We start from the raw sequence: 288,358 nt of genomic DNA on the forward strand, positions 1-288,358 counted from the left end.
TGTACTGAAAGTCAACAATATTTTAAATGTAAAAAATATTTGAAGAGATTTATTAAATATTTAAATAAAATTTCACTTTATTTGATATTGCAAGTTACATAGATCATCAGTTTTTCAATGTAATATAAACAACTTTTGTTGGCAAAAGTTACATTGACTTTAACATAATCTATTTCTAAAAAATCTATTTATAAACATAAAAACGATTCATGTCCAAATTCTTTAAACACTGAAATAATAAAAGCAAATCAAATATTGAAGAAAGGTGATGTTCTTTCTTTAGTTGAATTATTTGCTCAAAACCAAAATCTTTCTTAGAATTAAACAGTTTCTTAAAGTACTCCTCATCTCAGTTTAGGACAATTACTATACCAATATTATACTGCAACAACGTGAAATTTAAAAAATCTTTACGAGAACGTCTTTTAAAAATATTGAAACAGTAATTCGCACAAAATATTTTATTGACTTCCCAGAAAAAGATTTTCGAGGCCATCTGTGATCAATATATCTTGGTTTTCAATTCAATTAATATAAAATTTATGACTACATTGACTTGGTTTGAAAAAAATATATATTCGCAAAAGTAACAAAATGAAGTTTGAACAGTGATAGGTTCACTTTAAAATAATATTTTCGTACATACCTGGTTAATCCTCTTCAAATCCATTCAACCAAAGCACGGTTGCATCGCAGCTAATTTGTCTAATTAAACAAAATGCCAGATGCTGAATGTCTAAAACATGCCCAGGTTGTGGTCCTGTTAAAGAAAACAAAACACAAAGTATCAATTCTCAAACAGAATTTCCAGGGTTTTTATCAAATAATCCAACATGATATTGTAAAAATAGAAAGGAAAGCAAATAATACTTATCTGAGTCAAAAATCGTTGAAATACTTCTTCCTACTAAGTATATAGAACCAGCATGAACCATCGATTCAGATGGACTCCACTCTCCACCTTCACCGGGAAACTGCTCGCGAGCCGCCCAATAGATTACCTCCTCCGAAATAACCAGAGAATTGTTCTTCCTTCTGTCACGGACACCCTAAAGGATAGAAGCAATGTCACATTGTCACGTCCATGCCTGCCACACACTCACAATAATCAATTAAAAACGTAAACAAACCCCAAAGCACAGTCACATGAACAATCGCAGGCCGCAGACAGCACCAACGCGGATTTGTCAGTTTTCTCTCGCTCACCCCTCCGGAAACACAAGAAAGTTTCATCCAGTTCTAATCACCCGTTCACCTAGAATACGTCAAACGTAAACTAACACACGCACACAATCGCGCATTCGCGAAAACAATGTTCCCCACAAACCAGGATTCCAATCGCGACACCAAAACCAAAACAAACTTAACCAGCTGTGTTTTCCTTCACCGAGAACTCCGTGTCCTGTCAAATCCGCCGAAATCGTTCCGGCGTTGATCCGTCAAGACAGCACCTGCAGGAGGAGGAGGAAGGAAGCCAAGTGACATTGAGGGCAAGAGGATTCCTCTTTTGGGGCAGCTGCTTGGCCTGAACATTACTTTCATCCGTCAACACTGAGCGGAACTTTTTCTTCGCCCCAGCCACCAAAACAGAAGCAATCACATAACCACAATATATCGCGGCTCCCGAACGCCACGGACCGAACAAACACACACTCCTTCGGCCACAGAACGTACTCACAACCCGCGGCGATTCGCGGACTACAATTTATCCGCGGAAAACTACTGCGCGAAAACGTAAACAAACCAGCCCGCCACGAACGCAAAGCTGTCTGTCTGCCGATTGCCGATTCCTGTCGACATGTCTCGCGCGTTGCGTGCGAGCATTGAACGAAAGAAGAGAGCGAGCGCGTGGGCTTATTTTGCGCTTTGCGATGAAATTTTATGCGTTAAAATACTTTTAATGTGATTAGTTTAACTAGTGTATTTAAAGTAAATTAAAGTGAAAAAACTCACTAAAATTTTCATTAACAAAGTGTCATTTTGCCGAGGAGTGAAAATTTTGCTAAGTCCATCTCATAATTGACAGGTTGGTTTTTCTAAGTCCCAAATAATTGGGCATTTGAAATTTTGATAAGTCCAGCGAAAACAAGATAAAGCTAGAAAATATCATCTCATGATGGAGAGGTCAATTTTTCTAAGTCCCAAATAATTTGGCTTTCGAAATTTTCTAAGTCCAGCGAAAACTTCATCAAACATCAAAATATCATCTCATGATAGACGGGTCGAAATTTTTCAAAGTCCCAAATAAATTAATTTTCGAAATTCTGCTAAGTCCAAAAATATCAAATAAAAATGAAAATAAAACATTTGATGATCCACTGCCTTGGAACATAAAAAGTATCATGAATTTCGGCGGCCAATTTTTTAGTTTTTGGAACAAACAAAAATCATGTCATGTTCACAAAAACAGTCCATGTTATTTTTGTGTTCTTCCTAAGATGCGACTTTCTGCCCGGGCGCATCTTAGGAAGAACACAAAAATAACATGGACTGTTTTTGTGAACATGACATGATTTTTGTTTGTTCCAAAAACTAAAAAATTGGCCGCCGAAATTCATGATACTTTTTATGTTCCAAGGCAGTGGATCATCAAATGTTTTATTTTCATTTTTATTTGATATTTTTGGACTTAGCAGAATTTCGAAAATTAATTTATTTGGGACTTTGAAAAATTTCGACCTGTCTATCATGAGATGATATTTTGATGTTTGATGAAGTTTTCGCTGGACTTAGAAAAATTTCGAAAGCCAAATTATTTTGGGACTTAGAAAAATTCGACCTCTCCATCATGAGATGATATTTTCTAGCTTTATCTTGTTTTCGCTGGACTTATCAAAATTTCAAATGCCCAATTATTTTGGGACTTAGAAAAACCAACCTGTCAATTATGAGATGGACTTAGCAAAATTTTCACTCCTCGGCAAAATGACACTTTTGTTAATGAAAATTTTTAGTGAGTTTTTTTTCACTTTAATTTACTTTAAATACACTAGTTAAACTAATCACATTAAAAAGTATTTTAACGCACATAAAATTTCATCGCAAAGCGCAAAAATAAGCCCACGCGCTCGCTCTCTCTCTTCTCTCTTCTTTCGTTCAATGCTCGCACGCAACGCGCGAGACATGTCGTGACAGGAATCGGCAATCGGCAGACAGACAGCTTTTGCGTTCGTGGCGGGCTGGTTTGTTTACGTTTTCGCGCAGTAGTTTTCCGCGGATAAATTGTAGTCCGCGAATCGCCGCGGGTTGTGAGTACGTTCTGTGGCCGAAGGAGTGTGTGTTTGTTCGGTCCGTGGCGTTCGGGAGCCGCGATATATTGTGGTTATGTGATTGCTTCTGTTTTGGTGGCTGGGGGCGAAGAAAAAGTTCCGCTCAGTGTTGACGGATGAAAGTAATGTTCAGGCCAAGCAGCTGCCCCCAAAAGAGGAATCCTCTTGCCCTCAATGTCACTTGGCTTCCTTCCTCCTCCTCCTGCAGGTGCTGTCTTGACACGGATCAACGCCGGAACGATTTCGGCGGATTTGACAGGACACGGAGTTCTCGGTGAAGGAAAACACAGCTGGTTAAGTTTGTTTTGGTTTTGGTGGCGTGATTGGAATCCTGGTTTGTGGGGAACATTGTTTTCGCGAATGCGCGATTGTGTGCGTGTGTGTTAGTTTACGTTTGACGTATTCTAGGTGAACGGGTGATTAGAACTGGATGAAACTTTCTTGGTGTTTCCGGAGGTGAGCGAGAGAAAACTGACAAATCCGCGTTGGTGCTGTCTGCGGCCTGCGATTGTTCATGTGACTGTGCTTTGGGGTTTGTTTACGTTTTTAATTGATTATTGTGAGTGTGTGGCAGGGGCATGGACGTGACAATGTGACATTGCTTCTATCCTTTAGGGGTGTCCGTGACAGAAGGAAGAACAATTCTCTGGTTATTTCGGAGGAGGTAATCTATTGGGCGGCTCGCGAGCAGTTTCCCGGTGAAGGTGGAGAGTGGAGTCCATCTGAATCGATGGTTCATGCTGGTTCTATATACTTAGTAGGAAGAAGTATTTCAACGATTTTTGACTCAGATAAGTATTATTTGCTTTCCTTTTCTATTTTTACAATATCATGTTGGATTATTTGATAAAAACCCTGGAAATTCTGTTTGAGAATTGATACTTTGTGTTTTGTTTTCTTTAACAGGACCACAACCTGGGCATGTTTTACATTCAGCATCTGGCATTTTGTTTAATTAGACAAATTAGCTGCGATGCAACCGTGCTTTGGTTGAATGGATTTGAAGAGGATTAACCAGGTATGTACGAAAAATATTATTTTAAAGTGAACCTATCACTGTTCAAACTTCATTTTGTTACTTTTGCGAATATATATTTTTTTTCAAACCAAGTCAATGTAGTCATAAATTTTATATTAATTGAATTGAAAAACCAAGATATATTGATCACAGATGGCCTCGAAAATCTTTTTCTGGGAAGTCAATAAAATATTTTGTGCGAATTACTGTTTCAATATTTTTAAAAGACGTTCTCGTAAAGAGATTTTTTTTAAATTTCACGTTGTTGCAGTATAATATTGGTATAGTAATTGTCCTAAACTGAGATGAGGAGTACTTTAAGAAACTGTTTAATTCTAAGAAAGATTTTGGTTTTGAGCAAATAATTCAACTAAAGAAAGAACATCACCTTTCTTCAATATTTGATTTGCTTTTATTATTTCAGTGTTTTAAAGAATTTGGACATGAATCGTTTTTATGTTTATAAATAGATTTTTTTAGAAATAGATTATGTTAAAGTCAATGTAACTTTTGCCAACAAAAAGTTGTTTATATTACATTGAAAAACTGATGATCTATGTAACTTGCAATATCAAATAAAGTGAAATTTTATTTAAATATTTAATAAATCTCTTCAAATATTTTTTACATTTAAAAATATTGTTGACTTTCAGTACACAGATAAAAATGATGGTAATATTCATCAGGGAATGGTGACAGATGTTGTGGCAAAATACATTATTAGTTTTACCACAGAAAATTATGAATTTTCATCAGTTATTGATGAATATTCATCAGGTTCACATTTTTAAACATTTTTTATGTAATATATGTCAAAAAAAGAGATAATTTTCAATATACCAAATTTTCAACGTTCCAAAATTCAACTTTTTTTCTGTGTACATCATTTTAATAATTGATTGATTGAAAGTTATTAACAAAACTTTCAAAAATAGATAAGACTGGTGTCCCTTAAAAATACACATTGTAACTGAGTTTTGTGGAATTAATATAAATGAATATTAATGGGAAAATCAATATATAAATCGATTCAATTTAAATATCAATGTTGATAATTAATTCAATTTATACGCAATGTTTTTCACAGTACGCTTTCACTGTGCGCGCATGTTACGTCTCTCTCTTTTTCTGACTAGTTTTTAGTAAGGCTTACACCCTTACTAAAAATCATGGTTTTCTGAGTTCAATATCCCACTTTTCATACTACAAGCTTAAAAATGGTTATATGGGTTGAACTCAAAAAATCGTATGAAAAGTGAAATATTGAACTCAGAAAATCATGTTTTTGGTAAGGGTGTACTCAGTTCAGATAGTGCGATGGACTTTTGCTTAAAAAATAAGCCCTTTTAAGTTTTCTGTCGAAAGATACCATCTGAAAATAAAAATGTATCATGGGAAGTTGCGAAATATGGATTTGTAAGATTTCTTCACAAATCACAACTTTTCATGATACATTAATGATTCTGGATGACATTTTTACGAACAGTTTTTTTCAGGCAAAAACCTGAACCTGTCTTGATTTTTTATGTTTCTGGATGATATTTTTTCGCACCAATTTTTTCAGGAAAAAGCAGAATTGGCCATGATTATTTCATGTTCCTGGATGATATTTTTCGGTACCATGACATGATATTTTTAAGTTCAAAATGTCAACTTGGTTTGATATTTTTATGATGTTTCGTAGAGTAACTCATGTTACATTTTATGTTTCTACATCTCTTAAGTCAAGCGTTCTGGAAACATGTCATCTTTATGTTTTTGGCAACATGACAAGTTTACCGTAAGATGTAATTTTCTGATCGGGTAACTCTTAACTGGAAGTTAACAGGTACTTGACATGTTTGTGTTTTTGCGAACATGACAAGTTTGCAGGAAGATGTAACTTTCTGCCCGGGTATGCAAAAAAAACATCAAAAGTAATAAAAATTTAATAAAAGAGAAGTTTATGCAACAAGTTGCAAAAGAAAGATTTTTTCAGCACGAGTTGTACATTTATCCAACGAGGTTTACCGAGTGTCATTTAATTTTGATTTGATTCTCATTTGATTATAATTTTCCCTTTTTTTAATTTTTTCATTGATTCAATTTTAATTCTCTTCTGGTTTTTTATTCTTTAGATTCTCATTTTAATCATAACTCTTATTTGCTTTTCATTTGATGATTATTCATTAATTAAACTCTCATTTGAGCAATTCTCTGTGATTTCGGTCATTCGACCTTTTTGTATTTGTTAATCCGGCGGAAGCTTTTTTTGGTGCCCTTGGTATGCCCAAGAAGCCATTTTGCATCATTAGGTTGTCCATGATTTGTAAAAATAAAAAAAAACTGTATCTTTTTAAAGGATTTTTTGATCGATTTTTGTCTTCGGCAAAGTTGTAGGTTGCGAACTACACTGAAAAAAATGATACATGGTAAATTTTTTTTGGTGATTTTTTATTTCCCTTTTTGTTACCAAAACATGATTTGCAAAAAACACAATTTTTATTTTTTTTCTGATGTTTCAGGGGCATCAAATGCCAACTTTTCAGAAATTTCCAAAATGTGCACAAAATCTGTGACCGAGTTATGAATTTTTGAATCAATATTGATATTGAATATATTGGTCGCACAAATTTTTCAACTTCATTTTTCGATGTAAAATCAAATTTGCATCAAAAAGTACTTTAGTGAAATTTTCATTAAGTGCACCGTTTTCAAATTATAGCCATATTAAGGTAACTTTTTTGAAAATAGTCGCAGTAATTCATTTTTTTAAATTAGAGCACATGTTTGCCCACTTTAGAAGAAAACATTTTTGAAAAGCTGAGAAAATTCTCTTTATTCAAACTTTCAAACTGCTTTTTTAACTTTGTTGATACGACCCTTAGTTGCTTAGTTGGAAAATTGAAGTCTCACCCAAAAAAACACAATTTGTTAATGTCGTATCTCAGCCACTAATGGTCCGATTTTCAATGTTAAAATATGAAACATTCGTGAAATTTTCCAATATTTTTGAAAACAATATTTTTTTTTTTTAATCAAGGCTAACATTTCAAGAAGCGTAATATTGAATTTTTGGCCCTTTTTAAATGTTATAACTTGAAAACGGTGCATCAAAATTCCAATAAAGTACTTTTTGATTGCAAATTCAATTTTACATCGAAAAATCAAGGTGAAAATTTTTTGCGACCAATATTTCGATTTTTTGAAAAAAAAATGTATTGATTCAAAAAATCATAGCTCGGTCAACGATTTTTTGCAAATTCAGAAAATTTCTAAAATTTCTAGTTGGCATTTGATGCCCCCTAAAACATAACAAAAAAAAGCTCGGAAAAAAGTGTTTTTTTTTTTTGCTAATCAAGTTTTAGTGACGAAAAGTGAAATTAAGAGCCAGTTTTTCACCAATGTGTAACAGGTCGTATCGAGGTGCTCCGATTTGGATTTGTCTATACATGAGATGAACTCATGCCAAATATGAGCCCTCTACGACAAAGGGAAGTGGGGTAAAACGGGCTTTGGAGTTTGATGTCAAAAAAACATTAAAGATCTTAAAATTGCTCGCTTTTCCGTAAAACTTCATCAATTCCAACTCTCTTAAGTGCATTCCAAAGGTCTTTTGAGACACTTCAAAATGTGCTATAGACATTCAGGATTGGTTTAACTTTTTCACATAGCTTTTGCAAATTACTGTTAAAAATGGATTTTTTTTAAAACCTTAATATCTTTTTGCAACAGCCTCCAACACTCATACTCCCATAGGTCAAAAGTTAGGGAATTTCATGGGCTATAAGCCTACGAAATTATCGTTTTGGCCAACCGCAGTTTTTCTCATAGTTTTTCGATTTTTCTATAGCAAACATTTTACAACGTTGGTTTTTGCCCTATAGGCCGCCATAGCGTCACTTTTTGGTCTCAATTTTGTCATATTCGGAATCCTCGGACAATTTCACGTATGAAAGAAGTATTGGAGTATCAGTCGGATAAAAAAATGCAAAAAATAAAAAAATAAGACCGATTTCATAGAGAATTGCTCATTTCATTTTCATTCTTTTTTTTATTCTCGTTCATTTTTCTTTCAATTCTCATTTTTGCCCTGCTTACTATTTTTTTCAAGCGAGTCTCAATAGAGTTATCTAATCCCGCTCTCACGAACACTAGCACGCCATTTGTTTTGCTGGCTGGTACAAAATTTAACCTCAATCTTTTTCGTGTACGTATACGCAATACATGCGCGCGTAGATAACTCTATATTCTCTCTTGATTTTCTCAGGTTTCTTGTTGATTCTCTTTTTATTGTCTTTTGTTTCTGTTTTGATATTTTGTCTTTTGATTTGCATTTAAATCAATGATGCCAGATTATTTTATGGGAGATCTGTATTTTCTTGAAAATAATTCTGTATTTTATCTGTATCCTGTCAAATTCGAAGCCACAGAACATTTTTTGAATTTTTAACTGCAGATTTAAGCTTTTTTAATTATTTTAAAGCATAATTTAATTACTAAATTGCTGAAATTTGTAAATTTAATCATTTAAAAAAATCTTTATATACAGATTTTTGTGATTTTTGGGATCGAAAAATCTGTATAATACAGATTTATCTGTATATCTGGCATGGCTGATTTAAATCCCATTTGTTTTTATTCTGTGGCAGTGCGTGCGTGCGTGTTTTTTTTTTATTTGTTTTTATTCTCTTTAGATTCCCATTTGATTCTGAATTGAATAATGCCATCAGAAGTGCGGTGCTTCGGTGGACGCGCAGTCCTGTTTTGCCTTCCTCACTGAGGTAAGGCTAAAATCCTGCTCTAAAAATGAACTTTGAATAAAAACGTCGTAGACCCACCTTCATGTATACATATCGACTCAGAATCGAAAACTGAACAAATGTCTGTGTGTATGTGTGTGTGTATGTGTGTGTGTATGTATGTATGTGACCAACAAACTAGCTCATGTTTCTCGGCACTGGCTGAACCGATTTGACCCGAACCTGTTGCATTCGACTTGGTTTAGGGTCCCATAGATCGAGTTTTATACAGATTGAAGTTTTGATAAGTAGTTCAAAAATTATGTATAAAAATGTGTTTTCAAATATATCCGGATCTCACTTAAATGTATGTAAACTATGTCCGGGTCCATCATCCGACCCATCGTTGGTTAGGTTATCAAAAGACCTTTCCAACGAGTCCAAAACATTGAAGATCTGGCAACCCTGTCTCGAGATATGGCCACTTAAGTGATATGGATGTACTTATTGGAAGCCGGATCTCACTTAAATGTATGTAAACTATGTCCGGATCCACCATCCGACCCATCGTTGGATATGTTATGAAAAGGCCTTTCCAACAAGTTCAAAACATTGGAGATCTGGCAACTCTGTCTCGAGATATGGCCACTTAAGTGACATTTATGTACTTTTTGGAAACCGGATCTCACTTAAATGTATGTAAACTATGTCTGGGTTTATCATCCGACGCATCGTTGGTTAGTTTATCAAAATACCTTTCCAACGAGCCTAAAACATTGAATATCTGGCAACCCTGTCTCGAGATATGAGCATGAGCATGAGCATGAGAGACCACCCATGGTTGTCCTTCTCCGTTGCTGAACAGGACCGTAATATCCTATCAATACAACCGGTCATACGCTTCAACGATCTAATGGTGTTTCCCTTATCAACAGCATGTATGAATGCGCTGAAAAGATAAAACATCAAGATCATCAAAACTAGATCTGGAGCAAATAGGTAACAGTCATTGGCCACCAACGGCGCCCGCCATGTCAGTTTGTAGATCTCGGGGGATTGGGACGGGAATGTTAGTTAGCACAGGTTGCTACCAAGGGTGGGTTCTATACGATATCCACACCCCCACGTGTGCCGGAAAACTACTTCTACTTGGGATTTTGTTAGTGGGTAAGGGTAATGGCCAGGATTCATCATAGAGGATGATGATGCGACCCAATAATCAATAAATTTTGTTTAATGGTGTGATGGATTATGAATTCTCAAGGCAAACAATCGGATGATGCGGATGAGACTATTCCCGGTTATTTGGTGTTGATTTAGAATAAATGATTCAATCTTAGACAGCCGGCTGTGGAAAGATAAAACCAAATATTATTCGAAAACGCGAAACCGCCCGGATCGAAAAACACACACAATCGGGGGGACAACAAAGACGGAAACGGCTACGAAAATCTTACGTGATGACCGCGACGTGCACCGTTCAACTTCACGAACGCAACTGTCGAACTCCGCGAATCCGCCCGGATAGAAAAACAAACGCAATCGGGGGGACAACAAAGACGGAAACAGCAACGAAAATTCTGCGTGATGATCGCGACGCGCACCGTTCATCTTCACGAACGCAACTCAAAATCGATAGTTTGATGAGTTTATACTTAAACTGCCAGTTGGAATAAATTATTGCGATCAATGAATATAAACGAAAAGAAAACAGGACGCCACGTAAACGTTTGCAATGAAATTAAAACAATAACTTAAACGAACTAAACCGGCGGCGTGCCTTCCAATCAACGAAGATAAAAGAAGGACTTATGAAAAATAAAATATCAAATTAAAGGCTCCGACAAACACGATGCAGAGTAACCGTGAGGAACCGCTACTCACAATCGAATAAAAAAATTCAAAAACGCGCGCTAATGTTCTATCCTAAATGTCAGCGCGTCTCTCGATAAACGATTCTATAGAAATGAGATTTTCTATAGGTACAGTTGACAAACTAACGAAACGACAGCAAAATGATCAAAAACGCGTATAAATAATTATTTAAGAATGACCCTATAACGATTATTTTCAATGAGATATGATTTGGATTTATCGACCGATTCTGAAGATTTTACGCGGTTTTAAATATTTATTAAGAACAGAAAAACTCATTCACACTCTCATACACACATATACTAATTTACATTTTTAGACTTCAGCATTATAGTGAGAAAGATTTTTAAATTAGACTTCAAATTATTTTTGAAAGGCATCAATATAATGAAAACAGCCTGTACTGCAAAAATAATAAATAACAAAGTACCCTAAATTGGGTAGAAAGTCCAGCAAAGGAGAAAATCGACTGACGAAAAAATAAATTCTCACTCGCAAATGGTTTTTCCTCTCACACTCTTGATTCATTCTTCATTCTTCAACACACACACACACACACACACACACACACACACACACACACACACACACACACACACACACACACACACACACACACATGCTTGAGATGTCATCAAGGAACGAGCTCACCGGGGTCTTGAAGACTGGAGACTGCTCCGCCGCCGCAGCATTGAAATCAGGTGCAACTCGACCACACCGCCCGACGACTGCAGCACCGCACAAATCCGTTTGCGTCGGCCTTACGGCTCCGTGTATTCAACATCCGACCTACAAACAGCCGCTCCTCTCACATGTTGCCTCAATCAGTTTCACAATATTCACAATATATATTTCCTCTGGGGCACGAACAAATCCACTGCACAAGTTTTAACGTCCTCCTTCCCCTACCCTAAATGCACAAACCCAAGCTCGCCATAAACGAGCTCACCCAATGTTTGTAAAAAGTCTGCAGGTCATATCTAAAGTCTGCATGTGTAGATTTGGCCCTTTTCAAAAACTACACTTCACTGATAATCAACATTACACACTGTTCAGTTCACTTTTACACACTTGTATGGGATTTTTCAGTTCAAGTATGATTACACGAAAGTGTGTAATCATACTTGAACTGAAAAATCCCATACAATTGTGTAAAAGTGAACTGAAAAAAGTGTAATGCTGTTTACCAGTGTTCAAAGTTCAAATGACGTCTGTCAGAAACACTCGCGAAACATGAAGCAGCAGCAGAATCCATCTGCACTTCACACAAATACACACACAAGCAACCAGCTTCTGCTGTCACCGCTCTTCTCCCACCATGCACCACCCCGCCACCTGCTCCCGACTCAGGAGCCTGAACCCTTGCCCTTGGAGAGTAAGCGACGGCCACTCCGACTCCCCCAACCGGGAACTGTTCTCCGCCGCACAGCAGCGTCGAGGCGCGTCATCGGCAAACCAAAACCACACCGAACACACACAATCTCCTTCCTGTGACGCTCTCTGAGAGCGCACTCTCTGACAGAAATGACGTTTGGCTGATTTTTTCTTCCTTAGATTCACGACAACAAAAACTAAAATGGACCAAAAACCTCTTTCAAAACAGAAACGCGCGTAATTTTCACAAAAATCAGATAGCCTGCCACTTAATTATTGTATTGATGCACTTTCCCGGACCGTAGCACAACAAAAACACTTCAAAATCGGCAAGATAAATCGCGACGGAAATCCACAACTTCCACACCGCCGCCATCTTTTTCGCTCTCCAATATCTGGCAACCCTGTCTCGAGATATGCCCACTTAAGTGATATTGATGTACACTCAAACCCCGCTGGTTTGACACCATCTGTTGTCAAACGAACGGGGTCACTTTTTAGTTTGACACCTCCTTTACACGGAGTTCACACACACTACTAAACGTTTGTTTTGATAGTGTTCGTGAGCGCCGTGAAAAAAGTGACAATTCGTCACTTTTTAGTTTGACTTTAACCAACCAACGGGGTACAAACTAAAAAAAAATGTCAAACGAAAAAGTGACCAACCACCGGGGGTTGAGTGTACTTTTTGGATGCCGGATCTCACTTAAATGTATGTAAACTATGTCCGGGTCCACCATCCAACCCATCGTTGGTTAGGTTATCAAAAGACCTTTCCAACGATTTCAAAACATTTGAGATCTGGCAACCCTGTCTCGAGATATGCCCACTTAAGTAATATTGATGTACTTTTTGAAGCCGGATCTCAGTTAAATGTATGCAAACTATGTCCGGATCCACCATCCAACCTGTCGTTGGTTAGGTTATCAAAAGACCTTTCCAACGATTCCAAAACATTTGAGATCTGGCAACCTTGTCTCGAGATATGCCCATTTAAGTGACATTTATGTACTTTTTGGATGCCGGATCTCACTTAAATGTATGTAAACTATGTCCGGATCAACCATCCAACCCATCGTTGGTTAGTTTATCAAAAAACCTTTTCAACGAGTTCAAAACATTGAAGATCTGGCAACCCTGTCTCGAGATATGGCCTCTTAAGTGACATTTATGTAATTTTTTGAAGCTGGATCTCATTTAAATGTATGTAAACTTTGTCCGGATCCACCAACACACCCTTCGTTGGTTAGGTTATCAGAAAAACTTTCCAAAGAGTTCAAACATTGAAGATCTGGCAACCCTGTCTCAAGATATGTACACTTAAGTGATATTGATGTACTTTTTTACTCCGGATCTAAAAAAGAGATGTAATTTTTTTACAATTCCATCATATCAGCCATTGTTGGTAATAAGTGGGGAAGGCTCCAACCACATAGGTGGATTAAGTTAGTTTTTTGTGATAATTTTCGTCTCTTTTGTGTCGCTCTTTGTGTGCATGGGGTGATTGGGCATAAAAATTGAATAATGCCATCAGAAGTGCGGTGCTTCGGTGGACGCGCAGTCCTGTTTTTTCGTGAATATTTTCGTCTCTTTTGTGTCGCTCTTTGTGTGCATGGGGTGATTGGTTTTATGTAGAGAGCCTGGATCTTATTAGAGAACGGACATCTCAAACCAAAAGTGCCAGTCGAAGCACGAGAACTGTCAAACGGAGGTACCAATAGAGCAAAATCCTTTGTCTTATGCTCATTTGGTACCTCCGTTTGACAGTTCTCGTGCTTCGATTGGTGCTTTTGGTTTGAGATGTCCGTTCTCTAATAAGATCCAGGCTCTCTAGTTTTATGTGATTAGGTTTTATTTTTTATGTTTTTTTTCTTTCTCTCCATTTCCTCAGTTTGATTTGCGATGCCTTTTCGTCGGGTCGTGTTTTTTTCTCGCGTTCGTCGTCGGTGTGTTTTTCGTTTTTTTTTCGCATGCGTGTATGTGGGTAAAGGAGCGCGGTTTAGTTACCCTCCAACTTCCCACCCTCCAGATATTTTAGACGGATCTTTACCCTCCACCCTCCAAGTTTCTAAGCAACTTTTTCAAAACGGCGTATGTTTTATTTGATTTAATATACATACAACTTCTTGAAAAATACTCCTGATCAAAAAATATCTTTGAGAGCTCTCCGAAGAATTCACTCAACCAATTGTAGAGAAATCTCTTGCAACAACACCACCACCAACCGCCCTGTTCCGCTATCGATGGCTAAGTTATGTTTCAAGCAGCACCACTACCCACACTTGTAATGTTACATCAGCGATGGATAAATTAAAGTTTTTAATCAAGGGGCTTTTGGGAGCGATTTAGATTAATAATTTGCATAATTTACCGTTTTTACTTTCAAACAAACAATTAATTAACAGATTAATCACATTTCGCTTTTCAACGAATGAATCATTCCTTTCTAAGATTTTTATTCATTTCAATCATTTTGAGCATTTCAATAGTTTGAAGTATGTTAAGTTGATTTTAAATATTACGAGTAATTTTTATATTTAAGGTATTTCAGGTATACGAGCTCGTATACGAGTGTATCAAGTTTTTTTAATGTTTTCAAGGATTTAAAGTGCTTCACGTATTTCAAATATTGTATGTATATCATGTATTCCAAGTTATTCAAATATTGTTTATCCAATTAGTTTTAGTTTTTTAAATAATTCAAATACTCTATTTTTTAAATTGTTTCAATTATTTCAAATTGATTTTAATTATTTCAAGGATTTAAAGTTTAAACATCATGTGTTTCAAGAGCTTCAAGTATGTAAAGTATTTTGTGGATTTTAAGTATTGCAAGTATTTCAAGTTTTCAAAGTATTTCATGTGTTTAAGTACCTATTTCAAGTATTTCAAGAATTTCTAGGATTTAAAGTATTTCAGATTGATCTTAAATATTTCAAGAATTTGTAGTTTTTTTTATGTATTTTGAGTGTTTCAAATAAGATTCATGTTTGGAGTTTTTTTAGGTCCAATGAACAAAATTTAGTTTTTGTGTTTCTGAAACCACATTGCGTCAAAAACACTCTAAAGCCAAAAAATTAAAATTGGACCTTTATAAAAACAGTAGAAGTAAATAAAAATATCAAATGTTTCTATTAATTCATGTTTATTAAATACTTCGTATACTAGTGTCTTAGTATTTCATGCAATTCAAGTTATTTAATTACTTATAATATATTTTTTCAATTATTTTAAATTCCTTCAAATAATTCAAATTGATTTTAAATATTTTAAGAATTTAGACTTTTATAAGTACAGCAAACATTTCAAGAATTTCAAGTATTTCAAGTTTTCATTATAAGTAATTGAAGTATTTCAATTTTTCCAAGTTTTCGAAGTAGGTATTCAAGTATATCAAGTGTTTGTATAATTTTAAGGATTTAAAGTATTGCGAGAACTGAATGTATTTCAAGAATGTATAGTATTTCCAGCCCGGGAGCATGTAGACAGCTCCCATACAAACTGAGCGTACCTCTTTTTGTGGGCCCAGTGGGCCTAAGATGGCGTCCTTTGATATCATCTAGCCAAACATTTGAAAATGGCGAATAGTTTAAATTAATATAGTATTTGCCTACTTTCGGTTTAAAACGACAAAATAAGCATTCTGGAATCATTTTCTTGAAAAACTTGTTTAAAGATACGCCACGTTAAAATATTAGTCTCGAACAGTTGGAGGGAGCGTGCCGCGAAAGCCGTAACGAAAAAAAAGTTTCCCATGCAAATTTTGAGTTGCGTTTTCAATGGGCGGACTCCGACGAGGTCCACATGCCATCTGTCGGTGGATACGCGCAACTTACGAAAACTGTCATGTTAGGGGACGGCTGAGTATTTCAGATAGATCTTAGATATTTCAAGAATTTGTAGTAATTTAATATTTCGTTGTATTTGGAGTGTTTAAGCAAGTTTCAAGTATCTGAAAGGTTTTAAGTACTTGAAGGGGTTTGGGGTTTTTTTCAAGTCCAGTTAGCAAAATTTAGTTTTTTGTTGTTGTTGTTTTTTTGTGTTTCTGAAACCGCAATGAGTTAGCGGTATTCAAAAACACAGGCAAAATATTGGTATGGACCTTCAAAAAAACTAAATACTTCTTGTATATACTTGTATATACTTCATGTTTTCAGATATTTCAAGGATTTCATGTATTTCATAAATTTCGAGTTTTGAAGTATTTCAAGTATTTCATGTATTTCAATTTCTATGATTTAAAGTATTCTAAATTGATCTTAAATATTTCAAGAATTCGGTCTTTTATGTATTTTGAGTGTTACAGCCAATTTTCATGTATTTGAAGAATTTCAAGGATTTGATGAACTTTAAGGATTTCAAGTACTTCATGTTTGGAGTTTTTTACAGTCAAATGAACCAAATTTTGTCTTTTTGGTGTATCTGAAACCGCATTGAGTCAGAGGTAGCAAAATTGGACCTTTAAAGAAACAATAGAAGTAAATAAATATGTTTTAAGTACTTCAAATACTTCATGTTTTCAAATTCTTCAAATATTTCAAATCGATTTTAAATATTTCAAGAGTGTTATAAGTACCGTCATCAGGGGCGACATTGGGTCTGGGGGTGAGATTGCATCATACAAATTTCGAAATTTTTGTCTGACCCAATGTCACCCCTGATGACGGTGTTGATGTTTTGGAGTATTGGGTTTTTAGTCTCATAAGTACTTTAAGTTTTTAAATTTTTCCAAGTTTTCGAAGTAGGATTTCAAGGATTTAAAGTATTGCGAGAACCGAAAGTGTTTCAAGAATCAATAGTATTTCAGATTGATCTTAGATATTTCAAAAACTTGTAGTATTTTAAGTATTTCGAGTATTTCGAGTGTTTCAAGTATATGAAGAATTTCATGTACTTCAAGTCTGGGGGTTTTTCAAGTCCAGTAAACACATTTTTGTTTTTTTTTTTTGTTTTTTTGGTGTTTCTGGAACCGCATTTAGTTAGTAGTATTCAAAAACACAGCAAAATTTTGGTAATTGGACCTTTAAAAAGTATAGAAGTAAAACAAGTATCAAACATTTCTAGTAATTCAAATACTTCAAATTTCTTGTAATTGAAAAACTTCATGTTTTCGTGTATTTCAGGAATTTCAAGTTTTTCCAATATTAAATGTATTTCAAGTTATTCAATTAATTCGAGTATTTTGTTTTTTGAATTAATTCGAGTATTTTGTTTTTTCAAGACCTTGAAGTATTTCTATTACTTTAAGTAATTCATGTGATTCATGTTATTAATTCAAGTTGTTTAAGTCATTCAAGCATTTCATTATTTTCAAGGACTTTAAGTATTTCGAAATGATTTAACATTTTTCGATTACTTTTATTTTTCATGTATTTCAATTATTTCAAAGATTCCAAGTATATTAAATTTTCAAGTTTCTATTATTTAAAGTCTTTCTGCTTTGTTTTTTTTTGTTATTATATTGAGCATTTTAGGTTTGTCGAGTATTTTGATCATATGAAGCTTGAATTTTTACGTGTTTCAGTGTTTTAAAAATATGTTAGTGATTTCGAATGTTTTAAATGTTGTTGAAGTATTTTAAGAATTGTTGACACGTCAAATACTTCCTGTTTAAATATTTTACCATGTATTCCAAGCTACAAAAATATTTCAACTGTTCAAGTAATCTTTGAAAATATTGTAAATATTGAAAGTACAATAAATACCAAGTACCATTTTATTCGGGTTTCAGAATGATTTTCACTTAATAAGAACATTTTTTTTAAATTTTAAACTGTTAACTGTTTTATGTTATTAAAGTGTTTGAAGAATCGAAAACATCGACAAATTTCTATTGTTCCAAGATTTCTTTTATATATTCAGATGAGTTTCAATCATTATTATCACTTTTCAGTTTACATAAACTCCTTAAAATATGATGCTTTTATAATAATAACATACGGTTATTAAAATTTTATTCAAAAAAGGAAATTAATTTAAATCAGTTATTTTATTTATTTAGAAACACTTAAAAACTGGTATTTTTGTCAAACTTTTGCTCAAATAATTAAAGTATTTCATGTACTTGGTACTTTAAATACCTTAAAAATCTTAAATTATTGAAATTCTTAAAAAAAATAAATAAAAAACATGAACATAATTGAAGTGCTTGAAAATTAAAAAAGTGTTAAGATGATTAAAATATTTGATACACTCCAAATATTTTTAAAACTGGAATCACTTGAAAATGAATAACTTTAAAAACTTAATATAATAGAATTACGTGAAATACTTGAAATACTAGAAATATTTTAAATTTGGATGTGTACATCGAGGGTTACAAACATGTATAAAACCCAAACAAAAATCATATTACTGAAAATTTATGAAATCCTCCAAAAAAATGATTTTTAATCACTCCTGAAACGTTTATAAAGATATTTCATGATTAAACTAAGTAAGAGACGAATAAATCTAAAAAAAAAAATAATTGAAATTATAGAAAAATTAAAATATTAACATTAACTGAATTACTTGAAATACATGACTTATTTGTATTACTTGAAATGCTTGAAAAACAAAAAATACTTGAAGTACAGGAAATATTTTAAATTCTTTATGAAATTAAAATAAATGAAAAAGATACTTGAAATATTTACTTCAACTACTTGAAACACTTGAAATACTACAAATATTAAAAATCAATTTGAAAAACTTGAAATCCATGAAATAGTTACAAATGTTGAAATGATTGTGTTCAAGAAATACTTGCAAACTTGATTTACTTGAAATGCTTAGAAAAAAATTAATACTTGAAATTCTTTAAACCCTTGAAATACTTGATGCACCGTGAGGGGGTGAGATTGGGTCATACAAATTTCTGCATTTTCGTATAAACCAATCTCACCCCTGTTTGCGGTGCTTATAATACTTGAAATACTGGAAATATTTATTAAGCTTAAAATCCATGAAAACTGCAAAAACTTGAATTACGTGAAATCTTTAAAAACCTTCAAAAACTTGATACACTCGTATACCTGAAATACCTTAAATATAAAAATTACTCGTAATATTTAAAATCAACTTAACATACTTCAAACTATTGAAATGCTCAAAATGATTGAAATGAATAAAAATCTTAGAAAGGAATGATTCATTCGTTGAAAAGCGAAATGTGATTAATCTGTTAATTAATTGTTTGTTTGAAAGTAAAAACGGTAAATTATGCAAATTATTAATCTAAATCGCTCCCAAAAGCCCCTTGATTAAAAACTTTAATTTATCCATCGCTGATGTAACATTACAAGTGTGGGTAGTGGTGCTGCTTGAAACATAACTTAGCCATCGATAGCGGAACAGGGCGGTTGGTGGTGGTGTTGTTGCAAGAGATTTCTCTACAATTGGTTGAGTGAATCCTTCGAAGAGCTATCAAAGATATTTTTTGACCAGGAGTATTTTTCAAGAAGTTGTATGTATATTAAATCAAATAAAACATACGCCGTTTTGAAAAAGTTGCTTAGAAACTTGGAGGGTGGAGGGTAAAGATCCGTCTAAAATATCTGAAGGGTGGGAAGTTGGAGGGTAACTAAACCGCGCTGGGTAAAGGTGCGGCTGGCTCTGGTTGTCATCGATGACAATTGGGTACTAAAGCCCTGTGTAAATTTTTATGTACAACGGTAAAAAACACGATTAAAAACCATTTCTGCTTACTTTTTTTCATTTTAATGCAATTTTTTTTTTGACAAGACAACATTTTTTCGATGCATCAACTATGGTCCCCTTGGAACGAGCTGTCAAGTAGGAGCTTTTCTGTCAAGAAGGACCGCGAGGTTAATTTTTCAAAATTGGTTTAAAAATCCATTTTAAACTCTTTGTGGTCGTACAAAGGGTCATTGTACTCAGAAAAATAAGCTTTATCGCTGTAAACAATAATATCAGCAATCTAAGCTTCATTTTAGGACCCAATTGAGTCAGTCTGATTTGCGATGCCTTTCGGTCGGATCGCAGGGTTTTTTCGCATTCGTCGTCGGTGTGCAATAACAACAAAACCTTATCATACCATTTCAGCTCGATAAACATCGTAACTCGTCGTTCGCTTCGTTAATCAGTACCCCACTAAACATGAATCATGTAAAACTCGTAAAAACATCTCAATTAAAAAGTCAGACTGTTAAATCCTTCATCATTTAATTACAAATAATTTTGGTTCTATCTTTCCACAGCCGGCTGTCTAAGATTAAACCATTTCAATTAAAAGTTAACAGCCGATAAACGGGAAATGTCTCATCCGCAGCATCCGATTGCTTGCCTTGAGATTAAAACATAATACCTTCAACAAACACTATGATTTTGGGTCGCATCATCATCTTCTATGATGAATCCTGACCAAACACCCTATCCTACTAACAAATTTTCAGGTTCCTGGCGCTTGTGGGGTGTAAGCACAGAGTAAATCAGCTGCCCTAGTAGCAACCTGCGCTAACTAACATTCCCGTCCCTTAAAATCGAGATCTACAAACTGACATGGCGGGCGCCGTTGGTGGCCAATGACTGTTACCTATTCGCAACTGATCTAGCTTTAGCAATCATGGTGTTTTATCTTTTCAGCGCATTCATACATGCTGTTGATAAGGGAAACACCACTAGATCGTCGAAGCATATAATCAGTAGTGCTGAAAGGATATTACGGTTCTGTTCAGCAACGGAGGGGCAACCATGGGTGATCTCTCATGCTCATGCTCATGCTCTTTAGATTCCCATTTGATTCTCTTTCAAAGCTGTAATGCTAAATTGTTTATTTCGGAAAAAAATATTTTTGCAGTGCTTATGTAATTTTAAGCAACTTCTGTTCTACGAAAATTGTCACTTTTCTTGTTTAATTTTTAAATTCTTTCAATTCAATTCAGTTTATTTCTTTTATTTATATCGACTAACAGTAGTTTTGTGAATGCACTAAATATTTTTTTTGGGGAAACTTTCAACTGTGTATTATTCATTTATTGTTTATTTATGCTATAGCTGTGATAGCTTTTTCTACCGAATAAAAAAATCAATCAATCAAAAATCTCAATGGACGCAAACACACTTTTCTTTTGTCAAAAGATGGAGAAAACAGAAAAATAGCTCGCAGAAAATCTGTTGTCCAAAATCGATGTAGCACTGGTCCAGGTGTCAAGCGATTGCGTGTTGGCCGCCTCCTCGAGCTGTAATGAAAGGCCGTTGTTCCAGATTTTCAGGATCTTGTTCGGATGCGTGTGCAGCTTTTGGCGGCGAGTTGAAGCACAGCTGTGCCCAGATGGGAAACCGTACGTGAGCTTCGAACGGAAGACCGAGGTACTTGACCACGTCCGAGTAGGGGACTTCGTGGTGCTCACATGCTTCCTTCCATGAGTCAATAAAAGGCAAATGTTTTGAACTTACTTTAAACACGTTTTTCTTTATTACGGTCACTGTTTTCACGAAAAATAGAAATCCATTATGCAGTACAATGTTTGTTGTAGATTTTTTGTGTTTTGCTTTGTTTTCGATAATAGTAAACTAAAGGAGAGAAAAAAATATACGTTTTTATACACAGAGCGTGCTCCTGTTTCCTTCCTCACTCTCTAACCCACTCTGTTTCGACATGCTCCTCCGGTTTTAGTGTTTATTTTTTTTGCTTGGATTTTGCTTTGATTTGGTCCAGTGCAGAACGTTTGAATGGGTTTTTTCTTCTTCTTCGCCTAATCTTTAAACTTTAATCACTAAAACTAGCCGCAAATGTGCAATTAACATTGGTCTTTCAGAACCATCGGGGAAAGTCTCGAAAATCAACGGGGGGAGAGCACAAGAGCAAATGTTTCTACTGTAGTTTTGTTTTTCAGTGTGAGTTTTCCATTTAATAAAACTTATATCAAGTAAAAATATAATATAGGCAACGCGATTGCTTGCGTTTCTTTTCTTACTCTTCTTGCTGAACAACAGGCAATTTAGCTTCCTTTTACTTATTCGCTCTCTCTCATGCCTGAACGTAAGCGGTGTCGCTCAAAGAACTACTAAAACTAGACTCTGTGCATTCCTAGCGTTTGAAATGTGTGTGTTTTTTTTCTTCATGTGTGTTGAAAAGAGGGGGACTTTTGTAAATTTAAGCGCGCGAAATGTGGGCTTTCTTTTTTTGGGGATGGAGGAGGGGGAATACCTAAGTGTAAAGTGAGATGTGTGTGCGGGATTCCGGTTCCGGTCGTCGATTCCTGTGTGTTTTGGTGTGTCAAATCGGTAAAATACCTTCCTCTATCTCGCGCTCTCTCTCTCTCACACACACACACACACGTTTCTCTCTGTCTCGCGCGCATTCGCTACTACTCGGGGATAAACAATAAAAAAAATATAGCTACTAAAAGTAAATCCTTCTCCAAACCGCCCTCAACACCACCTCGCCGGCGTCTCGCCCAATACTCCGTCGTCGTCCTCCTCGGGAACGGCGCGCCGTTAAAACCTTGCCCGCACGTACACCGCACTCGCGTCGTGCGACCCGTACCCGAGACGTTTCGCGTGCTTGTACACCTCGTTGGAGGCGGCCGTGATGGGCAGGGACTGTTCGAGCCCGTCCGCCATCCCCAGGGCCAGCTTGAGGTCCTTTTGCATGTGCTTCAGCGGCTGGTGGGTGGGGAACTCGCCCTTGATGATTGCTACGGGAAGAATCGGACGGTTAGATTTGACGACCTTTGAAGAATGCATGCCGAAAGCTTACCATTTCCCTTCTGCAGCAGCATCTCCGAGGACATGTTGGTCAGCTCGAGCACTTCTAGTACGTCCTTTTGCTGGAGTCCTGCCCGGTCAGCTGTAAAAACAAACCAAGTTACAAATGCGTCCGCAAATTCAATCACGAAGAAGCCTACCCAACGCCAGTCCCTCCGCGATGCCGGCCAGCGTCACGCCGTGGATCATCTGCAGCACCAGGTTCATCTTGGTCGCGTTGCCCACGTCGCCGAGGTAGAACGAGTTGCGCGAGATGGCTTCGAAGCAGGTCTGGCACTCCTCGAACAGCAACCGCTCGCCGGCGGCCAGGATGATCAGCGTGCCCTCCTCGGCCTGGTTCTTCGAGCCTTGGATCTGAACAAAAAGAAGCTAAGAGTTAGAAGCTGGGTTGACGCGAGCTTCGCGTTTAACGCTTACTTGTGCTTCCAGGTACCGGCCACCTTTGGAGATGATCTGCTCGGCGATGTCCTGCGACGTTTCCGGGTCGACTCCGGTCATCTCGACGTAGCCCTTGCCGACGAGGTTAGCGGACATGACGCCACAGTTGCCGAACACCAGCTGAAATTCGTAAGAAGCTAAATTAGATCTTGTTCGAGGAATCGCCCAAAGAAGCGTCTTACATCCTTCGCGACCTGCGGGTCCGACACGCACGAGAACGTCACGTCCGTCATCTCGATCACGTCGGACGGCGTGTCGGCGACCTCGGCGCCCGCCTCCTGGAACTTGCGGCACTTGGTGGCGGTGCGGTTCCACACCACAACCGAGTGGCCCGAGTTGAGCAGGTTCTTGACGATGCCGCAGCCCATGATGCCGAGCCCGAGGAAGCCAAACTTCAGATTCGAGGCCTGGATGTTGCGCGACTGCAGCGCGTTCGACACGCTCGACATGTCGATTTCGGGCGTGGCCGGACGCGCCACCGTTACGGGACGGTTCAGCAGATGTGACACGGGCACGTTGCGACGCACCGGCGAGAAGGTGTCCAGATCCAGCGTCGACACGTCCCCGGAATCGTTCAGTTTTCGCTTGCGCTTCGGCGATGGCGTGCTCGCAATGTCCTCGATGGTGGCTATCGCGGCCTTGGCTTTGTTACCGATGGCGCGGGCCTTGGGCGTTGAAGCGACCTGGAAGAACGTCCGGTTTTAGAAAATTTCCGCTCCAAACATCGCTCACACAAAAATTAAACATAAAAAAACGCAACAAAACAAAGCACCTTATCCGGGTTCAACTTGATGGGCAGTGAGGCACGTACTTTCTTCTTGGCGGCGGACTTTTTGGTCGCCGTGCTGGGCGTCGTCGTCGTCGTCTCGGCCGTTTCCAGCGCTCCCGGCGTCGTCGTGTTGTTCACGCTCTCCGGCTCCTCCTTGCCGTCCTCGCTCTTGTCGTTCTCCGCCTCGCGCAGTTTGTTGAACTCCACGTCCGGATCGGGACGGTTGTCCACCTCGCCCGTGAACAGATGGCCAAAGTTCTCCGGGTTCGCGATAAAGTCCTCGATCTGCTGGACGGCCTCCTTGAAGCCGGCCGACTTGCACGACGACAGCAGCTTCTCCTTGAACTCGTGGTACGGTTTGATCTGGGTTTCCTCGATCCAGGCGCTGCGGGGAGAAAAAAGTTGTAAATCTCAACTCAGTGGGAAGAGCGAAGCAGTGGTACTTACTAGTTGTTGGAGCCAAAGAAGAAGATACACCGCACCGGGATGTTCTTTTTGACGGCGATGCGGCGCAGCTCTGGCGGGGGCTGCGAAATACGGCCCGGCCAGGGCGAGAAGCCCTTCATCTTGGCCCTGGAAGAGAAGACAAAAATGTTAATCAATGTTCAAGCTGAAATCAAATGTTTTGCAACTCAGTTTAATTTAAGAAAAATTACATGTTTTGTTTTAGTATACCATGCAAAAACACATGGTATTTAAAAGAATCAAAAATTTCTTACAAAATCTCAACACGATCAAAAAAAAATTTTTTTGCAATTCCGTCGTGAAACTACTTACTTTTCCTGTCATTCTTGAACGACGAAAAAGCCTACTTTTCTGTACCAATAATAACAGTATCGAATAGCAACACTTTTCAAAATAAATGCTGAAAAGTTCTACTTTTCAGCACTGAAATGGGTGCTGAAAAGTTGAACTTTTCAGCACTTGTTTCGAAAAGTAACACTTTTCAACATTTTTTTGATTCAAACGACTTATTGACAAAATACATGAAAATTTGGCTTAAAATTTCACTCAATGGGTGTTTTTCGGAATTGCAAAAAATGTTGTATGGAACTCGTTGCAAAACTTGATTTTTTCAGCACTCTTCGTATTTATCCAACTCGGTGAACCTCGTTGGATAAATGTACGACTCGTGCTGAAAAAATCCTCTTTTTGCAACTTGTTGCATAAACTACTATTTTATTATCTTATGAAACCTCTAATATCTACAACCTAGAACTTTAAAATAATTATATTAATTTTGGACAGTTAAAAAAGTCCTCATCATCTAGATGCTTCACCTATCGTTTTTATAGCTAAAGAAAATTCGCTTAATTAAAGCAACCCTTCGTAAAAAATTATGCCATGTTTGCAAAAGTAAACAAGTTTGGCGCCCAATCGCTGCTGCAGTAACCATCACAGCAAGCCGACGACTGATGCGCTGCTGAGTGCACTTTTCGTGACGTCATCAAAGTTTCAGTCCTGCCTGACTCCACCCCTGGCGCCTTCTTCCTCCTCCTTCTGGAGGAGGTGACAGAAAGCAGGTATAATTTCAGCCAGATCCTGATCTCTTATTCGAATTAAACTAGGTGAAAAAGTTGCTTCTCTAGATTAAGATATAGGATCTTAAAAGTTAATCCAGATTTCCAATGGGAAAATCAACAAATTTTCAGTTTTTCCTTCCCCCCACCAGCGACGCAAAAGTGAGGTTAGGTTTCGCTTGCCACTGACATCTCCCGCTTCTTTCGAAGCTGTTTTTTTTTTTCAAGCTACAAAACTTGACGGAATCCTCGTCGTCCCGCTGCGAAGGGCCCCCACCAAGAACTCGAACGAACCATCAAATTACCACCCCCGGCGGGGACACTTACCAAACCAGATCATTGATCGCGTATCCTTTGCTGTCCGTCATTCCGACAAGCTTCCAAACTCAACCTTCCCGAGTGGCAAAAAAACGCCAAAACTTGTGTGCCACTAGCGTTGCGTTATCACCGTACGACTTCTTCGTCGTAGTCGGTGCTAGCCCTTCTTCTTCTTTCGGCGACTCCGTCGAATTCTGTTCCGCCAACTCCCGGCGACTCTGCTGCTCCTCACACACAAGCCAAACTATCTCACAGCTTCCTTTGATTAGCCCGCAAACGTTCAATCGCACTCCAAACTGCCGCCAGGTTCCTGTCCCGGAGAAATTTGAGAAGGAAGCCCCGCAGAACGGCTAAACCGACGCGCTCTAAAAGCTGAAACTGTCGAGTCTCCGCGGCTGCCGTGCGGAGAGGTTGCTGCTGCTCGCTGCGATAATGAAAAATGGCGGACTGTTGGTTGTTATGATTTTCGGTCGCGGCTGTGGCATGTGTTTGGTGGGTGCCAACGTTGCTGGATAATAAAAGGTAATGCGGATTTTCCGCTGTCAAAAAAATATACAAAATGCGTATTTTAAGGAAGCTGAAAATCTGACCATTTTCCTGAAAAACTTCACTCTTTTGGCAGGATTTTTCCGTGAGCTTAAATTTAATTAAAATTCAGAAAATTCTATACAAAATCCGTTTTTTTTTATTTTTTTTGGCAGCAGGAAAACCTGCCTACCTTGTTAAATCCACAAACTTTTGGTGGGTGCAACGTTCCCGCTAGGCCACTTGTCAAATTGACAGTTGAAACGTCTGGTGGGTACAATTTGCACGCACACTGCGCGTCGCACAGTCAAAATCGGTTACACTCCAACCCCGATGGTTTGACACCAACTATTGTCAAACGAACTGGGTCACTTTTCAGTTTGACACCCCTTTTACACGGAGTTCACACACACTACTAAACGTTTGTTTTGAAAGTGTGCGTGAGCGCCGTGTAAAAAGTGACAGTTCGTCAATTTTTAGTTTTACTTTGACCAACCAACGGGGTACAAATTAAAAAAGTGTCAAACGAAAAAGTGACCAACCACCGGGGGTTGAGTGTATAACAATGATTATAATCGGGTCCTAAAATGAAGTTTAAATTTGTGATATTATTGCTCAAAACGATAAAGCTTATTTTTCTGAGTATAATGACCCTTTGAACGACCGCAAAGGATTTAAAATGGATTTTTAATTGAATTTAAAAAAATAACATCACGGTCTTTCTTGACAGAAAAGGTCCTACACCCTTATCAAAAATCATGATTTTTTGAGTTCCAAATCCCACTTTTCATACGAATTTTTCAGTTCAACCCATATAACCATTTTTATGGTTGTAGTACCTGAACTCAAAAAATCGTATGAAAAGTGGGATTTAGAACTCAAAAAATCATGATTTTTGGTAAGCGTGTACTTGGCAGCTCGTTCCAAGGAGACCATAGTTGATCCATAGAAAAAGGTTGTCTTGTCAATATTTTTTTGCATTACAATGAAAAAAAAAAGTGATCAGAAATGGTTTTCAACCGTGTTTTTACCGTTGTACATAAAAATTGACATAGGGCTTTAGTACCCAATTTTATAATTTTATAATTTTATAATTTTATAATTTTAAAGTTTTATAATTTTATAATTTTATAATTTTATAATTTTATAATTTTATAATTTTATAATTTTATAATAATTTTATAATTTTTTAATTTTATAATTTTTTAATTTTATAATTTTATAATTTTATAATTTTATTATTTTATAATTCTATAATTTTATAATTTTATAATTTTATAATTTTATAATTTTATAATTTTATAATTTTATAATTTTATAATTTTATAATTTTATAATTTTATAGTTTAGATTGTTCAGTATTTTCTGTGCGAAATACGAAGAAAGAAAGAAAAAGTTTACACTGAAACCCCGATTTACACCCTCTTTACACAAGGCTCACACTTACTATCAAACGTTTGGTTTGATAGCAAGGCTGTATATCATAGGTACTCGCGATTTTGCTTTGCATTAGTGTGAGTGCATGGCTCCGTGCCACTAAAACCAAAACAATAACAAACGAACAATAGACCGTGCCAGGAAAACCAAAACATAAACAATGTTAGTGTCAGTGGAGTGAGAGAGTCAGAGATAACGATTTTGACAACCGCACTACTACACACTCAATCGCGAGTACCTTAGGTAGAAAGCCATGGTTTGATAGTAAATGTGAGTCTCGTGTCAAAAGTGACAGTTCGTCACTTTTTTGTTTGACTTTGACCAACTAACGGGGTACACAAAAAAAAGTGTAAAACAAAAAAGTTTCCAACCACCGGGGGTTGAGTGTAAATTAAAACATTCAAAATGTTCAAAATAGTAAAGGTCGTTTACCGTGTGAAATACGTAAGTTTCAGACGCTACCCATCTGTTTTTGTTTACAAATTCAATCATCAGACGTTTAAATTTACAATGTTCGCGCTTGGTGAAAGTCGTAAATAAAAGTTATTTACTTTATTATTTGGCAATAGTTCCAGCATTACGCGCGTTCAATCCATTCAACACAAACAAAATGTCGCTAGATGAATCCATGAAACGCGTCTACAAAAAGCGCAGTCCGCTGTGCCGTTTGTGCCTGCAGGAATATCCCAAAAAACTGATGAACGAAATTTTTGGAAAAGAAGCCGGCTGTAAGAAGGATATCCAGGCTGCCGTTGGACTAAAGGTATTTAATTGGATGTTTCACTTAAAAACAATAATATGTAATGTACATATTTTTTTAAATTTATTTTGTAGCTCCACAGAAGCGATCAAACGATAAGAATCTGCAACAACTGTAAAGAGATGGTGAACGTGATAGTCACATTTCAGCGGATATGCCAACAAAATGAGCAAACACTACTACAGGGCAGCTTCGAAGTCAGCTGGAACTGCTGGAAAGAATCCATCGAACAGATCAACTCGGTACGTTGTTTGCTGGATCAGTTCCAGGGTTCGTCGCCGGTGGTCGCCGTTAAGAAGGAGGAAACGGAGATGTTCGCCGATTGTGGCATGGTTGAGTCTAAAGTAGAGGACGAAGAGATAGATTTGATGCAGCTGGAGATCGAACCGTTAATAACGAAGGTAGAAGTTGATCCTGACAATTGTGACGGGTATTTTGAAGAGGAAGCAAACGAGGTTGAGTTTGATAACGAAGATGATGATGAAGATTTCCGTCCGGATGGCCCCGATTCAGAATCTGAACCGGAACCACAAGCCGAGGAGCGTAAGGTAAAAAAGCAGAAAGCAAAAGAACGATATCGCCAGACCCACAAAGCCAAAAGCGGCAAAGTTGTTTGTTCCACGTGTGGTGAAATGGTTTCTCAGCAGGGTCTGGAAGGTCACATGAACCGGCATTTGGGTGTTGCGCCTTACTCTTGCGAGGTCGAAGGTTGTGAGAGCAAGCTTTACTCCAAGTACGCACTTCAGATGCATCGCCACCATCACAAGGTTGTAAACCAGTACTACGACTGTCCCCATTGCGGAAAAAAGCTGAAAGGGTACAGCAACTGGCTCCGGCACAAATCCAGCCACACGCAGCCCCCCAAATATTCTTGCGAAATTTGCGGCAAACAATTCCGGCGAGGGTTAGAACACATCTTTGATTTGCGGTCAAAGTTTCCCTTTCAACTTTCTTTTCTTCAACTTTTAGTTCTCACTACAAAATACACGAAACTGTCCACACGGGAGTTGCGAAATATCCTTGCGAAGTGTGCGGAAAGCGCTTCACGGTGAAGCACAATCTGGCAGCGCATTACAAGATTCACATGCGAGAGGGGACGTATCCCATTAATCGGGATTAAAGTGTTGAATTGTAGGCAAGTTCATTATACAAGAAATAAATGATAAAATATTTTGGCAACATAATTTTTTTTATATTTGTTTTTTGTTTATTTCGAAAGATAAGGCTATTCTTCATCTGCTGCAACCTTCCATCGGATGAGTAAGTAAAATGTCGGTCCCGGCCTTGGTTGTTAGGCCGTTAAGTCATTCCAGATGTAGGAGTTGTCTCCATGCCATAAGTACAAACAACACACCAAACCAAGCCTACTCCGGTGGAATCGCTGGCGGCGGTTGGACTCGCAATCCAAAGGTCGTCAGTTCAAACACTGGGGTGGAAGGTTCCTTGGAGTAAAAAGAGGTTTGGGTGCTCTCCCCATTCAAGCCTTCGGACTCTTAGGTTCGAGCAGAAACTTGCAATAGAGACCACAAAAGACCCGGGGGTCGTTAATGTGGATGGTTTGATTTTTTGAAGGCTATTCTTCCATATAATATATGATCAAACTACATTAACTCATGACACAAACAAAGTTTTAAAGCTTCCTGGAATCATCTTTATAGTCACTGCTTATATTTACTTATCTATACACCATATAATTTATTTTAATTTTGATATCATTCCTTTTCCTATTCCTTTACCTACTATTACTCTATATCATTTCAAAGTATTTTCAAATTACATAAAATCATAACACTTATAAAACAAGGAATGGAACCAGCTGGAGCGTTTGAGCTTTAAAAAAATAGTAATACATTTTATAGCTTCCTGGAATCATCTTTAGATGTACCGCTTTTATGTATTTATATTTATCTATTTACTATATAATTTATTTCATTTTTTCAGAATTTCAGAGTATCAGAATTTTAGTTTTGACAAAATTACATTATTTTTTTTTTGTTCATATAAGAATACAAATTAGTAGCACCGTTAATGGTACAATTTATTATTTGCCAATTAAATTTACCTATTATTTTAACACTACTAAATATATACTAAATTCAAAATCAATTTAAGATCAAAAGTTATTCCTGAACAAATATTTATTTAAAATTATTAAACTCAAAAGAAATGTGTCTTTTAAAAGTTTTTAAAACAATTTGTTTTTATAGTACATTTTGTTATGTTGAAGTACTAGCCGTTTTTATCAGGCAAAAAAAACACTAAAAAAATCGCTTTATCATCAACATGAATGAACTAAGCCTGAAATCGTAAACATAAAAAATCGTTTTCAATAAAACCAGACATAAAAAAACTACCCCAAAATCATTTATTATTACAACTTATAATAAAATGCTTGATTGCATCCAACTTGCAAATTTTATGTAAGCGTGTAGTCAACATCCATCACACCAAATTGCAGTAACTTTTCAACAAGAAAGAGAAGAGAGAGCTTGCAGAAAAGTACGGGAACGGTTTCACTGCAACTTCTACCTCTCTCACTGCAGAAGTTCTGCCTGAGAGAAAAGTTACTTTTGTTGCAGAAAAGTACGGGAACGCTATGCTGCCATTTTTGTGCTGAATTGCAGAATTCTGCAGTACGGGAATTGTTACGTCTTTCTCCGTACAATTAAATATTAAATAAAGCCGAATTTAATCTGTTCGCTTAGCTCCACGCTGTACTTTATTTCACCCTCCGATCGTTTATGACATTTGCCCATCCCCTTACACTGTTAACCGATTCTACCCAAAACATAACAATCTCCCCTTTTTCCAGCTTGTCTTCTTACTATTCGTCTTCGTTCAAATCCGTTATGTAGTCGTCATATCTCAGCGGCCGCTTGATCTGTCGCCGTGGTCGACCGTTCGCCAGCTTCTGCTTCTCTGCGCGTGTCGACATCGGGACGGATGCCTCTGGAGTCGCCCACAGTTCATCTGCATTCTCGTCCTCTTCTTCGGTGTCACTTCGAGCTGTTTCTGGACTTCTTGGGATACGCTTCACGTGAGACGAATTCCGGCGGTATTGTACTCCATCTGGTGTCTCCAGCAGGACGCTGTTTCCCTCTTTCTTGATTACCTTGACCGGCTGCGGCAGGAATGCAGTGGAGAGCTTGTTCTGCTTCACGAAATTTCTCATCAGGACCTGATCACCTTCAGTAATCGTGGACTCCTTAACGTTGTGCGCCTTGTCGTACTGTTTCTTGGCAGCCGTTCGGTAGGACAGATCTTGGTCTCGAACGGCTTCATCGCTCCTGGGATCGCGTGCGACAAGTTGTGGAATCCAGTCTTTGAATCTTCTACCGAACGCCAGCTCCGCCGGTGAGCGACCCGTAGCCGGATGTGGTGTGAGGGAGTACACGTAGTTTAGTTCTTCGAGGTCGTGCTTCCAATCCGTATGGTTCCGTGCCGAAATTCGAATGCCTTTCATTATGCTTCTGTTCTGCCGCTCAGTCTCGCCGTTTCCTTGCGGCCAGTACGGAGTCGAATGCTTGAGCTGGATACCATACCGCTTGCAAAAATCTTTCATTTCGCTGCTGGAAAAGTTCGCCGCGTTGTCCGCCAGAAGCACTTCCGGGAAACCCAACCGAATGAACATGGGCTTCAACTTCTTCAAGATGTCCGCTGACGTTGTTTGTCGCAAAATTTCTACGACGCGGAAACGGCTGTACAAATCAATGACAACCAACAGCGAGTCCCCCGATGGCAGAGGTCCGAGCATGTCCATGCTCAGTTGACACCAGGGTGCTTGTGGCAGTTCGCGCAACTTCATTGGTTCCGGTGGTCCGGGCAAACCCACAATCTGGCAATCCATGCACGAACGAACGAGCTTTTCAGCGTCCTTGTCCATGGTCGGCCACCACACTTTCGCTCGTAGACGTTGTTTAGTGCGCTCGATTCCTGGATGGCCGATGTGTGAAAGCTCCAGTAGACGCTTCCTCAATCCGACCGGGATGACCAACCGATCGCCGCGCAGAACCATCTCGTTCACCACCAGGAGTTCGTCTTTGAACGGCAAGTACCGCTTGATTGTTTCTGGCCATCGTCCTGTTGAAATCGCTTCTTGTACTGTACGCAGCTCCATGTCCTTCAAGGTTGCATTTACGACCTCCTCCAACGTCATCGCTTCAGGCTTGGCAGTCTCAATGATTGCCATTAGCATGGACTCACCGTGCTGATCGTACGTCGTGCACTCTTGGAAGCTTGGTAGCCGTGAGATTGGGTCAGCGATGTTCGCTTTTCCTGGGATGTGCACGATCCGGAAGCGGAAAGACTGAAGCCGAAGTGCCCATCGTTCGATTCGCTTGCAGGGTCGTTGTTTGGTTTCGAACAGGACTTTCAGGGGCTGATGGTCGGTCAGAAGAAGAAATCGCAAACCTCGTAGGTACATCTCCAGTCGCTCCACCGACCAAACCAAAGCTAGAGCTTCTTTCTCGTTCTGCGCGTACGCTTGTTCGGCCTCGGAAAGCCCCTTGCTGATGTAACAGATTACTCGCTTCTCTCCGTCCTTCTCTTGGATGAGCACCGCTCCCAGGCCAGTTGGACTGGCATCCGCTATCACGATGGTTTTGTCCAGTGGCGAGTAGTAGCCCAAGTTTTTGGGGTTTGCTAGGACGTCCTTGATCTTGGCGAATGCGAGTTTCTGCTCTTTGGCCCAAGCAAAACGAGAGCTTTTTCGCAAGAGGTGACGAAGGGGGGTTGTCAGTGTTGCCAGATCCGGAATAAATTTTCCCAGGTAGTTTACCAAACCCAGGAAGCTGCGCAACTCCTCCACAGTTTGCGGGTCCCGAAATCTCTTGATCGCATCCACCTTGTCGTCTGTTGGTGATATGCCGTCTCCAGACAGCCGGTGTCCCATGAACACGACTTCTTTCCTCCCGAATTCGCACTTCCGCTTGTTGATCGTGGCCCCACTCGACTTGAGCCTGTCCAATACGGCCTGCAGGATGCTGTCGTGCTCCTTTTTGCTCGCTGCAAACACCAAGATGTCATCGATGAAGGTTTTTACTCCTGGCAGTCCAGTCAGAATGCGCTCGATGATGCACTGGAACACTTCTGAAGCACAGTTCAGCCCAAACAGCAACCTTTTGTAACGGTAGCCTTGTTCAGGTCGATTTTGGAGAACCATTTGCAGTTGTTCAGGTGCGGAATGATACTGTCGAAAGTTGGCAAAGGGTAGTGCTGGGGAATGACCGCCTTGTTCGCATCCCGCATGTCTACGCACAACCTCACCGCAGATGCATTAGAGACCCTAAATAGGGAGACTGGTCTAAGCTGGTTAAATCGATCTGGCAACGTATGTTTTGAGCTTGGCAACACTGATAAGTTTTGCTGGGCGTAAAGGCAAATGCTCGTTTGGATACGTCAAACTCGTGTCTGTTTGGGTACGTCAAATTCACTTCGACCAGTCTCCCTATTTAGGATCTCTAAGATGCATCCCCTACCTTCGGTCGAACGACAAGCCTTGAAATCCAAGGTGAGTCTCTCGGTGCTTCTTCGATGATGTCCTGCTTGAGAAGTCTCTTTATTTCTTGCTCGGTTCTCTCGCGCAGCGGGATCGGGATGTGGCACTGCGTCTGTTGCACCGGTTTCACCTCTGGGTCAATCTGGACTTTGGCGACAGCTCCCACTATTTTCCCGATGCGATTTTCGTCTTCATCGTTCACCGCCCACACAGCCGTGTTGATATTCAAGATGCCGAGAGCCTTCGCCGTCTTGCGTCCCAGCAAAGAGCAGCTTCCGTTCTCCACCACGTAGACCTCCGCTTGAGTCACCCTCTCCTTGGTGGCCACTTCCGCCGAGAACATTCCGGTCACTTTTATGGGATGGCCACCGTAAGCCTTGAGCGACTTCTTCTCGTCAGTGGTTTGGTGATTTACGCGCACTTTTTGTTGTTTTAGGTGTTCCCACGTCTGCCGGTTAATCACGTTTACTCCCGCGCCGGAATCCACCACCCAGGTGATTTTCACCCCACCAACAGCACATACAACTAAGTCTTTCTCTCCGCTGTCCGGTTCGGTTGCGAACAAATACTTCACTTGATCCGTGTCAGAGTAGAGACCCTAAATAGGGAGACTGGTCTAAGCTGGTTAAATCGATCTGGCAACGTATGTTTTGAGCTTGGCAACACTGATAAGTTTTGCTGGGCGTAAAGGCAAATGCTCGTTTGGATACGTCAAACTCGTGTCTGTTTGGGTACGTCAAATTCACTTCGACCAGTCTCCCTATTTAGGATCTCTAGTAGGATCGCTTCCGGGCCGCGATTGTCACATTTTGCACGTCCAAAAAAATCTGAAACCCTCGTTTCCACTTCTTCCACCTTGCCGAAACGGTGGATGTGTCCCCTAGAGATCCTAAATAGGGAGACTGGTCGAAGTGAATTTGACGTACCCAAACAGACACGAGTTTGACGTATCCAAACGAGCATTTGCCTTTACGCCCAGCAAAACTTATCAGTGTTGCCAAGCTCAAAACATACATTGCCAGATCGATTTAACCAGCTTAGACCAGTCTCCCTATTTAGGGTCTCTAGTGTCCCCCGGATCGAAAGGTGGAACGTTCGAATGGCTCGCGTCGGCCATCTTGATTGTCCGTTCGTTTATGTTTACGCTTTACAATTTGTTTGGTCACGCGAAACCCGTTTTTCCTGTCGGATTCAACTAAAAATTAACACGAATTTAATCCCCGCGGGTTACTTTCCGCCTCGTCGCCAATGTTACGTCTTTCTCCGTACAATTAAATATTAAATAAAGCCGAATTTAATCTGTTCGCTTAGCTCCACGCTGTACTTTATTTCACCCTCCGATCGTTTATGACATTTGCCCATCCCCTTACACTGTTAACCGATTCTACCCAAAACATAACAGGAATAGACCTAATGATCAAGCTCGAGCGGTCACAGCCCTGCGAAGTATGTTAGATGACATATCGGGCGGCCGTAAAAAAAAACAGCAAGAAGTCACCTGACAAAAAAAAAATGCTAGAAAGAGATAGGAAACCTGATGCAAACAATCCTCCAGCTATCATGTAAACATACTTTGAATGTGTTGGTAAATTTCTGACTAGAAAGCCTTATTCTGAAAGTACTCCTAACCAGACTCCTAAAAACTATCCTTCCATCAAAAATTAGAAAAAGTTACTTCAGTAAAGTTTGATTAAAAAAGATTGTAAATAGAGTTTGCAGCTCAAAATTATATACACTCAAACCCCGGTGGTTGGTCACTTTTTCGTTTGACACTTTTTTAGTTTGTACCCCGTTGGTTGGTCAAAGTCAAACTAAAAAGTGACGAACTGTCACATTTTACACGGCGCTCACGCACACTATCAAAACAAACGTTTGTGTGAACTCCGTGTAAAAGGGGTGTCAAACTAAAAAGTGACCCCGTTCGTTTGACAATGGTTGGTGTCAAACCATCGGGGGTTGAGTGTAGGCTCAAAATCAAGGCCAAAGCCGAGAAAATTATGTGCATACGAGGGGTGAGACACATGCCCTAATTAACTAAAAATAATCGTTGAGTTAATTAGAATTTACAGGTGGTTGATTAGGATTATCGCTAATCAATTAGCGTATTCCTACCCATCAAATTTTATCTTGGGCTGACGGACAAACGTCAACAAGTCAAAACAAACCAGAAACATCACTCGTGGTTGCGGCCGTAAAGCAAACTTTTGGGAGTTTAATTGGCCAACCTGGTTCTGGAACCGAGAACATCACCCCTAGGACCCCCAGAGCTGATTGGAGATCGACGTTGGTATAGGCGGGTAACGAAACCAGACACGTTTCACGGCAACTGGAACGAGGAGGAGGCGGCGGGCCGATTTGCCCAGACGTCGGAGGACGAGCTGAAAAAACGCGTCATAAAAACGATGTTGCCGGCACAGATTCCGCGGGCAGCGGTGGATCGTCGTCGGTGTTTGGTGCGTTCAAGGGATTCGCCGGGGTGACGTCGACACCGGCGGTGGATCCTACCGAAGTAGGAGCCAGTCCATTTTTGCTTCTCAGTGGAATCGCAAAATCTGCGAATGGGACGGCGGCCACAACGTCCGCGCTGGAAACCAGCATCTTTGCCACGACCGACCCGAGCAAGGTCTTTTCCGGGGTTGGAAGCTCGCCGAAGGAGGACACAGCAGGCTCCGCTGGCAAGGACACCGGGGATGAGAGTATGCGGAGAACGCGAAGGCGCTCATTGGATTTCGGTGAAGGTTAAGGAGAATCCAGTGTGCAAGCTGACGCCGATCTTCAAGGATCACGAAAAGTATCTGGATGCAATCGAGAAAAGTAGCTGCAAGGTGGACACAAAGGAGTCAACGGCCGCAAAGCCGGGATTCACGTTTGGAAGAGTCGCGCCAGCGACGACTACAAACACGGCCGCGGCACCGACTCCATTCAGCTTCGGATTTGGCTCGACAAGTTCCACGCCCAGAACGGACTTCATCTTCGCCAACGTGGCCAAACCCACCGAGGACAGCAAGCCGTTCACGCCGGTCAAGGAAATGGACAGCATCTTCTCCAAGCGGTTCAAACTGTTCGTCAAAGCTGACGGCAACTACTCGGACCGTGACATCGGAACTCAAAAAGGTGGACGGAAAGGTACAGGTCTTGGTGCGGGCCGACACCAGCATCGGCCAGATTCTGCTCAACATCATTCTGAACGAGGCGGTCCGGTGCAGGGGATGGGCAAGAACAACGTCATAATGGTGTGCGTTCCGACGCCGGAGACGAAGCCACCGTCGGTGCTGCTGCTGGTCAAGACCGACGATTTGTATGAAACGCTGAACAAGAACAAGCCCAAATAAGTGGTCGGGTCATGGAAAATTGGTTAATGTTTCATTAAATAGGAAATAAATTACTCATTATTTGAAATAAACAGGAAAATGTTCTCCTGTAAAAAGCGTTTTTTCGGACGTGGTCATGTCGCTGTGTCATGTGATCCCACGTTCACTTCCACGACAGTCATCACCACCGCAGAACCTAACCTTCACAGAAAAGACCCGGGCGCATGCTCCGGGACACCATCAGCGAGCGGTTAGTTATGATAAACAGTAGTCAATCAGCAAGTAGGTCGCCGAAGATCGAGCGCGACACAGCGAATGATTAAAGATCTCGAGGCAGTGATGAAACGCCGGTTGTAGTACGGACGGCCAGCATCCAAGGCGAGGGCAAAAATTCGATTGTCACCGGAACTGAATCGCAGCAGTAGAACGAGGAGACGTGTTTAAGAAACGGTTGAGTGAGAGTGGCATGACGCCGGACGAACCGGCATCGGTGGCTTGGCCAAACAAAAGTTGCAGCAACTGTTTTAAAAACCGGTGAGTAATGGCTTTGACGATCCCCGATGTCGAAAAAGGCGTCCAATTCGAAGCCAGAGTTCTTATTGCCCCGTCAAATGGGCTCTTCTTCGACTGGACGGTAGAACAGAGACACGCGGGAGTTTGGCCGCGGTAGTAGTTGTTGCATCATTCCGCGCTCCTCCTACTCTCGTTTGGCCAAAATCTTCATAACTTTCGCTGACCGCTTCTTGTCCTTGGTCTCCTTCTTGTGCACCACCAACTTGGCCGGGTTTAGTAGGCCTTCGTGCCGAAATCCATGCTCCGGCTGTGCCCGGAACAGATTATTTGGATAATTCAATGCTTTTTCTGTGGTTCAGATCGAAGATAGAGACATTTTTAAGCTGTCAAAATGACTTTTCTCAACGACAAGATAACTTGATATGAGATGGGAATGGAATATCAAATCAGCGCTAATCAATTAGCCAGTTGACGAAAATCAGCGCTAATCAATTAGTGTAAAGATGATCGACTAACTGTGTCCTGCCCCTCGTGTGCATATTTTTTATCAACAACTTTTCACACGTACAGACATTTGCTAAGAATTTGATTCTGAGTCGATAAGTATAAATGAAGATGAGTCTATAGGAGGTAAAATTTTTTTAATACCCCTCACTCAAGGCGGTTTCAAAAACACCCAAAAGGCAAAAACTGGAAATTTGGTTTATTGGACCTTTTAAAAAAATCCAGGTTTTTTGAGTGATTTTATAGCCTCTCATCGTGAAGAAGGCAACAACCCAATCAAATCGTTTTCCGCATGACGGATTCATTCCGCTTCGAATTCCGCTTCGAAAATTGCTTCGAAATTTTCTAAACAGATTGTCTGTTTCGATTCCGTTTGAGCATTTTTTGCACAAGGGCGACACCTGCTGGTGTACAGCGGAACCTCGATGACATTTCGCCGAGTTTCGCCGAAACGGTTTTTCGTCAGTGTGTGAGTGAGTTGACATCAAAAGAAATGTCAAACGCGTTTCAACTTGAAATTTCTAAGAGCGTCATCGGAAGAGCCTCGATTATTTTCAATCGGATTTTCCGGATTCTGATAGAAAAATCTAAGTTTATGGGCGGATTTGTTTATTGCCAAGTGCCCCACGACCGGGAACGCTGCCGTTTGTATATGGACCGTGGGCGGGATCTGTCCTGCGTGCGTTGCTGGTGAGTTTGGTTAAAATTTGAACTTTTTTTTATCCCCAACTGATTTGACGACGATTCTAGGATTTTGTTCATACCTGGCCTACTAGTGCGAGTTACTCAACAAGCAGACGAACCCGGTCCAGCGAACATGCGTTGATTTGCTCCCATTCAACTTGGCCAATTGTTATCGCTGGTACCGGCATGAGTGGCGGACGGACTTCTCCGTCGGACAAAAAGATCAACGGAACTTGTCCTTCTGCATTTCCAGCGGATTCTTTATTGGAAAACAGGTAGCCCAAACAGACGCGCGGAAATGCACAAGCCGGCAGCTGGACTGTTGCCGCCACCACCACCAACCATTGTCATCCCGCCGGAGTAGTGTTCCGTACTGCCGGACCACAATATATTGTAAAAATTACAAATTTTAAGTAATTAAAACACGGGATTCATGGTGGGGAGAGTGTTTTTTTAAATTAATTTTGAATATAAATAAAAACTGCCTAAAATAGGCCAAAAAAGTTGAATCAGTTTTGAATTCCAATTAAATCAAAACAAAAAAGAAAATCAAAAAGAAAAAAAGAAGAAGAAGCAGCTGTCAAAGCTTACCCGTCTGTTCCGTTTCAATTCCGTTTGAATTCCGCTTGAACCGATTTGCGGCGAAAACTCAAACGGAACCGGTTGTTGCGTTTGAAGCGGAATTCGTTTCCGAATCTAAAACGAACACTGTTTAGAATTCGAATCGAACTTTTTTCGCTCAAGCGGAATTCTAAACGGAATTCAAACGGAACGTGCTGAGTGGGAATCATCTCATGAGAAATTTCGGGTTTAACAAAATGGAATGCCAAATGGAACAATTTTGGATCAGCGTGTAGATATTCGTTTTGCAACAGTCGTCACCCGTCGCTAAAACTCCGTTCGTCTTGACATTTTAGACAGCTTTGACAATCAGACGTTTCGGAGTGGCGGGTGTTTGACAGCTGAAGCTTCACCGCGATCGGTCGCGGGGAGAGAACGGAACGGGACGGACGGACGGGACGAGCGGGGGGCCATGGTAAAGAAAGAAAAAAAAAATAAGAAAATAAAATGGCGATCTTTGCGTGCTGTAAATCTTCGTTCGGTGCGACTGTGGACGAAATTTTCGACTGAAAGCAACCCCCGGGAGCCCGTTTTGGCTGTGCGTACGGGTGCATAAGGACCAGGTGCGACCGGAACCGCTGGAGTTTGCCGCGTAACGGGACCAGCGGCCGCACCGGAAGCGGAAAATAGACATCCATCCGCGGTGAAACTCTCTGCTCGCGCTCGCGGGACTAAAAAGTGGGAAAGTTTTTTTTCGAGATTTTTGCTGACGAGAGAAGGAATTTTTTTTCGACGTCGTCGTCGTCGTTGCCGTGTGTGTGAGAGTGACGGGGTGCCAAGAGTGAGGGGCCTTGAGAGCGGTGAACGACGGTGTTCCTTTGGTGTGTGCGGTGTCGAACTTGGCCAACGGAATCGACGGCAAGCCGGAACCGTCTAGCACGGCAAGTGTTTTGATCTTCCTCGGGCAGGGGTGATTCATTACGGACCGGAAATTTCCGGTTGCTTTCTGACGTTTTCTGTGGCGCGTCTGTGCTCTACCACTATTTGTGCCGGAATTGCTCCTTCCGAGTGGGGAGCAGGAGGAGAAGGACAGAAGCGGATTTGAAGCGAGACTCGGCGAAACGGGACTTTGTTTTGGACTTTTGTTATTTTCGGGCAAGAAAGTGAGTGTGTGCGTGAGCGAACACAAATCACACAAGGATTTGTTGACTTCCGGAAGGTGTTTATACTGTGTAGAGTAACAGGAAGTGGTTCCCGACGGATTTAGTGGCCAAGGAATTGTTTTGCACGGTAAGTTTAGAGAGTTGTACTTTTTGGAGAACATAACTTTGTGCTGCCAACAAACTTTAGTCATAAAAGGAAGCAGTGGGTGGGATGGCCACTTTGTGTGTTAAACCTTTACCAATCTTATGAAATGGTATTAAATATTTTATTTTTTGTCTACAGTACTAGGAATGAGACCTCAAGTTTGTGTCTACAAACATGATAATCTAGTTTTTCTGGTGATTCAACAACATTAAATGCGAAATATTGTAGAAAAAAACATTTGCAATAAAATTTCTGGATGGATTTTTTCTTAACTTGAAAGTAAAATCAACACCAACAAGTTGTTTAAAACAAATTAGTCTATATTTTTTACTACTGCATTCCAAAATAACAAAATTTAATAAATAAAATAGTTATTAATAATTAACATATAATTTAGAATTGAGAGCAATTAAGCAAAGCAATTAAGTTTAGCCGAATTTCATTTATTTTGGTAGACAATACTTTTGTTCGGTATCCGAAGAAATAATCGTTATAATTATTATTCTTTTGAATTGCTTATAATAGCGTTGCAAAACTCATTTTTTCAGCACCCGTAGTTTCTGGAAATGTGCGACTCGTGCTGGAAAAAGTGCTTTCTGAAATTAGTTGCATGGACTTCTATTTTATTATTAAATCATAAATTTGTGTTACAGCAATCTAATATACCAGACAGAAACCGGAGTTTTTACAAATCCTCAAAAAATAATTGCTTTATGATATTGTTTTAATTTTTTTTCTTCTATGTTCTTAAAAATCTTAAAGACTTACTCTCTTGATAAGTTGCAGTCACATTTTATACTACACTCAACCCCCGTTGGTTGGTCACTTTTTCGTTTGACTCTTTTTTAGTTTGTTTTAGTTTTTGTGTTTGTTTAGTTGGTTAGTCAAAGTCAAACTAAAAAGTGACGAACTGTCACTTTTTACACGGCGCTCACGCACACTATCAAAACAAACGTTTGGTAGTGTGTGTGTGAACTCCCTGTAAAAAGGGTGTCAAACTAAAAAGTGACCCCGTTCGTTTGACACCAGTTGGTGTCAAACCTTCGGGGTTTGAGTGTAACAGGCTAGAGTTTGTTCAAATATTACGTTCAGAGATTTTCGGCATCTCAGATTTGCATATTTCTACATCTGCTACATCAAGCTTCTACTTTTTATCATTCTCTTATTATTGATTATTTATAAAGTATATTCTTCTTTACTGTCTTTTGTTTTTTCAATCTTCACCCTTTTCTTGAACAAGTGAGGTTCGAGCCCTTACTCAATTTATGGAATTATTGTACTATTATTGTACTTTTGGTAAACTTTTATAACAAGCTTATCTAATCTAATCTAATCAGACCCTAGTGCAGCCAATCTTTCGGAGGGATCCTGGAGAGTGCCTTTGGTTAGATGACGCCTAGCACTCTTCTTGTCATTTATTAACATTTGTAGTGCGCCATTGCATCGGAGTGCATTGAAACATCACAAGCGTTAAAGCGGCCAGGCCTACTGCGTAAAGCCGTACCGCAGAGATGACTCGTAATTGGGTCCTAAAATGAAGCTTAGATTGCTGATATTATTGTTTACAGCGATAAAGCTTTATTTTTCTGAGTACAATGACCCTTTGTAAGACCACAAAGAGTTTAAAATGGATTTTTAAATCAATTTTGAACAATTGATCTCGTGGTCCTTCTTGACAGAAAAGTTCCTACTTGACAGCTCGTTCCAAGGGGACCATAGTTGATCCATCGAAAAAATGTTGTCTTGTCAAAAAATGATTTTGCATTAAAATGAAAAAAAGTGATCAGAAATGGTTTTTGATCGTGTTTTTTACCGTTGTACATAAAAATTTACATAGGGCTTTAGTACCCAATTGGGTTGAGTTTGAGCACTGAGTGTTCGAACAACAACACAACTCTGAATCGACAGGGGAGGAAGAAGCGTGGGGACACACCACCATACGCTCCGAGATTTGGTTGTATTCGTTGGGAGCACCATGCTAAGAAGGTTTGGTACTCCGGGACCCTCTGGGATGGGACATTGTATTTCCACGAATGCCCTGGACACTATTTGCCGTGGTTATAGCGCCACAACTCGCTCTCTGTAACAGTGTTCCTATACTTACACCAAACCCAAAACACAAAACACAAACCCCCGGAACGAGTCAAAATGCGTAACGGGAAATGAAGGTGTGAATGCCTGGCCGGAACACTCAAAGCGTGTTCTAGCGTGTTGCTCGTGCTGACTCAAAGCAAGGGTGAGATGTAGGTGTAAGGGCAGTGAAAATTGCGAATTGTGAAAACGGAATTGAGCAAATAATATTTTTTTAATGTTTTAAATTACTGAAACAACCCATGATGATCAAAATTCAGTTGGGAGTTCTGCGATTTTTTGAACATATAAAAATTTTTCGAACGCTTTGATAAGTGCGCTGGCAGTGGTTCTTTTAATTTCTTTTGTGTCGTTGTTTGTGTGCTTGCAGTGACAGATTCTTTTAATTGCGAGTCGATTGCGGGCAGTGGGGCCACGCGGTTGCTCGGCAGGATTGTTCCTGTTTTCGGCGTCCATATTTCTCGTTAGCAATGATAAAAGTAGTCCTTCCACTATCATCGTTGATCAGAAGGCACACCGCCGGTTGTGTTCGTCGTAGTTATTGTGTTGCAATGTAACATGTTAGTTGCAGACGATTGTGAGCATCGGAGCAACGCGGTTACTATTTTCCCGGCATCATCAGTCGATCGCGAGCAGCAGGTCGCGCGGTTGATTTGCATGTTTCATAGTGTTTTTAAGATTTGCTAGTTTTAAAGTTTTCGATAGATACGAACTTTGGGCGGTCTCTATCACTCTAGTATCGGACTAAAATTCCCATCCACTTCCCAGTCACCCTACCACTGGTCGTAGCCGGCGCCGGTATTGGTCAGCATTGTATTGTATTGCAAGTATTGGGTTTTTGAAAAGTATCGAAGCGAGAAAAGATAGCTGCCACTCATCTTCCGCGGCTCGTGCAAGGACTTCGCCGCCCTGAGCTCCTAATTGTGTGAAAGTATGGCACGGAGCGAAGGCGCCAAATACCCATATAGACCCTTGGAATTTCCGGACGCCCGCCGCGGGATTCGAACCGGTGACTACTGGATTGTGAGTTCAGTGCGCGATCCGAGTCGTAAGCATGGTTTCATCTCACCCCAGCGGGCCTTCGTTAAATCCCAGTCGACACCGGTTAGCGTTTCTTGTTTAGGCCTTCCGTTGCATGGGGAAGTAAATTGTTGGTCCCGACCTGAGGTCGGGGTTTGAGGTTTGAGTGCTCTCCTCATTCAAGCACACCAACGCCTGGTTAAACCGGAATGCTCTAAGTAGTATGACTCATTAGGTTTTGCCTTTTCGAACCAGGTGAAACTACCAGAACCAATCACCTCACGCGCCTTTCGTTATCGCATCTACCCAGAGCTCTGTGTCTGCTCATCGTTCATCATTAAGTCTAGAGTTACAGATTTGTTTACCGAAAATATTTAAATACATCATCTCATCACTCTGCTTCCGAACCCCTCTCGTTACCTGTCGTTACCTCCGATTGACCCCTTTTTTCTTCTTTTTCTTCTCCCAATTGCTCCCCCTCCTTCCCAAAACAGGCAACAAACAGCAGCGCACACCATAACAAACACACGAAGGACACTGCAGCAGCAGCAACCAGACAGACAGATGTAACGTAACGAGAACGCAGTCTGCTCACCAAATTTTCCTTTCTTACCCTTAACCCGGTTTTAATCGCGGACAAGTGGCCGACGAATTAATCAAATTGCCTGACCGTGCGCGAGAAGGAGCATTCACTCACACACACACACGAAGAAGGCAGCAAACTGAAAGTGAATCCGCCAAAGTAGAAAGTTTGGCCGATTTTTTGCTCGACTTTTTTTTTCGATTGGTGTGCGCACATATTAAATAATAGTAAAACGCGGGGGGGGGGCAACGCCGAAGCCGCGCCGTGTTTGTGTAACATAATAGTGCTCGGTTTAAATTTTCACCTCGCCGGAGAGTGATGATTGGTGGCAATTAGATGTAGCCTTAAGTTCCGTACATCTAATTTGTGTATTTGTGTAAGATAGGTTTCTCTACACTATTTAGTGCTTTTAAGTGGTAGCGGGTAATAAAAGTTAAAATATAATCGAAGCAAGGTGTGCGTTCTCTTTGGCCACAACACGAGCCAAGGAAGAGAGGAAAGAGGAAGAGGGAAAGTGCAGTGAACAAGAAGATGCTGGCGATAAAGCGTTAGTGAATACTCAAGATTTACTGCAATCGATTTGCACGATACGTGACTAATATCTTGAATGAGCGCTCTCGTTTTTATTGGCGGTGTTTGTGGTATGTGTGCGTCGCACACGAACGCCAATGTATGTGGCGCTGCTGAATGGTGTGTGCAAATCGTCACACACTACACATTATATTACCCAGAGCAACGAAGACAGGAGCAACAGTGGAGAAAAATGTAAGCATCAAGCATCAACTCACACACGAAAATAATACCAGTCAGACGGCAGCAGCGAAGGCAGAAGAGTTTGGTATGAAATAAAACGCTAATTTTCCTTCCCCCCTCTGCCGGGGACTGTGGATTGTGGAAACACCGGGATCGCAAGAAAAAGAATGAAGAATCGTCCACGAGAAAACATGGACCAAATGTCTCGATGCGCGTTGTTGTTTAGAGAGAGAGGGGGAAAAAAGCAATTTGAACGTTTTGACTCTGAACCGCGGCTGGCTTATTTCGGCTGACCAATTTTAATAATTTATCTAGGTGATGAACAGTTTTAAAACGCTGGGAAGATTGGAACGATGAGCGGTTACAAACACATTGATCCAGGATACTTACATTTGGTAGAAGAGATGAACTTGTTTTACGTGGAATAAACTGTTTGGAGGTCAGCTTAACTCTCTTGTTTTGTTTTTTTGTTCTTATTTTGTTTATTCTTTATTTTGTGTTTTATATCTTATTTAACAGCCGGGAACCGTGGTGTAGGGGTAAGCGTGATTGCCTCTCACCCAGTCGGCTTGGGTTTGATCCCAGACGGTCCCGGTGGCATTTTTCGAGACGAGATTTGTCTGACCACGCCTTCCGCCGGATGGGGAAGTAAATGTTGGCCCCGGTCTAACCTAGATGGTTAGGTCGTTAGCTCAATCCAGGTGTAGGAGTCGTCTTCCTGGGTCCTGCTTCGGTGGAGTCGCTGGTAGGCAGTTGGACTAACAATCCAAAGGTCGTCAGTTCGAATCCCTGGGTGGATGGAAGCTAAGGTGTAAAAAGAAGTTTGCAGTTGTCTCAACAACTAAACCTTCGGACACCTAGTGTCGAGTAGGAATCTCGCAATCGTAGTTTATGATCCGTTAGGTGTACAAAACCCGAATCCCAAATATCAGCTTAATTTATTTTGCCAGTTTTGAGCCCCTTAACGATTTTTGAATTTTTCACAAACCTCACGACCCGAGCAGACGGTAATAACATGGGAAGGTCAGTTTTTGATATTGTGAGAAGATCGAAATATGTTATTGGGATGATCGGATTAGTTGCCAAAATAACAAAAATCAATAACAAAGATTTGTTCGAAGAATAACTTAAACTGTTGTTATGTTGTTATTGCAATAACAAACTAATAACACAGAAGGAATCATAAAGGAATAACAAGATTTGTTATTTTGTGCGGAGAGGTGGAGCAGCATAATAACAAAAATTGTTATTGAGCTTGTATGTCTTTATAACAAAAAAAGTTATTGTTTTGGCCATTTGCAAATAAACCTCACTCCAGATTTAACTTCAACGTCAGCTCCGACTTTCTCGCTCTGTGAAAATAATAACAGTTTTTGTTATTCACATTTCAAAAATTCTCAATAAATAAATCAATTCCCTTAGAGACTATAACAAACAACTTTCAAAAGTTAATTTTATCAGATTAATTTAAGCTTAAGGACCCCATTTCATGGTCAAATTAATGACCATTAAATGACGATTAAATTGGTCAAAACTATTCCATAGTTCTAGCCAATTTTAGTAAAGTCCCTTAGGGGGTGTATCAAATAATTAAAAATAATCAACTTTCAAAATTTCAACCTTTTAGAATAACTTTAGCTTAAGGACCCCATTTCATGGTCAAATTAATGACCCCGACGAAAATGGTCAAAATTATCCCATAGTTCTAGCCAATTTTAGCAAAGTCCTTTCCCGGGCAGACGGTAATAACAGAATTCATGCCATTTCAATAACAAATACTGTTAAAATAACAGAAAGTGTTATGGAATCTTCTTGAAAATCCAATTTTTGCATAAGAGTTTGATAACAGTTTATGTTATCATAATAAAATTTGTTATTGGTCTGATATTGGTTGAAATCCAAAACAACTTGGGAATAACATTTTTTGTTATAGAAGAATACCGCCAATTGTTATTGTGATGATCGGATTAGTTGTTAAAATAACAAAAAATAATAACAGAGATTTGTTCGAAGAATAACAAAAAATGTGATTGGTCTATTATTACAATAACAATCCAATAACAAAAAAATCATAACGACGAATAACAAATCTTGTTATAAATATCAAAATATGTTATTGACCTAGTATTTTCAAATATCAATAAAAGTTTTTCCCAAGTTATTTCCGTCTGCTCGGATTAGGGGGTGTATCAAATATTTAAAAATAATCAACTTTCAAAATTTCAACATTTTAGAATAACTTTAGCTTGAGGACCCCATTTCATGGTCAAATTAATGACCCCGACGAAAATGGTCAAAATTATACCAAAGATCTAAACATATTAAACAAAAGAAAAAAATATAACCGATTGTGTTATGGACACTTAAAAACTTGTCCATTTGTGCGATTTATGGTAATTTTATTTCTAAGTCAGAATACCAAACGAATAACAAATCTTGTTATTAGGAGAGTTTTTGAAATGTATAACATTTCCTCTTATTAGCGTGCTATTAAACATTTTCAGTATAATATCACTTCAATACCAAATCTTGTTATTTTATCAGAAACTGTTAAAAAAAATTCCTCTTGAAGTTGAAGGTCAGGATAAAATAAAATCACTTTTTGTTATTTTAACAGGATTTGTTATTGAAATACTATTAATTTTGTTATTACCGTCTGCCCGGGGAGCTCATAGTTCGTGTTCCAGAAAGAAGTGCGAAAAGATTCGTCCACTTCCTAAAATGCTACAGAATTTAAAATGAAAACATCAACTTTTTCTTCACTCTCTTCTGGCAGCACCATCAGCTTGCTTGGTTGCAAGTGCTGCCCTGAAATGCTCGTAATATTGACCAATTTTGTTACATCCTAATCCCAACGCTTCCTCCTCTCCTTTAGATTCAGAATTGTGTCGTTTGAAAACTGCTTGCTCAAATACAACCCACTTCAACGAATCATCTCTGCGGTGAACTTTATGCAGTAGGCCAGGCCGCTTGCGGAACTGTACGTTTCTGGAGTTTTTTTAAAGGTCCAATAAACCAAATTTTCAGTTTTTTGCTTTTTGGGTGTTTTTTAAAACCCCTGACTCAAGGCAGTTTTAAAAACACTTAAAAAGCAAAAACTGAAAATTTGGTTTATTGGACCTTTTTAAAAAAATCTGCAAATTTGTATTTCATGAAAAAATAGTCTATTTTGAAGGAGTTCAAACACGCGAAACGTGTTCATAAACGCGTTTTAAATGGTTTTCAGTTCATTAAACTTCTATTTGCTCCCTGATTTTTCAACTTTTTAAAGCTTATGATTTCCAATACATTCGGACAAAATTCGTTCAACCAGAGTCGAGAATATTAAATGTCTAATTTTGATCAGCTTTCCAAACACAGACACTTGCTCAGGAATTGATTATGATTCGACATCAGGGTTACTAGGTTAAAATTTGATGAAAGTGGGTCTGTGAGTCCTGTTTGTCACAGATTTAAACAAACTTTGAACAGATTTTGGAAGAAATTTTAGATAAATACAGGTTTTACACATTGAGGTGCAATATTGTGCCGCTTAAAAAAAATCAAGATCATTAAAAATGTTTTTAAAATTAGTAAGGTCGATAGAAATAGCATCTCGTCATTTTCGTGCTAAATTGTCGCACGTGGATTTCTGGGCCAAATTGAGTTAAATCGCCTCAATGCCTCACCTTTTGACCTTCACAAATCCCCAAAATTCGATTTCAATTCTGAGATTTTCAATAAAAAAACGTTACTTAATCCACCCTTAGGTGGTTGGTGCCTTCCTCTCATTCAAAGGGTAATGCTATCCAAAATAGACACGCTCGTGGGAAGGTCTTTTAATCACCTATCCAAAGATAGGTCGCATGATATATTTGGAATAAGTTTTCATCTAAATATCTGAGAACTAGCTTCCAAAAAGTGTATAAATAACTCTTAAGTGCTTATAACTTTTGATAGGGTTGTCAGATCTTCAATGTTTTGGACGCGTTGGAAAGGTCTTTTGATTACCTGTTCAACGACGGGTTGCATGATAGATCCGGACAACGTTTTCATCGTGATATCTGAGATCCGGCTTCCAAAAAGTGCATAAATAACACTTAATTGCTAATAACTTTTGATAGGGTTGTCAGATCTTCAATGTTTTGGTCGCGTTGGAAAGGTCTTTTAAATACCTTTCTAAAAATGTATAACATGCTGGGGTTTCTTACAAAAACCACCCTTTTTACAATCTTCCGGACTTTAGTCAAAATCGTTTTTTTTTAGCATAACTTTTGAAGTACTTTACTAAACTTCATAATATTCAATAGGGACTTATGGGACCCCAAGACGAATCGAATGAGACCAAAACGGTCCAAATCGGTTAAGCCAGTGCTGAGATAATCGAGTGCATATTTTTTTGGTGCACAGACCCACATCCCTACACACACACACACACACACACACACACACACACACACACACACAGACATTTGCTCAGAATTCGATTCTGAGTCGATAGGTATACATGAAGGTGGGTCTATGAGGTCTAATTGAGAAGTTCAGTTTTCGAGTGATTTTATAGCCTTTCCTCAGTAAGGTGAGGAAGTCAAAAACACCGTGTATTGTTGTCAATCTTGTCGTGATAACTTGACACAACCTGAAAATTGATGCGATAAGTGCGACAACTGGCCGTAGGGATTTCAGGTCAGAACGCGTTTGACACTTGTACAAGCCCGACTACCGTAAACATTCGTAATTATAACTCGGGACTCCGGCAACAAAATTCATCAAATCTTTGGAAAAATGCACGGAGTGGGCAACCAAACAAAATTTGTTTGTTTGTTTACATTGCGTGCTCTATTTTTTGTTTATTCAAGGACAAACATTAAAACGAGTTTTTCTAAGAACGTCAAAAAGCGACGTACAAGATATAGCAAGACAGCGTCGATCTGATGCTTAATATTAATTGAATATTATGTTGTGTTGGGATTGTTTCCAATATTTGTCGGTTGATTGCATCTAACTTTCTTAAAAAAAAGTTGGATTTCAAAAATCTTCTCATAAAAATAAGGAATTTGAGTCTTTATTTTATTTTTCTTTAAATTGCATTAATTTCTATGGCTCCTTTTACCCAGTAATCCTGAAAATATACTAAATATTTCAATATTTTTTTCCTTGTATTGCTGAAATTACTTAGTTCCGAATCCGATTCATAACCGTGGGTCGTCTGTCCGTCGGCGATACCAAAAATCTCAGCCATTTCTTCCTCATCCCCCACCCCTAACCCTACTTTCCTGCTCTCTTCCGATTCGAAAAGGCTAATTTATGTCGCGAGATTAATGGACCTCGTAGACCCTCCCCTCTCTCCCCCCCCCCCTTCCTGCTCCTCTTTTGCTGGTTGTCATTCCGAAAACTCCAAAGGTGGTGATTTATCAAAGTGGCGAGAGTCGGCCTAATTATTCAAAAGGATTAAAATGTGAACTTTTCGGATTGCGTGCGTCTAGCTGGTCGTGCAGAGTTGGAGGAACGAAATTTTGGGGCTCTTTTTTTGCGCTATTTTGAAGAAAAACAGGTTGAACTTTGTTGTGATAAGAAAGTTGACACTGCAAAGGAATCCTTTAGGCTAAACGATTTCTTCTAGCAGGTGGGTTGCCTATTCAGATTTGATGTCAAAGCCACACCAATATGCTGCAAAGCGAAACGATGAATTTGTTATCATCTGGAACAAAACGAGTGCTTGTTATGTAAGTGCTGATAAAATACACTCGTTGTATCTCGCTGGAATAACCGGGAGTATAATCAGTACCACTCAAAAAGATTCAAAGAATCTCTCTTCGTTTTTTATACTTGCTAGTAAAAAATTAAAACGACCTTGCTACATTGCCTCATAAGAAGTACATTTTCGAAACCCATTTCTCAAGAACAGTCACATCATTACATACCCTAATGAGTGCGCTTTGACGGGCGGAATCACAAAGAAAGAATCCTTGCTCGTGAAAAGGAAGACAGCAAAATACGCCCTGGAGAGAGTGCCCCCTAGCCTCCCAAAAGTGGGAATGCAAATTGAAAACTCAAAGAACGTGGTGGACCCACCTAAGAGGGGGGACGAAAAACCTTGAAGTATCTAAAGTAAGAGAAAATTCCACCGCAAATTTGGAGCTAGAGAAAAAACGGTGTGATTGGTGGGGACGGCGAGGAGTCAAATAAACGAAAAAGGAAAATTCACTTTGCTCTCGTTGAACTCACCGCACTTCACTTGCAAACGTACATTTTCTCTGGGGAGATGGTGGCAAGGAAAAGGTGTGCCAAAACCAAAAACCAAGATAAAAAAGGGAAGCTGCCACCTCTGGCAAGACGGTCAGTTGTGTGAGGGAAATTTGGAAAATCGCAAAAAAAAAAGAAAACAAAGAGTTGAGTGTTCCATAGCACAAATTAATCGAGCAATCTTTTGTTTGATAAACAAGGAATTGTAAACATGGTACTTTTGTGATCGAGTAATCATCATGTTTGTCAAAACCAAAGATGTGTGACTTTTATGTTATATCTTGGAATAGGTCATTCCCTTGTGGACCACCGATCAGTGAGGTACTCCTGGATATTAGCTCCTGAAACGTGCTTAAAAAGTGCAAAAATGCCTCACGGCAAGAAAAAGAGGCGGTCCTCACCAGCAGGATCGGCAGATTTGAAGAAGCTAAAGAATGCCGAAGCGCTACCTCCAAAGCCAGGCAGTTTGAGCAAGGACGCTCAAAATTCGTCTGGAAACCAGTTCGCTACCCTCCCTGTGGACGTGAGCGAGAAGGAAGAATTTGAACGACGGGAAAAGTTGCCACCCATTTTTGTGAAAACATCGTCATCGGACTCGGTGCGAAAGTGGCTGACCGGATTTATCAAATCTGGTGCTTTACGAGCTTCCATTCGCTTGTGTGCTGATGGACTCAAAATTCTGCTACCTACCAGCAAGGATTACAACTACGTTCGGGATTTCCTGAACAACACAAAGATTGAATACTACAGCCATGACGATCCAGGTAAACGCCCCATGAAACAGGTCCTCCGTGGCTTGTACGACATGGATGTGAGTGTGCTGAAAGAAGAGCTCAAAACTCTTAAGTTGAACGTGATCGAAGTCTTCAAGATGACGAGACACAACAAGGACATCAAGTATCGTGATCAACTGTACCTGGTTCATCTCGAAACGCCGTTTGAGCTGAAAGCAGTTCGGGCAATTTTCAACATCATCGTGACTTGGGAACGTTATCGTCCAGTGCACCGAGACGTGACACAATGTTCGAACTGCTTGCAGTTTGGACATGGTGGAAGGAACTGTTTCATCAAGAGTCGTTGTGCAACCTGCGGAGGTGAGCACAAAACTCAAGCTTGCAACACAATCAACGAGAACATCGAAGCTAAATGCTTCAATTGCGGCGGCGACCATTCGACCAAGAATAGAAGCTGCCCAAAACGAGCTGAGTTTGTAAAAATTCGGCAGCAAGCGATGACGAGGCACCAACCAAATCGTCGCAAAACACCACCAACTTTCACGGACGTGGATTTTCCTGCTTTGGCGTCGCCAGGAGCGGGATCTGTTCGAGTGGTTCCAAATCTGCAGCCATTGCCGTTGAATCAGCGGCAAAGAGTTGCAGAGCATACAACACCTCCAGGCTTCAGTCAGCAACCGAGGGAAAACCAACCAACATCAACGGGTGAAGGCAACAGTGACCTGTTTTCACCACAAGAACTTTTGAACATTTTCATCGAGATGACAACAACACTGCGTGGGTGCAAAACTCGCCAGGAACAAGTAAGAACCCTTGGAGCATTCATCTTAAAATACAGTTCGTAGTTTACTCGTTCTAATGATTTTGAATAATTCAAAAAAAATTTATTTTAGTTTTAAGTTAGGATTAGTTGTTTAAGTGATTTTTTCTTTTTATTTACCCAAATGTATTCGATTAAATGCAAAAATGTAAAACAATTTGAAATAAATGAATGGATGTGAACAGTAAATAATAAAACGAAAAATACAACAAAGATGAAGAGCATTTAGCCATACCACTTAGAATGTAAATAAAATGTAATTATTATAAGAGAGTTCAATAAAGACATATTTAATTTAAAAAAAAGCCACAGTTGACCCCTAAAAAAATGACATTTTTAAAAACATTGGCAAAATCACATAAAACAAGTAAAACTTTCAACCCATGACTTTTCCAGAATTTTAAGAGTTCTTCTTTCCAATGCTTTGGATCAAAAATTAGTTGAAAAATTGATTTTTGGCGATTTTTAATCGAAGCCCGTCTAAGGCGGGGTTGGGTTGTAGAGGGTTAAGCTACAAATTTATGTTCAATACATTAAATTTTCTTTTAGAATTCAAATTGTTTATGCCAAAAAAAATCCGAACCAAACATCGACGTGAGCGATGGACAAATACGCCCGGTTAGTAGACCATATAAAAACCTCGCAGCATCGTAGCTCTGGTGGCATGTAGACGAACATAGCTTTTTGAAAAAAATAGTTGAAGATGAGCTTAACTAACTTGGTATTTTTGAGTAGTTTAGTTTCATCGATTGTTCTTGTTTTGTTTTAAATTTTGAATCATTTTTCAAATTTCAAACATTTGTGACTGACTTACGTTACATTTATTGAGAACAGAAATCTCCTAAAAACCCCGATTCAGCGAAGAAAAAAAAAGGGGTGAACGCTTCGCTCCCCCCAAAAACTTGACAGCCCTCGAGGGGAAATAAACGCTCGCGCGCAAATGTCGAGTGGCGAGCGCTGCTCAGGGAGGAAAACAAATGGAAAATGAGTGCAATGAAACGTAACCTGATGATGGCGGAAATTTTATCGTGCTAAACTGCAGAACCAGCAGCAGCCCTGCTGCTGTGTGCCTACCTTAAGCCATCATCGGTTCCACCCCGTGCGCAAATCACAGACAAGCAGATGTGACTTTTTTGTTGCTGGATTTTGTGACGAAGCAATCAATTAAATATAAAAGTCAGCAACTTGTCTAAGAACTCCTCAAGAAAAGAGGTTTCAGGGTGAACTCCAGCAATCGAAGGTAGCTTTTGGCCCCCTTTACCCCAGATCCGTAAGAAGGGGTGTCATTTGCAAAAATCACGTCCACAAGAAAAAAGGGGTTGAAGAAGGTTCTTGAAAGTCTTGCTGAAAAAGCTGGTGAGGAAAGGAAGAGGAGGGCAGTAAAATTAAAAGCGAAAAGATTTCAATTTGGCGTAATGAACTGGGATTGCTGCTGCTGCTGCTGCGGTATCGTACAAGTGGGGTTTGTTTGCGGAAAGGGTGGTGAAATCGGCAGAAATGAGAAGAGAGTTTCGGAAGAATGGAAAGCACTTTGTCGGCAAAAGTGATTATTCGGGATTGTGGGAAAATTCTGCTGCTGGCGGAATTTCGCTGCTGGTTCGAACTGCGAATTAAACAAAAATCAAATCAAACCATCCACATTAATAGTCAGGACCCGGTGCCTGCAATCCCCTTTACAGTTTATATGGAATTCCAATAAGAATGTAACAGAAAAATCAGGCTTCGGGTCCAGACTGTTAACGACCCCCGGGTCTTTTGTGGTCTCTATTGCAAGTTTCTGCACGAACCTAGGAGTCCGAAGGCTTGAATGGGAGAGCACCCAAACCTCTTTTTACTCCAAGGAACCTTCCACCCCAGTGTTTGAACTGACGACCTTTGGATTGCGAGTCCAACCGCCGCCAGCGATTCCACCGGAGTAGGCTTGGTTTGGTGTGTTGTTTGTACTTTTGGCATGGAGACGACTCCTACACCTGAAATGACTTAACGGCCTAACAACCAAGGCCGGGACCGACATTTTACTTCCTCATCCGATGGAAGGTTGCAGCAGATGGGAATCGAACCCAGAATCATCCGCTTACAAAGCGGACAGCGTAACCATTCGGCCACGCACTGCGAATTAAACACTATACTTATTTTGTTAAATCATCTGGTTTAGCAAAGTAAAAGTTTTTTGTTTTCTGAAAACGCATATGAACGCAACGCATTTTGTTAATCTGTTTTCGACATCCGATTGTGGGCGTGCCATCTAAGCGGTTACTATTGAACCTTAGCTAGTAAAACCGACCAATTTATTACGTATCATATATCTAGAAACAGTACTTAACCGATAGAACGCCCAACTGCCATTCACATCTCGTTATTAAACCGAATAACGCCACAGATTACCACTCTTATAACTTTTCAATTGCATACTTAATCAGCTTTTCAACCTCCCCCCAACAACCTCACTAAATATTCATTTTTTCCGTTCTCTTGCAGAGTTCCTGACTGGTGCCTGTGCAGCTTTCCTCGGTGCCCCTAAAACAAACATCTCAAAATGCAACAAGATGCACTTGTTGGTGGGCACGTCGATATTACAGAAGCAGCATCCAGCAGGCTACCAGCAGCAGCCGTGGTAGCCTCCGTCACATCCTACAACCGGGATCTACGTGGGTGGTGGTGGTTGTGGTGCCAACAGTAGCAACCCCGTTCCCCACTCCTCCCGGGTGGAGCATTTTGGGTTTAAAATATTGCGAAAAGACTCACATTGAAGTGAGGCAAAAAGAGGAAGCAAACCAAAACTACTTCCACTGTACGGTGTCACTGCGAGGAAGAGAGGGCGGTTGCGGTAGTAGTAGTAGTGCCTGTGATAGTGTTTGTGTGTGTTTGTGTGTTTCGTCTGTGTGAGGGTGCAGTAAGGTGCATCCCGCGCGAGGGGCCAGAAATTGAAATAAAAAAAAAGTTAATCCCCGTGTGTAGTTGGGAGAAACAACAAGAAGAAGAAGAAGCAAAAAAGGCAGAGAAAAATTGCTGGAACAGGAAAAATACAGTTCCTCAACTCTTGTTAAGCTGCAAAATAAACAATCAAACTAGCGAGAGCAGAAGGAAGAGCTCTCCGTCATTGCGGCCGTCGTGTGCTCGCAGTGGAGTATGATAATCAAGAACGGAAAGACTCGCTTTCCGTTGTAATATGTAGTGCAAGATGAGCAATGAAAAGTAGCAAGAACCTGTACTCGTTCAGCTCGGTAGCAGGTACTTTGGGAGCAGCAGCAGCAGCAGGAACAGGACCATCATCATCATCATCATTCTCGTCGTCGTCGTCGTCAGGATCGTCGATTGGTGGATCGGCAACGTCGTCGTCGTCTCTGTCCTCTACGTCGCTGCAGTCGACGAGAGGCGGAGGTCGTGGTTTGGATATGAAAAAATCGCAGAAACCAAGGTAGGTTGGGTGAAAAGGGGGAGGGGAAGGGGTATTATGTGCTGTATGAAGGATATTGATTAAGGGTAGCAAACGGATGAAATGGATGAGATTGGTTTTGAGTTTTATCGATGAACTTTTTGTTTTATGCGTGTTATTCAAGCGTAGAAGATGACTTTGCAACACTTGTGCGATTTTTGGTGTCTTCCTCACCTCAATGAGGAAAGGCTATAAAATCACTCGAAAATTGAACTTGATAATTTGACTTCGTAGACCCACCTTCACGTATACATATCGACTCAGAAGCATATTCTGAACAAATGCTATTGGAAATTATAAAGTTTAGTTTATATCTCGGGTTAGTTTTCAAAAGGTCGTAAGCGCCAGTTGTCAAAATTTGAGTTTTTGGCACGGCTGCACTCTTCCAAAGCACTACTAACGATCTACTCGAATGTGCTTTTCATACGGAGAAGTCACATACGTCCTTGGTGATGCAAGGTCGTAAGTACTGATAATTTCAAAAATTAACTTACGCTCATAGAAAAAGGACGTAAGTTCAGTTTTTATTGCTTCATGATTATGCGCACATGAGTTTTTACGAAAAAAGATGAATATTTGTTATCCCGTTAAAAACATTGAGCTGATTATATGACTTAAAGGATGCGCGAAGAATATGTTCCAATTTGCCAGCCAGCAAAACCCAGTTTCAGTCATTTATTCTGGAAGAGACGGCTAGCTTCCCCCAAAATCATCATTTTGTGTGGCAGCCTAAACCAACTCAAAACCAAGTTGTATAATCTGTTCAGGAACAAGCGATAATGACCGCATCCATCTAATCACGCAGAAATGCCCTCTCAAAACTCCAGGAACCCCGAGTTCTTCAAGGTCCTATACTGCCGTTCTACGCATAATTGTCCCATGTTCAAAAAAGGGCAACTGAGAAAAACGCGATTGAAATTTTTCGACGCGATTTCTGTGTTTCTACGCATAATTGTCCCGTGGGTTCCTATTCGCTCTATGTGTATCTAATCGCCCCAGTTAGCAGTTTATCATCATTATTTGTGATTCTCTTGCTATAAAACAGGTAAACAAGACAGAATACTGAGTAAAAGTAATGATTTCGTGATGGTAAATACTTGGTGGGACAATGATGCGTAGAAGTTCAACGATGGGACAAACAGACTTGGTGTTGTTTTTAATGAGTTTCCGAACAAAGCACCAGATTTTATATGTTTTTCTTAAAGTACACATCAGACTAAACTTTAAAATGTCATAAAGTCAAAATTGTCCAAAACTGACATGGGACAATTATGCGTAGAACGGCAGTATAGACCACTGAAGAAAAGATAAACAAATCAGTGGTAATTCGTCATTTTGTTCGTGCTCTCAGCTAGCGTATGAGCCAACGCGAGAGAGGGAGAATAAAATCTGTCAGTTGGACCTTTCTCCTCTGCGATGTTTTCTCCCAATCTCTTAAAAGAACACAAGACATCGGCTGCTCTTTTTGCGGGGGGTGTTGAAACGATGTTCAAAATAGTAATGTTTGATTTAAATGTGATTTAGTCATAAAATAAATAAATTTTGCCAATGGTCGTATTGTCATCCTTACTCAAAAAAAGTCCCAAGTACAGGGACGTATGAAACAATTTGCTCATGTAAAAGGTCGAATCTACCTGGTGTGGTAAAACAAGGCTAAAAAACACATTAATTTTTAAAAATTTTAATGCACTTGAGATGGCAACCATAGCTTATAGTCAAAGCAATGGTTTTGACGAAAAATATGCTCTTGAAACCCAATTACCAGAGGCGACTCGTGCCCGAATGTAGTACCTGTTCAATGTTATTTTTTTAAATTCTTTATTATAGAGTTTTTCAGCCGGAGGCTGGTTCAACTCTTTTGGATGATTTGACTTCGTGCTTGAAGTCGACCCGGTTACAATGTTGTTTTAATAAATATTGATTATAATGATAGATCGTAGTAAATTTTTGAATCTCAATGTTAAAAAATGTTTTTGAAGCTTTTTTCTTTCCAATGGCTTCTATTTTTATGTTTTATTATTTTTATGCTATTATAATTTTCTGTTTATGCAAATCATTAATTACACTTATGATTAAGACTTTTTTATCTTGTTAAAATGTATTTTTAAGACTCAATCATTAGCGTGGCGAATGTGGAAAAATAGAGCAATCGCTCTGCCATCCTTATCGAAATTCAAGGAAAGTTATTGAACATTGTACTAAAATTCAAAACTCTTCATCAGGATGTTCAGAAAAAATACTACATCCTTCACAAAGGAAAACTGTTTGTTGGGCTTTTTAAGGCCCAACTAATATTGAGCTAACTTGGTTACTATTTAAAAATTCAATTGACATTTTACTTTATACTTTTTAGAATCAGGTCGTATCGCTTTTGATCCTTTGTCAAATTTTTAGAGAATTGAATTCACTCACTGTTATGTCCTCATGGTTTTGGAATTTAATTTCTGAATAAAAAGAAGAGCTTCTTCTGATGTTAAGAACAAAACTATATTGACATGAATCCGAAATAATGAAAATATTTGTTTTTAGCATCAGTGAAAAAAGTTTTCAGAACAAATTCATGCTACAATATATGATAATAATATATTCAACTAGAGTGAACCGGACCAACATTCTGAATTAACACAGTCGTTTTTGGAGCATTTAATGGCATCAAATCTTGCACTTTTTAGGACTGCATCCGCTTTAAATACAATTATCCTGAAAATAAAATAACGATCATGGTTGAATCTACGATCATAATTCTTCTCATGTGTCCCGAGTCTGGAAAAAAACACAGTACTTTTTTGTTTCAATTGTTTCAATTCAATCTATCAATCACACTATCTAAACTTAACATTACATCACTTTCCAGTAGAGCAAGAATACACTAGTTTCCAAGAAGATCGAAGAGGTTCAACGCGCGCAGTTGAACATTCCAGTTTTAAAACAAGCCATCACCAGTCTGCGCAAAACAGCCTGATGCCTAAAAGTGCGCCAAATATAGAGCAATATCTGTGGTGCTCTCGCGCTCTCTCATTTATTCATGCTCTCAACGTGCTGTCAACGCGCTGGCTTGTTTACCTTTTGCAAGCAGCTCCCTGCAGAGCTGAGCGAGCTAAGTCAGCTGGGGCCTGGGGGTGGCATTTCGCTCTCTCCCAAAAATGCTGTCAGTTCACGCTCTCAGATTGAACCAGATTTACCAACACATCGATAATGCCGCTGCATATGAATAGGATGCTCTTTACATGTGTTGAATTTTTTCCGTATGGAGATTTTTTCCCCGACGTTCAGAGGGTCGGTTTGAACGCGACGAGCATTTGCGCGTGGCCCGTCAGGCTGGCTCGCTTTAGTATTGGTGGGTTGTAAAGAGAGGTAAAGAGTAAAGGGTGGCGGACCAATGCTTTTTTTGGTGCATGCAGCGCTGCTGAACATAGGACGTCGATTTTGTTAACGTATATTCAAACAAAAATTGTAATTGTATGTTGCTGGTTGAAAAAGCACCCCGGTACTTAAATAAAAAAAAATATCCGCATGAAATCGGCTACCTGTTCAATGAACAGGTTGAACAGGTGGACGAGTCGCCTCTGCCAATTACATATAAATAAGAATTTAAATAATGGTCAAAAACTTGTTCATCGGTTTTCCCCACTTGAGGGGTTTGGCTCTTACGACGTTTTGAAAACTAACCCGAGAATTATGTACTTTAAAAGTTATGCTAAAAAACGATTTCGATGTCCGGAAGATTGTCAAAAGGGTGTTTTTTGAAAGAAAGCTCTACCCTCAGGTAATCCAAAGACCTTTTCAACGAACCCAAAACATTGAAAATCGGACAACACTATCAAAAGTTATAAGCACTTATGTGTTATTTATACACTTTTTTGAGGCTGGATCTCAGATATTTTGATGAAAACGTTGTCCGGATCTATGAGTTGCATCCCATGAATGAAGGAATTAAATAGATTGAAAATCTAACAGCCTTTATCAAACGTAAATAAATCTGAGGAAGGCACCAACCACCTTAAGGTGGATTATGTAACGTTTTTAGGCATAACAAGAGAATTATATTCATAAGAGGAGACTTTGAATCGTTATGCGTAAGGTTTTCAAAATACATTATATATATATAAAAAAGGCTAATATCCACTTTTGGCAAAAACGAGATATTAGCACCAGGTGGTAGAGGATGTTCCAACGCATCTTCTAGAACTTGAATTTCACTGAAATAGTGTTTAAACTTGGCTGCCGATGCGAAAAACCAAACGGCTAATATGACACTCTTATGGGAAATTGCCTTGACGGAGATTTTGTGACAAACACTAAAACGCGTTTTTCTCGGAATACTTGATTTGGCATAATAGCCGAATTTTGAATTATGGGCAGTAGACTTATATAGTTTATTCAAGAATTGGTCGAGAATAGAAGTTAAATGCAAACTGAATATACTTTACAAGATTGCATAACGCGTAGGTGAATTTGGAATTGAATAGGTCGATGACTTATAGAATTCCTACAATAGAAAAGATATAAGCAAAATAAGAAAAAAATTAACACTATCACATTAGACACATGGTCGTTAGCTTAGCACTCGCTTAGGGTGGCTCCTTGGACCTATCACCTTAAAAACCGTCCAATTCCATCCGAAACTTACTTGAGGATACCGTGGAGAATTTCCCTTATCCTCTTAAAAAATAAAGCATCAACAATTTCTGGGATGGTGTGATGATTCTGTGCGATGAACACCCAAATAAATTGCAAACATTTCGACAAATCCATCAAATTTCAAAGAACAAATCACACATTTACGTTCATCAATCAGTCCATCGACACTGTGCTGCTCTCCAGCCTGGAGGGGGCGATTATCCAGCCGATTCCGCCCCACGCTCATTTTCTCCCCATTTTCCGTCTCATCTCACACTGCTCACTGTGCGGCAACACTGGCAGCAGCAATATCTTTAGCCACCTCGATATAGATAAAATTTTACACAGAGTACATCAACATCATCATCATCGCCGCCACCACCATCAAACCAAGAGCGACCGAGAGTCTTCTTCTTGGCGGGGCAAGGGCGCTCAACCCTCACACTCACACACACGAGTCTTCTTCACTCCGTGTGTCTTTGTTGTATCGCTGCGGGCGAAGCACCGTTCGACGATGATGTCGTCAGATGTTTTTGTCTGTCTCTTTAGTGTTGTTGCTGGTGCTGTTGCGGGAAAAAATGGCAACAGAAAAGCAAAAACAACAACAGAAACAGAAACAAAAAAATGAAAGTGAGCCGCGATGGTCTTCGCTAAACGTGTGTGAGTGAGTGTGCATTTCACACTTGGTGTAAGTGATCGCTATCGCGCGGAGGATGCCTTTCTTTTCACGCGCCTCCTCTCTCACATAGATATTCGAGACATGTCCCGCGCGCTCAAGTGTTCGAGCGGAGGTTTGCTGAATGCACTTCATACTCAGCAGAAGCAGCAGCGCAGAGAGTCTGTGAGTATAGTGAATGAACGCGAGTCGTCGTGCACCAGTAGAAGCAGCTGCTGCACTTGGGACGGGACAGCTGTTCGGTGGGCACGCATTCGGAGACAGATCTTACCATGCGCTGTCGTTGCGAGTTCCATTTTGAGTGTACAATTAAAAAAATGTGGAACAAGTTTTTAAAGAGTAACGATCATCTATGTGAGAAATGACCTAGAGGATTTGTTTCACAAACAGAAGGGATTCGAACTCAACTCACACTTTTGGACTCAGACACTAAGCAGTAGGCCATCACATCAAACATCTGCTCATATTAAAATCGCGCATACTAGATCGAGAGTTCTTATGGTGCTTGCTTCTATGTTCAGGCGGGGCCATTCAATGACCAGCGACCTTGGAATCGGTCGTCAGATTTCATTCTGAAGTGGGTCGATGGAAGCTTCACAAGGGCTATCACAACCGAATACCTGAGACTGAGGTAACTGTATCAGTGTAACCCAAGTCTGATACAACTATACTTTCCAATAATTTCGTTGCCGGCCAGCGGGTGTTGGATTGGACCTCTGAAGGAAATATGTCAACAAAATGTCATTCGATGATTTCAAAAAATCATAAAAAAGGGAAGCAAAATCTGTCGGAATTCAATCAAAGTCCCACCACCTCAACCTCATGTTTCACCTTCCCTTATCCACTCCCGTTGTATTGCCAATTTGATACATTGCGTTCCACACGTTTAAACAAGATTAACTGCCCCTCAGTGACATCCCAATCCACAGCGAGGGGGGGATATAAAGAAATCGCAACCATCGCCCAGAATCAATCACCACACACCGAGAAAAGTGCTGATTCGACGTCGTTCTTTTACTTCTTCGCCGCGCGCTATCAGCGCCGATATCGGGCAATAATCGAAACCCAGGTAACGGGCCAGAAACCGGTCAGAGAAAGGCCGAATATCTCAATGACGTCTTGGGTTGGCAATTGTCTGCAGGCGGTGGTCGTCGTAAGTGGAACGGATTAGTCGGTGGTTCTGCCGCTACCGCCAGCCCGGAACGGATTTTTTTTTTTTTTTTTGAATTAAATATACTTTATTGAATCTTTCTTATAATAATTACATTTGGTTTACATGATAAGTGGTCAGCTGTGGCTCTTCAGCTTTAGTTTGCTTTTCGTGATTTAAACGCTGTTCATTTTCATAACTTTAAAAGTATATGATTTATCATTTTTGTAACACTAGGTACAATGAGGAAAAAAATGTTAAGAAAACATAACCTAACCTAAAACTAACTTAATCTTACCATAAACTAAACCAATCCTTGAATCAAGGGGTATTCAGATATAGCACATTTTTCCCTGAATTTCAAACATTTTTCTTGAATCTTCTGATCCAACATTTTTACTTCTGCTAATTCATGAACCTCACTTGATCTTGTCCAGCCAGGAACATTCAAAACCATTTTGAGTACCTTGTTTTGGACACGCTGGAGCTTCAATTTATGAGTTCTAGCGCAACACTCCCAAACAGGTACTGCATACTCAATAACGGGGTAAATTATTTGTTTGTAAACTGCTAACTTATTTTTCAAAGATAGCTTTGATTTTCTGTTAATTAAAGGATACAAACACCTGATGAGAATGCTGCACTTGTTCAATATTTTATCTACATGCTGCCGAAACAATAGTTTCGAGTCAAGTATGAGACCTAAATAGACAACTTCCTTTGACCAGGGTATCGAAACATCATTCATTTTAATCAAAACATCATCCTTTGGGACAAATCTGGCCGATTTGGAAAGTGGAAAAATGATGGTTTGAGTTTTGGCTGCATTTATGCGAATTTTCCAGTCGCCAAAGTATTCGGAAAGAACGTCAAGACCCTTCTGAAGACGGCCAACTAAATATCTGGTTATTTTACCCTTATAAATAACGGCAGTGTCATCAGCAAAAAGTGACAACACACCATTACCAGGAAGAGTAGGCAAATCAGATGTAAAAATATTGTACAGAAGTGGGCCAAGAATACTTCCTTGGGGAACCCCAGCATCAATGTTGAATAATCCAGAAGCAATCCCATTCAGAAAAACCTTGAACGATCTCTCCGAAAGATAGTGCTGGATAATTTTGATAAGATACATTGGAAAACCGTATAAATACAGTTTATGTATCAAACCATCATGCCAAACATTGTCAAAAGCCTTCTCAACATCCAACAAAGCCATAGCAGTTGATTTAGACTCAAGCTTGTTCTGCTTGATGATTTTAGTTACTCTCGTAAGCTGATGAGCAGTATTATGTCCCTTTCGGAAGCCAAACTGCTCATTCAAAATTATATTATTATCGTTGGTAAAATCCAAAAGCCTTGAATAGATGACCTTCTCAAAGAGTTTGGACAGACTACTCAAAAGACTAATGGGACGATAACTTGTTGGCGATGTTGGATCTTTTGAGGCTTCAAAATTGGTATGACTTTGCCCAGCTTCCAATTGGTGGGGAAGTAACCAAGTTGCAAACATTTATTGAAAATATTGGCTAGATGTTGAAAGAACTGATCACTCTGTTTTTTCAACACTAGATTAAAATGTTATCAAAGCCTGGAGCTTTCATATTTTCATTTGTTTAACTGCAACTTTGACTTCCTCACCAGAAACATGGGAATCTGCAGGAAATTCAAAGGTAGAGTCATTGATTGTTGAAATACTATTGGCAACTGATGTTTCTTTACGGCTGGTCATGGAAGCGCCAAGATTATGTGAACTAACAAAATGAAGCCCAAGTGCATTTGCCTTTTCCTCGGATGTAATCAAAGGAGAATCCTCAACAATAAGAGGAGGAATAGGCTTTGGTTTGTTTTTAAGAACTTTTGAAAGTTTCCAAAATGGTTTTGAATAATTCCCAAGCTGGCTTACATGTTTTGAAAATTCTTGATTTCTGATATTGTCAAGTCGGTCTTGTATGATTTTGTTCAAATTGTTAACTGAAATCTTTTGTCATAGTCCCCAGTCCGTTGATATTGTCTCCTATAAACATTCCTAAGTCTAATCAAGTGTTTAGTATCTACGTCAATATCAGTTACCTTAAAATTAACAGGAACCTCCCGAACGTTGGCAGCCTCTGCTTGGTTGATAGCCTGCTGGATCACCTCCAGCGAACGATCAATATCAGCAGAAGTTTCCGGGTGTTGATCATAGTCGATGTTGCTGTCTACCACTTGCTGAAACTGCTGCCAGTCAACGTTGTGGTAATCTTTCCGGGTTGGTTGCCGCTGCGGAGTAACGGAAGCTCCAACCTCCACAACCACCGGATAGTGATCAGAACTCAACTCTTCAAACACCTCAGGATGAGCCACGTTCTCAGCCATATTGGTAATGAAGAAGTCGATGATTGAGTGATTCCCAGACCGAGCCACCCTCGTTGGACGATCCGGACTCACAACGTTGTAGTATCCGTTTTGCAGATCGTTGTGCAGAATCACTCCGTTCCGATTCCTCCTGCTGTTGCCCCAAACTTCATGCTTCGCGTTGAGGTCACCAGCGATGATGTACTTTGCGCTCCGCCGTGTCAGCTTCTGGATATCGCTCTTCAGTTTTGCTGCTGAACCATCTCTGGCATTCACCTGACGTGGGCAGTATGCAGCAATGAAGAGTACTGGGCCAACCGAAGTGGGAATTTCCACCCAACGGCCTCGATGATGTCCAGCTTAAAGTGTGGCAGCCGGCGTGGCTTGAGATCACGATGAACAGCGACAAGCACACCTCCTCCTCCAGAGGTGGTCCTATCGAGCTGCGTCGCGATCTTGTAGTTTTGCAGATAAACTTTTTCACCGGGCTTCAGATGAGTTTCCGTGATGGCAGCTACGTCGATCTCCTTCTCGCGAAGAAAATCCACCAGCTCTAAATTCTTCCTCCTAATGGAGCAAGCGTTCCAATTCAGCAGCTTGAGGGACCTACGATCCATACTGGATGACGAACGAGGTCAGCACTTCAATCTGCTGGGTCTTGGTTTTGCATCCACGCAGTGCAGCGGACATCTGTTTGAAAATATTGAGGAGTTCGGTTGAGGTGTAAAGATCATTACCATTTTCCTCAACTGCTGGTTCTTGGGTTGGTCTTGGCTCCTGGCTGAAGCCCGGTGGTGGCGGTCTCGGCTCCTGGCTGGAACCCGGCCGTGGATGATTCATCTCAGCTCTCTTCCTGGGATCCAACGGCAACGGTGCCAAGTTCGGGACCTGGCGTCGCGGTTGAAGAGGTGGAAAATTTTGCTCCACCAGGGCTGGAGGAGTTCTACGACGCTGAGGCTGATTCTTCGTCGATGCTTGCTGCCGAATTTTCACGAACTCAGCTCTCTTGGGGCACTTTCGGTCGGTTGACGAGTGCTCACCGTTGCAGTTGAGGCACTTCACCAGCGAATCTTGGATGCACTGGGATGTGATGTGCGCATCGGTACCACATTTGGCGCAACGACGCTTCAGGTGGCAGTTCTTACCTCCGTGCCCGAAACCCAGGCAGTTGAAGCATTGTGTGACGTCACGATGCACTGGTCGGTATCGCTCCCACGACACGATAATGTTGAAAACCGCTCGAATTGCCTTCAGCTCAGGAAGCGTCGTCGATCCCTTAGCCAAATGCAGCAGGTAGAGCTGGTCACGGTACTTGATGTCTTTGTTGCGTCGGCTCATTTTGTGCACGGCCAACACATCCAGTTTCAAAACTTTTAGCTCGGCAGCTAATTCCTCCACTGGCATGTCGTACAGACCTCTGACGACGATTTTGTACGGCTTATCCATGACGACATCATGGGTAAAGTACTCCGCCTCGTTTTCGGTCAAGTAATCCTTGACCAGTTGATAGTGCTGCCTGGATTGCACCAGCACCTTAAATCCGTCCTGACACAGACGAATGTTGCCTAGGACTTTCCCAGACTTGATGAGTTCAACCAGCCCCGCTCGAAAGTCGATCGTTGCTGCTGATTGCCGCACATAAAAAGGAGGCAGTTTCTCCTTTCGCTGTTTCACTTCATTCTCCTTTGCTTCCGCTACCTGGTCCTCGTCAGGCAGTCCAGCAAACTTGTTGTTCTTCAATAGCTGCTCCTCGTGCGACGAAGAGTTCTCCTCCTCCTCATCCATCGGTACAGTACCGTCGCTCTTTTTCGTCTTTTTGCTGTTCGATGTCACTTCCAAAAGCACCTTCCTTTTGGAAATCCCCGGTATTTGGCCATCAGTTGAGGCCTCAACCTTCCTTTTGGAAATTCCCACTTTTTTGCCTGCTTGAGCCGCAGGTAGGGCAATATTGCCGGCGTTTTGCGCCGGGACGCGACGAGTCATGTTGATTCAGACAACCTTCACCAACGAATGCTCGGATAACAATCCCCGGAACGGAATGTTGTGGTTGTGCTCGTGACTTTCATCGTTGGGCGCTGCGGACGGTTGCGGAGGTGTTACTAATTGGAATCAGGTCGTTTCCTGCCAGAAGGGGGGAAAAAAGCGGTTGTTTGCCGATTCTTCCTAATCTGGACAGTTTTGGGTGGATACAAAAGAAACACGGAACAAAGGATCCGAAATCTGTCCAAAGTGGGCTCCATATAAGAAAACGGAAAAGAGTCCATGACACTGGTCTATACATCGTTATTCAATATCGGAGGCCGAACGACGACACGTCAATTTCGCATGCTAATTTATTCATTGCTGAACACACTGTATTAATTCTATAAAGGAGCGGAAGGGGGTGGACACGCTTCGCAGCGGGCCATCCTGCACTTTGCCCCATATCCGGACGCACCAACCCCCCTCCCGACTCGGCTGGGATAACTCGAAGAGGAAGTTGTTCTTCCTTCTTCTTGTCTATACCACCGAGCTTCTCCCTAATATACATGAACCCTCAGCTTGGCGGAGCTCAACTTATGGACTACCGCACGATAAGAAACGATAAAGATAAAGATATATAAACTTCCTGGCGGCCAAAAGGACACATCCTGTCAGTGTCCACCAACCCCCTGTGCTCGCCACACCCTCCCAATCGATTAGTAGCCCACTGCGGGGAAGCCGTCCAAAAAGTGATCCAAGGAAAAAGTCAACCTATTTATGTGTGTGTGCTGTCTTGTCTCTCTGTTTCGTCGAGTTTTCCTTTATTCCCGTGTCAAAATCCTTCCAGTTTTGTGGGGGGATCGAGGACAATGGAGCCGCGGCGGGGCGGACAACAATTGAAAAAGTTTTCCCGGGTGACGTTTGGTTAGTGGTGGAGAGCTCTGGTCTGGAAGGTCAACTTTGGTGCGCTGTGTTTGTCATGGCGTGTGAAACGGTCAGTAGTCATCCAAAACGGACAAACTGCTGGCTTTTGTGGTCGTAAAACTTCGATACAATATTGCCGACTGCGTCGTTCAAGTCATTACGGTGCAGTAATCCGGCAGGGAATACCTCCAAGATTCGCTCCCCTTCTCCGACAAACTGTTTGTATTAATTAAATTTCCTACCCTCAATCGAAAACGTACCGATATCCCCACTCTGTCTCGAAAAGGGATCCGACCTCCAAACTTTGCGAAAAGCTCATTTGAATACAACGTTAGGTTTAGTCCGCCTCGTCTGATACACTCCCTCGGTAGAGATTCGCAGGACGAGTCCGGACCGAAAAGGGAGATATCCCTTCTCGGAATGCTGTGTGTGGCGGAGTGCCGCAGTTCAGAGCTAGCAAAAGAGAGTGGTAGAAGTATTTCGCTTGATTCAGCACAAATGGATTAACCCGCCATCGAACCGTAGCGTTCTTGGAAGTTCAAGATGGTGAAGAAAGAAGGTGCTTACTTGCAAGTATTGCCTATCCATGGGGGTGACATCGTAGGAGATTCTAGCCACCTTCAGCTGTACCATCTTAGTAGTAGACCACGCAAGAAAGAGGGTTGCTTCTTGTGGAAATCCTTAGTGGAAAACAAGTCAACTGTGAGGAAAATTGAATTTTAAATATTGCTGTCAGTGCCGGTCCTCCGGACCTCCCGGCCTTTCGACGAGCCGGAAAAGGGACCGGCCTCTTCGCCGTCCCCGGCGATGATACTCAGACGTTGTGTTTGGCTTTGTTCTTTGGGACGGTCGAGATAAACTTCGATTCCGGGCCATTTTCCAACGGTTAATTTTCATATTCAACGGAATTCGTATCTAATCAATTTTATTATCGTCGCTCCACTTGTTTCGCATTGGCGTGGTGCGGGCTTTTCTAGGGTTATTGTTATTGCGCCTAGAAAGAGGGATGGGTGGAACACGGTGGAATAATTTTTGCTAAACTCGGTATTTTTGCGCTTCGCTGCTAGCTGGAGTGGCTGTTTATAGATGTTGAGGAAAGAAAAGAGTGCGGATCAAAGACGTATTGATAAGGGTTGTTAGAGAGAGAGTTAGAAGCAGATTTTTATTTTTATGTTTGTTTTGGATGGATGTCTTAATTGGTGTGAGCGAATGTTAGAATATTAGTGAGAGGGTTTTCTGTTTTATATAAAAAGAACGGGCTCACCGAATAATAATATCTTCAAGACAAGCTTCATTTGAATTTCGGGAGTTGTCCGATTTGTTAAACTTGCAATTCGCTTAACCTCCATTGCCAAACTTGATACAGCCGACGTTGACGATGGACCCACCCGTTGTCCGTGGAAGTGTACCAAATGCAGATTGCCATCTGCTGATAAGTTTCTGCTGCTGGAGAATTCTGACCGTGATGATTCCTCCGTTGGAATCATAGAACCAGCTTTGATTTCTGCAACAGGCTCGAGCTTACACCATACTCCTTTTTGGAAAATCCAGAAGGTTGTGCTCCTAATTTTCCGCTGCAAATCACTGCTGAACCGCTTTTCCTTGACCACCACCTTTTCTACTGGATATCACCGTAATTTTTGGATGAAAATTCAAAAAAAAATTGAATAGGAGAAAAATCACGGAGTGAAATTTGCAAACGTCAACGCGCGCGCACGGCTTGCTTCGATCTCCAGCTGGCCATACAAAATGATCAAATGTCTCTGAATTTTGATCTAGTGCCAATTTTCGGAACTGGTGGACACATGATTCATCATTTAGGATGTAACACTTCGTCATTAAACATTTAAATTTAAATGCAATTTGATGTAAATGTGCAACGAATAATACGTAAAACACGATTTTACGTGTGGATCAACCATTTACATCGAATCTCATGTTAAGATCAACTGAGTTTAGATGTGCTTCATTTTTTTCCGTGACGAGTAAGTTTACATGATTTTCTGTGTACGTCAACTTCCATTATATAAGGAGATATAGGAAATTTTAAAATTGTAGTCCTTTCGTCATATTTGAAGGAAATAACTTACGATGATTCCCTAAATCCTAAAGCCATTGCACAAATCATGACTTAACCATTCTCTCACCGCGTCGAAGCACGTATCAAGGCTCCACGAGCCGAGTCCAAAAATGGGCCGCGCAACCTCACGTAGGTCACGGGCTCGCACAGGTTGCGCTTGAACGATTCCTCTATCGGCCTAGCACATCGGGCTGCAAACTGTTTACAACCAGCTAGGTTTGTGGTGTTTGTGGGCCCGGCCTAAAACACATACCCATGCAAGAGTGCCAACAGGCAGACAGAGCAAAGCAGTGAAATCTCGTATTTTACGTCATTGAAGCGGACAAGAAAACAACAACAATAACACACCAAGGTGGTGGTGGACTCGTGGTAATCGCGTTATTCACGAAAACGGGCACCTTATCCTCGCGAAAAGCTTTGTTGGAATCCACCTAGAAGTGTGAGAATCATGTATTCACTTGTAATTTAAGGCTATAGGAAATCCAATACCAACAGGTATAAAAGTTATTCTGATCTGCTACTTATTGTTTATAAGAAAGATAAAGGGTGATCACACAAACACAAACACATTTTCGTTGCAGAAAGAAAACCAAAGAAGAACGGAAAGCATTCGTTTCTTGTGACTTGTGCATGATTTGAACACCACAAAGCTAAACTTTTGCGAAATTTTCTATTCCTTACCCGTGGAATAGATCTTCGGTCAATGCATTCGTCGGTCATCACCGTAACGTGGTATGAGTTGCATGAGGCTTGTGTGCTATTATGACTTATTTGCCCTGCTCTCACTCTCGGCTGAGGATCGACTGTACCGTTGTTTTGATGAATTGTTCGATTGTGTAAGGTCCCAGGTAGACAGGCGTTCAGTCAGAGGTTTGGAGAATAGATGGGTGCAGCTATTAAGGAATCATGGACTCTACTGGGATTCTATTCAGTTCTTCGGCAACGTTGAATGACTACGTCATAAGCTCATTGTCTATCCTTCAAATTCCTGAGCATTTTTTTTAACTTATCTGGTATTCCTCACTCAACAGAACAACACTTTCGCAATGGCAACAATGCATTGCGACATCAAGCGCGATTGGACCTTGATCGCTAGCAAACCCCCCATAACCAACTAAACAGCGGTGATCTCCGATGGGTTTGCTCTGTAACTTTCAATTGCTGCGCAGCTCAGCTGCGGACTAACTATACTGCTATTCCAACCAGTGTACATAAATTGCAGTACATATCACTCTCTCTCTCTCTCCCGATACTTGCCTTTTATTTTGATCGTTGCCCCCTCATCTATTACAGCAGAGAGAGAGAGAGGGTCACTCGAACTGGCCATGATTTCTCTATGATTGAGTGTTGTTGTTTTTCTGGTTGTACGACCCGACTGCTTCTGCTGCTCAGCGGCTTGCGTTGAATTGTGTTTGACTCTCGACCAAAGAAAACAACAATATTTGCATTTTTCTTCGTCAGTTGCTCCCTTTCCGGGTTTTTTGAGACGCGACCAGGGTGATTTCGTTTTCTTCTTGAGGCCGTCCCGTGTGATTCAGCAGCAACAGTCATCAGGTCGTGTGTCGGGTTCCACTGTTCGTATGGGGTAAGCTGACTCCTTCGCGTTCTTTGAAATTGTTGCGGTGTTTTGTTGTTGTTGTTTACCACAGCTGAGCTTCTGTTGCGTGCTGTCACATATTCGAGTGACGACGACGACTTTCGGTTGTTTTGTGTTGGTAAGATACCCTGACTAGCAGCAGCAGCAACAACAACACATTGATATTTTTCGCGAAATTACTACTACAGCAGGCGCAGTCTTGAGGTTGCGGGTGTGGATTTCTCTTTTTTTTTGTTGTGGCGGTTTTTGGTTGGTCACTAGAAGGGAGGAGGAATCGTGACGACCGTGTTTGCGTGGACATTCCGTGACTGTCGTCTGGCTGGTCTGTGTAACCTAGATACCCTAATATAATGCGGATTTGTTTTTTTGTTCGCTGGTTTGCGAGAACTCAGCTGACATGGTTTAAATGTTTGGCCTAATTTTGTGTTGCATTCAAAGCAGACAATATACTTAATTGCTTATTGAAGATAACTTGGAAACGTTTTTTTAAATTACCTACACAGTAAAAAATGATGTAAATTTGGAAGCTGTAATTTAGGAAGGTTGAATATTACCTCTTTTATGATGTAATTTTACCTCAATTTAGACTGAAAAAGTGACATTACACCAGAAAAGTGGTAAAATTAGACATTTCCAGATGTAAAATTACACCCATTTTCTGACATAAAAGATGTACCCCTTCCCAGATGTAATATTACCATGATTTTTTTCTGTGTAGGGGAAGGTGGGGCAAGACGACCATATGGGGCAAGAGGAACAATCGCTCCTACGGCCGTAATTTTTACAATTTTGATTATTTCCAGTATGAGGAATTGTTGCTAGCAATGCAATTAGCTGATTCTACTACCACATAACCGCCAAAATGACGTAAACGCCACGGGGCATAAGATTTAATGAAGTTTTTTTTCAAAACCTTTGTTTTCTTATAATATTTGGAAAGTACAAAATAAGGCTTAGGGTTCGTTTTAAGGCTCATTTTATCAAAATGCTATTTTTCCTAGATCAGTAGTGTCCCTACAAATGACATGCACCTATTACAAAGTATGATTTAACTTTTGGTTATTTTTGTTGAGAGCTTTTAAAAAATCTTGTTCAGGTGGGGCAAGTGTACCATATGGATTTTTAGTATGGAAAAAAATACGAATTGCTGCAACAACATATTCTATAGGGAAATAAATACATGAAAGTACTTAAAAACTGATAAACAATCCTTAAAAAAAATTGTTCTTACAAAGTATAGTGATATTACTAAAATTTACTATTTATCATCGAAGTAGTTTTTTTTTTCGTAAAAACGATAAAATTTTTAGTAAAATATTATTATTTAATCTAAAAATGAAGAAACCATTCAAATACATTCTAATCTGATGTATCTAAGTGATAACAGTTCAATTGTTAGCAAATTAACATGTTTTTTCCATGCATTGTTCCTCTTGCCCCAACGGGTTGTTCGTCTTGCCCCACTAGTTGAGTAGAACGTACGGAAAATCAAAAAATTTAAAATCAATTTTTCACATTAAAAAACAGGATTTTTTAAAAAACTTGTTTTAACAAAGTCTTAGTCAAGACCTAGAATAAGATGATTATAATAAAATCCGACAGATTTTTTAACTTTTTAATGGGTTATAACGAGCATTTCCTTAGCTTGTTACACTTGCCCCACTTTCCCCTATTCTAGAATTATGACCATGTTTTAGTCCACTATTTCAATGTGTTTTTTTTTGTTTGCCTGTCATGTTACTTATTATAGAACAGAATCTTTTCTTGACTTTTTCAGCAAATTTTATCTTTAGACAAACGTGAATGTTAAAGGTCAAAGCCGTTTGGAAGTAGCAGATTAAATTTTCATACAAAGAAGAAGTTTTTGTTTTGCACAAAAAAAAACTTTCAAAAACAAAAAACATGAAAAACAAAGCTTAGTAATTTTGATGTTTCGGGATTTTGGGGCAGAGGAGACTTTTATTGATTATGTGTAAAAATTGATCCTCTTTGAAATTTCTTACGTGCAATTTTTTTTTGTTAATTACCGTAAAACGGGGTGACTTTGATAGCCGGAGTGACTTTGATAGGTTAGCGACTTTTCCGCAAAATGAAGAGTACAATTAAAACACTTACGAAATGGGTTTAGAATTCTACTGACTGTAATAGAGAAGTGTTCAAAGTACCGCAAGAAGAACTTTTCATAAAATTTTGAAAAGTTTTAGATAACTATAGTTAAGAAAATGTTGATGAAAGTCATTTTTTTAAACTTCTCAAAGTGTCATGATTTTTCAATGAACATGATTTTGAATCGGAAAACGGACTGCATTTTCGGATTCCTTGGACAATTTTCCACTAGGAGAAGGTTAAATAAGTTTGTAAATAATGAATAATGTGTGTTTTTAAAACACAATATTTTTTTTTCAAATTTTTAAGCAATTCCAGTTGAACAAATTTCATTTAAAATGTGAAAACATGTGATTCGTGCTTCAAATTCAGTATGAAATGCAATATAAATTGATAATATTATGAACAAAACAATGTTTAACAAATTTCAGGCAATATTCCGACTTTTTAACTATTTTTACCTAATATTTATATGTATTTTGTTTAAAAGCTTATGAACATAGTTAACTAAATATAAACATTGATTTTTTTCTTAAAAACTATATGAGCAACCTTAGTGATGGTACATTTAACGTACAAATAAAGTTTGAACATCTTAATTATAATTTTAATAAGAAAACCTATGAATATCAAAGTCACTCCGGTATTCGAATGGAGAATTTTTAACGTAACTATTTTTATAAACACTATTGAAAAAACATTTTTCCAAAACAGTGCATGGACTTTGTGTTGCCTACTCCAGTACATGTTTTGAAAATAATAATCTTGAGAAAATATTCCAAAAACAAATTGAAATCCTATCAAAGTCACCCCGGTTTACGTTACCTTAAATCGAGTTCTTCTTTTTTATATCTATTAAAAAAAATCAATCATTCAAAAGTTTCAAGTACTTAATTTTGAAGTAATCATAAAAAAATAAAGCAAATAAATAAAATTAACAAATATTAAAAATTCATTATCATAAAATAAAATAAATCATATGAATGATTTCATATTATGCACCTAGGTTTATTTTTTGATTTATTAAATTATTATTAAAATCATGCTTCAAAACTTTTAATCAATCATCAACCAATATTAACAAATCAAAATTTCTTGAATGTTTTTGTTAAGCATACAAATTGTTTAGTTTAAAAATTACCAAATCTGGAGTTTTTTTTAAAAAACAAATTTTCAGTTTTTTTTTTGGTGTTTTTTGATACCCCTGACTCAAGGCAACACCCAAAAAGCAAAAAAAAAAACTGTAAATTTGGTTTATTGAACCATCTAAAAAAAACGTTGCTTAATCCACCATTAGGTGGGTGGTGCCTTCCTTACATTCATATAGTTAATACACTACACTGCCGTTCTAAGCAGAATTGTCTCATGTCATTTTTGGTCGATTCTGACTTTTTGACATTTTTAAGTTTAATTTGATGTATACTTTAAGAAAAATCCATAAAATGCAGTGCTTTGTTAGGAAACTCATCAAAAACAACACCAAGTCTATTTGTCCCATCGTTGATCTTCTACGCATAATTGTCCCACCAAGTATTTTCTTTCACGAAATCATTAGTTTTACGAAGTATTGTGTCTTGTTTAGCTGTTTTATAGCAAGAGGATTACGAATAAGAGTGATTAACTGCTAACTGGGATGATAAAGGACTTATAGCGTGAAAATTAACCCACGGGACAATTATGCGTAGAATCAGAAAAAACGGTCGAAAAATTTCAATCGCGTTTTTCTCCGTTGCACTTTTTTGAACATGGGACAATTATGCGTAGAACGGCAGTACAGAGCCTCAAAAAAGAGTATAAATAAGACTTATTTTATCAAAATATCTGAGATCCGGCAAAAAAAAATTGTATAAATAACACTTAAGTGGTTATAACTTTTGATAGGGTTGTCAGATCTTCAACGTTTTAGGCTCATTGGAAAGGTCTTTTAATTACCTATACAAAGACAGGTCGCATGGTGGATCCGGACAACGTTTTCATCAAAATATTTGAGATCTGGCCTCCAAAAAGTGCATAAATAGCACATAAGTGCTAATAACTTTTGATAGGGTTGTCAGATCTTCAATTTTTTGGGCTCATTGGAAAGGTCTTTTAAATACCTTTTTAAAATGTATAGCATGACGGGTTTTCTTACAAAAACCACCCTTCTTACAATCTTCCGGACTTTATTTGAAATCGTTTTTTTAGCATAACTTTTGAAGTACTTTACTAAACTTCATAATATTAACTAGAGTCTTGTGGGACCCCAAGACGGATCGATGGAGACCAAAACGGTTGAAATCAGTTCAGCCAATCCGGAGATAATCGTGTGGATATTTTTCGGTGCACGGACTCACATCCAGACACACGCACAGACATTTGTTCAGAATTTGATTCTGAGTCGATAGGTATACGTGAAGGTGGGTCTACGAGGTCTAATAAAGAAGTTCATTTTTCGAGTGATTTTATAGCCTTTCCTCATTGAGGTGAGGAAGGCAAAAACTCCAGAATTATTAAATGTTTAAATTTTAACGACCACTACTTTTCGTTTTTGAAGTTTTTAACTGATTAATTTTCGATCTGTTCATGAGTTTCTAATATAACATATTCTTTAAATTGTTCATGTGCATAGCATCCAAATGATTATAACTCAAATACAACACGATTTAGGTTTGTTCTGGAATTGATGGAAGTCGTAAAGGTCGATAAAACCTAATAATTTACAAAACAAAAACAAATGTTCATTTTGGAATGCATAAATAAAAGTTGAAATTCGTGTGTAAAAAATATACCTTGAAAAAAAAAACCAGTATTATTCTCAGGATTTCAAATAATATAATCTGTACTGTACGACTTTAAGGATGTCAACCGCCAAACCTAATTCAGAATTATTCAACATTATTTTAAATTTGGATTCAAATATTTCTAACGTTTTTTTTCTCTTTCTCTTTCAATTCGCAGGTGAGACTTCAATTCCGTCTACCGTATTAGTAAGTTAATGACTGTGTACCAAATTCCGCAAACATTGATGCACGTTCGAATCGTAACAGTTTTGTTCACTTTTATTGCGACATAATTTCCCACCGTGCCGGTAGTGCCTAGGTATGAACCCAGCATGAAATCGCTCCAAATATCTCACCTGTGCTTTTCCCTGTAATCAGTAATACATACAGAGTAGCAGCTTTACGCTGGCTGTCCCAGTTCGGACTGCACGTGTCTTTCGATTCGTCCCGAAACTAGAATCCTCCCTCCCCCAACTGACGGTTCAAGTGTACACACACGGGCATAAGCGTTTCGTTTGATTATAATTTCATTAAATTTTACTGTTTGAACCAATTGAATCAAGCTTTTGGGGGTGGCGGGGAGGGATGTGTAGGACGAGGAGGAGCCGGAGCAGGTCATTTGGCACGATTTCGTGTCATGGCTCGTACGTACTATGTACATTTGTATTAAGCAGTAGCGGCAGCAACTGGCGGGGAGGGGGAATGATTCTGGGTAAGACCTTGGACCACCATTAGAGAGTGGTGTTTTGTGCGATGATGATGGTACGATGTCTGCTAGTCATCATCTCTGGTGTGTACTGGTGTGCTATATTTCATTTAGTACGTAGAATTCGTACGACAATTTGAATGGATCTCTGTGGAATAACTCCATTGAATAGGGCAATTATTTCATTTTTTACTGTTTTTTTTTCGAGGGACGTCCCATTGAATAACTACCGACATTCCGCCGAATCGATGTAACCTTATGCTCGCTTACAAACCGCCAATTTGTAGTCTCGAATTGAGTTTGTGTTGGATCGCATTCTGTTATTCCGCACGATTACAAATTGGATTACACGCTTCCACATGGTTGCATGCATATTTCGTAAACGGACGACCGGCGGCTGAGTGCCAGATTTTCACCAGCCTCAGCTGAGCAGTTCTCTGGAATATGGGAATCTCTGCCGCAAACGTAATTCAAAAACGATTTTCGACTCTTCATTAAAATAAAAAAACTAACTTAATCCACCTATGTGGTTGATGCCTTCCTCACTTTTTACCAAAAATGGGTATATGAGTGATTTCATCATTTTTTTAGATCCAGAAAAAAAGAACACAATGTATAACTTATGTGGTCATAACTCGAGACAGGGTTGCCAGATCTTCAATGTTTTGGACTCATTGGAAAGGCCTTTCAATTACCTAACCAACGATGGGTCGGATGATGGATCCGGACATAGTTTACATACATTTAAGTAAGATCCGGCTTCAAAAAAGTACATAAATATCACTTAAGTGGTTATAACTCGAGACAGGGTTCCCAGATCTTCAATGTCTTGGACTCATTGGAAAGCCCTTTCAATTACCTAACCAACGATGGGTCGGATGAAGGATCCGGACATTGTTTACATACATTTAAATGAGATCCGGCTACTAAAAAGTACATAAATATCACTTAAGTGGTTATAACTCAAGACAGGGTTGCCAGATCTTCAATGTTTTGGACTCGTTAGAAAAGTCTTTCGAATACCTAACCAACGATGGGTCGGATGATGGATCCGGTCATAGTTCACATACATTTAAATGAGATCCGGCTTCAAAAATTTAAATGAATACCACTTAAGTGGTCATAACTCGAGACAGGGTTTCCAGATCTTCAATGTTTTGGACTCATTGGAAAGGCCTTTCAATTACCTAATCAACGATGGGTCGGATGATGGATCCGGACATAGTTTACATACATTTAAGTAAGATCCGGCTTCAAAAAAGTACATAAATATCACTTAAGTGATTATACCTCGAGACAGGGTTGCCAGATCTTCAATGTTGTGGACTCGTTGGAAAGGTCTCTTGATTACCTAACCAACGATGGGTCGGATGATGGATCCGGACATTGTTTACATACATTTAAGTGAGATTCGGCTACAAAAAAAGTACATAAATATCACTTAAGTGGTCATAACTCGAGACAGGGTTGCCAGATCTTCAATGTTTTAGATTCGTTGGAAAGGTCTTTTGATTACCTAACCAATGATGGGTCGGATGATGGATCCGGACATAGTTTACATACATTTAAGTAAGATCCGGCTTCAAAAAAGTACATAAATATCACTTAAGTGGTTATAACTCGAGACAGGGTTGCCAGATCTTCAATGTTTTGGACTCATTGGAAAAGCCTTTCAATTACCTAACCAACGACGGGTTGGATGATGGATCCGGACTTAGTTTACATACATTTAAGTGAGATCTGGCTACAAAAAAGTACATAAATATCACTTAAGTGCTCATAACTCGAGACAGGGTTGCCAGATCTTCAATGTTTTGGACTCATTGGAAAGGCCTTTCAATTACCTAACCAACGATGGGTCGGATGATGGATCCGGACAAAGTTTACATACATTTAAGTAAGATCCGGCTTCAAAAAAGTACATAAATATCACTTAAGTGGTTATAACTCGAGACAGGATTGCCAGATCTTCAATGTTGTGGACTCGTTGGAAAGGTCTCTTGATTACCTAACCAACGATGGGTTGGATGATGGATCCGGACATTGTTTACATACATTTAAGTGAGATTCGGCTACAAAAAAAGTACATAAATATCACTTAAGTGGTCAGAACTCGAGACAGGGTTGCCAGATCTTCAATGTTTTAGATTCGTTGGAAAGGTCTTTTGATTACCTAACCAACGATGGGTTGGATGAAGGATCCGGACATTGTTTACATACATTTAAATGAGATCCGGCTACAAAAAAGTACATAAAAATCACTTAAGTGGTTATAACTCGAGACAGGGTTCCCAGATCTTCAATGTCTTGGACTCGTTGGAAAGGTCTTTCAATTACCTAACTAACGATGTATAACATGATGATGTTTGGTTCAGTTTACTGCCATTTATTCAACATCCAAAAAAATGCGAAAACACATTTTTATACATAACTTTTGAACTACTAATCGGAACTTCTTACAATTCAATAGCACCGTATGGGACCCTAAACCAAGTCGAATGCGACTGGTTTGGTCAAAATCGGTTCAGTCAGTGATGAGAAAACTGAGTGACATTATTGGTCACATACACACACACATACACACACACATACACACACACATACACACAGACATTTGTTCAGTTTTCGATTCTGAGTCGATATGTATACATCAAGGTGGGTTTTCGAGCTTTAAATAAAAAGTTCAATTTTAGAGCAGGATTATAGCCTTACCTCAGTGAGGAAGGCAAAAATGTTCAGGAAACTGCTAAATTTTGAACTTGAATAAATTTTGTTTGACACAACAATAACCAGCTTATTTCCCAGAGAAATTCCTCTAGCATGGCATAGCATCAAGCCCTAGCACGAAAATCGCATAGGGTTCGAGAAATGGTTGTGCCTCCTTCTGCCGCCGTCACCGCCGCTTGTGTCGCGTGGTCGTCCGCGAAATTCAAAAATACAACATTCATGCCAAATTTCTTGTGGGGGCGTGTGCTGGTTTGCTCGGTACACATTCGACGCACGCAAGCACACACACACACACACACACATGTTCCCTACAGCTTTCTCGCCGCCCGGCAGAGGGTAATATTTTAATTAATTAGTGTCAGCTTATTCGTTGAGTTGAGCGTCGAGTCAAGTTGCTTCATCATCTGACAACTATGCTGCTCGGGCGAGTGTTGCAGTTAGTGAGATAGTTTGACAGAGTGAAGTTTCCGGCTCGTGGGTGAATATTCCACTGCAACAACATTCCAGTACTATGTAATCTGGATGGCAGATCAAGTATTAATTAATGTAGCAGTTTATTTCTCGTAAAACTCCTAAACTTCTGAAATAGAATTGTTTTTTGCTTTGCAAATTAAAAATTTGTGTTTTTTTTATTTCTGTTCCCATATTTCGAAATTTGTTGTGATTATAAACATTGTCGAATACATATAGAAAATTTTAAAAAAATCTTACCTTTAAAAAAGAAATTAGGATATTAAAATATATACTACTCGGGGTGATTAGCAATACGTCGTGACAGAAATCATGACTTGTTTAATTCTTCTTTAAAACAAATTAATGTTTTTTTTTTAAAAAAAAAGGTCCTATAAGCTATTGTGTTTCATATGTGTATAGGACCTTTTAAACAAAAAACCCCTTCTGTATATTTTTACTTTTTTTAATTTTTGTTTTCCAGTTTTTTTTGTATTTTTTTTTGTATTTTAGCTTTGTCGTACTTTGGTATTTTTTCAGCGTTGTGGTTGTTATTTTTTGTAATTATTTCTATTTTTTTACTTTTGTGCTTTGGCTTTTTTCATTCAATTTTGAATTTTAATTTAAATAATAAAAAAAAAATAGTCGAAATAGTCGGAAAACTAGCTGGACTAATCAGTCAAACTTGCAAACACTACAAAATCTTGCTAAACTAGCCAACAAACTAACTGAAAACAAGCGGTTCTTAGAACTGACAGTTAAATTTAAGCTAGATATACCAGTTTTAAAAACATTCGATAAACCCCCGCCAAACGCGCTGCAAGTTTGAAAGTTCGCTTTGCGCATTGCAATTCTGTCTGTACGTAAAAAAATAGATAAAAAGTTAAATATATAAGTTACGGCCTGGCACCCCTAGCCGTATTGCACCAACACTTGCAGACTTGTCATACTAAGCATTCTTTCTGAAATAATAAATCAGTCAGTCAAGTTTCATCCTTCAACCAGTGCAGTGCTGAAGTTAATCGTCCGAACCTCCCCACGGGCCAGGAAGCAGCCAACATGGCCCGCTTCCCGGGAACCCCGTACATAACTGGCGCAGTCGGTCGTCTCGGTGAATTACCGAGACTTAAGGTAAGTAATTATTAAGTTTTAGTACAATAAATGTAGGGCAAAAGTCTGGTTCACCAGCAATTTCCTGTGTCGATATTGCGAAATCGTAGTCGACACAGGCTATAAGTGTTTAGCATAGGCAAAATTAGATTTTGCAATAAATTTAGGACAAAAAGTCTGGTTAACCAGCAATTTCCTGTGTCGATATTGCGAAATCGTAGTCGACACAGGCTATAAGGTCTTAGTATAGGGCAAAATTAGATTTTGCCGTAAATTTAAGTGAAGAAAAACCCCCGCGTATGAACGAAGACGATATGTGGATGATACGATGGTCAGCAGAAAATGCTTTGAAACGGTCGTCACCGCGTAGGAAAGAAGACGATATTTGAACGATACGATGGTCAGCAGAAAATGCTTTGACATGGTCGTCGCGCTGACGCGATTGCAACGAAATATCCAAAACCAAAAGAGTTCTATAAAAATTAAAAATTAAAAATTAAAATTAAAAATTAAAAATTAAAAATTAAAAATTAAAAATTAAAAATTAAAAATTAAAAATTAAAAATTAAAAATTAAAAATTAAAAATTAAAAATTAAAAATTAAAAATTAAAAATTAAAAATTAAAAATTAAAATTAAAAATTAAAAATTAAAAATTAAAAATTAAAATTAAAAATTAAAAATTAAAAATTAAAAATTAAAAATTAAAAATTAAAAATTAAAAATTAAAAATTAAAAATTAAAAATTAAAAATTAAAATTAAAAATTAAAAATTAAAAATTAAAAATTAAAATTAAAAATTAAAAATTAAAATTAAAAATTAAAATTAAAAATTAAAAATTAAAAATTAAAAATTAAAAATTAAAAATTAAAAATTAAAAATTAAAAATTAAAAATTAAAAATTAAAAATTAAAAATTAAAAATTAAAAATTAAAAATTAAAAATTAAAAATTAAAAATTAAAAATTAAAAATTAAAAATTAAAAATTAAAAATTAAAAATTAAAAATTAAAAATTAAAAATTAAAAATTAAAATTAAAAATTAAAAATTAAAAATTAAAAATTAAAATTAAAAATTAAAAATTAAAAATTAAAAATTAAAAATTAAAAATTAAAAATTAAAAATTAAAAATTAAAAATTAAAAATTAAAAATTAAAAATTAAAAATTAAAAATTAAAAATTAAAAATTAAAAATTAAAAATTAAAAATTTTTAAAAATTAAAAATTAAAATTAAAAATTAAAAATTAAAAATTAAAATTAAAAATTAAAAATTAAAAATTAAAAATTAAAAATTAAAAATTAAAAATTAAAAATTAAAAATTAAAAATTAAAAATTAAAAATTAAAAATTAAAAATTAAAAATTAAAAATTAAAAATTAAAAATTAAAAATTAAACATTAAAAATTAAAAATTAAAAATTTTAAAAACTTTAAAAATTGAGACGTTGTGTAATTTTATTGTAATCCATTATTACATGGAAATACAAAGGGTACAAGTGAATTGTAATCGAGGATTACGTAATCTTAGATTACATTCAATATAAATATATTTTTTTTCATGTTTGTAATTCAGTATTACAAACTTGGAAATTTGTAATTTGAAATTACGAACTAGCTTGACAATTTTTCACCATTGTGTTTTCACATTACTTTTAAAATTCCCTAACCAAAAAAAAAAAAATGGACGGGCAATTGTTACAAAGCATGATGTATTTTTTTTTCCTGAAATTAATTCTGTTTTCATCAAATTATCCGAGGTCGATTCGCACAATATTATCATATGGTCGTGTTGCTCAATTGGAGCCCCAATTTGAAGATTTTCATTGGCATTTTTGTTAAACATTTTATTTACTAAATGTAAGCTATTTACTTTACTTTCATCCGCCTTTTACTTTTACAATAAGTATCAAATACACAAAAACAGCATCATGACTACCATAATGCTGAAAGAGAAAATGCACCTTTGTTTGACGATGGAGGAGTCGTTGTATTGGCATTTTCTGTGTAACATTTTGTGTACTTGTTGTAAGTTGTCTATCTCTACTGTTATCTGTCTTTTACTTTCACTATAAACATCGAATATTAACCAATACTTTTTGATCCATAGAGAATCAGGATGATAATCACGAGCCGAAACCGAGGACTGGCAGGCAAACAGCATCGAAAAAAATCAATAGCATCTTCATTCCTTCTTTTATTTGATATTTCTAACGCTTTTTACTTTTAGACTTCCACCATATTCACTCAACACCCGCTTGGTAACCACGTCTAGGGAAAGCAGCAGACGTGCAAAACAACCAGGCTAATTTCTCCCCAATGAACCTAACCAGCGTTTTGAGAGGTAGTAATGGATATGAAGAATGAGTTGTAATTGTAAAATTCGTAATCATTGTGGCGTTAACGAAAAGAACAAAAAAAAAAGGGTTTTATGCCGTGATTGAGGAGAGAGCAGACATAGCTCAACCTCAACCCAAGTGCTTTTGTCCCTTCCAAAAGCCTTAGCCTGCAAAAATTCTGATGGATGCTACTAAGAAACTGTACACCGAATATCGCTGTTAGAATTAAGTTTGGTAGGACAAGTTAGCAAGAAATCGTTTAAATCAAACCAGAAAATTCTCATAATTCTTATGAGCCTGAGCCGCATCAACCAAATGCTAGGAATGTGATATCCTTGATACGTCAGGAATCCTTCCTGTTGCCATCCCGGGGCTCCAGACAACTAGATTTGTGAGGCCCTCGACACGTCAGGACTCCGTCTAGCCTGGAACAGTCATTGGGAATGTGATGTCCTCGATACGTCAGGCATCCGCCCTTGGACGAACTCCGCAGCAACTCGAGCACATCAGTGGAACTCAGAGAAAAAAACTAAAACAGTTTTTAAAGTCGAATCGAGACGATTCGAGTCTAACGATGGGGTAGTTACGGCCTGGCACCCTAGCCGTATTGCACCAACACTTGCAGACTTGTCATACTAAGCATTCTTTCTGAAATAATAAATCAGTCAGTCAAGTTTCATCCTTCAACCAGTGCAGTGCTGAAGTTAATCGTCCGAACCTCCCCACGGGCCAGGAAGCAGCCAACATGGCCCGCTTCCCGGGAACCCCGTACATAACTTATATACTTTGTAATAGATTTGACATGCAATGACAACCCAAATAAGGACCTAAAAAATGGAAAAAAAACTAACTTAATCCACCTATGTGGTTGGTGCCTTCCTCTCTCTTTTCCTACAATGGGTGATATGTGATATGATGGGTTTGGACCCAAATTTCTTCTAATTTCGTTAAGTTCCGGAATACAAAAAACACACATATCACTCAAGGGCTCATTAGTGGCATCATAAAGTGGTCATAGCTTGAGACAGGGTTACCAGGGATCCGGACATTGTTTACATACATTTAAGTGAGATCCGGCTACAAAAAATTACATAAATATCACTTAAGTGTTTATAACTCGAGACAGGGTTGCCAGATCTTCAATGTTTTGGACTCGTTGGAAAGGTCTTTCAATCACCTAACTAACGATGGGTGATGATGGATCCGAACATTGTTTACATACATTTAAGTGAGATCCGGCTACAAAAAAAGTACATAAATATCACTTATGTGGTCAGAACTCGAGACAAGGTTGCCAGATCTTCAATGTTTTAGACTCGTTGGAAAGGTCTTTCGCTTACCTAACCAACGATGTGCCGGATGATGGATCCGGACATTGTTTACATACATTTAAGTGAGATCCGGCTACAAAAAAATTACATTAATATCACTTAAGTGTTTATAACTCGAGACAGGGTTGCCAGATCTTCAATGTTTTGGACTCGTTGGAAAGGTCTTTCAATTACCTAACTAACGATGGGTCGGATGATGGATCCGGACATTGTTTACATACATTTAAGTGAGATCCGGCTACAAAAAAGTACATAAATATCACTTAAGTGTTTATAACTCGAGACAGGGTTGCCAGATGTTCAATGTTTTGGACTAATTGGAAAGGTCTTTCAATTACCTAACTAACGATGGGTCGGATGATGGATCCGAACATTGTTTACATACATTTAAGTGAGATCCGGCTACAAAAAAAGTACATAAATATCACTTATGTGGTCAGAACTCGAGACAGGGTTGCCAGATTATCAATGATTTAGACTCGTTGGAACTCGTCTTTCGATTACTTAACCAATGATGGGACGGATGATCGATCCAGACATTGTTTAAATACATTTAAGTGAGATCCGGCTACAAAAAAAATCTAAACGAAATCGGGCGATTAAATAAAATTTAAAATAATCGTGGTTTGGTTGAGCGTTTTAGCAGAATGCATTCCTGTGAATACAAAGAGACGAGTTGTTCCTTTTAATTCCGCTATATATTTTTAATATCTTGACAGATACGTATTTCGTCTACTACTTGCAGACTTCATCAGTGTTCTGTTCTCGAAAATATATAGCGGAATTAAAAGGAACAACTCGTCTCTTTGTATATTCACATTTAAAATAAATTGTATTTTTTTTTATTTAGCTTCACTATAGTCAAGGAAGCCAATTATTTTTGTATTCTTTTTGCACAATCGCCTTTAGACAAAACAAACAGCTGATACAATCGTTGTGTAACTTCTAGTAAATCTGAAACCTAGATCACAGCATAAAACCAATATTGTTCACATGACAAAACCCCTCCCCCTCCAGCATCCAACGATCCAAACTTTACCCCTGAGTAAAACTCATCAAAGGGACACTCCTGTGAGAACCCCAAACAGCAAAACACACAGTAATTTGCTACATTCTCTTCCCCCACAGGACATCATCAGTAAATTATGCATTCGAATTTGTGTGCTAGAGTAACACTACTACAAAAGGTGAACCCCACCCCACACCGCCACCCACTTTGTCCTTTGCTTTGTATTCGCTAAATTTTCCCCAGAAAAGACAAAAAAGGACCTCTCCTCGTTCCACATCCCCAGTTGCTCCATCACAAATTTAAGCAGGATTTGATCGCGTTGTGAAAGTTATCCTTGAGCGCAGCCCGGGAGGGGTGGTTAAATATTTAACCTCAAACCTGTTTGGAAGGCCAACAGTCGTTTTCCCCCTCCGGTAGCCTTCGCCTTAAACTTTTTCCCACAGCACAGTGGAAATTTTCGGGACGGTCGGTGCACGAGTGTGCTCCATCATCAATGGGAGAAGTCAGCTTCCGAACGAGCAGTGTGCCAAAGGTCTGTGTCTGGAATCATCCCCCCCTCTCAAAAAACCACATTCCGGGACACGGGGTGTGATGGCGACAAAAACGGGCGTGAAACACCCCCACGATGGCGAGGGGGCTGACGAAGGGGGTTCTTAAGCCTTATCCACTTCAGGGCCGTCGTGGCTGGATTTGGTTTGGATTTTACTACCCGAGTTTTTTTTTGAAACTGTTCACCCTCAAATCGTTGCTGGAACACACTCTCGTGGAGAATGAGCTACGACGACGAGAGGAGGCGATTTTGATTGGATGGTTGTGTTGTGTTCCACACAGTTTGGTCGGACCAACCAAAAAAAAAAAAAAAAAACGACACAGAACTAACTCAAAGTTGAACGCTCCCCGTAAGTACCGTTTTGTGCTCGAGTGGAAAGGTACGAAATTAAAATAAGCTATTCATACATTATGGACAACCACCAGCCAGCCGAGGTAGAACGCGCGGTGGTGGATTTGAAGAAGACCCACCACTGGCGAGAGCCAGCAACTCATCAGCTGCAGACGACCACGGACGGTCGTGACGGTGAAGCCAGTTATGGGTTTCATTCGGAAACTCTTCGGGGGCACTTGGCGAGCATGGGGAAATGTGCAAGGGACAGGAATTAATTATATGACAGCTTGATGGTGAGGGAAAGTTGGTGTGGCGGCGATGTTTTGCGAATTTTGCTCACACAAATAGTAGTACAAGCGGAATGCTAGTGACACACAAACTGCGACGCGTCGCTCCGAAAATGGAGTGCAGCTTGTCTGGCAATCAAAGTCACTAACGGAAACAATGAAACATTAAATAAATTAGTAGCTTGAATTGGGGGATTTGTGCGAGACGCTGGCGTTAACTTTAAAAGTTGATACGAGTTCTAGAAATTTGTAATCTACAATGAACTCTATTCCCAATAAGTTTAAACTATATTTTTTCAGCACTCGTTATTTTTGTCATATTTGCAACACGAATATTTTTGTTATTTAGATACAGTATTCATTGACACTATTTCTTATAACTCAAGTTGTGCTAATCCTTTCCGTTTTACTTTTGATTACAACCATCAATCTGAACGTTTTTTTTTGTAAAAAAGAGTATATATAGAAAAACAAGCAAAACATTGAAAGTGACTGTAAAGATCATTTTAATAAATCAAAAAGGCAAAAGATAAAACATAAAACATAAAAGTTAAGAAATGTTTTTCGTAGAACAAAAGTAGCTCAAAATAATCTCTTAAACTTTTCATGATATATTCATAGTTTTGTTCAAACAATAATGATTCTAGTTGCACATATCTGGAGTTTTTTTTAAAGGTCCAATAAACAAAATTTTGCTTCTTGGGTGATTTAAATGCTTTTCAAAAAATACTTACGATATATGGGTCATTCCACCTGAAGTGTGCAAGAAAAATGCAAATTTGAAAATTACCCTCTCCGATCCTGCTCAAATTTGGCAGGGCTGTTGATACTATCAAAACATGCAAGAATCCCGAATTTCATCCAAATCGGACCACCCCTCCATTTTTGTCATTTTTTAACATGCGAAAAAAGAGGTGTTTTTTTTTCAATAATTTGCAGCCTGAAACGGAGATGAGGTAGAAATTTGGTTTCAAAGGGACTTTTATGTAAAATTGTACGCCCGATTTGATGGCGTACTCAGAATTCCAAAAAAAAAGTATTTTTCATCGAAAAAAACACAGAAAAGTTTTAAAAACTCTGCAATTTTCCGTTACTCGACTGTAAATTTTTTTTTTGGAACATGTCATTTGAAGGGAAATTTAATGTCCTTTTCGAATCTACATTGACTCAGAAGGGTCATTTTTTCATTTAGAACAAAAATTTTCATTTTAAAATTTCGTGTTTTTTCTAATTTTGCAGGGTTATTTTTTAGAGTGTAATAACGTTCTACAAAGTTGTAGAGCAGACATTTTTTTTATAAATACATAAGGGGTTTGCTTACAAACATCAAGAGTTATCGCGATTGTACCAAAAAAAAAATTGTAAAAAAATACTTTTTTGTTTTTTTTTTTTTTTTGTTTTGTCGTCCGTGTCTGTCGCGGGTGACGATGAACGGCCATGATCGACGACGCCCAACTTTTTCTAAACTTTTTTTTCGTAAAATCGCGATAACTCGAAATGTTTATAAGCAATCTCCTTATTTTTATATATCAAATTTTTTATTATTGTCTGCTCTACAACTTTGTAGAACATTATTACACTCTAAAAAAATACCCTGCAAAGTTAGAAAAAACACGAAATTTTCAAATGAAAAATTTTGTTCTAAATGAAAAAAATACTCATCTGGGTCAATGTAGATTCGAAAATTACATTAAATTTCCCATAAAATGACATGTTACAAAAAATTTTACAGTCAAGTAACGGAAAATGCGAGAGTTTTCAAAACTTTTTTAGTGTTTTTTTTTTTCGATGAAAAAAAAACCGTTTTTTCGGAATTCTGAGTACGCCATCAAATCGGGCGTCCAAATTTCTATCTCATCACCGTTTCAGGTTGCAAATTATTGAAAAACACATCTTTTTTCGCATGTTCAAAAATGCAATCGGTCGTACCGCCCCTCCGTCACGAGATATCAAAAAACGGACCTCAGATTCGTGATCAGGGGCCAAAGTTATCCCTTAGGACAAAGTTCACGCAAATCGAAGAGGGGTCGGGGCAACTGCTGTGTGAGTTGGCGGAGAATCACCCCATTCTGTTCAGTGTTTGGCGGATTTCTATTACAATCCGATTTGCACATTTTCTCTTATTAAACAACCTACTTTGTAGAACTTTTGGAGAAACATGATTGGTTGAAAAAATGGTAACTCTCGTTGATATTAACGGTGCACATCAACCAGAACTTTTGCACTCAGATTTTTGTTACAGATATTTTAGTATCTTCATAACAGCCCGCAATCGAAATATTTTTTTATTCATTTCTTAAAGTACTCTCCACAAAGTAATTTACAAAAAAGTTTGATCATTTTTTCAATCACGTTGTTGCAAAATTGGGTTCGTAACATGGAAACATTTATAGCACATGTATAAAAATAAAATGTTTTCAAAACAACAAAACCCAATCCCAGAAAACAAACAAACTGATAAACTGCATCACATGTCCCACCCCGTATATTATAAACGGTAAGCCAGTTAGTGTAGCAGCCAAGCTTAAAGTTACTCGATATGCTAATCGACACCCTCCTGCTTCTCGCTGAAGCACATCGCCGTAAACAACAACAAATACTTTTACGCCTCTGCATTCTCGCAAACGGCTGCTGCTACACTACACTACCGCCAATTTGCACTCCTCTAACCGATTATCGCCAGCTCGCCCCCTCCTTGCCGACGTGCCCCAATATGTCATTAATGTTTGCTTAAACGTTTAGTTCCGTGCGGGCCCCCCCACCCATGTTCCTTCGTTATCTTTGTATCGTTTATTGGTTGTGCGCTTGTGTGATTCCCCCGCCGCTCAGTTGGTTCAGCTTAGATTTGTTCGAAATAAAAAAAATAACACTGGTCGCCGGAATTGGAGGTTCTATGACTTTGAGTGACTCTATGACCATTGCGTTTTTTTTAAATCTCTGAAGTAGAACTTTGGAGTTTTAGCTGTAGTCGGCGATGGAGTCCTTAGAAGTCGTAGATAACCGACTCTGCAGTCCTGCTTCCTAGACAACATTTTGTGTCGAACAGTGTAATTGATTCACTTGACAGGTTTCGCGGCACGTACCTACTCGACGTGTCCCCTAAAAAAAAGCTTTACCTTGCCCTTAGGCTTATTCTCGAACGCGTTCAGAAGTTGTTCGCCTCCGATTTCCAGCTGTTTATTAGATTAGAGCTTATCAAAGTCCGCCGGGGCACCGCTGCTCGTGCTCGGTGGTTATCTGCGTGCAGCTCTGAATCGCCGCTCGATTCGCGAGTTCACTTTTTCGAGGCCGCTGAATATCTGCTCGAGTGTGTATGGGTTTAGTTCGAGCAAACTTACACAACCTCACCTCATTCAAAGCAGCGCGCTAAACGGCGTGTGAGTGGCCGGTTTGTTTTAAGAGTGTAATAAAATGGAGGAAAGCCGAACCTCGCGACGACCGTGGCCGTGGGTTCTCCCCGGTGTCGTGCCTGATATATTGTGCTGTAGCGCAGTATTTGCCGTGACGACCACCCCGGTGTGTGCGATGTTTTCAGCGAGTCGTTGAACACATAGCGGAACACGGCGCACTCGGCGCGCGATACGCTTGTTAGCCCGCAAAACAACTGAATTTTCTAGTGACGGACTCGGGTCCACACATCGTACTACTATTACGCGTACGCGCGTACGTCGTTGATGAAGTTTATGAACAAATCTGTTTATGTTCCGGATCATGGCCGCGGTGGGGACCCAGCGGAAGGGTTGAAGGTTTTGATTGATTTTGATGTTTTTTCACCGACCCGCTTGTTTGTGTGTAATCAAGCGAACCCATGGTGTCGATTTCTGGAAAAGTCAGGGAAAACCTGGAATTGTCAGGGAATTTTATTTGACCTGGAAAATTCAGGGAAAGTCAGGGAATTTAAAGCTGGGTCAGGGAATTTCGATGATCTTAAAAATATAACTACAAAATTGCATTTCTTTTTGAAAATACGCCCTTGATGATGTATTTGAATGTCTTCCAGGCCAAACTTTGCAACATTTATAAAATTAAATTTTTTATATTGGTCAGTCCGGAAGGAACGCAGAACTCCACATAAAAAATGCTTAAGAAAAGGGTCACGATGAAAAGTGCGTAGCTTGTTTGCAATATGTTTAGGTTTAAAAGTCAAATAATTTGGATTTCCGTTCAACTGAAAATTACAAATTAGTTAATTAGTTTCTTATTCTAAAATTCTAAAAAAATTGTAAGGCTAGAAAATTTTCCAAAATTTCACTTTAGTTTCCGATATCTAAATTTTTATTTTTCTCAAAATTAAATTGAACTATGATTTAAAAATGATCCAAGGTAGTCTAATTTTGTGTAATCTAAAATTTAAGCAAAATAGAAGTGGTAAAATCGAATTAAAAATCAAAGAATTAAATTCAAGAACTAAAGAAATAAAACTAAAATTTATGGAAAAACATGGTTGTTACGGACTACATTTAACTAACAAACATTTAACATTATTATTGGGCATGCTCCAGTGGGTGTACTGTGCTGCCGTTCTACGCATAATTGTCCCATGTTCAAAAAAGTGCAACTGAGAAAAACGCGATTGAAATTTTTCGATCGTTTTTTTGTGTTTCTACGCATAATTGTCCCGTGGGTCCCTATTCACCCCATGCGTTCCTAATCAACCTAGTTAGCAGTTTATCACTCTTATTTGTAATCCTCTAACTATACAATAGGTAAACAAGACGCAATACTTCGCAAAACTGATAATTTCATGAAAGAAAATACTTGGTGGGACAATTATGCGTAGAAGTACAACGATGGGACAAACAGACTTGGTGTTGTTTTCAATGAGTTTCAGGACAAAGTACTAGATTTTATGTGGTATTTGAAAAGAAAACATCAAAGTAAACCTAAAAATCACAAAAAGTCAGAATCGACCAAAAATGACATGGGACAATTATGCGTAGAACGGCAGTGTGCTTCTATCCCAAATATGAGCTTGATTGGACGTAACAGAAGCTTCTCCGCCTTTGAAATTTTAGATGGGATTCAACCAGTAGAAATATATTTTTTTATTTGAACATTCTTGAAGAAAAATAAAAAAAAATCAAAACATTCAAAAAATACAGCTCCAACATTCAAAATTGGATTATTCAGAAATTAGGAAATAAAGTTAGGAAAAATAGTATTAAAAAATAAATTCATATTAAAAAAGAAATTAAAAGATCCGAAATTTTTAAATCAAAAATTCAAAAAATCAGAAAGCAAAAATCAAAGATATCAATATTTAAAAATAAAAAATAAAATAAAAACAATCAAGAGAACAAATTCTTAAATTTCTAAATTCTTAAATTCCTAAATTCTTAAATTCCTGAAAACCTGATAAAATTTGAAGTGTTTTTGGAGTTTTTTTTCCGTTAGAGAAATTTTGAGAAGAAGATGTAGGAAAAGACCATCGAGTATGAACTGTATCTTAAATTTCAAATTTATAACAATTTTTAAATTTTATTATTTTTTATAATGATTTCATTGAGTTTTTAGATCTAAATTTCTAAATGCTTTGATTTTTTTTGTCAAAATGTTTGTTTTGGCTTTTTCCTCTAGCTTACCTAATTCAAGCAAAAATACATTTCTTCTGAGTTTACAAAATTAAATTTATTATGAAACTCTTTTGTATGTTTGTCGCAAAATTATTTTTCTTAAAATGACGCGGATTTTGCGCGGCTTGGGTTTTGGGATGGCCTGGGTTTTTTTTTCGATTTCTCCGTAACAATTCTGAATAAAGGAATTTGAGAGTTCAAGAATTTATAAAATATGGTCTCTTCGGAAATGTTGTTTCCAACATCCTTAATTTCATAGGGATTGTACAACTACACATTTCACATATTTTCCCCAAACAACAAACAAGGGGTTACAAGAAGGAGCTCCCGTGGTCAGATCGAGCTTAAATTTGGAATCTATTCCAAAACACCCAAATATCTAAGTTTGATAAACAATGACTTTTTGAAAAGCTCGAGTAGGTTGTATTTTGTTTTAATTTTTATAAAATGTATTGATCGTGTGAATGATCGTTTGTAGGCTCTGGTCAAGGTAGAAACCGAAGCCATTTTTTTGCATATATTTTTTGTTACAAAGTTATTTAAGAAGACGTTTTCTTCAAATATCCAGAAAACCGTTTACTTTAAATACTATCATTGTTGAAAAAGACCTAGATCTTTTTTAAAACCGTAAACATGCACTTGAAAAATTTACATTTAATTGTATATTTTTCTAAGTTTTTCAGTTTTGTTTTAATCTTTCTTAAAGTTCTACAAAATTACATATTTTTTCAAGTTTTGTCTCCAAAACCTTTAGTTTTTTTTATTAAAACACAATCAAAAATGGCATCAGCCTAATTCGTTTGAAAATTCCGCAAAAGGCAACAATTTTAAAATTAAACATGACTTCTTACTTTAATTCAAATTTCCAATTGCTTTTTTTTTAAAACTTTTAACTATAAATTTTCTTTAGGAAATGAAGTGAAACTAACTTATCGCAATTTGAAATTTGAAACAATTGTAATTATTAACTATTTCTAGAGTTTTTTTAAAGGTCCTGTAAGCTATTGTGTTTCATATGTTTATAGGACCCATTCAAAAAAAAAAAAAAAAAAACTCTAGATTTTTTGGTAAAGGGCAACGTTTAAAATGGCATCATAAGATAAGATAAAAACATAGGACAATTTTATGGTTGCTCATTTTGGATGTTCGATTAGAAAAAATGATTGACAAAATAAAAAAAATAAGTTTTTGCAGAATCCATCGTTAAAAAATAAAATAAAAAAGTCATTGATTTTTTTCAATATCTTAAATTTGCAATATTCAAAAAGGAAATTGCATGAAACCATAAAAACGCTCCAAACAATATGTTAGTAAAAAATAGAAAATAAAAAAAAATGGTTGTCTGGAAAGGTCAGGGAAAAGTCAGGGAATTTTATTTTGGGATTTGGATCGACACCATGGAACCGTAGCGAAGCGATTCCATAGGACTCTACCAGCAGAATTAGAACTAGCGGTTCTTTCGGCGAAAATTGAGTTCATTGAATAAAACAGCGCACACATGTGAGAGAGTGCGTACCGGCGTTTTAATCGAAATTCGTGAAAGATCGTACGAGTGTGTCGTAATCATCAATTGATTGGTCTTTTTTAGGATGAAAGATTTTTGTCAAAATATTAGCAGTGAAGCAAAATTGATATCTGTTACGATACGAATTTATTGCAATTATGGAAGTTGTCACAGTAAGGATTCCGATTAGCGAGATAATTTGAATCCGGAAAATTACTGTTTTAAACCAAAAATTATGTCTCTCGAAGTAACAATTGACATAAATAGGATTTAAATGTTTGAAGAGCTGAGCTGGAGAACTTTTGCATATTAAAATCCTTTTGTATCTATTACGTGTAATTGCAATGTTATTGTAGCTACAAGTACCAAACCCCAACTTTTCTTCCAATTCCCTACTCTAACTCCCTCTGAAAATGATAGCCGCAACTGGTGCATAAAACATGTACTCTCCACAACTCCCAAGGCTTCCGCGCCGGTGTGGGTGGAAAGTAGCAAAATTGCTAGCCCAGTCTTTTGAATATCTCAAGATATTGTTTGCGCTGACAAGTTGCCTTGCGACGTGTGCGAAGCTGAACGGAACAGTTCAGTTCAAACAAGCGATGGTCATAAATTTATGCATAATTGATTTCCGTGGGGTAGTCCTGCCTAACTCGCCCAGGATACAGGCCAACCTGCGCGGGACACGAACCGATGCGATGGTGGAGGAGGAGTAGAGTGAAGCGCTTTGAATATTGAATGTGAGAGCTACCTTGCCCCCGCGCGGCTCCGTGTCCACGTAGTGGCGCTCGCAACCCATCAGATGCACGTCCTTTCTTTTCTTGTGCGGTGGTCGAGGCCTTCATCTAGCCCTCCTGACTAGCATACAAATATTTCCTTCCGACTCTACTTACTAGTTTACTCTGTCCTTTTTTCTGGAAGCCAGTGTTGGTTGAATTCATAGTTGAAGGTATTTCGAAGTAGAATGGATTCTTGCACCACTGGCGTCCACTTGGTCCGGGAGTTTGTTCAAGCATTCTTTGCGCTGGGTTCTTCCTTTGAGGTAACAGTTGCTCCTCGGGACTTTCTCTGCCTCATCTCTGGAGGCCAATAAAAAGCAGCAAGTGTGCGCGCTTCTTCCGGTAGCCCAGGTTAGAACAAGTTCTCATGCCAGTTTTTTTTCTCTCCACCTTCTTGTCTACTCTCTCTTCACAGGCACGATGAGCAGGACAGGATGGAGCGGAGGGAGCGCGACAAGCAGCAACGAGCATTTCTACAGGCCGAACGTGACGCAGAACCAGCAGCCCCGATATTCGCCGCGCCGGTTAAAGTGGTAAGTTGTGTGCGAAATATGACTTCCTAATGATCTGCTCTACCTCTGCGAGCATTGGGTGGCATTCCTATGGTATGGGGAAGCGGGAACACGTGGCACAGCGGACAGATTTCGCATAAATTTTCAAACTCATTGCACTCGCCCCGTCGTAAGATAAGGTTGGATGGTTTTCCGGAACGCAAGAGTGCTATTTTGGACGGCGCTCCTGTTCGTGTGCACGTGATTTTGCAACGAGAGCCGATTTCAGCGTAACTGCTAGACTTTGAATACTGAGATATTTCCCCGAAAGAGATCCGCGCATTGACGTGGATTCAAGAAATCTTAACCTCGAAAAGTTCACACAATCCTGCGAGGAGAAGACCGTCCCAACGTCCCACAAGTAACAGTCTTTCGCCTTTTTCCATTCTGTGTAATGATGTCTCGACTTTCCTCCCGGTAACCGGAGAGAGAATGTGCACTTTTTTGCGTCTGCAAAGCGCAGAGGAAATTGCGAAATGTAAGAGTTTTGTTCGTCCTTGCCCGGCAGGACACCCTTGCCTTGGTGGTGCCGCTGAACTCCAACACGAACGGGAAAGTACCAAACGTATTTCACTTGTTGGATGGCCTTCTCACTCCACCACACCGTGCCTCCGGGGACTTCTTTGCCCCGAGTCACGGGGCGGTGGGAATATATCCGCATATATGCGTTTCTTGGTTTTTGCGGTAGATATCGACTAGCGTATCTGCGGTCGAGGTTATTAGCTTTATCGGCAGTTAATGAGAGTTTCAATCTTATTGTTGGCTTTTGGTATTAGACATTAGCTTTCAATGACCGTTTAACTTGATTGTACAGGTTTTATATATGACTTCAATTCATTGCTTTCCACAATATTTGTCAAATGTATCTGTTTTCTTTGTTCATTTCGTCAATTTGAGAACAAATTGTATTTAGAACGCAACAGAATCTGATGTAAATTGATATTGTGATCGTAAACTTTTCCTAAATCGATCTCAAAAGTCAAGCTAATCTCCTTCAAGTTATCCCAAACCCAAATGGCACAAGAATTTGTAGACACGTGGACCTCTTGACGGTAATATATCGGCTATGTCGATGTCCTCTTAACGGTCGGCTGATGATGCTGGAGGATGCCCGGAATACAGAAAACTCCAGGTCGTGCAAAAGTTTTCCCTGACTCGAATACATACATACATACGTTGCACACGAACAACGAGATCTCGAATGATGAAAGTGCGCCCGTGTTGTGTGCTATTGAAGTCCTCTGGTTGAGTTTCCTCATCCATGTGTGTGTTTCACATTTTAAATTATGTGAAATATAAAAGAAATTTCGTTCGACATTGGCAATACGGCAATCTCTTTCGCTCCGACGATCAAAACGACGACGGTGGGTAGGGGGCAAACCAGGAAGGTCGGGAAAACTTTTAATGTTTTGTTGTGTTCGAGTTGAGAACGGAGAAAATGGGGGGAGGATGCAAATGTTTCCGACTCTTGTAAATGTATTCGGAACTGGGGCCGTTTCCTGTCCTCTCGCTCTCCTCCGCGTAACGACAGTTGCTCCCCAAACTGATGGAAAAGTTCATGATTCGCATCCTGGTTTCCGGAATTGTGTGAACGTTGTGTTGTGTGTGTGTGTGTGTTTCTGCTTCAGGGAACCGTTTCAAAGAAGGTTTCCAAGATAAAAGCGTTTTCTTTCCGGACGGAAAAAGGGGTCTCTTCTCGGGAAATGCGATCCTTTGCTCGAAATTTGTAACATAAAGCGGCGGTGTGATGAGCCGTAGTCAAATCGTGGAAATCAGTCATCAGCTCTTCTGAGCCCACCCTAAGAAACACACATATTGTAGAGACATCCATCAGGACCCAATGTGAGCCGTCAAACCTGGTCCTGGAGGAATGCAACACCGTATACAACCGTCCTCGACCGCAGGACCGTGTTCTCGCTCGCTGATGGCATGATAAATATTCATCCCCACAAGCATGGGTTCCATTTGCATGTGGAAATTATCACCCCCGGTGGCATGGCCGGGCCCTCCTTCAGTCCGGAGTCAGGCTGCTGATGTGCGCAGATTTGTTGGGATCTACTTGACTCTACCCTTCTCGTCGGTAACTACGGCGACTAAGCCAAGTTATGAATGCAAATTTGGTACGCTTCGCAACAACCCTGCAGCTTCACACTCTGGAATGGTTAATTTCTCCAAGCCTTCGGAGAGCTTGGCGTCTGCTATAAAGGGGCATTAAAATTTGCATACTGTAACGGGTGAAAAGTTTCAATTTTTGTGTGGATTTCTTCATACGGTGGCGGTGACACACGTGTGGTGTTCGTAAATGATTTTCCTGGGCGGTCCGGAGCACTTTTTTTGTGTCCCTCCCTCCCCCGAAAGTCAGCGAGTGAAAAAGCGACAAACGAATTTCTAATGACACATCTCACGCTGGGCCACCACGTGGAGAGTGCTGGCGGGGGGGATGCTGAGGAAAAAGTTTAATTAAAACTTCTTATTTTTCTCATTGTAGTCGAGCCGTGGAGCACATTGACGTTAATAGAATTACGCCATGACCTTCCAGCGGCACTGCTGTTGGGAGTTGGATAATCACGTTCGAAAGCAGAACGGAAAATAATGGGACTCGGAGAAGTCCGTAGTTGCGAGCGCGAGCGATTACAGAGATGTTGTTAGTAATTATAGTTATACCGGATAGAAAGAGCTACCTGGGCTGTAAAACCGGGATTCAGGTCCAGACTATGCTTTTAGCATTTATTTATCGTTATTGTTGTGTGTCGTTCATAAAGTTTTGAATAAAAACTTGTTTTTCTCTAGAAAATTAAATCTCCACTCCTTTATGTAGATTGTCTTGAACTCTTTACATCCATCTGTAACTATTATAGTATATTATAATGCTATTACAATGGACCTGATGTCCAATCCACCATTCAGGCATTTATACAAAGATTCTCCATGTAGTAAGGCAATACCATGATTTCGTTTACGATAAGTTACGTAATAGTCTCCTATACCCTCTGAAGCTCGTCTACAGAATGTGAAAAATAACCACGACCTTAAACCTTTGAAAAAAAAGTTGAATCAATGCCTTAACTAAAAAAGAGATTATAACGGCTATGAAAAAGTCATGTATGGACTGAAAACCAATCCCTCAAAAAATGCAGAACAATCTGTTCCAGCAGCGCCCGTTATCTCCGCTGTCCTCTAACGCGTAACGACCCCTTTGGGGTTCACACATAACATTCAAAACGACGATGACTCCCGCGCTGAACGGCCGTTCTGTTTTTGCTTTACTTCTCGCGAACCCCTTTCTCAACCCTTTATCAGGCAGGTGCCCTTGCGTAACAAATGGCCCTTCGAGCGAGATGCGATGTTACGTTGAAGTACCCAGCGCAGCACCCAGCATTCAACTCAAAACGTACACAATTACAGGTGCGCCTTCGACAGGTAGCGTGAAAGTTTCGCTTTTTATCGCTACTACCCCATACACTCAAAAATGGAGTGATTGGGCTTGCTTGGAAAATTGAAAACCATTTTTAAAAGTCTCTTCAACCGCTACGCTACGATGATTTGATGGTCATGAAGATTCAGAACGAAATCATATTGTATTGAAAGGACATTGAGTTTGACGCGGAATTACCAGCAAGACCCCCCTCGTTTAGGTGTACTACGAGAAACTACTCACGAGGAAGGGCAAAAGTGCTCTTGCAGGTACTTGCAACGAGCACGGCTCTCTCCAGCGGCAGCATGCAAGTCCGCGAATCTCGCGTCCCGCACGTAGAGCCAGTTATCACGTGTCGCGCTACGCTCCCAGCTCTGTAAGTGTGCGACTGGGTTTGTTGCAAGTTTTGCCGTTGTGGTGTTGTCGACCTATCGTTCTTTTGTAGTATGCGCGATACAGTCACACAGCCCAGAACACCACGGAGCTGTTATCTTAGGGTGCAGACCACGCCGCGCGGTTCCACCAACAAACGCTTTGGAAAAATACAAACAAAAAATTTAACACGCTAGAATCGGACCGTGAGGGGCTTGGCTCAACCGACCTCTTCCTGTGTGGGGGTGGGTGGACTCGGCGGTTGGACACGACTTCCGCGTCAACCGCAAGGATCCTCCCCTTGTGTTAATGTTGCGGCATTTTGTATACAACCCTGGCGTACACACACACAGTGTTCCGGCGGCGGATCCTCTTCCGGGACACATGATGGACATTGCGCGCCGTTCCCCTTCTTCGGCAATCTGCCAGGCGAATCCCGCTCGCGGAGAAATGGCTTCGCATGACAAAGCAAACACTAATTATCATAATTAGTTGGCTAGAGAAGTTTCGCCAGCAGCAGCTTGTGCGAAATTTAAAATCCACCCCAGTTCACCGCCAGGTGGTGGCAGGTTGGGTGGGTCTAGCGAGGTCGCATTTGTGCCAGTGATAAATGGTTGGGTGGTCCGCGCTGATGAGCTGTGGGATGTGGCCAGCGGGCGGTGGGCGCAATAGTCACAGTGTGGCGGACCTCTACGTCGAGCAGCGCCGTCATTTTCAGGGAAACTCATGGGGGGGAAGGGGATTATGATGATGGTTTTACGATTTCACGATGAGTGCGCGTAAACAATAGGTTGCCAGGTTCTGTCCTCTCTCCCTCTGGGTCGTTGTCGTCTGATGTTGGTACCGTGGATTGTTCTCGGGAAATGTGGCGCTTTTTTTCCCGGTGACGAAGCACGAACAGTTTTTGGACGAAATTGGGACATTTGTTCTGCTTCGGGGTAATTTTCATTTGTGTTGTTAATCGATAGGCGGTTGAACTTTCGGCACAGATTTTTTTTGAAAAATTCCAAATAATTTAATACAGTAGTTTCCCGAATTCAAATTCACCATCAGCCAATTAGCTACTACTATTAGTACAAGACTCTGAAAGAATGTCTTTTATTCTTGACAGCTGTTCACACGCGTTGAATCACTCAACTCATAAATCCATCGACGTGCCTTCCGAGCTACCATGCTATGAAAAGTTGTTGTTCTTTACCACGTTTTAGATACAAGGTAGTACATACAAGCAAATTCACATCTCCAATCTAAATCTGAATCTCTGAATCTTAATCGATGTTCTCTAAGTGTTATAAAACATGTTTGAAGGTTTCATTCAAAACTATTTATTGCCTCGATAAATGACAATCTTGGGACACATCGCAAAAACAAATGCTGAGTATGACAAATTCGACAATCGAATAGACTCCGCACTTGAAGTCCATTAAAGAGCATCAATTTGAACTCGCGATACACACTCGCAATCCGCCGTCAAATAAAATATTTCGGCTTGTGACATTTTTATTAACGTCTGAGCCGTTTTCTGTGTGCGCTGTTTTTTCCACTTCTTTTCCACCAGCAAGTTTGGCATGAAACAGCCCGCTCTCTCGAAACTATATTTCCACTGGGTGGAATCGAAGCCAACGGGGGTACGGAAAGGGTGTTCACATTTTCCCATGCATATGCTTGGAGGACCTCGCCAGCCAGCAGTTTTCCTCCCGCCTTGCGTGGTCCTTCCGGGCGTCTACCGCCCAGCCAGACAGGGTTCGCCCCACCACAACACACACTTCCTAATGCTTGCCAGCACAACCGGGTGTACACACATAGTAGACTAGCATATTGCTGTGTATTTTGGCTTTGATTGTTGTGTTCCAGCGCGATGGGCAGATGGGAGAGACGAACCCGACGTTGGCAGATCCTCTGGTATAAGCGATTATATAGAAGACCATGGGAAGCACCGCTAGCGCTGGAGTACTCCGGCACACTATTGTTCCCGGTTTGTCCGTGGTTCGTAGCACATATGTACACATCCACAAAGTTTATGTCAGTTTAATACTCCTTACTGGAAAATCGTATCACACTGTGTGGCCAGCTGCAGTCTCCAGAATATGAGTGTGTCAGAGCTGTCACATGTCGCAGGATTCAAATCACGCGGGAGATCCCCGAAGCGGTTTTGTGGATTGCGATGATTTTGTGTGTCAGCGGAAATAACTTAACACGCCGAACTTCCTCGGAAAATTCAATTCACGATGGTGGTGAAAAGCGTTTCAATTTTATTCCAAGGAAAAAATGGCACCGTCATCCCGGTGGTGAAATTCCAACCGGTGCTGTATACGCGTACGCATTTCGCGATTGCTGTGCATATTACTCATTTCGGCGCACTGGAGCATGACAACGCTCATCACCGAATCGAAACACGAATTCCAGCTGGGTCGAATGTCCCGGAACGCGCGATATCAATTGTGCTGATTCATGGAAGTGGTGGGAAATTCGGATGATGAAGTAGCATGGGAATTTCGTGTACCTTTCTTTCAACGTTGTCCCCAAAATGATATCAAATCAATTACCTTGAATTATACCTTTTTGAACACACATTTGATTGTTAGATACAACGTTATCACACTATAAACTCGATATCGTGCAGGACGAATCCGCGCACGTAAACACGCCAAAGTATATCGTTACTGTAAACTTCCGCCTAAGCTGCAGCGTGTGTTGCTGCACCGGAAGTTCCGGGGCGTTCCTTGCTCTGCACTATCCGCGTTCGTAGCTGATACCCTATATAGCGGTGTCCTCTATTCCATACCAGATGGCAGACAACAACCACCGGTAAACTTTGAGCGAATGAACTGAGCGGCAGCAACAGCCAAAGTGCCATAAGCAGGATGTTCTTATCGAAAGCTTTTAGGTTGGAGGTTGGCGAAATTGAATTCCTATAGCCTGGCCTGGCCTGGTGTCCGCCACGTTACCAGCTTGTGTCGTCTAATGGTATTACATCTCGCCCTAGCTTTTCCGGCGATTTTCTTTCCAGTCACATCCTCTTTTTTTTGGTCGTCGACCGAGAAGGACCTACTTTCCGGGCACACTCACATTTCTCGCGTGGATAGAGGGAAGAGCACCAGACATAAATTAATATTCCGTAGATCCCTTCGGGGGGGCTTTGTAAGGACACTCGCTGCGCGCTCCACGGTCTAGCGAGAATCCCTTCTGTGGGTTGAATCATAATGGCAATAATTCAGGAAAGAAATTAGCGTTTTTCCTGCCCCGTCGTCCGGATCCCAACGTCATAGATTTTCAGTGGTGGAATCTCTCTTTTTTTTTATTGTTTTTCATTCGACCCACAGATCCACCCACATTGCCCGGTATACATATGAGTTTGGGTAATTTACGTGCTCTCTCGATGGGCTTGCAACGTTCTGCTTTTTTTCTCGCCAGACCATTTCCGTTCCCTCTCGATGTTTTATGTCGCTTTTTGTACCGAACTTGGGCCGTTTGCATGCCGAAAGCTTCGACTTTCCCACGGGGGAACGGCCGGCCCGGGGTTGGAATGCTAAGTTTCGAGCCATTCCACACCAGGCTCACAGTGTTCACGTGCTGCAGCGTGCACGATGTTTGGGTTTTGTGTGTACGACTTTCATACTGCAAACATCGGACCTTTTCGTGCTAGGGAAAAGATGCTTCTACCACGGTCGGCGTAAAAAATTGTATCGCCGTGGTAATTTATTTAGTGTGACAGACTTTACCGGTTTCGAACGCAGAAAAAAACAGCAATTACAGACGTTATCTTTGCTAGCACGTATCGGCCTAGAAGTCCACCAAAAACTGGCAAATGTCAATGTTTCTTCAAATACCACTTAAGTGAAATAAGGTTCTAAGAAAAAAAAAAATCGAATTACGTCACACCTCGCCGGTGAACCCCAACTCGGTCAAAAATACCCCTAGACATGACATTAAACAATTGATAGATCGTAAAGAGTGTTCGCATCCATAAGCACGTGGAGTTCTCGCACCACCCGCAAGCAGGCCAAACCGGTCGTCGGTCGTCAAAACTGCGAAGGGAAAACCACCCTTTTGCATGCTTTTATGACTCAATATAATTTATGAGACACGGAAAGTGCAACCGCCGGCGATCGAAATCGCAGCTCCCAAGTTGAGCAACGGTAATCAATACCACGCCGGAGAAGTTGGTTGGCGAAATTGATTAGCTAATTTACTCAAATTGTCTTTGCAGAGCGGTTTTTATGGTCCAGCTCCCCGGACACGGCGCACCTGCTGCGTTGACTGACTTGGGGTCGTTCGGAAAAAGGTTTCCACGATTCCAAACTGCCGGTGGGTGCTGGTGTGGGGCGAGGTCAAATGGCATCCATAAAACTTTTGAGCTTTGGCTGGGAATATTGTTCGTTGACTGGTAGATTCCGAGTCGAAACTTGGTGGGGTCAGTTTGAAAGAACGAAGACATCTAGTAGGGTTGGCCCAAGATACTTATACGATCTATCGATTTGATTAACTACGTAGGTCATGAACGACCCCAGATTCTCCAGTTGAAAAGGACTCGTACTGTTTCTGATAATGAGAATTGCTCCGCGCGGAAGTTTATATCAACGCCAGTCAGGCCCGTCCCAGAATACGACTGTACACATTTTACGGCGAATTTCACCGTAAAGCTCAAATTTGTTCCCATCGCTCAGGGGAGCTCGTCGTAAACGCTCCACGTGCAGCACAGTCACGTACGGCGAAAAGTTTTCGTTATCCTCACCAGAACACCCGCAAGGACTCGCTTTCGCGCGTGCGAACGTTTGGGTCAGTGCAAAATGTGTTTTGGCGCGCTCTAATCGTTCTGGTGAACTTGCGCTACTGGAGGGAGGGGAGGTTATGTTTTGTCGATTCTGGTAACTTTGTCGATGCTGATACAACTGCATTTTTGCCTTCTCCGGCAGTGGGGATTGTTGACAGACGATACAAGTTTGGGCTATACACTATCGATTATCCTTCAATCGTTTGCGCAGACACATACTCGAGTGGTACACACTAAGTAGTACTTACAGACACGACTCTGTCAATAAATTCCTAATTGGTAAACTTGTATAGCTTCCGATTGAACAAAAACGTCTACATGACGTTTGATTGCTGGTGACAACGAAACACTTGACCAAACTTCAAAATTCTGTAGATGACTCAATCGCACGCAATGGTTCAGTGAACCCTCACAACTATAATATATAGATTCGTAGAGAACTTTTCAAGGAGACTATACCGCGTTGCGGGGTCAGTCCGACCTCCAGGACATTCGATACATGCGCATTATAATCACCACACAGGTAGTACGATGCCCGCCAATCGAAAGGGGAGAGTCCGCGGCGTGGTAGAGCGTAGTGTGTAAACCGAAATATAAATAATCAGCCAGATACAGACGCGTATTCCGGACTCACCTCTTCCCCACTCGACAGTGGTAATTAGTTAGCCAACCAAGCGCGATCAACCGTTTAACCAAACACTCGCCTCTAGTGCATACGATAGCCACGCAGCCATCAGGCAGTGCTCTGTGTTGTAGTGGTTGTATCGAGTGGTGTTGGTTATTATTGTTATTGCTGAATTAGTCGTGTGTGTATACGTGAAGAGGGGGTTAATTTGATGCTAATGTCCATGTGGGATAGCTTAACTAAACTGGATGAATAGGTTGTTGACTTTGGGGATAGTATTCTTGTTTGTTTGATTTGTCTTTATCAGCGATCCGACTCCGGCTCCACAACAATATGGTTGTTTGACTTTGATTTGAAACCCCTGCTTTCTATACAAACTTGTAGGCAAGTTTAGTAGGGCTTCTGAGTTCAAAAACCTTTCCTAGAAAAAATGTAAAGCAAATTGGGCTTTGATTATAAATCATGAAAGCAATGCCCTTCAACTCTCATCGTTCAGCGCGCTGACAGCGTCAACATCTCTTTGCGCAATTTCCCTAATTGAGTGATTCCGCGAAACGCCAACTTCTCGTTACAAAACGCTTTACCCCGCACAGAATGTCCGCACGTCCTTCGCTGGGTTCGCCATCTAGCCGGAATCGTTTCGTGGAACCCATTGATCGCGCCCACTGTCGCTTTGATTTCATCGGAGCGCGCGCGTACTTTCCGCGTACGACTCTGATTTGATTAAAGGTCCGTTCCGGAAGCCAACCTAACCTCAAAATCACCTGAAGAGAAGTGAATCGAGAGCGGCAAAGAAAAGACAGACATACACATTCAACGGATACCGAAACTGTTAGTCGAATAGAACGCTGGCGCAAGGACCGGGGATATCGACGACGACTGTCCCGGAGGAATTCTGAAAAGACTGGCTTCCTATGTAGTCTACTGACTGACGGTGGTACACCATAATCATTATCGTCGTCAGGAGTGAGGAAGGACATTCTGCTATCACGTAATTGAACTTTGATTGGTGTGCGTAATGGATGGCACTTCCGTTCTGGTTTGCTTTTAAGGAAGGTTGAGAAATGGTGAGAATTCGATTGGTATGGATTTCCAGGTATCCTGGGACTGGTTTGGGGTGGTGGTTCAGAGTAATTCTAGTTGCTTTGATTTACTCGTTTCAGGATGACAATTGCTTGTACGATTTAGCTTCATAAAAAAAATCCATTGCCATGAATCATCACAGAGTCATCAGGATACTGAATACGTGTTATCCCAACTGTTGATTCCCCACGATGAGTAACGATGTTGACAAAATCCCTGTCCGCCACTCCGAGGAGGGGAGGCGCACCAGGGAACAACTGTTCCGTGCATGTAATTCTAATTGAAGTGTTGTCAAACGTGAAACTAATTAATTCCTCGCTCCAGGCTGTTGCTTTGCCTGGACGTCATTGTTGCATGCTAGACGGGCGGACCTCGCTATTCCCGCGTCCACAAAACCAATTGAAATTGATTGTCTTGTTACAAAACGATACAAAACTTTTTAGTATCACCAAGTTGATCTACTGTGTATTGGGTTCTCAAGAATAAAATACAATTAACGACCATCTTTTTATTTCTACATGTGATTGTTACGACCACAACAAAATCCGCTCATACACGAATTGTATACGTGCGAGAACCCTCGTCGCCGGCTTCTTTCGAGAGATGTTCATGCATTATTACTGCCAAACAATATGTATGTGTGCGCGTGCACACGAGTACTCAACGCCGTATTTTTGCGTCTTCATCAACCGCGGGGAAGAATACATCGCCGCTTGGCGAGGTGGTTGTGACCTGAATGCCTGAGGCGCGGTGGTGACATCGGCGGCGCCAGGCTCTGAACTCGACCTTGACACACAAATCTAGCGGTAGCGACACAAAAAAAAAGCGCAATAAATATGTCGGACTAGCTAAAGCAGAATCTACCTGGTAATTAAACGATTCTTATGGCTCTCCTCCGGTATGGATTGCGGAGCACACACACACACACTCACAGACAACTGCAACAACGAGCGCTCAAGGTGGCGAGACTTAAAAGCTTTCTGGTATTAAGCTGTTAGCACACGAAGAGCGCTGCTGAGCGGACGACGGCAGCTCTGCACACGATATTGCATACAAGCTCGGATCGCCGGGGGCTATTGCGTCATTCGCCTGCAGCACCGGCGGAGGAGCCTTGGATCCACAATATAATCCGCCGGAATAAATCACACAATCAGGCGAACCGGAGGGGTAGAACTTTGTGCATCGCACCGGATGTTGTTGACATTTGCCGTGAAACTGCCTGGTAGAATGTAGACAAAACAGATCAAAGGTTCAAACGGTTGGCCAAAGTCAGGTGGATACCGTGGCCAGACGATGACCCTTTGGATTCGGACGCGGGAAGTGAGAACGGTCGAGATTTTCGTTGCACCGTAGAGTACACAGTACTGCTAATCTGGTGTACGAGAAGGCGAACAAGTGCTGCAGACGTTAACGTCTGTTGACAGCGCAGAGTCATGCAGGATGCTACCGACAAGACAGATGGTAATGATGCGCATAGTTGGAAATTATTCCTAAACAGGGGCATGCAGCAGCTACTCACTAGATGTACGGCACACAGTCTAGACAGTTCATCAGCAGGATAAAGTCAACATAATGACAGGTTGTGAATCTGGTTCTCTAACTAGAGTAGAATCGCTGGAACTAAACCAGCTGTAAACCTGACAGGTCACGTCAGTTTGGGTTTGAATTATGGCCACACCAGAAAGACATTTACACCTTCAATTTGCTTTGTAATCGAATCATAGGGTTCTCTGCAGCGCTATTTGCCTACATTTTTGTGAAGCTACCTGTCTTGGATGTCTTAAAATTACGACTTATGTTTTTTTGGTGGAAATTTTAATGCTACATTTAATTCACCCAGCGGATTACACTCAACGGCATGACATTTATTAAAATGATCCAATTTCACGCCGGTCGTGAAATCGTGAAATGTTTCCCCCCATCATCGCAACCATCGTCGCGCAGTGCTCAGCAGAGCCGGAAGAGTTCCTGAACTCTTGTGAAATTTTACTTTTATTTCCGACTTTTTTTTTACTGCGGTAATTTACGAGCGTTAATGCCGAAGGTGATACACGGTGGAAGGTAGTGCAGTAGCTCTATGCTTTTCCAGAAGTGTTACCGAACCGCGTTCTTCAACTAGCAGGCAGCAGCTGCAGCCTGCAAGAAGAAGGAACCATTGCGCAAGCTGACTGGTGTTGTGCTTCATCTGGTTGACGCTGGTTCCATCGCGAGTACGGTGAAACCCTGCTGGTTTGATTACAGGTAGAAAATGCCAACATCAAGTCTCTTGTTTGTTTCGATTGTTTTTTTTTGTACATCCAAAACAAACCCGTTGACTTGCAGTGATGATGCTACTGAGCAGTTCTCTAGGATTTCGGTCATTCGATTTTTTTTGTATTTTTTAATCCGACTGAAACTTTTTTGGTGCCTTCGGTATGCCCAAAGAAGCCATTTTGCATCATTAGTTTGTCCATATAATTTTCCATACAAATTCGGCAGCTGTCCATACAAAAATGATGTATGAAAATTCAAAATCTGTATCTTTTGAAGGAATTTTTTGATCGATTTGGTGTCTTCGGCAAAGTTGTAGGTATGGATACGGACTACACTGGAAAAAATAATACACGGTAAAAAAAATTTGGTGATTTTTTTATTTAACTTTTTATCACTAAAACTTGATTTACAAAAAAACACTATTTTTAATTTTTTTTATTTTTTGATATGTTTTAGAAGGCATAAAATGCCAACTTTTCAGAAATTTCCAGGTTGTGCAAAAAATCACTGACCGAGTTATGAATTTTTTAATCAATACTGATTTTTTCAAAAAATCGAAATTTTGGTCGTAAAAATTTTTCAACTTCATTTTTCGATGTAAAATCAAATTTGCAATCAAAAAGAACTTTACTGAAATTTTGATAAAGTGCACCGTTTTCAAGTTATAGCCATATTTAAGTGACTTTTTTGAAAATAGTCGCAGTTTTTCATTTTTTTAAATTAGTGCACATGTTTGCCCAGTTTTGAAAAAAATATTTTTGAAAAGCTAGTTGACAGCAAGCCTTTGTGATCGACGGACGTCTTTCCAATTCGCTGATTGAAAGCTACATAAAGCGAAAGTGCGGTATAAACAAACATTGCCAAAGTGTAATTTGGCAATCATGGCGCGGTGCTACCGCAAGCACTCACTGGTGATTGATTTCACATCAATCCCAGAAAAAATTACTCTAGAACAAGTACGCTCCTTCGTCTTCGACAATTTGGAACTCAACATCTCACAAGTCAAAAACCTACAACTGAGCATGACAAATGCCCGTGTCTTCCTGGAGATGGGAAGCACAGAACAAGCCGAAGCTCTAGTTCTAAAACACCACCTAAAACACGCCCTACAAGCTGATAGTCAGGACTATGCTATCCCGCTGTACATGGCTGATGGTTCCGTTGAGGTGAAGGTCTACGACCTCCCCTCCGTATCTACCAAACGGAACAATCGCCAAACATTTGTCAGCTTTCGGAGAGGTGCTATCTATCAAAGATGATGTCTGGCAAAAGTTTTTCCCGGGAGTTCCCAATGGTACACGGACTGTGCGCATGAAGCTGAAGAAGTCGATTCCCTCGTACGTGAATATGGAAGACGAATGTGCGTACGTAAAATACCGCAATCAAATCTCCACCTGTCGCTACTGCGGGAGAAACCTACACATTGGATCCAAGTGCTCGGATGTCAAGAAGGCACTGTCCGGTAACAGCGCTAACGGCCTGACCCTTGCTCAGATTGTTGGTGGAATGAACCCGATTGTGCCGAACGACGAGGACAAGACGCCGGCGAAGGAAACATTCCCTCCGGCTCCAGCGAAGCCGATCATCGTTCCAGCGCAGCCAGCTACTCCTGCAGCTCCAGTGAAACCAAACGCCCCGCCAGTCTTTCCATCTGACCCAATGGACATCATCAGCCCCCAGGACCCTGGACAAGATCGCAGTCAGCCCTTCTCAACGATATATCGGATGATGACAATCTTCCGGCATTAGATGGTCCCGCTCCGCTACTGAAGTTGAATCTCCGGAACAGTCAGATGTGGATACAGAATTCGGTAAAGGAGGACGTAAGAAACGTCCCGCGTCGCCGAAAAACAAAAAGAAGAAAAGATCATCAAGCCTAAACTCCAAAAAGTAAATCAAGTTTATTTCGTCATCATCACTTTTCCACGGGTAAGCAAACACAAATGTATATGTACTGCCGAAGCTCCACAAGATACTGCCGTCCTCAAGAAGTCTCAAATCCTCGCAGATTCATCCGATACCATACACTGCCAACACCGATTGCTATCAACCTGCGCCCGCACCAGCTTCCAAAGGTAACAGCTGCGGTATATGTCCTGCCGAAGTCGATACTGCCACCTTTTCAATGAAAATTACGCGTCATTCAGATTCATTTATCATCAATGGAGATCACACAGAGAACTCACCGATACACAGCCACTCAACGTTGTTTTCCCACTCGCTGGACATCCTTCTTGTAAAGGTAAAAGGCTCCAGTCGCTCCGGTATATGTCTTGCCGAAGCGCTCAGTGATACTGCCACTCCTGTCAAAAAATTTCCAATCAATTCAGACAATCAGCACCGCTCACCACTTAGAACATCAATGGGAACTCACCTGCTGGGTTACAAGAGAGCCACGACGACGAGAAAACGCTTGAAGACAACGAAGAGCTGGATATCTGGAGAATATCAACTGACTTCGCTAACACCGTCTGAGCAGGTGAGCGTATCGATATTGTTTATAAACAACACTGACACTCAAAGCAATCTGTCAGATGTCAAAAAACAAAAAGCAGAGACCGGGAACGGCAAAGTTTTCACTGTGTGTGTGAGATTGCTCGTTGGGTTCGCTCAGAACAGCGCCATCTGTGTTCTCGCGCCAATATCTCCAGCCCTCTTCGATAGTAACATTTAAAAAAGCACTGGCTGAAAGTTTTAATTTGGTAACATTAAACATCAACAACATTTCGAACCAAACAAAGTTGGACGCACTTCAAAACTTCCTAAGGATAAACGAAATAGATATCGCTTTTCTGCAGGAGGTTGAAAATGATCAAATAATTATACCTGGATACACAATTTTGTTCAATATCGACCACCGGAAGAGGGGTGTGGCAGTAGCACTTGGAAACAGAGTAGAGCATGTAACAGCAGAAAACTCTCTGGATGGTAGACTAATCGTCATTCGCTTAAGAAACGGGACAACTCTCTGCAACATATACGCACCAACCGGAAGCCAGAACAGAAATGCGCGCGAGGATTTCTTCAATTCTACCTGTGCACATTACCTTCGAAACGTTACCGGTCCAATCATTCTCGGAGGAGATTTTAACTCCGTTGTGAATGACAGAGACGCTACCGGTGGCACTCCTCGGAGTGAAATGACTTCCCGATTGATGCTGGCTCTAAATTTGATCGATGTTTGGCGTTGTATCAACCCACGTGACACTGATTTCACCTTCGTTCGCACTGGATGTGGCTCCCGTCTAGATCGTTTCCTCGTCTCAAAATCTACCCGTGATTCCCTGAGAACTGCACGACACGTGGTTACGTGTTTTAGCGATCATAAAGCGCTGATTATTCGTATGGTTTTACCAAGAACAGGAGAGGCGCGTGGAAAAGGTCTGTGGAGACTAAATGCTCACGTGTTGGACGATGAAGACACAATCAACGAATTTTCAAGAAAATGGCAATACTGGATAACACAACGCAGAAATTACACATCGTGGCTCACATGGTGGATGCAATTCACCAAGCCAAAAATAAAATCGTTTTTAAAATGGCGTTCGTCTCTTCAGTACCGTGACTTTCGTGACACATTTGAGCTTTTGAACGGAGAGTTAAGTAGAGCTTACAATCTGCACTTGAATGACAATAACCAGCTTGTGCGGATTAACAGGATTAAAGGGCTTATGCTGCAGAAACAAAGAGAACATTCCAACAGATGTCGTATGTTGAATGAAACGTATCTACAAGGAGAATCTACAAGTCTTTTCCACGTGGCGCAGAAAATGCAGAATCAACAGGGCAGGACGATAAGGGAACTGGATGTGGACGGAAATGTTATCAACAATGGAACCGAAATAGAGCAAAACATTGTGAATTACTTCGAAACCCTTTTCTCGGCTACTCCAAACCGGTCACCTGTGGCAGGGTTTGAGCCAGCAAGACGAATTCCTGACAACGTTGCAGCTAACGACGACCTCTTGCGACCCCCAGACGCAAACGAAATCTTCCTGTGCATCAAAAACAGTTGTCCCAGGAAATCTCCAGGAGACGACGGACTGCCTAGGGAATTCTACTACAAAACATGGAACATTATCAGCCAAGAATTCACTTCCGTTATCAATGATGCTCTTCGTAACCCTGATACCGATTCAAATTTTATGAACGGCGTTGTGGTCCTCGTCAAAAAGAAGCAGAGCGGAAACACAGTGAAAGCGTACAGACCAATTACTCTATTAAATTTTGACTACAAAATTTTAACGAGAGTGATTAAAAACAGAATGATTCCGCTGGCTGAACACGTCTTGTCTCCACACCAAAAATGCTCGAACGGGAAACACAACATTTTTGAAGCCACAACACAAATTCTGGACAAGATTGCATCGCTGAAACATAGAAGGCAGTCAGCCACACTGGTGTCATTCGATATGGACCATGCGTTTGACCGGGTGAGGCATGACTTTCTCTACTACACCCTCACACAGATGAACTTCAACCCGCAGCTGATCGACCTTCTACGGAAAATCTATGCCAACTCCTTCTCAAATATTTTGATAAACGGTAAGCTGTCCAGATCGTTTCAAATCAGAAAATCAGTCAGGCAAGGTGACCCACTGAGCATGCTGCTATTCGTGCTGTACTTTCAACCACTGGTCGACAAGCTGGCAACAATTGGAGCTGCAGGGAGTCTTCTGAACGTGTATGCAGACGATATCAGCATGGTGGACGCGGATATCAACAACTTGGCTGAAGCTGTTAATAGAATACGAGAGTTCGAAGAGGTATCCGGTGCTGTCCTGAATCTGACGAAAACAACGGCAATGAAAATTGGGAATCCACGTACAGAAGGCGTACTTACCTGGATCAACTTCCAAGATTCACTGACAATTCTTGGTTTAACGTTCACCGACTCCGTCAAACAATCCATTGAGTTAACGTGGCAGAAAACTCTAAAAACTTAAAATGGAGACTCTGGATGTGCAAATCCAGATCACTGAATTTGCTGCAGAAAGTAATTCATTTGAATACCTTTGTATCATCCAAAATTTGGTACGCTGCCTCAACGTTTCCGTTGCCGAAAAAGTACGAGAAAGCTATCCTCAAGGAATACCGAAACTTTCTATGGATAGGACACAAACAACCCATTCGTTTGGAAACTTTGTTCCTGCCTAAGGAACGAGGAGGACTAAACCTACACTCGCCAGGATTGAAGTCTACTGCATTATTAACTAATAGAATGTTGGCTAATCAAACTCTGCTTCCATTTTTTAGTGACTTGTTGGGCAGCACACCTGTTCTGCAAATTCCCCCCGCCTTTCCGCAAATTAAGATTCCAGCGTTAGAAATTTCAACACTTCCAACGCAGATCATCCGGCATCACAGTTCAAGCGGAATCTATAAGGAGCTAATTGATGGAGAGAGTGATCCACCGATACTTGAAACTCGAAGGCAGTGGAAACGGATCTTCAAAAATCTAGCTGATCAACGAGTGGCTTCAACCCTGCGTGCCAACTGGTACATAATTGTGCACGAGAAGATTCAGCATAATGTTTTGTTATACAGACAACAACGTCGAGATAACCCGGACTGCAACGAATGCCCAGGCGTAGCGGAAACGCTAGAGCATAAATTGTTTAGATGCATAACAGTTCGCACTGTATGGAATTATGTTCGTTCTTTGTTAGGGAATCTAGATCCACGTTTACAGTGAAAGCAAAACGAATACTTTATGTTTCCATCATTACAAGGACTATCAGCGCCAGTAGCCCAAAGAACCAAACATATTGTAGCTAAATATCTGCATTTTGTTGTAAGTAATCCTATTTCTAACGTAAGTGTAGATAATTTCAAACTTGAATTGTAGAATAGCTTTTAAAAATTGTACCAAATAAACACTGACCAGTAAAAAAAAAAAAAAAAAAGTGATGATGCTACTGAGCAGTTCTCTAGGATTTCGGTCATTCGATTTTTTTTGTATTTTTTAATCCGACTGAAACTTTTTTGGTGCCTTCGGTATGCCCAAAGAAGCCATTTTGCATCATTAGTTTGTCCATATAATTTTCCATACAAATTCGGCAGCTGTCCATACAAAAATGATGTATGAAAATTCAAAAATCTGTATCTTTTGAAGGAATTTTTTGATCGATTTGGTGTCTTCGGCAAAGTTGTAGGTATGGATACGGACTACACTGGAAAAAATAATAAACGGTGATTTTTTGATTTAACTTTTATCACTAAAACTTGATTTACAAAAACACTATTTTTAATTTTTTTATTTTTGATATGTTTTAGAAGGCATAAAATGCCAACTTTTCAGAAATTTCAGGTTGTGCAAAAATCACTGACCGAGTTATGAATTTTTAATCAATACTGATTTTTCAAAAATCGAAATTTTGGTCGTAAAATTTTCAACTTCATTTTTCGATGTAAAATCAAATTTGCAATCAAAAAGTACTTTACTGAAATTTTGATAAAGTGCACCGTTTTCAAGTTATAGCCATATTTAAGTGACTTTTTGAAAATAGTCGCAGTTTTCATTTTTAAATTAGTGCACATGTTTGCCCAGTTTTGAAAAAATATTTTTGAAAAGCTGAGAAAATTCTCTATATTTTGCTTATTTGGACTTTGTTGATACGACCTTTAGTTGCTGAGATATTGCAATGCAAAGGTTTAAAAACAGGAAAATTGATGTTTTCTAAGTTTCACCCAAACAACCCACCATTTTCTATCGTCAATATCTCAGCAACTAATGGTCCGATTTTCAATGTTAATATATGAAACATTTGTGAAATTTTCCGATCTCTTCGAAAAAATATTTTGGAATTTTCAAATCAAGACTAACATTTCACAAAGGCCAAACATTCAATATTACGCCCTTTTAAAATGTTTGTCTTGATTTGAAAATTCCAAAATATTTTTTTCGAAAAGATCGGAAAATTTCACAATTGTTTCATATATTAACATTGAAAATCGGACCATTAGTTGCTGAGATATTGACGATAGAAAATGGTGGGTTGTTTGGGTGAAACTTAGAAAACATCAATTTTCCTGTTTTTAAACCTTTGCATTGCAATATCTCAGCAACTAAAGGTCGTATCAACATAGTCCGAATAAGCAAAATATAGAGAATTTTCTCAGCTTTTCAAAAATATTTTTTTCAAAACTGGGCAAACATGTGCACTAATTTAAAAAAATGAAAAACTGCTACTATTTTCAAAAAAGTCACTTAAATATGGCTATAACTTGAAAACGGTGCACTTTATCAAAATTTTAGTAAAGTACTTTTTGATTGCAAATTTGATTTTACATCGAAAAATGAAGTTGAAAAATTTTTACGACCAAAATTTCGATTTTTTGAAAAAATCAGTATTGATTAAAAAATTCATAACTCGGTCAGTGATTTTTTGCACAACCTGGAAATTTCTGAAAAGTTGGCATTTTATGTCTTCTAAAACATATCAAAAAATAAAAAAAATTAAAAATAGTGTTTTTTTGTAAATCAAGTTTTAGTGATAAAAAGTTAAATAAAAAAATCACCAAATTTTTTTTACCGTGTATTATTTTTTTCCAGTGTAGTCCGTATCCATACCTACAACTTTGCCGAAGACACCAAATCGATCAAAAAATTCCTTCAAAAGATACAGATTTTTGAATTTTCATACATCATTTTTGTATGGACAGCTGCCGAATTTGTATGGAAAATTATATGGACAAACTAATGATGCAAAATGGCTTCTTTGGGCATACCGAAGGCACCAAAAAAGTTTCAGCCGGATTCAAAAATACAAAAATTAAAATTGAAGAAAAAAGACCGATTTCGTAGAGAATTGCTCTACTGCAAATTTGTCGCAATGAATGTCGAATCATATCTCTGGCATTCGTTGTCAGATCTTCCGTCGAGCATTATAACTGCACAAGGATGTCATACTAACCGGGTTTTACTGTGCTGGGTAAAGCGCACGCTGTAAACATGCATAAAGTACTTCTCCAACTAGATGGCAGAAGACTGCTATAGGGTGACTCCAGGTAAAGTCACGTGGCCGGTTACAGTGAAAAGATATCCAGATGGATCCACCTTGGTTTACACCGGCAGCAGCTTGTACCACCTTCCGGCGGCGGGTCTACCTCGAAAGTTCAAAAGTAGTTGGCGCTTGCTTGCCAATGGCAAAGGGTGGAAAATAAAATTTCCAATTCATGAAACAAATGAAACTTTGCGCACGTTATTGTGATGCAGCTCATGCAGCGGCAGCAAAACAAGGTCAAGCTGTTGCAGTAACAGTTTCAACGTGACACTTGCGATGCTTGTTCTTTTAACTGTTCTAATTTGGAAAAATTCCACCATCCAGCTTTCCAGAAATGTATTGTACAAATGCAACAATTTAACCACTATTTAGTTGCACCACGCCGAACAACATTTCGCTACAATGTTGCGGACCCTGGGTGTAAACCACACAGAGACCGGGGTATTGGTCAAACTTGGGTCAACACCGGAAGACCGCCGGCCCGTTACACCACACCGAACTTCCGCTTTTTGTAGCTACGCCGCCCCACCGGTCAGGGGACAAACTACACTTTTACCCTGTTTCAACAACTACTTGGAAGGTTGTTGTTGGTGGTGCCCACGGTAGAGTTGCTGCTAACTTCGTTTTGGATGTTCTCTATACTCTTCTGCATGGTCGTCGTCGTGCGAAAAGCTAACTTTGTTTTGTTGCGCCGCAGCCTCCCCTCGCGTAACTCCTCCCGCCGGTGGAGATGTGCTTTGGCAAGTTTTAAAATTAAATAAATATTATTATACTTTTGTTGAGCAGCCCGAGCCATCGCTGCTGTACCGCTAGATACGCTGCTGCACTAAAGCTACATTTAATGGTCTGGCGTGTTATTATTTTCGTTCACGCTGCAATGATTCATGAGAGTTGGACGAAAGAGGGCTTGTATGTGTGTAAACCATTTCTCTGTACTGGAGATATTGAAGTTTGTTTTTAAGTAGAGCCATAAAACATACATAAACTACTCGACTAAATGAGATCTCCATGGGGTACGGGTTGCACCAGGCAGACTCTGCCATGTCGACTTCATTGGATTACTTACTGGAGTTAGCGCCGTGGTACAACTAGCGATTGTCACTTTCCGAACAGGGAGTTATCCTTCCGGAGAACTGGATGCTATTGTTCTGAAAACAAATTAAAACAAACGCCGTTTGAAGCCCCAGGCAATCACCGCGCATTCACTGTAACTGACAGAATCCAATTATATCGTAATCATCGACGTTCCGCCGAGTCATCCCTGCCCATCCGCAGCACCAGAGCTTGGATATAGATAAATAGTTTCTCCGCGGGTAGACAACCTGTGACAGCTGATCCATGAAATGCATCCCAATTGTGCAACCAGCCTTCACCAAACGACTTGGAATCAATTTTCCAGCGTGCACACATTGTTGATCCCGATGTGTGCACTATTAGTGTGGTCCACCTTGAAAACGTAGCACTATGACAGTCAACAGGCCAGGGTAGGGACTTCATATTAAAGGCAACTTTTAAGTAATTTTCGCTTTTCCTTTTGAAAATCTTGAGGAATGTTATTTTTTGGCAAATGAACCACCAAATTGATAAGTCAAAGATCTTCGGATCGATTCCCACTATCAACAGATTTTTTAATGCGATAGACGAACAATGTTTGGAAACATTGATGTTCATTGGAGCGTTTTCAAGAGATTTTGTATATTATCACGGTTTCATTGGTGAGATCGACATTTAAGAATAAATAAGAAATAGTTTCGGCTACAAAGTTCATATAAACTGGATTCACCCTAGTATGCAACTGTTTGCAACACCCCCGTCCATCGATACCACCAACTAAATTATAACCACCCACGCACACACGCACCTGTCCGCGTGTGCCAATCATTTGACCTCCAACCGTCGGTTCTCGGATGTCAGGGGGATTGTGTGTGATTGAGAGGTGATTTTTTTTTTTGCCTGGTCAGGCGGTTGTGCTCGTCAAAATCACTCAATTCGCACACAGGCAGAAGGGGGCACTTTACCGAGTTCGGTTAAATTTATCAATAATTTATAAGCCGATTTGTGCAATGGTTTGGAAGTACCCTTCGCTCCGCCCTGGAGTCGATGCCGTGTCGAACACACGTGAACACATGGCTGGGGCTTCAGCTGCTGGCAATGTCCGTGAATGATACAATTTGATACAGTTTTGTTCGGCGGAAAACAATTTAAAACTGTTACTGTGGAATTGCGAAACGTAAAATGATTGGTTTAAATTAACAAATGAACGTCGTTTAAAAACATTTTAATTTGAGAAAATGTTAACATTATTTTTAAAATAGATTTTAAATGAGTCGAGAATACCACTGCTAGTTGGCCTCTAGTTCTATTAGGTACTCCATACACATTGAATTAAATTATTGCTCTTACTGATGCTGTGTCGTCGTGCCAGTGCTTTCTTATCACACGTATTTTTTCACGAAAAAAAGCTTCAAAAACAATACAGACGATGAATATCAAAAACTGAAACACACAACTCTAAAAATAACAAATACAACATTTCTGTGCAATATTCCAAAATTTGGTTGGATATGCTGCTTATCTGGCATATCCAACCAAATTTTGGACCAAATTTGGTATAAACAAACAATGCTTGTGTTATCTTGTCACAAGTCCATTTTTCACAAATTGAGGTAAGAACGCTTTTTTGCAGTTTTTAACACCTCACTTTAGTCTTTCACAGATTTTTACTCTTCATAAGGAAGTGCGGCAACTGGCCAAAGGGGACATTTTGCCACATGTGAATGCCCGACTTCTGTTTACATTTTTAATTGTATCTCGGGAATCAGACAACCAATTTTAACCAAATTTTGGGACAATATCCGGGATAACCAACCAAACAAAACGTGTTTGTTACTGTTTACACAGCGTGCTGTGTTGTTTTGTATGACGTGTGGCAACAATGCACTCCGTTTGGTGATTCAACCAGTTTTGGTTCGTGACCAGAGAATCCTATTTTCATCACGAGTCTCTAAACTACTAATAGAATAAAAACAACAAAGTGTCAAAGCTACGGTGCACTTTCCCTGAATTACCCCCACCTTCCCCGACAAAAAGCCTATACCGTAACTTTTTATCTGCTCTCATCAATCGCTCGATCGCCGGCGCGCACTTGGGTTATTGATTCGTTGATTGTTTTCATTTCACGGCTATTATTATCGCGGCCAGTGCAGCATCACCAGCAAACGGTTGCGTTTTTGTTTCCCCCCGTTCTGTGGCTGTGTGTATTTGTGTCTGTATGTGCCACTATGCTCAGTTCAGGGATCTGCAAATATTGCATCGCTGCTGCTGCAACTTCCACAATTCCATTCACAATTCTATCGGAAAACAGTGAACTGCTTTTTTTTGCTACAATATTTGCGTTCGTCCTTTTGCCGCTGTACCCTCCCGTGGACACTGTCATTTCTTCCGGTTCATTCGTTAATATGATTGGAGTGAGGGGGGTTCTGTATAATAGGGATGGGCATGATAGATTCTTGTACAAATTTGGAGACCTGCAAGAAACTGAGAGATTAGCTCACGAAATAATCTGAACCAGATATTATATATGAAAAACTACTTTTGAGAGCCTGAACTCCACAGTACCGGCAGCTATTTTAGTTTTATGATCATATTGCTTACTTAGGGCGTATCCTGGACCATGCACTGAATAGATAATACTCTTATCCTGCAAGTGCGTTGTAGTTTTTCGAAGTTCAACTCTGAATTGGTAGACATCCCTACAGAGTGCAAATTTTGGCAGCTACGTCCACGGTGCTTTGTGAGGGTACCAAAAGAGCCTTACCGGCGACCTGACGGGATCCGTCGACCGAGAGCCGCGCATGCTGAATTTGTGCGACTGTGTTTGCTCATCCATTATTGATTTGATCCGGAATCGAATTGAAAATCATTCAAATGCACCAAAACAGTCGGTCCCGCCGCTGCCGGTGCATCGAAATACGAGTGTGTGCGCGACTCTTTAGAGATCAAAAAAGTTTTTTTTCTGTATCAATCAACTGGGACATTCTACAAATCTCTCAGTTCAAAGTGTTGGTGTCAAGTGCCCGATATTTAACTTTCGATTGTTTGAAAACATCGTGACTCCAAGTCGCTCCGAGGCTCGATTCTCAAAGTTCTACGACACGAGCCAAACGCTTGTATCTCAAATTTCCCGTAACGAATACAACAGAAAAAAACAAAGATGAACATACCGAACGCGATGTCAACTGACTCGTTCTAGAAGAAAAACAATGTTCAAACACACACATACACACACGCACACATAAACTTTCGCTCACGCTTTGTTTCCCCGAAAGCATCCCCCCCCCTCCCCACCAAAAGAAACAAATCCGATAACAAATTCGATCAATCATACACTTTGGGACCAGAGCACCACGCACACAGGAAGCCAACAAGTCGACGGAACACCTCCGGTGTGTGTTTGTAATACCACAAAGTGTTGGTGGTCGTGTTGTTTCCTTTTCGCTGAAAAATAATTAAAAATAGATTTCGCCTGCTATCATAGCGCGCACAAACCGTGGGCCTGTGTGTGTGTGTGTGTGTATGTGTCTACCCGCGATAAATAAATAAACAAAAACAAACGGCGGCCGTCCGGCGGCAGCGGCGACGAAGACGAACAGATCCGACAGGTCGTGCATTATGAGGTTCTGCGGTCGGTCTGGTTTGGTCGTGCTCTCATCGAGCGACAGCTTGACAACGGCTAAATACTTTGGGCAAATTTTTGGTCTGTTTCTTAGTTTCCCACGCGCCGACTACGGCGGGGCGCCTTTGGGTAGAATTTCATTCGAGTGGAGAGGTGGGGGTCTTTTCTAGATTTAGTGACGGTTGGTTGTGGTTATATTGATAGTGACTAATAGTTTGTTTTCTTTTTATTTACAGGTAAGGACACGAGTTTTCTGTACGTTTTAGAGCAGTAAGTACGGTTGTTGTTGGTTGTGACCTCGATCAGGATCTACGAAGCAAAATGTATCCAGCTTTGTTAATCTCTCATGACATGGCACTTTTTTTCGGGCGTGCACTTCGTATTTTATTTACTACTTTTTTTGGTTTTTCGAAGTTTTTGCTTTGATTTCAACATGTATATCCAAAAATCTCACGTTAACTCTTTTTATATACATTAAAAAATCTAAAACAATCTGCTTTGAAATCGCCTTTTAGATATTGGGTACTATTTGGGAGGAAAAACCTTACTTTTCTGTATTAATTTTATTTGAACACTTAAAAAAACATAGAACGAAAATGAACAACTACAAATTGTTCGACATTCCAAAAGTAGGGTGAACTATAGGTGGATTTATTTTAAAATTTGCAAAGTTACACGGAAAAGAGTCAATTCTCGAATTCGTGAATTGTGTTCACGAATTTGTGAACCATGAAGTAATAGATTCACGTTTATAGTGCAAATGCACCATACTCATGAATAAATTTCTTCGTGTTTCCTAAATTCATGAACATAATTCACGATTTCGGGAATTGTTTTTTTCTGTGTACTGTTTATGTTCTAGCTGAAACATAGATAAAAATATGTTCTTCTTTCATCTTAGAAAAGTGCTAGACAGAAGATTAAACAAATAAAAAAATGAAATGATTGTTGAAATCCTTTATAATTGCTTTTTTGTAACTGTTCACCTGATCGGAATGTTTATATGATGCGTTGAATAAAAATTACATAAAATTTTTTTGGTCTGTATATTTAAAAATCGTCCGTCGTATGCGAACATAAGTCTATTTTTTTTAATAAGGCTTTTCAAAACAAAACAATGCCGAGGAAAGTTTTGTGTGGCGAGACATAGACAAAAGAGTTGATGTTCATAGAAAAAAGAGAGCAAGTAAAAGTTTTTTTTTAAATATTTTTTACTTTTTGGCTGCAACTATGGGAAAGCCTTTCACCCCAAGACCAAAGAATGCATTATTCATTATTTTGACGTTGTCGTGCTATCTTGTCGCACCCGCCATTTCGACGTTCCGAGAAAAACGCGTGTTAATGTTTGACCTTGAATAAAAAAAAAACTGAAAGCACGCAATGTAAACAATGACAAACACGTTTTGTTTGGCTGATCATTATGTGCTTTGTCCCGAGGTTTGGTTGAAGTTGGTTGCTGGAGTCCCGAGTTATAATTACAAGTGTTCACGGTAGTCTAACTTGTACGTGCGTCAAACGCGTTCTGACCTGAAATCCCTTTGGCCAGTTGTCGCACTTACATCAATTTTCACGGAGTTTTTTCAGTTTTTATTGAATATCTCAGGATTGAAATCGTTGGTAGTGCGGTGCCTGTGTGGACGCGCAGTCCTGTTTTTTCGTGATATTTTCCGTCTCTTTTGTGTCGCTGTTCGAGTGCATAGGGTGATTGGTCATTATAATTAAATAATGGCATCAGTAGTGTGGTGCTTTTCGGAACGCGCAGTTCTGTTTTTTTTACCTTCTTATTTTTTCATTGTTTTTTTTTTCACTCGCGTTCGTTGGCCGATGAGTTTTTTTGTGTTGTTTCTTTTTTATAGTTTTTTTTTTACAAAAACGTACCTTTTTTTGAGACTAGCAAGTCGTATTGCTGGATTAAGCCCTTTCTATATCATCGATGATTGGAAGGCACGCCGTCGAATATTTTTTAAGGCTTATGATATAAAATCATTTCAATAAATGAAGCCCTTCCTACATCACCGTTGATCGGAAGGCACGCCGACGGAGAATTTCTGGAGAATCGCGGTCGAATTAATACTATATTTAAATCCCAAGATAGCTATCTTTCCGCAGCCGGCTGCCTAAGATTTTTAAAATTTCAACCGATAAACAAATTGCTTATGGTCGCATCACCTACCAGAGTGAATCCTGACTTCATACCCATCTTACTAACCCCTCAAAACTCATGTGATACTTTGTCGGAGACGCAGCTGATTTAGCGGTCCCATCACTCAAGTATCGGCTAACATTCCCATCCACTTCCCCGTGTCTTACCTCTGGTCGTGGCCGGCGTCGGTATTGATCAGCATGATAGGGACCTTTGAAAATTGCGAAGGGGTGATGATTGGTTCCTACTTTTCATCTGTGGTCCACGGAGCAATGTTTGGGGGTCCTGGTCAATAACGAAGTAGCAGCTACGGGTAGACACCAATGCTATGCTATGCTATACTATGCTAATATCTCAGGATTGAAATCGATTTTTGGGGATCTGTGAAGGTCAAATGATGAGGCATTGTGAGCTGCACAAAATGGCGTTCTTAACTCAATTTGGCCCAAAATGCACGTACGACAAGTAAGCACGACGGCGACGATTTGTTTGTCCGTATAAGTCTCCATACAAAAATGGAAGACATAATATAAATAATATGGTGACTTCAGCAAAGTTGTTGGTAGTGAGGAGGACAAATCAGTAAAAAAAAGACTCACCCTAAAAAATGAATAATTTCAGGCAATTTTCGGACCACAAAAATATAAATTCAACATTTTGAATCAGATATTATTATTTCAATGATCCATGATTTTTCAAAAATGTTGAAAATTCGACCAAAATTAGGAGGAATATTTTTTCCAAAAATGTGAAATTCATGTCTTCCTGTCTAAAAACTCTTTGATTCCTGTGCAATTTTGATATAAAGTACCGCAAAACACTCTACCTTGGCTGTAGTTAAGGCAAAAAATCTTGAAACAATATTTGCATCGGCCTTATTCCAGGTGTTTTCAACATTCTACAATTTTCATTATTGGACTTTAAAAGTTGAAGTTGTTGAAATATAGTAATGAAAAAAATTTAACACAATTTTTTGAAATTTTAAAACATAAAACATGAAATTTTCCGATCCCTCGAATAAAAATTCGAGGGATCGAAAAATTTTACAACGGTTTTATTTATTTCTAACATTTATGCCTAACAACCGTTTTTTAGTTTGTAAAACCTATGCACAATTAATATTTTTTTTTTTACTTTTTACATCAACTTGGTGTATTATTGTGTTCGAAATTTGACAAAATACTTGAATTATCAGCCGGATCCTAAGATGACAGTTTTCGTGAGTTGTGCGTATTCACCAACAGATGGCAAGTGGGCCTCGTCGGAGTCCGCTCAACAAATACGCTACTCAAAATTTGCATAGGAAACCCTGTTTTCGTGACGGCTTTTGCGGCACGCTCACTTCAACTGGTCTAGACTAATATTTGAACGTGGCGTATCTCTGAACATTTTTTTAAGGAAAATGATTCCAGAATGCTTATTTTGTCGTATTTAAACCAAAACAAGCCAAACCTGTATTTATTTAAACTATTCGCCATTTTCAAAAGTTTGGCTAGATAATATCGAAGGCCACCATCTTAGGCCCACTGGGCCCACAAAACGGGGTACGCTCAGTTTGTATGGGAGCTGTCAACATGATCCCGGGCTGAAACCTATACATTGTTTTGAATTTGCCTAATACATTTTTTAATTTTATGATACTTTCTGTTATTTGTAAACGTAGTTTAGAAATGCCCTTACTTTTTTTTTGAGTATTTCGCTCAATAAATAGAAGGAAGGCCTCAGCAACCTACAAGTGGATTAATAATGGTTTTGAAGGTTTTCTCGCAATTTGTATAGTGAACCAAAAAAGCCGACCTTACAATTTTAAAACCATTGATTTGATATTAAATCGTGTCACTAATGATGCGATGATTACGATCGATGGGGGTAACCAATTAGCATATTCGGAAATTCAATTCAGCCAAACACGTTGCCATTGATACAACCGCGCTCGACGACGACGACGACAGTTCAGCCACAGAACTGCCAGGTTAGACATGTGTCGAGCAGAGGACCAATTATGGGTAATTATGCGTTTGCAAATAACAGCGCACACACGGCTTTACGTGGAACACACAATTCGCGTTCAATTCGTGGTATTACCTTTGTGCAAGAATGACACACATACTCGGGGTTTGATTTTTCCACACCACGGATATTATGTCATTCAAGCGCCGCCGTTTGTCAATAAGATGGTGGCTGGAATGTTATTTTTTTAAATAAATTTAATTTACAAAAATCGGCCTCAACGGCGAGTGATTGCTGGCAACATATTTAATTATCACGGTATCGCGCTCGTCGAGTATTGATTCCGATAAGCATCAATTTATCTATGCTCGTTCACGGCGAACGCAGCCTACAATTTGGAAAAGCTTACCGCTCAAGGGCGGAGAAAGAACGTTGACATAAAGCCGACTCCGGCAAACTTGACAAAAAGGGAAATTTTGCTGTTGCGTGCTAGTCCCCACCGCCAGCAACACAGTGGTGTTTAATTACGTCCAACATTAATCGTTAATTAACTGTTCACCTCCCCCTTGGGAGGCGGCCCACCATCATCGAGGCGAGTGAAAGGGAAACCAGTAAAACAACGGCAAACGATGAATAAGCCTCGCGACGGTTCTTTTGGGGGATGGCGGCGGAAACCTCCCTCTTTCCACCCACTGCTGGGGTTGTTTCCTGTAATGATGGAGCTGGAAGGGAAAAGTTTGTGACTTGGGTGAAGCTTTTGTTCGAATCATGTGACTAGTTGAGACAAGGTTGACAAAGTGACAGCAGCAAGACAACAACTTAAGAACTTATCAATATGAAACTTTGAAAACGTGACAACTTTTAAGAAAGAATTGCAAAGAACATTCTTTTCAATAAAGCTTAAATTAAGATTGTCACAAAAGCTCGATCGCCAGTGTAGCCTGCAGCGAACACTATTAATCACGTTCCCACGTCATCAACAGCGACATTGTCACAAAAATCATGAACCATAATGATCTCCCCTGCTGGCCCCACCGCCCGTTCACCACAGACCGCAAAGCCAGACTAAAATAAATACCCATATTATGGGTTGCAGAATAAATCACTATACTTCATTTTAATCAGATTCTCAAAGTGCACACGCCAACAGGTGGCAGCACCCGCGCTGATATGTATTATTTAATAAATTTTAATTTTATTTCCACCCAAACCCCACCCACTCCACCCGTAAACCCGTCAACCGAGCCGCGACGGGGTAGGTTCACCCGAAAAACCACCCACCGCACACATACAGAGGAAAACACACACGCACGTGTGCACAACATACACAACGGAGCCGCGCGTGGGTGGAAAGGCTGTTGCGAATAAGAACTTGCCAAATCCGTTGCCGTTGAGGCAGGTCTAAGGCGAGGACGACGCGGAGAAGCGAGTATTTATTGTCGTCCCGCCCACCAACTTCCGGTGCGTGGTTCCGCCAGGAGCTGTGTGGATTTGAGTGAAATGGCTTATTTTTTACGATGCTGGGTGTTTTTATGGTAATCAAATTGACTACGATTTCCTCTGTGTTTTTTTTTGGCGCAGTTTACCGCAAGAAATGGAACTTAACGAGGTTGTTTGACAGATTAGATTTTTTTTGAGAATGATCGATGTGCACTTTTTTGAAAATCTTGGAACATCAAAATCGCTTTGACTTAGCTTGTAGCTGAAACAGTGATACTGCTGATCTAGATCAGCTAAAGTTGCACACACATGAGATGATGAGTTAAAAATAACAATTCTTAGTCACAGAAAAGTCAGTTTTACAATGCGAAAAAAAAACTCCATGTTAATTAAATAAATGTTTTGCAATTTAATTTTTTTAGCAATGTTTCTGGGAATATTTTCCAAAACCGATGCTCTAATATCCAACAGTTTAAGATATAATCTAATCGTTAGCCATGGCATCGTAAAAGCGGCCAAGGTCAGTAAAGGTTTATGGGTCGCTATTTATCGTTGAAGTTAATGAATAAAATCTTTTCATACAAAAACGTCTTCTTTAAATCGCTAATAACTCGTCAAGGTTAACTCTGATCGTTTTGTGGTCTTGGACAAAGTTGTTTGTCATAAAAATTCACTTAAGAATCGCACACTTGACAATGATCCAAAACATTTGGCGGAATTTTGAAATTTTTGCTTTTCCCCATACATTTCTGCGATTTTTCCACACAAACTTCAACGATAAAAAGAGACCCTTATACCTTAACTGATTTGGCTCAAAATTTGCACAGTTACTTAATTTTACTATAAGAATCAAACCGGGAGGTATCTATACAGATTTTCCAAAATTTTAATTTTTTCTTGTCTCCCTTTGGAACACGAATGTTCAAACAACACGATCCAGTTTATCAGAGCATTTTATCGCTGTCACCTTTTATAATTTAGAAACAACCAACCAACCTAGACTAAATCATTACGTTTCCACTCAAGTGGTAGTATTTTCTGACAGCGTTCCCAGATCATCAAAACAGATTTTTCATTGAAATTGTAAACTCAAAATTTATAAAACAATTGATTTAAAAAATACATGGAAATTTGCATTTGAATTGTTTCTAGGACATTAAACCTTCAAATAAATAAGATTTGGTTGTCAACATTTTTTAAGCACAATTTATGAAGCAGAAATTTTTAAATATCTCTAAATTGTCAAAGGCATAAATTCGTTACTCATAGTTAATCGATCGAATCACACCAACAAGGCCTTCATTTCAATTGATTTCATAACCGTAATGAATCAAATTTGTTGATTCCCCCCCATCACCTGTTATCATTCCCGTGTTTAAACAGAATCAATATCGCTCTAATTGAGCAGTTTATACTCCGTACTTGGATGTGCTCTCTTCCCAGTCCAGGCCACCCACAGTCAGTCCGGCCGTGATTGGAAAGTAGAACGAGAGATAATTTACTTTTGCCAGCGTTAACAAAACGTGATTGCCGTGTCACTCTTCTGGCATATATATCTCTCTTCACAGTGCTGCTGCTGTGTAGAGGAGAGCACTTTCCCACGTGAAAGTTACAAACCCACCCACAACTCGTCATCATCGTTGAGTTGAGAGGACTCGATATTACCAGTTGTCTAGTACCTCAAGGGTTCGATCGACGGAACGACGCACTGATAACTTCGACTCTTGAACCGAAATAGCTTACCACAGCTAATAATAGTAGAGGGAGGGGGGATATGTGATACGTGTACGAAGCATGTGTTACAGAAAGTTCCTTTTCCGAAAAACAACACAAAGTTGTGTGTGTTTTGAGACATAAAAGAGCATATCGAGATAATCTACGACGCCAACGATGAGTTGCAAGCAACGACAGCAAGAACGAGAAGTAGGTGGAACGTTGTGTACGTCCGTTTCAGGTGGTTGAACTGATAAAAATAGGTTCGTTCAAGTAGTCCAGTTGATCGTACAGCTGTTTTTGGTTATGTCAAGCAAAGCCGTACAACTTCAAATATCATCACTTTGAAATGCTAAAAAAGACAGACTTACTTTTTGTTTTTCAAACTTATTATTTATATATAAATCAACAGAATGACAAGTCTTTCAAATCTTGGTGCAACGAATTCCCTTAACTTTGGTGTACCTTCTCTGACAAGAAGGAAGGAAACGAGTGGAACCAACTTCACCAAAATAAGTAAAAGTTTCTCTAATTACGCCCAACAGAAGCAACGGCACTATCTTCTACCCACCGCAATTCACCGTATGAGCGCCTCTGCTAAACAAACTCAAGTTGAATGAAATTTTGCACTGCCAGTCAACTTCAGTATACCTCCCCCCGGAGAGCACTTTAGTACACACTGCAGGTTTGCTACTATCTGACTAACGTCGAAAACTTTTCCTGTCTAACTCGGTTTATAGTGAAAAACTCTGTTTAAATATATTCTCAGTTTCTGTGAAACGTACTTGTCTGGTGAAATTTAAGTTTTTTCTTTCCTCAGATTTTAATGTTTTCTAAAATAATATTTATTCATTCGACATTGATCTAAATTTGTTGCAACTTCACTTTTTTCAATGAAACTGAGAATACATCAAAAATTTTGGCGCTAACAAATATGTTCGTGATTATTCTTAAGCTTGTTTGAAACATGCATGTGATTGATATAAAGAAAATTTAATGATTCACATGATTCCTGAAAAAGCTCACCAAAATCATTTGTTTTGCAAAACTAACAAATTTGAAAAATTTTCCAACTCAATTATATACACGACCAAACAAATGGCATTCTCAGCTAATCCACCTTTGCCATCGATTCTCAGCGGTGGCGGCCTGAAAACTGCCGAAATTTGACACCGTCAACAACGATGGTGAGGCAGGGTTTGGTGGCGACGACGTCGACGGGGTTTGCCACTTGGCTCGAGCAATTAACAGCGATTATCCCTCTTTGCCGGCTCATAAGCTCTGCAGAGAGGCAGTGCACGGTGGGAATTTGTCTGGTTTTGTTTCGATTTGTTTTGCCTTTTTTAAGGTTTTTAGAATTTGATTTTTTTTACCATCATGTGTATGTTTTGACATTGATTCTTAATATATTTATATTTTAAAAGATTTTTTTCTTAACAGTAATTTCTAAATCTGGAACTTTTTCATTCAGTGTTTCATGTCGACAGTAACGATTCCTCACTGTTGGCCTTCCTTCGTTTCGGTATTTATCAGTGAATATTGTTACCATTTCCACTTCTACTAGCACACGGGTTGCGATTGTTTTATAGAGGGTGCAAGCTTGTTAAAGTTGGCATTGCTTTCATGTATTTTGCGAATACCTTTGAGTTAATTCCGATAATTGCTTGTCGATTGTCGATTAGATACATTTTTTTTTCTATTATGAATGCTTCTTCTAAAATTCATAATTTTAATCATCACTTGTCTATGATTTATTATTCATATGCAGGCATCATCAAAAATATATCATGTGCCATGTGACGTTGCTGTTTTTTGATGATTTAAGACATCCTGTAAATTTACAGGATTTTTTTTCTGTGTAGTTTCAAGTAGGAATCAATCAATCGAGAAAGCCAAGGCAATGATGTAAAGCGAACAATATGATTTGATTTTTTTTAAACTGATTTGAAAATGAATCTATGAGATTAATGCTCTCGGTAATCTTGGGATCTATCCTCCGTATGTTCACATTACCTTTTTACTACCAGCCCACGATCTAAATCCTAGGAGCGGCCGTGGCTGACTGGTAACGGCGTTCGCTTTGTAAGCGAGTGGTCCTGGGTTCGATTCCCATCTGCTCTCAACGAGAAAGTATAGGTAATATAAATCTTGAAACTCTGAACATAAACGAAAAATCAAAGTCGCTCGGAGTCGGGGTTCGATCCCCCGTCCTTTGAATCGGTAAGCAAAAATGCTAACCACTAGGCCATCGCGACTTGTGGTGTGCTATAACTGGAATTAGGAATACTGATTCTACCAACTATTTACGCGCTGGGTTCTTGTCCATTTGACAAGGGTTCGGAAGTTCTAAATAACGTTTGAATCCGATTGGTGCAAACGTTCTTCAGGGTGGGGCTTGTCGATAAAGCTGAAGTACCGCGTGGTCCCGTTTAGTTGGTTGCATACACACACATACCAGTCCACGATCCTTATCCTTCCGAATGTGGTTGAAGAGATTGTATTACAATGAAGTACGTGTTAGCTCAGCTATTTATTCATAAAACGCTCTAAATAGCATCTCTTTCTTTCCAAAAAGATAGTGAATAGTTGTGATAGCCAAAGCCTTGACGGTAACCACCGGAACCAATCCCAACAAAGAAAAACCCGTGTACGTCGCCAGCAATTCTCAAGTCACACTCCTCGACCAAACAATGTCGTCTTTCCGTCAGTTTCGACAAATAATGGCCACCCCGCCAACGTCTCTTCGTCTTCCAAGTCCAAGTCCCTTTACACCACACCGACATAACTCTAGGAGCCAGAATCCTGGTGGTCAGTCTTGTAACTTTCGCCACTTTCCCCATCGGCCGGGGGAATGGATGGAACGTGACTGTTTCCTCGAAAGCCGGAGACGACCTCCACCAGCAGCATCCACTTTGAATAATAAGTCAAGATGCTTCCCCAGCCCACTTCTGTCAGACAGAGGGGTGGGGCATTAGCGCCGGTAAGGGAAGGGTTTTCCATGACCGAGAAGGAGCAAGGACACATTGCACACAATAGGGTGGTAGTAAATTTCCTATTACTACAACCATTCCTAAAGTGTGTGTGGAGGGAGAGGGGGTTCGCCTGGAAGGTATGCTCACCGCGCAACATGCCGTCAGCCGCAGCCGCTTCCTTTTCGAAGTCTTTTGTGTGTATGTGTGGGTGTGAGCATACCATTAAAGCACACGTGTCTCGACACGGTGCGGGATGTCGCGGCCAGAGTCCCCCTTTGAATGGATGGAATCCGAAGCCAGCTCAGGTTGTGTGTGGCTTACAGTTACTCCGTTAAGTTCATTTTCAAGCTGGTGGCAGCTCGTGGCTATTGTTTGGTGCTGGTGGAGCTGGAAAGTGTGTGTGTGGAGTGGGGTTTGGTGTCAATGTAACATTGCAGGTGAGAGATGGAGCGGATACCGGACTGGTGGAAGAGGTGCTAGTGAAAGTCATCTGTGGAATTTTCTCGGAATTGACGCTCTAGCAGGGTATCGTGTTTCCGAGCATTTGATATCAGTACGTTTTTTGTTGGTTGAACTTTTTTGTACTAGTTCCATAAACTTTTGGATGCTGTTCTATACTTTTTTTTTCGAGAATCCTGTTTAATTTGTTTGTTATCCACATGAGTAAAAAATCGATTTTCCTATGTTGTTTCGAAATCTTGGGTTTTGGCACTGCTTCGCCAACGATCTACTTCCGTACAAACAGAGCTTTTATTGCTCCAAAATTACTTCTCGTGGAGCAGCTAATAGAAGGTCACTAGACGACATATTTCCCCCAACCCTCTATCTATAGTCAACCCTTCCCCGAAGGCTATCTGTTCCTTCCGTTCCCGGAATCTCGGCTCTTGAGCCCGTTGTGAAAAGCCTTCGGAAATTTGTACTTTACTCCTGTGAAGCCGAAAGGACTCGCTCTCGTGACTATACATGAACGGCGACGACGATACACAAACTCATTCTTCAACCGGGGAAGTCATTACACACTGGTGACTGTGTGTATGGTTGAAGAGTGCTGCACAAACTAAGTTGGTCGTCTGCTGGAAAAGATTCTGAAGTGTGCCTGCCCGTCCGTACGAAGGAACGGAAGGCAAACAGACCTAGAAAATGCTTCTTCCTTTTTTTCTTCTTCAACGGAAAACTCCAATATTTGGTGTAGCGGGGACGGGAGACCGGAGTGAATGCAACAACTTTGACATTTGGGAACTGATTTGGAACGATGGGGCGCCCTACTTGTGGCGTTCTATAGCAGGACAAATGATACCCAGAAGAGGGTAATGCCATGCTTCAAATTGAATCCCTCTTTGGCTGGGTAAGCAGTTTCTGTCAACAGGAGCTTCCCTCCGCACGTATTCTTGGGGCTGCCTGGCAGAACACACACGGACGCAACAGTTGAAATGTGAAAGTTTGCATATCCTTCAAATCCCTTCTCAATTAAAGTGTTCAAATCCGTTCGCGACCGCAAATTGTTAAACATCTTCGTCGGATCCCACCGAGGATTTCCGACCGGCGACGGCAGTGAGTACCACTACTGTTGGAGACTAATTAGTCTTTTAATTAATTAAAATTCAATTTTCATCATATCTAATGAAAACGACAATATGTACGTACAACCAGAAGCAGAGCAGCGCAAGAGATTGCTCTGCTCGGTAGCTTGCGGTAGACCGTTTCTTATGTACAGTGTTGGCGCTATAGCTACTGTATCGCACAAGGTGTCTACTCTATTTGAGTATGGAATGAGTTGACTTGTGGTTGTTCAACTGTACATCAGTGTCAGCTTTACAGACGACAAATCGGATTAAGTTCTTAAGTTATTAAGTCTACAAAATCAGAATCTAAGAATATTTAAAAAAAAAAGTAACAAAAAATAGTATAAGATAATATCAAACGAATCAAAATAGTAGTTTATGCAACAAGTTGAAAAAAGAATGTTCTGCCTTCCTCACCTCAATTAGGAAAGGCTATAAAATCACTCGAAAAACGAACTTCTTAACCCTCTACAACCCAACCCCGCCTTTAGACGGGCTTCGAATTAAAAAATCGCCAAAAATCCATTTTAACTTGTTTTTTGTGACTTTGCCAATGTTTTTAAAAATGTATTTTTTTTAGGGATCAACTTTGGCTGTGTTTTTCACTGATATTTCCTATATTTTAAGTAAAATGAATTATGCAGTAATTTTTGTAGTGTCCCAGACTATGCCTGCACGCATTTTGTTACAATTTAAATAATAATGGTGCCATTATATAGCAGAAAATGTTAAAAACCATAAAAAATTGAAAAAAGTGATTGTAAAAACATGAAAAAATAGATAGGCAAAATGTAATGATAGGAGGTGGTAGAATAGGCCAAATACTACCAAAAACAAAAATAAATTAAATAAGATTAAATAAAATTTAAATACTAAAAATAAAGCAAGAAAAACATAAAACAAGAAAAGTAAAGTTTGTCATGGGACAAAAGTTGCTCAAAATGACCTCCTAAGCACGGGAAAAATAAAAAAAAAATCGAAAAAAAATTTAGGTAGTAGAGGGTTAATTTGACCTCCTGGACCCTTCATGTATACATATCGACTCAGAATCAAATTCTGAGCAAATGCCTGTGCGGGTGGTTGGATGTTGATCAAAACAATTGCACTCGATCATCTCGGGATTTTGTCCGTTTTGGCCTTGGTCTTGGGGACTCCTAAGTCACTATCTATAAATGGTGATGTGTAGTTAAGAACTTCAAAAGTTATGCTTGAAAAACGATTTTGACTAGAGGTGGGCACTGAAAAGAGCGAAAGAACCGTGGCTCACATAAAAAGAACCGCGGATCTTTTTTAAACTTCAGTCTTTTGAAAGAACCGGCCCAACATGGCATGATTTTTGTTATAAATATAATTTATTGAATTTCCAAAAAATGTAGTATTAAATTTGTTTTTGAGAATTGAAAATGCAATTTCAAATATTTCAATGCCTTTAAAAAAACCAAAAAAATATTTTTTTAAAACAACATGAAAATATTTTTCACTTTACAACTGATTATTAATTAAAGTACTACTGGAATACAAATTTGAGCATTTCAAATTGCATAATATTATCAAAAATCGTCTGAATAGTTTAGAGATTTTGAAAAAAAACCTTCTGTCCAAATCAACTTTAGCGTTTATAGACTTTATAAATTAAATCAGAATATAGAAAAGAGTTCACAGAATGTTTTCTCCAAATAAAATATCAGCATTAGTTTAATTCTTGCAGAAATAAACGCAATTTTAAAATTAATAGCAATTTTTCCAAAGCTAGATTTAAGTTTGGATGCCATTCAATTACACGAATGTTTAGGTTCGAGTAGAAATCTTGACATAGAGACCGCCAAGACCAATGGTTTTCAAGGACATCTTCTCGTTTTCAGTTTTAATTTTTTTATCAAATAATTTGTAAAAGTCCAGTGTGAAATAACTTTTAAAATCATACGATTCTTAAAAAAACAATTTTGACTTATGTCCGAAAGATTGTAAAAAGGGTGGTTTTTGTGAGAAAACCCTTCATGTCATGTAGGAGGAAGGCATCAATCACTAATGTGGTTTAAAGTAACGTTTTTCCCATGCTGATTGTTTTCAGTGCCAACATCAGCTCATTTCGCTCAAGTAGGTCTTAAAAGCTAAATTGGCTACATATGTCTGGTAATATTGCATACAACTTCATTAAATTATGCATGCATTTTTTCTGTATATTCAGGGCGTTCAAAAGCAGCTGAATAACATTTTTTATTACTATTTTTTTGTCATGCATTCTTAAACACACAGAAAAAAAGTTGAATATTAAAAGGTTGAAAAATTTCTAGGTAGAATATTACCTCTTTTTTTTAGAGTAATATTACATTAAAAATATGTAAAAATGTGAACCTGATGAAAATTCACCAAAATCTGATGATAATTCACCAGTTCCTGATGCATTATTACACTCCTGATGAACATTTTTTTTTCTGTGTATATATCTGGTGTTTTTAAAAAGGTCTAATAAACCAAATTTTCAGTTTTTGTTTTTTGGGTGTTTTTTAATACCCCTGAATCAAGCGGTTTCAAAAACACCCAAAAAGCAAGAACTGAAAATTTGGTTCATTGAACCTTTTCAAAAAAAAAAAAAAAAAAAATAATAAGAAAAAATAAAAAATAAAAAAATAATGAAAAAAGCCTTCCAAGCTATGATGCAACGGAATGTTGTTTCGTTGAACTCAACCCTTGATTTCTTCATGTTTTCTGCCAAACGAATAAATTGAATACAGTTGACACCATGTCCTCGATTTCGCCAGCAGCAAAGGACACTCTCTCGCTTCGGTATCCTGCAGCGGGACAGCGGAAGTCGTGCCGGGGTGGGTTCAAATCAACCACCTCTTCTGCACCACCCGTTTCCAGTTTCGATGTCGCGCTGCACTCTCCTGAACAACCCAAGATAGAGCTCTACAAGGAGAACGTCTTTTCTTACGCTGCGTCTAGTTGGGTTCGGTGCAACCCCGAGCTTTAGAGTGCACACCGGTGCTCCACGTGCATTTCACGAAACCTGAACACAACCACGTGGCCGCTGGTGGAGAGGTTTGGGGACGGGTTTCCTTTGCGAAATTCTCCCTCGGGGATATCGGTTCAAATTGGTGCACAAGTCCTCGTTCTATTATAGCAGAAGCGCACAGCACGGGCGGTTTTCGTTGTTTCTTGGAAGTTATTTGCGGCCAACTTTAGGAGAAAGTATCGATTTTGGTGCCGGTGTTTATTTATCCAAGAAGTGGATCTTCGTGGGGCTAGCTATTTTCGGCGGGACCAGACGGAAAGTGATACGTTTTATTGGTCGCGATGGTTTCGCAACGAGCATTGTTTGGTTATTATTGCGATTATGAGGTTAATCGTGCAGGAGAATCGTTTTACAGATGGTAGGGTTGAATTTCTTAAATAGCCTCATGACACAAAAAAATCCTAACAAGATTTGTTCAGTGGTAAATGATGAACTGTTTGAAAGAACAAGAAACGCATTTTCTACAATCTGAAGATTCTAAGAATCAGAAAAACGAAACTCACAATGATACAGGCGTCATCTGGAGCAAGTACCACGAGATTCTGCTATACTAACTTTTTCAAGACATAACAAAAACATCCAGGAGAAATGCTATCATAATAAAACATCTGCCACGCATACATCATTGGACCACAGATAAACAGACTCAACTGTATGTAATTTTTTCTACGGAATATTATGGTATTAAATATGACAAAGTACTGAGAAATCGATAAGAGAAACTCAAACTTCAAATCTGTTCCAATTCTGATCTGTGCCCAACAGGTGCTCCTTCCACCGAATCTTCCCTCCACCACACTTGGCTTGTTCAGTGCGCACTTTTTGTATCCCCATTTTTGAAAGACATTGTATCGCTGGAGGCGATTGCGGCAAGATGATGCAGGATCACTTAAAATTCTTGTTTTCCTCTACTCTTGCTAGTCAGTTCTACTTTTCAGAGCTTCGTACAACAGGTGTTTGCTAAAAAAGAAAGAAAAAAAGTTTGACACGACTTTTGTTCGGTGCGTTCAAATTCAAAGCAGAATGCAACAATTAAGGCGCACTTTTTTACCACCCAAAACTTTTATTGAAGGATTCCGAAAAGCACTACGGATCGTTAGAAGTTGGGACGGGAAGCAAAAAGAAGCACCGATTTTTTATGCATAAATCACGTGTTGCCTGTCGTCCTCGCCAAGATTTATATCTCGCATCGCTCGTACTCTCAAAGAAGGGGCGCTGCGACAGGCGGAAAATCTGTGAGAAAATTGATTTTGTTTTTCTTTTTTCTCGCTGCTCCTAGCTTGGCTCAGATTTCCCTACAGAGGAGAACTCGTGTGAGACAAACAGTTCAATCCGAACGAGGCGAAACTCTGGTTGGCTGTTTTGCCGCGCTCGGAGTTCGGACCAATGAAACAATAAAATTAATCAAAATATTTCACAGACAATAAATTTGCCTCGAGAGAAGGCTAGGGTAAAGAACAAAAAACCCACCGACAAAACCGCCGGATAGGGAAGAATGAAAAGTGAGTCCGATGAAAGGAAGCGGGAGGAGGGTTGATCGGGAAAACCAAACACTGATGGAAAGCAATATGTGGTGTGATAAAAATGCATACATTCTGAGGGGATGGCTTGAGAATCGTGAAGATGTGTTATGGAGTTCGAAGTAGGAGCATGAATGAAAATCGATGATTTTAATTAATTTGATTGGGATTTTTTGATGAGGTTACTAAATCAATTGTTTTTAATTATTTAGATTAGCATTGATTATTAACCAGTAAAGATATCCTAAAGGAGGTATTAGCCTACGGCAAACTCGCAAATTTTGACAGTTTGCCAGTTTGTCTGCGTTGTTTGTTCGCCAATTTATTTTTTTGCACAAATGCCAGCTTTGTCCGTCGCTCCGTGCCATACTTTCATAAACTTAGGAGCCCAGGATGACGAAGTCCTTGTAGATAAAAGGAAGACACTAGTGGTTGGTACTAGCAATGGTGGCCGACAGTTACATAAAGTCAACTTCGTTTTTTCGTCAGCTTGCATACATTTTGTCTGGTTTGCGAGTTTGCCACAAACAAGTTTGCGAGTTTGGCAAACTGTCAGACGCGAAAAAGTGGAAGTTTATTTGTTTGTCATAGTCTAATACCTCCTTAACATAATCGATTTGTAGAAGAATCCTTTGTTAAACAGAGAGTCCAAGGAGTAGCTAAGGAAGTGCTCGTTAAAACCCAATAGAAACGTAAAAAATCTGTCGGATTTTTTTATTAATCACCTTATTCCAGCTTTTGACAAAGACTTTGATAGAACAAGTTTCTAAAAATTCCTGTTTTGCACCTTAAAAATTTGATTTTTTAATTCAGTACAGCAATGTTAATTTGCTTACAATTGAACTTATCACTTAGAAACATCATATTAGAATGTATGAAACGTTTCTTTGATTTTTAGTGAAATTAATAATATTTTAGTAATAATTTGATCGATTTTTTCTAAAAAATAAATCATTTCGAAAAAATGATAAATTTTCATAATATCTCTTTTTTTGTACTTTTATGTATTAATTTCCTAATAATATATGTTTAGGGTTAGTGAAAATTCGTGAAATTCCACAATTTCTGCGAAATCCCGTGAAATTCAAAGTTTTTAAAGAATAAATACATAAAAATAACAAATTTAGGAAATATTTTATCCACAATGTTTTAAATGTAAATTGAAAAACTTGATACTAACGTTTTAAATACCTATATATTAAAACATAGCTTAGCATCGGAGTAGTAAGCTTGCGGCCAGTTAAGCTGATGCAAATTTTGTTGAATGTTTTTTCTCCCCACCCACTTTACAATTCTCCTGAAAAATAGGGCTGGTCGTGAAAAAAGTTTAAAGCATTTGAGCATATTTTTTGATTCAAATTTAAAAATAAAATTGCTAGAAATTTGTTTTTCTTGATGTACAGGAACAAAAACAATATTTTTTCAAAATACTTCGAAAATAGAAGTGCAATCAGGTGAAAACAAATGCATTTTCCTGCATTTATTATCACTTTTAGAACGAACGGGCTGATTCGACGTTATTTTAAATTTTATAAGTGAAATTTACATGTTCCATGTGCTAGGTAAATTCCGTGAAAAATCAATTTCACTACATATTTATTTCAAAGATAAAATGCCAGAATAAAATTTAAGACTCAAACTTGGATTATTCTAAATTGAATGACCGGAACTTAGTAATATTTTTAAATCTATAAATTAGGGCATTTTCCTGAATATTTTAGTTTTTTTTAGTCCCGTAAAATTAAAAAAAAAACACAAAATAAGATGGTTTTTTAGATGGTTTTCTTGAAAACTGGAAATTTTCAGCTTGAAAAATCACTTCTGGAGTTTTTTTTTGAAAAGGTCCAATAATCCAAATTTCCAGTTTTTGATTTTTGGGTGTTTTTTAATACCCCTGACTCAAGGCGGTTAAAAAATCACCCAAAAAGCGAAAACTAAAAATTTGGTTTACTGGACCTTTTTTTAAAAAAAAAACCCCAGACTTATCTTAGTAGCTTAAGGCGGTGAAATAAAATAAGGTGTGAAAGGGATGCACTTAATGTTAACATTTGTTTATAGGACCTAATAAAGAAAAAGTCAAGAATTTGAAAAACTTTTCGCTGTCACAGTTTTTCTCGGGCTCTAATAATTTTTCATGAAAAGTTGTGAATGAATGTTACTTGGAAATTTAAGTTTTTCAAAAGTGAGTGTAAGCCGAAACATGGGATAATCTAGATGGATCGCGGTGGTGGTGGTGGTGCTGGAAGAGAACCGTTCAATGGAGAACGTGGCCTGTTCCGGGTTTGTTACGGAACTGGCATGGAACTCGGTAGCTGTCGAACCTTTCCCGAAGACCAGGATGGTGCTCGGTCCCCGTCAAGGTCAACATCCCGCTAATGAAAGGGAATCGGAGCCGAGGGCACGGATTAGTACTCCGGCACCGGTTAGTTGCAGCTGCGTCAAAAGCGTGGAAAATCTCACAGAAGATGGACGAAGCGGATCACGAGTGGGCGGTGGCAAGCGGAAGCAGCCCAAGCGGGAACGGGCTTTTTTGAGCGGCTACCAGCCCCCGTTTGACGAAGACGAAGACGATTGAAGAGAAGCTGGTTTTGAACAATTTGTTCACTGGTGAGCTCGTTCTTTTTATAAAACAACCATTCTTTCATTTATTCTGACATACACACACACATCATTCATGACAAAGCCAGTAGGGCATGCCCAAGGAGCAGCCGTGGTTGACTGGTTACGGTGTTCGCTATGCGAATGGTCCTGGGTTCGATTCCCATCTGCTTCCAACGAGAAAGTGAAGGAATTATAAATTTTTGAAACTTTGAATAAGAATGAAAAATCATAGTAGCTTGAGCCGGGGTTCGATCCCCCGTCCTTTTAATTGGTAAGCAAAAATGCTAACCACTACCATCGTGGCTTGGTGAGCTACAACCGGAATTAGGAATACTGTTACTACCAACTAAATACGCGCTGAGCCTTTGTCCACTTGGCAAGGGTTCGGAAGTTCTAAATAACGTTTGAATCCGATTGATGCAAACGTTCTTTAGGGCGGGGCTTGTCGATAAAGCTGAAGTACCTCGCGCTCGGCTAGCCAGCGTAGAAATGGGTCACCGAAGCTCGGCAGAGCTAACACCTTCCAAATGCCTATGCGAGTTATTTGCATGTATAGAATTTAAAAAAAAAATCTAAAATTCATGGAAACAACTCAATTTGTAAGAAGGGACCGCGTGGTTCCGTTTGGTTGATTGCACACACACACAAATAATAAAGAAAAAGTCAAGAATTTAATGATATTATTTTATCGAGTTTTTATAAAATTTATTTGCTTAAATACCTCCAAAACAACGCACGTCCTGAACCTCTAATTCATCAAAACTAGAATCATTAAAATAAGTGCGATAAGGATTTTTTTGCTTTCCTTAATTTGAGCAATAGAAAATTTGTAGAATTTTAATAAAGTTCATGCAATACTTCATTAAAAGCAGTTTTTACATTTATTGATATAATTCAAGAAAAAATATAAAACATTGCAAATATTATTAGAACATGTATTATTGTACTAATCAATTGAATTAAAACACATAATTAATATTTAAAATATTTCAATACAATTTGTTCATCGTTGTTTTACATCGTGGAATAATAAAAATAAAATTTACAAAGCAATGAAAAAAGCCTTTTTTGCATTTTTTTTAAAAGAAGTGTTGATTGTTCCTTTAAAATCTATTTTGGAATTTTGTGGAATAAAAAAACTATCTGCATATTGTTGAATATTCTATCTAATGCTATCTTTAAAAAATAGTTGTTGATCTGATATGAAATACTTTTTTATTTGTAAACTACTTTTAAAATGCTTGTTAAAAGTTTTTTTCAAATGTTTGAATTAAAAAAAATAAAGCTTGAATGCACTGAGTATCGATTTATCAATTGAATGTTTCAAATTTTGCGTCATTTCACGGTGTTTCCCAAATTTCACGGACTGGGGCGAATTTCGCGGATTACGCGGCTTCCGTGAAATCGCGAAAAATCACTAGCCCTACAAATGTTATAAGAAAACAAAGGATTTGAAAAATCACCATTCAATCTAGTGTCCCGTGGCGTTTACGTCATAGTGCCGGTTATGTGGTAGTAAAGCCAACTAATTGCATTGCTAGTAATCGTTCCTCATACTGGAAATATTAAAAATGGTAAGAATAATGATCTTACGAGCGATTGTTCTTCTTGCCTCACTTTCTCCTACACTATTTAAAAAAAAATTATTAAGTGACTATTTTTACAAAAGTGATCAAACTTCATGAAAACTATGTTGGAAAGGTCCCTTAAGCCATTTTTTATCACCATTCAACGTTTTTTTTTTTTTTTTTTTTTTTTTTTTGAATTAAATATACTTTATTGAATCTTTCTTATAATAATTACATTTGGTTTACATAATAAGTGGTCAGCTGTGGCTCTTCAGCTTTAGTTTGCTTTTCGTGATTTAAACACTGTTCATTTTATAACTTTAAAAGTATATGATTTATCATTTTTGTAACACTAGGTACAATGAGGAAAAAAATGTTAAGAAAACATAACCTAACCTAAAACTAACTTAATCTTACCATAAACTAAACCAATCCTTGAATCAAGGGGTATTCAGATATAGCACATTTTTCCCTGAATTTCAAACATTTTTCTTGAATCTTCTGATCCAACATTTTTACTTCTGCTAATTCATGAACCTCACTTGATCTTGTCCAGCCAGGAACATTCAAAACCATTTTGAGTACCTTGTTTTGGACACGCTGGAGCTTCAATTTATGAGTTCTAGCGCAACACTCCCAAACAGGTACTGCATACTCAATAACGGGGTAAATTATTTGTTTGTAAACTGCTAACTTATTTTTCAAAGATAGCTTTGATTTTCTGTTAATTAAAGGATACAAACACCTGATGAGAATGCTGCACTTGTTCAATATTTTATCTACATGCTGCCGAAACAATAGTTTCGAGTCAAGTATGAGACCTAAATAGACAACTTCCTTTGACCAGGGTATCGAAACATCATTCATTTTAATCAAAACATCATCCTTTGGGACAAATCTGGCCGATTTGGAAAGTGGAAAAATGATGGTTTGAGTTTTGGCTGCATTTATGCGAATTTTCCAGTCGCCAAAGTATTCGGAAAGAACGTCAAGACCCTTCTGAAGACGGCCAACTAAATATCTGGTTATTTTACCCTTATAAATAACGGCAGTGTCATCAGCAAAAGTGACAACACACCATTACCAGGAAGAGTAGGCAAATCAGATGTAAAAATATTGTACAGAAGTGGGCCAAGAATACTTCCTTGGGAACCCCAGCATCAATGTTGAATAATCCAGAAGCAATCCCATTCAGAAAAACCTTGAACGATCTCTCCGAAAGATAGTGCTGGATAATTTTGATAAGATACATTGGAAAACCGTATAAATACAGTTTATGTATCAAACCATCATGCCAAACATTGTCAAAAGCCTTCTCAACATCCAACAAAGCCATAGCAGTTGATTTAGACTCAAGCTTGTTCTGCTTGATGATTTTAGTTACTCTCGTAAGCTGATGAGCAGTATTATGTCCCTTTCGGAAGCCAAACTGCTCATTCAAAATTATATTATTATCGTTGGTAAAATCCAAAAGCCTTGAATAGATGACCTTCTCAAAGAGTTTGGACAGACTACTCAAAAGACTAATGGGACGATAACTTGTTGGCGATGTTGGATCTTTTGAGGCTTCAAAATTGGTATGACTTTGCCCAGTTTCCAATTGGTGGGGAAGTAACCAAGTTGCAAACATTTATTGAAAATATTGGCTAGATGTTGAAAGAACTGATCACTCTGTTTTTTCAACACTAGATTAAAATGTTATCAAAGCCTGGAGCTTTCATATTTTCATTTGTTTAACTGCAACTTTGACTTCCTCACCAGAAACATGGGAATCTGCAGGAAATTCAAAGGTAGAGTCATTGATTGTTGAAATACTATTGGCAACTGATGTTTCTTTACGGCTGGTCATGGAAGCGCCAAGATTATGTGAACTAACAAAATGAAGCCCAAGTGCATTTGCCTTTTCCTCGGATGTAATCAAAGGAGAATCCTCAACAATAAGAGGAGGAATAGGCTTTGGTTTGTTTTTAAGAACTTTTGAAAGTTTCCAAAATGGTTTTGAATAATTCCCAAGCTGGCTTACATGTTTTGAAAATTCTTGATTTCTGATATTGTCAAGTCGGTCTTGTATGATTTTGTTCAAATTGTTCACTGAAATCTTTTGTCATAGTCCCCAGTCCGTTGATATTGTCTCCTATAAACATTCCTAAGTCTAATCAAGTGTTTAGTATCTACGTCAATATCAGTTACCTTAAAATTAACAGGAACCTCCCGAACGTTGGCAGCCTCTGCTTGGTTGATAGCCTGCTGGATCACCTCCAGCGAACGATCAATATCGGCAGAAGTTTCCGGGTGTTGATCATAGTCGATGTTGCTGTCGACCACTTGCTGAAACTGCTGCCAGTCAACGTTGTGGTAATCTTTCCGGGTTGGTTGCCGCTGCGGAGTAACGGAAGCTCCAACCTCCACAACCACCGGATAGTGATCAGAACTCAACTCTTCAAACACCTCAGGATGAGCCACGTTCTCAGCCATATTGGTAATGAAGAAGTCGATGATTGAGTGATTCCCAGACCGAGCCACCCTCGTTGGACGATCCGGACTCACAACGTTGTAGTATCCGTTTTGCAGATCGTTGTGCAGAATCACTCCGTTCCGATTCCTCCTGCTGTTGCCCCAAACTTCATGCTTCGCGTTGAGGTCACCAGCGATGATGTACTTTGCGCTCCGCCGTGTCAGCTTCTGGATATCGCTCTTCAGTTTTGCTGCTGAACCATCTCTGGCATTCACCTGACGTGGGCAGTATGCAGCAATGAAGAGTACTGGGCCAACCGAAGTGGGAATTTCCACCCAACGGCCTCGATGATGTCCAGCTTAAAGTGTGGCAGCCGGCGTGGCTTGAGATCACGATGAACAGCGACAAGCACACCTCCTCCTCCAGAGGTGGTCCTATCGAGCTGCGTCGCGATCTTGTAGTTTTGCAGATAAACTTTTTCACCGGGCTTCAGATGAGTTTCCGTGATGGCAGCTACGTCGATCTCCTTCTCGCGAAGAAAATCCACCAGCTCTAAATTCTTCCTCCTAATGGAGCAAGCGTTCCAATTCAGCAGCTTGAGGGACCTACGATCCATACTGGATGACGAACGAGGTCAGCACTTCAATCTGCTGGGTCTTGGTTTTGCATCCACGCAGTGCAGCGGACATCTGTTTGAAAATATTGAGGAGTTCGGTTGAGGTGTAAAGATCATTACCATTTTCCTCAACTGCTGGTTCTTGGGTTGGTCTTGGCTCCTGGCTGAAGCCCGGTGGTGGCGGTCTCGGCTCCTGGCTGGAACCCGGCCGTGGATGATTCATCTCAGCTCTCTTCCTGGGATCCAACGGCAACGGTGCCAAGTTCGGGACCTGGCGTCGCGGTTGAAGAGGTGGAAAATTTTGCTCCACCAGGGCTGGAGGAGTTCTACGACGCTGAGGCTGATTCTTCGTCGATGCTTGCTGCCGAATTTTCACGAACTCAGCTCTCTTGGGGCACTTTCGGTCGGTTGACGAGTGCTCACCGTTGCAGTTGAGGCACTTCACCAGCGAATCTTGGATGCACTGGGATGTGATGTGCGCATCGGTACCACATTTGGCGCAACGACGCTTCAGGTGGCAGTTCTTACCTCCGTGCCCGAAACCCAGGCAGTTGAAGCATTGTGTGACGTCACGATGCACTGGTCGGTATCGCTCCCACGACACGATAATGTTGAAAACCGCTCGAATTGCCTTCAGCTCAGGAAGCGTCGTCGATCCCTTAGCCAAATGCAGCAGGTAGAGCTGGTCACGGTACTTGATGTCTTTGTTGCGTCGGCTCATTTTGTGCACGGCCAACACATCCAGTTTCAAAACTTTTAGCTCGGCAGCTAATTCCTCCACTGGCATGTCGTACAGACCTCTGACGACGATTTTGTACGGCTTATCCATGACGACATCATGGGTAAAGTACTCCGCCTCGTTTTCGGTCAAGTAATCCTTGACCAGTTGATAGTGCTGCCTGGATTGCACCAGCACCTTAAATCCGTCCTGACACAGACGAATGTTGCCTAGGACTTTCCCAGACTTGATGAGTTCAACCAGCCCCGCTCGAAAGTCGATCGTTGCTGCTGATTGCCGCACATAAAAAGGAGGCAGTTTCTCCTTTCGCTGTTTCACTTCATTCTCCTTTGCTTCCGCTACCTGGTCCTCGTCAGGCAGTCCAGCAAACTTGTTGTTCTTCAATAGCTGCTCCTCGTGCGACGAAGAGTTCTCCTCCTCCTCATCCATCGGTACAGTACCGTCGCTCTTTTTCGTCTTTTTGCTGTTCGATGTCACTTCCAAAAGCACCTTCCTTTTGAAATCCCGGTTTTTGGCCATCAGTTGAGGCCTCAACCTTCCTTTTGGAAATTCCCACTTTTTTGCCTGCTTGAGCCGCAGGTAGGGCAATATTGCCGGCGTTTTGCGCCGGGACGCGACGAGTCATGTTGATTCAGACAACCTTCACCAACGAATGCTCGGATAACAATGACCATTCAACGTTTTATTAGACGAATTGGCTTGTTTTCTAAGGTGCCCCATTCTGCCCCACAGGGTGGTACATATTTTTTAAAGTGCTTCAAAAATAATTTTAATTTTTTTTCGTCAACCAAGCATTGAACATTGAAGGGAACATCTCAAAGGCTACTGCACTGAATTCAAAAAAAAAAAAGTTTTTCTATGGTTTTGGTGCATTTTTCATAGACGAGCCATTGCAGCAAGCCAATTAATTGCAGTTGTGAAAAAAACCATAACCAATTAACCGTTCACTAATCAACGCTTCCCGCAACCCGTTATCCAGACAAAATTACACTATTCAATAGCAAAACGGCGCGCGGCTATCGCTGCTGTTCGCGCGCTCCTCTCGTTTAACCCGAGTACCCTCGCGGAATCACTCCTAGACCCGAGGGTGGCGTGGCTGTATCAGGTCTCTGCCCAGGTGAAGCCCTCTCGCCCGCCACTTGAGCCCTTTAGAGGAAAGGCGTGAAATGTTGTTGAATTCGCGTCGAGTTTCCTGCATCCATCCTCGCGCTCTCTCTCTCTTCTGTTAAGCTGTGTGTACAATCTGCATGCGCTGCTACACGTGGGGTAGCACTTCGGTTTGACCTCTACGTGTGAGCGCTACCACTCATATAAGTATGGCAATGGTGTACTGTATCCACGGGAAAGGGGGAGGACGCGAGGTCGAGTGCCTTTTATTTAGCACCTGTTGCCTGCCTGCAGGTGCCACTGGAGAGCCACAGTCGACGGCGACGAGGTACCAACCGCACTGGAACCATTTGGTGCATTGGTATATAGCTCTCGACACGATAAACTCCTCCGTATTTTTTTTTTTTTTTGCTGGTCAGTACTTTTGTGTGCAGATAAATGATGTCTGTCCGAGGGGTTTAACGAGGCTGTAGACCTTGCGATCCTCAGCCAATCAATTTGCCGGGATGTTCTTCTGTTGAGTTAGAGCGCCGATTGTAAAATTGTAATTCATCAGACCTTTTCTACACACATGACCCACCTCCGGTGGACCCCCCGTTCCGGCGAGTCGAGTGCGGTGCATCGATTCTCAACCCCGATTGCACAGTCGTTGAGTCAATCGCCTCGAGAACGGTGCGCGATTATTGGTTATATAAAAATAATAACAATAAACTTCGACTGCCGGCCGCGCGCGCGACTGCGGTGAGCGCCCTCTCCACGGTTGATGATTGAATTTTAATTGATCACGAGAAGAGAGCCAAGTGCGGCGGCGGTTTTTGCTCATTCACCGCGCACGTTAGTGTAGTGGTGAACAGGTCGGTTTGTAGTAGTGGACGCGGTAAGCGCGATTTTAGGTTCGACGAGTTCAGCACTTTTTTTCGGTTCCAAGAATGGCGTTTGGCAATGATCGACTGGATATTTAAGGTCACTGTTGTACTAAATGCCAACTCAACCAACAATGACTGTTGTGCAACCTAACCTTAAACAAACTAACCTCAATCTCATCTGTTCTTTTCCCCTTTCAGCTTAGTCCATCGGACACGGACCTGCAGATTGTGGCCAAGCTCGGCAACTATGACATGGCCAAGAATCTCTACCTGTACGACTCGTCGGGACACAACCTGGTGGTGGGAATCGCGAACCCCGGGACCCCGCGGTCCGGCATGCCTGCCTCGCCGATGCCAAATAGCCTCAGCATGGCCAGCTCGCTGACACTGCCACCGACGTCGTCGTCGTCTTCGCAGCAGCAGCAGCAGCAGTACATCCGAACGCTTCCGCCAAAAACCAATAGCAATAGTAGCAGTAGTAATAGTAATAGCAAAAGTTCCGGCAGCAGCAGCAGCAGCAATGCCAACTTCGTCAAACCAATGGACAACCGGCCGATGTACAACGGCGCAGGTCGGACGTCTTCGGGGAACAGCAGCAGTAGTAGTGGCCGGCACCACAACCAGATGTCGTCATCGGTGGCGGGATCGTTTCCTAAGCATGAGGTGAGTACGACTTGCAGAGGCTAAATCTGAAAACTAATGCATTACTTAACTCTTTCGACGGTATAACAATTTAGAATTGATGAATAATATTTAAAATAAATGATTGACCCAACCTGCCACAGGTGTACCGGTCCCAAAATAACCCATCTCCGCCGTTCGATCCCTCGATAAGCGACCTTGACAAGCCGCTACTGATTGAATTATATTGCCTTGTTGGGAGAAGGCCGAACCGAGCCCCATTTCAAAGGAAGCAAGGTTAATCACATCTTTCTGGATTTCCCTTCTTTTTTTCCTGCTGCTGCTCTATCCTTCCGTTAGGTTCGCCACCAAAACGCCGCAAAAAAAAATTTGATAAAACTTCAAAATTTATTGAAGAGGGGGTGGAGAACATGATAAAAATCAAGATGAAATTTATTTTTATCCTTCCTCTTTGTCTTTTGCGTCGTCGTCGTTCCGGGGGATCCTCCATCCGAATTCAGGTCAAATTCGAAGCCACCCACCCATCCCCAAAAGAACCGTCCCGATAGGACGATGCCCACCGCTCTATCGAAACAGATCAGCGCGGGAGCGGAAGGTTTGGGGTTGCGGAACATAAAGTTTCCGCGAAAGGACTTGGGTGTTCTTGCCGGGTCGGAAAAACACCGTTTATACGTGATAAAAATTTCAAACTGGGTGAGTTAGGGATTCCGAAAAGGAAGAAAAATACATCCTCGATTGGCAAAGGGTTAAATTTTTCGGTTCCTCAAAAATAAATTCTCACGGTTATGTTTTTTTCCCTCCGATGGTTATCTATTTCGACTTTGGTTCAAAATAGACCAGCTAAATTGGTCCTTTGGTGAAGTCGTCTATTCCAGAGGGAGAGCGAGCAAGACAAAGCCGGTGTCCTTTTTCTCCAAAGAGGCAGCTCATTATCTTCGTCGGCGTTGTCGTCACTTTACGGTCACGAGATTCTTCGTCAAACTCGGCTTCCTCCTCGACCGGCCGTGTCATGATGGTTATCAGTTCTCTGGCAAATGCTTCTTTTTCCATTGTATGATTTTTGAAATTAATTGCTGTGTGTGCTTCCAATCCAATATCCGCTAGCCGGCAGCGAAATTATGAGAAAGTATATAAGTCTTGATTAAGGTAGTAGATGGTGTCCTTCACTTTTGGGACAATTACTGTCAAGGATGGTTCTAAATTCAGGGTCCAGAAATAGTAAATTGATATGAAAATATAATCACTATATGTAAAATACTTCTACAAACAACACAAAGAAAACCATTGTTTGATTGAAGCATTCTGAATCACGATTTGAATATTTTTTTCTTAAACAAACATGGCCGCCAAATGGCCGATCGGGAATGATGCCTTCCAGAGCCTTAATACTGGTGCTGCTTCCAATGACTAATTTCAGTGTGGCGGAATATTGTTTAGAATGTGGTTTAAGGACGATCCCTTTAAAGTTATGAATACCCCAAGCAACATTTTTAAACCAACAAGCCACCGCCTAGTATTATTGAGGTTTTATGTTAGCATCTTGATCGCTTAATAGTTTTATTTAGGCATTTACCGCAACCAATATGCAAGTGCTGATTAATAGGTTCTAACAAGGTTTTATGCCTCGATTATAAAACCGCGTGACAATAAAAGCAAAATAATGTTTAATGAGGTTTGACAGTTTTAAGAGAGTCTCGAAAACCCAATGGTTTTATCGCATGTTTCTTCAAAACCAAGGGGGTTTTAGCTGTCTCGTGCCATTAGGCATGCAAAATGCTTACTTAAAACCATAAGCTCCTAAAAAAGCATTTATCGCGGTCAACTAGTAGTGCATAAACATGGCGCTAAATGCGTGGTCTGATTGAATGTGATTGACGCCATCTTGGCTGAAAAAAAGAAAAAGCAATAAATGTTATTAAAATTGGATCCATACACACATTTATGCTGAATTTCTTTCATAATTAGCATAGCCATAGAAGTTCAAAAATAATTTGATCATATTCTTCAATTAATTGAAATAAAATATCATTGTCATGAAAAACTTGAATTTCAGAAGAATTATTTTTTCATAAAGTTGATTTTTGCCTTCCTCACGTTACTGAGGAAAGGCTATAAAATCACTCAAAAACGAACTTCTCAATTAGACCTCCTAGATCCACCTTCATGTATACCTATCGACTCAGAATAAAATTCTGAGCAAATGTCTGTGTGTGTGGTGGGATGTTGATAAAAAAATTGTCACTTGATTATCTCGACATTGGCTGAACCGATTTTGTCCGTTTTTGCGTCATTCGATCCGTCTTGGGGTCCCGTAAGTCGCTATTAAAAATTATGCAGTTTAGTTAAGTACTTCAAAAGTTATGCTAAAAAAAATATTTTAACAAAAGTCCGGAAGATTGTAAAAAGGGTGGTTTTTGTAAGAAACCCCATCATGCTATACATTTTCAGAAAGGTATTTAAAAGACCTTTCCAACGCGTCCAAGACATTGAAGATCTGGCAAATCTGTCAAAAGTTATAAGCACTTAAGTGTTATTTATATGCTTTTTGGAGGCCGGATCTCAGATATTTTGATGAGAACGTTGTCCGGATCTCTCATGCGACCTTTCCTTGGATAGGTATTCCAAAGAGCTTTCCAACGCTTCAAAAAAAAATGAAGATCTGACAACCCTATCAAAAGTTATAAGCACTTAAGTGTTATTTACGCACTTTTTGCATTTTGGATAGCACCCTTTAAATGCAAGGAAGGCGCCAATCACCTAAAGGTGGATTAAGTAACGTTTTTAAGCTCTATCTCCCTCACATTCATCTATTAAATTTTAACCGCAGCTGAAATTGGGCCACCTAATGCGAGAAATAAGCTCTCACATTATTTGATTACCTTCAATATAATTTATTTCATAATCTTAATTTTTGTAAACCATCTTCATTTTATCATTGGGCAAGACATAGACTTATTTTTTTGCCAGAATAAAACTTGTTTGGCATAAGACGTTTGAAGACGTATGAAATGTCATTTGCCACAACTCCTGACTAGGTTTTAACAAAGGTTTTATCAAAGCTTTGAGGAGTTTGTTAAGATTCAGTTGTAACGCCTTGTACTCCTTTGAAGGTTTCACGAATAGGCCGGGACAATGTTTTTGCGGAGGTTCTTTTTGGGTTCATCGGGGTTCTGGGTCTCGTGGCGCAGGGGTAGCGGCTTCGGCTGCCGATCCCGATGATGCTATGAGACGCGGGTTCGATTCCCGCCTTATCCACTGAGCTTCTATCGGATGGTGAAGTAAAACGTCGGTCCCGGTTTCTCCTGTCTCGTCAGAGGCGCTGGAGCAGAAATCCCACGTTAGAGGAAGGCCATGCCCCGGGGGGCGTAGTGCCAATAGTTTCGGGGTTCTGGGGAGGCTGTTACGACTAAGTGGATCTAATGTTGGTTTTGGCTGATTGGTTTTATAGCGGTTGTGACGGCTACAATAAAGCCTTAAATGTTACTTGGGTAGTAAAGTGAAGTTCACGTAGTTGTTCGAAAGTGATGTCATTGTGCTTGTTTATTAAAATCACTTTCCAAAACATCGCTGTAAAAGTAAAAAAAGAATTCTTGTAAAAACTTAGTTGTGAAACGAAAATAAAACGGGAATTCCAGTAAAAGTTCAGTTGAAATTAATGACATAATTGTAATACTTCAAAAATCTTTTTTTTAACATATCAATCTGGGGGGTGAAAAGAAAGAACGCGTAACGTTATTTTCGAATGATCCCACTTTGTGTACATCAAAAAAGTAGGTGGTTCAAGGAAAAGCGTGACTTTTTTGTACTTAAATAATTTGTTTAGAAACCTGTTGTGCGTATTTTTTTTCTAGTGTTTGATTCAGTGTGAAGTTTGATTTGGCTTTTTACAATAATTTCCCTAATGATCGATTGCAATACTTGCTGCTTCTGGCGACCGCTCCGCTTTTGAGCCCCTCTATTCACCCCCTGATATCAATCATATAAGGGGCAATATTAAAATCATGTGGAGTCGTAATTAAAATCCATGTTTTTATGTCTTTTTTTTTTGGTATGTACAATATGTTTCAATATAAACTATTCTAGAACTATTGAAAAGTGTTTATTTAATGGTAAATAAATACACAATAAATAAGTAAACCAATCTCAATCGTGTTCCATCTTCCCAGAGAATTGCTCTGATTTTTCCGACCTTTTGCTTTTTTTTCGGCCTCCACCATTGTGAGGCACACTACACTATATATAGTGACGACGGGCCGGGTGAGCCCCCTGTCTCTGATAAAATGCTTTCTAATTTTATCTCCCGGCCAGCAAGTGGTTGTTGATTGGCCCATTGTGCCCGGTGGGTGGTCCTGCTAAATTGATTCCTTATTAGGGTCTCCGGTGACGATTGACGCGGGCCGGCGGCTGTCACTGGATTGATTCTCACGGTGTTAAATTGAGCTGTTTTCGAAGGACGTTTAAAAAATTGAGTAAATTGTATCTAAAAATTGCAAACATTGCGCTTCAACCCCTCAGACACACCCCCATAAGAGCCGCTCGCCGCTAATGATGTAATTAGACGTGTCGTGTGTCTTCTTCAGCAACAGTCCAAGTGGAGTTGAAAGCGAAAACGGCTCCTCTTTGCGGTTTGTTGCTGCCGTCACCGTCAGAGATGGGTCTGGTTAAGTCGAGCGATTAGCTCGACACAGTTTGCTCGCGTTACGCGGAAAGAGTTCGCGTCTAGTCGCGCGGTTGCGTATCTCGCCAATTCGCAACTTTTTTCGAAGATGAAAACCTAATCTTTCGTTTCTTTTTTTCGTTCCAGGTGCACTCAAAAAACTCCCTGATGAACGGCGTCCGGACGAGCGGAACCGCCGGTGATAAGTTACCCTCGCAGCTGCCAAACGGACGTCTGCCTCCTCAGGTGTCAAACGCAAAATTGCCCCCTAGAGTAGTTAGTTTTCGATGTTTTTTGCTTGCTACATACCCACACAGACACAGTACTTTCCGTTCTACCGATCTATCCACCTAATGACAGAACTTTGCATCCCAACTGTTTTATAATTTCCATCGCGCTCTGCATGTGTTGTATTTGTCCTAATTTTGGAATGCCAAGTTTTTCAGTGTACACACATCACCGTCGTCACCTCACCAAACACACTAACGCTGGCTTTCAATCTCTTCGCAGAGTACCACAAGTGATAGCATGCTGACGCCGATGAAGACGGAGCGCATCCTGAGCGAGATCAAGACCATGTTCAGCGTGGGCACGCCGCTGACGGAGATTGGCGCGACGCCGCGCAAGGAGCCGGACAACAAATTCTGCCTTAACAATCCGGGCGTACCGAAGCACAAGTACGCACCGGCGCCCACGATGCGGCCACCGTCGTCGTTCAAGACGCCACGTGAGTAGTCTCTTACCTACATTGTTGCGTGCGAGCGCAACGGGGAAAAGTTTCCCGTTGACTTTTGATCCATAATTGATGGCGTCGCGTTTGCTAATCGATTCCACTCTTTTTCCATCCTCTTTTTCGCTTCAAATGATGTTTGGACGCTGGTCTGCAGTGGACTCAATTCCTTCTATGCTCAAACCTATCGGGTAAGTTTGTTTTAAGCTTGAAATAAGGAAATTCACCATCTCTGACAAATTCCCGCTTTTCCTTTTTAGTCCGCTGGAGGATGACGCGCACGGGTCGGACAGCGACGGCGGTGACTCCAGTAAGAATAAACGCAACTCCAGTGATACCTCATCGAATGAAAGCGCGGGCGAATCGTCCAGCGAGGACTCCAACATTGGGCACAAGGCCGGTGGTGCGGGCGGACTCGGTGCCAGCGGGAGCAGTAGTGGCATCGGCAGCAGTCTGTCCGGCAGCACCGGCGGTGGTGGTGGCTCGGGTGGACCCGGTAGTGGCGGCAGTGAACCGACGGCGTCCGGAAGTCCACCGCAGCGGCTAATGAACTGGAGTCTGATGAACTTTCTGCCGCCTCCGGTGCTGAACGAGACGAGCAGCAGTCACTCGCAGTCGGCCAACAATCCCGGTTCGGTTGGGTCGAACCATAACATGAACGAAAATTCCAACTCACCGCTGATGCCTGGGTCACCGCCGACAACGGCGACGGCGACGATCATTAAAAATGAACCGCCGACCATGGAGGATGACCACCTTTCCAACAGTAGCAGTAACAACGAGAACGCGTTTGCCGTCAAGCAGGAACCTTTCCCCAGCGAGAACAGCACGTCCTCTCCGAGTGCCGCAGGAATTCCAACGACCACGCCCAGTTCAGCACTTCCCGGTCTGAACGGTGGCTGCACGGAAGATTTCACCAAACATGATCTCGAACACCTGCCCGGGCTGGTGAAAAGTCCCGAGGAAGCCCGCCGAAAAGGACTCCAACGATCAGATGGATAGCATCGAATCGGACGAGGTCAGTCGGGCGCTGCTCAAAGCCAAGGAGCTGCGAAACATTCAACCACTGTCGGGCATTTCCGACATTGACGACAATAATGTGGAGCCCAGCGGAGGAGCGGGGCTGGTCAGTGCGGGCAGTACCACCCTGTCACGATCCGGCCAGAAAGTGAAACGAAAGCGGAAGACACTCAAGGACCGCGACCGGGACGCGTCCAGCAGCAGTGACGATGCCGGCTTTTCATCTTTCGAAAAGGACAAAATCACCAAAGGTCGGGGGCGTCCCCGGAAGAACCCACCGGCGGCAGGTTCCATCAAGGGCTCTTCCAGCACAAGGCAATCGGACGCGGACTCGGTCACCAGCAGTGCCAGCAAGCGGAGACTCTCCGTTTCCTCAAGCAAAACTGTTGCCTCAACGCCCAGCAAAAAGGACGGACCAACGACGCCCGCCAAAAAGCAGACAGGCTCGCGGAAAAGGCCCGCCCGTGCCCCCACGAAACCCACCATCAGCCGGGAGATGCTCACGACGACGGACGACTCGGACTCGGAGAACGCACGCGACAGCAATGTGGCCAACAGCGAGCTGGACGACAAACCGGCCAAGAGTTCGCAAAAGTCCAAAAAGGGAACGCCGAAAGCGCCCGCCTCCGAGGTGGACCAGCTGTCGTCGGATAGCAATGAAGAGTAAGTTTGAAAAATTTAATTGGCGATTTAAAAGTTTTCTGAGAGTATTAGTATTATTTGGATGAACTTCTGAAGTTTTTTTTTTTCAATGACCAGAAATGCTATTTTGCATTATAATTTGAAAGAGTCAAGACAAAGTCAAAACTGAATTCACATTTTTGTGAGCACACGTGATTAGTTTCAACGAATATTCTTCGCGGTTAACTTTATGTAGTAGGCTTGGCCAGTGAAACGTTATTTGGAACTTAATTTGCCGAAGACAGCAAATCGGTCGGACAATTGTAAGGAGCTTGTATGGATGAACCATGTTTTAGTTGCTTTAGTAAATTGAAAAATCTTATTTTTTGTGCGAGTTGCTTCAATATTAATAATGAAATTTCGCTCTATAGTGCTGGTTCTCGGTTGGCATTTTGCAAAAAAAAAACTTTGGCGGTATTTTTGTCGCATCTTATGAAAATAAGATCGAATTTAAGGGGATAATGACAATAAGATCGAATTTAAGGGGATACGGGAAGGTTCGCCGTATTGATTCCACGACTCGATTTTTGTAAAGCAGTCTCATTTATTTATCAATTATTTAAAAAAAATTAAATATAATGTTAGCCATCAAATTGTAAAAAAAATACTCTGGCAGTAGTTTATAATCACGAAAATACGTATTTCGCGTTTTTGGAACCTGTTTTAAGAACAACGCCGTATTTAGATACAGTAGTTGTTCGGTAACTGGGCTGAGAACGTAGCCCAGTCACCGAATGTTGCTGGGCTGAACAAAAAATAACGAGGGGACCACCGATGCATAATATTCTCCAAATGAATTATAAAAATAAAAGTTACTCAAATTTATTTACAATGCTTACTTTTCATATTTCTTTATTGTAACTTGAATTTAAACAAAAGTTTGAAAATAGTAGTTTTTGCAATTCCGCCGTGAAACTATTTACTACTACTACTAACTACTATTATGCAACAAGTTGCAAAAAGAGGATTTTTTCAGCACGAGTCGTACATTTATCCAACGAGGTTCACCGAGTTGGATAAATACGAAGAGTGCTGAAAAAATCAAGTTTTGCAACGAGTTCCATACAAAATTTTTTGCAATTCCAAAAAACACACATGAGTGAAATTTTTAGTCAAATTTTCATGTATTTTGACAATAAATCGTTTAAATCAAAACAATTTTGAAAAGTGTTACTTTTCGAAACAAGTGCTGAAAAGTAGAACTTTTCAACATTTATTTTGAAAAGTGTTGCTATTCGATTCTGTTATTTTTGGTACAGAAAAGTAGGCTATTTCGTCGTTCAAGAATGACAGGAAAAGTAAGTAGTTTCACGACGGAATTGCAAAAAAGTTTTTTTTATTTATTGAATATGATTTTTGCATCCATTAACCCCTCGGTCATTTTGGTTTGTTTTGGTTTTTTGACGTTTGTCTGCTTTTTAACTGGTCTACGGCCCAGTTATCGAGCGGCCAGTTCAAAAGCAGCCCAGTTAAACAACGCCCAGTTACCGAACAACAACTGTAGTTCTCTGTTTAGCAGATTGTAAATAAGCCTTAAGCAAACAATTTGTCTAGCTTAAAATAATAAAATTTTAATTATTATAAATTCAAAATTGATTTAAGTGTATTGAAGTTTTTTAATGGCCGACGTCCAGTTTCACCTTAATAGAATTAAACTAACCCTCTTCTTTTTGCAGGATCTTGAACCGGAGGACGCCGCCACCGCTGATGTCACCGCCTTTTGCTCCACTTTCCAGTGGCACCAACAGCCAGCCATCGTCGGTGTCGAAGGTGCTGCCACGCAAAATCTCCACCGCGTCCTCGGTTTCTATCGACGAAGACGATCGGTCCGATCGGGACGATGACGACGAAGACGACGACGATGACGATGACGACCATCGGAACGGGTCGGCTAGTGATTCCGGAAGTGCCAGCGACGGAGGTGTCAAGAGGGAGAAGAAGATCAACAAAATCAAAAGTGATAAAAACAAGAAGGACACCCTGCGCAAGCTGTTCTCCATCAAGGCCGCTGAGGGTGGTGCCAAGGGCGGCAAGGGTGGCAAGGGCAAAGGCAAGGGTCAGGTCGTTATCGAGGAGGTGCATCACACGAAGGCTTCCTCCATTCAGACAACGGTGAATACCACGCCAAATTCTAAATCCCAGCATCACCTGAACGTGCCAGCGACCGATCGGAATGCCAGCCTAACGTCTCCACCTCCCCCCACATACCGCACCGTCGATCGTGGAAAAAGTGCTTTTATCTCCCGCCAGAACTGCCTTAACCAACATCTCCCTGATGTGTCGCATCGAACTGAGTCGACTGCTGAAGGTTCCTCCACAGCCGCCGGCAGGTGCCAAGCTGGCCAAGGCCAACGAAAGCTACAGTGCCCAACGCAGTGCCTCCGCTCGACAAAAAGAGCACCAGCCCGTACGAGCTGAAGACGCGGCGCAACTCCATTGCCTATTGCGACGAACGTCGACGGGTGGATGTGCCAGCAACCACCACCACCAACTACAGACTGACCGAGGGGCTCGACCCCAAACAACTGCTGGCCGGTGATTCGGCCCTCCTGCTCGAGAACGGCCGCCATCGGAGCAACTCCATCAACAGCAACGCGAGCGAACACCTGTCACGGGAACGAAGCTCGCGGGACTTCCGAGAAACGTCCTCCCCCTCGATACCACCTCATCTACATCACAACAGCAATCACAACACCTCCACCTCGTCACTTTCCTCCGGGTCCGGTTCGGCCCAGAAGCAATCCTCCTCAGTCTCCTCCGCCAAGCAACATCTCACGTACGACGAAAAGTTACCTGCCAAAAGCGAAAAGCTCCAGTACGGCACCACCACCCCCAACTACCCCCTCAAGGAGGAAAAGTACGGCAAAGCGCTCAACATCAAGCACGAGGGCCTCATCAAGCAGGAGTACCTGGACGGCGAGGATAGCAAACTTTCGCCAGCGGCGCTCTCCAAGCTGACCAACGGTCCGTCGCAGTCGGCGCAAAGCGCTGACACAAGCAACACCAACAGCAGCAGCAGACGGAAGCGAACCTCCAGTTCGAGCAGTAGCTCGCACAAGGAGAAACGCCGGAAAAAGGACAAAAGCGGTGGCAGTGCTGCAGCAGCAGGTGCCGCCACCGCCAGTAACGCACAGGTAGGCTTGTTTGGGCTTTTTTGTTGTTGTTGTTGTCGTTGTTCAGGAAAACAATGGGGTGGCTTTTGCTTTCCACGGGTGCTGCGTGCTTTGATCCAGGCCAGGTGCTTGCTTGTAAGAGAGGGTATCTCATGAACATCACATGTGCTGCATACAAAGACAATCCACACAGACACTCACATAAACACTCTCGGTACGGTGCGATAAGTTTAAGATTACGTTTTCTAGGTTATATTTTCGTTAGATTTAAATTATGTCTTTCAATTGTGAATGTTTTTTTTTGTGTAAGAAAGAAAGGATCGTCGATGTTCAAAGGTAAAGTATCAAATAAAAAAATGACTTGTAGGCGATCCAATGTCTTGGGAGTGCTTTTCAATGTCTTAAATAATGCTATGTTTCCTAAACATTTGTTCTAGTTTGGTATCATGCTCTACAAATGAATAAAATTCGTCTCTTATAATAAATTCCAAACACGACTATAGATTTCCAAAAAAGTGTCCACGTAGCTTATGGATGGTTAGTGAATGCCAAAATGAAAATTCATTTGTTAGGTATACCTACAATTTCAACCTCTGGAAACACCTTTGAGTTACTGTTGTTTTTATTGTACGTTAAAAAATATATTGCATCGATGTCCCCCTAGCAATTTTTTAATCAGAGAACACCTAAAATTTGCTCATAATTTGATTCTGAGTAGATTTGTATGCTGAAGATGGGTCTAGGAGGCCTTACCAGGTAGTGGTAGTTATTTTTTCGAGTTATTTTATATCCGGTGTATTATAATGTGAGGAAAGCTTAAAAAATGCATATCTCATCTCTTTTTACTCAGGGTTCTAAAAATGTCTAACTTTCAGTTACCAGCAACTACAAAAATGATTATCATGCCCGAAATCTCATCCCCCATTATTCACTGCCCTTCTTTCCATCGCGAGATTGTCAGAACCAAGAGTTTCCAGTCTCTATCTCGTGTTTACACACTCCCGTGTGAAATTCTCTTTTTCTCTCTCATTCCTACATTCACAGTCATCTCCTCTCTTAAGAGCGTAGCCTCGAAAGTCGCCACAACATTTAATTTGCCAAAGCAGTTTAACGTTTTATTGAGAAAACAGAATAATCTTCAACGATAGAAAGAGAATGCTTTTGCTGGCAATTACGAGATAAACGAATAGATCTCATTTACAATACTGCCCTGATAAATTTTGAGGTTCTGCTGGATTGATGTTAAATTGCTGCATTTTTTCATTTCTAATTTTGGCATAACAAAATCACATCATTATTACCACTAACCTCCTTCCATTTTCCAGTTTTGAGTTGGGTTTCAGACATATAATCCACAAGTTTGTTAAGTTAGTAAATAGGTACAATTCATCATCCACAGCTTCAACACAATAACAGGGTTGTTTCTAATTTTTCAAAATCAATCATGTTTCAAACAAGTTGGGCTCAATCGTAACTAATCCCTGCTCACGGTTTGACATCACATTCGGGATAACTCGCAATTCAAAATTCGGTTCCACCGGTTCCCACAACACACCTGTGTCGTTACACGCTGCCTCCAGCAGGCCCTTGCTCTCTCAGCACATTGGAAATTGCACACGCCCTTTATTTCTATAATTGTAGATTACACCACCAGCACCAGTATCAGCACCAGCACCACCCTCTTCCTCCTCCTTCTTTCGAAGTGGCTCCAGCAGCTCCTCCGGCAGCAGTTCCAGGGTGGTGGAACGCAACCACATCCGACTGCCACCTCGGACCGTTTCCGTGCAAACGTCGGACCGCGGCTGGGACGACGAGGTGCGCCACCTGCGCAAAGAGCTGCAGTACGCGCGAGAAATGGTCCGGGTATACAAACAGAAAGCCGAGTACTTTAAAAACTTGTACGAGAAGCGACAGGCGTCGTCGGCGGGCGGCCAGGTGTCGTCGTCGTCGTCGGTGGCAGGTTCCTGGAACGGCGGTGGGGCGTACGGATCCGGAAGACGTTGATAATTTGCGCGCGCTGAATTTCGTGTGTAGTTTGATAACGTTGAAGAGTCTTCCCCCAGAAAGAAGAGAGAAAGATTGAAATTGAGAGAGAGAGCGTTAGGTATTTGCCTAGAATATTACATTACTCCATTCACATCTATTCATTGTGTGTGTGATGCATGGTGCGCCGAAGGGTTCATACGGTTCATCTCACTAGCGATTCATCAAGCACGCAAGCATTCGTCTAAGCATGGCGAGAGTTAGCAACGGCCACTCACTCAAACTTTTGTCAGACAGCGCGTAGAATAAGTCGGCTAACCCTCTTCTTTCATTCTTCCAGACTGAATCCCTTGACCAAATGCCCCCGACCAATCACGACCGGTTAGGCGGCGTGGACCAACAAAATACCCAAGGACATCTACCACCTGCCTCGACCACCAACACCAACACCATCACCTCAAACAGCACCAAGCAGCAACTGTCGGAACCGACGGAATCCGCGACAACGACAGCCGGGGCCGCTCCCACCACCCAAACCATCATCAAGAAGATCCACGTGTCGTACTTTGAGCGCTCGAACGAGGACGAGCTGGAGGTGCGCGACCAGAATCGGTACCTGTCGGAGGCAAAGCGGCTCAAGCACGCGGCGGACCGCGAGGGCGACCACCTGGCCCAGGCGATGCTGTACCTGGAGGCGGTGCTGTTTTTCCTGCTGACCGGCGACACGATGGAGCGCGATCCGATCACCGAGAAGGCCGCGTTCACGATGTACAAGGACACGCTCAGTTTGATCAAGTAAGGGTTTTTGGTGCTCTGAGGGGTTTGTGGAAGGGCTGAAACTAATTTCACTGTTTTGTTTGTAGGTACATCTCGTCAAAGTTTCGTAGCCAGCAGCAGCATCTCACTGTGCAGGGGAATATTCACAGCAAGGTGGCGATATTGAGGTAGGTTTTCAATGCAGCCATTCCAACGGAGGTACCGGGCCTACTTGATTTACATGGCAGGGGGTATTGTCCGTTTCTCTGGAAGATACACGCCGCGCGGCATTTCAGAATGTGCCGCAGACACTGTTGCCAGTGAATTTCTGCCCTTTTGGTGCAATAAAAAACATTCCCGGCAACAATGCCATGCAATTCAAAGAAGAAGATCAACAAAAACAAACCGCACAGTATGGGATTTGACAGCTCGCATTTGCCGAAAGTGCGGCGCGTCGTTTCGAGGCCGGTATGCCGCGTGTCCTTTTCGGGAATACGCGCAATACCAGTCTAGAAGAAGGTTGAGAATCGCTTCCTTAGGGCATCTCCACTGCTGGGCGCAAACACTTGCAACTGATAGTAAGCCCACCTTCCTCAAATTTTTGATATTTCCAAAAAAGTGTTCACGTGGTTTGTGGATGGTCCCTTTACAGATATTTCCTTAGTATTAGAATTATTTTTGGAACTTGGTTTTGGTAACAATAAAAATAATTTGTAATACATGTTTGAAAAATAAATTGAAATCCTATCAATGTCACCCCGGTTGACGGTACCCTTTTAAAAAAATTAAATTAGCATGGCTCCTTTGAAAAAAAAAACAGCAGAAGATCAAAAATTTAGCGGTTGCATTTTTTTAATTTAGAATTTTTGGCTTCAAAATGACTTTTCTAAAAAAATAAAAGTAAGCCACGTCCCTACACCCAACTGGCAGTCGCATGATTGTGATGCATGGCGGCATGAAAGTATATCAGAATCTGCATGAAATCTGTCCTCATGCATTTTTTGCGATATAGGAGTATGACATTTTTGCCCGTTACCGACAATTATCGACATTACCGACGGCTTTTTGGTTGTATTTCACAAAAAAAAACACTTAGCAGAACGAGGATTGAACCACCAACTTCTTGGTTATGGATCCGACACGCTACCACCGCGCCATGGACGATTGATGAAAAGTGAGTGAAAGAGCACCAACATATGCTTCTCTTTGGAGTGTTGCTCGGGGACGGGCCAGCTTTATATGTGTTGGTGAGAACTGCAGATCGCTGAAATTTTTACACGCGGGCAAAAATGATCTACGGGCTTGCTGCAAAAAATATTATAAAATTAAATTAGCATGGCTCCTTTGAAAAAAAAAAACAGCAGAAGATCAAAAATTTAGCGGTTGCATTTTTTTAATTTAGAATTTTTGGCTTCAAAATGACTTTTCTAAAAAAATAAAAGTTTATCGAATTGATTCTTTTTGAATCGCTTAAGTTATCTGTACACAATGTTAACTTAAATCCGTTTAAATTTCAAAGAATTTTACTATATTTTTCTTAGTAGATACGTTGAAAAAATTATCGAAGTACAATGTTATAAGAAACAATTTTTCAGTTTAACAGAAACTATTTTTTTTTCAAAATGTTTGGATGTTTTGGGAAATTTAAAAAACTTAAGATAATACATTATCGGATGTTTTAGAGTAGGTATTCTATTATAAGAACTAAAAATGAATAAGACAATTAACAATTTTCGTGCAACATATGTAACATATCTTCTGAAAATGAAAAAAAAATGTATATTTAAATAAAAATATGATCTGTACAGGTTATTTTAAGGGTTTATAATATAAGGGTGGCCACTCAAGTCGGGAAAAAGTCGAACATCTGTAAAAAGTCAAACATTCGACAAAAGTCGGGAATTCCAAGTATACTTGTTTGAAAATTAATTTTTAATATTGAATAATTTTGAAAAATGTTGTACAATTTTCAAAATAAATTCATTCAATTCTGCTTTGGTAACTGACTTAAAATTTAAGGTTCTTTTCACTATTTCAATTTATTTAATTATGGAATCTATCTTAATAACAATGGCTCACTACAAATGTTAACAACAGTGTTGTGACAAGAAGAGTGCTAGGCGTTATCTAACCTAAGGCACTCTCCAGGATCCCTTCGAAAGATTGGCTGCGCTAGGGTCTGATTAGATTAGATTAGTATGGAATCTATCTTAATAAATATGGGATGCAGTTGACACAGATTTTCATAATATTTTTTATGAATCAAATGATCTGTATTAATTTTTGTTTATCAACAAGAGGTACACAGCAAAAAATCCGATGGTAAAATCGCATGCAAAAGCATGCACATCACCTTCGTCAAAATAAACACATAATATGGCGCACTGCATGTACATTTTTTGCAAACACACAAAAAAAGTTGCATCCGACGGGATTCAAACCCAGCACCAATAGTAAGGACAGGCGCCTTAGCCCACACGGCCATCAGACCGATGTAAAGCTGTTTGGATAAACGCATATATGAGCATGACATTTCGGTCAAGTAGGTTTCCCATAGGGATGTGGCGTTACATCGTGCTGCCACCTGGTTTTTTTTAAGCGCAAGAGTGTAAAAGTGCTGAGTCATCGTCTAAAAATAGACGGCGTCCTATCTCGCCCAGCAAAATTAGCATGAGCATGAGCATGAGCATGGTTGACTGCCAATGAGCTGCTACTCCGTTATTGACAGATCAGCTGAAGTTAAACAATGAATCAAAAATGATCAGTGGGAGCCAACCATCCGTTCACTGTTTAACCCCTGAAGACCCCGACTTTATTAGTCAATACCGGCGCCCTCCCAAGAAGCCTGCAGTTCAACAAAAGGGAGGAATGTTAGTCCGATAGTTGAAGTTGCAGACTCATCAAGCACATAGTTTTTCGCTATATACTTGTTGATACCGCTTGAGACCGTTGAATCCACAGCATCTCCTTCAAGCATCACGTGATTAATTTTTTTTTTGGTTAGTAGGATAAGGTATTGGCTTTTCGATGCCTCCCGAGCTACGACGCTATGGGGAGGACTTTCATAACAGACCCGTCGGCGAGCCTTTCGAGCAACGATGCTATGGGAAGGTCTTTCTGGTTAACACACAAAATCACTCACACACAGTTATGTTGCTCCACTATTAACTCAACGATCCAAATTGTCAGTGCGTCTTTCGTTCATTATATAAAATTGGCTTTTTCACCGCAAAAAAAATAAACCTTATTCGAAAAATTTAAACACAATCCACCCGACGCCGTGCCTTCCGATCAACGATGATATAGGAAGGGCTTTGAAAATCACAAAAGAAATCACTTTTCACTCCGCATATTTTTTACGACCACGCGCTCCCTTTGCCAATTATGCACTGATGACGCTGCATTTTCAGAGGGTAATTTTCTCCTCGCAGCACACAATACACGGTAAAAATACGAAACAAAAGGCACACACAAAAAAATCACTTTTCACTCCGAATATTTTTTACGACCACGCGCTCCCTTTGCCAATTATGCACTCTGCACTCGAACAGCGAACAGACTCGAACAGAACTGCGCGTCCCACAAGCACCGCTCTACTCCGTCCTATCTCGCCCAGCAAAATTAGGTCGATGAAGTAGTCGGTTTCGATGAGAAAAAGTGGAAAACGTAATCTAAAAATAGCGACGCCATCTCCCTATCTCCCTATACATCGAAACCGACTACTTTACCGACTTCATTTTGCTGGGCGAGATAGGACGCCGTCTATTTTTAGACGATGACTCAGCACTTTTCCACTCTTGCACTTAAAAAAACCAGATGGTAGCACGATGTAACGCCACGTCCCTACACCCAACTGGCAGTCGCATGATTGTGATGCATGGCGGCATGAAAGTATATCAGAATCTGCATGAAATCTGTCCTCATGCATTTTTTGCGATATAGGAGTATGACATTTTTGCCCGTTACCGACAATTATCGACATTACCGACGGCTTTTTGGTTGTATTTCACAAAAAAAAACACTTAGCAGAACGAGGATTGAACCACCAACTTCTTGGTTATGGATCCGACACGCTACCACCGCGCCATGGACGATTGATGAAAAGTGAGTGAAAGAGCACCAACATATGCTTCTCTTTGGAGTGTTGCTCGGGGACGGGCCAGCTTTATATGTGTTGGTGAGAACTGCAGATCGCTGAAATTTTTACACGCGGGCAAAAATGATCTACGGGCTTGCTGCAAAAAATATTATAAAATATGACATTTTTTGCAGCAAATCCAATGTTGCAGATTATGAGATATATTTTTCCTTTGGGTGTATACTGGTGAGCTTTTACACGCAGCTGGATTACTACTTTTTTAGCTGTGTAAAGTTAGGCCGTTGCAAATATTTTTCAAAGTTTATGTCGCCCCCCTTCAAAATTGGTCCGAAAAATGTTTATGTCGCCCCCCCTTCAAAATTGGTCCGAAAAATTAGGGGGCAAAACTATATTTTTTTCAAAAAAAAAAATATCAAAATTTCAATGGAAATAGAGGTCTAATCAACTGAGAACAATCAAAATTGCCTTTTTCTGCATTGATAATCATATTTAACATGTTTGGACTCGTTTAAAAATATTTGGAACTTTTACGAAATTACAATGTACAGCACCGCAAAAACTTGTTTTCTCGCAAAAATAAAATTTTCGTCAGTACTTAGAAATTTTGGAAATCAATGATTGCAAAACAACTGGATAGGTGTACGCTTTTTTTCATTCAAATGTTGACACCGTGGCCTATAATTTCAATTTTCAACTTTTTTATTTTTTTGTCCCCCCCCCCTCCCACCTCCCCCCTCCGGCTTTGATCAGAGTCGAGGGACATTAACTATTTGCAACGGCCTTATTGAAAAACAAAAATAAATATAGAGCCTAATGCCCAGCTTGGAGTTATGATTCTGTTTCATTTTGTAACATGTATTGAATATTTGAAAACAGATTCCAACTTGAGTTTGACAATGGTTTTTTTTTGTAAATATTTTTAATTGTTTAAATAAATTCATTAAGTAATTTCAAATACAGTACTTGTTCGGTAACTGGGCTGAGAACGTAGCGCAGTCACCGAATGCTGCTCGCAAACTGGGCTGAACGAAAAATAACTAGGGGATTACCGATGCATAATATTTTGCAAATAAAATATAAAATAAATTTTACTCACATTTATTTACAATGCTTTCTTTTCATATTTCTCTAATTGTGACTTGAAATTACATAAAAATTTGAAAAAAGTTTTTTTTTTTATTATTGAATATGCTTTTGCATCCAGTAACCCCTCGGTCATTTCGGTTTGTTTTGGGTTTTTGACGTTTTTCTTCTTATAGAGAGCTTTTTGTTTGAAATCATTATTTGAGCTTTCTGCAAAAGTCGGAAATTTTAAAATGGGATTTGAGGTGTCACCCTGTACATTGTATTGCAGTACACACTGAAATAAAATTACACAGCAACTGTGTTAAAGTTTTACTCTGATGGAAAAATTGTGTTTTTTTATTATTCTGGTATCTGCGCAATTTTGTTAATACGGAGTTATATGCTGTAATATATTAACAATACAGTAGTTTTTCGGTAACTGGGCGTTGTTTAACTGGGCTGCTTTTTAATTGGGCGCTCGATAACTGGGCCGTAGCCCAGTTAAAAAGCAGCCAAACGTCAAAAAACACAAAACAAACAAAAATGACCGAGGGGTTAATGGATGCAAAAATCATATTCAATAAATAAAAAAACTTTTTTCAAACTTTTGTTTAATTTCAAGTTACGATTAAAGAAATATGAAAAGTAAGCATTGTAAATAAATTATTTTTATATTTCATCTGGAAAATATTATGCATCGGTGGTCCCCTCGTTATTTTTTGTTCAGCTCAGTTAACGAGCAACATTCGGTGACTGGGCTACGTTCTCAGCCCAGTTACCGAACAACTACTGTATATTGTTTTTTTAAGTGGTTGGCTTGCCTTCCAAGCAATAACGCTAAGGCATCATGGAAATTAAAATAATATCTACATTCTCTTTTTCCTCAGCTTGCGGTGCCAGTCGTTGATCTACCTGAAGCTGTACAAGATGCGCCGGCACGACATCAAGGAGGTGCAGCGCATCATCGCCGAGTACAACCAGAAGCCGAACACCACGGTGTCGGCGGACATGGTCAACGGGAACACGCCGTCGCCGCTGTCGCCCACCTCGGTGGGGTCGCAGGTAAGAGTTGCCGGCTAGCTTAAGCTTATGTGCAAGATGTTAATAGTTTTATTCTTTTCAGAGCTCCGGCTACTGCTCAGGTCAAACCGGTCCGATTCCGGGTTCGTCGATAAGTTCTTCCCCGTCGCCGTGCCTGCTGATGCCGGTGCATGTAAGTTTTCTCTCTCGAATAGTAACTTTGAACGTTATCTAAAATTGCGCGTTTTCATTCTCTCAGGTTCACATGGCGTTTCAAAAGCAGGCAACCCTGTTTAACCACCTGCTAAACTGTCAGGATCTGTGGGAACAGGCGGACAACCTGGTGATACGGGGCAACCATACAGGTACGTCGACGGAGTCGACTGATATGTTGATTGGCAGAACCTAATTTCCGATTTCCCGTAGATTTCTTCATTGATCTGGACCACGAGAACGGTCCGATGACGCTGCACAGTTCGCTGTACAACGTGGTCAAGTACGTGCAGGCCGGCATCCAGAAGTTGCGGCGCAAAACGCTGCAGGACTGAGTCGGGAACGCTCTCGCGAGCTGCTGGTAGAGAGCGAGCGTGGTGGCAACCAAAAGGACTGAAAGATACAAAACAAAGATTTTTTTTGAATCGTGGCGGCGGTCGCTTAGCGGAACCAAGTTCCAGGCGTGGCCGTTACTGACAATAAGGCGAGCAACGGCTATCGGAGGTACTCACCGGATTGTGGAGGACTCTCATCTAGATGTGTAGTGTCTGTGTAGATTTTACTCAGTTTTTTTTTCTGTATTTGTACATTGGGATGGGCAAAGTTACACTTTTTTGTACATTTTTTTTTTGCGGGTGCTGTTTAGTAGATAGGATATCATTTATTACAAATTCCTATTTTTAGCAGCGCACGCGTGCGTACTGGTGAAACCAATTTCAGCCTGCAGTGTACGACTCTATTAGGCTTCTGATATTGTACTATTTCTTGACAACAATAAACGATCCCTTTCGCCGGGTTCTTGCTCGAGCGAAGTGGGAAGATTATGTTCTCGTTGAGCCGTGGACGACTCAAGCGCGCATTGTTTTGTGTGTCATTTCGTCTTCCAATCTTGATTGCGCCAGGCTCAACTGCTCTCATGGACTGTTTCAAAACGCTACTTCTGAGCTAAAAGTTGTTGATTCTGGTCCGAAACTGATTTTAAAATTGGAACTTGTGGGAACTGATAACCCTAAATAGAAACAGAAAAGCAATTTTCACCATTACCAAAGTGTAATAGTTTCTTGGATTTCCGGTTTTGCTGTTATTCTTTCGTTTAAATTAAAACAATTTTGGTGCTTTTTTATGTCCAATTAAAGGATGAAACTGTTTTGCGCTATTCTTCGTCCTTATTAGTTTGGTAATTATCCATTAAATTTTTTTTTTCATACGCCATATTAATTTCGAAGAAGTCGAAGCGAATTCTGTTTTGAAAATCGCTAGATTTACTGAAAAAAGTTACTGTATTTAATTTTCATTCAATATTATAAATTTCAATCTATTTGTAATGTTGGCTTTTTACTTTACTTAACGAATGAACAACCTCGCGGTTCCATTGCTCGCAATGGGATCTTTTAAACAGTGTTGCCAATTTTACGAAAACATATCTGGAGTTTTTTTTTGAAAAGGTCCAATAAACCAAATTTTCAGTTTTCGAGTTTTGGGTGTTTTTCAATACCCCTGACTTAAGGCGGTTTCAAAAACATCCAAAAAGCAAAAACTGAAAATTTGGTTTATTGGACCTTTTCAAAAAAAAAAAAAAAAAAACTCCAGATATTGATATTGAAAACATGGTCTAAAATTCAGTGTTTGGTACTTTTGAAACGTATCGATGTTTTTATAAGAAAGATCGGAAATTTTCGCAAATTTTGAATTGACCATCGCTTTTGGTAATATAGGCGTTTGAAAAGAATAATTTTTTTTTGTTTTATTTTTGTCTTGCTCAATTTTGATAAATTGTAACCAAATAGCGCAATAAATTTCTACTGCGGCTCGTTGTAAATTTTCAAAAGGGTAAAAAAAGTTATAAAAATGTGAGATAATTTACAACGCTGCCAAAGGAGGTATTAGACTATGACAAACAAACAAACTTTTTCGTGTTTGACAGTTTACAAAACTCGCAAACAACTGAAAATGTATGCTGGCTGACGTTTCTGAAAACATGCAGGCTAACAAACAAAGGCAACCTGCCAAACTGTCAAAAAGTGCGCATTTGTTTGTTTATCGTAGTCTAATACCTCCTTATAAATATATCTTGTAGTAATAAAGCAGATATTAGACTATGACAAACAAACTCACACTTTTTCCTGTTTGACAGTTTGCCAAATCCGCAAACAACTGAAAATGTATGCAGGCTGACGTTTCTGCAAACAAATGCAGGCAAACAAATAAAGCAGACAAACTGTCAAAAAGTTTATTTGTTTGCGAGTTTGCTTGTTTGTTTGCTATAGTCTAATATCTGCATGAGAAAAATATTTTTTAAATTAAATATTGTCGTAATGAGGCCATCACTAAATTTTGAGAAAAAATGAATGGCATTTCAAAAGAATGTAACGGTATTTTTTGAATTTTATTCAAATTCGTACGAACTCTGAATGCCGTTTAAAAATCATTCCAAAAATGATTTAAACAACTTTTTGTATGGATAGCTGTAAAATTTGTATGAAAATTGAATGTTAGTTTGTTTCTATAAAATAAAAAAACAGCAAATCTTATGGAAATTTGGTAGAATTGCTCAACAGACTTCTTCTTGGTGTTAATGGCACACTTTTAAATGCTATAATTATTATTTTTCGGGGTCACAGCTTGGTAGAAAAAAGTTAGCTTAATTTATTGTGGTGAAAGCTGTGGGGCAAACCGCGTCGGAAATATCTAGCTATCAAAGATTAGTTAAATTCTTCTAGTTACTCAAGAAAGCGCGCGCGTTTTCCCCTAATAGCAACGTGTTTGTTAATTCCTTTATTTAATTTTAACGCTTCTCTAGCTGTGTAAGTAATTTAAAGAAAACAACGCTATCGGACGAAGGGGGCGCGCTCTGATGCTAAACCATATTTAACTATAAGTAGTAGAAAGTGGCAAACGAATCGAACGGTTTCCTGAGCGCGCGAGCACACTGAGTGTAGGTTACTTGTTGTTACTTTTTATTTTTGTTTCGCGTTTTATTTAACTTTTTTTGTCGTCAAAATTTTACGTTCTGTTTTTCCTTTTTTTTGTAAGTGTTTCCTTCTGCTAGAAATTTATACAATATAAAGAAGCTGCTTTCCTCAACGGTTTCATATCTGTGGCAACGCTCTCTTTTCGAACTGTCCTGTTCTGAGTTACCCTAATCTTTATTCTTTGCAATCAAACTAAAGACAGTTAACGTGATGTTCACGGCAAAACGAACAAAACTCGTTTGGTGTGTTACTACTACAAGCATTAAAACAAACGCCAACATGGATCTAAATCACAATCACAAACAGAGCAAACACAACAGCAACAAACAACAATACCAAGGTAACTGAAACGAATATGAGACAAGCAAGAAAAACAAAACCAATAAGAAAGAGAGAAAAAAACAAGCGTTATTTAAGATTTATCTAGTACTCGTAAGGTTAACAGGCAACAAAGAACACATATTATACATATGGGTGTGATTTTTTTTTGTTCACATCGAAAACTCACACACACAGCAAACACAAAGTCTAAAGGAAAAGGAACTAAATGATGATCATACCTTTTGAAGTAACTTATTTAAAGCAAAGCAACCAAGCATACAAAACTTAGGGGTCAAAACGGTATATAAAAGAGGCAAACCACAACAGACAAACACACAACTACTAAAAGTAATTGACATAGTTCTAAACTATAGTGCAACAAAGCAGCAAAATCAACTATTAATCCTACTAACAGACAACAACAGAGATATGTAAAAACTAAAACAACAACAGTAAACAAAGATGCTGATGAATACTATATATATACACCGTAGATTTTAGGAAAAGAAAAAAAACTTCGTCGATAAGAAATTGAAACAAGAAAAAAAAATAACAGTGTAGAGCAAAGCAAGAATTAAACGACACATGCAGCAGTAGTATGCGGCAATACTCCTAGCCATGTAAGCCAAACTAGTTTTTGGGTCGAACAGTTCGACCGCGCACTACTCATCAACTGAGCGAAAAGATGTGTAGACAAAGAAGAAGAAAAAAAAATGACAATGAAAGCGAGAGAGTTCAGACGAACACAGAGAGACATGCAACGGAAATTGCAACAAAAAAGTATAAACTGAATAAAACAAGTGAGAACGATTTGCAGCCATGCTGCGCGGTGATTGCGAAGGCATACTACTAATTAAACACACACACACACACAACTAACTAAAAAAGATACCCAAGAAGGACTAATTGATGCGATAAAAATGCAATTTGAGCAGAAGGAAATAAGAAAAATCAGAACAATTTGTACATATAATTATATATACATTATTATATACCATTATTATTATTGCTATTATATTATTATTACAATTATGTAGAAATTTTAGAATAAAAAGATTGAAAAAATCAATTAAAAAATTCAGCTTGAAAATCTTTTTCCAAACAATCCGAAATAAAATCCATAAGCGTCGCGCCCCTCGTGCAACGGTAAATGTAACGGTGTCTCCATGCGACACGTCGCGTGCAACATCATTGTGTTGCGCGACGCTCGCTCAGCCGAGTAACGGGATCTTCTCGTGCTGCCGAGGGAAGGCAAAACTAACGGTTTTCGGTTGTTTTGAAAGGATGTGACGAGTCGGTGCGCGTCGATTGATCTTTCGGTTTTGGGCTTCTGTTTCATGGATTAGTGCTTGTTTTAGAAAGAATTACATCGGTTTTATTGGTTTTGTGACGTGGTATATTAGTTACGGTGAGTTATCGTTTACAGCAGTTTAGTTTTGTTTGATGTGCCTGGTTTTGTTGACGAAGAATTGTGCTCCGTGAACAACAAAAAGGTAAGTGTTTAAACATTGTTTTGCAGCACAAATTGGAAGGCTATCAGGATATTTCGTTCCTGATTGAAAAATTCAATGGTGTTTACAGCATTACAACCAATAACATATTTTCGGTTAGAAATATTAAATAAAAATAAATAATTAATTATTTTTAAATACCCAAGATACCGTTGTGAAAAAAGCATGAAATGATCCCAAAATATAGTTTCTACTCAATCTGTTATCTAAAGTAGCCAAACATTTCAATAGGGCACAAAACCAAAAACCGCGATTTGAGAAAATCGATGGCAAAAAGTGGACGACTTGTTTCAATTCTTATTTATTTAAAAAGAAAGCTTGGTTGGTGGTATTTTTACTGATGATACGATAAAACACATCAGTATCCTCAACTCTGCTTTAACATTCCAACGCCCAAGGCTCCAAAAAAGTTGGAACGGTAACTTCAACTCGCTGGTTCTCTGACATAACTCACCCAATCAAAATGATTCTTTTTTCCAGTGATTTGTTAGGTTGTCTAGATGATCCTAGAACTTTGCAGAACTCAATTTGATCAAATCTGTAATTTTTGCGATCAAAAACATCGCTCCAATTTTTTTTTCGCGTGTAAAAAAAAATCGCCAAAAATTCCGCGGAGGCAGTCTTTTTGAAAAAGTTGGAACGATGTTTTCGGTCGCAGAAATAACAGATTTGTTCAAATCAAGTTCTGCAAAATTTTAGGATCATCTAGACATTCTTACAAATTCCTGGAAACAAGAATCGTCCCGATTGGTTGAGTTATGCCCGAGAACCAGCGAGTTGAAGTTACCGTTCCAACTTTTTTGGGTGGCTTGGGCGTCCGTGTAAGTTGGACATGCGTTGGGCGTTCCAGTGTTAATGTTTCTTAATTTATGTTGATTATCGCAATACAATTCATAATTTTAAAAAATCTCGTTATTGGGCCCTTTTAACTTTCCAACTGTTGTTCATAATGGGCCCTTCCTAAATGCAATTTCGAAGAGAACTGAAAGGGCACTAAAGCGCTGTCACCTGATTGTTGTTTTTGATGATGTTTATGGGCCCTTTTGTTTAGTTAGAAATAATGAGGAATTCGTGCTTGCCATTTCATTAGGGCACATAACTTTTTTAAACAAGAGTGTGTCCCTTTTACACCTTATGTAAACTGTCATTTGAGTGAAAGGGATACACTATCGTTTACAAAAGTTATGTGCCCTTTTGAAATGTTAGGCTCCAATTCAGCGGAAATTTTGATAATTGGTGAAGTTTTGTGATTGAATGGTGTAGATAAGGTATGTGAAACATAAAAATTCTTCAAAAGTGTACTGAACAGCAGCCGCGGGGCCGTATTAAATATTGTATTTCGATGAAGTTTTTTTCTGCAGAAATCCTTGGTGAAACGTGAACCAAACTTTGTTTTGAAGTGAATTAGTGTTAAGAATGAATGAAAAGTTTACTTTATAACATAGAAAGCTTCTCAACTACGAAAAACTAACGAAAAAGAAAAGGGCACAATTGAGCATTTTGTCTAGTTTAGAGTAAACATTGTTATGTACCGTAAACTGGGGTGACTTTGATAGCCCGGGGTGACATTTATAGAAATTTGATGTGGCCACTAATTTTGATACATCCAATGTAACAGTCACATTTTTGCATATATGTTCGATAATAAGCTATTCCTTGAAGCCTACAAACTCAAAATTCTCAAAAATGTTTAGATATTAATTTGACGAGCATTTAAAAAACCTATCAAAGTCACCCCGGGCTATCAAAGTCACCCCAGTTTACTGTACCATTTTGTATTTGTGATTTTTTCAATAGGAAATTTTTTGCTATCAATCTGAATCTTGGAGGGCATGTAGAGAGTGTACTAATGAATGGAATAGTGGAATAATCCCCAATGTTTACGTTTTGGTTTTTTTCCTACCTTCTGTTGAACACAATTTGAACACCCAAGGCAAAAACTGAAATAGTAGTTTATGCAACAAGTTACAAAAAGAGGATTTTTTCAGCACGAGTCGTACATTTATCCAACGAGGTTCACCTAGTTGGATAAATACGAATAGTGCTGAAAAAATCAAGTTTTGCAACGAGTTCCATACAACATTTTTTGCGATTCCGAAAAACACCCATTGAGTGAAATTTTAAGTCAAATTTTCATGTATTTTGTCAATAAATCGTTTAATTCAAAAAAATGTTGAAAAGTGTTACTTTTCAGCATTTATTTTGAAAAGTGCTGCTATTCGATTCTGTTATTTTTGGTACAGAAAAGTAGGCTATTTCGTCGTTCAAGAATGACAGGAAAAGTAAGTAGTTTCACGACGGAGTTGCAAAAATTTGGTTTATTGGACCTTTATAAAAAACTCCAGAAAGTAGCTTTACAATTTGTGTTTCATAGAAGCTTTTTATTTATGTCAAAAACGCGATTTATGTTTTAAACAGTGTAGCAGCTATTGATCACCTATCAAAAACCAAACCATGTTGTTAAAATCGTAATAACTAGATTTAGTGATTTTCCCGCTCAAATATTGCAATTTTCACGGGAACTATAATTCCAAAACTCAAATTTTCTCCGAAATTTCACGAAACGTATAAAATGTAGTAATAGGGCAATTCACTGAGATTTCGGTCATTATTTTTTTTCTATTTTTTATCCTGTTGAAACTTTTTTGGTGCCTTCGGTATGCCCAAAGAAGCCATTTTGCATCATTAGTTTGTCCATACAAATTTGGCAGCTGTCCATACAAAAATGATGTATGAAAACTCAAAAATCTGTATCTTTTGAAGGATTTTTGATCGATTTGGTGTCTTCGGCAAAGTTGTAGGTATGGATAAGGACTACACTGAAAACAATGATACACGGTAAAAAAATGTGATGATGTCTAATTTAACTCTATGTCATTAAAACTTGATTTGCAAAAAAACATTATTTTTATTTATTGATATGTTTTAGGGAACATAAAATGCCAACTTTTCCGAAATTTCCAGGTTGTGCAAAAAACCTTTGAACAATTTATGAATTTTTGAATCAATACTATTTAAAAAAAAATCGAAATATTGGTCGCCACATTTTCTTAACTTTATTTTTCGATATTAAATCAAATTTGCAATCAAGAAGTACTTTAGTGCAATTTAATTTTGATAAATTGCACCGTTTTCAAGTTATAGCCATTTTTTTGTAACTTTTTTTTTAAAAAAATAGTCGCAGTTATTAATTTTTTAAAATTAGTTGCCCATTTTTGTTTTTTTTTGAGTAGATGAGAAAATTCTCTTTGTTTTTTAACTTTGTTGATACGACCCTTAGTTGCTGAGGTATTGCCATGCAAAGATTAAAAAACAGGAAAATTGATGTTTTCTAACTCTCACCCAAAAAAAACCACCATATTCTAATGTCGATATCTCAGCAACTAATGGTCCGATTTTCAAAGTTAAAATATGAAACATTCGTGAAATTTTCCGATCTTTCCAAAAATTATATTTCGTAACATTGAATGTTTTGCACACTGAGCCAAATTTCTTGCAAATTGTGATAATTTGGTGATACCAACGTTATAGCATTCGTTTCTTTGTCTTGGTAAATGTTGAACAATTTTGTTTTAAAGTATAAATAACATCAAAATGCGTTGTGGATGAAATAATTGTTGAATGTTGGTATTTTTAAGAGTTGAATTAAGAAAATTGCTAAATTTCAAGGAATTTCACGGAATTTACGCGTTTCGCGGAATCGTAAGAATTCACTTACCCTTACTATAGTAACAACCATTATACCATAAATAAAAAAAAAATATTTAAGATATATGAAAAAAATCAGCAAAAATAGAATGACTGTAGAATGCCAGGAAATGTAAGTGCTTTGAAAAGGAATTGCAAAAAATCGGTTAAATCAACACTAAACTTGAGATAGCAATCTGATGGTTCTACCTAGATCAAACCAACCAACAACTTATCGTCCACTGCCAGGCAACAGATTTTTTGTTCAGTTTATGTTAAAGCGGAAACAATCATACAAAATGTGTACATTAATTTCCTTAATTTTGAGCATTTAAGAGTACTGCCCCTAATCAGACTGCAGTCCCGATTCGTCTCACTTAACGGTACACAGAACTCACGAACTCACGAGCGATTTCCCCTCCAGCTGTGGTAACTCACTTTCTTTGTTATTGTCCTGGCCGCCGGGACGATTCCCCTCTAGGGTGGAATCGAGTTATATGGGAAAATTGAAAATGATATAAATCAAATCAGCAACATATTTGTTGGGTCTTTTGTATGTTCCCAAACAACCTCCCAAAATTTGAAGGCGGTTGGTTATGCCTACGATTTTTGAAATTACAAAAGTCACGTTTCATTATTTTTTGAAACTCACACCGTAGAAGTATAGCCCTGGATGTCTTGAACAACTCTCCCTAAGACAGTATGGTGCTAAAGTGCGTCATAAAATAGATAATAGTGTATTGAAATAATCAGTGAAACTCACATTGTCTGCCAACATTGAGAAGGGACCATAAAATACAAAATAATTATGATTGTTTTTATATTTTGGTGAACCTTACGTAAAATCGTTATGATGAAATGTCCAAAAGATAAGATGCACCGCTATTCCGCAAAAAAATATAGTTTCCGAATGTTTCCTCTTGACTTGACAGTGGTGGCATAAAGTGTGATTTTTAACGAGTGTTTTGAAATCTGGAGCAACACGACAAAAGGGCAGATAAGCATTTTGACAGCTCGAACTATTTTGCAAATTCCGAGCCAAAAGGTAACTTTTTCACAAAACTCGAAATGTTAAACAATAATTGGCCTTCTCAGCTATCTTTTAACACTGCGGGTTTTGTCAAATAGTTACTCGTTGGCTCGGAGTTTGCAAAATAGTTCTGGCTGCTTAAAATGCTTATGCGCCCTTATCAAATGTTACTTCAGAAATGTCTTTCTTTAAAGCTTTTGTTAGAAGCAATTTAGCACCAGAGCAGTTCTCTACGAAATTGGTATTTTTTTTTAGAATTTTAATTTTTGTATTTTTAATCCGACTGACATTTTTTTGGTGCCTTTGGTATGCCCAAAGAAGCCATTTTGCATCATTAGTTTGTCCATATAATTTTCCATACAAATTTGGCAGCTGTCCATACAAAAATGATGTATGAAAATTCAAAAATCTGTATCTTTTGAAGAAATTTTTTGATCGATTTGGTGTCTTCGGCAAAGTTGTAGGTATGGATATAGACTACACTGAAAAAAATGATACAAGGTAAAAAAAAATGGTGATTTTTTATTTAATTTTTTGGCACTTAAACTTGATTTGCAGAAAAACACTATTTTTAATTTTTTTCATTTTTTGATGTTTTAGATGACATCAAATGCCAACTTTTTAGAAATTTCCAGGTTGTGCAAAAAATCTTTGACCGAGTTATGAATTTTTGAATCAATACTGATTTTTTCAAAAAATCGAAATATTTGTCGCAAAAATTCTTCAACTTCATTTTTCGATGTAAAATTGAATTTGCAATCAAAAAGTACTGAAGTGAAATTTTGATAAAGTGCATCGTTTTCAAGTTACGGCCATTTTTAGGTAACCTTTTTTGAAAATAGTCGCAGTTTTTAATTTTTTTTAAATTAATGCTCATGTTTTTCCACTTTTGAAAAAAAAAATTTTTGAAGAGCTGAGAAAATTCTCTATATTTTGCTTTTTTAAACTTTGTTGATACGACCCTTATTTGCTGAGATATTGCCATGCAAATGTTTAAAAACATGAAAATTGATGTTTTCCAAGTCTCACCTATCAACCCACCATTTTCAAACGTCGATATCTCAGCAACTAATGGTCCGATTTACAATGTTAAAGTATGAAACATTCGTAAAATTTTCCGATCTTTTCGAAAAAATATTTTTAAAATTTTTGAATCGAGGCTAACATTTCAGATGGGCCAAATATTCAATATAACGCCCTTTACGCCGAAGACACCAAATCGATCAAAAATTCCTTCAAAAGATACGATTTTTTGAATTTTCATACATCATTTTTGTATGAACGGCTGCCAAATTTGTATGGAAAATTATATGGACACACTAATGATGCAAAATGGCGAACGTGAATTTTGTAAATTCAATAATGTGAAAATGCAAGTCTCCCCATAGTTATTCCCATACAAATTAAATTTGCTTTGCGCCAATCGTGGGCTTAACCAATCGTTCTCAAATTTTGGGAGGTTGTGTTGTGTATCCGAAAATATTAATTTTCGATTCCACCCTAATGCCCCACGAAAGTACTATAGTGTGCGTTGTGGGTGGTTGGGAGAAAAGCTCGCCAAAAAGAGCGGCTCTATGAAAAGCTTCGTGTGTGAGTTAGACGTTCTATGGTGGGAGTGACACGGAGTTTTCTCAATGAAATATCTTGTTGGGTTGGAAAATATTATCTCTGTGTCAGATGTCTGGGAGTGACGCCCCAGATTGGGTTGTCTCCGACTGGCGGAAGCTCTTCAACGAGACTGTGAAGGTTTTTGATTGACAATTTTCGTTTTGCTTTTCAATGAATGTGTTTGGAAAGGTTTTACTGAAGTTAAAATTAAGAATTGAAATTAAATTTATCTCTACCTAGTTCTTTTTACTAAATCCTCGGTTTAATAATTTTAGCTAGTCATAAATCATTTTGTTATTCCGTATCAATTTTTCAATAGGGCGAATTTGTAGATGTAAACAGTCTATCCCTCTTGCTCTAGTGACAGTTCATGTTGAGTAAAAAAGGGATAGGCTGATAGTTTCAATCTACAATTTCGCCCTATTGAAAAGTTAATACGAAATTATACTTTGGTTAATTTGAGTAGATAATAACTCAGATGTCGTTTGAAATGTTTTTAAAAAAACTTTAAGCTTATATTTTCTTTTTAAAATGGATTTGAAGATTGAGAAAACAAAAAGTTAAATTCTAATCTATAGTGATTGTTCAATGCCACAGCTCGATTTTCAAGTCATTTTCTGAAATCAACACCTCGTCTTACTCTACAATAGTCTGCGCACTGATTCTTTTCTAAAAATTGCTCCAGGATCCAATTATTCCGAGTTCTTCGCCAAAGGGCGTTCCCAGTCATGTTGGAAAACTCGGTCAAGTGACCATTCCTCTCCTCACCACCCACACAACAGGGACCAGTGCTAGTTTTGCAATAGTCTGCCCGCCGACATGCATGCATTCATATGTGACCACATCGGCCCTCGGGACTCGCTCCATCACCGCATGAAAACGCTGTTTTCCGCATCCACGAGCCAGGATGCACTCCGAAGTTCCGTTCGTTTGCATTAATGTGTCAACAATTTTGCAAAGCTCTTTCCGGCTTGTTTGAGGGAGAAAATTGTGTGCTCTTCTGCGTTCGCTCAATAATGTCATGTCGTGATGTGCATGTGCAATTTTATGCTGAAAGAGTGGTTTCTCGGGATTGCACAGTGAGGAAATGTTTCTGAAATATTAATTTAAGAAACCTTTTTTTCCTGAGAATTTCAACAGTTGTTTAAAAATAATTAACGTGCGATTGTTTCTACGTCATTTTTAGATAGCGTCTCTCCAAACCATATAAACTTAACTAAATTTAAATTTGAAAATTTTAAATTGAGTTTCGTTCCACCCACTTGACCTTTGCGAAATTACTGTTTCCAGCAAAATAAAATAGCAAAAGACTGAGATGACCTCTGACATTTTGCCCAGCTACGATCCACCTCCCACTCCCACTGTGCTGCCGCTGTTTGGGTGGTGCACTCTACCCGTCGGGGTACTTCCTGGTTCAGGATTCTCGTTATTGCCGTTCGGTCGTACTGCATTTCTATTCGCGGGGGGTTTCCTAGTCTCGGGTACGCATGCTCTGGGGTTGCGCCTTTTCTGGGGACTGTCCGCGTTCTGTTTTGTCTGCGTGATTGTGGGGCAGCATCTCCGTGCTCGTCAGCCTCCAGCAGTCAGTGGCAGCTTTGTTTTGGTTTTGCTGGTGTGTCTGACGGAGAGTTTGCTGTTCAGGGGGTGGGATGAGACTAGTAGTACAAATTCATACGAATACTATTTCATTCTCGTTTCTCGGGCTCGGGCAACGGGAGACCGACGACGAGGGCTGTTTACTAACACAGTGAAGTTATTGCTCTCTTTGGGAATGCTCTGGTGTTGACCCACCTACACCGCGACCACGTGGTATCCCAGTGCCGGGCTTGGCTTCCACGTGATTGTAGCGAGCGATAAGGGATTCCAGAGGAACTCATATCTGTGATTAGTCAGGAGTTAGCTAAGGTAAATCGAAAATTTAAACTTTTAATTTAATTTCATAATTTACTTAACTTTAAAGAAAGCTTTTGGAAACATTTGATGTGTTTTTTTTTAAATTAAATAAACCAAATTTTATTTGTTTGATTTTTTTGTGTTTGTTTAGTAGTAAAACAAAATTGTTTGATTTAGACAGGCTCTGTAAAATTTTCCGATCACTTGAACAAACATATTTTTCCTATAACCATTACATTTAAAAACATGGTCTGTGTGCTTTTTATAAAGTGAAGGCTTGATTTAAAAAAAAAATCATAATATTATTGTTGAAAGATTGGAAATTTTACAAAGATAAAGGTCGTAGATGGTGTCATTCACTTTTGGAATAATGACTGCCCACTGGGTCTTTTGGGGGTTCGAGTTATCCTGTGAGTTTTAATAAGACTAATAAAAATGTGAAAATATATTGAAAACGGTACATTTTATAACCAAAACAAAAAATATGATAATTCGGTTAAAATCAAAAATTAATAAAAGTGACTTACGATTGAGCATAAACACAACCAATTACACTATTTCGTAGTGATTTTTATACTCAATGGACCCAGCAACATTTCCCAAAAGAGAATTCATCAAAACAATCATTTCATAATCAAAAACTTTGCGGTTTTTGGGAAAAAGGGTGCGCAATTTTAACAGTAAACTTCTCAAATTTCCAATAAAACCTTTATAACTTTTTCCCTCATTTCTAATCACTTTAAGTGCTTCAGGAAAAATGTTCCGTGCATCATTTGCCATAAGAAATGGTATGATCTGAACAATAAATCATGTCCACGTGGACTCATAACAATACAATATTGAAAAAGGCGAAATTTCGTCCCATAGGAAAAAAAGTTCAAAAACTTCAAACGACGATAACTTCAATTTTTCCCGACGAAAGATTTTCGTTCACCCCGCAAATGAAAGGGGATGTTCCATACTGTCATATGTATTAGTTTTCTTGCTATTTCTCAAAAAACACTACCCCCCCCCCGCTCCCAAAAAGACCCCGTATGCCAATTATGATTTTGGCTACAGGGCCCAGAAATAGTAAATTCGAATGAGCAATTCTCTACGAAATCGGTCTTTTTTCTTCAATTTTAATTTTTGTATTTTTTAATCCGACTGAAACTTTTTTGGTGCCTTCGGTATGCCCAAAGAAGCCATTTTGCATCATTAGTTTGTCCATATAATTTTCCATACAAATTTGGCAGCTGTCCATACAAAAATGATGTATGAAAATTCAAAAATCTGTATCTTTTGAAGGAATTTTGATCGATTTGGTGTCTTCGGCAAAGTTGTAGGTATGGATACGGACTACACTGGAAAAAATAATACACGGTAAAAAAATGGTGATTTTTTATTTAACTTTTATCACTAAAACTTGATTTACAAAAAACACTATTTTTAATTTTTTTATTTTTGATATGTTTTAGAGGACATAAAATGCCAACTTTTCAGAAATTTCAGGTTGTGCAAAAATCATTGACCGAGTTATGAATTTTTAATCAATACTGATTTTTCAAAAAATCGAAATTTTGGTCGTAAAATTTTCAACTTTTTCGATGTAAAATCAAATTTGCAATCAAAAGTACTTAAGTGAAATTTTGATAAAGTGCACCGTTTTCAAGTTATAGCCATATTTAAGTGACTTTTTGAAAATAGTCGCAGTTTTTATTTTTAAATTAGTGCACATGTTTGCCCAGTTTTGAAAAAAATATTTTTGAAAAGCTGAGAAAATTCTCTATATTTTGCTTATTCGGACTTTGTTGATACGACCTTTAGTTGCTGAGATATTGCAATGCAAAGGTTTAAAAACAGGAAAATTGATGTTTTCTAAGTTTCACCCAAACAACCCACCATTTTCTATCGTCAATATCTCAGCAACTAATGGTCCGATTTTCAATGTTAATATATGAAACAATTGTGAAATTTTCCGATCTTTTCGAAAAAATATTTTCAAAATTTTCAAATCAAGACTAACATTTTAAAGGGCGTAATATTGAATGTTTGGCCTTTTGAAATGTTAGTCTTGATTTGAAAATTTTGAAAATATTTTTCGAAAAGATCGGAAAATTTCACAAATGTTTCATATATTAACATTGAAAATCGGACCATTAGTTGCTAAGATATTGACGATAGAAAATGGTGGGTTGTTTGGGTGAGACTTAGAAATCATCAATTTTCCTGTTTTTAAACCTTTGCATTGCAATATCTCAGCAACTAAAGGTCGTATCAACAAAGTCCGAATAAGCAAAATATAGAGAATTTTCTCAGCTTTTCAAAAATATTTTTCAAAACTGGGCAAACATGTGCACTAATTTTAAAAATGAAAACTGCGACTATTTTCAAAAAGTCACTTAAATATGGCTATAACTTGAAAACGGTGCACTATCAAAATTTCACTAAAGTACTTTTGATTGCAAATTTAATTTTACATCGAAAATGAAGTTGAAAATTTACGACAAAATTTCGATTTTGAAAAATCAGTATTGATTAAAAATTCATAACTCGGTCAATGATTTGCACAACCTGAAATTTCTGAAAGTTGGCATTTTATGTCCTCTAAAACATATCAAAAATAAAAAATTAAAAATAGTGTTTTTTGTAAATCAAGTTTTAGTGACAAAAGTTAAATAAAAATCACCAAATTTTACCGTGTATTATTTTTTCTAGTGTAGTCCGTATCCATACCTACAACTTTGCCGAAGACACAAATCGATCAAAAAATTCCTTCAAAAGATACAGATTTTTGAATTTTCATACATCATTTTTGTATGGACAGCTGCCTAATTTGTATGGAAAATTATATGGACAAACTAATGATGCAAAATGGCTTCTTTGGGCATACCGAAGGCACCAAAAAAGTTTCAGTCGGATTAAAAAATACAAAAAAAATCGAATGACCGAAATCCTAGAGAACTGCTCTAATGAAAAATAATCACGATATGTAAAATGCTTCTACAAACAACATGTAGAAAATCCTTTTTCTGATTGATGCATTCTGAATCAAAATTTGAATGATTTTCAAAAACAAACACGGCCGACCAACGCGATGGCCGCCCCGGGAATGATACCTTTCAGAACCTTAATTCAATTTAAATAGTGTTTTATTTGAATTAAACAGTTCTGCTCCAGGAATTCAGAGATTTGAACACATTTCAACTGAGATCAATCCATAATGGGGTACATATTTTTAAGTTGCGTGGTCTTACAGAGAAAATAAATTTTTAGTTAAAACTCTAACTCTTACACAATGATTATTTTTGGAAATTAATTCTTTCTAAAATACACTTATAAATATTTTTTTTTTCAATTTTGCCGCGCGCTAAGTAAAAAAAAATGTATTTTTTTGGTGAATTATTCTCATCACAATTTCAACTGACAGATTTTACAGATTTACAGATACAGATTTTCAAATATTAAAATTCTATTTTTGTATAAAGCTGACAAAATTGTATGAACTTTTATGGATTTTGATGCAAATATGTTGTTTCAGTCTTTGGGAAGCTCCGGAAGCTTCCCACTGAGAATTTTGGCTCGAGCCTCATGTCGATCTGGCTTGAGATCGAGCCTGAATCGAGTCGAGGCTCGAGCCAAAATTCTCAGTGGGTTTAGTCATATTCAATAATTGTATAAATAACGTCATGATTCGAAATCCGGACACTTAGCAGCATATCATTTTTGTTATAGCTGGCAAAAAATCATGTAATAAGTTGAAAATGTAGAAATATCATCAGGATGTAGTATAAACAGTCAGTGTTAAGAGAATGCATGCAAAATATGTGTTTTCTAGCAAATTTTCATCAGAATTTCAAAATTAAAATGGCTTGTTGTGCTTCGAATCCCGGACACTGATAAAGGCTGATTCGAAATCCGGACACTTTTGCTTCGAATTCCAGACACTCGATTTTGCTAATGAATTGCACAAATTTGGATTGAAATGTTTATATAAAAATTTGCTAGAATTTAAAGAAATCAAAACCATAAATTTCTGCTTTGCCTTCCTGGTGCTTTGGACGCCTATGAAATATTTTAGTGAAATGTTTCGCATTTTTGGTAATCTTATAATTTTAATTTAATTAGTTGTTTTGACATTAACTACAGCGTTCAAACAAACTTTAAATGATAGTTGACGTTACAATTCATCAAATCAAATCAAATGACGTTATAAAATTTCAAATTCCTTGGTATTGGGTGAGAGAGTTTTTATTGTTATTTATTTTATATTTCATTAAAATTTTATTATTTATCTTAAAATTAAAAAAAAACCTCTAAAAATATCCAAAAAAAAACAGCTTAGATTTTATGAGTTCTTGCCAAGCCTCATCCCCTCCGGTACTCACCAAACTTTGCTCCATGACGTTGCGTGTATTTGTGGGGTGGGAGTCTCTTTTTAAGCTCCCAAGACTACAAGGATATTTCGCGCGCCTCCACCACGTGCCTCGTTTTCCACGTGCTTTCCATCCTTCGAGCTTTTTGCCGGAGCCGAAGCTCTGCCGAGGGAACTCTCATTCTCTCTCTCGCCAGGACCTGTCTGGTGTCTGGTCTGGTGGCCGTGTCCTGTCCGGCCGTCGTCATTTAGTTGCCGCACTCAATGGAATCAAGTTGTGTATTTTTGTAATCTCGGTCTCGGTACTCTCCCAGTCTTCACAATCAGTCAGTCAGTCAGTCTATTGTATCTGTGTTCAAGGGAAGGGAAGGCAGAGGAAAAAGGATATCTCGTGCGTTTTTGTGTGTGGAAAAAGAATCCTTTTTTTTCTGGTGGAACGCGCTTTCCCTTTGCTGGTGTTCCTCTTAATCGGTTCCGCGTTCAGTTCTTCCGGAAGTGAAGCTAGGAAAAGTCGAGCAACCTGCTCTCGCTAGTGTTGGTCGGTGTTACTATCGGTGAGGTGAGAAGTGGCCTATTTAAGTCAAATACAGAGCACGAGAGGGCGTGTGTGAGTGTGTGCTTTAAGGGTTGCACTAGCGCGGAAAATTAAGAAGAAGGAGAGAAGAAGTGTTTGTCTGGGGCTCGCCACGGGCGTTAACAAACAAGGAGGAAAAGCGCAAAGTGACCCACCATCAACTGCACTTCCAGGGGTGGAAAATTTCTCACTTCCGCGCTAATCAGTGCAAAACTTTGTCGGACAATTAAGTTCTATGATTTTCACGCCTCACCGATCATCTGTGAGTATCTCTATTATATTCCACACAGTTCTTACATAATTGCTCAATTGCTTAAATTAAACTATTGAAGAAGCAGCGAACCCCACCTAAAACCAAATCCACCTTTTCAGATTGGGGGAGATCCTCTGAAAAGCAATCTTATTTTCCAATCAAATTTTCGGCTCTACACTCCACACGCCGGTTCAATATCAAAAAGCTCCCGAATTCGCCGGGAAACCTAGTGGGTGTGATGAAAATCCGTTTTCCGGGTTGTGGGAGGGGACCGATGTGATTATGAGAACTGGGGTGTAGCAAATGGTGTTTGATACACCGCCGAAAACTGGGGTCGGTATACTTGTTTGCACCACGGATTGGATCAGGGTGCGTCTTCTTGATATCCGTGGGATGAGCGTGAGAGGTTTTGTGATTGTGTAACTTATTTGAGGGTGTAAAGTGTCATTATATGTTTGCTCAAAATGCGTCCTTCATGATCGTGGGCAAAAAAGTTTTTAATCCTTTGACGTCTGTAATTAATCGAGCACCTTACATTTTTGTCACAAATCGAAACTTTAATTTATCTAACAACAATTCGTTTTGCATATGTACGAAGAAATTCGTTGAAATCTCGATTTTATACTCTAGATCCAGATCCATGAAAATCTGGTCTGTTATACGACTTGCCGTTAGACAAAAGAAAATTAGCCCTTGTTCGAGTTCATGCGTTGACTTTAAGGGGTTACATACATGTAAAATGTTAGAGGTTGGTATGAGCACACACTTACATTTTTGTAAATCCTCTTTTCAGGGCATTAAAATATACATTTTCAACTTTTAATAAAACAAATTTGACGACATTTTGTTGTATCTTTGCCGAGATATAGCTATTTGAAGTAAGCAGTTTCAAAAAAACGGGTGCCACGATATCTCAACACTGTATTGACCAAACCGGCTCAAAATTTTGGTGAAGACTCGTTAAACCGTTTCCGTGTGCATGACGAAGGCCTATTTTCAAAAAGTTTATTTTAATAAAAAGATAAAAATATTTTCAAGTTTTTCATATTTAAAATCGTCAGTTTTTGATTTTTGTATTTTTTTTTTTAAAGAAAAATTTAAAAATCGGGCTTCGTCATGCACACAGAATATGTCTTGAGAGTCTGCATCCCAAATTTCAGCTAATTTGGTCCATCCCATCTCGAGATATCGTGGCACCCGTAAATCAACTCTGTGTTTATAGAAAAACGCTCACAAAGTTTGACAGTTCGCTTTGCGCATGGCAAAATTTGAAACTTAAATCGTCTGTTACTCACATGAATCATGAAATATCTTCATGAAACTTTCAGGAGTGATTGGAAATCATCTTTTTAGTGGAATTAACAATTTTGCCGTAATATGAAATTTTGAGATTTTCTACATGTATATAACCCCTTAAGTTAGACACACATATTATTAGATAACTGAATCGAAATATAACCTCTAAGAATTTTTCATTTGAACCCTAACAGTTTTTACAGGCATCTAGAAAATCGATAAGTTATTGTATAAATTTGCTTTTTAATTTGAAAGCTTTTCTAGTGATCTTTCGATTGAGCTTTCCTATACTTAAGCTTTTCTATACTTTTGTGACCCGCCATTTTTGTGAAATTAAAAATAAATTCAGGTTTTCACCATAACCGCAGAAGGTACAATAATATCACACATTATTTTTACAGCCAATTTGAAGGTTTGTATTGCGACTCTTGATAAAATAATTTTTAAATTCTAAAAGAACAAATTTTACTCTAAAAATAGCAGGTCCATAAAACAGTAGTATCGAAATAAAAGTTGCCATTTTCCGAGTTTGTGAATGTTTTGAATATGTAAGAAGACTGTTGGGCCGTACCTATTATGATTTATGGCGCTCTAAAATTGATTTGATTCGCGAATAATATTTTTAAAGTGGCTTGAAAAACCATAAGTAGGTATGTCCTCCATTCCCAAAAAGCAATAAGTTTCAGGACTTTTACAGTATCTCTTCAAGCTAACATAATTCCCGTCAAACCTTCTTCAAAAGTGTGAAAGAGTACTTAAAAGGAGCTCTTGTATAACACCTGAATCTTCTGCTACATGGTTTCATAACTTTTTGCCTTCCTCACCTTACTGAGGAAAGGCTATAAAATCACTCGGAAAATGAACTTTTTAATTAGACCTCCTAGACCTACCTTCATTTGTACATATCGACTCAGAATCACCAGCTGAGCAAATGTCTGTGTGTTTGGCTGTATGTAGATGTCTAATCTTGACAAAAAGTCTGTAGGTAGTCTGTTTTTTTACTCATCACTTATTTTTATTAGGACTTCTTAGGTGCTGCGAACGTTAGGGGAGATCCATAAACATGTGGACACTTTAGAGGGATCACTATAAATGAGAGGAAGGCACCAACCACCTAAAGGTGGATTGAATAACGTTTTTTTTGTATAAAATTGCTTATGTTGAACAATAATAAAGAATTGTGAAAGCTATTGTTGCTTACACAGTTTATGACATTTCTTCATTAAAAGATTATTATACTGCAGAACAATTTTGATGATAAATCTGTTTTTTTTACTTGTTTGATTTCATTAAATAATTTGATGATTGTTTTGAAATACTCAATCGATGTTGTAGCGTTCTACTTGCACCCTTGGTATTTGTGATCACTTTTTTTGAAAATTACTTTATTTTATGTGCTAGTGATAAACAAGTGTTTGCCGAGTCCTTGAAATTTTCTTGAATTCGTTTCATTCGATTTTTCTTACATTTAAAACGCTCCCCAATGCCCATAATTCATCGTTCGAACTTTGGTCCCCGCTCGTGCCAGCACACGCCAGAAGCAGTCTTTCTTTTATTTCCCAGTGATCCATTCTGACAGGTTTCACCCAGTCCAGGACATTGTTCGGCGTTCCCCATTAAACTGTAAATCTTTCGTACCGGCGAAGACAAAGGCGTAGAAAAAAAAAAGATCGACACAATTCTTTTCCTCGCTTTTCATCTTTCTTCCACGTCGTCGGCCTTATTTTTTCCGGAGCTTTTTTTTCTTCTGTGGAAACTCCGTAGCTGTTAGAAGTTCTTTTTTTGCATCCCGGGGTATCGAATCCTTTTTTTCTTCGTTTTTTTGCCCCGTGCCCTCTTGTTAAGGCTGAATAAATTTAAATTAATCCTCCCGGCTTTGGAGCTCTTTTTCACGCTCTGGATATGGAAAGCTATGAAAGCTTTAGATACCAGACGATTGGTACGGAACGGAGCTTATCTGTTGCAAAATTGAACTGAAAAAAATGTCCGGTGCTAGATAGCGGTTTGCCTTATTTAATTTATGCTTAAGATTGTAGTAGATTGCGATATTATGAAGTGCTTTTAGATATTTCGCTTCTGCTATAATAGAGCGATAAATCATTTAGTAGCCATCCCTATTATCTTCCATTTTTCCGCCGAAATCCTCTACGGCAAATCTGGTGTCTGGCATTTATCACGATCTATGTTGTCCCTTTTACAAACAGGGTTGCTAAAGGAGCTTAGTATTTTTTATACTTATGGTTAAATCTGAAAATTGGCGACAGCTAACTGAAAAAAGTGATCAAATCAAGCTGTGGGTTTTAAAATGTGTAATTCTAAATTTCTTGGAGAAAGCCGTTCGCTCCAAAGTACGGTACCAAGCTTTAGCTGAAAGTGATCATCTGAGTAGCTCAACTGCATTATGCGGACGAATGTAGGGTATTATGCAGATAGAGTGCATCGCGCGAACTGCATTAATGATTTTTCCATGCGCGGTACTTCAAACTATGCAGGTGATGAAATAGTTCCCCGGGAGCAGCAGTGATTACGAGTGAGGATGATGGGTGGGACGGTTCCGGAAGCCGGGAGATGTGCTGAAAGGAAGTATTTAGGTCACCGCAGCAGCATATCAGCTAAAGTTTTTGAATTTCAATTTTACCTTTTAAAGTTAAAGAAGGTCGATGGAACAGTTTTGCATAGCTGTGTGATATATATTTATTCAGCAAGAGCATAAAGACTACCCATGGTTTTCTGCACGACCGATCATAGGCTTCAATGACCTAGTGATGTTTCTCTGATCAACAGCATGTATGAATGCGGTTAAAAGATAAAACACCATGATTGCTAAAACTAGATCAGTTGCGAATAGGTAACAGTCATTGGCCATCAATGGCGACCGCCGTGTTAGTTTGTAGAACTCGATTTTAAGGGACGGGAATGTTAGTTAGCGCAGGTTGCTACTAGGGCAGTTTGTTTACCCTGTGCTTACACCCCACAAGCGCCAGGAACCTGAAAATTTGTTAGTAGGATAGGGTGTTTGGTTAGGATTCATCATAGAAAATGATGATGCGACCCAAAAGGCAAGCAATCGGATGCTGCGGATGAGACATTTCCCGTTTATCGGTTGTTAAATTTTAAATGAGATGGTTTAATCTTAGACAGCCGGCTGTGGAAAGATAGAATTAAAATCATTTGTAATTAAATAATGAAGGATTAATCAGTGTAGCTTATAACTTGGCAGTGCGTGGCCGAATGGTTACGCTGTCCGCTTTGTAAGCGGATGATTCCGGGTTCGATTCCCATCTGCTCCAACCTTCCATCGGATGAGGAAGTAAAATGTCGGTCCCGGCCTTGGTTGTTAGGCCGTTAAGTCATTCCAGGTGTAGGAGTCGTCTCCATGCCATAAGTACAAACAACACACCAAACCAAGCCTACTCCGGTGGAATCGCTGGCGGCGGTTGGACTCGCAATCCAAAGGTCGTCAGTTCAAACACTGGGGTGGAAGGTTCCTTGGAGTAGAAAGTGGTTTGGGTGCTCTCTCCATTCAAGCCTTCGGACTCCTAGGTTCGAGCAGAAACTTGCAATAGAGACCACAAAAGACCCGGGGGTCGTTAATGTGGATGGTTTGATTTTTTTTGATTATATCTTGAGATGATTTTACGAGTTTTAAATGATTGATGTACAGTGAGGTACTGATTAACCAAGCGAACGACGAGCTACGATGTTTATCGAGCTGAAATGGTATGATGAGATTTTGTTGTTGTTGCACACGAACGCGAAAAATCTTGCGACCTGACGTGCCTTCCGATCAACGATGGTAAAAGAAGGACTTAACCCAACGCCGTGCTCTCTGATCAACGATGGGCTTTTAAAGTCACAAAACAATTAATGTAAATGATAACGACCAAGGAAGTTGTTGCCTTCTTATCCTTAAAATAGTCAAACTTTGTAGTGAATCATTTGGTTAACTGTCTACTAAAAAAATAATAATATTTCAATATTCACCGTTGTTGTAAAAATACCTAAAATGTTTTAAGAAATCAACCTATTTTCGGGTAATAATTATATCGAATTCATGTTCTTGGAAATATATCTTTTTCCGAACTGCGATCAGACTTTTCGAAAAATGACCCGGTTTAACTGGAAAGAGATAAAAATAACCCTTGCTAAATATATTCAATTTGTTTGCAATTATTTATTTTACATCCGAATATCGAAATATTACATAATTGACAAATAAACTTTGAAAAATATTTGCAACGGCCTAACAATCCAATAACAAAAAAATCATAAAGACTAATAACATATCTTGTTTTAAATAACATAAAATGTTTTTGGCCTAGTATTTTCAAATATCAAACAATGTTATTTCCAAGTTATATCCGTCTGCTCGGGTACCCCTTGACCGAATATTTCGGTTCACCTTTATGAAATGTCAGAAAAGAACTCTTATTTCGAAATATGTACACCCAGAACTGGGCATCTTCATACGAGAGGATAAAGAGCACGGTTCGGTAGTAAAATGGTACTGTGTGCGGACGGAGAGGATAAATCCCGAAATTAACGAGAGTATTTTACTCATGGGTTCATTTTCCAAAAAAAGTTCATCCATAAAAAAAAGTATTGGTACCGAGATTCGAACCCGAGACCTTCGGCTTATTGAACCGTGCCTTTGCCGTATGGGCCACCATGGTTCGGTGGCTAAGTGGCGGTAATTTGTCCATATAAGCCACTAATAGGATGAACTGTTTCATTGAACGAATGAACACACGAGAGGTCTTTACTCACGCAAAATAGTTTTGCGCAATAGAGGAGAAAATCGTGACGTCAGAAATGAACTCAAATCACTCAAAGTTCATTTTGTGAGTGACTTTAACATTTTGGCCTAGTTTGACAGCTTCCTCGTTCCCAGGTTTTCTGTGTGAGAGAAAAGGACGCGAATACTTTATGAAAATCATACCTGTCAAAATTCCTAGCCTCAAAATTTTGTCGCGAGTTGCTTTTCTCCTCTATTCCCACTAACTCGGACTTCGCACTAAATTATTGCTACTGATCGCACTATTGCGACTTGTCAGACTGGCTTGAGAAGTTTTGAATTTCCTCAAAAATGATCAAAGCGAGCCGAGGTTAATCGCTTGTTTTCCAGTTGTCACTCGCAGTTTTGAAGTGCGAAAGTCCAGTTTGGTGGCAACTGCGACTGGAAATGTAAATAAACAACGAGCGCACCATGGGGTATTTCCATATAAGCGAGCGGCCAAAAATATTTTTTTGCTTTTTTGTGACTTTTTTGTGTTGTTTGTACTTAGTATAATGAAAACAAATGAATTTTGATATTTTTCCAAAAAAAAAGTTTAATTTTCGATTTTTTCATATATTTGAGGCCACATGCATTAAAGTGGTGAATTTTAATATTCTTGCTCTGTCTATTTGATGCACGGAATGGCGGTTTATGCTATGTTAAAGTTTCTGATTTACGTTCAATCTCCCTCCCCTTCTTCTTGAGTTAAAATTCACCTCTCTTTGAATGAATTTCTAATTTTAATAAACGTATCTAAGTACCAACAAAGTCATGAATATCAAATCAATTTCAAAACATGCATAGTAGGTACATTATTTCTTCCTCTGCAGGTAAAATAATATGCTTTTAACCAAGCGTATACGCGAAATCATTCATTTTCCTGCATGAATCAAAATATTCAAAATGGCATAACTCAAAAAGTGCACATAAGTGCACTTTGAAATTTGGAGACAAGTTAGGACATGGTTCAAATTTTAGGCTGCAAAATTTCAGATCGCACAAATGCACACAAAAAAAGTACTTCATTAACAAAGTTGAAAAAAACTAAATTTTGAATAATAATCCATCTTTTTTGATTTTTATTATTTTTTTTAGCGTGTAAAAGTGTGTTTTGAAAAATGTTATTGAAAAGTTGAATCAATTACCTTTCTGAATATATATAATGATGCAGGAAAAATACATAAACAGCTACACAGTACAACTATGAAAAATAATCATTTTTGTCAAAAACATGTTTTTTCTTACTATTTTTGCCTTTGAAGGTCTGCAATTCAGTGAATTTTGATCCTACAACTTTCAAACTCCGGATTTTTCTTAGTTAGAATGTTTATTTTCGAAAAAAATACCAAAAAAATAATTAGAGTATGTCGGTTTTTCGATTTATGGCCGCCTGAAACCCCATAGTGGAGCGGTTGCCTAGTTTTGTGAATTTTTGTTGACAAAAGTGCGAGAGAAAACTGCGGGAAAAATCCAAGTTACAGTGAAATGATCAATACTTTCCTCACGTTTCTTTTCGGGAGGACTATCCCCTCGGTCTTAAACTTAAAGATTTAGGACAATTAAAAAACAAACTTTGCATGTGAATGGAAGATATATCCATATATATATATGGAATTCTACAGGTTACACTAATTCTACAAGTTGCCATACAGTTGATTTCTTTTACACAATATGGTTTTCCCATGAGCGTTTGCTCAGCTCTCATCAAAACATCTTCAAACCCAAAATTCAAATAAATCAACCATAACGAAGTCGCTCTCAGACAGGCGCCTCATCGATAATTCAACAATCTGCAACCCAAATGTGTTCCGAAATGCGCACTTGCACAACAAGTTCTTCCTACCGTTTGGGCGGCAGGATCAATCAGCATCATATGGTGTATGGTTTAATGTGATGTGCACCAAATGTTGAAAGAGAACCACACACTTCAGCCCTCTATACATCATCAACAGATTGCTCTACGCCCCAAAATTTGATGTCGGTGCCGGAAGTGTGCGCCGTGTCTCTCCACTCCACTCATCGTAGTTTATTATTTATTTTTTCATTACGACTGTTGTCACCTTTTCTCGCTTTCGGCCCCGGAACCGGAAGCAGATCACTCTCCCGCGCTCTCTCGCTCTCGCTCTGTATATTGGCCGGGTTCCAAAATTGATTTTAAATGGCACCATGATCCGGGTCTGCACCCGGGGACACATCCACCGTAACCACACCAACTATTCCAATCTAGTGTCATCATTATCAGCTGCAGCCAGCCAGCCACGGGGGGTTATTAAATGAAATGGCGTGCCTTTTTTTTCGTTCAACGTGTTCTCTGGGTTTGATAACTGTTGATAAACGGCCACCAGGAATATGGGTCTGGTCCCTCTTTCGACTCGTTGGATTCGTGGGGGCTGGGTTGGCGAGAGGTGTCAAATGCAAGTGTCATAAATCAGCTGGCTATAAAATTGCACAATTGTGCAGTTTTGGAGTTTTTGCTTCGACTTTGTATAGTTTGATTTTATGGATTTTAAGCTTTTTAAAATGTTTAACATTACCGAGCGTCGAAAGCTAATATTTAGAGATTCAAACTCATAACATTGAATTCCGACGCTGTTGTTTGTTTGGCCATTCTGTGCATCGTCCCGGAGTTTGGTTGAATTTGGTTGTCGAATTCCCGAGCTATAATAACAAATGTTTACGGTAGTCGAGCTCGTACTTGTGTCAAACATATTCTGACCTGAAATCCCATTGGCCAATTGTCGCACTTACATAAATTTTTAGGGTGTGTCAAGATAGCACGACAAGATTGTAACTTCTTTCATATGAAGAAAAACAATAATGCATGGAGTTTTTTTTTCGGTTTTTGTTGAATATCTCAGGATTGGAATCGAATTTTGGGGATTTTGGAGGTCAAAAGGTGAGGCGTTGAAAGCTGCACAAAATGGCGTTCTTAACGTAAGCTAAATTGATTTGGCCGAAAAAGCACGTGCGACAAAATAGCACGACAGCGACGATTTCTTTTCCTATACAGAAATACGTGGTAGTTGACTGGTTTCGGATGATCCTAGTTAGGTTCGAGAAACTTCAAATATATTTTGCAATATGTTATACGTTTACTTCCTTTTTTCGTTTTCAATTAAGTTTGAAATGCGTTTTTTTTCATTTTCTTGCGATAAAATATATTTTTATGACACCCGAGTATGTAAGGAAACGACCGAATTAAATCTTTTATCGGATCGCTGACTTGCACCTGTGTGTCCCATTTCAACCTCGATGGCACATGATTCTTTGCCAGCTTCCGAAACCTGTCATCGGATTCGTATCGAATTCGTGCCAGCTGACGACATTCCTATCTTTTTCGATAAGCTGCCTTATACATTACTGTACCAGATGGGCATTCGTTTAAGGTAGAAGAAGAAGAACCAACCAAGTGTAACTGGGGAAAAAAGTGAACGCCCTCCCACACATTCTTGGCAGAACTTGCAAAGGTTCGCGGAATCACCTCCGGTGGGAATCATTGAACCGTACTGACACGAACCGGAAGCATCGAAGCACCGAGATGAATACCAGGAAACGCTCTCATGAAAGGGAGAACTGACATTTTACAAGCTTTTCGCCACGTGTCACGTTCGGGGGCTGCTCGTCTTCTGTAAGCACAAAATTGATGAGAAAAGCTGCGCGCGGAAAAGCTTTGAAAGTGAGCTATAGACCGACGTCTTTACAACTCGGATCTGGCATTCGTTAAATCTCTTCTGACCTGAAGTGGATGAGAATATGAGCGGATTTCCGTAATCGTCTACTTTGCTGCAAAGGTAATCGGTCACCATGTTTGAATAGGTAGAAAATGTCACCTGAGATTCAAATTTAAAACACAATAGGTGAATTTTGAGACAGATATCCAACACTGAATTCTTATCACCTTGTGATGAATCTGAATTTAAAGTTTTTCTTCAACTTTTTTTTTTTTCAGAAAATGATGATTTGCTATAAAACCATCAATCGTCATTGTCAAATTTTCGGACATTTCGCACCTTTAGGCATCCAAGTTTATAACATGGACTTTGAAGAAGGAATGTAAACAATAACAAAGACGTTTTGTTTGGCTGACCATTCTGTGCATTGTCCCGAAGTTTGGTTGAAGTTGGTTGCTGGAGTCCCGAGTTATAATTACAAATGTTTACGGTAGACTAGCTTGCACGTGCGTCAAACGCATCCTGATTTGAAATCCCTTTGGCCTTTTGTCGCACTTACATCAATTTTGAGGGAGTGACAAGATAGCACGACAAGATTGAAACTACTTTTATATGAAAAGTGACAAAAAATTTCGGAGTTTTTTTTGTTTTCACTGAATATCTTAGGATTGAAATCGAATTTTGGGGATCTGTGGAGGTCAAAAGATGTGGCATTGTCAGATGCACAAAATGGCGTTCTTAACTCAATTTGGCTCAAAATGCACGTACGACAAGTTAGCACGACGGCGACGAAATAAGGAAAAGAGGCCAAATTCCTAGAATAAAGGAATTCGGTTATATTTTTTTTTATTTCAGTGCACCAATGAATGCAGATATCAAATATTTTAGCTTTCAGGAAACGAATAACTAACATCATTTTTAGCGAACACAGCTAGACATTTTTGAAGTTGATATCAGAAAATACCCCAGTTTTGTCAAGGTATCATATTTTAGGATCTGTTCCTAGCTTGACTCGGTCGTTGGAAACAACCGTCGGCTGAACGACCGACGAAATAGGCGGTGGGCCATATGCGGACATTAAAATGTCAAAATCTCTCCTCACTTCGTCTCACCATCCAGCTGCAGCTTTGTTGACAAACAAACGAAGCACGCGGTCGCATGATGGCGGCATCGAGGCAGAATTAGGGGTGATCATGTGATTAAAAATGAAAGTTTTTTCAAGAAAAATAGTATTTTTCCGACTGAATAAAAAAAATGCGAGCATGTTCTAGCCCGGGTCAAAAAAAATAAAAAAAATAAAGTTGCTCAAATCGAAATCTATATGAGATTGCCCGAAAAAGTACTCAAAATGGAGGCTCAGGCCAAAATTTCAGCTCATTTAAAATGGGTTTAAATGGGAATTAACCCGTAAAATTGGAAAATTTAGGTAAATTGCACTGTCCAGTCAACCGTTATTAAATGACGAGTTTTGCATACCATGGGGTCCTAGGAGATGGTCTGGGGAACAATTCCTCCGAAGGGTGCAAGACGATCCGAGGCCCCTGGCACGGGATTGAAACTCGTCTGAAAAACCTGTATCATTTTCTCATTCGAAACAGTGGCGCCACGTGGTGGTAGCTGCCCTGTTTATTACACTGTGAAATTCTGGAGTTTTTTTTAAAAGGACCAATAAACCAAATTTTCAGTTTTTGCTTTTTGGGTGTTTTTCAATACCCCTGACTCAAGGCGGTTCTAATAACACCCAAAATGCAAAAACTGGAAATTTGGTTTATTGGACCTTTTAAAAAAAACTCCAGAATTATCCATGGCCAATCAAAGGAACCAGAAGGTGACAACAGAAATGTCCGTCCAAAATGAGTGCTGCAAAAAAACTTATTATTTCTAGCAAATTTTCGAACAAATCAGCAACGAATCACAAGTTTGACAGTCGAACTACACTTAAAAGTTGGTTTTGTTATTTGTTTTTGCAAAACCGCATATTTTTAACGAAAGTGTCAAAAATATTCGTAATCACCTTTTGCCTCTTGGTGGCACTTTGTGTTAGTATGTGTGTGGTCTATGTTTGCGGACGTGCACGTAGAACACAGAACAGTGAGAACTAGCGAAAATGCTTCACTTTCTTCTGATACAAGTCGCCATATTGAAGTTGGTTGAAGATTCATACCCGTGCCCCTGGTCTTGCCTTGAACCGGATTCATTCCGGCGTCGGAGAAATTCTCAGCAAAATGGATAGGAAAAATCAAAGTACGCTAAGAAGGCTGCCTCGATCAAAGGACGCCACATGGCAATCAGCCACCACGTGGCCGGAAAATAACTTCAAATTTGGCTTCAAAATTACATTTAGTGTTGTTAAGGTGTTTTTGATCAAATATCTGGTTGAATAATGTGTCCTAGGAATAACAAAAACACTTTAAAAGCAAAAAAGTATGATACCCTTCTGCCACGTGGTGGCTGATTGCCATGTGGCGTCCTTTAATCGAGGCAGCCTTCTTTGATTTTCCCTATACATTTTGCTGAGACCATGAGAATTTTTGCGACGCCGGAATGAATCCGGTTCAAGGCAAGACCAGGGGCCTCAAATCGTCTTGCACCCTTCGGAGGAATTGTTCCCCAGACCATCCCCTAGGACCCCATGGTATGCAAAAGTCATCATTTGTTATCGGCTGACTTGTACAGAGCAGTTTACCTAAATGCTCCAATTTTACGGGTTAATTCCCATTTAAACTTGTTCCTGCTCAAGGCAAGCCAGTTTTCAACCAAATGAGCTGAAATTTTGGTCTGAGCCTCCATTTTGAGTACTCTTTACTGATGTCGAAGAAGTGATTAAAAATCCAAATTTTAATCCCTATTTTTTCTATAAATTGAACTTTTTCACTCCAATTGGGAACTCCTAGGTCTATCCACGACCGTTTCCAATGACCGTGAGAAGATGCCAGAAAATCCAGCTACCAGCTATATCCACAATAGATTTGGGCTCCATGAACACGCTCTAATCCATGGAATGTATTAATTGTGATATTTCGGTCAATAAATAAAACTATAAATTTGAGTACAAATGCTTTGGAATCAACCATGCGCATTCCCTTATTAGATAAAAGTGTGTGCGCATGGTTCCTCAAGTAGAGCATTGATGTCCTAATTTATAATTTTATTTATTGGCCGGGAATCACTAAAAATAAAATCTGTCAATTAAAGCATGTTCAAGGAGCTCAAATCTATCATATCTTGACAAAACTGATGCGTTTACTGACATCAACTTCAAAACTATCGAGTTTTGTAATCGAATCGTAATTTTCCCTGTCTTATTTAAGCTCCTCTACTACTCTAAAGCGAAAGTGAAATATTGAAAAAATGCATTTTGAAATTTTATAGACAATCAACTATTCAAATTTAATGTTCAAGGTCGAAGATAAAAAAACACAAATCATTTTTTTCATGATTCGATATTCCGAAGCCTACTAAAACTAACTAACTTTACCAAATTAAAATCTCTGGAAAGCTCGGAAAAATCACCACCCAAGTGAGCTCTCTCCATTCCGATCAAATTCTTTTGCTCTGTTTGATTTTTCAGCTCGACTTCCTCTGCTCAAGTGATTGATGGGTTTCTCGTACTTGAAGCTTTCCAAAGTGGGTTTCTCAGCTATGTCCTTAAATGGTGCCGGTGCTGCTCCATTTATGAGTTCTATTGAAATACTTGTGCTGGCGGAAGGAAACATTTTCGTTTAGCAATCAATTCCCCACAATGAAGCCAAAGCGTATCGATTTCTGATGATTGAGATTTTGTGGGGAGTATTTTTTTTTACTCTGCAAAACTACCGCTCTCTGATTAGCATTCAATCCGAACGATTCAATCTTGTGGGGTTTGATGGCTTGCAGAATACGGTTGGTTAGGGCAAACAGCCAAACGGCGAGACTCAATAACATGGTAATTTCGGCAAGCAAAACATACTCATCCGACAGTTGGTTGATCATCGAATATAGATTGTGGTACTTTTTGGATCGATAAAGAAGACATTTTATTTTCAATGGAGTATTTTTTCTCGTGCTGGAAGTGCTGCTGGAATTCTGACGAATTTTTTTCTCGCGCAAAATTTAACTTTGCCATCAACTCTAGTAAAACCACAAGATTTTTGCCAACTTTTAGTGCAGTTCACTACATTGCATGCATAGAGCATTACCGAGAAAAAGAACATTCTTTGCTCAACCATTCCAAAGCCATGCTATTATAGAAACTGCCGAAAAATTTCTGCCTGAGTTGGACGGCCCGAAATTGCATTCATTGTTCAAAAATGTTAAACTTTGTGTCCCTGAGCGGTCCGCTAACTAGACTGGTTGTATAGTTTTTGTTCAGTGAGTACTGCTAGGGTTGTTCTGGAACAGGGTAAGCTAAAAATGTTCTAAAATTATAATTTATCGAATTGTTGACTGTTTTATTTAGCTTGGTCAGTACTTTTTGTATGATTTTTGTATTCATAACGGAAATCATTTTAAAACAAATATAAATACAACAAAACAAATGCTAATATGCTCTTATAGGCTGGCTAGTTCTCAAACTTAGATACGTTTCAAACTACTAACCCAACTCATTTTATCTATTATCATTCAATAATTAATTCGTTTACGCTTGACCTAGTTTAACCCTCTAAAGCCCAAGCTTTTAGACGGGCTTCGATTTACAAATACGCCAAAAATCCATTTCCAAACAAGTTTTATATCTTTAAAAAGGAATTGAAAGATAAATTTAAAATTTTAGAAAATTTATTGGTTGGAAGTTTTACTTGTTTTATGTGACTTTGCCAATGTTTTTAAAAATGAATTTTTTTAGGGGTCAACTTTGGCTGTGTTTTTTACTAACATTTCCTAATTTTAAGTAAAAAGAAAAACAGTCATCCCACATATTCGGAACACCCACAAATTCGTAACACTTTTGTGGTAATTTGTCAATTGGATGCAAAATACAACTTTTCTGTCGTCCCTGCTAATTTTATGACCTTTACTTAGAAATTCTCTTGCTATTTCACTAGTGAAAATAGTACTTTTCGAGCAAAAAACCTCATTTCAAGACTATTTTATCCAGAGCAGCAAAACACTGCCTCCAAATTTCCTGTTTCATAATTGTGGGATGTTATTGTGCCTCCCACAATTGTGGAACACCTGAATTTAATTGATATTTTCACAAAAAAAGTGATCAGACCATGTCTAAAAGAACACTTAGCTTGAGTTTTATTGGTTTCAGAGTGTGAAGTGATTTTTTTTGTTAAAAAATATGTACTCCTGGAGAGAAAAAAAGTTTGTTTACATCGTAAGAAAAAAGTGTTCCGAATTTGTGGATTTCAAGGGTCAATGTTTTCCTTCAAAAACTTGATATAAAACGTCAAAATGTACAGCTGGTCTATACATCAATCAAAAGATCGCAAGAAAAGTTTCACATGAAGGAAAAAGCAAATCATTATGTTCAATTATCGATTTTCTATGATTTGTTGAACATTGGCAGATCTGTAAACATTTCCGAATATGAGGGATGACTGTTTGTAGTAATTTTTCGCGTGTCCCAGACTATGCCTCAACGCATTTTTTTCTACAATTTAAATGATGCCATTTTATAGCAGAAATTGTTAACAACAAGCAAAAAATGAAAATGTGACTTTAAAAACATGAAAAAAATTAGATAGGCAAAATGTTATGATAGGAGGTGGTAGAATAGGCCAAATACTACCAAAAACAAACATTAACTAAACAAGATAAATTCAAATTAAAATACTTAAAAATGAAACAAGAAAAACATTAAACAAGAGAAGTAAAGGTTTTCGTAGAACGAAAGTTGATTAAAATGACCTCCTGAACACGGGAAAAACAAAAAAAAATCAACAGTTGAGGCTTAAATTTTTGAATTCCAAAACATGGGCTCGCATTATATTGAATTGAGTTTTAAAATGTTCAATTTCAAATCGATTGTCGTTTGTCGAAATTTTTTATTTTTTATTATGATTGTTTAGATTGTATTTTTTGTTGTTCAAGAGTATTTATTTGTCAAACAATTTTAATAATTTTATAATTTATCAGAACCATTCTATCCAGATCCAGGATGCCTCCCCAAGAAACCAGTAGAACTTGGCCAGCCGTTTGATGCCGCTGGCATTGCGAACAGACGCCATCATCGCCGCGCCTCCCAATGTTGCCAACGGTTGCGAAAAGTCTATTTTGGGCTGGTGTCCAATTTTCGAGCCTTCCAAAACTCACTCTGCTGGGGATTATTTGCAGAACAGATATAATATTGTACGGCCAAAATTGAATCACCAGCTTGGGCAGGCCAGGCCAGACCAGACGAGACCGGAACGGACGACCTATATTGCAGTCCTGTGGGAGACCACGCTCTCCTCCGGATGGCAAAGGTTAAAGCCATGGCTGATCGTTTTAAAAGTCGAGCTGGCCGGCCGTGCAGTTGTGTGGCGGAGGATGTGTATCCGGGTTCTAGTGGGAAATGTACGACAGGACGGGTTATGTGGCCCTTTGTCGATGCGTTTGTCCAGCCATCTGATTCAGGGTCTTCCGGTGAGAGCGGCTGTTGCTGTATGCTGTGGAATCAAATTTGCTGTTTCAATGGATGTTCAATTATTGGCTCGAAATTTAATAAAAAGCGGTGTGTCATCCCTTTTCATGGATGCTAGAGCTTTCTGTAGAATTCAGGTGATACAGTTTGAAAATATAGTTGAATACTAATGATGATCAGAATACTTGGTTTAGTTTTTTCCTACATTTAGCTTGTGAAGCAATACAAGTATTTAACCAAGAATTAACCCCCTCGCTATTTGTTTCAGGTGTGTGAGTGCAACACCAAACCGGCCCAGGTTTTGGGACAAACACTTTGATAAACGTAATAAACTAACCTCCAACTAAACGCCTAGTGGCACACGCCTAAGTCACGTGCGGTTTGGTTTCGTGCTCACCGAAAAAGAGGAAACAAACAAGGGGACGAAAAGGTCTATACGCATATAGGATTAGGGGAGACACGGTCCCAGGTGCTGCGGTTTACGGAGGTTTCGTGGCAGTAGCGGTTTAAGGATTTAAATTAAAGAAGTTGTGTGGGTAACGAAAGGTAGAAAGCACAGAAAACTTAAATTGTTAGAATAATGAAAATCAAAAAGTACTTTCCAGCAATATCGAGTTCAACAGTTCTTGATTTAGATAAAATGTAAATTTCCAGAATTATTTATTTATATGCAGATACAAACCTTTATGACTTGGAAGTGGTAAACATAATAAAATTTCAAGTCGGTAATATTCAAAACTTGTAAATCAATGATTGGTTTACATTTGTGACAGGTACCATATGTTATGATTGTGACATAAAAATATAAATGAAAAAGGTACCTTATTCTAGTATTTTTCAGAAATTCACATAACTGACATACTACAGTCATTAAAATTTGGTCGTCTGGGGTTTTAAGCTATGATTCAATGTCCCAACAAATTCCTGTACAGACCAATGTTCGTTTTAAAACAAAAAATTCTATTTTAAGCTATTATCATTTTTTCCCTTGATTTTATTATAAATAGCTAAAAATTTAAATATACCTGCGAAAAAATTATCCATATTAAATAACATTTAATCGCTTTGAATGTTTTATGTTCAACTACACAGAAAAAAAATCATGGTATATTACATCTATATTACATATTACATCTGGGAAGGGGTACATCTTTTATGTCAGAAAAAAGGTGTAATTTTACCTCTGGAAATGTGTAATTTTACCACTTTTCAGGTTTAATGTCACTTTTTCAGTCTAAATTGAGGTAAAATTACATCATGAAAGAGGTAATATTCAACCTTCAAAAATTACAGCTTCCAAATTTACATTATGTTTTTCTGTGTACTGTTTACTGTAAACCGGGTTGGCATTGATAGGATTGCTTTCCAAGTGGTAAGGCTTGTCTCAAATTAATTATGTACGTATGGACATTATAAAGGGCAGTATTTGTAGATTTTGCTCGGTTTGTTCTAGAGGTCGAATCGAGGTGCTCCGATTTGGATGAAACTTTCAGCGTTTGTCAGATGAACTCATGCCAAATATGAGCACTCTACGACATAGGGAATAGGATAAAACGGCCTTTGAAGTTTGAGGTTCAAATATTATTAAAAATCTTAGAATTGCTCGCATTTGCTTAAAACTTCATCAATACCAACTCTCATACTTCCAACCGAAAGGTCTTTTGAAGCCCTTCAAACGTGCCATAAACATCCAGGATTGGTTAGACTTTTTCTCGTAGCTTTTACCAATTACTGCTCAAAATGGATTTTGTTAGGAATATAACATGTAACATATTTTGAAGTGCTTCAAAAAACCTTTCTCATGTATAGACAAACAAACGCTGAAAGTTTCATCCAAATCGGAGCACCCCGATACGACAAGTTACACACTGATGAAAAACACGTTTTAATGTTTGAGCTTAAATAAACAAAAACAAGAGCACGCAATGTAAACAATAACAAACACATTTTGTTTGGTGGACCATTCTGTGCATTGTCCTCAATGCTACATCAATTTTCAGGGTGTGTCAAAATAGCACGAAAACATTGAAAGTTCTTTCATATGAAATGTGACAAAAATGCACGGAGTTTTTTCGGTTTTCATTGAATATCTCAGGATTGATATAGAATTTTGGGGATTTGCGAAAGTCAAAAGGTATTGTGGCATTGTGAGCTGCACAAAATGGCATTCTTAACTCAATTTGGCCCAAAACGCACGTACGACAAATTAGCACGACAGCGACGTGTTCTTAGTGACAAATCGGAGTCCGAAAAGTAGAATACTACTTCTTTAAGTATTTTGAACATTTTTTATAAATGGATTGGAAATAAATATAATGAACATGATATAACATTATTCTTTACACGGATAGAAATCCTGTAAGCAAATTCGGAAACTCTATGTTCTCGAACTTTTAAAAATTGAATTTTTTTCAAAATCGTCAACATTTTTGTTCGATTTTGCTGTAAATGTTTCCAAAATCAAGATGATTTTGAAAAACATTTGAATGTTTACTAAGTTACCGGATTTGTTTACAAGATTTCTACGCGTAAATAAGAATAATTCCAATTTATATATTTGCTAAAAATATCGTTAATTATATATCAAATATCTTTCGAAAACACTCAAAATCTATTAATTTTAAATGAAATGCTACTTTTGCGATTTTCGAAAAAATCTGTAGTAACAGTTCAATAGGGCGAATCTGCGTCTATCCCCCTCTTACTTGACGTGAACTGTCACTTGAGTAAAAGGGTTAGACTTCTTGTTTACAAACGCAGATTCGCCCTATTGAACTGTTACTACGGAATTTTGAAGATGCCAACAAATCAATTGTTAAGTGGATATCCATCAGAGCTTAAACTTTCCGTGCCGCCACACATCGCTCCTACACACACGCACTCGCGTCCAATTTCCTGTGGCTGGTGTTTTGCGCTCTTTTCCCCCTTCATTTTCTTGCGGCGATCGACGAGTCGGCTTTTCCAACCGCCCAAGGGGGAACATTTTTCGCCCACCAGGCTTAATTTTGTTTGGTTCTCCGCCGAGGCAACACTCACAGGCTAAGTCGCGCGCGCGCTCCTGTTAATTTTTTTCGGCCTCTCGATTTTATTTGGTTTTTCTTTTCGTTTTTGCGTTTTTCCTCTTGCGCATATTTTCTTTTTGGAATTTTTGTTTCAAGTTATCTACGAGTTTTCCGGATATTTTTTCACTTCCAAGTAAAGTTCTGTTTTGTTTCCTTTTTTCGCGTGTTTCGCTGCATGTTTGTGAAATTTGGCGCTTATTTGCTGAAATTTGGAACATCGATTTGCTGCCAATCGGAAGTAGCTGGCAGCTGGCCAAGAGGAAGTCAGTCTGGTGGAAAACGCGGAGTTTGAACTGCTTCTGGTTTATTTCGCAAGCGAGCACATGAGAGGAAAAGTGTGCCACCGAATGTGATATATGGATCCGAAAGTATCCGACAAAGTGTCTTGAAAAGTAATATTTTACAAACCAGTGGTCTGAAAATACTGTGTTATGTAAAGCCATTTTTGTGTACAACACGCTCCGGAAAAGTTGGCTACAAACGGTGGAAAAGCAGAACCAGAAGAAAATTTACACACACACACACGGGCGAAGAAATAAGTGCAAATATTTTATTTAGAGGTGCAGAAAATATTTCGCGTGCGCGACCCTAAAAATAGCCAAATTTATTACTTTTGTTTGAAGCGTGTTTATTATTGTAGGTGAGTTTTATTTTTAAATCATGCCGACTTGCCGAAGTCAGCGCCGGCTGCTTATTAGTAGGGTAGATGAGCCAATATTAGCCTGTTTTGTATTGCTCAATTACTTTAGTTCGCTGAAAACAAAACCATCTTAGTATCGTTTTCGTTTCAAATCCGGAATAACTTTAGCAACCCTTCCACACCTCTCATTCCTAGGGCACTCTTCTAATGATGGTGATGATGACGGGAGGAAAATTCGGCAGAAAATCGTTTGAAAAGAGACAGCCCGCGCATAGCGTTGCGCGTTTTTAGTTTTTATTTATAATTTTTCGTGAAGACGCGCTCGACCGGCGCGGTATGCTTTACGTTTCTAAAAGTGTTCCCAAAGTAGAGCCTGTGGACGCAGCTCGAAAATGGGTGAACAGCTGTTTCTTTGGGCGAAGAAAAGCAAATGTTGTGAGGGGAAACAAGGTATTTTTTGTCTTCCCCCCGCGGTGAGAAGTGAACGAAATGTTTAATGCGTTAATTTTTGTCGCCGAGTCTCGGGAGGTCGCATGATCGTAAAATGTTGTACTCGACATTTTTACTACAATTGCTTGAGCAATAGGCAATTACGACTTAATACGTTTTTTTGCAGTTTTTATCGTAGTTCTAGGTGTAAACCGAAAACGCGATCAAAAATTAAAGTGGAAGAATAAGGCTTTCAATTGCTTATTTAATTGTCGGTGTTCAAGACGCCGCACTGTTTAATCATTTTCTGGCGTACATTCAATTTTGCACTCCAAAACCAGTCATTGAATTGGAAAAAAATTAAATTCTTTTTCAAATTGTCTTTTCTTGATTTCTGTGCACCTACGTCGAAGACCAAGATTGTTTACTTTTTGCTCTTTGGTCTGACAGTCTTGGTCTGACAGATTTGGTCTGACAGCTTTATCATGGATTTCGGTCTGGTCTAGGCGAGGGATAGGACACAGCACCTTCCTGGTTCTAATCCTAATCTGGTAGCAATTCTACAGTACTGTTGCTGCAGAAATGACAGTTGTCATTCTTCCTGGTTCTAATCCTAATCTGGTTACAATTCTACAGTACTGTTGCTGCAGAAATGACAGTTGTCATTCTCAATCTTAGAGTTGTTTGCCGAAACTCAACAAGCTTTTGACACTAAGTTGAGTGCAGTAAAATTAATCACTCAATTGGTTTAACAAAAAAAGAAAAAAAAAAAAACATTTCCAGAGCGTAAGTAAACAAACATATAAACAGTATTGTGAAGGGAGAATTTGCGAAATATGCGGTTAACCTCAGCCTTACAGATATTTAAAAAAACATTTCCGATGTGTCAAAAATTGGATTTTCTGGAAACGCTGTCTTGAGATATTGTTACTAAGGTAGAATTGCTGGTTGAACAAAGATACATTTTAGCATCTGCAACACTGTACTATGAAGTCAAAAATCAAACCAGCCACTTTCACGACCCCCGGGTCTTTTGTGGTCTCTATTGCAAGTTTCTGCTCGAACCTAGGAGTCCGAAAGCTTGAATGGGGAGAGCACCCAAACCTCTCTTACTCCACGGAACCTTCCACCCCAGTGTTTGAACTGACGACCTTTGGATTGTGAGTCCAACAGCTGCCAGCGATTCCACCGGAGTAGGCTTGGTTTGGTGTGTTGTTTGTACTTATGGCATGGAGACGACTCCTACACTTGGAATGACTTAACGGCCTAACAACCAAGGCCTGGACCGACATTTTACTTCCTCATCCGATGGAAGGTTGCAGCAGATGGGAATCGAACCCATGATCTTCCGCTTACTAAGCGGATAGCTTAACCATTCGGCCAAGACTGCTGTATTATGTAGTCGATACATGTAAAAAAAGTTTGTATATTTTTTGGACACAATGATAAAAGGTGCAAACAGTTCATTTATCTTTTGTAACCTTGAAAAGTAATCCTCAGTCAAATGAAAAGAAAATTGGTTAACTTCTGATATAAAACTATTTGTTGTAAAGCTAGAAATATGAAGCAATGGTCAAATCTGAACCAATTGGGCTTATAACATTAAGATTCGTTTAAGGATCAGTTTTTGCATTTTAACCGCAATATCGAATAAACAAACCAAATTATTTTTAAAAATAAGCTAGGAATCTGGGTTAGGAAACTGGATGATATTTTAAGAAACCACCTAATTTTCTCGAAATAATCAAAAGTTATACACACTTTTGTGCAAGTTTTTAGATTTATTTTAAAGTATTTGTTATGATAATGTAAAATAAAATAAATATATTTATCCCAAATGATTTTTATCAGAATGAGCAGTAGGTCACCAAACATTTCCATCCAATAGATAATGTTTAAATCTCATTATAGCCAACACCTGTAACTACTTGAACCGCGTTCGTTCACTTTTACATTTCCTTGAAATAACCGGCTCGCGCCGGGACAATGACGTCCCGCTAATGAGGGCCTATTTTCTAACTTGTGGTGCTTCCCAAGTACGCACTCTTCAGGTAACCATCGCCGCGTAACTGACCGGTCTGATTTCGTCATAAATGGTGAACATTGACGAGCGTCTGGAATGAGCGCCGGAAAGTGCTTGGGCTTAAGCCAATTTAGAAGGGGGATTATCCGGTGAAGACGTTACGAACGATATAATGTTGTCAAATAGTGTTAGATTGTGTTTTAAATGTTTTGCCAAATTTTACACATTTGAGTTTAATGAGCTCAGCTTCCTAAGCAATCTTATAATTTATTATTATTACACACCTAATAATAGCAAGGACTCCCAGTGTCAAGAGGCAATTATCGAAACAAGTTCTCGGCGAATGGTTTAAGTGATTTAACCTACCAACCCGTAACCCACAACGGGCTCTGAACTTACTCCAAATGTACCCAGCTCAGTTCAGTGGGTCCTGAAAGTGGTCATAAAACATGCATAAAATAGGGCTTATGCACGTGTGGTTCATGTTTGGTGCCATGATAGCCGTTGTCGTGGTCAGCTGGGGCTTGCGGGTGGAGGGAGGTGGATTATAAATTGCCTATCAATTATGGGTGTGAGTATATAATCGGTTCTGCAAGGATAGTTAATATCCGGACGTGTTTACGGAAATATACTACATTTTACAAGAGGGATTGAGTCTGACTACAAATTTTAATAGATTGTTTCTATTCAAGTTAATTTGTAAGTTCTGTCCAGATATGACAAAAATGAATATTTCAATCCAAACCGAATCAAAGTAATTTAACAAACCTGGCAAAGCTGTACCATAAAGACCTACTTCCTGCGGCAAGCGGACATAAATTGTAGTCAGCTAGCCGGCAGACAGCGATAAATCGAACAAACCCGGCCATTTTTCCAGTCGACTAGACACCCACAATCAGCAAGATGGTGGCAATTAGTCGCTGATTGCAGACGCGTTCGCGGCTTGGATCCATAAATCATGTTTCCTCTTCTTGTCACATGAGAAAATAGGGGAAAGCGCTCTACTTTCAGCAGGACGAAACTCAGGATGAGGGAAAACTAGGTCACCAGTAAAAATGAGTAACTCTCCCTCAAGTTTGTGTTTGTTTGGACGTCCTATAGCTCGGGCCAGTGACTTGATCCTAGCAGGCTTGTTCGACGTTTTGAGCAAAATTAGTCCAAATGTGACGCAAAGCGCGGTCATTCCAACGGGAATGTGTGACATTCCTGGTGGAAAATATTGATTTTCGCACCACACACCGGGAAGAGAAGTTGAACGCAAAAGTGTCACTAAGCTGCCGTTAATGTTGAATAATGCTCAACGTCGGGCAGGTGGCACAGAGTTGGAATAACCAGTGAGTGATGACGATGGTCACATTATTCCCATATGGTTGTCGTCGCTTTTCAATGAACCGCAAGCACGCTGCATGATGACAGGTGGTTTTGGGTGAAGCGAGAACTTGTTAGAAATTATCTTGATCGAAATTGGAATTTTTCCAATCAATTTCTTTAGATATTATTGAATAAACGATTTTTTTTTCATTTTATTGAAAAATAAAAACAGAATTTTAAAGCATTGGCTTTGTATTGAATAAACATTGTTGTTATTTTTGCAATCATTTTGCTCTAAAACTCTGGAGTTTTTTTGAAAAGGTCCAATAAACCAAATTTCCAGTTTTTGCTTTTTGGGTGTTTTTGAAACCGCCTTGAGTCAGCCTTGAAAATTTGGTTTATTGGACCTTTTCAAAAAACTCTAGAACTGTTCTTTTACCTGTACAAGAGAGGGTCCAAAATGAGTGCATGGATGATTGCACTTTTAATTTGGTTGCATGCAAAACACTAGCTAGCACAAACAATCTCTCATCGACGATAAGCGCAAGAACATAACCGGCACCACTCTATAAACTTTAAATTCAATTAGAGCGAAGGAGAATGCAGTTTTTGCCAAACACAGATGCGAAGATTTTCGGGGGACGATATGCAAATTCGGCTCAGCAATGCATTCATTGCGGTGTAGTTTGTCTCTTGTTCTGGACAAGATTTCTGAGGCAGACCAAATTGCTAAAACAGTTTTTGGAGCTAAATTCTTTTGCTATGATAACAAAGAAGGGATTATGCGTTTGGTGTTTTGTTTAGTACGGTTAGTCCTTTGAATTTCGCGAAATAACAAAATTACTTGGAATTCTTTAGATTTAAAAAGTTTAGTACACTCAACGCCCGGTGGTTGGTCACTTTTTAGTTTGACACTTTTTTAGTTTATACCCCGTAGGTTGGTCAAAGTCAAACTAAAAAGTGACCAACTGTCACTTTTTACACGGCGCTCACGCACACTATCAAACTGAAAAGTGACCCCGTTCATTTGACAACAGTTGGTGTCAAACCATCGGGGTTTGAGTGTATATTCCTCAGTTTAAGAAAAGTACTGCTCGGGCAAGGTCGCCCAGAGCAAAGTTGAACGCTGCCCAAAGATTCAGTTTTTGTTTACGTTTCCTAATGAATCAACTGCGTGCTCCAATATGGTCCAATATTTTGGCACGTTGCCCAAATGAACGAAACAACTTTGGACGGCCATTTTCGCAAGGGAAAGTGGATAATAGCAACAGTGACAAAGTTTCCGGCACTCCAGTTTGGGAATGTTTTATGAACCCGAGGCGTTATCGAAGCAAAGTTGCACTAATGAGTTTCAGTTGATTAATTCAAGTTTTTCAGAGTAGAAAAAGTCTGTGTCTGGGGTGGGCGAAAAACTATGAATGGTAAAACGAAGTGGAACATTTGTGCTAAATCCAGATAGCATCAAGAATACATCACTTACATTTGAAAACAATTATAAACAAATTTCTAAAGCACTCATAAATTGCTTTTTTCTTTCCTCGCAACATATGACGGAACTTTAGCTGTCTGATCAAACATACCCTCGAGACTTGCCAACATTGGGGAAAGCCCTTTCCAGCAAACATAAGAAAAAAATAACATCGTTTCCTCTCTCATAAATCAGGATTACGATGCTTGGAGTCTGCTGCTGCCAGCAACATTGAGGGGGGTTGCCAACCATATCTTTTCCATGGAATATGAGCAAAAACATGAGCAAGAAACAAGCTAACGGTATGCCGGTAAAAGTCAGTACCCGGGGGATTGTTTATTTTTGTAATTTAAAATTAAGATGCACGTTTCGACGTCTTTTTTTGTTGCTCCCATCACTCGAGCGAGTTGTATGATTGCGATTTTTCATCAGTGTAAATCCCCCTCCACTTTCTGTGGTTGTGCATGCTGGTTTAGATTGTAAAAATAAATGTCCCAAATTCAAACAGCAATTTGCTCGTCATTCCGTTTTCCTAACTTTTTTGTACCTACAAAACAGCTGGTTTGCGGACTGGTGGATTCATTAAGCTTTTGCGAGTTGCTACGAAGAGAAACAAGAGCAAAAAGTGCCTCTGTAATCAGCAGTTGGAAAATTTCATTTTATCTACCCCTAGCTGATGCTTGTAATGCCTAAACAAATACCATATGGATGTTATCTATCGACGCTTGAGCGATAACATGTTTCCTGGGGAAAAATATTAACAGTTGAAATTTAGGTACAGTCATCCCACATATTCGGAACACCCACAAATTCGGAACACTTTTGTGATAATTTGTCAATAGCACGCCAAATGCAGCTTTTCTCTCGACCCTACTATTTTTAGGACCTTTATTTGGACATTTTCTTGCTATTTCACTAGTAAAAGTAGTACTTTTTAAACAAAGAACTTAATTTCAAGACTATTTTATCCATAGCATCAAACACTGCCTCCAAATGGCCTGTTCCATGATTGTGAGATGTTATTGTGCCTCCCACAATTGTGGAACACCTGAATTTACCTGATATTTTTACAAAAAAAGTTATCAGACCATGGATAAAACATCACTAAGCTTGAGTTTCACTGGTTTCAGTTTGTGAAGTCATTTTTTTGTTACAAATATGTACTCCTGGAGAGATTCAAAGTTTGTGTACATCCGTAAGAAAAAAGTGTTCCGAATTTGTGGATTTCAAGGGACAAAGTTTTTCTTCAAAAACTTGATATAAAAGTTAAAATTTGCAGTTGTTCTATACAGCATTCGAAACATTGCAAGAAAAGCTTTCAAATGAAGGTAAAAGCGAATCATTAAGTTCAATTATCGATTTGCTATGATTTTTTGAACATTGGCCGATCTGTAAACTGTTCCGAATATGAGGGATGACTGTACCGATTTTTTTTCAATTCATTTTTTCGAAATATTTTCAAATTATTATACGAGAAATAACGTTTCAGATGAAAATGTGAGTAGTTTTGTATTGAAGCAGAAGACTACATGATTTGTTTGATTTTTGGTATGATGGAATTACTTTTACAAAATTTGCTCAAAACTAATCATTCCAAGATTCGCCAAATCCCGATGACGTCAAGAAAAGTCTCTCCTACCATAATCATCCGATTTATCACTAGCCTCTCTTTATCGAAGTTTGCCGCCAACTTTAAGCCCTACACAGGACAACCATTTTCGGAGTCGGAGGATATTCGAGGGCTATAAATAGAGTGCACATCATTCGCGCACGCTGCGGAATCACACCGATGATGACCTAGATTGGTCTTTATTTATGCAATTTTCCGGGGTACGGAATTATATCATACCTGCCTTTCTGCCTGACCTCAGGCAAGGTGGTATAGAACGTGACGAAAAGGTCACACAGAGTGACAATAGTGCAACTGTTGTACCACTCTATAGTTATACTGCCGTTCTACGCATAATTGTCCCATGTCAGTTTTGGACGAATTTGACTTTATAACATTTTTAAGTTTAATTTGATGTGTACTTTAAGAAAAACACATAAAATCTGGTACTTTGTTTGCAAACTCATTAAAAACAACACCAAGTCTGTTTGTCCCATCGTTAAACTTCTACGCATAATTGTCCCACCAAGTATTTTCTATCACGGAATCATCAGTTTTACTAAGCATTATGTCTTGTTTACCAGTTGTATATCAAGACAATTACAAATAAGGGTGATAAATTGCTAACTGGGGCGATTAGGGACACATAGGGCGAATAGGAACCCACGGGACAATTATGCGTAGAAACACAGAAATCGATCGAAAAATTTCAATCGCGTTTTTCTCTGTTGCACTTTTTTGAACATGGGACAATTATGCGTAGAACGGCAGTATATGGATTAAAAAAAACGAATCGATTTTTCTTGAAACTTTCTCTAATTTAGTTCTCTTCTCTTTCCGTTTGCAGATAACGAGCACTTCACCGGAAGCTGCAAGTGAAATTTATTGCTCCAAACGTCGCGCGCCATCTCCGCGGGGATAGAAACAGACGGAACTAGAGAACGTGAATACCATCACCATCAGTATTACTATAATATAAGTTCAGAACGACCGACGACGACGACGACGACGAACCCCTGAACCAAAGGGTAGTTTTTATCACGAGACACGTTTTAACCAACCAACCCCCCTGCAGTCAACTGAGCCAAATCGAAACGGATAAGAGACTACTTTTGTGCTTATACACACACACATACACTCACGCATACATACAAAAAACGCCAGCACTTTTTACAAGTGCCGAGAGGACTACTAATATAAGTAACTACTTCCACCACTACTACTACTAAGAGGAAGTGCCGGGAAGGCTTGTGGCATGATGACGAACGGAATCGCGGAAACTCAGCAGCAAAACGGGGGCAGCCAGGAGGACTCCAAGACCAACCTCATCGTCAATTACCTGCCCCAGCAGATGACCCAGGAGGAGATCCGGTCGCTGTTTTCCAGCATCGGCGAGGTCGAGAGCTGCAAGCTCATTCGGGACAAAGTTACGGGTAAGTTTGGACGCAATGTCTCCAAGTGTAAGCTACAACTGCTCTTCATTTCAGGTCAAAGCCTTGGCTATGGCTTCGTCAACTATCAGCGGGCGGAGGACGCAAGCAAAGCCATCAATACACTGAACGGCCTACGGCTGCAAAATAAGCAGATTAAGGTATATGATCCGCCACGCGGACTATATCGCTTCACAACAGCCGTAATAACTCCGTCTTTGTCTTGTAGGTATCATTTGCACGACCAAGTTCCGAAGCAATAAAGGGAGCGAACCTGTACGTGTCCGGGCTGCCGAAGAACATGCTCCAGTCGGACCTGGAGTCGCTGTTCAGTCCGTACGGGCGCATCATTACCTCCCGCATATTGTGTGACAATATTACAGGTAAGCACCAAGTACAACCGTCTCCACCGGCCATGAAACACCGTGCGGCTCCTCCATCAACATCTTTTTCGTTAATTTCTCCCCTTACCACCTAAGTTCCTTCAGTTTTCGTTCGCTTTAGTTCTTTTAATTTGATTTGAGTTTTCTTTCTCTTATTTTCCCCTCTTTTCTAGCACGTCAGTATGCTTCCGCGTCCGGAGAAGTGTCCCCCCGGTAGGTACAGCGCAGGCAGGCACACATTAGCAAACGCCGTTTGCATTAAAACCGCTTTTTTGTTATTTGTACATCCCCCAAAAAAAAGAGAGCAAATTTGATAGAATCCAACAGGCGTCCGCGCCTGGTCGCGTTGTGGGGGATTTGCATTATTCAAATCAAACCGCCACCGCGTTGCTGGAATCCATAATCAATTGTCGACGAGCCGCACCGCCGTCGTCATGGAATGGTGGTTTTGGCGCAAATGCGGTCCGATTTTTTTTTGTGGCGATGACCATCATGGTTTTTCGTCGGTTTGACACCATGAATTTCTCCTTTCGTTTAGATTGAGGATTAAGCTGGTCGCGCTTTAAATTTTCTTCTACATTTTTTTTAACCTAGCGATATTTAGATTTCTGAGGTTCAAACTGTAAATGTTGGATCTTACTAGAGCTTTGGACTTTGCAATTAGGAGTCCTAATTCAGGACAGTATTTATATTTGTTTTTTTTTTTTAAATTTACTTTTAGTTCATTCGTTTTGTGGTATTATCAACCCTAACAGTTTTGGGAGGCAGTTTCGATGCTTCTAAATGTCTAAAGTTGCGCAACCTCTCTCTTTCTCCCGGCAGGTCTTTCCAAGGGCGTCGGCTTCATCCGGTTTGACCAGCGCACCGAGGCGGAGAAGGCAATCAAGGAGCTGAACGGTACCATTCCGAAGGGGTCCACCGAGCCGATCACGGTCAAGTTCGCCAACAATCCGAGCAACACCAAGACGGTGCCCCCGCTGGCGGCCTACCTGGGACCGCAGGCGGCGCGACGGTTCGCCGGTCCGATGCACCACCCGACGGGACGATTCAGGTGAGCGGTTTTGTGGGCATGGTTTTTTTTTGTAGTCTAGTTGTGCATGTTGCTCCTTGCTCATTTTTTGAGATGTGCATGACTATCGGTGGAGCTCAAACTCGTAGTGAACGTTCTAACGCTTTTCATATGGGGTAGTGCTATTCCCAATTACAGATACTCGCCGCTGGCCGGGGACCTGCTGGCCAACTCGATGATTCCGACTAACGCCATCGCGAATGGGTCCGGCTGGTGCATCTTTGTGTACAACCTCGCGCCGGAAACGGAGGAGAACGTCCTGTGGCAGTTGTTCGGCCCGTTCGGCGCCGTGCAGTCGGTGAAGGTTTGTTCAAGTTTTGGTAGCAATTTTTGGCCGTCTCTACATTCCAATTTTTCCCATTTTAGGTCATTAAGGACCTGCAGACAAACAAGTGCAAGGGCTTCGGCTTCGTCACGATGACCAACTACGACGAAGCGGTCGTAGCGATTCAATCCCTCAACGGGTACACCCTCGGAAACCGGGTCCTGCAGGTCAGCTTTAAAACCAACAAGTCGAAGAACGCGTAAAGTGGGTCCAACCGAATCCCTCCCTCGCTCCCACTACAAGCAGTTTAACACCGGACAACGTCGCGTAGCAAACGAGACCGATTTGTTTTTTGTTGTCGTCTTCATTTTAAATTAATTACAACTCGAGCAGCCGCTATCACATCGAATCAGTTTCGACCACGAGAACGACAACCACCTGGGTTTTGAGTTTTAGGGTTAGCAATATATATGAAGCAGTATTCCGTACTCGACGCTGAACAGATCGAAAAAGAACAGAAGGGCATCATCAAACACGAAACAATGCATTGTGGCCAACGACAAGGTGTAGGACGATATTGATGTGTCTATAATTCCAAAAAGAAGAAGAATAAGTGTTGAACACGTGCTCACTCAGAGGCTCCAACTTTTGATAGGGAAAACATTTTTAGACGAATTTAACGCGAATCTAACACGTTTGCGTGTGCATGAACTCGTAGAGAATTTTATACAAATACACGGTTGAGGTGAGAAAATGAGATTTTTGCGAGGTACGACAGAGGATGCGAGTAGGACGCAGGGGAGTGCTGTTCCAATTTTTCTTGAGTTAGTTTCGATATTTTTGAGTTTGAGTTCAACTGGGTTTCGTTGGCTAGTTTCAGTTTGATGAGTTCATTTGCAATTATTTCTCAATTCGTATTGTATAATTAATTTCATTGATATGTTTTAGAGGATTTTTTGTGCTTACGAGTAGGTTTTCATTAGTTTTGATTCAAGCGGAATGTCTTAGTTTGATTAGCAGTCTTGTTTTCTTAATTTTGTTTACGATAAGTTGAATAAAACAATAAAACATTGAATTTATTCGTTTTAAGTTCGACATCGAAAGATGAAGCGAAAATACCTGAGTTTATCTAAGTCAGAGTATGATTCTAGTCCCCTCTGGTTACGATTTAAGTATGCCATATTTTATCTTATTCAAACTTATGTATCTTATTTATATTAATAGTGGTATTTATTATTTATCTCACAGTGTAAATTATTCGTTAGCCTTAATTATTTCACCCTTATCGCATTATAGTTTGTGGGTAGTTTTGTTTTATGTTTTGTGCACTACACAGTGAGGCGAAAAAGATGAACGAGTAAAGTCTACAGATAAAATCAACAAAAATGGAACGTGTTTTATTTATTCTTTTTGCTTATTTTTTGCTCCTGGATTTGGACGACAGCTGTGTCTGACACACTCTCAAGGCACTCTTTTCAAAAAGACATAAAACCACTTCATTGTATTGCATGAACAAGTACACCAAACTCTAAAAGTTCAAGATGGGGTCACTCTACAACAAAACATCAAATAAAATATTACTCCGAATTAAATTAACTAGGGGAACAGCATCTAATTCCAGCGTGCCTCTAATGTTGGCAGGTCAGAAATTTGACATTCAATTAAAGCTAATTTAAAGCGTTTTCAACTGAACTCGAGTGATAAATAGCTCAATGAGAAGTGAGCAAGCAAGTTTCTATCAAAAGTTATGCAAAATTAGTTGTTTAAATAGTGAAAATCAGCGAATTGGATGGAGTTAGGAGCGAGTGCTTAACCTGCCAAACATACGAGAATTTTCCCTATTTTTAAATATGTTTAGCGCCATTCTGAATATTTCTCAAAGCTTATATCCCTTGACTTTGGTGAAGTTCGAGTAAAGTGACTTTCAATTTTCAATAATTACGATTTAGTGTATTTATTTTAGTAGCCATTTAAGATAATGAAATATAGTTTTGACAGTTTTAAGGGAATATTTTTAAAGTAGAGCAATTCTCTGAGTTTTCGGTCATTCGATTTTTTTTTGTATTTTTTAATCCGGCTAAAACTTTTTTGGTGCCTTCCGTATGCCCAAAGAAGCCATTTTGCATCATTAGTTTGTCCATATAATTTTCCATACAAATTTGGCAGCTGCCCATACAAAAATGATATGTAAAAATTCAAAAATCTGTATCTTTTGAAGGAATTTTTTGATCGAGTTGGTGTCTTCGACAAAGTTGTAGGTATGGATATAGACTACACTGAAAAAAAATGCTACACGGTAAAAAAATTTTGGTGATTTTTAATTTAACTTTTTGTCACTAAAACTTGATTTGCAAAAAAACACTATTTTTAATTTTTTTATTTTTTGATATGTTTTAGAGGACATAAAATGCCAACTTTTCAGAAATTTCCAGAATGGGCAAAAAATCTTTGACCGAGTTATGAATTTTTGAATCAATACTGATTTTTTCAAAAAATCGAAATATCGGTCGCAAAAATTTTTCAACTTCATTTTTCGATGTAAAATTGAATTTGCAATCAAAAAGTGCTCTAGTGAATTTTTGATAAAGTGCACCGTTTTCAAGTTATAACCATTTTTAGGTAACTTTTTTGAAAATAGTCGCAGTTTTTCATTTTTTAAAATTAGTGCCCATGTTTGCCCACCTTTGAAAAAATATTTTTGAAAAGTTGAGAAAATTCTCTATATTTTGCTTTATTGAACTTTGTTGATGCGACCCATAGTTGCTGAGATATTGCTATGCAAAGGCTAAAAAACAGGACAATTGATGTTTTCTAAGTCTCACCCAAACAACCCACCATTTTCTAATGTCGATATCTCAGCAACTATAGGTCCGATTAACAATGTTAAAACATGAAACATTCGTGAAATTTTCCGATCTTTTCGAAAAAAATATTTTCAAAAATTTAAAATCAAGACTAACATTTTAAACGGGCCAAACATTCAATATTACGCCCATTTGAAATGTTTGTCTTGATTTTAAATTTATGAAAATATTTTTTTCGAAGAGATTGGAAAATTTCACGAATGTTTCATGTTTTAACATTGTAAATCGGACCTATAGTTGCTGAGATATCGACATTAGAAAATGTTGGGTTGTTTGGGTGAGACTTAGAAAACATCAATTTTCCTGTTTTTTAGCATTTGCATAGCAATGTCTCAGCAACTATGGGTCGCATCAACAAAGTTCAATAAAGCAAAATATAGAGAATTTTCTCAGCTTTTCAAAAATATTTTTTTCAAAGGTGGGCAAACATGAGCACTAATTATAAAAAATGAAAAACTGCGACTATTTTCAAAAAAGTTACCTAAAAATGGCTATAACTTGAAAACGGTGCACTTTATCAAAAATTCACTAAAGTTCTTTTTGATTGCAAATTCGATTTTACATCGAAAAATGAAGTTGAAAAATTTTTGCGACATATATTTCGATTTTTTGAAAAAATCAGTATTGATTCAAAAAATCATAACTCGGTCAAAGATTTTTTGCCCATTCTGGAAATTTCTGAAAAGTTGGCATTTTATGTCCTCTAAAACAGCGATTCTCAACCTTCTTCTAGGCTGGTACCCCCTGCCGTGTAAATCAAGGAGGCCCGGTACCCCCGTTGAGTATCGCTGCTCTAAAACATATCAAAAAATATAAAAAATTAAAAATAGTGTTATTTTGCAAATCAAGTTTTAGTGACAAAAAGTTAAATAAAAAATCACCAAAAATTTTTTTACCGTGTAGCATTTTTTTTCAGTGTAGTCCATATCCATACCTACAACTTTGCCGAAGACACCATCTCGATCAAAAAATTCCTTCAAAAGATACAGATTTTTGAATTTTCACATATCATTTTTGTATGAACAGCTGCCAAATTTATATGGAAAATTATATGGACAAACTAATGATGCAAAATGACTTCTTTGGGCATACCGAAGGCACCAAAAAAGTTTCAGCCGGATTAAAAAATACAAAAATTAAAATTAAAGAAAAAAGACCGATTCCGTAGAGTAATACTAAACTGGGGGTTGTTTGGACTGGTCATGAATAAATTTGTTGATTTCTGTTTGTATTTGAAAACAGAACTGGGACCATTAGGAAAACTTTATCCCTCATCTGTGCTCTTATCCATGCTCTTGTTTAACAATTTTGTAAGCTGGTCTCGAACATTATAACTCCGGTGAGTATTTATGTTACGTTTTCTTCTACAATTTATGATATAAATATGACGTAAAGAAAATAACAAAAAAACATTAAAAACAACCAGTAACAATAAAAACAATTCGCAAGAATAGTAAGCAGAGTAAATTTCCATGACTAATAATAGAGGTTGTGCTAGTTTACAAATCGTGTCGAACTTTTAGCTTGGAGATACACATAAAAAAGCATAAACAATACTAGAGGGGAAAAAGGTGTACTATTAATATCGATAAGCCAAGCAACCACCAAACAGAATGACTCCCCTCACAACCACGCGCAGAAAGAAAGCAAGAAAGAAAAACATCCTTTCTCCTAAAAACTCAAAAAGCAACTTCCATGTACGTATCTTAATATTTAGTGATGAGCCAATAAGCATTGAAGTAATATCATTCGATGGAAAAGAAACCAAATGTATTAATTACAAAAATCTTTAGCATATTCAAGTGGCAGATTAAGTAGTCTACATCATAGAGGTCTATTATATAGTGAATTCAATATTATATTTATGATTACTTATGCATTCCAAGTTAAATCAACAAAAAAAATCAGATATTTACATGCAGATAGAAAGAAAATTTAAAACAGAAACCTAGAACAGATAAAAGAAAACAAAGTATTCAGTATTAATTTGATGTTGTTCCGAAACAGTTACATTACGACTTATCAACGTCTATTAAGTAAACAAAAAAACTTACCAGCGTATTGAGAGCTATCGAAAATACAAGTATCAGAAACTAACATGAGTCAGCTTTTTAAAAGAATGTAGGGGCAGCAGCGTATGTTTATACTCACTCAATTTTTGTTTGATAGCACAACTAGAGAGAAGCCGGTAAGTTCAAGCTGGGTTAAACTTTAGTCGTCGTCCACCCATCCAAACACACTGTCTCATTTCCAGCAGAAATTTTACCGCAACAAAAAAGGAAAAGAATAGCCAAGTTTAATTCAAACCGAATCCAAATTGTCTATGTGTTTAGAGCAAATAGTGAATTACTTACACAAACCGTGAATCAATTTGATATAAAAAAAAACAGAAGAATGTAAAATGTGATCCCACCAAGATAAAACTACACACAAGAGAAGTAAACTTATATATTAGGTAAAAAAGAGGAAATTTTAGAAATCGTCAGCATTTAGATAAGACAAAAACTATATTATATTATACTAGCAAACAACAGCAACCGATGTGGAAATTGATAACACATGTTAACATTTTTGATAAAAAAAAGAATAACGAATATTCAAGCGAGGCAGAATTATATGAACTGAGCCAGTTGTCCAATTCAAGCCACAACAAACAATGATGTACCAAAAATCATTCGTTGAAATCGTCGCTACTCTAGAGAAATGATAAATGTTTCTTGCAAGTTTGTTCCAATTCAATGGTTTTCCCTGCAACCACACTCTTTGCGATAAATGTGTGATGTTTTGTTGGGACGTACGATTCCTTAACAGCTCCACAATGTGTTACTTGAGTACTGTCTTGTGTTACGTCTGCTGCTGTCACAAAAGATTTGACGTGTCACAAGATGGCGCACATGTGACGATTTATCAATGGAAGAATATTTTTGTGAGAAAATTACAAATAATTTGTGTGTTGATGTTTTATGTGTTGGATATTGTGTGTTTGATTGCCGGTTCCGATGTTATCATTGTGTGTTTTAATTGTTTTCCGGAAATTTAATGTACATGTGATAATATTAAGCAATATTGTGCTCAATAGGGCTAATTATGAAACGCTGCTTGTTTAAAATATAAATTCGAAACATGATAAAGCATTCAATGCATTCGGTTGGTTAGTCTGTAAATTGATAAACCAACAAAAAATAAAATAATTTTTTACTTTTGAAATACAATATAACGTAAAAAAATTAAAAACTCTGAACGTTACATCATTTATTTCCAACATATTTTTTCGAAGGTCAAACCATCGACTCATGTGTCTAATTCAATTAGTGAGACAGATTGACCAACTTGGGCCGATTTCTCCTCGTTATTTTTTTTTGTCTGGTATCGTTTGCGTTTCCGTTCATCATAATGCAGCACGTGAAATTCAATCCCACAGGAAAACGACAGTATTCGATGAGCACAGGAAAGCATAAAAAGAGAAACATTACCAAAATGAAAAAGACAACGCCATACAACGATATATTGATGAATTTTATATTACGAGAAGGGAAACATTCGAGGACTTTGATACAAATATACCCATTCCCAAGATATTATAAAGAAAACAAGTATTGTACTGTAACTATTGAATGTTCAAAAATACTAGCAAGAAAAAAAAAAAACAAAATTGAACGAAATCGATTGCAATATATAGTAAAACAAACAGGTATATTTCACTTTAAATAAATCAATAAAATCTTTATATCCTTTAAATGTGGAAGAGGTGCTCAAATCCCTCCCCGTCAGAAACTGCACTCCAAACAATCATTTCGCATACATATATGACACCTGCAGAATGATAAGTCTGCCATAATGAATAGTTATTCGTACGATTTGTATTTTAACAACCTTTTTTCGCCTAACGTATACTCCTCATGAGGATATTGAAACATATTTTTTGTCTCACATTTTAAACTATTATATAGCAAAGGTTACTTCTTCAAGCTACTTTCAAATTCTGGTTAGCAGAGAGAAGACATAGTTGAACGTTTAGCAGCAAAAGTATCTTATCATCAAATCGTTTTATACTTTGATGTCTAATAAAAGCCATATTTCTCCTATAAAATACGAATAGTTTAGCATAGTTCAGCTAACCTCAAACAAAGGAACAAAAAGAAACCCTAAAAGGTTAATCCATCGTACTAAAGATTAAATTATAGTTTAAACTCTTGTCACGCAGCATCACATTAGGAAAGTCAAAGGTAACTAAATATATGCTTCGACAAGTTGAACAAAATACATTCAAAAAATATTTGTAAAATTTTATCGACACAAATCAATATTCCGTGTATGTTTTCAGTGTAACTTCAATGATTAATATTATTCCTATCTAAAAAAACAATGCAGAAACTCTTATATCAATACATTAGCGAACGCAAAAAAAAAAAAAAACAAGAATAGTTACCAAAACTAGGGAAGCAAAAGGCTAGAGAAAATATGTCATCGTCAACAGAACAAATAATTATCAATGTGTATAATTCGACTACCAATCAAGTAAGGCAAATTAAAGAAAAAATATTAAATTTGCTTAGAATCAGTTGAGATGTTGGTCAATAAGTGATTTAAGTTAGAACAAAAAGAATTAATTATGATTCATGGTACATGCAAAAATTTAACGTTATCTTAACAAGACGATAGAAAACTTTTATTAAAAGTTTAACGTAGAGACATACAAAAATTATGCATTATTGAATTTAAATTTGGTTTAAATTTACTGAAACTAATTATGAAGAACTGGCTACAAAGTGGCGCAAGCAAACTTTACATTTATTTGATTTAAATATTTCTGAAATGTTAAATCGAACACAGCAAATGAAAGAATGAGAATCAATGGCAGCAAAAACGACCACAGTGGATCGGACAACAAATAAATATGACTTATAAAGGACAAATTTTGCACATCAAAATGCAAACAGACCGCTTTTTGAACGGGTGTTTTATTGAATATGCATTAAATGATTTCAGATAAATTCGTCTCAAAGATCAAACAAGTACATGTCACCCGTTCAACCAGTGAATCTCACAAAAAAAGACATCCATTACTTAACCCAACGATAGCATAAACTCATATTAAAAAATACTGACATTGCATACTTTCGTATACATTTTGATCTGAACAATACGTACTTTCAAACACCTGATATCAACATACTACAACAAAGACGAACAGTAATTTGTCCTAAATTGGATTCGCTCAATTCGGGTTCTTATGTGTGCATTTGTGTGTCGATAGATCATGTAGAAAAGAACACATATACAACAGAAATACACACCAGACAGACACATATATTGCAAAACAATATGATAAAAGTATAGACAAACAAAAAGAGTTATTACTAATATATAGAATATATATTAAAAATGATTCCTGCCAAATGTGATAAAGAAAAAAATCATTAGTAAAATTTTTAAACCGCACTAGAAGCAAATACAGAAACATAAAACAAGGCATGTAAGAAAAGCGATGAAATCACCGATAAAAATCATCTGAAAAAAAAAAAGAAATAGTAAAAATGGAGGTGGAAACAGTTACACTAACTCGTAACGTTTTTTATGGATCGTTTTTATAAGCAAACCATAACAGAGTTAGTGCCACTGAGGAAACAATTAACAAACTAAAACAACAAGGTACTAACAAGTGGTGCAGCCAAAGGGAGTCGGTAGGCTAACGGTATGGGAAAGAAAATCAAAATTTTATGCTGAGTGTGACGGGAGACTTTTGTGTGCTTCAAAAGTGCACAAAAGCTTGATAGCGGATCGATCAAATCGAAGAGGAAAATGCCAAATAAAAGTGACACCAAGAAAAAGATTCAGAACAATACAAGAGAAACAAAAGAATTGTGAAAATCATAAGCAATGACGTAAAACTAGTGGAGAAAAACTGGGCCAAAACTAACTAACAAATTGGGGGGAGAAAATCACGTCATCAAACAATTATAAATCAGATTACTTACCGTGTCCATCTGTTATTAAGGAAGATTCAAATGAAGGGGTTGCGATTATTGAAAATCATTAATCTTTGAGAGAAAGACGAGTTGATTTCTTCATGGAGTGTGATGTTATACTTTCAGAAATATCTAATTTGGAATAAATTTAGAGTTTTGGTTCTCACTTGCTAAGTACAACTTGGTTTTATGATTGTCCCTGTCATCGCTTAGAATGTCCTAAAAGTCTTCATATACGTATTCTGATTGATAAATTGATCGCGCAGAAAGTTTTAAAACCAAGTGCATGAATGTACCTGAAAAAAAGTACAAAACACACACACCAAATTATAGTCAAATTTTTTATTGTCCGTCATGTGAAATGATTAGAAAAGCTGCAAATATTTCTTGAAAAATAAATTTCCAGATGTTTTTCTCGCCTCATCTACTTGTAAATGTGGAAGGAACTATCGTTAAGTTTTAATTTATAAATTTTCTATAATACTCTCTATACACAGGCGTTCTAAGTGATGATAACCAATTTGATTGAACAAACATTATTTATTGCAACATTAATTAAACCTTCCTTTGATCTAAAATCGGTGCTGAGAAAAGTGGATAACATCAGACATAATCGATACAAATCGATGACGTGCAAGAATGTTAGGAATGTTAAGGTATTACCAAATATGTAATTGAAGAAAAAAAAAATCAATTTCAATAACCAGCGGATTTCTACATGTTTTATTGTGTTTCTGTAAGCAGTATATTTATATAACAAGATATTTGATTACATTGATATCTGGATTATGATTATTATCCTACTCTAACTTGATCGAAACTGAAAAATAAAAAAGAAAAAAGCAAAAGCGTCTAACCACACTATTACTCATTCTAAAAAATCCGAAAGCATTCTACTATATCCCATGTTGCGCAGGGAAAACTTAAAAGTTCCATTTTTCCAATCGGTGGCTAATTCAATTACTTCACCAGGTTCCAGGGTTATTTTCGCTGGCAGGAAAAGCCTATTACTGGTAGGGAGAACCTTCAATATGCTCGTGCTCATTTTCTCTCCCCCCCCCTCCTAGCAGTTTCCTCAACCCTCCTTGGTCATCGATACAAACTTTTGAAGTTTCGGTTCGAGTGCACTTGTTCGTACGTTGTGCAACATAAAAAGAGCAATGACAGTCTCGACAGACTCGACGGTGCAAAAGTGGTTTGGTATGGTTTGAACAAGATATTGTTAAAAAGGATGTATCGATGCGCGGTGTGCTTCCGGTTGACGGAGTGAACAAAATTGTTCATTTTTGTTTTTGTTGTGGGAATAATGAAAAATGCATGCTGGATATTATCAAACAATGGACTGCCCATGTTTGCATAAATGTCCCATATGAAAAAACAGCATAGCATTGGTGTCTACCCTCATTTGCTACTCTGTTATTGACCAGGACCTCCAAGAATTGCTCCGTGAACCACAGATGAAGAGTAGGAACCAGTTAACCCCACTTCGCAACTTTCAAATGTCCCTATCATGCTAGTCAATCACAGCGCCGACCACAACCAGTGGTAAGACACGAGGAAGTGGATGGGAATATTTATACGATACTTGAGTGATGAAGTCCGCTAAATCGGCTGTGTCTTCGACAAAGTATCACGTGAGATTTAAGGGGGTTAGTAAGATGTGTGTGAAGCTAGTATTCACTGTGGTAAGTGATGTGGCCGGTCAAAGTTATTTATAGTCCTTAATTTTTCTAATGTTCTTAGATTCATTTTGAAAGCTTTCCAATTTGGTTCACCAAGCTTTTTGTGGTGACCGAGCAAGTTCTTGAATTCAACTATGCATTCCATATTGCATTGTCTGTTGTTAGGTTCTCATATTCCAATCAAGTAGTCAACTAAGCCTCGATGGTAAGCATTTTTGTATGCTGACGGCGAGCTAATAAATTTTTCGTTCATATTCAAGTGTTCAGAATTCCTTCCTTTCATAATTTCTCGATAGGAGCAGATGGGAATCGAACCCAGAACCTTCCGCTTACAAAGCGAACAACGTAACCATTCAGCCACGCCTTCCCCTTCCCATATGAAAAAAAACATCAAGCTGAGACATGTTTGCCCCAACTGTTAAATGTTAAAAGTGATGAAAATACATTTTGGACATTTATGCGAACAGGGGTAGTGCTGCTTAATTAATACAAACATACACTGTAGAAAATGGAGTTCATGTTTGAATATATTTTTTCGGGAAATAATTCAGTTTTTATGAAAGTTTTTATAAGCAAAAATAAAAGTAAATGTTTAATTTTTATTTTCTCGTTTTTTCGTTTTCTCGTTTGAAATCTTTTGTTAATCAACTACCTATTTATCGGATTATGAATGTCAAAAAATGAAAAAAATCGTAAACAAATCGAAGTTGAACTTAAAAAATGGATTTAATATTTAATATACAGTCCAGACAAGATTATTCGAAGCCTCGATTCAAAATTTTAACATTGAAAATCAGACCATTAGTTGCTGGGATATCGACATTAGAAAATGGTCAGTTGTTTGGGTGAGACTTAGAAAACATCAATTTTCGTGTTTCTTTTTCTACAAGGTATTTTTTGTGTTTGAAATTTCGATTTTATCCAAATAACAGTGTATTTCTAAAAAACATTGCTACACCCAAAATTAAAGAACGAGAGGATAGTCCTCACGAAAAGAAACGTGAGGAAAGTGCTATTTTGCGAGAGTATAGTCCTCTCGCGTGTTCATTCGTTCATTGGAACAGTTCATCCTATTGAGTGGCTTATGTGGACACATGACCGCCACTTAGTCACCGAACCGCGGTGGCCCATACGGCAAAGGCACGGTTCAATATGTCGAAGGTCTTGGGTTCGAGTCTCGGTACCGGTACTTTTTTTTTGAACCCATGAGTAAAGTACTCTCGGTAATTTCGGGATTTATCCTCTCAGTCCGCACACAGTACCATTTTACTACCGAATCGTGCTCTTTATTCTCTCGTATGCCGATGCCCAGTTCTGGGTGTATAGAAGATACTCATCGACTCATACTATGAAATAATCTTATTATTTTGACGTTTTTAAGGCTCTGGAAGGCATCATCCCCAATCGGCCATTTGGAGGCTATGTGTGTTTGTTTTAGAAAAACGTTACTTAATCCACCTTTAGGTGGTTGGTGCCTTCCTCACATTCATTAAGTCAATACATTCAGTAAAAATAGCAACATTATCCTTAACATGTGATAAAAAACCTATAGAGTTTGTCATAGGGGTATAGGGTTGTCAGGTCTTCGATGTTTTAGGCTCATTTGAAAGGTCTTTCGATTATCTAAATAACGATGGGCCGCATGATAGACTCGGAAATCATTTTTATTGAAATATCTGAGATCCGGCCTCCAAAAAGTGTATAAATAACACTTAAGGGCTGGTGACTTTTGATAGGGATGTCAGATCTTCTATGTTTTAAACTCATTTGAAAGGTACCGTAAACTGGGGTGACTTTGATAGCCCGGGGTGACTTTGATAGGTTTTTCAAATGCCCGTCAAATTAATATTTAAACATTTTTGAGAATTTTGAGTATGTAAGCATTAAGGGGTTACATACATGTAGAAAATCACAAAATTTCATTTTACAGAAAATTTATTAAATCCACATAAAAGATGGTTTTCAATCACTCCTGAAAGTTTCATGAAGATATTTCATGATTTAACTGAGTTAGAGACGATTTAAGCTCAGAATTTTGCCATGCGCAAAGCCAACTGTCTAACTTTCTGAGCGTTTTTCTCGGAACACCAAGTTGATTTACGGGTTGGCTGAAATTTTGGGTGAAGACTCCCAAGACATGTCCCGTGTGCATGACGAAGCCCGATTTTGAAATTTTGAATTTTCAAAAAATACAAAAATCAAAAACTGTCAATTTTTTATAGGAAAAACAGAAAAATATTTTTATCTTTTTTATAAATAAACTTTTTGAAAATCGGCCCTCGTCATGCACACGGGACCGGTTTAATGAGTCTTCACCAAAATTTTGAGCCGATTTGGTCGAAGCAATGTTGAGATATCGTGGCACCCGTTTTCTAAAACTGCTAACTTCAAATAGCTATACCTCGGCAATGATACAACCAAATGTCTTCAAATTTGTTTTGTTAATAGATGAAAATGTTTATTTTAATGCCCCGAAAACAGATTTTGAAAAAGTTTAATTGTGTGCTCAAACCAACCTCTGACATTTTTGCCGATTTACATGTATGTTACCCCTTAAGGGAAAGCTTATTATCGAACATATATGCAAAAATGTGACTGTTACATTGGATGTATCAAAAATAGTGGCCAAATCAAATTTCTATCAATGTCACCCCGGGCTCCCAGTTTACGGTATTTCAATTATCTAACTAACGACAGGTCGTATGATGAACCCGGACATCATTTGTATTGAAATATCTGAGATCCGGCCTCCAAAAAGTGTATAAATAACACTTAAGTGCTAATAACTTTTGACAGGGTTGTCAGATCTTCAATATTTTGGGCTCATTGGAAAGGTCTTTTTAATATCTTTCTGAAAATATTTTATGGAACATGTGAACTGGATTTTTTTTCATTCTTTATCTTTGAAAGGATTAAAGTGTTTTGCCTTCCTCATTGAGGAGAGGAGGGGCTATAAAATCATTTTTTAATTTGACCTCCTAGACCCAAAATCATTTATACTTATCGACTGAGAATCAAATTCTGAGCAAATGTCACTTGATTTTCTCGATTTTGGCTGAACGGATTTTGTCCGGATGTGGTCCACTCGGTTCACTTTCAGGCCCCACAGCTTGGTATTGAAAATTGTTGAGTTTCATTTAGTCGTTTAAAGGTTATGATTAAAAAACTAAAAAGGGTGATTTTTAACATAACTTTAAAAGCCATTTTCTTTAAAGGCGGTGTCTTTATATTCTTGACAATAAGTCTGTAGGTAGCTTGATTTTTTTCATTCATAACTTATTGTTAATAGGACCTCTTAAGTGATGTGATCACATTGGGGGCCATCCATAAACCATGTGGACATTTCAGGGAGAAGGGGGAATTACTCTCTAAATGTCAGGAAGGCACCAACCACCTAAATGTGGATGAAGTAACGTTTATTTAGTTTTTTTAGTTTAGTTTTACGCTAATTTATTTGATGTTAAAATAAAATGATGTTTAATATTATGTCTAAAGGATATTCGTAAATTCTATGTTAAAAAATTCTAACAAATTTTTCAACAGTGTTCTCTATGTTCTCCTTTCCTGCACCTGTACAATAGAGCCATCGACCACCATCAATCTGATTTGCGTTCTACTGGAGTGAATCCTTGGTGCACGTGGAACTATGCTGCCAATCTAGTGTGTGATATCGATATATGTCTATGTAGCGTTCCCGATGCTGCATGCACTCCCACATACCGATGGGTGCACGAAACGTGCCAGAAGTAAAAAAAACACAGAAAAAAAAATAAAAAATAAGAATACAACCGTCTCCAGCCCACTGTAAAGTCACCTCTGCTGAGTGCTATAGATATGGGGAGAAGCGTAAAAAAAAGCCAGCCAGCCTCAAAGTGGCCACTCAAATTAGTCGTTAAACGCTGCTCGCCGCGAACGGTCCGGGTCCACTACTACTCAGACGCAACTCACAGCTTTAGAGTCCAAGTCCTCCTTGTAGTGAAGGTGGTGCTATCACACTTCTCCGTTGTTGGGGAAATATCTTATCGTTTTGGGGGAAAGAGTTTAACGCTAACTGAATCATCGCGAGCGGTTCCGTGAACGAATCGGACCAAGATTTTGAGTGTTCGTGAGTGATCACTAATCGGATCGCATTGCATTGTGAGAGATTCGTGGAAGAAGCCGAGTCGATTCACACGGATACGACGACGAAGACGACACGGAGCTTATCTGTTCAACACGCGCAAACACACCGGCGAGCGACGAACGGGTTGTGAGGAGCAAGCAATTGATAAAGAGTGATTACTAACGTGTGTTTCTGGAGCGAGCCGATATCAAGCTTGAAGAGGTGTGTTTGTTAGTGTGTATGAGTGTTTGTTTGGTAAATATGACCTCGTAAAACCGCCGAAAATATAAGTTCGTTGAGAGATAAAATACTGATCGATACAGCGGAAGCGTTATCAATTTTTATAAGGAATTTCGATATTTCAACTTTCTTATTATTGTTATTTTTGCTATACAGTGTTAATTTATCAGTGTACTTTAATTTATCAGGATTTGCGCCAAAATTTTGATCAAATACAAGTTGGGCAAAAATTTGTTTAATTTAATTTTAAAAACTTCAAGTTAGCTTACTGCCAAATTTTTAAAGAGGTCGAACGAAAGTTATTTTTTTAGGTGTAACAAAAATTATTTATAGGGTGAAAAAATAAAATCATGCAAATATATCCTGATGTACAATACAGAATACAGCTGTTTCTACAAAGTACAGTCCAGACACGATTATCCGAAGGCCTTGGTAAAATTTCACTTCGGATAATCGAATCAAGAAAAAAGAAATCGTTGTCTTATTTATAATTGTTGAAATCCAAGATGGCGGCCAAAATTGCGGTGATGAAATATTGAAAAAAATGCATTTTTAATTTTATATGAAATCAACCATTCTAATTTGACTAAAATGGGGTTGCAGAACTCAAATTTGATGTAAAAAGTGAGAAAATAAAAAACGCATTTTTGTTGATTCGATTATCCGAAGTCCCATACAAAATTTCGAATAATTGAAGTTCGGATAATCGAAACTTCGGATAATCGAGGCTTCGGATAATCGAGTCTGAACTGTATTGATTTCGTTTTATAAAAATTCAATGTTTATATTATAAAGCAATGTTTTTTTGTGGACTGCTGTAGAATTTAATCAATTTTTTTTAAATTTATAGCGAATGAAAAGAATGATTATTGAAAATATAACCTATCCGCCAAAATGTGACGTTTTTTTTCCGTTGGAGAATGTGTCATAAATATTTGAGAATTAGTTTAAAAAAAACTGTCATTTTTTTTCGAATGAATTGTTCGAACTTATTTTGAAAGAATAATCGAATTTGCACAGGACTTAAAAAAATTGTAATGATGTTGATTGAAGTAACAACTTTACAGGTTTACATTTTATTTTAAATCTGAGTAATTTTCTATGTTTTCGCAAATCAACTGCTTATGTTATTATTATTACACTTTTGCGTCATTTTTGTTCTATTTAAGTAATCATACAAATTTGGGTACAGTCCATTAAAAATTGCTTTGAGAATATGAGAAAATCTGTTTCCTGGGAAGGGATGTCCTAAACGATTTGGTGTCTCAAGTTCTAGGTTAGGATTAGGACATTTCAGAAAAAAACTAATAAAAAATTTGTGAAATAGAGTCTTTTGCCTTTTTTTCCACAATTTTGGGAATAAAATGAATCCTAAATGATATTTTTCATCTCTCAAGTTTTTTTTTCAGATTTTTAAAATCACGACTTATGTTCGAAATGCGGAAACATTTTTGTGGTTCTTTTTTAAGCAGCGCACCTGGCATACTTCACAAATTCATGAATTAGACACAACTTGTAGAAATTCAAAGCTTTAGCATCATTATCACCTTTTGGTATATTTGCCACAGACCAATCACTGCTTGAGTGTCTTTATCTTTCACCAGGTTCTGTTCGAGCTCGCTAGAACACCATGGAATCATAGCTCGTTTAGAAATCTTTGTGAATGGGCCCAAATACAGCTGCAATCTCAAAATATTCTTCGTTGCGGTGTGATTACTATCAGCATTGACGATTCTAGCCATTGTACTATTAGACAATCTTAACTTACACCCCCCGATAGATGATCTCCCCTGGACGTGTACACATCATTGCAGTTCTACTTTAGCCGGTTCTAATTGTACGTCTAACATTGGAAACTCGTGCATCCCTTGACAGCTCGAACCATCCCTTATCTCATCAGCCAAGTCGTTATATACTTCAATGTCGATCATCCTCATGAGCCAAGGGATAAAGCTACTTAGACTAACTTCATTGCATGCAAAACAAGACTTCGTGGAGCGAGTGAAGAAGCGCACAATGCCGTTTAGCCGGTTGATAAGTTTTCTCATCGATAGCGGCAGTGACTAAGCTAGTAGCAAGTGGCGTGGCGGGAAGTAGTAGCTAACCGGCGCGCGTAAGTTGATTCAAGTGTGAGTTCAATTGTGCTTGTCCAACTTTTTTCCCTCTCTACAACTGGGCCGCAAGGTTAGACCTTATTAGCACTGGCCGCATAACACGAACTGTAAACAGGTGAATTTGTTTTGCACTAGCACTCGCGACGGAGATCTCCTGCATTGCTGCTGTGGGCTGATTTGGAAGTCACGACTTCAAATTAAGCATTGGAGTAAAAATAAAGATGGTATAATGGTAATCGTGTGATAATTTGATATCAAATTACCCGCACGAGGTGTTGAAATAATTGGGATGATAACAGAAAAACCCGAAAAACAGATGTTAAAAACAGTTGAAATGAATTAAACCAAAGGTCCAATTTATATCGTGAAAAGTCACGACTGTCCTCATTTTCCAGGAAACAAGATATCAACTTAGTTCCTCTCCAGCAGCCGTTTCCTTTCGAGCCTGAGTTGAAAATCCGAAGAGGAAAACAAAATATTGCCGCCGGCGACCGGTTCTCTTCATTCTTGAATACACTGCATTCCAAGTTTCAACATTATGTTGCCCGTTTTCATTCATCAGGTGTTTTATGCGGCGACTTGTTGGTAGTTCTGCTACCTTTCAGAGAAAAACCAACCAACTTACCTTTCCCATCACCACTTGCTCGTGGAAATACATCGAACTGGGATCGTTTGGGAAAAACTGGGACACTTATTGACAGTGTCAGTGTGTGTCGATTTAATGGTTTTCCTTCTCGGAATTTACGTCAGGCCTCCTGATGGACCCGCCGGGATTTCGGGGGAGGAGGCGAAGAAGAACGTCGTGAAACGGATATGCTCTCGTCGCGACGATGGTAACTTAATTGAAAAACACTGTGTGGTGTGGAATGGGATGGGAAAGTGGAAGAAAAACTTAATCGAAGTCGTGATTATGGCTAGCTGGAATCAATTTACGTTCAATATATCGGGGATGAATATCAATTTAAAGCATCGTGATAATGATACGCTCAAGTTGGGACTTTGTTTGACTTAGAAACATTGAAATTAAGATTGAATGTTATTTATGTAGCCTTTTTGTATTATCGGCCTATCAGCACTTTGATAATGAATTACAGCTTTCATAAAGTGTTTTTTACTATTCCAAACTAATAATTAGCTCAATTAAAAGTGAGCAAGCAACTCTCCATTGTTGATGAGTCTGAAAATGTAGATTTATTAGCGTAACACTTCAAAAGTTATAAGAATTGGTCGAAAGGCTTAAAGTGATTAAAATGGGTATATTTACCCTCTACCTACACGTTATGGGAGGATGAAAATATTATTCTTCGAGCTATTTTTAGCTTGACATTTATTGGAAAAAGTCACATTTATTTCTTTTAATTAGAGTAAAACAAGTTCAATAACATAAATTTTAGTTATCAAAGGGCCAATTTGACGAAAAATAAAATATACCCAAACAAGATGCATGGTCATAAAGCTTATTAGAAATTAGGCCATTGCAAATGTAATTTTGGTTTTTTTACATTGAAAAAATATTTTTGAAAGCATTTTTCATCAAATCATTTTTAAGTTTCTTACATATTAAGGACCACAGATCGGAAAAAGACGTGAAACTAAGGAAAATAGAAACAGAGGTATAACTGTGCAGCAATTCCATTTCAAAAGATCCTAAACCGAAAAAAATTCTCCGATCGGGCTCAAATTTTTTCTGGGGGTTCCTTGGCCAAAATAATAAGACTCGTATTTTTTTGTATGGCCATTAAGGTGACCTACATCGTGCTAGGGTGGTTCGAAAAATGGCAATTTTCGTCATTTTTCGCAAAAGCCTCTTTTTTCAAAAAATCATATCTCCGCGCCATTTCATCCGATTTTAGCTGTCTTAGACGCAAAAGAAAGATGATGAGTTTGGGTATCTGGGAAAAATATTCAAAAGTTTCAAAAATCTAGCTTAACATTTGAAAAAGTCGCATGAAAACTTAAAATGGCGTTTTGACCATGTCTGGACCAAAGGGCCTATATCTGAAAATATTTTTGTCGGATTCCTCGGAAAATTTCACATTATATATCTAAAAATGGGCAATGTCGAACCGTATGTTTCGAAGATATGATTTTTTGAAAATAAAAACTGAGTTTTTGGACGCACCACGCGCAAAAACGGGAAAATGATGAAATCGGCAAAAAATCAACTTTTTCCACTAAAACTGCGATAACTTTAAAATTTCAGCGAAGACATCTATATGGTACCAAAAGTTGCGTAAAATTTTCCGAGGAATCAGATAAAAATATTTTCAGACATAGGCTCTTTGGTCCAGACATCATCTTTCTTTTGCGTCTAAGACAGCTAAAATCGGATGAAATGGCGTGGAGATATGATTTTTGGAAAAAAGAGGTTTTTGCGAAAAATGACGAAAATTGCCATTTTTCGAACCACCCTAGCACAATGTAGGTCACCCTTACGGCCCAAAAAAAATACGGGTCTAATTATTTTGGCCAAGGAACCCCCAGAAAAAATTTGAGCCCGATCGGAGATTTTTTTTCGATTTAGGCTCTTTTGAAATGGAATTGCTGTGTGTATAACTGTAATGATGTTAAAAAGCATTTTGTCCTTTTTTTCTAATTAGGCTTAAAAGTTGAAATAGCAATGCATTTAAAACAATATTATAACAAGTTTTATTAATTTATAAAATGACTTAAACATTTTAATAAACATTTGTAAAAAAATTATTTAGGTTAAACTATTGAGGTTTTTGCGCTTCTTCTTTATATGAATTTTGTTTGATTTGAGAGTGATTTTTTTTATATGGAATTATACGAAGAGATCCACGAAAAAAAAAGTTAACTGAAATGATATTCTTTATCGTGCATTGCCTCATCTAACTTCCGTGGGTGAGAGAAGATCGCAAGTGAAAAAGTGCTTTTTTTAGTAAATTCTATTTTACATTTCTTTTAAAAAATAAATCTTTAGACAGCCATAAAATTACAAACTCTACACAAATTTAAAAAGCTTTTCAGGTATTTTGTATCACGCATATTGAAAAAAATATTAGAATGAACTGTTTTTAAAGTAATTTCACTTGAAGCTTTTTTGTTAAAGTTTTTTCCTTAATATTTGTTTTTTAAAGTAATGTGTTTCTAAATTTTTACTCTTAAAACTCTGAAACGTTGAATAAAAAAATAAAATAATGGAATACAAATTTATTTAATTATCTCAAGAAGATTTTAAATTAGGAATATTATTTGAAAAAAATAAACGGATTTTCACGAAAACAGTACAGTTTGAATCTTTGAATGCTACTTTTCCTTTCTTCTGTATACAAAAATATGATTCAGATTAGTTGATTTGCTTTTCAAATCGATATTGTTTCATTTGATCAGCTGCTATGTTTGGTAACATTTCAAGGGTTTTTTTTTTTATATCCGCGAGAAAGTGGGGAAAGTTTCTGGAATTCATTGATAAAGGGATTCGCGTTGTAAATTCGTTATGAAGTTTGTTATGAAGAAGTCGTGTATTGTGTAGCAGCGCTATTTTATATTTATAATTATTACATTTCTTTTGGAAAGCCTTTCCCATAGCATCGTTGCTTGGATGGCACACCGGCGGTATGAAGTTAAAAAAAACGCGATGGAATAAGTCCTTCTCATAGCGCCTCAGCTTGGAAGGCAACGATTATGTTTCACTTTTTGGTCAAATCATCTACCAAGATGAATCGAGAGTTGCGTTGGTGATCTTAAATGGCGCGTCGCGATCGCACGCAGGATTTTCATTGCCGTTTCCGTCTTTATTGTCCCGAGTCGCAAATGATTTGTCGGGTCGAAAAGTTGTTCGATAAACAAATTGCATATGGTCGCATCACCTACCACAGTAAATCCTGACCACATACACATCATACACATCCCTCAATACTCATGTGATTCTTTGTCGGAGACGATCCCATCACTCAAGTATCGGACTAACATTCCCATCCACTTCCCCGTGTCTTACGTCGTGGCTGGCTTCGGTATTTATCAGCATGATAAAAACCTTTGAAAAGTGCGAAGGGGTGATAATTGGTTCCTACTTTTCATCTGTGGTCCACGGATCAATTTTTGGGGTCCTGGTCAATAACGAAGTAGCTTCTACGGGTAGACACCAATGCTATGCTATGCTATGCAATTTCAAGAGTTTTTTTATAGGTCCTATAAGCTATGGAATTACCCTTGTTTATAGGATCTTTTCAAATAAAACTCTAGATTTGTTTCTGTATTAAGTTCAGACCCAATCATCTGAATTTTTTTGGAACTGATAATCGAATCAAATGCATTTTTTTTAAATTTAAATATCAAATTGCCAATACAGCAAATTTGAGTGGTGTAGTGCCTGTTACATAAAAAATCAATTTTCTCAATATTTCATAAGCGCAATTGTGGCCGCCATTTTAAATTAAAAATTTCCAAATTACTCTGGAGTATTTTTGGGATCATATTTGAGCAAGGTCGTTGAGTATTAACAAGTAAACGAAAAGAAAAATCATGATTAGATTATGCGAACACACAAAGTGAAATTGAATTCAAAATTATAGCCTCATAATAAAATGTACTGGCTACTACTTTTATTCAACTGTCAAATCAATTTATGATTCCTGCTTCTAGTCACTCATGACGTTTATCAATAGACACTGCTGTTAGGATTTTTATTGCTGCGCATGACCAAATTCATTCCTACCATCATCATGCGAGTAAACAAGCGAGTAAATCTAAATGAATTGCAACCTTGCATACCAACTTCTATTTTAAGATCGTAACAAAGTTTGTATGAACATTTTCATTCATGTTACCGAATCATTTTGTGGGAAAGCAAGCTTTTTCTTTCAATAAAACACAAAAAAAAACCTGCGTAAAAAACCATCCAACTCCAACGACCATTTCAAGCGTTTTTCTTCGCCCGGAAAAACCAGACCCCTCCGTCGCATCGGGTAACCCCAAATGTTCACCCTCCGAAACGCACTCACACGTGCGCGTCGTTTCTTCGAGTTTTTCCCCCTCGGAGTTGCGAATCTCTCGTGTTATCTCGCTTTCTTCAAATTCGCCCCCTTTTATTTCTCCTCTCCGACTTTTTCGCCCGAGCGATGATTTTGATATGCTAATACACCTACTTGCAGGCGCGATGGATCCCAGTATTCTAGCAACCATGGACCGTGACGCACTCAAGAAGCAGATCGAGAACATGAAGTACCAGGCCTCGATGGAGCGGTGGCCATTGTCCAAGAGCATCGCCGCGTAAGTACCCTTAAAAATTTGATTTTATTTGTTTTTTTGAATCCTCGAGGGGTAGTTTTCGTGCAAGGTGAGGAAAATTGGGTTCTTCGGAGTGTTGAGGTTGACGTGAGGGTCAGGAAAAGCCTACAGAATACGTGAAAAGTGGTGAAAATCGTGGAAATTGTCCAATGTCTCAGGAAAAGTCGGTGAACTCCCCTTCCACCCTGCTTTAAGGACTCTCCTAGTGGATGTCGATATTTTCGGGGTGTGTATTTTCTCGGCTGGTCGTGCCCTGAAAAACTGAAGCCGTGGCCATGTGGGTGCTTCCGGTCCACCGGATGCTAGTTTGGGACAGTTTACCTCGCACGGATCGTCGTAGTGGTTCTAGCTGGACCGGAAATCTGTAAATTTCTACCTGGCAAAAGGGGGTTCCCTTCAAAAATGGAAGTGAGGGGGGATCCTGAAGGGGGTGGTTGCTGCAGTGTAGGGTGAAAAACCGCACGCAAAATTATGCTGCCTCCTTTATGACAAGTGTGAGAGGGAGAGGCTTTCTCGTTCTAATCTGATGTCATCTCTCTCTCTTATTCTCTCTCTGATTTTGAGACGTCTCTCTACAGACTGAAGGGGTGGAATAATGGCGGTGAAAAGGAGAGTGAGAGTATCGATTTTCCGATGTTTTCCACCCAGTAATATCTCACGCACTAATACACTAACAAGCGTTGTTATTTAGTGCAACTTTGTTCACAAATTTTAAAAGAGATTAAAACTTGAAAAAACAATCATGTTTTTGAGAAAAATCAATCAAAACCGATGAAAAAATCAGTTGAAATGTACACAAAAGTTAAAAAGACAATCTTACTCCAATTCACGGTAACTAATCTTCATTATGTAGAGTGTGTGCGCTGATATTGGTTTGGCCGGTTGATGATGATGATAACCGTGAATAAGAAGAAAATAAAAACTGTGAAGAAGCTACTGCGAAACGGTGTCAGTGCGAGCGGGGATGGTTTGGCCTTTTGTTTGAAGTGCTTTCAGTGTGGGTGTGTGCGTTACTTCCCCCCACCTCGTGTGTGTGTGTGTGGTGTAATTAGGGGTGATGCAAAATCAACACACGGGTAAATTGGACGAAACTAATATGAATAAAATGGGGGAGCTGTGCCGAGAATGTTGTTTAGCAAGGCGAATCAGGGTAGGGTTAAAAGATTTGAGCGATTTTTTGTTTTAACAGAAAGGTGCGGTTTTATTCGTAAAACAGTAGACGTTTAATTCGTAAAACAGTAGACGTTTAAAATGAAGTTTTATTTTTGTTTATATTCTACATAACTGCTTGATTTCAACTTAAACATGTATTGCTAAAGCTTTTTTAATATCTTTAAAATTTAGGGAAATCATGTATTTAAATCTAAGTACTTTTTTTTAGTAATGATTCAATGGTCAAAAGTCCTGTAAGATTGAGGTTCTTTTGTAAACTTTTGTCTTGTTTTCACCAAACATCTGATATTTTTGTTCGAGATTCTTGTTACACAGCCATTTTTCAAACCATGAAATTATAATGCAACTGAGCAAACATAGAAAGGGGAAAAAATATATTAAAAAAAGATAATGATGGTGGTTTAAAATACTTTATAAAGAATAGTTTATTACTTTTTGAAAAAATAAAATACTGTGAAAAGCACGGAGGGATCAAATTATTCTCACATTGCTAATTTAATTGGTTTATTGGTAATAATTTTAGGTTTTTGTTTGTATTTTAGCATTTACAACATTTGTTAATTTCGGCATATTTCGGCAAACAGTTCATATATCGTTGAAAAACACCATGAAAACAATTTGGTTACACAGCAAAAAATCCGATGGTAAAATCGCATGCAAAAGCATGCACATCACCTTCGTCAAAATAAACACTTAATATTACACACTGCATGTACAAATTTTGCAACACACAAAAAAAAGTTGCAACCTACGGGATTCAAACCCAGCACCAACAGTAAGGACTGGCGCCTTAGCCCACTTGGCCATCAGACCGATGTAAAGCTGCATGGATAAACGCATATATGAGCTTGACATTTCGGTCAAGTAGGTTTCCCATACTGATGGGCTACATATTTCAGAGTGTAAAATCACATAAAATTGCATAAAATAATGCAATATTTATTTTACACCCAGGTCTGTTACACGCAGCTGGATTACTACTTTTTTAGCTGTGTACTAAATGTTGTCTAAGCAATGTTTTATTTAAAAAAATAACTAGCAATACAATTTGATGCCTCTGTGCTTTTTTATGCTAACTAGATAGGAATCCCAGAAAGATTATTACCAGAGAGCACAGAGGCATCGAACCGTTTGCTGTAATTCTAAAGATACTACTTTTTTGTTTATGTGATAGGCATAAGTGAGTAGAGAGGTTTTAAAATATCAACAAAAATGATTTACTTAGTTTGGCTTCTTCAGATAACCAAAATACCCAGAATAAAAAAGCAAACCCTATACCTTTCTTTAGTAAGAAAGGCAAAAAAAAAAAAACAATTATTTAAATATGTTGAAAAGAAAAAGTGCTTTGAGAAATAGATATTTTTTTGTTTTTGTAAACAAATAAAGGACATCATATTTTTCATCTTTTGATTGCATGCAGAAATGTAAAAAAATCGTCGCCATTATGTGCTATCTTGTGACTCGTCTGCTGTAAAAAAGATAGGATGTGTCATCTTACAAGCGACAATTTAGTGACATGCACGACAGATACAATTGCTTGAATGATTTCAAGTTTTGACGAATGGTAATCTAAAGATGACGGATTGTTTTTTTTTGGTCTGCAAAATCATTTTTTCCATGCTTACATACTTTTTGTGTACAAGTTTTCTCATATAACAATACATGCTTCTGCTCACAAAGGTGATGTGCATGCTTTTTCATGCGATTTTACCATCGGACTTTTTGCTGTGTTGTTTCAAATCTGATGTGATCTCTTTATATGATTTTAATAGTTTATTTTTCCCTAAGTTAAGAATAATAATGAAATTTAAAATTACAATAGTCAAATCTTTCGCCATTTATTATATTGATTAAAATTGGTAAAAAAAACTGGTCAAACAATCTGAGCAATCAACTCCATCAAGCCCTTGATCTAGCTCATTCGTCTAGACTTGCTTAGATAGTTAGATTCGCCTAGAGATTAGGTGATCCATTATTGTTTCTTTGACTTTCGTAAGCGTTTATTCACATAAAACAAGACATTTTCGCTAAAAGGAACGGGGAGGAAAATGGGTCGAGGAATGTGTTTCCCACGAACCAATTTTCCGGCGGTGGAAAAATCACTTCGAATCATTGTTCTGACAGCCTCCCCCCCTCTCCCCGATTCCACGAAGCCTTGTCTTGCCGCCGGAAGTCGTCCCTCTTGTTCGCTGGAAGCTAGGAGCTTCCGTCGACAGCAATTTGGCACCACTTTGAGCTACAGCCACCCCTCATCGGCGGTGGCTGCGAATGGTCGTTCAATTAATGGCAATTAACAACTTTTCGGAAATCTTTCCAGTGTTGCCGTTGTTGGGTTGGCTTTTGATGAACTTTTGGAGAGGTTTGAAGAAGATCAAGTTGGTGCTTGATTCAGGTGGAATATTGAAAAAAAGCAGACAGATTTTCTTGTTCACCAGGAAACTTTCCGCATCAACGAAAGTTAGACGTGCTGAAAAAACATCATTGAAAATCTTTTTTAACATCTAAAAAAACAAGATATGTGAATGATATTTTTGTGAATATCGATCAAATTTTCCTGGCCACATACAGAAAGCGTTTGCAGATTATAATAGACGTTTGACGTTTTACATGCAAATGCATCAGTTGATATTACATATCTCACGAAAGAGTGAAGACATAAACTATTTGAATTTTATTTGAATTGCACCTTTTGATGAGTACTATACCTGACAAAATAATTTAAAAATCGATGTATTTAAAATGAAATTTAGTTAAACTAATCCGAAATTCATCCATTAGAAATATTTTTTCCTACAAAAATATCATCGAAGTGATTGTATACAGATAATTGCTATAGCTTCGTTGATTCCGTATTGGGATTTTTCCGATCAAAATCGACTATCGTTATCCGATTTCCCAAGTCATTCTCGAGCCGTGATTTGGTTATTCTATTCGTGATTAGATTATCGTAAAATGCTTGTCGTTCGCCCCAGCAGCTCCCTAGGGTGCCATGGTTGGGTAACATCGAAAAAAAAAGTCATTTTAACGCGGGTTCGTAAAATCTAATTTTACGTTCTTGGGTGTCGCACCCCAATCGTTGGCATAATTTGCCCAGAATTTTGCATGCTGCAAATCGCTTGCTGGAGCTTCGATGAACTTCGATAAAGCGCTAGCAATTCAACCTTAAGTGGTTATCGATCCCGTTTAGGGTATAAGTGCTTGTTTTGATTTTATTGGTAAAGAATTTAAATAGTAAATAAAATAAATTTTAGAAGTTAAAGTTCTCCCTTAATCCTTTCTTCGCAATAAAATACTTTCAAAAATAATAAAAAAGTTATAAATCAAATAGAAAAAACTACATCCCAATGTAGAAAAGCCAAGAAGAAGCAGGTGGCGACAGCTGAAGTAGAGCACATGTTGCCGATGTGCCCCGAGATACCAATCGAGCTCCCCGGGAGTACACTAACTTCATCATCGATTTTTATTGCATTATGATTATGATGGCGATTATGTGGATGTGTGCCAATCCGAGATGTCTATGCGGTGCTCATGTTATGCTTTCGAAGCGGAATCGCCAATTGATGAAATGTAGAATGGATGTTCAAATTTCACTTGAAATTTATGTATTGAAAACGAAACATCTTTCGATTAGAAAATTGAAACAATACGCACAAAAGATAATTGTCAGAAGTTTGAAATTATGTCTGAAAATATTTATACAAATAATAATCTAGCATTTTATGTACACGAAACGATGATACGGTAAGACAAGTTTCGTTCAATTTAACTTTATTTGACTTTTCAACATGTTAAAATATTTTAAAATATGAGAAGCGGTGCATCTGCTGCGTCAGGATAGAATAATCGCGACAATTTATGTGTGGCAGAATATTCCTCATCATCCAATAGCAGTATAACGGGAAATAAATTTCCATCTTTTTCTTACTCGAACCCAGCGATTGGCCGCGATCTGGAAGAAGCTAAATTTAGAACCCATTTCCAATCGAGTGTCTAACGGTGTCGGCGACCATTTGACCTTTCCCTAGACCTGGACAGCAGTTATCTAGTGAAATTCTCTTTTTTTTCAAAGGTTGTCAGAACCAGACGGACTACCCCACTGGGGAAAGCTTGAGTTTTTTTTGTTTCTTCTCTAAAATTGCTACAACGTTGGTCCACTTGGGGCACGGTGGATGATTAATCAGGATTTTAATTAAAACAGGACACTCCGTGGCGTTACCGGCGGCGATGCTACTGTAAAAACCCGGAACGCGTTGGGTGACAGAAAAGCAGTTATTTTAATTAAAAATTAAAGCAGTGCAGGGCGCGGACCCTGACGGGATGGCACCCGCCGTGTGCCCGGAAGTGTGTTTTTTGGCGGAAATTGGGTTTGAAATTTTCGTGGGAAGCTGTGCCAGGGTTGCTTTTTTGTGTAAGGGTGAACTGCATGAGCACCATGCAATTTTTTAAAAGGGAAATTGTCAATCTGTTGTCGAATTTTACTCAAGGAAATCAGTTCGAAATCTGCTGGTTGCTTATTACTTTGTAGAAAGAAATCCATAAAAATATGGTGCCTTCGGAAAAGTTGTTCTAAATTTTAATTAACAATAATCGCTCGTCAGTTGCTTTTCTCCATATATGTTGACAATTGTTCCCAAACATACTTCAAGGGCATGGAGGAAGAGGTTCCGGTGGTCAGATTGATTTCAAATTTGGAAGCTTACTAGTTGCTCTATTTGAAAATAAGTCAAGTTTTTCCATAGTCAATGAATTTCCATGGAAACACATTCAGCTAAAATCTCACCATTATTATGCGGCCAGGTTAAATAAATGCAGACGAAATCCACCGTTCTAGAGCCGTTTTCATTTTCTCGGCGGTGCAGTTCCAGTGCGAAATCCTGCTGCTGAATGTGGCCTAGCAAAGCGTTTTAGCAGAGCGTGCTCTCAGGCACTTGCAATTACCATTCCGGCATCCATATTCAAGGAGCTGGAAGCTCTTTGCCCGCGGAAAACAAGTCCTAGTACGAGTGCTCGAGAGTGTGTGCGTGTGCCGGTAGCAGTGGGTGTGGAGCGGAAAATAATTACACTTTGTCTCGGGCAAACGAAACCGAACCCGCAACCCCTTGAGGAGAAGTGAAGAGGGGCGGAAAACTTTCGTATTCTCATGGTAGTGGAGAAAACTTAAGGGAGAAAAAGTCATTTTTAACTCGAAATGGGCTCTTTCTGAGGTTTTATTTGAACAGTACTCTTTGGGGAGTATTCGAGTTTTTAGGTGAAGTTAACTAAAATGCAGCAAGGAAATTTTACAAATTCATACTTTTCTAGCGACATCCAACAAAACCCCATTAAAATTTAATACATCGATTTATTCGGCAACCGGTGACCTAGCAGCAGTGTCGCAAGACCCTTCCCTAGAGGTAACTAATAAAATATTCAAAAGAATTGAGCAAAGCATCTCGTAAGCTACCCCGAGAGGCATGAATTTTCACCAAATGGGAACCGAGTCCTGCCCTTTTCCGAGCTCTTTATTTGAAAACTTTTGACACGCCTAAAAGGGTGGTGTGGTGTCAAAGCGAACGATATTCCACGGTCTAACGCAATCGCGGTTTGGCGACCGACACCACTGCTAGGTGTGTTGTTGGTGGCGGGAACTGTGACACCTGGTCGATCATTAGGTAATGTGACATTCAGAATTGGACAGTGGGAGAAGAAATGAAAAAACAAGCTTTTAAAAATTTAAAATAATAAATACTTTTATTTTATCAACATTGTTGAATTTTTATTAACAAACTGACTTAAGTTAGTTTGACCATAATTCATTCAATTTTTTTTGTGTTTACTGGTCATGGGATATAGAAAAAATGTTTAAATTATAGGTATCATGTTTTAAAGAGTTATTTTGAAAGTCCAGCTACTGTTAACGTTAGTTTAAATAAAAATGAGACGTTCAAAAATAATTCTACTATTTTTTTCAATTCATTTCAAGATCAAAAGGAAAGACTCACCGTTTCATGTTATTTCTCACCCCTCACCTCACTCAAGCCCATCTCCGGTGCTTGAAACCGCTTCCGAGGGACCGTAATTGTCCGTAATGCTATTTTTATCAACCGCTCATTAATTTGCATTCTCGTCGCTGGTGGCGACATCGCCAGGACACGCTCTCCTGTTGCTAGTCTAATCGAAGATTCGAAGGAAAGGAGACGTCGACGTGCCTGAGAACGTATCCTTTTGAGCTCACGTTCAATTCGATTCCGATCACCGGATTTTCCGGGCTGCCTTTTTCCCCTCCACCGCAGTAGCAGTTTTCGGTTCGGTTTCGGCTTGGTATGGGATGTCCTGTGGGAAAATGTTGTGGCCCGATAAATAATAGAGCACATCATCGCGCTTATTGCGTTTCCATTTCTCATTTCATCTCTCTGAAGTTGATGATGTGCGCTCATCTGGAAGGAAAAATTGTGTGGTTCCGATGGGATCTGATAAGGGAGATTTGCAGTCGTAAAGCATTTCTATTCTTGACTTTTGGGTTTCTTCTTTTATTTTCAGTTTGCATACAATGATCATTTATTGCTTTTTTGTATTAATCATAACCAAACTTTGATCGTCAGAGCAGTATTTCCCTGATTTTGGCACTTTTTACGATTTTTGAAATTGTTTTTTTTTATTTATTTCGATTAAAGTTTACCAAAAAATCCATGTTCGTCTAAAGTGTGTAAATAGTAGTTTATGCAACTAGTTGAAAAAAGAAGATTTTTTCAGCACGTGTTGTACATTAATCCAACGAAGTTTGAATGCGACGAGTGCTGAAAAAATCAAGATTTGCAACGAGTTGCTTACAACAATTTTTGCAATTCCGAAAAACGTTTCTAGAATGAAATTTTATGTCAAACTTTTATATGATTAGTAAATTCACCGTTCAAAACAAAAAAAATGTTACTTTTCACCCATTACAGTGCTGAATTTTTTTTTTTTAAGCACTGGTATTGAAAGGTATTAATTTTCGATTCTGTTATTTTTGGTTGGGAAAAGTAGGCCGTTTCGGTTCTCCAGATAGACTAGAAAAGTTGACAGTTTCACAGAAAAAATCTTTATCTGATATGATTTTTTTTATCGATTTGGATTCTTCGGAAAAGTTGTAGGTATTAATTAGGACTGTTTGGAGAATTTTTTTTTTAAAGGGCGTTTCAAGTGCCCACGAGGATTGTGGTAGTTGCCTTACAAGATTTTACTACTTGAAATTTTACTAGAAATTTAAACTGTAAGAATCCACATTTTGAAAACTAAAAACAGTAAATTTGCTTAACAAACCACTCTCCAACTTCCCTTACGCCTTCAGCTGAACCAAACTTAGTCTTTCCAGCGCTGCGAGATCAATTGGAGGGTACGCAGAAAGAAACTTAACAGGGTGATTTATGAGCGTCATCTGCTGCAGAGACGACGGAATACAAATGAGTTTTTTGGTGGGCGTTAAAAGGAAACATTTGGCACCGGGGCAAATCGAACCCGACGTAGTTCGGCTTTCCGGTATTCGCCGACAGGGCAGAGGCAGCTCGACGAAAAGGTTGACGTTTACGACTATGCTGTTTGAAAAGGACTACCATGGAAGGGGGAGGGACATTCGTTATTGTTTTACACAGGAAGAGATACAGGGAAAGAAAATGTGTCTGCATGTGGAATGCCAAATTTGAGGAAGAAAATCGCGGAAGAAACCTAACAAACTCACCAAACTAGCATGATATTATGCATGAACGTAACCGTACTAACACTAGATCGTAAGAATTGCATGCGTACTAACCCACGAAACCAATACTAACCAACAAACTAACTAACATAAAAACTAACAAATGAGCCAAAATGGCCGAAGAAAGGAAGAAACCAGTGAGCTAAGCGAAGCACGTATGAAAGAAGCCTTACGAAGGCGAAAAAGTGGCATTGCATGTTTGTGAAAGCTAGAATTAATTAAATAAGAGCAGACGTCGTAACAGTTCCGAGTTTCGCGTGTCGTGAACAACACGTGTCCTCTCCCACCGGGGCAAAATCCCCTGTGCCAGGTAAAGAAACAAAAAAGCAAGCAAGAAGCCCCCGATCCTCTTCCATGGTTAGTCATTAATTAATAGAAGGTAAAACACTGACTTTAGTCCCGGATCACCGTGAACCCTTTTATCGCCGTAATCCTATTTTATCAATTTATCTGGAAAGATGAAAGGAAAGCTCACATGTGAGGTTCGCCCCTTTTCAGTGCACACACAAAGTCAGTTGGGAGAGTTTTTCCTGTTCAATGATTCCGGGGAAAATGCAACCAGTTGATGGGGTTACATTGGTGATGCTCACTTTTGAATTTATTATTTTTGCTTTAGTATATTCGCTCATATTTGATAAAGAAGTCTTAAAAATTTAGCCAGACGTAAAGTGAAACGTAAATTTTCATTCTATGTCAACCCAACTTGCCGTCGTATCATGTTGATGGGTTAAAAGCTCGATAAGCCATATCGAATTTACTATCCGGGGTAGGAGGTGACGAGAGTAAATTCCCGGGAATGGACCATTTTTGGACCTCTCGATTCCCGGGAAATTTTATACTTATAGATTTTGAAGCAACATTATATAAACAAATCAGAAAATTATTTGAAAAATTCTAAATTCTAAAACATTGGAAGTTCAATATTCGATGTCCTACTTCGGTTTATTTTTTCTCTGATCTTCTTATTCAGAAATTTTAAAATTTAACTTGTCAAAAATTCCAATAACTATAATTGAGAGAAGCAAAAAAAAATAACCCCAATATTTAGCTTGCAGTATACTTAGCGATAACGCCCCAGAAATGAAATCTAAAGTTTTTTTTTTTAAATTATTTTTATTTATTATTTCTGAGAAGGAAAAGCTTTTTAAAAATAAGTTCATTTCCTAACAACTGTAAATATTTCTTCAATGAATTTCACAGTTGACCTTGAAAAGGAAAAAAAAAATGCTTAAATTATTCTTTTGAGTCGTTGTTTATCATATTGCAAATATCCCGATTCTGGGAAATTTTATATGGTATAGCTATAGCTATTTTTTACTTCACAAAAATGTAATTATAAGTTCATGCAACAAGCTTGTGAAACTATTGAAAATTAAACAGTGCGAATAAAGATTCGTTAATGTTTTAAACTACAATTTTGACTCACAAAAGCACAAGAAACGATCTTGTACTTGCAGATTCAGAAAAAAAATCAATAGGTAGATATAGTTCCTCAGATAAAGAGGATACTGAGGTTAACGTTTCATAGAATAAGTATGAATGAAATGTAACTAAATTGATTGAAAAGTAACAATATTATTACATTTCCTTTTAAATAATTGCCACTATTGGCATAAACAAAAGAAACTCCCGGGTCCCGGGAATTCCCGGCAAATGACCAAATTCAACTCTCGATTCCCGGGAAATTGAAAATCTCGAGAATCGTCACCCTCTAATCCGGGGGGATAAAAGGAAGTAAGTAAGTAAGATTTAAGAGTGTAGCTCTAACGAGTAATCAATTCAAAAGCTTATTTTTTAAATATTTTCAGAAGTTTTCTCTTATAAATCTGTTTTTATATTTTTTAAATGGTGCAGTGGAACCTGGGGGATTTTGAAAATTTCATAACTCTAACGAGTAATCAATTCAAAAGCTTATTTTTGAAATATTTTCAGAAGCTTTCTCTTATAAATCTGTTTTTTTTTATATTTTTTAAATGGTGTTATTGTGATATGACTTTTTTTATGTAACGCCTTTTTTCAAAATTATCTTTATACAATTTTCGTAGCTATAGAAACAAACAAAAGGTGTACTGCGAAACTAAATTATAATATTTAGTTACTTTTGAATTAATTAAATAAATGAATAAAAAAATTCACAAGGATATGATAAAAAAAAATCATTATATCGTTAACGATTCTGAAGATTTTTTTTAAAAGGTAAAATAATCTTATTTGATTTATGTTAATTAATTTATTGAAGTTCCTTTGAATCCACTTAGAAAATGCCGGCCACGATTTCCTTCATAGGTGTTCTGCTAAGGGGAACTGCGAAAGATTTACTTTTTATACTTTTTTTATGTATGCACTTAACCCAAAATCTGGGGCCCATGATCAAATATCTTGTGATAATCCATGGATTTGATGACGTATTGGAAGTTAAATGAAACAGTTAGGGAAATACTCCAAAAGATATTGATTTTACTTTTAACAACCTAGTTTGGTATACATATTATTCAAACAGATTAAAAAACCCGATTTAATCCCACCTGGGGTGAGATAGAGCCTTTCTTACAAAAGGAAGTTAACGGCAGTTGATTTTTTTTTCAAAGAAATAGCAATATATAGAATGGTCCATTCATAATACAATTCGAAACTCAACCATATTTTTTCATATAACTGAAAAGCGCTGGTTTTTGCCCCATTTGCCATGGCCGGTTGTAAGCTGTGCTCGCACACAAGCATTTTCGATTTTTTAAATCAGAACACATTGTTTTTGAGACAGAGAATTAGCTCACAATTTGCGATGTTCGTAATGTTTTCTGCATATCGCTAAATTGTTCGTATTCTCTGAGTGTTTTTTGCACTTTTCAAAATATTAAAAATTAACGAGAAAACAAAATAATTCCGTCTTGCTCCAATGCGTTAAAGTGGTTACAAAATAACTGGCAGAAAGTGTTTCAACACCCGAGAATTTGCCGTGTTGTAAACAAGGATGTAACGGTAAAGCCGCATAAATGTTCTTGAAAGCTTTGAAACGCCTACTGTAATTCACTAAACTGTCATTTAGGCGTTAGGCAAAATTGTGAGATTTCAAATTCAAATTCAAATTCAAATTCGGTTTTATTGGTGAATAATCAAGATACAATAAGTTCTTTTGAGGTACAAAACAGAGTTTTGTAGTTCCTTTCAGCTGTGTGTTACATCATAATCCATTTTGGAACAGTTATTGCTTGTAAATAAAGGTGTTACCAAGAGTAAGAAAAATTTAAAAAAAAAACTTACACAACTTGCTAGGAAAAGGGGATAGAAATAGAGAAAGCTTAAAACTAGATCACAGTTTTTTATCCTTTATAGATGTGCTTAATCATTAATTCCCCGAGGGCTAGAAATTGCTCCGCCTTGTTACGGCAGCTCCGAAACCGCGTCATCATCTCCCCCGCGAGAGCAAAGAACTCCGGCAGGGTAAAGAGATCTTCCCCGGTGACTTCTTGCTGGGCCGCATTGCCGCTACCGGCCGCGACCACGCTGGCAAACGATCGCCCCCAGCCAGGAGGGATCGCTGGGTTGTCCGCTGGAACCGTACGCTGGCCAGCTGCAGGAACGGCTGCACTCGTACTTCGTTGAGGAGGGTGGGACGCTGCTGCTTTCTTCTTCCTCTTTTCCTGCTCCTCGAGGTAGGACTTGCGCGCGACGCATCCGCGGTAATTACCGGTATGGTTACCGCCGCAGTTCGCGCACTTTACGCGCGGCTTGGTTTGTTCTGCGTTTTCCCCAAGTCCGCCTTTCGTGGCAGTGCGCACACCTCCGAGAGTGTGACTCACCGCACTTCACGCAGCGGGGCTGGAGGTTGCAGTTCCGCGAGCCGTGGCCGAATTTCTGGCAACGGTGACATTGCGCTGCGTCCGTCGGATTTTGGAGTAAAACCGCCAGTTTACCCAAAAACCGTCCAACGCCTTAGTCCGCCGCAGGTCTTGAATCTTGACGGTGCCGCGGTCGAAGTACAACAGGTACAGTGTGTGTGTACCTGTGACTGTTGTCTTCCGCGAGAGGACTTTTATGTCTCGCGGCGTTATTCCGGCACCCGAGAGGTGCTCCTTGAGGACGGAGGTCGGGCGGTCTTGGTACCCCTGCAAGACAATCTTTACAGCGGTCTTCTGCGTGGGGTCAAATGTGTAGAATTTGAAGTTTTACGCTTAAATTTCTCCACAACCAGGTCGAAGTTCTTTTGGTCAAATGTGAACACTTGCACTGACGCTTTACCTATTTTGAGGCAGTACACGAGGCCTTCCAGCTGCTCGTCAACATCGTCCGCCAACGTGTCCAAAACAAAAATTGGTGGTGGTCGTCGTTCCTTTGGAGTAATTACTTTTTGGCGTCGGCACTTTTTCCGTGCACGACCATCGTCGTCGTCGTCGTCGGTAGTGCTACCGTCGGTGTTGTTGTAGCTGCTTTCCTCGTCACTCAGCCTCGCGAACTTGTTACTGGTGGGAATGTTGGCGGATGTTGAAGCGCCATCGGTCGACGGATTGCCGGAAGTAGCTGAACGGAGCCTAATAGGGCTGCGATCCTGGACGCGGTAATTAGCGTGTAGTAACTTGGGGTCGAATCCTTTGGCGTTCACACTCCCCGGCGCGATGGCGGTCGACGCGGCGTTGGTTTGTTTACCTTTTTGCACACGGCCGGTAGACGAACTTCGCGGGTTTTTCGAGGCCGCACTCGAACTGCCACGGCCACGGCCGGCCCTTGGCATGCTGTTGGAGCAAACTCGCGGCTAATCACGGTAAATTACGGCGAAAATTTTCGAAAAAACGATGGAGCACTGAGCACTTGACTGCTGCTTGCACTCGTGCGTACACGGAGGTGATGTGAGATTTCAATAAGCAAGCATTTAGGCGTTTTTGGGATTGGGAAGCATACAACGACTGAGCGCTCGGTGGGACTTCACTACGACAAACGCAAACGTACCGAATAAACCACCTTGGTGCGCTGGTACGATGAACAAAAATACTAATACACAAAAAGGCTAGTACCGAAGCTAGAAAACCAAACCCGCGATGTGCGTTGTCACTGGCACATGGGAAGCTTGAACGCTTCCCAGAAATTCGTTCGCTCAGAGTTCGATCAGAGAATGAGCAAAACAAAAGAAAGGCAAAAGAATGAGCATGAGGCTTCAGAACAGATAGCTGCTTGCGTCTAGTTTGCGTTAACTGAAGCTTAGCATAGAAAATAATGATAGGCGATGTGTGATGAACGAGCAATCGATAAAGCAACTTGCACTAAAAGGGGGTAATCTAGTATCAAAACTCTATACGCGCCAGCATCACGCGCCAGCATTGCTCGCGTCTGCATGTGAAGCTCAACTTGACGACTTGTCGACGAGGCGACGAAAATCGATCGTCCATGATTTTTTGAAACATTTGAAAACCGCCTGATTTGGTGAAAACACACTCCGAGTCCCCATAAAAAATGGATAAATTCAAATTTGGTATGGAACTGGTTCAGGTTCAGCACATCCCCTTTCAAATGCGCCCAAGAGAGCTTAAATCCATAATGTGGGCTCTGAGAAACCCCCTACCACAAAATTGAGCACTGTTTTACCACACACGGACGTCACGCGTGCTCTACAGTAAATTAAGCGCCAAAATTCGGATATTGGAGGTAGACGAATTCTGTCATTGTCAATCGATCGGGCGTCGAAAATCGATCGTCCATGATTTTTTGCAGATTTTTCGAATGAATATTTCTCGAGAAATGATTTGGGAACGAAGCTTGATTTGGCGTCGGAGCCAAAAGCAAACACTATACCTTTCTTTAGTAAGAAAGGCAAAAAACATTATAAATTTTTTTGTATGATTATTTTTACTTAAATTATGAACTTGTATTATGAGTTATTTACAATTTAATGTGATATCACAACTTTCAAAGGACATTGGAATCGAGATGATCACAAAACCAGCCAAAGTGAGCAACGGTGAAAAAATTCTAATGAATTCACTGAATTAGAAATGATCGCTCTTACAAGCACCACCCAAGAATCAACCCATTTCGCTAACCACGCTCATCTTGCTTTATACCTGCCGGCGGGCTTCTGGTGTTGATATTGAAATATTTGCCGTTTTTATGTACTCCTTTTTTTTGTCCCACCCAGTTTTTCACATTTCAGACCCATATCAAACAAGCAGCATGTTGTACGAGCATTGGCGGGGTTTGGTTAGCAACCATGCATACGTAATTCACCCTTCCACGACCAGTATCGCCGCATATCTTTTCGGGCCCACCGGGGACGAACGAACGAGTACACGCTCGCACACATCGCAAACTTTGCAAACAACACGAGAATATATGAAATATTTGCACATTTTCGTACACACACGTGTAGGTTAAGGAAGCCCCAAATCAGGTGCTGAAGCCTGATGCCGATTTGCCCGGCTTGAGCAAGTTTATTAATGATGAGGCTGGGAAAGGTACTGGATTTTTTTTTCGTTTCTTTTTTTCGTTGAGTTTAGGAAGACTGTTCAAACAAAAAGTATTCCGATGAGGGTGGGAAGCAATTATTTAGAAAGAAGCAGCTGAGTTATTCTTTACGTTTTCTAAATTGATTTTTCACTATAAATTGAGGAAAAACAGGGAAATAAAAAAAAATCTTTAATAGATATACAAAATGTCATCGAAATCAAATAATACAAAATATATAATCGGGAAAATGTGCTAAGAAAAACTAGCGAATTTATCGGTATTCTCATCTAGGGCTTATTTTTTGTTGGGATGAAGCAGGAAAAATTTACAAATCCTCCAGCAAACTCTTCCTGGCTGTGCGTAGGTTGGTCGTCAAGAAAAGTCAAGAAAGTTGTATTACCAAGACGAAAAAGGCCCGAATCCTTATCAGCGACTGACTCAAGTGTCCCATGATGATGACTTTGTTCTTCCTGAAACGCGGTCGTTAAACAAAGGGGTTCTCGGATGCGAAAACGGGTGGGGCATTTTTCAGAGGAGTTTTATGGGAATGAGACCGGAAAATTGATTGAATCACTTGCCGATAAAAGTTTCTATTGAAAGTTAAGTTGTTTTCCGGAAAATGACTGACCTTTTCACGATGGAATACTTGCTCTGCATCAATCTGGACCAGTTGTTTGAATTTTATCCTCTCAAAATTTCCACCGAAAAGAAACCCCGAAAAACATTCCGCAAAATTTCCATCAACCATGCGTAATCCATCCTGTCAACAGGGATTTTCATCCCACCCACAAGCATGTTTTGCTGTGCGAGATGATAAATAGCGATGCATTTGGCCCTCCCCTCCCGAGGTTGCACGCAAAATTAATTACTGGTTGACTTCATCGTGGGAGGGGGGTGGAAAATTTCGCAAAACTTCCACGCCCCTCCCACACGTATGACTTTCAACAATAACAGCCAACGTGTGGAAAATGGGGCGGGAAATTGTTTTCCAGCTCGGCGCAGACGTTGTCTTGTTGAGCATGTATGTTGCGGGAAATAGCAGCTGCTGGCTCGGATTGTTTCATCAACATTGTTTTCGGAACACCAGCAAATTATGACAAGTCAACACGCGGAGAACAATTAATATTCGGGAGGGGGCTTTGCTGGGTTTGTTTGCGGTAATCGCTGGATGCTGAAGTTTTGCTACTGCGTTGGGAGTGCGTATAACTGATTAGTTTTGTCTTCTTTTTATGAGGCAATCAGAAGCTCACATTTAGGATTTTAGGGACCCCGTTAAGCAGATTTGCAAAAACTGTGTGCTTAAATTCAAAATGTGGTACAGTTCAAAAATATTTATAAACAAGAGACATTCTTAAGAAATCTCTTGAAACTAAAAATGACACAATTCTTTTTTAGTCTTCCAAACTGAGGTAACGCTATAATCCTGCTCTAAAAATCTGGAGTTTTTTTGAAAAGGTCCAATAAACCAAATTTTCAGTTTTTGCTTTTTGAGTGTTTTTTAATACCCCTGACTCTAGGCGGTTTCAAAAACACCCAAAAAGCAAAAACTGGAAATTTGGTTTATTGGACCTTTTCAAAAAAAAAACTCCAGAAATGAACTTTTTATTTTAAGCTTGAAACCCCACCTTGATGTATACATATATCAGAATCGAAAACTGAAAAATGTATGTGTGTATGTGTGTGTGTGTGTGTGTGTGTGTGTGTGTGTGTGTGTGTGTGTGTGTGTGTGTGTGTGTGTGTGTGTGTGTGTGTGTGTGTGTGTGTGTGTGTGTGTGTGTGTGTGTGTGTGTGTGTGTGTGTGTGTGTGTGTGTTTGTGTGTGTGTGACCAATAATGTCACTGAGTTTGCTCAGCACTTTCTGAAACGATTTTGACCAAACCAGTCGCAGTCGACTTGGTTTAGAGGTTCCATACGGTGCTATTGAATTGTTTGAAGTTTCAATAAGTAGTTCAAAAGTTATGTATAAAAATGTGTTTTCGCACATTTTCCAAAGTAAAATATTGCGCAATTCTCACTAACTTGGACTTCGCACTAAATTATTGCTATCGATCGCACTATTGCGGCTTATCAAACTGGCTTGGGAAATTATAATTTTCTCAAAAAATGATCAAAGCGAGCCGATGTTGCTCACCTGTCAATCGCAATTTTAAAGTGCGAATGGCCAGTTTGGTGGAAACTGCGATTAGAAATGTAAATAAACAACTGCTGGTTCCCTAGTTTTTGGAAATTTTGTTGTCAAAAGTGCGAGAGAAAAGTGCGGGCCAAATCCAAGTTACAGTGCAAGGATCAATAAATGGAAGGACATCTCACCAAATATCATCATGTTGTATATTGTTTAATAGGTAATCGATTCAAAAATATTGACGATCTAGCAACCCATGCCTCAAGTTATGACAACTTAAGTGATATTTATGTTCGTTTTTCGAAGCCGAATCTCACTTATCTGTATGAAAACTATGTTCGGATCATTCATCAGACCCATCGTTGGTTAGATAATCGAAAGACCTTTCCAACGAGTTCAAAACATTGAAAATCTGGAAATTCTGCCTCGAGTTACCCTTTTAAGCCTAAATTTTCAAAAAAAAAATCTTTTAGTTAATGATGGGAAAATGATTCTTACGACCATACGAAAATTATATGCTAGTTTTGGCAATTTTCATTTTTGGGTCATATATGACCCATCAGGCCTGAAAGGGTTAAGTGACATTCATGTACTTTTTTGTAGCCGGATCTCACTTAAATGTATGTAAAAGATGTTAGGATCTATCATCCAACATATCGTTGGTTAGGTATTCAAGAGACATTTTTAACGAGTCAAAAATATTGACGATCTGTCCTCCCTGTTTCGAGCTATGACCGCTTAAGTGATACTTATGATTTTTTTTGTGGCCTGATCTCACTTAAATGATTGTAAACGATATCCGGATTCATCATCCGATCCATCGTTGGTTAGTTAATTGAGAGACCTTCGAAAGACCATTGAACATCTGGCAACCCTGTTTCTAGGTGATTTTCGTGTGTTTCCTTCTCCAAGAAAATGATCCAAATCAAGGGTCGAAACGTTGTACGGTTTAATCATCAAATATTTCAATTGAATTTTACAACCAGCCTATTAACGGTTGTACATTTAAATACCAAATCATGTTCTGATTCTATTGTTTAATCAACATTGGTAGTTTGAAATCCCGAAAATCTCTAGGCGCAATATTTTAACAACCCCTCCAAATTGTCGGCAAAAACCATTTTCTTTCCACGAAAAGAAACTTATAATTATTCCGTCTGCCCACTTAGGACAGCGGCACTGGCCGAGCCCAAGTTTTCCCGCGGGTGGTGATGATTGATCGGATCGAAACGGGAACTGGCCAAAACGCGCTCGTTGACATGACCCTGGAAAGTCAAAAAGTTTCTGCTCAAAGAATGTGCTTTGTGAGGGACCAGGAATGATGATGGAGTGGAGCTCTTGTTGACCGAATTGAGAGCTGCTCGATGGCTTCGCCGGCATGTTTCGGTATTTTGCGTCTTGTTTTTTTCCGGGAAAACCCAGTCCCAGTGAGGGCGAGAGTGGGAAAAAGGACGACCACTTGAACGCATGGCATAATGGAAACGATGAAAAGGATCATGCAAATGGTGCTCCCGGAGCCATTAATTTTAAGTGATATTCTGTGTTGCTTCGTGCCGATTCTGGAAGATGAAAGCACGAATTATTGAGGGAATTTCCAGATGAAACATTTCTTGGAAATTGTTGGAAGTGTTGCAAAAGTTTCCTGAATTAATATTGAAGCAACGTTTGAAAGTGTCCCAGAACCTTTTCGTCATTTCGTCGCTTGTGTGCTATCTTGTGACACGTCCTATCTTTTTACAGCTGGCGTGTCACAAGATAGCACACAAGTGACGATTTTTCTATGTGATAAATCAGTATTTCTGGTGGTTCGACTCTGCTGAAGCAAATCGTCGTCACCGAGGTTGCCTGTCACCAATCGATAGCATTCCTTTAAGTAGGTTTGTTTTTGTCGCCTCCCCCAACCGTCTTCCAACAACATACGACAAACGGCTGCTATAGAGCTTCCCCCACCACACAGCTTACCGGCACCGGATTAGTGCTATCATGTTACTTTTTGCCGCTTTCAGTCCACAAACAAGTCACATTGACACGTGACTGACTGCTGACAGTCGCTGCCTTTGCGACGAAATTCGGTTTTTTCATATTTGGGGGCTTGGTCTTTGGTATTGCTGTTATAGTGGCAATGTTAAACTTTAGATAAGTGAAATCTATTAAAATGTTTTTCCAGCTTATCGACTGTTTTCTTGTCGAGGTCGGAGGTGTAGTGGTAAGCGGGGTTGCCTCTCACTCTAGTTGGACCGGGTTCGATCTCAGACGGTTCCGGTGGCATTTTTTGAGACGAGATTTGTCTGATCACGCCTTCCGTCTGACGGAACCAGTTGGACTCCCAATCCCCCTAAAGGTCGTCAGTTCGGATAGAGGCTCAGGTGTAAAAAGAGGTTTGCGATTGCCTCAACAATTAAGCTTTGGAAACTTAGTTTCTACTAGAAATCTCGCAATCGAGAACGCCAAGGCAACACTATGGAATTTGATTTGATTTTTTTAAGTGTTAAGCTAAGTTAACAGGTTGTGAATCATCATAATTTTAAACTTAAATTGGTAAAACTGAGTAAAGCGTTAAGCTCTGCTTATAAGTCTCACTGTACAAATGTTCAAAACCTCAAAACCGTTGAAGAGACGCAACGACGTACAAGAATTACGGTTTCAATATAACTTGATTAGGGGCACGCCTATTCACACACTGTCATACAAAGATACGTGCACCACACATGTAGGGCACAACATTTGTAGGTGAGGATGTAGGTTGTTCGGGATCCCTGCAGGTGGGTGCGGAACGTCTCGTTCGTCTCGCATTCGCATCTAATCCATTTACTGTCGCACACGTTAAGCCATCGAAGAGGCATCATAGCACCCAAAACCAAAACAGGAGATTGTGGTTGCACGGTAACACGGTGAGTCATACCAGGTGCCGTAGAAATTTATAAGAGATTTTTTTGTCAAATTTGATGTTTGGTGCAAAATAGAACATATTATTTCAAAATTACTTAAAATCATAAAAAAAATATTTCCAACAACTGACACTTCACCCTACCTAATTTCACCCGGACCAAGCCACCAACCACCAACCTGTCTCACAGAAGACATTTTCCAGAAATCTCCCTTGGAGCATGGAGTGAATTCCGCTCCAGCCAACGGAAGCGGTTTCCATGCCAAAACCCTTGTACCTTGGGTGGTGTTTTTGGCTTTGCTCAAGAATCCGGGACCGATGATGGTTCCGGGGATGATGATGGGCTGGAGAACATCGCGTATGCCCGGAACGGAACGGGATATTTCATTCCGTTTCGTGTTGCCAACAGCGAGTGTAATTGGGACCGGCAATCGCAATACGGTTCCAGACGAGCGTGAAAATATCAGTATCAAACTTTAACCAACTGGAAACATTCCACCGCACCGGGTTTGATGTTTGAACTTTTCCTGGAAGTTTTCTTCGGATCTGGGATGTATTTGCTGGGCATCGATGTTGATGTTTTAATGTTGAAATGTCACGTTAATATTTGAAATTTTACGAATCGGGTTTGAAGAATGTTGTAAAATATAATGAAATAACTTACAAAACAGTCTTACACAGTCTTGTAGTCTGGACTAAAGAATGGTTTTTGTAAGAAACCCGTCATAGAACATTGAAGATCTGAAAACCCTGTCAAAAGTTATAAGCACTTAAGTGTTATTTATACACATTTAAGAGGCCGGACCTAAGATATTTTGATGAAAACGTTGTCCGGATCAGTTATGCGATCCATCATATTTATAGACTTTTTTGAAACAGAGTCTTAGATATTTTGATAAAAAATATTGTCCGGATCTATCATGCAAATGTGTCGAACTCGTTAAGGGGGAATGATGATATTCTGACTGAATCAATTCATTCGTGTATGAATGTTGATTAAAGTAACGTTTGATTTAGTAACGTAATCGTTTCCGTCTTTACATACTAAAATTGATTATAAACATACTGAAACTGATTATGATGAGAAAATGGTATTTTTAAATTCTATTTAGAAACAAAAATTTAAATCACAAAAAAATATTTATCTGTTGCAGATATCAGAATTTCACGAAATGTTTTAGAAAATGTGATAATTTTGACCAATTTCATCACTTTGTTGAAGTTTTTTAACCCCCAAAACTCAATTGTGAGCTTTTGAAAGTATTTTGTTTTCTTCTGATCTTGATTTTATAAAGTTGCAACTTAGCCAGATTTTTAAACAAATCAGCAATAAAAACTTTCTAGGACATTAGTAAATATGCTATTTTTTAGTTTTTATCGGATGAAGTTTCTTTTGAGAACCAATAATAATTTCGAATTTTAAGATAAAAGAAAAAAAGTTTAATTAAGTTCAATCAATGAATTTCTTAAATCCCTAACTGAAAATGAATCCCTAACAACAAGTATACTAACTGAAATCGAGGCTTTACTAACATTATTGTATTCTCGGAGGACTGTATTTTATCTGCAGAGATTTCTGAAAATAATGGCTAGAAACACCTTCGGGACCTTAACCACATCAAGTTGGTCAACGCTGGTCCTTCCTCACTGTCAACAGTGAGCTGAGGATCTTTGATTTTCGTTCGCATGTGTCCACAATGTGTCAACAAAGGTGAGCCCCTTTTTCGGAAAAATCAAGCACCGGTCCAATCCTGTCAGCAAACAAAAGAAAAGCCACAAATTCGAAACCAACCTGGAGCAGCAGCATCAGGTATCATCACTATCTTTGCAGAAGACAAAATGGTCCTATCAGAGCCGGGACGTTGACAGTGTCTAATTCACTGGTCAATTACACTGTGTTACACAATTTTTGAGACCGTGAAAAAATTAAAAAAAAGTATCCTCATTGGTTCTATTCTAATGACAAAAATGTTGGAACATAGTTTGAGTAGGTTCATGTCTTGAGCTCCTGAAGCAATTTCGCAAATTTCGATGCTCACTGTTTCTGCGGTGACTGATTTAGGGTGGGGGCTGGTCCATCGCCATGGATCAAAGGCCCACGCAAAGATACACACTTTGGCAGAGCGTCCCTCAAGGAAATCCTCCACCAGAGCGAAAGTGTTGATCCATGTTATTTGCACCGGATTGATGCTGACGCCTTTAAAAAACTCCGGTGACAGACAGAGAGTTCATCAAAGGTGAAAAGCAGAGCGTTGGCGTCTGATTTCATCTGCAGAGGCAGCATTTCGTTGTTTAAACCGCAATTGAATTCTTGACCGTGGCTTTCGGAGGGATTTGAATGAAGCTTCGTTTGGATGTAGTTATCTTGAAAGAGTTGACAAAATTATATTTCGTTATGCTTTAATTTTCTGACAGTTGTGCAGATCTTTTCAACAAAAATACGAAGTTCTGTATCTTTAGTTTATTTCTTATCGATTGCTTAGCTGAGTTGGACGATTCGGATCTCGACAGAACCTTTTTGTTTCCAATCCCGTGGCCATAAATAAGCAACACCCAGCTCGCAAACAGCAATCAATTTCAATGTGAATCACCCATATCAGAAAGACGTAAAAGTGGGCAGATATAAATTATTCAAGAGGTTTCCCCACCCAGCACCATCTCCCGGCGCTGGGCGCTGGTGTGGAAAACTGGATTATCTCAGACTTGAAGGCCGCCGCGGCTCGGTGGAGGCAGAGGCTTAACTAGTTTCCATTTTCTACGACATCACCGCACACACCGTGATTGCTTCCGTTTCCGCTTTTCGTCGGTTCCCACGGTGGGGACAGAGCTGAAGTTGAGTCCGCCCAGAACAAGGAAATAACTCATTCAAAGTCAACCCACCACCGCACCGCTGGATGGTGGTGACCAATCTAGAAAACACAAAAAAAAGTTTACCATTCAATTCTGCTGATGACAAGTTTCCTCTCGGTGTTTTCTGGAAATTTTCCATTTTTCTGGGTGAATGGAACCTCGAGATGGAAAACGATGGGACGAGCCCATTTGTGTGGAAAGTTTTTTTTCCCTTTTAGAGGGGCAGCAGTTAAAACTCGTTGGGACCAAATCGTTGGGACTAGTCGGTGGCAAACAAATAAAAAGACCGAAATTATGGACTGAATTTGGTAACACAGCTGATTAAGGGAAAACAACATTATTTACTTACATTATTTCTTTATTTATTTAAATAATGATATCAGCAAAATAAAGTGTTTCTGTTGAAATTTCGTAAGAGCATCAAATGGTTGCCTAACACTTAAATTGAATCTCGTGTATTTCTTTAGAGGCATTTTTTTATCATGAGTTATTTTGTTGCTCCCGAATGAAAAAAAAAACATTTTTTTTTAAACATTTAAATGTTAGAAATCAAATGAAACTTCAACTGAATGGTTTCTTTACTTGTTCAAATATTGAGGAATATCTATTATTTTAGAAAGAGTTAATTCCCAAAACTAGTTTCTCCATCTAAAACATTAAACAAAAAATGTTGACTTCGGGAATCGAAGCAGTAACCTCTTATAGACCATCTCAATTACTTAACTGCCTCGGCCTTCATAGTTTGTTGCCTAAAGCTGACAGAAGTCGATGTATTACATTCCAAATTTCGAATTTCAAAAACTCCGAAAGCATTTCTTTCTCGCCCTCTAATGTTTCTATTTTCCACTCACAGGATGCGAGAGTACGTGGAGGAGAACGAGAAGAACGATCCGCTGATCCACGCGCCCGACAAGAAGAACAACCCGTGGGCGGAGAAGGGCAAATGCGTCATCATGTAAATACCATCATTCTACAAACAAACAAAACAAAAAAACCAAAACCAAAAAAATGTTCAAACAAAAACAAAACTATAGAAATCAACAACAGCACACTATGCTTTACCCATCTGAAAACCACAACCTACTACTATAACTACTTGAACTATTTCTACTTCTACTACTACTACTTCTACGCAAAAACAACCAAACTAAGTTATCCTTAAGTCATCCAGTTTGATGTTGTGCTTTTTTCGGTTATGTTCTGTTTCTGTACTCATATGTATATTTATGTATGTTATGTTTGGAAGGCATTATTGGACGCAACATTTGGCAAAAAGCAAGCATATTAACAATCTGAAACTCAATAAACATGATATAAAAAAATACTCTAAATTGCTGGTGAGAGGAAAATCGAAATCTCAAGCATGATCCTGTACAAAGCTTTGTTTTATTTGACTCTACTACCTGTCGAGTGTCGTGGAACACAAACACGCACGTACTCACATCTTCACCTACTCGCGCGAGTTCCATCGAATGCTTCACCTGGTCAGTGGTTTAAGTCGATGGTTGCGGTAATGCGATTTCCACCAAGTGATCTGTAGCATCTGTACAAAGACTGGAATCTCGATCTGAACTCTCATCGATAGGTATTTTATTTCTTTTCCGTTGGTGTTGTAGTCCTGTTTGTTTTTTTCTTGTTAGAAGGAAAGAAAGCTGTTTTGTTTTTGTACTCAGCGTGTAAACATTGAAGCAAGACTGCTCAACTCGTTGTTCCGGGTATTCCGGACCTCCCCCTCGTTCGCTTTTCTTTTCTCGTCCCCACAGATAAGAGAAACAATATCTTCCTATCCCGACACACGTGCGCACACAAACATACAGCGCGTACACCCTCACAACCCCCCAAAAATGCACCTGGCAGTTTTCCACCGGCTCGTCGTCGTCGCAAGAAAGAAAGGACCCTCTGCGTGTTGGTACGTGTGTGTGAAAGTAAGAGCTGTATCGTACACACACACACACACTTGGATCGTCGGGGCAGAGTGCGGACCGACGATGGCGGAGTTTGCGACTGGGTTTCTGCTCAGGGACAGAACTTGTGATCTTTTGTTTGCGTTTTTATGTTATGGTGTGAAGAAGCAAATCAACAGATATACATAAAAGGATTGAGTTTATGTTCGATAATAGTTTGTGCAAGTATAGCCAAGCAGAACCGATAGAAGTAAAACCACACGCAAGTTAACAGACCCACACAAACAAAGAAGAAGAGGAAGAAGTTAATACAAAAAAAATCCCGAATGATAAAGATATGTGTAAATGGTACTCTTAGGGTTACAAAGATTATTTGATTGGGAAAGGAACAATCCTTTGCAGGATTGCGGAACAGCGCCATCTGTTGGTCGGCTCCGATCGGTAGATGGCTCTCTTGCTGGTGAGCAGATGTAACCATAGAGAGGGTATTCAAGTTCATTGTTCTTGATGTGTAAACCATTCCACGAGTTGTGCAGTTGTTGAGTCATGATTTTAGGGAAATAAAGCAAACATTTTTAAAGCCCATAAAAAAATCGGTAGTCCGACCCCGGATAGATTCGATCCTTCTTCCAGTGGAACCTCCAAACCTTCCCGAAGTGAACGGATAAGCACAGCTTCGGAAGCTTTTTTGAGTGTGAATACTAGTTCCCAGTGACTGTGAGTAGCTAAATCGAACAAAATACTTGCAAAAACACTTTTGTTTATCATCAAATTTCGCACTATCGAAAGTCTTACTCTTCGTTGTCAGGGTTCTGCCACACTTGCGATTATCTTTAGCACAACTTTACCGACACGAAAGATACTGCACTTTCGCATATGACCAAATATTGTAAAACAAATCTATTCAGAAAAAAATATAGCACAGTAGAAAATACAAAACTCGAACCTCTTCGGTATCTCTCATCGTTCACAGTTTGATTACATACATACACAGATAGCAAACAAATCATGTAATGAGAGAAGCTCGACATTTAAAACCATTACTAATAACACATAACATAAAACAAACGAATATCAATAAGTCACTTTTCTAAATTTATAACTAAGCGTTTCAATTATTTTTGTAGCTTGCCATTCGACATAAATCATTAATGAAATAAAATAAAATTTAAAAAAGGTACAACACAAAAGGTTGAATTACTAAATGCCAAGGTTTGAATCAATTTCGTTAGCCATTTTCACAACAGATAGAAAAATCATTTGGGGGTGGCAAGCATTGCATCGAAGCATAAAAAACATGCGAGCGGGTGAATGGAAAATTGGACTTGCATGCAAGAAAATTTATCTTGCGCGGGTTGAAAAGGGTTTGTATCTCTGCTAGATTTTTTCCCCTGAATATCCCACATATTTTTTTTTTAATTTGTTGATGAAATCTTTCAAAGGTAGGTGGTAAAACTGATGATGATGGTGAGTATCTGATTTGAAAATAAATAAATTGTTCATCAACGAATTGTAAAGTGAATTCAGAATGGTTAGAATATATAAATGCTTATTAAAGCTTTGATGTTTACAAACCATCATCTAAAATTTCTTCAAAAACTACAGGTGCACCATCTCGCTTGATTAGCAACCACTCCCAAGTTCAGCAAAAAAAAATCTGAAATGCATTAACGCGTTTAAATTTGATAATAAATTTCAGCTAATTTGCACAAATCGTGTGAAACCAGCAGGCAAATAAAAACTAAATAAATTCCGGTAAAATGTTAAATTGTATATCAGAATTTGATGAGAATTTGAGACAATGATTACTGCCACGATCTTACAAGGGAAAGTGAGGGGTTGTTATTTGAGGAAAAAGTTGGAAATGCTGGCTTGCATAATTTGATCATAAAATAGTTCAGATTCACCACAAACACAAAAAGGCAAAGCACACAGAAAACGAAACATTGATAGTTGATATCGGTAGACAGCTACGAATTCGGCGGATTCGATTGGAAAAGAAAACGAAGAAGACAACGCGATCTAAAGTCATACAGTGATGGATTAAACAAGCGAAGTAATAAGAATACAACATTAGAGACTACTTACAAAACAAGTGTAGTAATACAAATTGCCGAAAGTATTCGGTTTGGTTTGGGTTGTTTTTCTATGAGTCGTTCCGAAAATGATCCCTTTAACGTACCTTTCTCGGTAGACCAATTTAGAAGCCAACGTGGCAAAGTTTGCTATAAAGGTAAACAAACTTGTATTAGTTTTGCGTTTCAAAAAAAAAAAAAATATATGAAAATAACAAAAATAACACTAAAAAATCCTGTAAGTACATTTTTCGCCACCTGCATTTTACCAAAATTGTGTCTGCCATAGCATCCATTTTGGATTATAAATTCTTTGACAACTTATGAGCGTAACTAAGCTCAACAACAACAAATTGTTAAAATTTCAGTTGTGAAACTGCTGACTGTTGATGTCATTCTAGAACGACGAAACGGCCTGCCTTATTCTTCCAAACATGATGAGAATCTGCAAGTTATACTTTTCGATACAAGAGCTGAAAAAATACTTGCAAAAAATGTTGTATGCAACTCTTTGCAAAACTTGATTTTATAAGCACTCGTCACGTTTTCTCGACTCCGAAGAGCCTCGTTAAATAAATGAACGACTCGTGCCGAACAAATCTGCTCTTTTGCAACTTGTAGCACAATAATAGAATATGCAACAAATTGAAAAAAAACGAAGATTTTATCCAACGAGGTTCACCGAGTTGGATAAATACGACCAGTGCAGAAAAAAAAATGTTTTAGTACAACTTTTTTTTTTGCAATCCTGAAAACACCCTTTGAATTATATTAGGTACCTATAAGTTAAATGTTCATGTATTTTGTCAATTTATCGTTTAAATAAAAAAAAAAGTATGGTTTGACACCAACTGTTGTCAAACGAACAGGGTCACTTTTTAGTTTGACAACCCTTTTACACGGAGTTCACACACACTGCCAAACGTTTGTTTTGATAGTGCGCGTGAGCGTCGCGTAAAAAGTGACAATTCGTTACTTTTTAGTTTGACTTTGACCAACCAACCGGGGGTTGAGTGTACTTTTCTACACAAGTGCTGAAAAGTTCAACTTTTCAGTATCCATTTTAGTGTTGAAGAGTAAGCAGTTTCAAGACGGAATTGCAGAAACTTTTATTTCAAAATTCATTTGAGTGCTATTTGGGAGTTTGACACTTATCTAAACAAACATTTCACTGGAAAAATTCAGCTCAAGGGTGTTTTCTGGAACCGCAAAAAAAAAATCAGAAATTCAACTCGTTGTTAAACTTGTACGTTTCGCGCTGATTTTTTGATTGCAATTTGTTGCATTAACTACTATTTGAAGTGATTTTTTCTAGGTCTCCGGTTAATTGAGTCTGGACACTATTGTTTTAATATTAATTTTCATGGCGCAACTTTATATAGAACAAAAAATGTCTCACGGAAGCAACTCTTATTAATGTTCAAAAATTGAATTTGTTGCATTTTTTCTGAAAACAATAACATTATTGTAATTTTTGCAAAAGTGATTTGTAGATTTGCACAAATTACTTCAAAAAGTTGGCTAAAAGTTGATTGGTTTCGGAGAAATCTAAGACATCCGCGTAGAAAGATTTTTTTCTGTAATATGATTGAACATTTAATTTGGTGATAGCACTGACGTCAGTGGTAATAGCTCAATGCATTGTAGAATATTTTGTAGTTCCTCTATTTGGTTTTTGACGCAATATTAAACAACATTTTTGGGCTGATGTGTAGGTAGATCAACGATGTTTACCGATCTATTTGAAATAAATTAGTTCAAATTTCAGACATGCGCACTTCACTTTTCTAAGCAATTTCTCACCATAAACCGTCGTTCACACTGTCGATCCGTTTCAAATCGTTTTAGTACGATTCATCTTTTTTTGTTTTTCTTCATACTTGCAGTCCCGCCAAACTCTCTGTCAGTTGTTCCGAAAATGTCCCATTTTCCATCGAGCGCGTGTTTATACCTTTCTGTTTCTTTCTTCCTTTCCCACTCTCGCGTTTTCTCTTTCGCAACCCTCACTTGTTTTTTTTTGTTGTTGATTTGAGAGGGGGTGATTTTTCAGCACCCCTCGCATTTTTGTCGGTTCCTACTTAATAGACGAACAGCGAGCATAAAAAACAACAGCATAAGACGAGTGCAAAAGCGCGTTTTCTCCGCGGTGTGAAGTTCTCTGTGAAACAGGTGTATAAAAAAATATTGTTCTTATTTTAGCCTTTTCTTAAAAAAATGAAGCCAAATTTAATTGTTTGAAAATTAATCGACGAAATATAATATAACAAAAATTAAATCTTAATATTAACATGAAATTAAAACAAACTATTTCTTAGAGATTCAAATACCTCGCTCATTCCTTTCGCGAAAAAAAACCGAAACGCAATGCGAGGGTGCTTTTGTCTTATTTTTATTACGTTATGCCAAAAAAGGAGGGTGGATTTTTTATGCTCCCTGGCAGACGAACGTTTTTGACTACATAGAGTACGCGTCCCCGAAGCGGTCCCTGCTTGTTCCAGACTTGGCCCGAAGCGGCTTCGCCTTATTTTTTTAATGTTTCTCAGTGAGAGGTTTTGCGCGGGAGGGTGAGGGTGAAGATGAAGATTTTTTTTGCTGTTTCCAGCATCCACGAGCAAACTTTTTTTTATGTACTAGGAAATTAATTCATTTACGCGGAACCTCGAACGGAGGAATTAAGAAGAGTACACACTTTTTTTTCTTGAAACGCGATGCGGCATCACAGCGATGCTTCTAATTTACATAATAAGGGGACGGTCGTGCTTCGATTTGGAGGAGATTTTTTTTTGCTTGCTTTTCAATCGAATTTGGTTGTGATGACCTGAAGATAAGTCGTAAATGGGGAAGTTTTAGGTTTCCATTAGACGATAGAGTGAAATTAATTTGATTCCGATCGGTTTCTCGAATGTCTTTTATGCTGATGACTATGATGTTTAAATTAATTCTGCTCTGGTTTAATGACTGTACTAAAAAAAGGTGCAGGTGGTTATGTTACACATGACCAGTATGACAAAGAACTTTGCAAGATGATTGTTGAAATTTTCGATTAGAATGTCCGGTCCAAATTTCCCCCTTATAATTACCGTCCTCTCGAACTAAGGGGACGGAAATTGTAAGTGGAGCTGAAATAGAAATCGAAGTGATATCAATTGACTTTCCTTCACCACTCGAAAGTTACCAAGATGCAGTATCAAAAACCATAAAGTTTGATACCCATATTGCCCCAACTCTTACGGTTCGGTAAATGTCCCCCCATCGGAACATCCGCGGGGCATCCGGCAATTCCGGATTGTGGCCACTACTGCCGAAATGTCAAATTTCATGGCCAGTATCAAAAACCATAAAGTTTGATACCCATATTGCCCCAACTCTTACGGTTCGGTAAATGTCCCCCCATCGGAACATCCGCGGGGCATCCGGCCATTCCGGATTGTGGCCACTACTGCCGAAATGTCAAATTTCATGTTCAGTATCAAAAACCATAAAGTTTGATACCCATATTGCCCCAACTCTTACGGTTCGGTAAATGTCCCCCCATCGGAACATCCGCGGGGCATCCGGCAATTCCGGATTGTGGCCACTACTGCCGAAATGTCAAATTTCATGGCCAGTATCAAAAACCATAAAGTTTGATACCCATATTGCCCCAACTCTTACGGTTCGGCAAATGTCCCCTCATCGGAACATCCGCGGGGCCTCCGGCCATTCCGGATTGTGGCCACTACTGCCGAAATGTCAAATTTCATGTTCAGTATCAAAAACCATAAAGTTTGATACCCATATTGCCCCAACTCTTACGGTTCGGTAAATGTCCCCCCATCGGAACATCCGCGGGGCATCCGGCAATTCCGAATTGTGGCCACTACTGCCGAAATGTCAAATTTTATGGCCAGTATCAAAAACCATAAAGTTTGATACCCATATTGCCCCAACTCTTACGGTTCGGTAAATGTCCCCCCATCGGAACATCCGCGGGGCCTCCGGCCATTCCGGATTGTGGCCACTACTGCCGAAATGTCAAATTTCATGTTCAGTATCAAAAACCATAAAGTTTGATACCCATATTGCCCCAACTCTTACGGTTCGGTAAATGTCCCCCCATCGGAACATCCGCGGGGCCTCCGGCCATTCCGGATTGTGGCCACTACTGCCGAAATGTCAAATTTCATGTTCAGTATCAAAAACCATAAAGTTTGATACCCATATTGCCCCAACTCTTACGGTTCGGTAAATGTCCCCCCATCGGAACATCCGCGGGGCATCCGGCAATTCCGGATTGTGGCCACTACTGCCGAAATGTCAAATTTTATGGCCAGTATCAAAAACCATAAAGTTTGATACCCATATTGCCCCAACTCTTACGGTTCGGCAAATGTCCCCCCATCGGAACATCCGCGGGGCATCCGGCAATTCCGGATTGTGGCCACTACTGCCGAAATGTCAAATTTCATGTTCAGTATCAAAAACCATAAAGTTTGATACCCCTATTGCCCCAACTCTTACGGTTCGGTAAATGTCCCCCCATCGGAACATCCGCGGGGCATCCGGCAATTCCGGATTGTGGCCACTACTGCCGAAATGTCAAATTTCATGGCCAGTATCAAAAACCATAAAGTTTGATACCCATATTGCCCCAACTCTTACGGTTCGGCAAATGTCCCCTCATCGGAACATCCGCGGGGCCTCCGGCCACTCCAGTCCAGGTGGTGGCCAGTTCCAATGATCGACTCCCGCGACTGGCATGTCTTAGCTTGTCCTTGCTTCCAAGCCATCTGCTACCGGGCCACCAGGCCATCTGCTTCTGATGTGTTCTCGTCGACGTCCAGCAATAGAATGAATTTTCGGGACCGACTGAGCCTCGTTTTGTTGCCTCGTCGACGATCCGAAAATTATGAGGTGGAGTGGGGGTGATTTTAGATACATCAATCTCACGTCTCTCGATTGACTGATTGGGAAACGTTTGTTCATCCAACCAGCGTGCACCAAAAAGAGGGGAAATTTGCCGAGAGGGGAATTTGTCACGTAACGTTTGCGCTTCGCGAAAATTTTGGATTGACACCACGTATAGAAACCTTAGGACAAAGTTCTTTGTCAAAAAATTGTGCTAATACACTTGATCCAGGTCAAATTTATTTGAAAAAAGGTATTTAAATGATCGGATGTGAGTTACCGGTAAATTCATTTCCAAACAAATAGTTTTAAAAAATGTTACAAATTTCCCGGCTCATATAAAACATGAGCAGAACATTTTCATTACAGGCTATGTGTTATGTGTTTTCTTTTAGCTAAAAATTTTGATGAAGTCAAATTGAGTTCAGGAAATACTTTTTTTTATTCATACACAGCTAAAAAAGCAGTAATCCAGCTGCGTGTAAAATGCCTGGGTGTAAAATAAATATCCCATTATTTTATGCAATTTTATGTGATTTTACACCGTGAAATATGTAGCCCATCAGTATGGGAAACCTACTTGACCGAAATGTAAAGCTCATATATGCATTTATCCTAACAGATTTTCCTCGGTCTGATGGCCGAGTGGGCTAAGGCATCAGTCCTTACTGTTGGTGCTGGGTTTGAATCCCGTCGGTAGCAACTTTTTTTTGTGTTTGTAAAAAATGTACATGTAGTGTGTAATATTAAGTGTTTATTTTGAGTTGTCAAAATTCTTATCCGCCCTTTTCTCGTGTTGCTCCAGTTATGATCTATGAACCAAAAATCAGGAGCCTTGTTTAAAATGTTGATTTTTTATTTCATTTGATGCATAAAACTTCTCACAAGTGTTTCATTTTTTGACCTTATGGGACGGATAGTGTCTGAGATATCAGTTAATAAATGAAAATTTGTTGGCAGACACTTAGAACATTCAATTTATGATTAAAATATTTTTTTTAAAAAAAGGAAAAGGAAAACAGAAGATGATGATTATTCATGGACCCAGTGATCAATCAAACACTACGACATTGGTTGGGAAGTAACTAACTCCGGCTAGGGGGTGGGTACCACTAGCGTGTACTGGATTCTGGAGGTTGTGAGTTTGATTCTCGTACTGAGATGAAAATATCTGAAATACATTTATTTTGAGAAAATTGAGCCCATCAATTACAAATTTTATCTTTCAAGTTTAAATACATTTTGGAAAAAAATAGTGAATTTTGAATATCTTTATGCATTTATCAGAGAAAATATATGTTTTTAAGATGTTGATGTTTTCTTCAACAATTATTTTTTCTCATAGTTTATTTAAGTTGAACACATTTTAATTTACATGTCATGAACAGATAGTTGATGCTTGTAAACTAGTTACGTCAAGGTATGATACATTTGAAGCCCGTGATTATGTTCCAATCGACAGAATTCAATTTTAGTTGATTTCCTGCCAATAAATATAATGGTAAATTTTGGGTTAAATGTTATGGAATAATCTTAAAGAAACCATGCGCACTCACGTTTATCTATAAGGGTAAAAAATATCATACCCAAAATTTACAATTATATTTATTGCCGGAAAGTCACTAAAATTCAATTCTGTCGATTGGAGCGTGTTCTGGGAACCTGAATCTATCATACCTTGCCAAATCTGAGGGATTTACTAACTTTAACCTTTAAAATGTCAATTGGTGTAATAAGGTAAATTTGACTTCACAAAATTTAAATTAAATTCTTACAGCAGATATAAGAATCGGTTTTGCCCTTTCCTTTTAACAAACGACAAAGCTGGTTTTACTCAACTCCCAAAGAGAAGTTTAATAATTAAAGTACATACATCTTTTATTTCTTCGCGCTTTTCATTTATTTTCTCAACCACGTTGGTGTGTAGCAGTGCATATTGCACATCAACACTACCACCATCAACGCGCGTCATCTCAAGTGTATCTGGTATAGTTTTCGGCACGATAGTGCTTCGGGTTGCATCGAATGTATAAAAAAAGAAGATACCGTCAGCTCTCATTCTCTCACCACTTATAACCACTTCGTGTTTGAGGTAAAAAAAAAACAAAAATCAAGATCCCGTTCGTGTCGTTGCACTTGCGCACGGACAAGTGGTAGACCAAAGGGTTCGGATTTTCCGTTTTTTTTGTTGTTGTGGAGGTTGTTTTTTGGTGTGAAATCGCATCCTCGTGTCCTGAGAAAAGGTTTTGGTGGAAGGAAAATTGCAATTACTGTAATTAATTTGAGCTTTTTTATTTAGAAAGCATACCAATTGAACACTTTCCTCGCTTAATTAGTTCAAGTCTCTTGGTGTGTTCACGGGAAAAATGGCCAACACCCTTTTCGAGCTGATTCTAATTAATTAATTTACCTTATATACCATCTTAAGGACTCGACACCTCCCTCAACTGGGGGTAGATCGGGAACGGGTGGAGGCTGCGGCGTCAAGTGTTGGCTATTTGCGATTTTTCGCACTCTCATACGACGCGCGCGTTGGCAACACCCACAAATCTTGTGTACAGGAGACATACACTAATGCTGAAGCTGCTGCTGCACACTAGTTTGTGGACTCCTGATGAGCGAGAAAGGACGAAAAAATTAAATAATTATTCTCATTGTTTCATCCCTCTCTCCTCTCCCCCAAGAGGGGGTCCGTCCCTTCCGGGCAGAAGAGCACAGATGTGTGTGCGGCGGGAATAATTATACAAAACTGAGAGTATTTAATACAGAACCAACCACACAGCCAAGCGGTAAGTGTCGTTGTGTGGAAAAAGGATTCTCCGCCGATGCTCGCTGGGAAGAGAACAGTCGAACGGCGCAGGATCATATTTGGAGGAGTAATCGTGCTGCTCCCCCCCTTCACCATTGCTTGTATGTGTGATAGTAGTACATAAAAAATACATTGACACGCGAGAGCATCGCTCTTTGCCTGTGTGGACTGTTGTTAACTGTGAGGCTGCTGGGTGTTGGTGGTGGTGGTGGTCATTAGCCAATGAACAAACGCGCTTCTAATTTTACACAAATGAGGAAAATCAAGCACCTCGAGAGCGCAAAAGTGTGGGAAAGGGGTGGAAATTTTGGGATGTGAGCAGAAGGTGAGGATGAGCGGTGAGTCGTGTCTCACTGAGGGTTGTTTCGGTGAGACGTGAGATGTTTTTTTTGGATTACGTTATAACGGAACAATGTGACGTTTGTTATGCTTTCAAATCAAGCCAAACATTTCATTAGGGCACAAAACCAAAATCCGCGATTCGAGAAAATCGCTTGCAAAAAGTGGACAACTTGTTTCTATTCCTATTTACAAATGATACGATAAAACACATCATTACCCTCAATCTGCTTGAATGTTTCCTAATTTATGTTGATTTTCGCTATAAAACTCATAATTTAAAAAAAAATCTCGTTATTGGGCCCTTTAAACTTTCCAACTGTTGTTCATACACGGAGAAAAAAGAGTTCCTAAAATCGTGAACAAGCGTTCATGAAAATGGGAACCACAAACAAAGTGTTCAAATGCCATGGTACGTTTTTCAAAATCGTACCATGGGATTTGAACACTTTGTTCGTGGTTCCCATTTTCATGAACGCTTTTTCACGATTTTGGGAACTCTTTTTTCTCCGTTTAATGGGCCCTTTCTGAATGCAATTTCGAAGAGAACTAAAAGGGCACTAAAGTGCTGTCACCCGATTGTTGTTTTGAATGATGTTTCTGGGCCCTTTTGTTTAGTTAGAAATGATGAGGAATCCAGCGAAAATTTTGATAATTGGTGAAGTTTTGTGATCGAATGGTGTAGATAAGGTATGTGAAACATAAAAATTCTTCAAAAGTGTACTGAACAGCAGCCGCGGAATCGTAACAAATATTGTATTTCGACGAAGTTTTTTTCTGCAGATATCCTTGGTGAAACGTAAATCAAACTTTGTTTTGAAGTGAATTAGTGTTAAGAATGTATGAAAAGTTCACTTTATAACATAGAAAGTTCCTCAACTACGAAAAACTGGAGCCTAACATTTCAAAAGGGCACATAACTTTTGTAAACAATAGTGTATCCCTTTCACTCAAATGACAGTTTACATAAGGTGTGAAAGGGACACACTCTTGTCTAAAAAAGTTATGTGCCCTAATGAAATGACAAGCACGAACTAACGAAAAAGAAAAGGGCACACATGAACTTTTGGTCTAGTTTGGAGTGAACATTGTTATGTGCCCTTTGTGTTTGTGATTTTTTCAATAGGAAATTGTTTGCTATCAATCTGAATCTTGGTGGGCATGTAGAGAGTGTACTAATGATGAATGGCATAGTGGAACAATTCCGAATGTTTACGTTTCGGTTTTGTGCCCTAATGAAATGTTTGGCTTGAAATGTCTTTTCAGAATAAAACATTTGTATACGGAAAATAAATTGCCAATTTTTATTTTACCGTTACACATGTTATGCCAATACTAAGAAGTAATAAAGTTTTGAAAAATATATGGTTTTGGAAATTTTCGAGCATGGTCTAAAAAAAATTAATATAAATTTTTACTTGCAAAAACAAATTAGCAATATGATCCTTTATAAATAAAAGTATCTTTGAAACTATTGGACCGATTTGCAGTGTAAATAAAAGAACTTTAGTGAAATTTTGTACACTTTTCAATTAAATGCTTCAAAAAATATAAAACATTCAATTGAATTTTTTTAGAGTGCTAAATTTGATTAAAGTTTGATATTTGGTTGAAGGTTTTTTTTTAAAATCAATATTCCAAGAAAAGTCGATTTGCAAAATGTAGAGTATTAGTAAAAAAAATGGTTTTCATTGAACAAGAAAACCCTTTTTTCGAATCTTGTGGGGTCAGAATATGAAACGAAACGAACCTAATTCAAGCAAACAAAGAGTCTTCGCTGCTCACGTCAGTTCATGTTTGCATTAGGAAAGAGCAGGATAGACTCTTTGTTTATACTTCGGCTTCGGCTCTTTTTACAATGTTTTGCTAGAATTATCATTCAATGTGAATCGGAGATTATTATGAATATCTTTTTAATAGCTCCAGATTGAACCAATTGGGATGCTTCACTCTTTATTTTGCTGGATTTTTTACCCTATTCCGGTGCTTTTTGAATTTTGAAATTTGTCTTAGTTACAGAAATTTCAAGTTTTTTTTAGATTCTTATACGTCTAAATTTTATCCCGATCGCACTTGTTTTGACAATTACAGTTGCTGTCATATAAAATTTTGATTCAAAATATAAATTGAATCATTATCAGAACATAAAAAAAAACCAGGAAATTTGTTGAAAATTTTGGATTCCCAAAATTTTTGTAACACCGGAAAATTTTACGCTAAAGTATTTTTATTTTGTATTATGGTTTGCCCCTACACTTTACCCACTGTCATCCTCCCCTCTCGAACAAGGAGAGCACAACATTTTCCTCACTTCTCACAAGCCCACACGTGCACGTGCATCACCCCTCAACCCACCCTCGTACTCATGAACAACAACAACAACAAATCAGCTCGCTCATGTACAACACACAATTTTGCCTCGGCTGAACTCATTGTCGCCCTGCGTGTGCGATCCTTGCGTATCCTTGCAGTTCTGCGGAGAGATCCTTCGCCGTAGCCAGCACGTTGCCGACTGCCACCCTAGGAAAAACGGAGTAGCGCGGAGTCGCGGTCGTCCTTGTGTCGTTAGTGCCGGCTGGGTGGTGTTGGTGCAGGATATACTGTGAGATTGTGTGCGTGCGTGAGCACGGGAGAACGAGAGAGTGAGAGAGAGAGAGAAAGAGAGAGCATTCCCTTAATTTGCATATATTTCTATATACGAAAATAATTTTTCCTTTTAATATTTCATTCGGTGATAACTTCATTCTGGTGTGAAATAATTGCTTCGTAACTTTTTACATCATTATGCTGTCTACTTTGTTTATGCATGCATACGCGAATCAGGCGGCGAACGTGGCGGAGCCTTTTCTGGGCCGCTCCGGGCCCAGGTCTCGGCCCTGGTGAGCCTGGTCCCAGAGGGTACCGAGATTACCCCGTAAGTGTTGACCACCCCGAGCACCGTGGTGCAGTGTTTACCAAAGGACTATACTAGTGCAGCAGGCGGAATTTGGTGACGATGGACGTGGACGTCGAGATCAAGCGTAATGAGCCAGGAATCCTGGTCCTGAAACTGTGCTGTACAAAGTGACGACTTCGTGATGTCCGCGTTAAGATCTTGAAGAGGCGGTGTGTGAACAAATCTGTCCTGTCCTGAGTGGTGATAACAAGTGGTGCCGTTGATGTTGTGCCAGCCAGTGACCGTTTCTTCGGGGGTCAGCTGAAGAGCTTGTTGTTTATTTCCGGCTGAGGGTTGGACTGCACTGTGAAAGGGGTTGTGCGTGTGCGAAGAGGCCGACCCCTCGACACGGTGGACTGTTGTGATGTCGACCCAAGAACCAGTCAGTCAGTCAGTCAAGTGGTGAAGCAGTAGCAGAAGAAGAAAACCATGTTCACTGAGAAGACCAGGGTGCGAGTGTGCGAAAGGATTGACCAAAACAAACATCGGACGTTTCGTCCGTCATCCTGGACGAAAAAAGGACACACGAAGCCAGTCTGCCGAAAACCAACAAGCTTGTGAGCCTTTTTTTCCCGCGTGTCCTCGTGCGTCAGCTTTTGTCGTCACCGCGTTCAGATTTTCGAAATGATGGTGAGTTCTTCCAAAACAACTATGAAGCTTGAAAATTCAATATAGAGTCAATTGTTTTTAAACAATTAGTGTTGTGAACCCCAACTCCTCCAAGAATACCGCGTGTGTGTGATGTGCCTCCAAACCTCTAAACTATGTTGTGATAATTAGTTTTATTGATTAAACACTTGAGGTTCCGGACGATGAACTCTCAGGCGAAGCGACGGAGCTGTGTCCAGGTGCAAAAGTGCACCTTGTGCAGGACCCCTAGTCTAGGAGGGTGCGTTTGTTGTTTAAACACGCGGTATTTCGTATGAAAAACAACCCATTCAGTTTGGCTGAAAGCTGTAGTAGTGGGTGGGGAATAGTGCGTTCGGAAAGTGATTTTGAGTTGTGTTTTCTACCTTCTCTTTTCTCTGTTTTTTGTTTTGCAGAACCACGCGCCGTACTAGAACTTCGGGTTGAATTTTCCCGCCGCACCAGGCCAGGTGTGTTTTTGAGCGAAAATGTGGCGAATCTACATTGCACAAGGTAGGGGAGTGGCGATTAGAAAAATAATAGTTTCTTTGTTTTATTTTGTGTGCGCTGATGTCAAAAGTTCGGTTCAAAAGATTTGTTTAATATTTTGTTTTCGGACAGATCTATGTTATAAAAAAAACAGTTGTACAATATTGTCACGAGAACTGTTAAGTCCGGTCTGCAAAAATTGCTGACTCCAATGACTCTGTCTGAACAGTGCTGAATATAGTATATTATATTGAAATAAGTGGCCACGAATCATGTAAAGTGTGTATGTAATTTGATTTTATTCTCAATTGAAATAAAGTTATTATGAATTACTAATTATATACGTTTTTCCTAAGTTTATTATAACTGTTATTTTCAATCCACCACAATTTCAATTCAACGCAATAGTTTAGATGGATCGGTGTTTACATGCTTAAATAAAACATTTGTTTGCAGTTACATAACAGCGGATATCTGAATTTTTGTTTTGTGTGTGTGTGAACTGCTAAGTCAAGTAAAAAATGTAAAAAAAACTCTCTTCAAGTACTCTTCCAAACTCCTGAAGAAGTTTTGAAGGGAATTTTATTCTACCGCGGTCTAAACTGCTATGCTGTAGCTATCTTGAAGAGTTCTTGTAGAACTCCTGGAAAAAATGTTACTTGGGTAGCCCTATTCAAAAACTGATTATTGAGCAAGTTATATTTTGTTCGCTTATTCCGCTTGTATTGATTTTAACAATGTTATAATTGCATTCATCATCGAAATTATGAAACACAACATGATTTTTAAAGGATGAAAAGCGAGTTACAATTAAAATAAAATAAATTAATTTACTTGATTTATTTGTATGCACAGAAAAATAAAATTATTATTTTTTAAATATTAGAAAAATCTTATAAATGGTCTATTTTTTTCAAAACATAAAGTTGACTTCCAGAGTTTTTTTAATAGGTCCTATAAACATATGAAAGGCAATAGTTTATAGGACCTTTTCACAATAGACCCTAGAATTAAAAGCTGACGGCCACCCTTGCTAGTACCAACCAATAGTGTCTTCCCTTTAACTCCAAGTACTTCGCCGCCGTGGGCTTAGGAGTATCGAATAGAATAGAATTTAGAATATGTAATGCAAAGCATTTTTCAGGCGCTAGCCGCCGTATTCGAATCGACGACCATTGGATTATGAGTCCAGTGTCGTGTCGTGAAAAAAATGTTTCAAATGAAAGAATGACCCTTCTGGGTTGCAGATGTTAAAAGTACATTAAATATCTCAATAAATGACATGTCCCAAAATTTGTTTCAGTCAAGTAACGAAAAATGGCAGAAATTATAATTCATTTTTGTTTTTTTATGAAGATTACTTTTTTTAAATTTTGAGTACGCTATAAAATCTAAGTCATCACAAAATTTCCAAATCATCACGAGATATCGAAAAAAGGACCTAGGATTCGTGATCATCGACCAAAATTATCATACGGTGGAGAATTTCCCTTTTGTTGTAACGAAAATGATTTTTGGTAATAACAATGCCTTTTTCAGAAAAAAAACAAAATATCGAGTAGGGGAATAGTAACTAATTCCAGCGAGCCTCTAATGTTGCCGTATCAGCAATTTGACAGTTACAGTTCATTAAAGGCGTTTTACGTCATAAAAGAGGTTGGGGAAAGTGAGGCAAGTGTAACAAGCTAAGGAAATGCTCGTTATAACCCATTAAAAACGTTAAAAAAATCTGTCGGATTTTTTAGAATCATCTTATTCCAGGTCTTGACTGAGACTTTGATAGAACAAGTTTTTTAAAAAATCTGTTTTTTAATGTAAAAAATTGATTTTAAAATTATTGATTTTTCGTACGTTCTACTCAACTAATGGGGCAAGACGAACAACCAGTTGGGGCAAGAGGAACAATGCATGAAAAAACATGCTAATTTACTAGCAATTGAACTATTATCACTTAGATACATCAGCTTAGAATGTATTTGAAACGTTTCTTTCATTTTTAGATTAAAAAATAATATTTTACTAAAAATTTTACCGTTTTTACGAAAAAAAATATTATTTAGATGATAAATAGTAAATTTTCATGATATTATTATATCGTGTATGGACAATTTTTTAAACAATTGTTCATCAGTTTCTAAGAACTTTTTTGTATTTTTTTCACAATAAAATATGTTGCTGCAACAATTCGTATTTTTTTCCATACTAAAAATCCATATGGTACACTTGCCCCACCTTAACAAGATTTATTAAAAGCTCTCTACAAAAATAACCAAAACATAAATCATACTTTATAATACGTGCAAGTCATTGGTAGGGACACTACTGATCTAGGAAAAATAGCATTTTGATAAAACGAGCCTTAAAACGAACCCTAAGCCTTATTTTGTACTTTCCAAATATTATAAGGAAACAAAGGTTTTGAAAAAAACTTCATTCAATTTTATGCCCCGTGGCGTTTACGTCGTTTTGGCGGTTATGTGGTAGTAGAATCATCTAATTGCATTGCTAGCAACAATTCCTCATACTGGAAATAATCAAAATTGTAAAAATTACGGCCTTACTAGTGATTGTTCCTCTTGCCCCATATGGTCGTCTTGCCCCACCTTCCCCTATTATTAAACCATCCAAAATTACACCTTCCAAATTTACACAATTTAACTGTGTAGTGAAAATCAATAAATTGTATGGAGTTAGGAGCGATTACTTAACCTGCCAAGCATAGAAGAATTTTCCCTACTTTGTTTTAGAAATCTGGAAGGAATCTTGTTTTTTTTGCGTGGCCTTATGTGTGTGGGGCAAAATTTCCTTCTCATATGACACATTTATGCGAACAGCGGTAGTAATGAAAACTAAAAATATGTACAACCAAACCATTCCGACCGTTTCAAAACGGATAATAATTTTAAAATTATTAAACGATTAGTTATTTTCTAAATTCTGTTTATAGTAAAAAAAGGAAAAAAAATTAAACACATTCTTCTAAATAAGATCGCAAAACAGTTTTCTGCTTGATTATGCCATTTTTTCATGCTTTAACCAAAGTTACTCGAGCAAACACACATTTGCACAAATCGCGATGTCGCGCGCTTTGAACGAAAAACGATTTCGCGCTTTTCTCGAGACTTCATCGGAATCCACTCTCAAAGGATCAAACCCGGCCTCCACCCCCAAATCCTTCGACTAACTTATCACTCCCTTCTACCTCTCTTTTTCTCCCTCTGCGGCACACACACGTGTGCTCTCCATCATTAACATTTTCCAATTCCAAAGCTGACTTCCATTCCGGGAGACAATATACATAAATTCATACACGTTATGTGAAGGCGTGTGTGTTCGTATTAACCCTGGAGCCTGGGGCCGCTTTGGAGAGGAGGAAAAAAACCTCCCCCAACCGAGCATATCTTGCTTTTCTTTCTTCTTCTTTATGTTCTCTCTCTCTCTGGGGGTGCCAATGTGTACCACCCATTAAGTCGAACTGAAAGTAAAAGAATAAAAAACGCGCAGCAGCAGCATACGTGAACCGTACAACTTTCTCCCAGGACCATATTTATACATACATAATTCTACAAACACAGTCCAACCAAAGCTGTGTCACCGTTTTCAAAATAAAAAAAAAACATAATGTGTGAGTTCACACATGGCAAAGCTGGGCTAATGTATGATTTTCTTAAATTTTATTAACAAACGCGGGAAATAAAAAACATAACATATATTTTGTGATTTGGTAAAGTTGAACAAAGTTGTATAAATGAACATGTGGAATGTTATGCATTTTATTAACATTGTTGTGAATTAATTTTTTGTGAATATGTTGTTAATAATTATGAAAAGATTATTTGTTTACGCTAACGTGAAAATTGAAAAAAATCTTAGTATACTAATATAATAAAAACGTAAATTTTCATAATTTCTTAAAATTTTATTTGAATTATCCGAACATTTGCAAAGTTAAATTTGCCCAGTTTTTCTCGCACTTCCCAATGGTATTGGTTTTCCACCAACCACCCCGAATGCTTCTCGCTAGAAACCCACCAAAAAAACCATCACCACCCCTAATCTTGCCTGCCTCATTCACCCCTCGTGCAAAGGAAACCCACGAAAAATTGTCCCAAAAAAGCAAAATAAAAAACTGTGAAGCTCAACTTTGAGACGTTCGTTAGCGAATACATTAGCAGAGCGCGCCGCGATGGAAAAAAACGGAGGAAAAAACACCAACCCTCGTTACACATTCCCTCCCTCTGTGCCGCCACCCTCGGCCACCCACCCCTGGCGAATGGCTCATATGTGGAAAATCTTGGATCGCCACCACCACCATCTCCCACCCCTTCGTCTCATCGGTCTCTTGGTTCTTCAAGAGGTGTCCCGAGGTAGGGAAAATTATATTTATGATTCATATTTTCGTGATATGAATCTGCCCATAAATGTTAAAAATTTAGTTGATAACTTGTTTAATTTCCTTAATACATTGAAGCCAAGTTTTTTCAACACTGAAATTCATTTTTTTTATTTGTTTTTTTTTTGTCATGGCATAGCATCACGAGTCTGTACCACGCTGTAGGGGTAACTTACCACACTGTGCTCCAAGGCTACGCCCATACAGTCCCGTGGGGATATAGGAGAGTATGTTTTTGTTGTTCACTAGTGGTAAAGTGCGGGGAATCCACGTGACTTTTAAATGATTTAATTTAATTTCTTTTTTTTTGTAATTTTAGTATTAATCTAAAACCATCAACCACTCCTCCTGTAATTTTTTGACTATCTCTTTAAAAATTCCAAGTGATGGATAACCTCTCTAGGTTAAAGTCACGTTAATAAAATAAACAACACCTTTAAAAATTACAACAAAATTTCACAATCGGCACACGGGATATGTCTTGGGAGACTTCACCCCAAATTTCAGCCAATTTGGTTCATCCAATCTCTAGATATCGTGGCACCCTTAAATCAACTCGGTGTTTCGAGAAAAACGCTCAGATAGTTTGACAGCTCGCTTTGCGCATGGACAAATTTCAAACATAAATCCTCTTTTACTTACTTTAATCATGAAATATTTATTTACATGAAAATTTTCAGGAGGATAGTGAAATCATGTTTTGAGTGGATTCATAAATTTTCTGTTTTATATTAATATCACTTAAATATTTGTTTAATGGTTTAATTTTACATGAATATTTTGAAATATTACAAATTTACGTGAATTAATCTATTTTTAGTCGTTATTTGAAACTTAGTCAAAAGAAAAAAATGTAGGGAAAACATGGCCCTTAAATTATGCTGTCATGCTTGAAATTTTTCTTTTCAATACTTATTTTGTATCATAACACGTCTAGCACGATTAAATTCAAATTATAAAAAGTTCAAGATGGTATGTCAGAGACATAACCGAAAGACATAGGACCAAACAATTTGAATGTGTTTTTGGATTGCTAGTGAAATCTGAAATAAGATTATTTTATTTTGTTTCATAGATTTGTCGGCAAAATTGTCATAAATGTTCTCCCAAGGTGATCCTTCTATGAGGGCACCGGCAACTCCAGGTTAGGGCCACTACTGTCGAAATGTCAATTTTCATGTTCAGTATCAAAAACCATGAATTTTGATATCCATATTGCCACAACTCGTATGGTTCTGTTAAAGACCCTCCGGGCCCCGGGGAAACCTGCTTTGAGATCACTGGTCACTCAAGGTTGTGGCCACTACTGTCGGAATGTCAATTTTCATGTACAGTATCAAAAACCATGAATTTTGATACCAATATGCCACAACTCGTATGGTTCTGTAAAAAGTCCTCCGGGCCCCGGGGGAACCTGCTTTAAGGGCACCGGCCACTCCAGGTTGTGGCCACTACTGTCGAAATGGCCATTATTATGTTCAGTATAAAAAACCATGAATTTTGATACCCATATTGCCACAACTCGTATGTTTCTGTAAATGTCCCCCCAGGCCCCGGAGGAACCTTCTTTGAGGGCACCGGCCACTCCAGGTTGTGGCCACTACTGTCGAAATGGCCATTATTATGTTCAGTATAAAAACCCATGAATTTTGATACCCATATTGCCACAACTCGTATGTTTCTGTAAATGTCCCCCCAGGCCCCGGGGGAACCTTCTTTGAGGGCATCGGCCACACCTGGTTTTGGCCACAACTGTCTAATTGGCCATTTTTCATGAGAACCGCCGCATCATAGCGACTTCCACGCCGTCCGCTTCGCTCGAATTTCCTCCTTCTGCTGCCGGTGGTTCTTCCTTCTGGTTGCTGGTCCTCTTCTTCTATTGGCCGCTGCTGCTGCTGCTCCGCGCCGGCCCGACGTGCACAGTTCGAGTGCTCGTTCCAAAGTGACTTGCTTTTGCGAAATTTTCTGCTTAAATAGCGGCAGAGCCGGAGAACGGTACAAAAGGGGCTCGGTCTCGAATGCATACGCTCGCTCTGATTGGTCATCTGTCCGATTTGTACTGAAAAATTACTCATTTTGATTGCATGTTTTAAGTGCTTTAACTATGTTTAGTCAGACTATCTATGTAGTTAAACAATAGCTGAAGTCTTCTTCTTTCGATTGGTGGTCCAATCATCTGGATTGATTCACAGGGAAAAAAGATATAAGCGTTCAAAATGTCCCCTTTTTTAACGCTTAAAAGTGACGCTTTGGATCGAATTTCTGAACTGGCCCCCCAATATAGTAAGTAAAGACATAGTCCTATGTCAAAATGACCGATTGAAACCATTGAAGCGTTTACCTTTCACTATATTCTTTGGCAATAAAAATTAGTTTAGATGCACGAAAACTTAAATTATACAAAAATCAAAAAATTACAGAGAAGGTATAATTTTTATCCAATTATAAATATTGTTGAAAGTAAAACAAGGTCACTACGAATATTGTTAATAATAATACAGTCCAGACTCGATTATCCGAAGGCCTTGGAAAAATTCATTTTCGGATAATCGAAAAAAGAAAAAAATGGGTAATGTATTCGGCATTTTTTTTTGGTTGTAATTCGATCATCTGAAGTTCCGGATAATCGATCTTAGGATAAAAGAATCTTGAATTAATCGATTCCTCGGATAATTGAGTCTAGACTGTAGACATAAGTGTTTTATAAACTATATCGAGTGGTTATTAATTTACGATTTTTTTGTTTAATGTTTTATGTTAAAAAGTTATAAAAATAACGATTTTAACACTCTCACCATCTCGGGTTTCCGTATGACAGTGTTTATATGTTTTTTGTGTATCTCCAAAGTTTGCAAGCGTTTCGTGGGAGGGTGGTGGGTGGTGGTGGTGGTCGAACTGCGCGGGGGTGGTTCGGCAAAACAAGGTACAGCAGAATGGGAAACGTGACAGGCGACCGGAGCAGCAGAAGAACCAACCCAAGTGTGTGTGTGTATGTATGAAAATATGTGATTTGCATTTAACTCGATTGAATTTAGCGAGAAGAAATTTCTTCTTCGTTTTTTCTCATGTGACTTCTTCTTGTTGATCCGCTCATGCTCATACGGGGATCTGTCCCAGGCTCGCGAAGTAGCGTGGCGTGGGGTGGCGAGGGGGTGGCGGGAAAAGCAATAAGAAAAATACGAGAAATCGAAGGGATGGCGAAATTACTCTGAATCCTGACAAATTCAGCGAACGAGTCTTGAGCGCTGATGGCGCAAATGTGGATCGATATTAGATTTTTTTTCTTCATCTTCTTATTCATTCGAACTTGTTGTATACTCCTTCTGGCGGGCTTCACCCGGGATATGTTATAAAATGGAAATTTTGTATGATTTGAATGTGATTGCGCTCCAGAGTGGATGCTTTGGCATTTAATTGTCCCCGGGGCTGACACCTCGTTCGTTTGCTTGTATCGGGATTATGGTGACACACATGGGAATTTATGTGTGTTATATCATTCAAGTGCTTCATGAAATCGACAGTACATATCAAGTTTCTCTCAAAATGTTTGAAAATAACACTAATCAATCACAAAAACCCAAATACAATATACTTCAACCGATTTTTCTAAGCACTCTTCAGCCCTCTTGGGTAATGGTGAACGTAGATATTATGTTACCGAGGGTCAGTGAACCCACGATAAAAGGGTTCTTTTTTAATTGTATCCCTGTCGTATGAAATTTTGGCTTATTTTGGATCAAAATCGCAACTGCTTGCAGAAGATAAAACTGTTTCCTCGTTTCCACTGTTTAATTTACAAATTACTAGTGGTTTTTCAGAACCGGTGGCACATTAAGAAGAAGATTTCCATAACACGATTTTCCCTTCGTAGATATAAGATTGGCTACGTTGTCATTTTTTGTATTGCAATAATCCTTTTACAGGTTTTTGGAATTTGACGAACAATGGTGTTGTAAAGTCAATATCAGTTTGACAACTGGTTTTGACGGTTGAGTGCTTTTTAATTCGAATACGCCGAATTAGCGAGCATTCAAATTATCGGACATTCGAAGTAACGAAATTCGAACTAACGAATCGGCTCTATAAATCGTAGATTCATGAATTTTAAGTCTTGATTTTATGAATAGCCAAAAGGAAATCATGAACAGTACCACAAAATCATGAATAAAATTATTCACGATTTCATGAATCGAAATTCATGATTTTTTTCGTGTATGTCAAGAAACAAGATTGTTTACTTTTTACTCTTTCGTCTGACAGTCTTGGTCTGACAGGATTTTGGCATTTTGGTCTGGACAAAGTGAGGGATATGACAGAGCATCCTGGATCTTGCCTTGACAAAAGATACGGCGTCGTCAAAACTGATTTAAAACGTGCATAGTCTAATAAGACTAGTTTTTCTAAATTTTCTAAATGTCAACAATTTATTGTTTCTCACATAAATTCGCAAACAAAATGCTCAACCAATCGAATTTTGAGAAGTTGTTTGAGGGGCCTAAATTCAAACGAAATACCCTTGTTCTGAAAAATGAACCATATTGAGCCACCTAAATAAATATATTCTCGTCACAATAGCACATAAATAAAAAAAAATATGAATACAAACTATGTCAACTGAAGGAAAGATTGATATTAATTTATTTTCCTAAGATAATGATAAAAATGGCATAAAACTAACAAAAACTCAAATTCAACTTATGATTCCTAGTCACACCCATTAATGACAAACATTAAAAAGATGTTTCAACAGAACTCCATGATCTTTACTTTTTTTTGCATACACAAAGACGTGATCCGACTTCTCTTTTTTATTGTTCCTGCTCCACACATCCCCACATTCACTCATTCCGCAAACAATCGTTTCCATTCACACACACCCTCACATGCAGCCAGCCGGGCACGTACGCTCCTAATTTGGACTTCTTCTGCTGCTGCTGCTGCTGTGTCACACCACATAAGCGCGAGCTTAGTGGCAACTTGGTCTTAATGTTTATGTGTGGCAAAAATTTGCGCGAATGAACCGCTTTACATACAGGAAGATACACACTCACACACACGTACTATTTCGCACAGTCTTACGGGAGGGCGAATCTTTTGTATGCAGAAACAGCAACAATTTGGAGCGAAAGGATAAGACGCTCCACTTATGCTCCTATTTTCGTCATCTCGAGTTGTGAGAGTGTGGTGGTGGTGTGTGTGTGTGTGTGTGTGTATGTTTCGGGGAAATTGGATGCAGTTTACTTCGGGCGCGTGTGAGATTTTCCCCAACTTTTCCCGAAGTGGGATCGCGAGCGAGAGCGCGTGGGAGAGCAACATGGGGAGCTCGGCTCGCTTCGCTCACTAATACATGTAAACGTCGCATCCATACACCGGCGCGCCGAACTAATCATAATTACATAAACAATCTTTAGCTTATCATTGGTGTTTATTAAACGTGAGAGCTCGGAAAATATGAAAATCAGAAAACCCCCTTTGGTTGTAATTGTAAGTGTCGCCGCTCTTTCTCTCGCGGGCACTTATTTCCACCCTTCGTGTGTGTGTTGGTGAAAGGTGACATATCGTTCCGTTCCGCTCGCTCACTCATTTACTCTCGCGCGAATTTGTTTTTTTTTTTCAGGCGTTGTGTTGCAAAATAACGTAGGGGAACAGCATCTAATTCCAGCGTGCCTCTAATGTTGGCAGGTAAGAACTTTGACATTCAATTAAAGCTAATTAAAAGCGTTTTCAACTGAAATCGAGTGATAAATAGCTCAATAAGAAGTGAGCAAGCAAGTTTATATCAAAAGTTTTGCAAATTTAGTTGTTTAAATAGTGAAAATCAGCAAATTGGATGGAATTAGGTGCTTGTGATTAACCTGCCAAAGATACGAGAATTTCCCCTACTGAGTAAAAAAAGAAGCGAGAAATGAGGCGAATTTCCCACCCTTCTCCTCACTGCCGGAGGAAAAAAAAGGATCACTTTTCCTAGGACAAATTTCTTTCCCTTGGTGGTGTTCGTTTTCTCTCACTCGTTCTATCTCTCTCACTTTCTGTGTAATTGTTGTCGTATATTTATGTACCACTCTCGACTTGGTCGTCGTCGTCGAGTCCTGAAGGAACTTTGGCGTGGAGCCGGGGAACAGTGGGGGAAATTTTTCTACTCAGCATAATTTATTGCATATATAATATGAGTGTGTTGTGTCAAGGAACAAAAAAAAGTCGTGTGCAGAAAACCGGGATCAAGAAGAAGAAAAATCCCTTAAAAAATCAATACCGAGGCTGCTGCTGCCGAAGGAAGCGACTTTTCCTTCCTTTTTTCATCAAGCATCCCCCCACGGTGGAAAACGAAGAAATTGGAGGTTGAGGGTTGAGTGTTGGAAAAATTTTCATTGCAGGTCTGAAAGAGAAGGCAGACTCGGCACCAGGAAGTAAAGTTTAATAAGAACTTGCTGGCTAGAGTCAAAGATAGTGAGCGAGTGAGAGCGTTTTCGAAAGGGAGAGGGGCAGGGGACACCCAACAACAACAACAACAGTTGGGTGGTTTTCTGGAGGGTGGGAGGCTGAGTTGGAGCCCCTGCGCCCGGCATGTCTACGGTGTCGAACGTGTGAAATTGTATTCAAATGAAATTTATTTTTTAATGAAAATATT

At 39.0% G+C, this 288,358-nt stretch overlaps 5 protein-coding genes, 1 long non-coding RNA gene and 1 pseudogene across 12 annotated transcripts; 6 read left to right on the top strand and 1 right to left on the bottom strand.

The window, feature by feature from the left end:
• Positions 1 to 21,644: 21,644 nt before the first annotated feature.
• Positions 21,645 to 26,476, bottom strand: LOC6031240 (putative oxidoreductase GLYR1 homolog). 2 transcript variants are annotated; one of them, XM_038253960.1, is made up of 8 exons: positions 26,025 to 26,476; positions 24,625 to 24,750; positions 24,181 to 24,562; positions 23,591 to 24,091; positions 23,388 to 23,528; positions 23,111 to 23,324; positions 22,963 to 23,052; positions 21,645 to 22,900 (listed from the first exon to the last, which is right to left on the bottom strand). In XM_038253960.1, the coding sequence occupies exons 1-8, from the start codon at positions 26,063 to 26,065 to the stop codon at positions 22,701 to 22,703; spliced, it is 1,695 nt and encodes a 564-aa protein (XP_038109888.1). In that variant the 5' UTR covers positions 26,066 to 26,476; the 3' UTR covers positions 21,645 to 22,700. The 2 variants fall into 2 exon arrangements, with proteins under 2 accessions (XP_038109888.1, XP_038109889.1); XM_038253961.1 differs by having other exon boundaries at positions 24,220 to 24,562; positions 26,025 to 26,475.
• Positions 26,477 to 28,477: 2,001 nt separating this feature from the next.
• LOC6031239 (zinc finger protein 771) lies at positions 28,478 to 29,921 on the top strand. Its single transcript, XM_001842017.2, has 3 exons — positions 28,478 to 28,740; positions 28,812 to 29,641; positions 29,707 to 29,921. Exons 1-3 carry the CDS (start codon positions 28,588 to 28,590, stop codon positions 29,855 to 29,857), a joined length of 1,134 nt encoding a protein of 377 aa, XP_001842069.2. The 5' UTR covers positions 28,478 to 28,587; the 3' UTR covers positions 29,858 to 29,921.
• A 5,726-nt stretch (positions 29,922 to 35,647) lies between these two features.
• LOC119766438 lies at positions 35,648 to 37,566 on the top strand (annotated as a pseudogene).
• A 2,726-nt stretch (positions 37,567 to 40,292) lies between these two features.
• Positions 40,293 to 168,533, top strand: LOC6031234 (AF4/FMR2 family member lilli). The gene is given in 18 exon segments (XM_038255548.1): positions 40,293 to 41,097; positions 55,820 to 56,759; positions 96,096 to 96,213; positions 147,901 to 148,365; positions 153,149 to 153,277; positions 153,512 to 153,728; positions 153,889 to 153,922; positions 153,992 to 154,694; positions 154,696 to 155,414; positions 157,109 to 157,627; positions 157,629 to 157,824; positions 157,826 to 158,566; positions 160,869 to 161,323; positions 161,392 to 161,472; positions 167,336 to 167,510; positions 167,572 to 167,661; positions 167,728 to 167,833; positions 167,895 to 168,533. Coding segments are annotated over 17 exon segments (5,100 nt in total). The 5' UTR covers positions 40,293 to 41,097; positions 55,820 to 56,529; the 3' UTR covers positions 168,017 to 168,533.
• Positions 81,756 to 84,846, top strand: LOC119767279. Its single transcript, XR_005277431.1, has 2 exons — positions 81,756 to 82,002; positions 84,089 to 84,846. It is a non-coding gene; the product is annotated as an uncharacterized LOC119767279 (long non-coding RNA).
• Positions 168,534 to 205,169: 36,636 nt separating the features above from the next.
• On the top strand, positions 205,170 to 217,253 carry LOC6031233 (ELAV-like protein 3). 4 transcript variants are annotated; one of them, XM_038252746.1, is made up of 8 exons: positions 205,170 to 205,880; positions 213,568 to 214,153; positions 214,208 to 214,311; positions 214,380 to 214,533; positions 214,707 to 214,744; positions 215,355 to 215,584; positions 215,723 to 215,906; positions 215,969 to 217,253. In XM_038252746.1, exons 2-8 carry the CDS (start codon positions 213,976 to 213,978, stop codon positions 216,128 to 216,130), a joined length of 1,050 nt encoding a protein of 349 aa, XP_038108674.1. In that variant the 5' UTR covers positions 205,170 to 205,880; positions 213,568 to 213,975; the 3' UTR covers positions 216,131 to 217,253. The 4 variants fall into 4 exon arrangements, with proteins under 4 accessions (XP_038108674.1, XP_038108675.1, XP_038108676.1 ...); XM_038252747.1 differs by having other exon boundaries at positions 215,741 to 215,906; XM_038252748.1 differs by lacking the exon at positions 214,707 to 214,744 and having other exon boundaries at positions 215,356 to 215,584.
• Positions 217,254 to 230,264: 13,011 nt separating this feature from the next.
• Positions 230,265 to 265,303, top strand: LOC6031232 (guanine nucleotide-binding protein subunit gamma-e). Of its 3 annotated transcripts, XM_038251903.1 has the most exons (5): positions 230,266 to 230,668; positions 230,707 to 230,739; positions 237,956 to 238,073; positions 262,126 to 262,227; positions 263,036 to 265,303. In XM_038251903.1, the coding sequence occupies exons 3-5, from the start codon at positions 237,961 to 237,963 to the stop codon at positions 263,037 to 263,039; spliced, it is 219 nt and encodes a 72-aa protein (XP_038107831.1). In that variant the 5' UTR covers positions 230,266 to 230,668; positions 230,707 to 230,739; positions 237,956 to 237,960; the 3' UTR covers positions 263,040 to 265,303. The 3 variants fall into 3 exon arrangements, with proteins under 3 accessions (XP_001842064.1, XP_038107831.1, XP_038107830.1); XM_038251902.1 differs by lacking the exon at positions 230,707 to 230,739 and having other exon boundaries at positions 230,266 to 230,706; XM_001842012.2 differs by lacking the exons at positions 230,707 to 230,739; positions 263,036 to 265,303 and having other exon boundaries at positions 230,265 to 230,706; positions 262,126 to 262,646.
• The last annotated feature ends 23,055 nt before the right edge of the window (positions 265,304 to 288,358 follow it).

The sequence above is a fragment of the Culex quinquefasciatus genome, chromosome 2 (assembly GCF_015732765.1).
Source record: "Culex quinquefasciatus strain JHB chromosome 2, VPISU_Cqui_1.0_pri_paternal, whole genome shotgun sequence".
NCBI lineage: Eukaryota > Metazoa > Arthropoda > Insecta > Diptera > Culicidae > Culex > Culex quinquefasciatus.

Excerpts from the sequence above, each read along its gene's own strand:
- LOC6031232 (XM_001842012.2), top strand. The coding sequence starts at position 237,961 with ATGGATCCCAGTATTCTAGCAACCATGGACCGTGACGCACTCAAGAAG. Across the intron at positions 238,074-262,125 it reads TTGTCCAAGAGCATCGCCGC|GATGCGAGAGTACGTGGAGG; the intron begins GTAAGTACCCTT and ends TTCCACTCACAG.
- LOC6031240 (XM_038253960.1), bottom strand. The coding sequence starts at position 26,065 with ATGACGGACAGCAAAGGATACGCGATCAATGATCTGGTTTG. Across the intron at positions 24,563-24,624 it reads TTCTTTGGCTCCAACAACTA|CGCCTGGATCGAGGAAACCC; the intron begins GTAAGTACCACT and ends TTCTCCCCGCAG. Across the intron at positions 22,901-22,962 it reads GCTGCTGCAGAAGGGAAATG|CAATCATCAAGGGCGAGTTC; the intron begins GTAAGCTTTCGG and ends TTCTTCCCGTAG.
- LOC6031233 (XM_038252746.1), top strand. The coding sequence starts at position 213,976 with ATGATGACGAACGGAATCGCGGAAACTCAGCAGCAAAACGGGGGCAGC. Across the intron at positions 214,312-214,379 it reads TGCAAAATAAGCAGATTAAG|GTATCATTTGCACGACCAAG; the intron begins GTATATGATCCG and ends TTTGTCTTGTAG. Across the intron at positions 214,534-214,706 it reads ATTGTGTGACAATATTACAG|CACGTCAGTATGCTTCCGCG; the intron begins GTAAGCACCAAG and ends CCTCTTTTCTAG.
- LOC6031239 (XM_001842017.2), top strand. The coding sequence starts at position 28,588 with ATGTCGCTAGATGAATCCATGAAACGCGTCTACAAAAAGCGCAGTCCG. Across the intron at positions 28,741-28,811 it reads AGGCTGCCGTTGGACTAAAG|CTCCACAGAAGCGATCAAAC; the intron begins GTATTTAATTGG and ends TTTATTTTGTAG. Across the intron at positions 29,642-29,706 it reads GGCAAACAATTCCGGCGAGG|TTCTCACTACAAAATACACG; the intron begins GTTAGAACACAT and ends TTCAACTTTTAG.